The 288,358-nt window shown below is 41.3% G+C and overlaps 1 protein-coding gene across 1 annotated transcript; it reads left to right on the top strand.

Annotated features, from left to right (window-relative positions):
- The first annotated feature begins 150,956 nt into the window (after window positions 1–150,956).
- Window positions 150,957–287,761, top strand: Lgr5 (leucine rich repeat containing G protein-coupled receptor 5). The gene is made up of 18 exons (XM_052753403.1): window positions 150,957–151,513; window positions 213,949–214,020; window positions 230,786–230,857; window positions 239,232–239,303; window positions 257,535–257,750; window positions 260,747–260,818; window positions 264,177–264,245; window positions 265,616–265,687; window positions 269,784–269,855; window positions 270,017–270,085; window positions 270,226–270,297; window positions 274,830–274,895; window positions 276,972–277,043; window positions 279,649–279,720; window positions 280,551–280,676; window positions 281,615–281,760; window positions 283,945–284,028; window positions 285,171–287,761. Exons 1-18 carry the CDS (start codon window positions 151,299–151,301, stop codon window positions 286,256–286,258), a joined length of 2,727 nt encoding a protein of 908 aa, XP_052609363.1. The 5' UTR covers window positions 150,957–151,298; the 3' UTR covers window positions 286,259–287,761.
- Window positions 287,762–288,358: the final 597 nt, after the last annotated feature.

The raw sequence follows: 288,358 nt of genomic DNA, 5'->3' as shown, positions 1-288,358 counted from the left end.
CCTTACATTTTTATTTTTCCTTTTTATTTTCTGCCGTCTTAATAGTTAGCTGGAAGAAAAAAACAGTACCGTTCTGGAGACAGTGTCTTGGGCACACAGAGTGGGTGTTTTGCCACCGACATAAATTCCCAGTCCAGTGGAGATGTGTTTTAGTAGTTCTAGGGAGAAGTGATTCCTACTCCAACATTAGCCATTTAGGAATACAAGTCAGAACTGCAAGAAGATGCAGCCTCACTCCAATTATCTTGGTAACTAACAATGACCATGGCTGAGTTAGGTGTAGAAGGATCCTGTTTAAAAACCCAATAAAGACTATGTATGGCAAAGCCATAAACAACACAATGAATGGGTGAAAACTGAAAGTATTTCCTTGGAGATCAAGAGCAAAACACAAGTGTCTACTCTTTCCACCCCTTTCCAGTAATACACTAGACATTTTAGCCAATGCAATTAGGCACTAAAAATGAACTTTAAAATGCAAATATATAGGAAATAACAAGGTTACATTACTCTTGTCTACAGACAATGTGGTTCTTTATGTGAAACATCCTAAAGACTCTGCCAAAGGGCTATGAGGACTGATAAATTCAGTAAAGCAGAAGATAGAAAATCAACAAACAAAAACACAGTGGCTTCTCTAGTCACCTGTAATGAACTTGCTGAAAAAGAAATCAGTGAAGTAAGACCATTCACAATGGACACAAGAAATAAATAAAACTCCTAAAAATAAGCCTATGATTCTGAAAAACCTCCATACTGAAAACGGGGAAATGAAGGAAGATATCAAAAGGCAAAAAGACCTATATTCATGGATCGAGAAATTAATATTATTAAGATGGCATGCTCTCAAAGGCAAATGACAGGTTCAGTTCAATCCCCATCAAAATGCCAATGGATTTCCTCACAGAACTAGAAAAACCTCCTAAAATTCAAATGGAAAAGCTAGACTCCTAAACGGTCAAACCCATCCTGAGGAAAATTAGCAGTGCTGGTTAATATAACAGTGCATAATTTCAAAATATACTGTAAACACATCAAAACAGAGCAGGCCGGGCGGTGGTGGCTCACGCCTTTAATCCCAGCACTCAGGAGGCAGAGGCAGGTGGATCTTTGTGAGTTCGAGGCCAGCCTGGTCTACAGAGCGAGATCCAGGAAAAGGCACAAAGCTACACAGAGAAACCCTGTCTCAAAAAACCAAAAAAAAAAAAAAAAAACCCCAAAAAAAACAGAGCAGTATGGTATTTGCATAAAAGCCGACACACTGACCAAGGAAACCAAATGGAAGGCCCAGGGGAAAAAACAGCTGCTTACCTTCACCCGAACAATTCTTAACCAAGGGGTTAAAGTTATATACTGGGGAAAGTAGAGATTCTTCAACAAATGGTGATGGTAACAAAAGACATCCATGAGCAGAAGACAAATTTAGTTCCTGTCTCTCATCCTGCATAAAACTCAAATAAAAATAGATCCAAAGCCTTAATGTAAAACTTAAACTTCTGAAACTAATAGAAAAAAATACAAGGGAAATGGTTAAAAATATAGGCACAGGCAACAGTTTCCTAGATAAAGACTTTAAAAACAAGAATTTATAAATGATATTACATTGAATTAACAAAGTTCTGCACAACAGAGAACCATCATCGTTGGTGAAGATACAACCTACAAGAGCTGGAGTGGTGACTCAGTGGTTAAGAGTACTAAATACTTTTCCAGAGGACCTGGCTTCCATTCTCAGCACCCACACAGTGGCTCACAATCATGTATAAGTCCAATTCCAGGGGCTCTGACCCCTTCTTCTGGTCTCTGCCAGCATTAGGCATGTATGCAGTGCACAGGTATACATGCAGGCAAAACACATACACAAAATAGTTTTTGAATATTTAAAGAGACAACCTATACAATAGGAAAAATTGTCACATGTTTGTATGACAGAATTATATCCAAAATATGTAAATAACCAAAAATAAAGACAACCAACAAAAACAACAACAAAATGTAATCAAAGAAAATTCAGGAAGATGATCTGAATACAGACTCTCCAAAGAACTACACATGGCTAATAACCACCTGGAGAAAAACTTTAGCCATCAGGGAACGCAAACCAAAGTTACAAGAAGATGCCACCTCACTCTAGTTACCTTGACTACTAACAACATATTATATAAGTGCCCTATATAAGCAGAATGCACTTACTTCTTGAGTGCACATGAGTATTTCTCCAAGATAGATAACACAGTAGGTCACAAGAGCAAATAATTCCAAACAAATTTCAGAAAATGAAAACGCAGCATATCAAATCCTAAAGAATATAATTTATCACCTCTTAAGCCACAAAAATAGGAGGACACTAAGCTCAATATTAGCAGAAAGAGAAAGTTCTGAAAGACTAGAATAGAAATAAAGCTAAGAATAGAAAAACTGCAAAACTGAGTTTGTTATTTTAAAAAGTTAGAAAATTGGCCGGGCGGTGGTGGCGCACGCCTTTAATCCCAGCACTCGGGAGGCAGAGCCAGGCGGATCTCTGTGAGTTCGAGGCCAGCCTGGACTACCAAGTGAGTTCCAGGTAAAGGCGCAAAGCTACACAGAGAAACCCTGTCTCGAAAAAACCAAAAAAAAAAAAAAAGAAAAAAAAGAAAATTGGCAAACAACTAGAAAAATATGAAAAACTAAAATATTTAAATAAATAAAATCAAGTGAAAGCTGTATCACGGCTAAAGCTGAACGATGAAAATGATGTTAGAGACCACTGTGAAGAATTGTACACCAACACACTGGAGGACCTAGAAGAAACGGATGAATTCCTGACAACATACAACATGCCAACATTAAATCAGGAAGAAGTAGAAAGTCAGACCTATAACTAACATGGAAATTCAATCAGTAATTAAAAACCTCCCAGCAAAGAAAGCCCGAGACCAGATGGTTTCGCTGCTGGATTCCACAAACATTCAAAGAATGAATGCCAAATTCTTCTTGAACTCTTCCAAAGACTGGAAGAGGAGGAAACACTCCCAAGCTCATTTTCGAAGGCCAGTGTTACACGGACGCTGAGTCCAGGAAAAGAAATGCCAACAGCAACAGAAATAATAACCCTTTATTTCTGGTGGATATTAATGCAAAATATCTCTATAAAACACCAAGACTCCAGCGGCACATTGAGAGGATCCTGCATCGTTACAAAATGGGACTTATCAAAGAAGTTTGCAGATGTGTCAGTATTAAAATCACCCATTAATATATTATGCCACATGAACAGAATAAAAGCAATAAATTATATAATTATCTCATTTGCTGAAGAAAGAGATTTGACAAGAATGAAAGCCATTTAACAATAAAAGCGTTCAACAGATGAGGAAGAGGAAACTTACCCAAGCAGGACAAAGGCTGTGTATGAAAACACCACAGCTAGCATCATATCCAAAAATAAAACATTTAAAGCTTTTTCTTTAAGATTGGGAGCAAGATAAGGATGTCTGCTCTCAGCACTTCAACCAACCCTAGAACTGGAAATCCTAGCCAGAGCAATTAAGCAGGAAAAAGAAAAAACAAACAAACAAAAACAGCAACATTAAAACTGAAAAGAAGGGAGTGAAATTATCCTCATTAACAGAGAGTGCAATTTTTGTCTTAGTGCATCAGGCTGCTAAAACAAAACACCAGAAGCTCATAAACAAAATAAATTTATTCCTCACAGATACGCTGTTCTGTCACCTCAATCTTAGTGACACAAAAGCTACTGTCTGGTACAGACCTGCCCTCTTATCGATGGCACTTTGTCTGTCTTCTAACATGGTAGAAGGGCAAAGCCCCTTCCATCTTTCTTAGAAAGGGATTAGTCCCACTCTTCAAGCCTACACTTCATGATCTAATTGCTTCTTGGGGTCCCCTTCTCTTTTCATATAACCACCATCAGATCTAAAATGTCAACCTATGGATTTTAAAGAAGCACAACACTCAGACCACATCAGTTTTGTATACAGAAAGCACGGCACCCCGTTGAAGATAAGCGATGAGAACTAGTAAAGCTAGTTCAATTTCAGGAAACACAAACCGTCACTTGTGCTTCTAAGTACTAAAAATACATTATCTAAAGAGGAAGTGATCAAAACGATCTCATCTGCAAAGACACCATTAAATAATAAAATATTTGGGAATAAACAAGCAAAGAGGCAAAAGACGGACATTCTATAGCGTGTAAAATGTTGGTGAAAGAAATGAAATGTCATGTCATACAAGTAGAAAGGCATCCTGTGTTCCTGTGGACGAGAAAACTGAGTACTGTTGAAAAATTCATCCTCGGGTCTGGGAAGATGGCTCAGTGGGTAAAATGCTTGCCGCACAAACATGGGGGGCGGACTTCAGATCCATAGCACCCACAGAATGCCTGGGGAGTGGGGTACATGCATGAAATCCTGGCACTGAGGAGATGGATGGAGACAAAAGGATCCCTGACCTTGCTGGCCAGACAGTCTAGATAATCAGTAAGCTTCAGGTTCAGTGAGAGACCCTGTCCAAACTATAACATGGAAACGTGATTGAGGAAGACATCTAGCATAGGTGTCTGGCCTCTGTGTGCATGTATATTCACACTTACAAATACATACCCATGCATATAATATCTCTCTCTCTCTCTCTCTCTCTCTCTCTCTCTCTCTCTCTCTCTCTCACACACACACACACACACACACACACACACACACACACTCAGAATAACCTATAGATGCAATGGAATCAAATCACTGGAGATTTTTAATAGAAATAAATAAAAATTCTAAAATTCATAAAGAACCACAAAAGACTACAGACAGCAGAATCAGTCTTTAAAATAATAATAAAGGCTGAAAGCACCACATGTCTTTATTTCAAAATATGCTGAAAAGTCATGGTAACTAACAGTAATGTGTTGGCATGAAAACAGACCAATGGAATGAATACAGAGCCCAGAAACACATCCAAATACCAATAGTCAAATGATCTTCCACAAGGATACCAAGACTATACAGTAGGGAAAGGGATAATCTTTTCAACAAATGGTCTTGGGGAAAACTGGAATCTTAATCTATTTTGTTACTATAACATAATATCTAAGATAGTAACTTATAAAGAAAGGGGATTTATTTTGTCTCCTATTTCAGAAATGCAAGATCATAGTAGCAGTAACGGCTTAGCTCATGGTGAAGTCTTCACGGCTGAAGTCAAAAAGGTCACAGACAACAAAACAAAAATGAGGGGAAACCTTGCTTTATAACAGCCTACACTCAAAGTAACTAATCTAGCCCTATAAGACAGTAACTTACTCTTGCAAGACACATTTTTTTTCTAAGACACACAAGTAGCCATGGGCACTAATCAGAGAAAAACAAATCGAAGACAATAACCAAGAGGAAAGAATATGGAGAAATAAGGAACTTTGCACACTCTTGGTGGAGCATAAAGGGTTCTGCTGTGAAACATAGTTGAGCTGTTCCTCAAAACAGTGAATAGAGTCACATAGGCTGCAGAGGTTTCATTCCCGATAGTTATCCAAAAGAAATCATAATCTCATATACATACTAGTATTCTTGTGTTCACCCTAACATTTCTTGCAATAACAACTTCGGGGAGCAACTGTAAAAAGTCCACTGGTAGATGAATGGACCAAGCGAATGTGCTGTATGCATACAGTGGAATATTATTCAGCTTTGTGTATCGGATCATCTCATCTATAAACATGGATCCTTTTGATTCTTTCTTTTCCCATTCAGATTCTTTCCTTCTCTTGACTCATTGCTCTAAGACTTCAATTACTTCCTTGAGTAAAAGTGGAGCATAGACACCCCTGTCTTGTTCCTGATGTTGTCAGTTGGTGGCTTCTGGGAGAGTGAGAGTCAGGTTTCTTTAGAAGTGTGGCCTTTGGTTCCAAACATCCCAGTGGATGACTCCATGCCCATAGGAGCACACTAAGTATACCCAGTGGGTTAAATAAACAAACAAATATTAAAGAAGGACATGAAGTTGAGGAGATGTAATCTGGGATCCTGAGGGGAGTTGGAAGGGTAACGAGAGGTGGATATCATCAAGATACATTTTATACCTGCATGAAATTTTCAAAGACTATTTTTAGTTTATTTTTTAAAAAAAGAAAATCCTGAAATATACCAACTTAAAATCATTGTATAAAATGAAGTAAACCCGTCATGAAAAGACAGTACATGATTTCACTTGTGTAACTAGTGAAGGGTGTGGTGAAAGGTGCAATCTCACGATTTCTGTGGGAAATGCAGCTCAAGCTAAACATGGAAAATTCATCAAACCACACAAAGAAGCATTATTTTCATCAACAGAGGTTATAAACAATCTAAATGTTCAATACATAAGACAATGTATTTTCTAGTTAAAGTATTACGCAAATTTATGGGGCTGATTTATAGGCAATAAAAGTATGTTTCTATGTGGAAAAGTAATATAGACTTGCAAGTACAATGTGATTAAATACATGAAAACTATAAATAAGAAAAAAGTCTAAAAATATTTTGGTTCTACTAGGAATCACTATTACTCAGTATAATTGAAACAGAGCTTGAATTATCCATAAATGTCCCATTTATTTTGTTATGTGGTCTGTTCTAATCATTATACCCCTGTTATAGAGGAATAAAAACACTTTCCATTAACCTTGGATTTGATATTTTGATAGGTGTTTGGGGAGGATTCAGAAAAAAGAGTAGTCACGGTGACTCAAAACCATGCTATGTAAGCAGGATGGCTTGTTTGCGGATTATTATTCTTAAGAGGGTACTAATTCACATTCTTTGGGCACAGACAATATCATAAAAACAGCATCAAATGTGTTTCTTAAAGTACCGTTCCTATTATTCATGAGGAAAAAGTTTAATAGTGGAAGGGCCTGTGTTGCTACATGCTCTAAAACAGGCTGTTGTTCAGCATCAAGTAATGAATGCTACAGGTTGATATGGAAACTCAGCTACCAAATTACAAAACCACAGGAAAGTCTCACAGTGCAAATTTCAAAGGGACCAACTGCATAAAAGCAGACACCAATATGTGACTGGTGGGGAATGAGATTTAATGGGGGAAACACCTGTGAGGAAAAAAAGTGATGGAGCAGAGAAGCTGGAGGGCTGTCTGTCAGGTAATGATGCAGATCTGACCAATACAAAGGAAAGGGGAGGAATGGGAGGCTATATATAGGAAGCTTCAATGATGGTGAGATGGTTTGACAAAACTATCAGGAGTCCTTGCCCAATGTCTGCCACCAAGAGTCCTTCCACTCAAGAAGTACATTGCCTTAGTATTTTTTCCATGCCCCAGAGAGGTGGAGTGACCCATGAAAGTGTGTAAATGCACGCTGCGATTCAGGGTGCAGCAGCCAGAACCACACTTCACTCTGCCCTCTGCACCCCAAGTTCCAAGAGCTTCTCATAGCTGCTACGGGCACCCATAGTTACTAAACATTTTATTTTTACATTAGAAACCCCTTTTAAAAGTTTGCTCAAAGTACTAACTGCCCTTTGGAGGGATTTTTGTTTGCGTTTTAAAGCCTGAGAGGTATTTGTCACAACCATAATGTCTCATGACAGCATTCCCAGGCAATAAGTGAAGCTATATTTCTATGACTTTCATAGACAAATGGAAACATTGAAAAGGCTAAAAGAACTACTAAAGTTAATGTGAAAGAACAGAATAAGACCATTGTTTCGATCTAAGAAGGTTCCTTCTCTTTATAGCCATCTGCATAGAAACATAATGTAAATTCCAGGGGGTTAACACAGGTTAAATGCAAATTTCCAGGACCTACAGGTAAAGCATCTTTGCATATTCAAACACAAGAAACTTCAACAATAAATGCATTTATTTCAGAATGAGACCTACAGACCTAGCTGACCCACTTTCCTGTAAGACATGAAATTTTTCAACATGTATTTCACTTCCTGACCCTGCAAATTAGACAGAAATATTAAGGGTTTTTTTTTCTCTCTCTCTCTCTCTCTCAATAAGTCTTGAGAATAAAAACTTCAATTCTGAGATTCAAACAAAGAATAGAACCTGAACATTTACTTATGCCAGAAGATACAGAGATTATGTCTTTAAAATAACTCCTAACTCAATTACTCTGCTCTGACCCACATAGAAAACAGTTTCCTGTTTTGTTTTATAGTATATATATACACATATATATAATTTGTATAAAAATATAATAATATGGCTTTAAATATTTTATATTTTAAAGATGAATTTTTGTTCCACCCAGCCATTATGAGACTAGCTTCATTATTTCATTAAGTCTATTTTTTTAATTTTATAATTAATTTAATTTTACATATCAGTCATGGATTCCCCTGTCCTCCCTCCTCCCACCCCCACTACCCTACCCCCAGTCCACCCCCCATTCCCACCTCCTCAAACGCAAGTTCTCCCCTGGGGAGTCAGCCCAGCCTGGTAGATTCAGTTGAGGCAGGTCCAGTCCCCTCCTCCCTGCACCAAGGCTGAGCAAAGTGTCCCAGCATAGGCCCTAGGTTCCAAAAAGCCAGCTCATGCACTAAGGACAGGTCCCAGTCCTACTGCCTGGGGACCTCCTAAATAGTTCAAACTAATCAATTGTCTCACTTATCCAGAGGGCCTGATCCAGTTCCAGGGGGGTTCCTCAGCTATTGGTTCATAGTTCATGTATTTTTCACTAGTTTGGTTATTTGTCCCTGTGCTTTTTCCAATCATGGTCTCAATATCTCTTGCTCATGTAATCCCTCCTCTCTCTAGCCGATTGAACTCCTGGAGCTCCACCTGGGGCCTGGCTGTGGTTCTCTGCATCTGCTTCCATCAGTCACTGGATGAGAGTTCTATCACGTAAGTCTATTTTATTTTATTTGAAGACTGATTTTATTTTTACTTTTGTTCTATGTGTACAGGTATTTTGCCTGTATATATGTCTGTGTGCCATGAGTGTGCATAGCCCACAGAGGCCAGAAGAGGGCATCAGATCCCCTGCAACTGGATTTCCAGATGTCTGAGTTATTACCACGTGGGTACTGAGTCTAACCTGGCAACTCTGCAACAACACCCATTACTCTTAACTGCTGAACCATCTCTCTGACTTAAAGAACCATCTTTAAGTCATTTTAAAGTGAGGACTTTGGTGACATTTCTGGAACGGCTACCATCAAGAAAGGAGACTCCACAAATGCTAGTGAGGATGTTAGAGGAAAGGAACCCTTATTCACAGCTGGTGAGAAACTAAGCTAGTACAGCCACCAAGATCAGTGTAGGGGTTCCTCAAAAAAAGTAAGAATAGAATTTCCATATGACCCAGATACACCACTCCTGGGAATACTACCAAAGGAGTTCATATCTTACCATGGAGGTAGAAGAACATCCATATTTACCGCTGGATGACTACTCACAATAGCAAGGCAATGGAACCAGCCTACATGTCCATCAACAGAAGAATAGTTAGTGAGAATGTGTCATTTGTAGATAACAGAATTTTATCCAACTATTAAGCAAGGAAATCTGGAGGGAAATGCATGCATCTGGAAGGTATTATACTAGACAAGGTCCACCCAGACTAGGAAAAGCAAAATTCATATATTCTCTCTCACATGTAAATTCCAGCTTATAATATTTCAGTGTATGTACATCAGTGGGGTGAGTCGGGGTACAGGCTATGAAACCATAAGAGAGAGCCCACGAGTGGGAAAGAGGTGTTGAGGAAAGGGAGGGAGGTCAGTGGGAAACCTGTGGCATGCCAACAAGAAGGCGGCTATGGCGGAGTGAGAAGGAAAAAGGTGGAGGCAGAGCATGGGCAAGATGTGGGTCAAGAATTAACAAAAAAAATGTATTTTTGTTTGAAAATGCCATAATGAAACTTAATACTCTATATCATAACTAATTTTGATTATTTTGATTGTTTTTAGAACATGTAAGTACACTGTTTACATTTCTATCCCTCCCTCTCCCCCTCCATCTCCTCCCATGTCTCCCCACAATAACCCGTTTCAAATTCATGACCTCTTCCTCTATAATTATTATTGTCTCATATATATATATATATAATACTCATATAAAACAATGATAATACATATACATATGAAACCTGCTGAGTCCAATTAGTGTTGCCCATATGTGTTTAGGGCTGACCACTTAGGACTGACAAACCTAACAGAGAGCTTGTCCCTAAAGGAAACAATCTCCCTCCCTCCGCAGCCACTGGCAGCTCATAGTTCTTCATCTGGGGAGGGTGGCTTGGGAAATTTTTTCCCCATCCATGTGGGCATGTCAACTGGCCTGGTCTTGTGCAGGTCTGTAAGTCAATCACATTATTGAGAGTTCATGCACACAATCTTCATGTCATGTGCAGAAAACACTATCTGGCAGCCATTGCCCCAGCCCTCCTAGAACTTTTCTGTTCCCCTTGTTCCCCTTCCATGACGTTCCCTGAGCCTTAAGTGTAAGAGTTGTATTATAGATGTACCAACTGGGACTGAGAACTCCATAGTCACTTACTTTTTGCATTCTGACCAGTTGAAGATCTCTCTACTAGTGTCCATCAGCTGCAAAAAGAAGTTGCTTTGACCGAGGGAGAGAGCTGCACTTATTTATGGGTGTAAGGATAAGTATTTAGAAAGCAATTTGCAACCATATTAGTTAAGCAAATGGTTGTAGTGGGTTCTCCTCCAGTGTCTACTATTATTCCAGCATGGACTCTTGGCTAGTTTTACAGTGTTAGGCAAGAGTTTTCTCCTACCAAGTGGAACTTAACTAGATAGTCCAGTTAGATAGTTATTGGCTACCCCCTTGACAGAAATGCCAGTATTGCACTCTTGGGGGTATCTTCCTGGGCTGGTTGTTGTGGTTACCAAGCTTTACAGTTGGGTTGTTGCTTTTCTTCCTTGGCTGCTTGCAGAGCATCCTCTGGCATTGTGAAAGCTAGTTCTCAAGAAGTCTTCCAGGTCAGCAACAGCCGTATTTCTCCCTGTGACCAAAGTGTATGATGTCTTCATCAATGAGATACTTTCTTCAAGTTTGGGCAGGCAACCCCGGTCTGTGGGAATATCCTATGTTGTCTAAGGTGCTTTTGAATGGCCCTAACCAACAACTTGAAAGGAGGTATCCCTTTCCTGGCACTGGAGTTTTTATTAAATGACTATGGCTCCTGGAGGAAGAACTGTCTGTTTAAACTATATCTATATGTCAGTATCTATATAATGTTTAATAATTATATTTTATTCATAAAATGGACTGATAATATTTGAAAATTATTGCACTGCAGTTACAACTTCATAATACTCTTTCAGATAAAATAATTTTCTTCTGCTCAATGAGTGTTTTATCACAGTGAGATGCACATATCACTTCAAATACATCCCATACTCAACAGGAAGAAAGAATTTTGTTTTCCAATGGTCATGCACATGGCTGACCCAATGTGGGAATGTCATTAATCTCAACAGAACCAGCTGTAACCTTCCAACTCTCCACTTAGTTTCAGACTTTAGGACTTGAAATTTTCCCAGGAACTTGTAAAGTGAATATTGTATGAAAAGTTTTGAGAGGGGGAGAGGCGGACATTAAAATCACCAAAAACATTCTGAGACATTTTTGAGTGCTGTCCAAGATTGGTTTGTCTTGAGTTTCTTTTATTATATTGAGTAATCCATGATTTCTGTCAGTTAGCTAAAAGAATTCAAACTGGTGCATTATAATAATAATCCTCGTTTAGGTACATCAATTTTTAAGAAACTAAAATAAAATGAATTGCTATTAAAAGCTGCTCTTTTCTCAGGCTTAAAATAGGGAATCCTGTGCTTATTTATAACATTTTGCAATCCAAGCCTCAGGGACCATCATCATCACATTCTAAATTGAGCCTGAAATAGCCTACCTCAAAGACCTCTCTTGGGTGGCTCAGCCAGTAACTTTATCTTTTTCCGCTGAAGCCATCTACATAGTTCAGGCAGAACAAGCTCACATCCTTTCCTTTGCACATTTGACTCCACTCTCTGGGGGTAAATTCGTTCTCCAAGTAAAATGGAACTGAAATGGGTCCTTAGGACACTTGATTTAAAGGCAAACAGAGCACACACTCCCTGTTCAATGTATGCTAGTTTCCTGACATTTCTGTATAAATGATTCCATAAAAATTCCACAAGCACATGAATGACCAAAGACAAAGTAAAGTTCTATGCAGAAAATTAAAAAAAAAAAAGCATTCAGTGAAGTTATTCCAAAAGTTTTAAACACAGATTTGTCTTTTTGGAAATTATTTTTAAATGTTCATGGAGTTTTGGATGGGAAAGGAGCTCAATGGCTGTTACAATTCAGATAGTCTTACATGTGTATAATAAAGATCCATATTAATATTAGTTTAAGCAAAGTGAAAGCTAAATTTTCTCTCAAGTATAGAAGTTGTTGAATTGCTAATAGGGATTTCTGCACGAGGTACTGTTGCTCTGTCATCATTGGTATGATATTTTTTTTCAATATAGCCCAAAATTGTTCAGCAACACCTCCCTAAATCAAGCACATCCTAAAGGCACATCTATCACATCTTTGTAAGTCTTATGACTGTACCTAGACACATAGGAGGCTAGGAGGCTGATGTTTCCTTTTAACATCAGTGCCTGGTTAAAATTCAATTGATATGGGCTGAAGAGGTAGCTCGTTGGTTAAGGGCACTTGCTGCTCTGACAGAGGGTCCAGGTTTGATGCCCAGTACCTACATGCATTCCAACCCTTGTAACTCCAGTTCTAGGGGATTTGATGCCTTCTTCTGGCTTCCATGGGAACCGGGTATGTATGCGGTACCCATACATACATGTTGGAAACACACTTATAAACAGACACTAAAAATAAAAACATCTGTTGCTCTGCAAGGGATTTTAGAGGAAAATTTAAAATTGGTGCTCCACGTATCGTTTTGGACTCTGACACAGCAACTGGACTCTGAAGAAGGGGTGTGGGAAGAGGGTAGACAGTCCATCTGGGCTCACTATACTTCCCATGAGGTTCCCTCGAGAACTAGAACACTATAAATCATACTTAGAAAACACTGCTTTAGACTAAGGGTGAGAAATTAGGAAGCCTACAGGGGGCTAAGCAAGCAAAGTAACTTACTGCAGCATGCTGGGACTGTTGACTGGAATCGGCAGGTCCTAAAGAGAACATTCCCAGTTTGCCCGACTGGGCCCCACTGGACATTTTAGCTTTTCAAAGAGAATCTAGAAATCTATATTTTGGTGAAATCTGCCTTTTCAAGTGGGTTACTAGTTAACGTGTTTCGTCATGTTACAAATGGCCAAAACACAGCTAGGAGCCAGATTCCCTTCATTGAATCAGTCATCTTCTAGAGCATCCATTTTAGTTTCTAGACAAGGAGACTCCTGGTCACAGCAGCTGGCCACATCTCAGATTTTTTTTTTTCTATCTTTTTTTTCCTATACTACTTAGACTGCACAGTCACAAAAATGAAAAACAAAAACAAACAAAACAGTTGGCAAAAGTCATGTCTATTAGAGGTTAAAGTCAGAAAACAATAGTTAAGGGAATGGTTTGGGCTGGCTGTGAAAATTTAAAACTTCTCCACTCCACATTTCAGACTCAAATCATCCTGTTTCGTTAGTAGAGCACATCAGACTGCCTGAAACAATTCCAGCTCTACTGATAGGTGCTGTGGGAATGTCTTTCTGTAAGCTGTGAATATGGGTTGCTCTGATTGGTTGATAAATAAAGCTGCATTGGCCGATGGCAAGGCAGCTTAGAGGCAGGTGGGAAATACAAGTAGATATATGGAGAGGAGAGAGAGAGAGAGAGAGAGAGAGAGAGAGAGAGAGAGAGAGAGAGAGAGAGAGAGATGCCAGCAGACTGCTAAGGCCACGGCCACATGGCAACTTATAGATGAATAGAAATGGGTTAAGCTATAAGAGCTAGCTAGCTAGCAAGAAGCCTGCCATAGGCCATACAATTGTTAATTAATGTAAGTCTCCGAGTGATTATTTTATAAGTGGGCTGTGGGACCTTGGAGCCAGCGGGACCAGAGACACATGGGACCTGGGGCCAGGCAGGACCGGAGAAACCTTCCGGCTACAGATCGCAAGCCACGGGTACCCAGCCTGCTCTCTGATCACCTTGTCAGCCTCTCTGTTCTTCTTTTTCTTTTTTTTCCTCTGTATTTAAGCCATGATTCTTCTTGTGAGTCTACAGTTCATGCGTTGTGTGTGCATCTCTTTATGTGTTTGTGTATGTATGCATGTGTGTGTACCAGTGGGTGGGGCATACAGGTATATAGAGTCCAGAGGTTCATGTCATCAGGCATCTTCTTTTGTAACTTTTCACTTTATTTATATGTGTCTCAACCTTAGTGGGGTATTTTTAAGATTTGTTTTTATCTGTGTGTAGTCTGTATGGCATGTGTGTGGGTGCCAGAAGACAGCTTCGGATCCTTACGAGCTGGGGTTACAGATGGCCACGGCAGGAGGGTTGGGAATCAAACCCAGGTCCTCTGGAGAAACAGCAGGTGCTCTTAACAGCTGAGCCACCTCTCCACCCCACCCCCACCCCCACCCCACCCCCACACACTGTATATTATAACACAGTGTCTCTCACTGAACCTGTAGCTGACTGACTGCTTCGCCAGGCTGGTCAATGAGCTCCAGCAGTCTGCCTGTTAGCACCCAAACGCAGACACACCCACACACCCAGGGAAATGGTTACAGATGTGTGCCAGGATTTTGCATGGACGATATGGTTCTGAACTCGGAGCCTCAAGCTTGCTCAATAAACGCTTGACCAACTGGTCCATCTCTCCAGCTCCCGCCACAACCCAGTGTTTATCTTTTAATTTGTTCTCAGCATTCTGAATAGTCCTGCTTCCTCTTACTGTCAGAGCCTTTCTGAAAGATCACTAAAGACCACCTGTAAACTCTATCTTCTTATAGATTTACCTAATATCTGTACAAGTATGGTCTTAACAGGAAAATGCTGACATCAACACAATTTTAATATGCATCTAAGGTAACAATAGACTTTTGCAAATTACATATCTTTTTTAAATAATTTATTTTTATTTTATGTACACTGGTGTATTGCCTGCATGTAAGTGTGAGGGTGTCGGATCCCCTGGAACTGGAGTTTACAGAGAGTTGTAAGCTGCCATGTGGGTGCTGGGAATTGAACCCGGGTCCTCTGGAAGAGCAGCCAGTGCTCTTAACCACTGAGCCATCTCTCCAGCCCCACAAATTACATATTTTTACTGAAGGCTGCATTCCTGTATTTCACCACAATATATCTAGCACTTGAGTTGTAGTGATGGAATGTGTTTCAAACTTACTAATACATTCAAGAGAGAACGTTTGTTCTCAGGGCCTCACCAAGTCATTCATATTTATTTTCTTTCAGCTTTTATCTATGAAGGGAAAATAAAATAATTCCAAAGTAAAAAAAAAATCATTTTCTAAAAGTTCCTGTCTGAAAACATGATTTTGTTTGTTTGAGAACACAGTTAAGAGTTTTTTTGGTTTTGGTTTTGGTTTTTTACATTTTTTCTCCCCCTTGCCAAACCAAGAACCACACATAAAACCAAATAACTGTTCAATGTGCATATCCAGGTGAGAGAAAACATGGGTTAAGACCAGGATTGAACAACAACAACAACAAAAAAAAGGCTCTAAGGTAAGGATCAGGAAAACAGTAGAGCAGAGTGAAAGAACAAGAAGATTGGACAGGAAGGAAAAGTAAGGTTGTTGAGCAGGAAGAATCCATTCAATGGAGCATGCATGAAAATGCCATATGGAAATCTACAATTTGGTAAGCTAGTCTTAAAAATCTAAGCCCTATATAGATATAGGTGTAAATTTTTATTATTTTTTAATCTAGCTACCTTCATCTTTATGAAAAGTCTTAAAGTATGTCATGCCCACTATCTTCATGGTGAAGGCGTTTGTCATTTTCTCCCTCTGTTAACGGGGACAATCTAGCAGGTGTCTAGGTGTCAACTTTGATTACAGTCAACAGAGAACAAAGGTACTAGCAAGATAAACTCTTATAATCCTAAGAGTCAGAAAAGGAAACTCACCTAGAAATGTGGCAAACAGAAAATTATTGAAGTGTCGTAAAGGACAAATTCCACATGAAGCACTTCATACCCATGAGGCTGAATCATGTTGTAAATTATTGAGAACTAGAGTCATCAGGGAGGAAGGAACTGCAGACTCGCCCAAGGGCATTTTTTTTTTAAATTAATAATTGATGTAGCAGAGCCCACTCCACTGTGGGCCATCCTGCCTCTGAGAAAGTGGACCCGAGCTGTAGACAAAAGCAGGCTGAACAAGCCAGTCAGCAGCACTCCTCCGAGGTCTCTGCTTTAGGTCCTGCCGCCGGGTTCCTACTTGAGCTCTCGCCCTGACTTCCCTCAATGGTGGACTGTGATGTGGAAGTGGAGGCCAAAGAAACCCTTTCCTCACTCAGCTGCTTTTGGTTATGGTGTTTATCAGAGCAACAGGAAGCCAACGAGAACAGAGAGGAGTCACTGGAAAGAAGAAGGGGGTTGTCAGGAGTATGGGAGTGTTAGGGCATAAAAGAGTGACTATGACCACAATTAATTAATTATATATATATATATATATATATATATATATATATATGTGTGTGTGTGTGTGTGTGTGTGTGTGTGTGTGTGTGTGTGTGTGTACATATATAATGTTTGAAATTGTCAAAAATAATTAAATAACATAAATTCTCCATTTATCCTAAAAATAATAATAATTGAAATAGCTGACGATTTACTCAAATGTAGTAGGCCCTCAGCACACTCATCATTTTGCTTAGCAACAAAACGGATTCCAATACTGATGTTTAAGGATAGAAAGTGGCTATCCCCAAGTCCACACATCAGTGAAAAATGATTCACCTTTGGGTTTGATTTTCTGATTTTACTTATCTCATGCAATTTTCTTCTCTTTTGAAGAATATAGCTAAATTTGGTGTGTTTTCATTTACAAATAACATGAAAATTGAACATATGAAGGAAGCAGTGGAAAAAGCATTGAGAATAATTACAGCATATACACAGTTAGGCAAGGAATGGAAATGAAGAAGCTGTAACTAAGCAAAAGAGATCCTGCTTACCTGCCCCCTGCCCCATTTCTCTCCTATCTCTCTCCTACTTTTCTTCCCTCTGTCTTTTCCTCTGCCTTCCCTTCTGCTCTCCTTCCTTCTTTCCTGCTTCCAGGAACTGTAGTTGGCTTCCAATTATACAGATGAAACAACACTAGCATGTGACTTGAGGGATTTGTCTCCCCCATAAAGGATGTGAGATTGCATGGCACTTGTTCATCTATCCAAAGATGTGTACTTTCAGATCCAGAAGTCACAAGTTGAGTGGGCATGACCATGTTCCATAGCAAGATGTAAATGGTAGATACAGGCATCAGATACAGACAGAATGACAAGTAAGAACCACAGCAACTATCCTAGACCCTCCTACCTCCACCACAGTCTTGGTTAGGGGTTTTATTGCTGTGAAGAGACACCATGACCACAGCAACTCTTATAAGGAAAACATTTAATTGAGGGGGCTTGCTTACAGTTTCAGAGATTCAGTCCATTATCATCATGGCAGGGAGCATGGCGGTGTGCAAGCAGACATGGTGCTGGCTACATCATGGCTTGCAGGCAACAGACTGCTTCCAGATGTTTGCAGAATGTTTGACCCACTGAGGTTGGATCCCACATGGTATCCTAGAGAGGAACCCACTTAAAAACAAAAGGAGTTAGGCAATGGACACATGGCCAGAAGATCCTTTAATCTTTTCACATATCAGAGCCACCAACCTGATGGATAAGTACAAGAGTCTTTTGAAAGAAAGCATGACTATGATTCCATACAAGGATGAAGCAGTCAAGGATCAGAAGGAACTCTTATCTGCAAAGCTCAAAATACTACTATCTGCACTTTACAGAAATGACCTAAAGCGCTAGTTAGCACAGTGGAGATGCTTTTACCAGGGGATCCAATAATGCTGAGCTGTGGCTATGTCTGTACTTTAAGCAGCTTGTAAAAAGAGACCAGTACACAGTAAGAAGAATAACCATCCCATTACTCCAAGGGAACATGGGGAGGGAACCCAATCACCTCCCAGGTATTTTAGTAACGTGTCATTTGGGAATCTGCATCTTTTTATGGACAGGATGCTGTGTGTATGTACACATACAGCAGCCAGGACCTAGACAGATCATTGTGACCAAGGCTCAAGCACCCCCTTGGGATAAGGATCTAGGTTATACCACCCATGCCAGCAACTAAACAAGAAATTCCAGGTCAAGTCCAGAATGGATACTAGAGAACAGAAATGATGAACATCACCATGACTGTGTGACTGACTTCAAGAGCAAAGGCTGGGGTACATGCTGCTAATCTTCCTCTTATAAGTCTATCTTGGGCCAGATGTGGTGGCACACACCTTTAATTCTATCACTTGGGAGGCCGAGGCAGGCAGATCTCTATGAGTCTGAGGCCAGCCTGGTCTATATAGTGAGTTTCATAGAAGAGCTATTTTCCCATTGGATACATTCATATTACAAAATACATACAAAGCACACAACACACAGCATACTAGAGGGCATCATTTCATAGTGCTTCCACACAGAGATCAATGCTGTTGTTGACTTCTGGAATGTACATTATCTAGATTTCCACAGTGACCCCATGGCTATCTCTTTATAATTTGTGTTCTTTTTATTTCATTGCTGATGATTGAATCCAGGACCTCCTGAATGCTAGACAAGTGCCCTACCATTGAGCTGTGTTGCCAGGCCTAATTTTCCAAAGATAAAAAGAAAGAAAACAACTTTATGGATTTCTATATATTTTATTCAGTGCAACTTCGTCCAACAAAATGCACCAAGTTTGAGTGTACAATTTGATTTGTTTTGACAAATACCTATAGCCCTGCAAGATATGGGCTATAATCTACCCCAGAATGCTCTGTTGTAAATAAAAATTATATTGGAGTGTACTTTTAGGCTAATAAGTGCTTTGGGGATTTTGTGTTTGGTTTTAGGGTTTAATTAATCTATCAAATTAGAGCAATGCTGAGCAGTTTTTTCCTCATGATCTACTGCTGCTTCAACAGAAACAGACATAAGAAGTTAAGCCAAAAGTAGATCTTTTGATCATTTGTGCCTAATACAGCGGCGTTCTTTGTTATCAGAAAAAGAGTTTCATGGGCAGTCAGTACATAACAGATATTTCTCTGTTTTCATTGTGGCGTGTGTATGTCTGTGTCTGTGTGAGCCTATGTGCAGCTCTATGTGGGTGCACATACCTGTGCATGAGAGAGACGCTGTCAGATCCATCAGAACCGGAGTTGAAGGCATTTGTGAGATTCCTGGATTGTTATGTGGGTCCTTACAGTTGCATAACAAACGTTTTATCCACTGAGCCATCTCTCCAGCACCAAAGATTGATATTTCAAAAGGCAAAGATAATATGGTCTCAGTACAAATGCCAGAACTTCTAACTGAAACTCCCTGGGTCTAAATCTCAGATCCATCACCCACTTACTACCTGAGTGGCTGGGTTGAGTCACATCTCCTCTCCTACTATTTTCTCATATAAAGCAGTAAAAGTAAGGTCCCACACTTTGACAGAGCCGCTGTAAGGAGCACGTGACCTGGTGAATACAGAGTATAATACAGAGGATGATCAATGACAAGTTTTCATACAGAAATTGAGAATATCAAAAGCATATTCTACTTATGGCACGATACAAAAGTCTGTGTGTGCACGAGATATAAAAATATGCTGAGAACATAAGAGAAAGTCATAGAAAACTTCATTATTTGGATTAGTTATCTCATGTCAATTCAGCTCCAGAAAAGTGGTTTTCTACTGTTAAAAATAGAAACACCTAGCCGGGCGGTGGTGGCGCACGCCTTTAATCCCAGCACTCGGGAGGCAGAGCCAGGCAGATCTCTGTGAGTTCGAGGCCAGCCTGGTCTCCAAAGCGAGTTCCAGGATAAGGCGCAAAGCTACACAGAGAAACCCTGTCTCGAAAAACCAAAAAAAAAAAAAAAAAAAAAAAATAGAAACACCTAAAAAAAAAAAAAGATGCTTAAATATTTTGTCAGCCACTAGACTGAAACACATCAGGATATCAGAATTTTCTCCAACATTTTCTCCCATTCTGTCAGCTTTCTAAATCTGATCTTGGAGTGTTTTTACCCGGGATTTTCATTCTCCTTTTTGAGCACTCATCACCTCTATTTTCATTAGTTACTTCTCTTTTCTTTTTATATATCAATCTGACTTTCAGAAAACTCTTTGTCTCCTGATATAAACAACGTAATTTTTGGAATCCATGTCTCATCAACATGACGGTGCCTGCTGAATTTAGTTAGAGGCAATGTCTGTAAGGGCCATGATGATAGCTAAACGTTTAAAAGACTCAAAAGCATGTTAGGATAGCTAGTACCTCCCAGCAAGTAGGCTGTTTCAAAGTAAAGTAGGTTGATCACACTTGAGATTCTCTACCTTGTGTTGGGTAATTCCCTTAACAACTGTTCTTCTTTGTTTAAAAAAAAAAAATCCTTTTAAGAGATCAGTATCTAGTTTGGCAAAATATAGGCAAGATCAAATCTGGTTACCTTTGTTTTTGTCCCATCTTTTACTTACCATTCACTTTCTATTTGTGTGTTAAAAGTCTAGAACAAATACATTTCCTCCTAAAGTGTAAGATTTTATCCTCGCATTGGATATGCTTTTCCTAATATTGTAACCATGTGAACACAAGTCAACCAGCAACGTGGTATTCCCAAATTCACTTATAAGGGCAGGTTCGCAATGGTTTCATTTATCAGCATTGACTTGTCTCTGCTCCGAGGAAGGAATTTTCTCCATCTGGTTTCTCCTAGACTCCTCTCCTATGCCTTTTATGCATGTTTCCATTGCCATAATCTATTTTATTCAGCCAGTTTAAAAGATCACAGTGCCTCCTTCCCCTGACCCTTCGTCTTCTCATTTCTGTAATACATGCTTTTTTCTTTTAATAAAATCTTGGCCTGTTCAACTGTATTCCTGGAACATCAAGCCAGAAGTTCTTGTTATTTTTTTTCCAGTTACTTCTTCCAAAATATATCACACGTTACTTTATTCTTGAAGCTTACATCATCCTCTTTTATCTCTAGCAAGGAATGACTACAAATATGCCTCTTGGACTAATTCTTAGTTATTTAATAATCAAAATTCCCACAGCGTAATTCCCAGGAGCCCATGCTGATTTATCTTTTTAATCTTTTCTGACAATAGAACATTACTGAAACAATTCTATGATGTCTGTATTTCATGGCTTCAAATAGAATTTCCCTTCCTTCCTTCAGACTTCTAGTCTTTACTTAGATCTCAGGTCTGAGGAAGGACTTGAAAGAACATTATACTTCATATCCCGATAGCAGAAAAAAACGTAAACTACTCTTCAGCCATTCTTGGCCTCATTCTTTCCTTTGTTGTCTTTGTCCAAGCATCGTTTTCTCTTCTCCCAGGTTGTTCCAGTTGAAGTGAAGTTTTCCCTAACTAATGTGCCATGAGATCGCCCTGTGTTCTCACGTTCTTCCCCATTTACATCTAAAACATGGAGAATTTTGTGGCTATTTGTTATAACAATATTGTTAGATTTCTCTCTCTCCATGTCTCTCTGTTTGTCTCTGTGTGTCTCTGTGTGTGTGTGAGAGAGAGAGACAGAGACAGAGACAGACAGATAGACAGACAGAAAGGGAAAGTGTGCTAGAGGGTCAGGATCTCCTTTGAATCTCACTCACTCTGCAATCCAATACCGGGACTAGTTATTAAATAACGTGACTATTATCAAGTAAGTGTTTGAGACATTGTTAAGTTGGCTATTTAGCCATACAGCCATCATTTATTGAGCGCCTAGTCAGTGTTACTAACAGTTGAGAAACTGCTTCCATTAGATTACCTAGGTGGGGCTGTGGGACATTTTCTTGATTAACGACTGATGTGAGGGGGCCAGGATCACTGTGGGTAATACCACCGCAGGGCAGGCTGTTCTGAGTTATATACAAAGGCAAGCTGAGCAAGCCATGAGGAACAGCAAGGCAGTAAGTGGCATTCCTCCAAGGCTTCTGCCTCAGTTTCTACCTCCGGTTCCCACCTGGGGTTCCTGCCCTGGCTTCTTTTGATGTGGACTGTGGTGTGGAAGTACAAACCAAATGAACCCTTTCTTCTCCAACTTTCTTTCAGTTGTGTTTTATCATAGCAACAGAAAGGTAACTGATAGACTAACTACCTGCTAGATATACAGAGATCAACCAAGTACCCTAGCTCCCTACAGTCTTCAGTTCAAAGAAGGAGCAGATGAATCGAGAAAGTAGGTAGTTACAATAAGAAATAAAATGCCTTCCAGGTGTGGTGGCTCACACCTTCAATCCCAGCACTCAAGAGATAGAGGTAGGCAAATCTCTGTGAATTATGGCCAGCCTGGTCTATATAGTGAGTTCCTGAACAGCCAGGACTATATAGTGAGAACCTGTCTCAAAATAAATGTATAAAATCCATAAGAGAGTTTGCAATTATAAAAGAAGGGGACCTACATTCATAAGAAATGATGGGAGGGGGCGGAGGAAGGAGAGCATAGAAAGAGGAAGATCTGTAGATGTTAACAAGGGGGAAGACAGGGAAGAAAAAGGGCCTGGCAGGCACCAAGGGAAGAAAGAGTGGCAGAGGTACTGAGGCTTGATGGAAAGGCTGGCTGGCTGGATGGATGGATGGCTGGATGGATGGCTGGCTGGCTGGCTGGATGGATGGATGGATGCCATCCTATAAAGCCAAAATAGAATGTGGAGAAAGGGTGAAGGATGAAGCCAAGAAGATGGCAACACACACACACAGACATGGACAGACACACACACACACACACACACACACACACACACACACACACACACACACACACACATTTATCACCTGTTAAAAATGTGCCCTTTGTCCTGCCTCATGCTCGGTCAATGGCTTGAGTCACCAGACCTAGGAGGAGCTCTGGAAAAGTTGTAACGGCCCTTGTCTGCACATCAGACTTCTACTTCCCTCTGAGTTCAGAACGTACCCTCAGCCTCACATCGACCTCTTAAAATCATCCGGAGCACCACTGCCAGATGCATCAACTTCTAGTGTTTTCTCTCACACATCTGTGCTCTGACTCTCTTCCGTGTCCGGTTACCTGTTAAATCCCAGAGGGAATTTGCACGGAATAACCTCCATGAATCATCGCTGCTTTTCCCCTTTCCCCCTTAGGCTACTGCTTGGGTCCTCTGGCCTCTCTGTCCTTGCTCCAGTGGTTCCTGTCACAATGGTCTAATCATTTCCCATCTGTTCCCATTCTGCCAGACATGCCCCTAATGATAACGTAACTTCTGAGGACCAACAATGGATTTTGTTTCCTTCGCCTTTCCATCGTAAATGTTCTCAGCTCAGTGATTTTACCTATTTATTGCATTCAGCTGACCCAAAAAAAAAAAAAGTGCTCGCTTCTCAGTGCTCAGAACTGGATCCTGACCACCTGCAGAAGTTCCACAGACACATTTAAACAGACAAAGTAAATTCATGACGATTCAAAATGAAGCCCAACCAGTCAATTCTTTGCTTCTTGAATTATCATAGAACTTTCGTAAGCATTTTAAGTAACTATGTAGCATTGTTTTCGAGGAAGGCGAAGACTGCTCATTTATTTTACAGGAATAGGAAGGAGGTTGAGTATTAAGTTCAGGGATAAACTTTTAGTATCAGAAGACTTTTATCTAAGAGATTGATACCAATTACGTGTTCTTTAAACTGTGCTAAAATCTAACCAACTTTTCCTTGAAGAGAATAGCAAGAAAGCTTAAAAATACATTTAAAAGATTGTCTTTAGTACTATTATCAATACTTGTTAAATGTCAATAGAGGTTTTTGTGACTTTTAAACTTTATAATTTAGAGATACAAAGACTTGAAGAGACAGCAACTTGGGTAGTTTGAAGCAGGTATGGCTGACTTGGACTTCTTGGCATTCATTTTTTAAAAGTTTACTTATTAAATACCATTTTGCCACATTACAATCACCCACACACACACACACACACACACACACACACACCTCCAAAACAAGCATTTAAAATATCACAAGGAGATGCTAAGCTTTTCCTAGGTCTAACTAGAGATTGCACGCCCTATTCTGATCCCACTCAACTTGACTGAGAGTTTTCCTTTTCAAAGGTGGAAACTGGGAAAGAAAATGTATATTATCCCTCCAAATCCAATCAGTTTTGGGGGGTAGTTTTCATAGAAAATAAACTCTGCCCTGCAAGAGATTTCTGTGGTTGATAACGCATACTTTCTGTAAGAATTTTAATCATTTTAAACCAGTTGTTCTTTTCGTTTTGTAAGAACCCAAAGCTCAGCCAGAAACCAGAGCTTCTGAAGTTATCCGCCAGGGCTTCTGGCCGTCTTACTGTTTCTGAGGTACCTCCCTGCAGATATGGTGACCCTCAGATGACCTGCTTTCTCTGACCAACAGGAAGGAATGGTCTTACCGTGACTGATGCCTGAGATTCTTCTCTGGTGTCAGAGGCCCTGAACTACCCATCAGTTTCCACCTGCATGTGCCGTGGTCAAGACAAGTCTTCATTCTGATCCTGCCTTACTCTGTTTTCTGAAACTTAATACATTAAAATTTCTTGTGACTTCTGACTAATATTATTCTGTTTTATAAACTGCTTATGTGTGCTACCACAGTCCTTTCCCCTCATTGTATAGCTTCACAGAGGGTGTATCTGACTTCCCTGAAACTTCCGAATGTTCTTTTGTCCCTTGTCCTGAAACAGACAGTTGTCCCTCACAGGCCTCTCTATATTAGGAAAATCCATTGTCTTGAACGTTAAACATCTAGATTTTCAAATCTTCTACAACGTAGTCTAGTGGACTTCTAAGATAGAAGTTCTGTGGCAATGAGAGATGTTTTGAGATATACATCACCATGTCCTGGTTCCTAGCACTCTACCTGGCAGCAGTCACCTCCAATCTCAATGGTGTGTATGGAACAAAAGTCACTTCATTAATGTGCAATGTTGAGAAGACTGAGAATCAGCTCAGTGGTAGAGTGCTTGCTAGCATGTATAAGGCCATAGTTTCGAACTCCACAGAATAACATGCAATGTCATGAAAGCAATGATTTTTATTGTTTTTTATTTCTGTTAATTATTAATATTGTCACATTCTTTTTAAACCTCGGAGAACACAGTCTAGACTTTATATATAACAGTAGCTTTTAAATTTTTATTGTGACTTTTTTCATTCATGGTAGTGTCAGGGAAAACAAATTTACTTGAATATGTGTTTTGGGGTTTAAGCTGTACAGGTCTGGGTTTTCTGTTCCCTCCAAAGACTGCGAAACTCACATGGAAACTCCTCCAGCAGCTGTCGTGAACGTGAGTGTAAGAAAAGCACTTTGGGCTGCCTTCCCACTAAGCATCTTTGGGATGACTTGAAGAGTCAGCCCATCCCACCCTCTAGAGGTTCCCTGTGTGTGTGCTGAATGGACTAAGTTTCTGGACACGAAATGACCAGAGGCCTGGCCTTTATGGGGTCCTATGGGAAAGAATTTACATTTGGATAGCAATTGAGATTCAGAACTAACTATACCGAGTCTGTAGACTTGGGGTTCCCTAAATGAGACCAGACTAGAGGAAGAGACAGTGGATCGTTGAAAGAAGACATGCCGACATGGAGGCAGCCACGGTGACCCTGGGGGAGTCAACACAGTGAGTGCATGTCCATTCACTGGGACAGAGCCAGGCTATGTGGCTAGATGGAGGCGATCGGAGCTTCCGAGCACTGACAGCGACCATATAGTAAGGTTAGCAGTTCACAGACGACATTCCTGAGGAAAGGTGCATGGAGTAAAAGATGAGAACAGAGCATCAGATGGAGAGACAGCAGTTCTAGTTGTGAATAAGACCCTGGTGTGTGCTCTATAAATTCAGAGCTGAGAGAGAACAGTGCTCAGCACACTGATCCCCACCCCCACCCTCCTCCCCTAGACACAGCACAAGTCACAGGAGTAAGAAACGGTGGGCTTGTAAATAGGAAGCTGTGCTTTAATTCATCTGATGAACTTTCGAACTTTTAAAAAACGACATGTAGTAATTCTAGATAGTCATGGGATATAATGTGGAATTTTGACATATGTTGAAAGAAAGGGCCAAAACTTCCTTTGTGTGGGCACAGGGATGTAAACTAATAACAACTATGGGATATATTCTGCATACTTTTTGCGTTTGCTCACTACAAATTTGTTCTCCACAATAGTCCTATGGTTCATACTTCACTCCATTTTATAAATTGAGTGAATTGAGGCACAAAAAAAAAAGCTCAATAATTTGCCCAAGATATATGTCAGAAGAAGTAGAGCAGAGATTCAACCCCCGCCGTGGATGGGCTTTGTCCTCAGCCCTCTGAGGTGATGGTTCTCCAGTTCTTCTCAGTCCTGACTGTCCTTCCAAGCATTTTCCAACATTTGTGAAGTCGAAAGTTAAAATAAAAAGAACAGAAGATAAACTTTGCCTAAGTTTTTCCTCTGCTCTTATGAAATTAGATTAAAAATAATGGAGATTTACTAACCTCTAATCCTGTTCAATGAACTTGATAAGGGAGTCAACTAGCCTAAAAATGCCTGGACTGCAATACAGAATACAGTTTTTCTAAATCAAGGACTGCAATGTTGAAACAGTAAGTTGACTTGTATCATTAAGTCATGGAATACTTTATAGATGAAAAAGAAATGCTAGATCAACCATATAAAATGAAACTAAATACTAAAGAGACAAAGTAGCAAGAAAATTTAAAACAATGATACCTGAGAATTCCCTCTAAATTAATTTCTTACACCTAACCATAGTTCCCAGGTGCTCAGCAGGCGCTGGTCAAAATAAATACGAAGACAAAATAAACCGCACTACATCTGCACATATACGTCAATCGTATTATCGTATTTTAGGGCTCAAAAACAACATAATAAATTTGAAAGATTAGGATTAGACATCAAGCAATGTCTATTCCCACTCCATAAGGAAATCAAACTAGAAATCAATAAAAGACAATCTGAAATTTTAAAATACTATTTTTTTCAACTTTTGCAACATTTTTTTCAATTTTCCAAAAATTTTAATCCATGCAACATTAGACTGGCCTGGAATTTGCTGTGCAGTCAAAAATGACCTTCAACTCCCAAATGGCCTGCCTCTGCCTCTCAAGTGATAGTATTATGGGTTTTATGCTGCCATGTCCAATTTCAAAATACTTATTAGTTAAACAACACACTTCTAAATAACACATAGATCAGAGAAAAAAATCTTGATGGAATTTTAAAATGATAAATAAAATAAAAACAAATATAAATAAAAAAGCACAACTAGTCAAACTGTGAGAAATACAGGAAAAGCAGCACTTATAAAATAATTTTGTCACTACATTTATATACTAAGAAAGAGGTGGTATCTGAAATGAATCATCAAAGTTTCTACCTTAGGACACACACTTTTATCTCAACAGCCAAATCCAAAAGACCTTTTGGCCAAAGTAACACTCTTTGGTTCATCACTTGACGTTCATTATCTTCATTCTCAGTGTCCATCACTTGTTTATCATTCTCCACGCTATGAAACCGACTCCAAGGCTAACAGCCACAGAACAAGACATTTAGGCCTGTGTGTTAGGCCTATATCAGTGCTGACCAGATCTGTATTTCCAAATTTGATAAAATAACTAATTGGAAAGCATTTACGAGTGGATAAGCTTAAGAGAAAAATCACACCAACCTGTTACCATTTACCAACTTCTGTCAGTATACCAGGAAGTAAGACAAGGTATAGAAAACACCAATACCCAATACTGATTTCTCTTGGTCAAAAGACTTACCAAAAAAACAATATCCACTCATCTCCATTTTATGCAATGGAAGTTCGTTCTTTGTTTCTAGAGGATTATTTTGAAAAGCCAAACTAATGGGACAACAATCAAACATGGTAGTTGATAATATACTATTTGGAAGCAGAACTCCACATGTGTGATTGTATCAAAACATAGACTCCTCCCAAAATGGTGTTGGAATTGATTGCCAATTCCATTGTATTGCTGCAAACTTTCTATGAGCAATATATTAAATACTGGACAGAGAGGATTTTTTTTAATCTTAAAAGCTAAAGTCTGGACAACCTTTCAGTAAACAATTGTCTAGATCAACGGCTCTCAATCTTCCTGCTGTTGTGACCCTTTCACACCATTTCTCATGTTTTGGGGGTCCTCAACCGTAAAATTATTTTTGTTGCTACTTCATAACTGCAATTTTGCTACTGTTAGAATTGTAATGTAAATATCTGTGTTTTTCGATGGTCTTGGTTATGATCTACAGGTTGAGAACTGCTGATCTAGTGCCTAGTGAGCTCTTCACATCAGCTACTCACGGTATCACTCCTTTCACAGATGAAATTGATGATTACATCTCATTATTGGGGTCATTCAACATCGAAAGTGCAGGGCCCACTCACTGCAACTCAAGTCTGTGGTAGAACTGTACCCCGCAGCCACCGGTGAGCACCCCCTGCCTACTGCTGCTTAGAGGCAGACAGATGTCTGCTTCCGTGTATTCATCGGAGGGCTGGTTTCAACCAGAGCCAGACAGGAGATGAGCGAATTCTCCTCCAAGATGAAGTTTTCTTTTTTTTTAAAAGAATCAAATTTCTAATATGTTACTCATGGAAGAAATAATTGTTATCTCTGCAGAGTCACCGTTAAGCTTTGTTCCTTTCGGTCCCAGTGGGTGACCGGCTTGTCTTTCTGTACGTGTTTAAAGGACAGAGCTGTAAAACTAAAACGAAATAACAGTAAGAGTAAAATAAAGGAAAAGGGGGAAAACTCCTGCCAGAGAGCGGAAAGAGCAAGAAAGTCATCAATTTAAAATGTCAAAACTGGGAAATCAAAGGAAAAGCAGTACTGCTGAATATAATCCAGGCCCGAATGAGCATTGCAGGAAGGAGGCAAAGATAAACCCACAGGCAGGCTCAGAGCATGTGTTAGCCCTTACCTCGGGCTGATGTGTTTACAAGAAACGCACGAGTCTGCGTTAGTTCCTAATTAGGTTAGGATGGCTGCCAAAGCAAGTAGTCGTTTTTAAAATGCAAGGTTATGGTTACAAATGGATATCAAAGCCTTGACACTTAAGTGGCCACAGCAAAAGCTGCCAAACGAAGCTACGTAATTGGTCCCCTAAGATCGGAGCAGTGACTCGAGTTTCAGCTCTCTTGGGGTTTCTTTCTTAACCTCACCGCGGCACCCAGAAAGTGGTACAGTGTCAACGCAAGAAATTGGTTGACACTGTTCATGTGGATTGGAATGAAGGCGAAACGTAATGTTTTAAAAGAATTATGGATATTACTGTGCTGTTTACTTCTAGCGCTTGCCTCCTAAGAATGCCCTCTGAAATGAGTTCCTTTGCAAATCTCTGTTGTCTACCAAGGAGGAAAAGCAATTAACTATAATTGTACAGCGTGTAGACCATTTTTCCCCCACGCAAGCTACTCTGAGAAATGAAATTGTCGATTCAGTTCTCCATATCAAATTGTTCTTTCCGTGTTGTTTGTCCTTATCAACTGGGTGAGTAAATAATTATGGAACATTTGGTATTGTCATCAGTGACACTGTCCCCAGTGAATGGTACAGATGGAATTCTTACAGGTCACAAATCTAAAATCAATGTGTTTTGTAATCCAACAACATGTCATCGAAAGGCTCAAAGGGTCCATTTTTACACCACGCTGCCAAGCGGAAAACAAAAAAGATTCAACTTGTCTGGAAAATAGAAAAATTCACTTGAAACTTTCTGACCAATTAGCACATTAATTTTATGTGAGTATCATCTTTCTAACATTTCATTTTCCTAGCACCGTGCATTTTATTTAATGATCTCTAAGAATATTTGTTGAAAACGCCATGTATTCTTCATGAAAATTCCTTCTCAGCTGCTGAATTCTGGGTCAAACATAGCACGCAGATTAGCACACAAACACAGCACACCACACTCAGATCCCGGAATTCTCTCATGGAACCACCTCACGGTACCTGTTTCCGACAGTTACCTCCTTGTCGACTGTGTAAAAACATCAACCTCGTGTCTAAGGAACACATCTGTTTAAATTATATCAAGATCCAGCCAGAACCAAGCGCATTTCTCTGAATTCCATTTCACAATTCCCAGGAAAAGATAAAGGGAACTATGTAGTGTCGGGACTGAAGAAAATGACTTACGATCGTTTTTCTTCTAGAATGTTGCTGAACTGTGCACAGCCCGGCCCACCATCACCTCAAAGCAAGACACAACATCAAAAATAAAAATAATTTGGTCCAATATGTGAGTAACAGACACAGACACGGTGAAAAACATCGTCGAACTGAAGCTGCGGAATAGGAGAACCCAGTGGTTTCCATGTCATACATCTCTCTACTGCCATCCAAATCCCTGAAGCCTTAACCTCGCTTTCACAATGAAGTAGTTCGCATGTGCCAAGAAGGTCTTTATACGGCCTCTTATCCTGAGCATTTCCTATACACCCCTTCGTCTCCCAGAACTCCAACCTGGAAGAAACCGCGTCACCCCTTCAGAGTTTGGAACACTGATACATAGGGAGGTCGGGACACAGACACAGAAAGTGGGGTGCAAACCTGATTCATCAAACTTTAGAATTAAACCCATAATGCACCTCTTCTCCAAATTTGTGACGCTGAGTAATGCTGAGGAGAAAATCCAGATGCCTAAAGAGGAGGACATGATTTTTCAATGCACTAGAAGAAAGGTGCACTTTTCCCTCAGTGTTTCCTAGTTAAATTGGCCTCTAGAGCTAGTCTGGGTCCTCAGAAACAGACCAGCCTCTTTTGTCCTGAGCACATGCTGTAACTAGCACCAACCCAAGCTGCATATAGCAAAAGAGCCCAATGTCCAGATCTAAATAGTTCTCTACACTTCTCTAGCCTCATTTTACAGTTCAAAAATCTACTTTTAAATTAATTCAGAACTCACTTGTGTCTATAAACATAACTCATATTTTCCATACAATCCCGAAACGAGGGCTTTGGGGTCCGATTGATGCTGAGTGGGTGGGGCAAAGAGAGACTAACCTGTTTCTCCGATCACATGGCTTTGTGTGAGGGACCAGATCAGAAGGATTCTAAACAAGCTTTGGCACTGTGACCCAGCATAGGCTGGACAGGACATTAGGGTGGGGTGACCGTACTAGCATTTAAGAAACACACACAAACATGACTGTGATTTGAAATGAACACAGAGCTAATTGTTGCCATCTGGGACTGAAGTACCTTTAGACATGGTTCTGAGGCAGAATTGAGGGAGTAGGAAACTGTGGATAATATATGAAGAGAAAAGAGTCAGGGCCGGAGAAACGGCTCAGCCATTACAAACACGTACTGTTCTTGCAGAGGTCCTGAGTTCCGTTCCCAGAACCCACATCAGGCCCCTTAAAACCACCTGTTACTCCAGCTCCAGGGGACCTGACCCCCTCTTCTAGCTTCTACAGGCACTCAAACTCATGCACACATACCCCCACCCACCCACACAAATAATTAAAAATGAAATCAAGCTCTTTTTTTTGTTTTGTTTTGGTTTTTCGAGACAGGGTTTCTCTGTAGCTTTGCGCCTTTCCTGGGACTCACTTGGTAGCCCAGGCTGGCCTCGAACTCACAGAGATCCGCCTGCCTCTGCCTCCCGAGTGCTGGGATTAAAGGCGTGCGCCACCACCGCCGGCAAATCAAGCTCTTTTTAAAGGGGTAAAAAAATATTTTTCATGGAGAAGCAGTACAGCAAGCTCCTAGGCAAGCTGGTAAAAGCATCCACAAGAGATAAAGGATAAACAGTCCTATACCACAGCATGCCCTGCTTTTTAATTTTTTTTAATTAAAAAAAATACAATGGTGGTCATTTTTGGTGTTATGTAAGAGTGATGTAAAAAAGACTTCTAAAATTGGAAATACGTGAAAGACGTGTTTCTAAAGTATGAAGGTCTGCCTGTGTCCAAATAGATTCACAGCCTTCCGTGGTTATTTCACGAAGTTATGACCCCTCCACTGTCCCCCATGCATGCTTCTAGGACAGCCTATATCACACAGCAGCACATTTGTCTCTTAATTTGTTAGCCTTCTTCATTAGCGTTTGAATCCCTTGAGAGCACACTAGACCATGCTCACATTTTTATCCCCACGTCATAATGTGGCATTTGATACGTAACAGGTGCCCCAGAGAATAAACAAATAAATGGCCTGATGTCCTGTTGAAAGGATATTCAAGGAAACACACACCTATTACTTCTGTTACTTCAAAATTGTTTAGCAATGGCTTAAATGAGGGTATATAAGGCTTGGTAGTATTTTTAAATGGCACAAAGATGAAAATGTTGACCAAATATATTGCATAACAACTAAAAATTTAAAAATACATCTCTGTTTGGGCCAAAACTAACAAGATTCAATTCATCAGAAAGCAATATAAAATGCTTCACTTAGGTCCAAACATTCAGCTGCCCAAAATGTGCCAAATATGTCTTAGCTTGGTAGTATTTCATGTGATAAAACTTGAGAGATTTTATTGACAGAAAATTTCATAGGAGCCGAGGTTATGATTTGGCTGCTAGAAAAGCTAATGCGGTCTTAAGCTACCTTTGCCGGTGTTTCTGATGATATACTACCTATCTAATTAGAAAATGATTTGAGCTGGTGCTCAAATACACAAGGCGACAGTGGGGGACCTGACGCAGTCCACAGCACTATGCACGTCTGTACCTGGTGCTCATCTCTGGATACTGTGTTTTAAGATGGATATTAACAAACTGGAGAGTCTGAGCAAGATGTCTGCCCCCTGGAAAAGGCTCCAGAAACCAAATACTGTGTTCCTGTGATGACCAGATGAAAACCCTAGGAATAGAGACAGAGGAAGAAGACAAGACCCCCTTTGAATATTTTGATAACTGAATGAGAAAATGTTCACATCTTGCCTCAAAATCTCCATGCCTAGGACCACCTGGCCACTATTTTTATTTAATCACCAAATAGTTCCAATATCTACTCTATGGAGCCATGATTCCTGTCCCCCAACTAAGAGAAAGGACCCCGATTTAGTAACTCAGTTGTATTGGTGTCTAGTGAATTGCTGGTGACCTCACACTGGCGTTGAGTACAGACATTCCTGTGACTACCCGCTCCCCATTTCATCATGTCTTTGTTCTCCGTGCTCTGTTCCTCTCCTTTGTGATGTTATCATCTACCTGGCCTCTGACCTAGATTCCTGTGTGTGAGTCCTTTACAGGATCCTTGTCATCATCCCGGGACAGACATCACTTTGAGGACCTCCTCCATGGGTCACTGTGCATCTTCCAGACTGTGTTTCAGCTTGCCCTGGTTTCTAAGCTCTCATCCTCCCTCAGTCCGTTTCTTACTGTCTTCCTACACTGGTGATTGTGTGAGCCAGAGAGCTTGAGAGACAGCGCAGTCAGCAAAACGCTTGTCCCATAAGCATGAGGACTTGACTTCGATCCACAGCACTCATGTCAAAACTCCAGGCATAGAGGTGTATATATGCCTGCAATCCCAAAACTGGGGGGGGGGGGGGGGTGTCAAGACAGGCTGACCCCTCATGCTAGCCAGATTGGTAACCTTCATGTCCCACTTTAGAAAGAGAGATAGAGAAAGACAGAGAGAAAGAGAGAGAGAGACAGAGACAGAGAGGAAGAAGAGGAGAAGAAAAAGAAGAAGAGGAGGAAGAGGAGGAGGAGGAGGAGAAAGAGGAGGAGGAGGAGGAGGAGGAGGAGGAGGAGGAGGAGGAGGAGGAACAAAGAATCTTGAAAAATAAGGTGAAGAAGTAGTATAGGAAAACATCACATCAGCCTCAGGGTTCCACACCCGCACAGGCATGCATCCACAAACACACCACACACACACACACACACACACACACACACACACACACACACACACACACACGCGCGCGCGCGCGCGCGCGCGCAAACACACACATAATTAGATAAAGATCATTTTGTCACTCGGCTACAGGGAATATGTTTCTAATCATCTAAATTTTTGAAAGTAAAAAGGCAATAAACTGCTTTGTGATAAGAGATGTTCACCATCACCAGTAACTCACATGGAGCCTGGAAAAAAACTGTTCTGAAATGATGTGGGGGGCGGGGGAACAACCCTGTTCCTAGTGCTCCAGCCTCAGATGATTCTGAGGTAGTTTTGAGAGACAAGAAGTTGGCCAGGGACCATGACAAGGTAATAAGATGGCCGGCTTCTTCTTCACCCTCCTGACCTGGAATGAGCCTGGTGGCTTAAAACAAAGACCTTTTTTCTCCTGCCAACAGGCGCCCTGCTGCTGGACCGGCTCAACAAGTTCAAGGCTGGATCAGGGCAGGTTACACAACAGTTGTGGGCAGTCAACCATCTTCTCTGTCTTCAAACTGACCGACCCTAAATTCAGGGATAAAAACTCTTCAGAGATTTAAACAAAACAAAACACTCTTGAGAAGAGCCTGGATTTTCAGCTTTCTGAGTATCCTGCTCTGCTTTGCAGAGGGTCTTTTTCCCTATATGTCAGCCGAGGGTGCCTCCTCACCCCTAATAAACACTGTTCTTCAACGGCTGAGTCCATCTGCTGTTGTCTGCGGCGTTCAAAAATCTCTCCACCACTACCTGGTATGTTTGAGATTTTCCCCCTACCTTTTAATTCTTTAATTGGCAGAGAAAACAAAGCCGGTCAAGATCCCTAGACTGTATCGGGTTTTAGTGTCATCCAACATTCAGCCAGGATGTGTGGGGAGCTAACGAAGGCTGGCGAAGGTCCACACTCAGAAAGTGGAAGGGTCAAATGTGAACACAAGTTCCTTCTTCTGTCACTGAACTAAGGCTCTTGCCATTCATTACTTCACAGTATCTGCCCTGTGGCTAAAACCTAGAATGACTCACTGACCACATGGAAAATTTTTCCTTATTCAAGTAAACACACATGATTTAGAAACAAAGGTAAAACAAGAAAGGAATGCAAGATGGAATCGTTCCTGTATGAAGACTCTGCCACCCACAAAGATGGAGAGAGTCTAGCTCTTACTAAACATGTCTTTGTCGTCCCACAGCCACAGACTAAGAGACTTATCTCGAAACTGACATCTCAAGAAAGACGAAAATGAAACGACAACAAAACAACTGTAAAAGCAACAGCGTGTTGAGGAAATGACTTAAACATAAGGCAAAATTTACTAAATCACCATAGAAGGCTTTGGAAACAGGCAGTCTTATGTTTAAGACCTGTCCTCACTACTTCATGTCACTTCCCTTGACATCTCTGAAATCCCTTTTTTTTTTTCATATATAAAACAGGGAGGTAGTATCTACCATAGAATGTGAAGATCAACATAACGCCACTTTAGCCCTAGCCCTGTGATCTTCACCTAAAAAGACTTTCAGGAAAAGCGGCTGAACTTCCAAAAGTGGCCGACAGGGGCATACCATGTTCCTTTCAAGTGAGCGGGGGAATTTGCAAAGCCAGGTGCATTGGGGACCGAAGTTCAGGATGCTGGTTAGAGTAAAAAGAAAAGGTGACGGTGACATGCAGTTCACAAACTGTATAACAGCACTCTTCTTAGGATGGAATTTGCGTAGCTTATTATGGTTCTCTGTCAAATAAGATTCCTTTGTAAAAGTCCTTAGGATTTTGCTGTCTTAACGTCATTCAATCTTTTCATGTAATATTCTATAGAACAAAGAGCTTGTACACATCTCTATCCCTCATACTGGATCAGTGTCCTCACTCAAGAACGACTTTATTGAATATATCACTAGACAGATGAATAAATGAATCAATTAATGTCAGGAAGCACATCATGAAAAATAATACATATGCAATTCTTCATTGAAAATAGACTAAAAGACTTCTCTAGTCCAAGGGTCAGAGAATGCTTTCTGTAAAGGGATAGTAAATATTTTAGATTTGAAGAGGTAGTAGTTCTTGTATCTTAAACAGTCTTCCCACAAAATGGAAACAGCCTATTTCCTGATAAATATTTATTTGCTGTGACATAGCCACAACCTAAGAGGCTTACCTAAAAATTGACATCTCAGGAATAAGTAAAACATAGCACTGTATGGAGGAATTTCGCTTTAAAGCAAGGACAAGACTATACATACATAATATTATATCATATGCACATACATGTGTTATTATGCATGCATGTGAACTCAACATTATATTAGATGCACATACGTGTGTATTATGCATGCATGTGAACTCAACATTATATTAGATGCACATACGTGTGTATTATGCATGCATGTGAACTCAACTTGGTCACTCTTGCCAGGGAGCAGCCATGAACAGCAAGCACACACATGCATACACACGAGACTAGTGGATCACTGTGATCTGTGAATGGGGAGATTCAAAGTCCCTATCATTTTGATGTGTCATAAGAATCATTTTTGTATTTCTTTTAACTACTTAAAAAGCACGAAAACTATGCTTAGCTCCTAATGCATACATAACAGATAGGCTACAGTTTAAAAACAACTAAACTCCAGGCCACGCTGGTAGCCTTAATAAGTGTTTCCATACAAAGCCACTTCCAATTACTTCTGTCTGTAGTGAATCAGAAGTCAAGTCCCTAAAATTCCAAAATCTCCTTTTATACGGGGCTAATTTCAATATATGGGGTAAGAGCAACTTATTTTCAACCTCCCATAGAGGTCCTGATAGGCCTGCAACACGATACTAGCACAAAAGACATTTTACCAGCATGACAAGGAAAATGCACTCTGCTTGTGTATCTGCTTCCTTACACATCGCATTTATTCCTCTAAGTGGTCTTTTACTTGAAAAATCAATGTTTATTCCATAAATATGAGTCATTATGTATATACTAGTACTTTCTTAAGAAAGACTGAACTTTAAATACATTATTGTTCTTGTGACATTCATGAACAGAACCAACATGAATTAACTTTATAATTTTCAGAGCGCAGATAAGCATACGAGTTGTTATTTATATTTACATCCTCTTAGCTCCGGCTCTGCTCCTATATAACTTCGGGGCAGGAATAAACAGCATAGGGTTTTTGTGAGATGTAAATCTCTCTAATCCAGTCAGTTTATCCAAACTGAAAACAAAACTATAAGAATGAAAAAAATATTTAAGTATTTTTTTTTTAAAGCAAAGAAACAAAATCTTATCACATGTTCATTTTACTTTTGAAAACAGCATTGTTTCTGGCTTGCTGCGGGGAAAGGCACTCTCACAGGGGCTAACCTCGGGAAGGCATGCTCACAGGGGCTAACTTCGGGAAGGCACACTCTCACAGGGGCTAACCTCGGGAAGGCATGCTCACAGGAGCTATGCTCAGTGCCTAAGATAAAGAAGAAGCAGACAGAGAGTCCCAGAAACAGGCTGTCTGTGGTCCATCTCCACACCACCACTGACTCACCTGAACTTGGGCAAGTCAGAAGTTCCTGGGCCAGTTGCCTCCGTGCCAATGGCCCGTGAAAACTCCTTTTGGTCATGTGCTGGTGACTCGGGAAAGACTTCTTTGCCGCATCTTTGTGAGGACAGCATGCTGGATGAAAGCCAAGGAGAAAAACAAAAATCGTCTCAGTGACCAGAAATGGTGTTGTCGACCTGGTTCGGTGCTTAAAATTGAGCGAAGATCAACCAAGAACCATAAAGACTGGCTTATGGGGGCAGATGCAATGTTGAAGATCTGGTTATGCGCGGGATATCTGTTTTTCAGACACTGCATTTCTAACTAAAGCACTAGGAAAAGCAGAAACAAAGGGAAAAAAAGAAAAAAATACAATAAAGGGCTTTATCAGAAGTGTCAGAGCCTGGGGAACTGGCTGGGGAATGACCCAAGTTTGATTCCTAGGACCCATGTTAACACCTGGATGAACATTTATATTCTTGGACTCCTATGGGGAGATGGAAGGTGGAGACCCGAGAACAGCCTGGAAGCTCAGGAACTGAGCTGGGATAAGCACTATGTGGTAGAATCAGAAGACCCTGTTTCAAAACCGAAGCAGAGAAGGACAGAGTTATCCTCAGACCTCTACAGTGCGCTATGGTGTGTTCAAGCACACATGAACAGACACACTTTTTTTTTAATTTTGATTTTTTATTGAAAATAAAATTATTTTCATACACTATATTCTGATTACAGCTTCTCCTCCTTCATCTCCTCCCGGGTCCTCTCCCTCTCCCTGCCCTTCCAACTCCATGCCTCTTTGGTCTCTCTCTCAAGAAACAAACAGGCAAATAAAAAGGACTAACAAAGATGTAACAAAACTTTAAAAACTAACAAAAAAAGAAGAAAAAGATAAAGAAAGAAAGAGTGCAGGAAAGGCATACATACAAAGACACACACAAACAAGATCCATAAACACTCCAAGTCAGAAACCATGATACACAAGAAAAAGACCAGTGAGATTTAAAAAAAAAAATGAGACCCAAACTCTCCAAAAATACCTTTGAGTTCATTTTGTTTTGACCATCTCCTCTTCGGCACGGGGCCTGCTCTGAAGTATGGTTTGTACACTCAGTGAGGCTTCCTTGGAAAAAGTAGTAATTTTCATTTGCGGGTAGTTGTTAATTGGAGATAGCGTCTTGGTTGAGGGTGGAGCGCTTGTCTACTTTCTCCTCTGAGCTCTGGGATTCTTTCTCGCCTATGCAGGCCTTATGCATGCGGCCAGTCTCTGCCAGTTCCTATGAACATCAGTCCTGTTGCAGACACACAATGTTTTTAAAAAGTTTTTAGCAGCATATTTCATAGTAGACAACAACATACTGAAGTTATTCACACAAAAAGTAAAACTAGAGCAAAATGTTCAGCTATTTCATTAATGAATAATATTTTGAAGTTTCTTTCAAAAAATAATAAAATAAAAATAATATAAATATTAAAAGAGATAAATATCTTGATATACATGTAATACAACTCATTCAACTAAAAGTATTAGAGTTTAGGAAAGTAATATCTATCAGTATAAAAAATTAATTGCTATTCTTTTCATTAGCAATCAGATTGGAAGGAATGTGCTTAAGAAAAAGTTTCAGAATATTTAAAGATGAAGTTATGGGGGCTACTGAGTATTCCAAATAAATTGAGGCATACTCTGTTCCAAAGCTGATAATATTACATAATGAGAGCATCAGTCATTCAAACATTATATAATTAGTATACAATTATATACTATTTTATATGTAGTATATATACTATATTTATGATTATATAAGTATATATGATTATATACTATATATAATATTCTAACAGAATTTTCATCTTTATTATTATTGTGTGTGTATAGAAATTCATATTCCTGTTATGTATGTATTCATTTGTTCACACATTTTCATTGCTTTTAAATGGAAGTAACTTCATTACAAGGACAATCCAGGCCAGAAATTGCCATCCCACCATGCAGATCAGCCATGGACTTAACTACATTTTCCAGGATGAATCAGCTTGCAGCATTTTTTTGAGACTCTGTCAACCCACTGTCCTTCCCTGCTGCTTACTATCTGGCTTAGGCAGTCGCTGAAGATGCTTCATTTCCCCATCTCTTGAATGGAGATAGTAATTTCTCTCCAGAGTGCAATTATTAAAATCAAGTAGGATCAAAGAGAACAAAGTATGCAAAACTTTGTAAACCGTTGAAAGGTATTTTAAATATATTCTTTTCCAGCATGTGTACATCAAGATTTCACAATATGCTTAAAACTAAAAACTAAAAACATATCAACAAAATGAACAGTAGGTTTTCTCTGAGGCAGCCTAGAAAATAAAATGCACAGTCGCTCCATCGTAAAGGTGAAACAGAATTAGCACCATGGCTTCAAGAACTGTAAGACAATCTGCATTGGGTCCATTTGTTCCTCTAGATAGGCAGGAAATATAAATTATGTCCTTATATTTCTGACTTCATAGTGTTTTTAACTCATTTTATAAATTCCTCCAACCAGGATTTTGGGTGCTGCTGTTTTCAATTTTTTTGGGGGGGAGGGGTGTTTTGTTTTGTTTTGTTTTTTCATGTTTGTTTGTTTGTTTTTACTTCATTTCATTCTATTCAAACAGTATCATCAAATACACCATTATCTAACGGGCTCTGCAAAATTCCATGGTGCTTCGCTCAGCTTCCCTACATGTTTTTGTGGTTAGGTTTGTGTCTACATCAGCACTTCTTTACACATTTGTATTTTAGGAGTTTCAAGCTCATCCATAAAAATTAACTAAGGCTGAAACTTGGCAGGCAGCTCACAAGCACACTTTGTTTTTACCAACCTTCAAGAAATTCCATATGGCTATTTCTAAATCCCTGTATACCAAGCCTAACTAAGAAAAACCCTGGCCAACATGAGACACTTATTTAAGCTAATTCCATTCAAACACAGGGACTTTGTTTAAGTTTGATAGCAATATTCCATGACCGGCCCTCATCTCTCTCCAAGTCTCTCAGCCAGCCGCCTTTGGGTGGATGCCTGGTCACTATGATGGCTGGGCTGGCTGACACCAGCAGCCTGATGCTCCTGACTGTGAGGTGCACACCTAATGTTTCACGCTGTCACTGGACTGCGGGTGCTCTAAGAGCTGTCAGTGAAATCTTCACCCTGGAGGCCTCCAAGGCTCAGCCACACTCTTTCTCTGGCCAACCTGACCACACGCCCTGTTTAGTTTAGCGGTCATGTCCCCAAGGACCAGAAGGTGAAGCCTGGAAAAAAACAATCACTTCTCACCTGTGTAAGCAGAGCTGTCTCCATTCCAAAGTCTCAGGCTACTGCTTCGAACTGTTGGAAATGAATGTTCCATGGGTGGTTCATGTTCCTACACATCCTTCACTGAAGCAATAATTGCTCCTTTTCCAAACTTCCTTTTACGGAGCCTGATGGGAGCAGGTGCCCCCATCAGGCATAATCTCCCTTCTAAACAAAGAGTGGAGAGCTTACTGCCCGTGTTAAAGACAAGTTCCTAACCGCAAAGTTTCCAACCCATATACAAATTCATCATCTGGCCCCTTCACACTCACACAGTGGGAATTTGTCTGTGCAGTGGTCATTCGTGCGAATAAACTACCCTTCATCTATAACGCAGGGAGGGCTCTTGAATCTCACAGGGGCATTCGCAATGCCATGGCAGGCTCTGCAAGCAGGTGAAATGCCAACCTCCACAGCTCCTGCCGTGAATGCAGGGAGAATGTCAACTCCTTGGAAGCCGATACACTCTACTTCCTCATTTTTCTGCCTAATTCAACACTTGCTCCCATGGTCCCCCCGGAACAGACCACTGTCCACTAAAGGATGCCCAACCAACATTCTTAAAGAAGTGTGGGCCACAAACATAAATTCAGGGCAGGAAAAAGCAGTTTCAGAGGGTTCCCTGAGGATACGGATAAAGGAAGGAAGTGAGATGTAAGCTGAACTCATATCATAGTCCCCTGTAACCAGTCTGCCTTCCGCTTTGCTGTGGGAATCTGAAAATATCATTCACAGACAAAGCCTCTCCAAAGATTGCTGGTGGAACCACACTGCATGTCTTTACTGCTTTCTGTAAAAATACGGAGAGTGGAAGAATGTGGCCACAGAGAGCCTGTGGCCTCTAAATTGGAACGCGTGTGGGATTGTCCTTTTTCTGACAATCCTCACTTCGCAAATGTGTCTTCTTTCCGGGTGAGGGATCAAAAGAGGGGCTGATCATTTACACCTCACCTGAAAAACCTGTCATGTCATGTCATAGTCTTTAAAATACTGAAAAATATGCTTCCTGAGCTACTCCCCAATTTAGCCTGACTCGACGGCCTGATTTCATGACAACATGTGATTTAGCATAGGACTTCAGAGGAAGACTGAAAATTCCTACAGAGAATTTAGGAGTTTTTGAGGCTAATTTGGAGGCCCTTTTAAGATGAAACGGGCCATGTGCTGGGTTCAAGAGCTGTGGCCAAATTGGTCAGAGACACGAGAGAATGAGGGAGTTGACGGTAGCCAAGGGCGAGAGGCCCAGCCTGGGCTTGAGCAGGGCTCGTGGTACCCTACAGCAGTAGCAAAACCCATGTGGAAACGATCTGCTTCAGATCTCCAACAGCGCTGGGTCCAGGAATTTGGAAGCATTAATGATGTAGAAAGATCAGAACTTGTCAACATGTTTCAAACCTCCCTTCCACGCTCAGAGGGAAAATCTTAAACGCTCACACCTCACTTCAAACCTACAACAGAGATGACATTAAATATACAAGCACCTGGGGTCCCGAGAATACCCTTGAGACATGAAAAAAAAAAGTTTTTCACCAATGGACCCCAGTCCAGCCCACAGTTGTCCGTACCAGTCAGGCACACGTTTAAACCCTCGGCAGATTCTAACCTTTGAAGAGAAAATGTCTCCTGAGTTGGTGCTAAGTTAAAACAGAGAAGCCTCGAGGATTTAGTGTTCATGACAGAAGGATTAATCGTGCTTGGCCTGAAGGAAACACAGGTCCAGGCAGGTGCTGGGCACACACGTTCCCACAGAGCACACCTCAGCTAGGCCTGTCGGAAGACACTAAGCTAAATGCTGTGGTGATGTTTCTAATGAGGCTGAGTAGGAACAAGAATGAACTAAGTCATTATTTTTTTTTCTCCTTGTGGACAAAGAAAATCTAAATTGTAAAGTCGGGCCTCCAGAGGCTAAAGGCTTTATGTACTTACCGGCTGCTGCCTCTCTGACCTTCACAGGGCCTCAGAGTGTGGCCATGTATGCACGTTGCACTGTTAAAAGTGATGCCAGGAGTTCCCTTGAAAATGGATTTTCATTCTGGGCAGTGGAGCAATCTCTGGGTTATGAAGTCATATGGGAGATTTAACAAGCTGTGGCTGATGGAACGGGACCACAGCATTTGTTTGGCTTCTTTTAATGTCCTGCAGCCATACGGGCGCTCATTAAATGCTTCCTAAAAATATTATTGGGCATACATTCACGGTTTGGTCATGAAGGTTTAGAACCATTAAGAACGTCGATATAGACCGCTTCTTTTAAAAGCACGCGCATTCATCACGTGGAATTATTTCATTGTAATTAATATGAAGAAGCCTTTCTCTGTGTCCAAAAGCCCAGTTATGCTCCAAAGAGTTTCCAATGCCTTTAGGGGAGTCTATACCTCTCTCGCACTGAGCCAAGGTTGCAGGGCTGTGTGTCGGGTTCCCTAAAGACATCGTTTGAAACCCTCTTCTGTGGGGTGCTTCACCAATTAACCTCACAGATAAAAATATTAATGAGCATGCCAACATCCCCGTGGGGAGTCAGGAAACTCAAATACTGTCTTCTGGGGGTGTGAGTAGGGGACAAGGATGATGGACCTGAGTAATAAAATCAACGTGCTGCTTCACTGAGGCCAAAACTTGACTCTAGAACATTCATAGTTACAATTCCAAGGCATCAGTTGAGATTTGACACAGTTGCTCATCAGTCAAGGTCTCTTTCCAGAGCCATCTCAACCGCGGGCAAGAGATAAAGAAAGAACGGAAGAAAGAATAATTAGGGAATGCTCGAAGAAGAGGGATACCACACCAGGCAGTATCAAGAACCAGCTTCAGAAATGCCTGCAGGGGCTGACACATGTAACACACAGGTACCCGTGTTAAACCGGAAAATCATGCTGTGAAGAAACGGAGCTATCCACCTGCTAGTGACTAGATGTGCTCCCCACATCCTTTTGGTATTCACTTGCTACTCGAATGGTATTAAGTGGGACATCTGAGAAGTCATTGGGCCGGATGGCTACCGTCACAAAGAGTAAGTGTTACCCCTATTGCTTCTTGGTCTTCTATCCCCTGACACGTAAAGTGGAACCCTCTTCTCTCTGCACGGTGCAGCCTTCAAGGCATTATCTTGGAATCAGTCGCCAGAGCTGCCGTGACCTTAGTATTGGCATCCCACGCCACCAATGACTAAATGAGCGATAGCATGGAAACACCAGAAATATGCTGAAGCTGTTACAGGCTCACCACAGACATAACCATTCTCAGAAAATCACTGTGGGGATCTGAGGGCAAAGCAGAAAATCATGGATCTGGGTGGAAAGAGAGCACCAGTGTAGATACAAATGCAGAAAGACCTTCCACCCTTCCCATTTAGAGCCTCAAAGGCAGAAAGTATAACCCTGGCACACCAGACAGAAGGCTGTAGACTCCAGGGGAAGCTGGGTCTCACGTGGAATCTGCTCTCAATCAGACAACAACAGAGAGAGAGAGAGAGAGAGAGAGAGAGAGAGAGAGAGAGAGAGAGAGAGAGAGAGGGAGGGAGGGAGAGAGAGAGAGAAACACTCATCCAAACTAGTAAGAAATAGCAAGTCATGTATTTTGTTTTGCTACTTTCCTGTTTTATTTACACTTCTGTGTTTCAGTTCAGTAGTTTTATTTTAGCTCGAATCTCACTGACTAGATAGATGGTTTTGACTATTCTCTCTTTTTCTGGTGCAGCTTCTATGGAAGTCGGTGAGGAGGACTCTGAGTCAACATACCACAGAGACACGTGCACACCTGTGTTTATTGGTGGCCTATTCACAACAGCTAAGAAATGAAGCCAGCTGAGAGGTCCACCAGCCTGTAATTAGATAAAGAAAATGCAGTCCATGTGCACAACAGAATTCCATTCAGCTGATAAGGAAAAAAAATGAACTAGACATCATTACCGTTAGGTAAAAGAAATCAGACTCAGAAATAAATACTTTAATTGGAGGAGGTAGGGTGTTTTGAGACAGGGTTTCTCTCTGTGTGCCTGGCTGTCCTGCAACTCACTCTGTAGATCAGGCTAGCCTCAAACTCAGAGATCTGCCTGCCTCTACCTCCTGAGTGCTGGGATTAAAGGTGTGTGCCACCACCGCCTGGCCTAAATACTACATTTTTTTTTGTCATATTCAGAACCTAGATTTTTTGATCCTGTGTGATGATGATGATGATGATGATGATGATGATGATGATGAAATTAGAAAGGGAACCCTGAGAGGGGAGAAAGAGAACATAAGAAGGAAAGGAAAAGGACATGATGGAATATGTAGGCAATGAAAGGTGAAGGAGAACTGGGGATTGGGGTGGGGAGACCAGTAGGAAGATGGCCCATGGCTGTGTAGAAGGGCAGAAGGCAAGGAGACCCATTAGAACTAAGTGCAATGATACAGGCATGAATACTTCACAATGAATCCTATTAGTCTGCATGCTAACATGAAAATACTGAATAAAAAAAATGTGGTGCACACACACAAAAGAATTTTTAGAGAAGAATGAAATGGTGGGTTTTCCAAAAAAGTGGATAAAACTGGAAATCATTATGTTATGCAAACTAAGCCAGACTCAGAAACATAAACACTACATTTTTCTCTCACATGCAGACTCTTTGCTCGTAGTTAGTTTCAAGCACTGATCAGGAGGGAATGGAAGGATGTATGTGAGGGTATAAAGATAATCAAGGAAAGGGCAGGAAATGAATGAGAAGCAGAATAAAGCATAATAAACACAAATTAATTACAAAGCAACAACTAAATGAATAAGCACATTGTTGGATGCAGAGTGGGTAACAACACAAAGCCAGACCCAGGAAAAACGGTCCAATGATGGTTTTTTTTCTGATGCAGAAAGACTCCAAATGTGATGCAAGAACCCAGACGAGGTCTCAACTATTTCCATAATACCTTTTAATTATTATGTTTATTCTTTTAGTTCACTTTGTCATCTTCATGCAATAGAGTTTTATAGAGGTTACTTGATGTGAAAAATATCTCAACAGATCACATACAGAAACATAAGTGATAATCTGCTGTCATGTATTAATTAATTCATAAATTCTGATAAAGAGTTTTCAAAAAAACTGCAGAATAGTGCCAATCTTCTACCATTGGAATTTTTTAAAGTTGATTTTCAACAATAACTTGTTTTGATTTTTAAGTGAGCTAATAGAAAAATGTATAATGTTTCAAGTTTAAATTTTAAAATGATAAATGGTGATGAATTAGGAAAAAAAATCTTTAGGATCTTCAATAGCTTCTAAGGATATTGAAGTTTCATCAGCAAGAAGGTAGAATAAGACACTCCAGTACATGCGTACACCTAGAAACACTAATTTTGGTAACCACCCGTGGGCAAGAGAATCCCGGAAGTCTAGATAAGTGGTCCTAACACTTCAGCAGAGGGAGGAAATCCTGGAGTGTTCATTCCAAAGAAAAGCAGCACATATTTGCTCATCCTAAGGCAACAGGGCTTAGTACTAAGAGACATTCCCTTGGCCCAAAGCTAGTGCCTAGTTTCCTTAGCCTTGGAAGACACTGACTAATGGGGCCATTCTGTGGCCTCACCCAGAACCCTGAGGGGATGGGAACATCAGAAATGTCTAGATGTGGGGGAGAGGAGGAAGAGGAGGCAGGAGGATGCAGCGACTGGGATATCATTCTCTGTATCCAGCAACATATCCTACTAAGTAGCTCACAGAGTTCAAAAGGCCACTCAATGAAGAAAAATTCAAATGGTGTTTAACTAGGTTTGGTAAATGCACAGTTGGAACCCCAGGAGGCTTCGACAGAAGGATCAGAAGTTCAAGGTTAGACTAGGCTACATAGCAAGACCCTCAGAGAAACCAAAAAAATTAGAAGTTAAGTTCAAAAAAGAAAAGGCAACCTAGGAGAAGTGATAAAATATTTGTAGATCATGTATTTAGGAATGGGGGCCTTAATATATAAGAAATTCAAAATAATCTTTTAAAAAAAAGCCAACAAATAACACAATTTAGACAACCACAGAGGCACTGAATGAACATTTCTCCCAAAAGATATGCAGGGGCTGGAAGGATGTTTAGTCAGTAAGGGCTGCCATGCATGCACAAGGACCCTAGAACCCATGCAAAAACCTGGTCATGGCACCCCATGCCATTAGTCCCAGCTTTATGACAGGGTATGCTGAGACAGATAGGGACCTAACACTCATTGGCTAGTGAAATGCCCTCCCTCAAAAATAATAAAGATGGAGAACCACTGAGGAGAGACACATGTTGTCCACTGTTGGCCTCTACCTACACCCACGTGTGCGCATGCACACACCACACATCTGCACAAAAACATACACAGGGACACACAAACCAAAGAACATATGGCCAATAAGGTACATGAAAAGGTACTCAGAATTACTAATCATCTGGAAAGATGAAATCAAAGCCATCTGAAACATCACTTCACATATGTCAAGATGTCTGTAATCAAAAAGAAAAGATGATGTCTGGATATGGAGTAAAGGGACCACTTGTATTTCTTTGGTAGAAAATACACTGGTACTGATCTTGGAAAACAGTAAGAAGGTTATTCTGAAATATTCAAAATAGATCTGCCATTGACCTAGCAATCCCAACTTGGGGTACTATAGACAAAACAATTCAATCAGCATCATAAGGCGATATCTACATTCCCACATCAGTTGCAGCATTATTCACAAGAGCCAAGATATGGAAATGAACTGAATGTCCATGAGTAGATGAATGGGTAAATAAATTCTGAAATATGCAAACAGTGGAATATTATTCAGTCATTCAGCAACATGGATGGACCTGAAGGTTATGGTGGGAAATGAAACACACCAACTAAAGAAAAATAGCACTGAATGACTTTATTAGAGTCACACTCACAGTTTCAGAAAGTAGGAGACTGGGTGTGAGGCCTGAAAGAGGGGAAATGAGGTGGGATGGTAAGAGGCTGTAGTTTCAACCATGCAAAATAGGTTTCAGAAACTTGCTGTCAACATCATGATTATAATTAACAATACTGTGTTACCTGCTGGGAATCTGCTCAGAGGTCAGCTGCTGTGATAAGTACTTTTACCAGAAAGGAAAGTGAAACTAACGGTAATAATAAAAGGCCTGAAGGGAAACTCTGGGAATGAGGGATATGCTATGGCCTTGATTCGGATGGTGCCAGGCTATGAACTTGTCTGCAAACGCACCTACATGTATACACTGTATATGGACAGCCGCTTGTGTGTGTCACATCTCCAAAGAGCAAATCAAAAAGTAAGTAACAACTGCAATTTCAAGAGATCCTCTGGCCACAAAGGTTTATCTGAACAACAGGTGAGATGGGAGAAAAGAAAAACTGCTTTCCCATGTATTACTGCATCTAGGTTGCTTTCACTGGCTCCAGGTGCACACGTTGTTTTTTATAACAGCCATTTTTAAATGCATGCACAAGCAGGCATCAAAGGACATTGCAATTTAGATAAGAAGACATCAAAACAGCCACTACCAAAGACCGAAAGACAGCTAGAGTGTTCAGGAGTGAAAGCGATTTTCCCAAGAAAGACCACCGCACGTGCACTCAGCCAGCAGGTCTTGCCAGTGGAGGGCCTTTCCTGAAGTCAGATAAACAAACCAAATAAGCTAAACAAGCTGCATCCTTTGATGCCAAGACTGGCAGGGTTTAGCCAGGCAACCTTGTGAATTTCCTGGAAGCTCCAAGATGACAGTGTTCTTCTGAGTGCAAACTCATATCCCAAACATCATCAATATCTTCTTGAATTCTAGAATCCTTTAGAGAATACTGATGATACCACATAAACTGATAGGCATGGTGTGTGTGTGCAACACTAGCTTGCCTTCGTGAAGCTCTAACTGCCTTGTAAACATCAACTCATGCCAATTTCTTATTTAAAAATTACTCGGAGGTACAACATAGTCTTCTTCACCTTCCTCTCTCCCCCTCCTCCTCCCTTCCCTGTCCTTCCCTCTCTCCTTTCCTTTCTCTCTTCTCCTTCTCCCTAGAAGCTATAAAAAAAAATCTTGCTACTCGGGAGGCAGAGGCAGGCAGATCTCTATGAGTTTGAGGCCAGCCTGGTCTCCAAAGCGAGCTCCAGGAAAGGTGCAAAGCTACAAAGAGAAATCCTGTCTTGAAAAACCAAGAAAAATAATAATAATAATAATAATAATAATAATAATAATAAAAAAACAAAATTAAAAAAAAAGAAAATGTCCAAATTTCCTGCGTAAGATCTATTATACCACTCATTGTCAAAATTAACTTGCAGTTTTACCTTTGGCTTTAAGGCAACCATAACATCAGTGTCATGTTTTAGAAATCTCAAATAACTTAGCTTTAAATAATTGGTCAAAAAGAAAGTAAAAGGGCTGGTCAGGATGTGCACACCTTTAAACCCATGTGCACTTGGGAGGCAAATGCAAGCAGACAGACTTCTGTGAGTTCGAGGCCAGCCTGGTCTATATAACAAGTTCCAGAACCGCCAGGGCTATACCATAAGACCGTGTCTCAAACAAACAAAAACAAAAACAAGAGAATAAAAAGAACAATATTGGTGGCTTTAGTATCTTATTTTTGTAATCCACCTCCCAACACAATTGTTTTGTTTGCATTTAATTAGCAAGGATTATTGGTGCCGTGACTGATGTTCGTACTTTGTCTTGCTCTTATGAAAGACCATGGACAAAAGGCTGGAGAAACAGTAGACATAATGAGAGATCAGAGCACTGAAGTTCAGGTCTATCATGAGACATAAATACTCTGTTTCCAAAGACATGTAGGAGCCGGTAGCTTATTCTCTAGCTAGTATCTGATATGAGTAAGTATTAGGATTGGACCCAACTGTTGAAGACTTACAGTAACAAAAACAATAATAGTAGTTTTCCTTAAAAACCTAATATAAGTCAGACATTGAGTTAAGCAATGTGCACTCATGTGCCACAGGCTATCAAAGCCAACTCTGGTATTTCTTAGATATGAAGTATTATTATATTCCAATCCCTGAACAAGTTTAATAACTTATTCAGGTTCTCACATTGGAGTGTATGGCAATGTTGGAACATAAGCTTGGGTCTATGAGATTCCATAACCTATGCTTGAACATGAATAACACAAGTGGCCTCCTGTGAAGACCACTGGAGTAACTTTTTTTAAATTTTACATCCTGACTGCAATTTCCCCTCCCCCCACCTCTCCTCTACCTGCCCCACCCCCCTAATCTACTCCTCCTCTGTTTCTGTTCAGAAAGGGGCAGGCCTCCCATGGATGTCAACAAAACATAGCACATCAAGCTGCAGTAGGACTAAACACCTCCCCTTGTGTTTAGGATGGACAAGGCAACCATGTATAAGGACTAGGTTCCCAAAAGCCAGCCAAAGAGTTAAGACAGTCCCTGCTCCTGCTGTTAGGAATTCTGCAAGAAGACCAAGCTACACAGCTGTCACATATGGTCAATCCCATCCAGGCTTCCTGGTTTAGTTCGGTCTCTGTGAGCTCCTATGAGCCCAGGTTAGTTGATAGGTCTTCTTATGATGTCCGTGACCCCTTTGGCTTCTACAGTCCTTCCTCTTTTCAGCAGGATTCCCTGAGGTTGGCCTACTTGTTTGGCTGAGGGTCTGCATCTGTTTCTATCAGCAACTGGATTGAAACCTCTCTGATGACAGCTGGGGTAGGCACCAATCTATGAGTATAGCTAACAGTGTGCCACTGATTACTTAGAATTACAACTTTACTCTGAGCCCAAGACATGCAATATGATATCATTTCAAGGAACTTGTGTTGTCTCCTGTTGGAAAGACACTGTAAGAGGTGGAAGCTGTGGACAGGAAGTCAGTTATCAAATTGGAGTCTGCAGTCTAGAAAAAGAAAAGCCATTCAAACACAAAGTGGAATTAAAGAAATGGAGAAAGAAGCATGAGCTATTGCAGTCAAGAGGGACTCCATAGAAAACCTTAAAATTGGAACACAATATGTTCTTAACTCTGATTTGAGTTAAGGCCCACTCCATGAGATGGAGCCCAACCCATACCCAATGCATGGGTGGCCAAGAACCTGAAACTAGATGGCCCAGGGTCCTATGGGAAAACCAAATACTATATTCTGCTAAGGGAACACAGCAATAAAATGACTCCTAACAACATTCTACTACATTATAGATCAGTGCCTTGCTCAGGCATCATCAGAGAAACTTCCTCTACAGCAAATGGAACAAATACAGAGACCCATAGCCAGATACTATACAGAGAGTGAGAGACCTTGGAACACTCAGCCCTAAATACAATTTCTCCATCAAATCCCTCCCCTCAGGGCTCAAGCAACCCCACAGAAGAGGAAGTGGAAAGAGTGTAAGAGCCATCAGGGATGGAGGACACCAAGAAAAACAAAAGGCACTCTAAACACAAGAACGCTGGTATACACATGAACTCACAGAGACTGTGGCTGCATGCCCAGGGCCTGTACTGGTCTGCACCAGATGGGACCCTAGAGGCAAAAGAAGAAATGAACACACCCCATCCCTATCCCAGAGGCTATCTCCAATTGATAGCCACTTGAAAAGAAAATTTAGTTTTCTCCGAGGGAGTCTCACTCAGAAGACGTACTGCCCTATGCAGCAGAGCAGTAGATGGCAACACAAAATGAACTCAGTGACATCTGTAGAGGTTCTTTGTCTCATAATGTTAAGTCTGGGTGGATAATTTTCGCTGCCTTACAGATCTTTCACATGTATATTATAGCTTCTGGTTTGGGAGGTTAATGGGATTCCTGAGTATAGGAACGTGTGTGTTTCTGTATCTACGTGGGTTTCTTGTGCTTTTTCTTTGGCTCTTTTATTTGGTTGTTTTTGTTTTATTTGTTTTGTTATTACTCCTTAGATGCCTGTTTGTTTTCTAAGGAGAGAAAGGGAATCTGGATGGGGGTGGGTAGGTGGGGAGGAACTGGGAAGAGTGGGGGCGGGGGAACCCACAATCAGAATATATGTATAAAAATACCCATTAAAAAAAAAGAACTGGGACTCAAATGGTGAGTGGGGTTTATTTCTAGGAAGACTCAAGAATGTCTCATACACAGAGAGCAGAGCCTGATTTCAGGAACAGGAGAGAGGGGTATGGGGAGAATCCATTGAGAAAAAAACAGTCTAATGGGACTGGGGTGGAGAAATACAAACTAAAGAGAGAAAAGTAGAGAGTCCACTGAGAAAAAAAGGCAGACTGGGCCCGGGCATTGAGACACAGACACAGGAAAGAGAAGTCCGGAAAGCGTCCATCCAGAGACAAGGGGTGGGTGCGGCTGAGTCTATACAGAGAGGGCAATGAGCTACCAGATGCTTGGGGGTTATATCTCAGAACTTTCATATCTTCAAAGGAAATTAGAAATTTCTTCAGGTGAGAAAAAGTAAGGTATTTCCAGTAGACAGAAACGAATCAATATGGTCGCAGAAAGAAGCCGCTCCAGTTTTTCAAGCAGCCAACGTGGAAAATGATGAAAGTCTGTATTAGCAGGGATTGAAAGGATAGAAAGGAGACAGAAGGCAGCCTGTAAGGTATAGAATATAAAGCAAAGGCTAACTCTTTAGGTGGCCAGAAACCAAAATGAGTAAAGACAGTAGGAGGAACGATAGAATTGACTTAGTTTGAGGCATGACATTTCTGAAGTGCTGACGGAAGGTGTATGCTAAAAAGCCTACTAACCCTTCGGGACTCAGGACTAGAAACTGGGAGAAAGGTCAGTATTGAAGGCAGGTGCTAAAATCATCATAAGCGCAAAGACGAAGGCAGGACAGCAATGTCGAAGATGAGTAAGAACAAGGCCGAGGGTAGAATTCTAAGCAACTTTAATTTCTAAGGGCGTGGCCAAGAAAGAAGAGCCAGCAAGGGAAACAGTAATGAGCAAATGGCAAGAGATGCATTTGAAGAACAAGATGGTGGTCCCAGGAATTAGTATCAGCTGAACCATATGCTTTTAGAAGATTAAAATGGAATTAAAAAAAAAAGACTTTTAGCCATGATGCCCCCACAACTTTTACGAATTTTCTCACACCCACCATCACCTGCAGGGATGACCTAATGCTTTGTATGTAACCTCAAAAGAGAGATAGAGTTTCACTGCGTAGTAGACATGTATGCACATGGCGATGAGGATAATGTTGATTCATAAAAAGAGAGCACCAGCCTGTTTCCGACCGATGTCTTCGTTTAGGATGGGACTTTTGCTTTTCTTATCATTGGGCCTTTGTTCCCATACAATTCACCATCAAACGTCTCTTGTAAGCAATTTGCAATTTTTCACTTGACATTAACATATATTTGAACGAGAAGTAGATTTTTGGGGGGAGGGGGTGCTTTTCACTTAAATAATAATAACTCCTTATAACGCAAGTCCTATATAATGGCCTGTTTTCTTTCCTCTGATTTCTATTGTCCATTCACCACCAGGCCTGTGTCAAATACCCGGTGAGTATGAAACTGAAGTGCTGTCATAAACAAGGAAAATTCCTCTACATGGGATTACATTCTAGAGATGAGAGTAAATAAAACACTAATGAATAAAAGCCCGTGGTGAATCTCAGACCTATGTGGTGAGCACCCCGCTATGAACACCGAAGCAGACAATGTGATCTTTAATAAAAAAGAAAAAGATAAAAATAAATTTAAAAAACGACATCTCTCAGAGGAAAAGACATCTGAGCTGGGGCTGGAAGGAAACAAGCCTGTCTGGGATTTGGGAAAGGAATAATCGGGGCAAAAAGAACTGCAAATGCAGACCCGGGAGGCTTAGCACGGGATCTTGGCACTTTCCAAGAACAGCGAGTTCTCCCTTAACTTCAAAGATAAGCTGGGAAGTCGTGAAGACGTCAGGACGCAGTCACAAAGCGTAGCAACACCACAACCACCTCCCCAATTAGTGTCTGTGAACGTCACAGGGAGGTCCAGTTCCTCTGATTCTCTTCCTCCGGAGAAATTCTGAAAATTTGGGATGCTTCAGAGCCTTGTATTTGATTCCTCTGCTGAATGAAGTATAACGAAAGATGGAGGGTCCTCCCCTGGGAGCCATGGGGACCACATATTTCCTTTGCTTCAGTATTAAAGCCTAGTATAAAACTGATACTGTTACCACTGCCTTCAAACAGTATGCCAGAGAAAACACCCTCATTAAGAGGGGCAATATTTATACATTTCCTCTTGAGAGCCTCAGCCTACATTTGCCTATCTCTAAAATCTGATGTCTCTGGCACTGAACATTTGATCATGGGCACTTAGCTACCCACATTTTATGTTCACGGCTGTCTAAACACAAGCTAACCATTGACAATTGGACTTCCTGGGCGGTTCCATTTGAAAAACTGCAGATAGAAGGGAATGAATACTTTAGCACATGTGACTGAGACGCAAGTTGACAGAAATAAACTCAGAAGATGTACTGTTTCTGAACAAAGATAATATGTGATTTCCACTGCTCAGAGTGTAGACAATGTGCTATTCATTCTTTAGGGCTATTCAGAAGGCTACTAACCATTTTAAAAATAAAATGACTGAAAAGCAAAATCTTAAGAACAATGGTTAGAAATTAAAATTCACTCTCCCTGATTTCCCTGTCATTATCTGAGAAAACCCATAAATTTGCTCTTTCAAAGTTAAAAGTATTTCTTGCATAGCTTTCAGGTATTAATTTTAAAGAACAAGTGAACTATTTAAGTAGAAAAACAAGGCTTATCCACTTCAGTCCTGTTGCACAAAACTAATTCTTTGGAAGTGTGAAAGATGGACAACTCCACCAGTGTTTAGGAATTTGGGTCTTCTCCTAAGACTGCTCATCCAAGCTCAAAGTCTCCAGGAATCCAATAGGTGTTCTTGCTCCATGTAATATATTCTGCTAGAACAAATGCTAAGACAAGCAATGTTCGGCTAGTCTGAGCTCTTGGGGCTTTGGATTACAGCCTCTCATGAGAGGAAGCAAGTCATTTCCAAGAGAAAGCCAATACACATCATGCCTGTTTTACAAGCCGCAGCCCTGGGAAAATAAAAAGGAGTAAGAAGTGTTGACAAGATATTTATTTTTCAAGGCATGTAAAACCTGGGCTTTGGATCCCCAGCAAAAGCTTGCATAGGGAACTTCAAAATCACTCTTCTCGAATTCACAGCAAAGTGGAAACATGTTTAGTGACCCCTAGACATAAACGTCACAACACAGAACACAAGCCAACAGAAAACAAACCATTTTAAAATTCATTTGTCCTGTGCTGTTTACGAGGGATCGGCTCCAGAATCCTTCAGAGATACCGACTCCTATGGATGCTCATGTCCCATCACAGTATCTACATATAGACAACACACATTCTCTTGCATGCTTTAAGTCTTCTCTATATTATTTATTATACCTAATACGATGGGAGTATTATGTAAATAGTTGTTATGATATACTGCTTAGAAAATGAAAACTGTACATGCTCATTACAGACATGAATTTTTTTTAAATATATTTTTACTCCAAAGCTGGCTAATTGGTTAATTACACAGACACAGAATCCTGGGGTATGAAAGGCCAAATGTATCCCTTTATGAGATTCTTGGTATGTAATGTGTTCAGTCTTACTGAACCAAGACTGTTTGGAGGCTACAATAAATTCTATGATTTAGATATAGTGTAATCTACTATTATCCTAAATAAATGGGTTATCTTTAAAGCCATTATCTTTTTGTTTTGTTTCGTTATTTTGTTTTTCAAGACAGGGTTTCTCTGTGTAGTTTTGGTGCCTGTTCTGGATCCTGCTCTGTAGACCAGGCTAGCCTTGAACTCACAGAGATCTACCTGGCTCTGCCTCCCAAGTGCTGGGATTAAAGGTGTGCACCACCACCACCCAGCAAGCCATTATCTTTTTAAAGAAAGATCAATAACTAAGTAATCAATCTTTCAATCAACAAACTCAGCCCTAACTGGTAGAACCATTAAGCTCTTCTAGATACATGTATTTAATAAATTATGGTGTTGCTGGGCTAGGCATTTTCCATGCAATTTCAGTATATCTTATTGAGCCAAGAGTATGACCAATTGTTCCAAACCCTTAATACTAGGCAAATAGGGGTGGATGTTTACCTACAGCTAAAAATCTATACTGTAGACTCCCTACATGATCTATGCAATCACTTCTATCAGACTCTGTAAGACACAGTTAAGGACTGCAGTGTCCTCCTGGCAAGTTTAGTAGTCTAGAGGTGTGACTGAATAACACACTAATCTACGTTGAGGATAGTGAAAGGCAAACTTGGAGAGCATGAAGAAAGGGAATGAACACAAAGGAAAACAATGTCCACAGCAGGATTCTTTCCATCAGCATTCATGAACTATATTTTAAACTAAGAGAACGTTAGCCCCCAGATTCTCTAGTTCAGGAATCACTAGCTTTAATAGTATGCAAAGAGTAACAAAAGCATGGAAATTTCCACAGAAATATCAGAGTTTCCTGCATTATATTGATTTATTGAGATGCTTAACAACGGACTTCTAAAATCTATTCTAACCACAGGCTAGTCCCTAAAGGGAATTTCTTAGAGATCAAGGTTATCCATTTTAAGTGAATTTGACAATAATAAACTGTTTAGTAGTTTTATGGTTAACATAGAAAATAATTTCCAGAGAATTTTTGGACCCTATGCTAACAAGCATAGCCAGTTTTTTTTTTTGAGAAATCTAAATAATGAGCAACCCCTTCAGTACCTGATGCCAGCAAATCTATTATTTTTCAGTTTAAAGTCTTTTCAGTATCTGTTTTTCATTTAAGCTCAGGCAAAAACATTTTGTTTCTGGAATAGTTTCTTGGAAAAGGAAATCAGTCCTTTGACCATTCAGAGCATGACCAAAATCAGAGAACGTCCCTCCCTCTTAGCTGCTGCACCACGTATTGCTACCTGGAAACACACACACACACACACACACACACACACACACACACACACGCACACGCACACGCACACGCGGATGCATACACACACACACACACACACACACACACACACACACACACACACAGCCTTGTCATTTCACAATAAAAGTATTCGATCCAGCTGTGATGAAAGATAAATGTTTGAAAGAAAGCCATCTATTTGATTTTACAATTAATAGTTAAAGAGAGGCCAAATAAACTCAAACATGTACATATATATAATTTATTATATATTATATATGTTATATATTATGATATTATATATTATTGTGTATAAATATTTATTTATTGTATGTTAGATAATATAATGTTTATAAATAAATATATGAATATATTATATACTATGTGAAATATCAGCACTCAGGACATATTCTATTCAAGTACTTTTCCATATGAGAATGTTGTAGGGTATCTACCAGAGAGGACTACTCAGACACAGGTTTAAGTCAATAGAAAGTCTTCTTTAGCCAGCCAGAAACTACATTCAATATTTGGGATCCCAATGTAACTCCAAGCCTTTCTGAGGGTGAATTTTTAAGCACAAAAACCATATCCTTGGTTGACATACTTCCGTTAACAAGACAAGTTAGCCAGAAGCAGAACTATAGAAGCTGAAAAAACAAGGTTAGTACATTTAGAGATCACTCAGAACTATAAATTTTGATGAACTCGGTCTTTTTTTTTTTTTTTTTCCATTTTGGCAGGAGGTGCTGTCTACACGCTGAATTTTATGGCCTGAGTGGTACTTCCATCATGGAGTCAGTCGTGCTAAGTCTGAGGATTATCTACTAAGGTGTGGGGGCCTGTTGTAAGACATTTATGCCTATGGAAGTTAGGGACCCTTTCTTGTATAGAATGGAGAAAACCGGGATTAATGGAAAAGACACTAATCTGGTTTTGATGATCAATATATTGCTCATTCTAAGACAAACAGACCTGACAAAATTTAGAATGGATAGAAAGACGACTTCCAAGTTTTAATTCTGTTTTTCACGGTTAATTAAAAATTCTATTAGGCATTTCCTGGTGCTTCTGCAGCTCCTTATATTTTTCTTTCAAATACTTAATGAACTTCTTTCCATGTGGCTATTTGGGGGCTAAGCAAGGATAAAGACATAAATTTCATTGAATTTCAGCTTCTCGTTTTCCAAGTAGAAGAAGCATGTGGTTCGGTTTTATCCCCTCTACGGAATATAAAGTCCATACCCAAACCCCAAAACAAAGGGAAAAATATTTTAAATATAGTCTACTATCTATAAATGTGACCGAAGACAAAAATCCTAAGCTTAATTAAAATAGTATGAGATTTTTCTTTAGTGATCTTTTTGTTCAGTTCAGTTGAGTAGTTGGCAAGTATGAACTTCATGGGGGAAAATGTTATGTCTTCATAGCAAAAAGTTGGGCTAGAAGGAATGGATAACATCTAATTGAGTTCTTGGCCAAAGAGGTCCCATGGAAACACCCAAACAACTCAGGCTATTGCCAAGGCTATTGGTTGCTCCATACAAACTGATGGTAAGGCCCTGTTGTTGAAAGCAATACCTACACATCTCTCTGAACACAAAGCAGTCAGGCTGGTGTCTACCTAGAGCCTTCACTTCTACTGACCAGGAGGTATTCTTCACGCTACCAGAAGACATAAGCAACCACTCAGCTATAAACCCTCTAGTCTACAATGGTGATCATAAAGTGACTGCTAATAATATTCTGCTGTACCCCTAGATCAGGGTCTCACTCAGCCAGCATCAGAGAAGTTTCTTCCTGCTGTAGATACATTTAATACAGAGACACCAATCATTAAACAAGAAAATCCCTTCAGGCCAACCTGGTGGGAGCATTTTCTCAACTGAAGTGCCTTCATCTCAAGGATTCTAGAGTGTGTTAAATTGACATAAAACTAGCCAGTAGAGCAATCTTAAACAAAAGAGCCAAACTGGAAGTGTCTTCAAAGCTGATTTCAAATTATGCTACGGAGTCATAGAAACAAAATGGGGGAGAGGGGAAGATGGCACAAAAATAAACATAAAAACAACTTCTAGACTCTGAGAAAAACATAGGAATAACACTATAAGATACAGGCATAGCCAATGACTTTCTTGATAAGACTCCAATAGCCCCATAAATGTTTGCAAGAGTTAATAAATGAGAATACATAAAATTCAAAATCTTCAACTCAGCAAAAGAAACAATTAGCAGAATCAATAGACAGTCTACAGAACGGGAAAAAAAATCTTCACCAGGTACCTTTCCAATAGGAAATTAATGTCTAGATGCAAAGAACATAAACTTAAATACCAAAATATACCACCAATAAATGGACAAGTAAGTTGGGGAGAGAGTTCTAGAAAGAAATACAAGCGATTGGTAAACATGAAAAACGCTTAGCATCCTTATCCTTAAAGGAAATGCAAACTAAACTTTTGTTGGCTGTCTCATGGATCATCAGAATGACTGTCATCAAGGAAACGAACAACAAATGCTGGCAATAATGCAGGAGAGGAAAGTCAGGCCTTGTACACTGAGAGAATGAACATCAGAGCAGCCCCTGTGGAAATCATTACTTCGGTTTCCCAGAAGCTCAAGATGGAACTGCTATATGATCCAGATATACCATTTCTGGATATACATACTCACAGGGAGGGAATCCAGATCAGAATTTAACACAGATATCTGTACATCCATGTTCATTGCAGCTGCATGCACAGCTGTATTAATGGGCCAACACTGATGCCTGTCAGCAGCAGATGAATGGATAAAGAAAATGTGTGTGCTTAGCAGAGTTTATCAGACACAGGAATGAAATCATGTCATTTGCAAGAAAATGGATAGAACTGAAGATCATCATATTAAACAGAATAAGGCAGGGCAGAAAGACAAACATGTATTTTCTCTCATATAGAATCTAGGGGTTTTTTTTAAAGACATGAACATCGAAGGGGTACTAGAGGAAAAGAAGGGAACCAATAGAAGAGGAGTGGGGAAGAGAGAACAGTGAAGCTAAATATAATCAGAGGGTAACAAATGATATACATGTTTGAAAATGTCATAATGACTCCCATTGTCTTGAACAATGAATATATATTAATAAGAAAACAATATGGCCCTGTATAAAATACGACACCTTGACATAGAAAAGGTTCAATGTATTTAAGTGTCATTGAGCACTATCATAACCACATATGACAGTTTCATGGGATTCATAGTGAATGCTGGCTTCAGCTTTGACACCTATCAAGAAATTTGCTGAACTATTTCCCAACACGTAGGAAAGATTCAATGTCTTTGAAAGTGTCATGGAGCACTATTATAACCACATATGACAGTTTCATGGGACTCATAGTGAATACTGGATGCAGCTTTGTCATATATCAAGAAATTTGCTCAACTATTTCCCACACTTCTTTCACAATACTTTCCTCCACTATAACACTGTTAATACTAAGAAATGCTAGTTTAAAAGACAGATTTTTAGAATTATAATGATGAAGTTTGACTCTCAAATTTACCAGTATATTAAAGGTAACAGAATGTAAATACAACACATTAGTCCTAAATTTTCAGTATGTTTGTCTGCTGTGGGATGTTCTGTATGGCAAATGTGTTGCTAATTAGTCAATAAATAAAATACTGATTGGCCATTGGCTAGGCAGGAAGTGTAGGCGGGACAAGGAGGAGAATAAAGCTGGGAAGTGGAAGGCTGAGTCAGAGAGACACTGCCAGCCGCCATCAGGACAAGGAAGATGTAAAGTACCCGTAAGCCACAAGCCACGTGGCAAGGTATAGATTAATAGAAATGGATTAATTTAAGCTGTAAGAACAGTTAGCAAGAAGCCTGCCACGGCCATACAGTTTGTAACCAATATAAGTCTCTGTGTCTACTTGGTTGGGTCTGAGCGGCTGTGGGGCTGGCAGGTGAGAGAGATTTATCCTGACTGTGGGCCAGGCAGGAAAACTCTAGCAACATTTGTCTTTCATGAACAGTCAATTAACAGACTAGATGTGAAGGATAAAAAGTAACTCTATTCTACACAGTTGTTTGTGCACTCAATTGCAGGCCAATCACCTCCATCATGCAGTTCCCAGGATTTTCCTGCATATTAGTATCCAGCTGGCACACTTGGGAAAATAAAAGTAGAGAAAATTCAGTGCTTTTTATGGGTCCAGTGACCCATTTGCGTTCCATTGTCCAGAATTTTGTCTTATGCCAAATCTAATTATAAGGAAAAGTGGACAGTGTTGGCCCATCCATGCCCAGAATGAATAAGAATTGATTTTCCCAGCAATTAACCATCAAATGTCATAACCAGTCTTTAGTTGAGTAACCTACAAGAAACAAATTAAACTCTACAGTTGCCTGCATAAAATTGGAATGCTATCTTTCATTGCATCAAAAAAATCAATTTTGGGACTGCACTGTTATTTTGGGTACCACTAAGAAAGTAAATAATGCAGCCAATTAAATTTAATGCAATGCAACATCAATTGCAAGAGACATGTTAGTTTAGCAATGTTAAAATATGTATTGGGAGAAGGATGTGAATTTGATTTTATGAACTATGGTGGTATCCGCCCTCTCATATTTAAGACTAAATAATGTGCTAAATAGTAGATCATACTGCAGCATCCTCAAAGCAGACAACAAAATAGTTACATACCAACTGAAACTTACGACACCCCACCACACACACAGAGATAGATAGATAGATAGATAGATAGATAGATAGATAGATAGATAGATAGATACAGTCTTGCTTTGGAAATGCAAAGCAGGTATTGAGACATTTTCGTATCATTCAAGCAGATGACTGTATCAGACAGCAATTCTTCCTAATGATGACTGTGGAAAGACTCCCTGGTACTGACATGGATCTTCCAAAGTCCTGCTATGATGCTGGCCAGCAACTCTGCTTGCTAATGTAACATTGGCACTATTGAACATAGAACAAATATTTGAGGGTGTGTCCTATGAAGCCGTTACCCAAACTGAATTGCAGGTCCTCCACGTTATTGGACTTCCCTAATTCCCATCTTCACTCGAGGAACAAAGACGGTGGTGGTACTCATCTCCGGGTGTTGTTGGAAAGGTTAAAGGAGACAATGCGTGAGAGAGCTCAATGGATACAGTGGTTATTAGGGTCCGTGCTTTCCACCCTATTCTCCCATGCCTTTTGGTTCTGTGATGTGAGCCACTGATCAACAGGAATCACACAGGCTTGGAAAGAGCCACACAAAGCAAAGCCTTCCCAACAACTTTCCCTCTCACCTTCTATCTGAATTCAGCAACTAGAATCCAGTTCATGGTGGTATCAGATCTACCACGGCCTTTTCCCTAGACGTTCAGGAAAGAGATTGTCTTAGTCAGTGTTCTATTGTTGTGAAGAGACACCATGACCATGGACTCTTACATAGGAAAGCATTTAATTAGGGCTTGCTTACAGTTTCAGAGGTTCAGTCCATTGTCATCATGGCAAGAAGCATGGCAGCATGCACGCAGGTGCTGGAGAAGTAGGTAAGAGTTCAACATCTGGACCCACGGGCAGCAGAAAGAAAGAAACACTGGACCTGGCTTGAGCTTTTGAAACCTCAAAGCCCACTCCCAGTGACATACTTTCTCCAACAAGGCCACACCTACTCCAACCAAGCCACACCTCTTAATCCCTCTCAAATAATGCCACTCTTTAATGGCCATGCATTAAAATACATGAGCTCATGGGATCCGTTCCTATTCAAACCACCACAGAGATCTTATGTTTGTTTGTTTTTTTTCTCTCTCATTTATATTCTAAGAAGTCATTCCTTAGCCCAAAATAAAGGCCACCGGTAAAAACATAAAAATGGGGCTATGGGTCATTCAGTAGAATTGTATGGTTTTTCTACTTTGAAACTCTCATTAACACCATTCATAAACAGGAGAAACAGATTCATAAACACATACACTTGGATATCATACAAGGACACCACGGAGCTAGAAGTCATCACTTAACCTGAGAAGACCATCATCCACCAACTAAAACCATGCACATATGTTCAGATTCTACATAGGGAGACAAATAGGAATCTACTGATCAGCAGGTGGAATTTAGGAGGAAGGAATTCATAAAAGTGTTAGTTCTGTTGACTAATATTATCAAACACAAACCCTCACAGAATACAAATAATTCCTGTATGAATTCCCTGAGTAGCCAAATTCTACACCTGAGGATACCAACTATCTGTTTACTGACTAATCTGTTGATGTCTTCTTTGTAGTTAGCCTCACAAATAATATCAACCTCTTCTTAATCCATTAATGGTGTGAATCTTCCTTCAGGTAAAAGGGAACACCACCAAAAATCTCTTGATCAGTGCTAATTCATATTTATTTGGATACTGTTCAATAGACCCAAGTTTGACCTTTTGGCACAACCAATATAATGCTACAAAGGTATTTTCATCTGAAGTGGACTACCTGGGCATCTTCTCTCCATAAACAAGTTTACAAAAGGCTGCCAGTAGTTCATTAGGAGTGAACCTACCACCAAAGAAGTATTTCTTCAAAGCACAGTAGTGTTCTATTACAAGCACTCTATCTCAATTTTTTCTGATGATTAAAGGGGATTTTAATTATATGATCAATGAGAAAATAGATAGAAACCATCTGGACATTCCACAGCTTTCTGCCAAAGAATTTTCTTTTGTTTTACATATCAATGACTTAAGCTAACAAAGGAATCTCAGTGCCAGTCATTTGTCCTTGGCAGAACTGGAGCCTTTTATGTTATGAAAGATCTTTTAAATTTACTGATTGAGAGTCAAATTATCCCACATGGTCAGAGAATTAACCTCAACATTTTCCTACACATAAAAGTAAGAACAAAGGGTATTTTTAATTACTTGATCTTTAAAGCATACAAAATTTAAGTCCTTTTGTGTTGTAATGTTTTTACTAATCAGGGTGGTCAAAACTCAAAAACACTTTCTCCTTTTGAAGCACTGATGGAAAATGCCTAACTAGTGAGATACTAAAAAGAAACCAAGAAAGATTCTAGGTGTTAGAAGTCATATTACTACATCTTGGGAAGCTAGTCTGTTTGAATTAAGCCTTTAGAAACCTCCCACAGAGAAAGATCTCTGGAAATGACTGTCCTGAGTGGAGAGCATGGTGATTTGCTCAGGAAAGCAAATTCAATGTTAGGACCCAAACCAATGGTCAGAAACCAATCTTTACTTCTATTAATTACCAATGGAAGAAACATGAGTCATAGACTCTGACTAGAATGATGTCACACTTCTCTGCTGAGCATCATAAGCTAGACTTTAAAAAGTGGGTTTGTTTCTACTACCCTTCTTTATAAGGAATGTGAACTATAGAAAGTGTCTCTTTCCAGAAAAGTAAAGATTGCAACAAGGCTCTTCAGCATTTCATAGATGGTTCCATCAGCATTATTCATTGACTTAACAAATGAATTTGGAAATTTAGCAGCCAAAGAATACTAATTTAAAATGAGATTATCTTTTACCAATTAAAAAAATCTCATTTGATTTTTAAAAGTTTGATTAAATGCAATATATTTTTAATTTTTTGATGAACTTCCATGCTGATTTCCATATTAGCTGGATGAATTTATAAATTCTTAAGGTACTGAATAATCTTTTCTCCCCAATCTTACCCTTCCAGGATTTGTTGCCTGTTTTCTTGATGTTAGCCATTCTGACTAGGAAAAGATACAAGCCATTCAACTTCTGGTTAGAGGAGGGGGTAGGTTGTTTGTTTTTCTTGTTTTTGAGAAAGGCTCTCACATAGTCCCTACCAGCTTCAAACACATTAAGGAGCCAAACATGTCCTTAAATTCTTGATCCTCCTGTCTTCACCTGGTAGTACAGGCATGTGTTATCAAGTCCAGTTCCTCAATACTAATTTTGATTTTTATTTCCCCACTGGTTTAAAGATGGTGAACACCTTTTCGCATATTTATTAGCAATTTGTTTTTCTTCACTTGTTTTTCATTATCAATACTCATTTCTCAACAGACGAATTGATAAAGAAAATGTGTTGCATATGTACAATGCAGTTTTATAGACATAAATAAGAAGGAAAGGACACCATTTGCAGGTAAAGGGATGGCACTGGAGACCGCCATGCGGAGTGAAACAGGCCAGTCACACAAAAACAAGTAGTACCCCTTACTCTCATGGGTAGAAGCCACGAAAGCGAAAGAAGAAAGGGCAAGAAAGAATGAGGTGGGGATGCATAAAGCTAAAAAGGCAACAAAAGAGCGACAGTTAGAGGTATGGAAGGGGGAGGGGCCAGGAAGAGACGGGAGATGAGTAACTGAGAGGTTGAAAATGACTCAAGGGCATCACACGCACATACAGAAATACTGTCGTGAAACCCCAGACTCTATGGGGTGTGTGTGCACGTGTGTCCATGTGTGCGCATGAGTACTTGTGCATCCACCTGTGTCTGTGTAACTTATGAGACTAAATCACAAAAGGTTTTCAAAGTTAGTAGAGGTTAAAAAAAAAAATCATTGAACTGCCACCACCAACTCTGTAGGATACAGAAGAAGATTTTGACCAAGAATCATCATTTCCCTTTGGCACACACACACAAAAAATCTATATTCCTTTTTAGGAACTACTGAAATCACAGAAGAATAAAAGACCAAGGAAAGAAACTACTTTCTGTTACTAAGTAGAGATGACCTTATTAGCCTTGAAGAAAACACGCCCCAATTTGCTATAATCATGAAATTTATTATTGTATTATTGCTTTGAAAAAACCTTAAGTTAATATTAAAAGTACAAAAAGGGAACTAAACTTAACTCTTTATGTGAGGTCCTAAGAAACTGGCCCCCACTCAAGGACATATTTTTATTAATATTATAAAGCGTTTTGATGAAGAGATTCTAAATTAAATTAAGGGGTCCCTGATGCACATGATGAAATGATTTTGTCTTCACCTTAATATACAGATCCTTGATGATTGCCAGATTTCAGTCGTACAGCTGCGTACAAATTGAACAACATATATTAAAGAGCTTTTAAAATAAAATAAACACATGACCAAACAGCTAGATGATGAGTCATATTTTACAAATGCATACTGAAAGAATACTATAAATGGTAATGTTGTTAGAAACTAAATAGAAAAGATTCAAGGGGGCAGTGAGGGATGGAGCACCGGGTGAGAGGCCCATAGTTTTATGGCCTGACCATGTCATCTTAAAGTTGTTCCATAAGTCTCAGTCTCCTTTTCTTAAACCTATTTTGAAAACTATATGGGATTGTACGGGTGATGTACCTGCCACAATGCTGAGCACATAATCAATGCTTGGTAAATGAGAGTCCTCAGTACCCTGCCTTAAGCTGTGAGCAGAAGAAATGAAGGAAATGAATGGTGGAAGATGCAAGGGAATATGGATGTTTAACTTTACGTAATGCTGTGAAGTTTCTTCACCCAGAGCCCCACTTCACGCCCACAGAGACCAACAGTTGCCTGCTAACGGTCCAGAGATAAATGCCTCTTGGGAACAGCTCTTGGCAAAGTGAATGTATCTCTCTGAAAATGAATGCAGAATGTATCTCTCTCAGAGTGAATGTATCCCTCCCAAAATGAATGCATCTCTCTCAAATGAACGCATTTCTTTCAAAGTCATATTCCCTCCAAGAAGATTCTGTGATTCTGGCCTTATACACATCACAGTCATAAGCTCAGAAAGACTTATGGGACCAACTGAGACTTGGCTTATGAATGTATAGCAAGTCATTTTCTCCTGCTGCCTAGACTGCTTCTTTTCTACTTCACAGGTGTTAAGAACACTCCTCCAAAGCTGGCACAAGGTAAAAAAAGCACGTAATCCCAACACTTGGGAAGTAAAGAAAGGGAGATAAGCAGTTCAAGGCCATCCTGGGCTATACAGTGATTTTAAGGTCAGCCCAAGCTACATATGTCTCTGTATCAAAACAAACAAACAAAATAGAATAGCTCCCAGGAACAGGGAACTATGCCTGTGATTGTACTATTCAGAGACTGAGGTATAAGAATAAGACCATGAGACTGGGCGGCGATGGTGGTGCATGCCTTTAATCCCTGTACTTGGGAGGCAGAGGCAGGTGGAACTCTGTGAGTTTGAGGGCAGTTTGGTCTACAGAACAAGAAGGACAGCCAAGTCTGCACAGAGACTCCATCTTAAAAAAAAAAAAAAAAAAGAATAAAAAAAAGAATCACCATGAGCTCAAGTCCTGACTGGACTGCATAGTGGGTCCCAGGTGAGGCTGTCCTATATAAAGAGAATCTGTCTAAAAACAACAACAACAAAAAAAAACCCTCTCCAGAAACTACAGAGATGATGTAATTTCTGTCTCAGGAGAAGAAGAGGACAGGATGGGAAGTAAGTGTAAAAAGCAAGGGGAAATTGCAAAACTATAAATAACATTATGGCTACACTAACTTGCTTGTGTAATTCGGCCTTTTTCTTCCATGTGAGGTTATCTCCACTGGCCAGATGAAAAGAGTAAGTGATTTCCTTACTCGTATGGAGCCTGCCATTGCAAAGCTAAGATTCCCAGGCAAAATAATTCATTGCTGAAGCCTGAGGTTTTCCGAAACTCAGTCGTTTATCTTGACCTCAAGAACACCAGGTCAAGACACAGGAGTGAGAAAGGTAAAAGGCACAGGTTTATCACAACTCAGTGCCTTATCTTGACCTTGAAGGAATACCATGTCAAGACACAGCTGTGAGCAAGAGCAAAGACACCGTGGCTCTGACTCTTCTCTGTAGCTGAAGGTTTTCCTGTGTCCCGCCTAGTCCACAGCTGCTCAGACCCAAGTCAACACACAGAGGCTTGTATTAATTAAAACTGCTCAGCCATTAGCTCAGGCTTACTACTAACTAGCTTCTACACTTAAACTCAGCCCATTTCTGTTCATCTATAGGTCGCCATGTGTTCGGTGGCTTTACCTGTGTGCCATTACATGTTGCTCCCTGGACGGTGGGCTGGCATCTCCTCACTCAGCCTTCCTCTTCCCAGAATTCTCCTTTTCTGCTTACCCCACCTATATTTCCTTCCTGGCTACTGGCCAATCTGTGTTTTATTAAACCAGTATACAAAAGCATTATCCCACACCATTTCCCCTTTTCTGTTTAATTAAAAAAGAAGGTTTTAACTTTAACATAGTAAAATTACATATAACAAACAGTTACCAAGCAAGAATTACAGTTACAATATCTACTCTATTTGTATTTGGCAAAATTAAAGAGAATATTCTATCTATCCTCCTGTTTAAACTTTGGTTAATGAGACTCAGTCTGCACTTCCTTGTGCCCTGAGCTTTGGGGGTTTTTAACTCAAAGCTGGTGCTCATTTCCATAACACCATTCTGTGGAATTGCCTCTATATGCTCCTTTCTATTTGTCTAAATATCATATTTTAGAAGAAGAAAATATCTAATCATTAAAAATAAAATAACTTGGGTGTAACACATATACCTATAATCCCAGCCACTTGGGAGGCTGGGACAAGAGGATTTGCAAGTTTGAGACCAGGCTTCACAAGCTGGCAAGACCCTGAAATGAAGGGCTGAAGTTGTAAATCAGTGGTCTGCAAGGCTCTGGGTTCAATATCTAGCACCATAAAAAAAAAAATGAAATGAAAAGACATAGGCTTTGGAGTTTGCAAGCTGCATTTTAATATGAGCCCTACCATTTTCCTGCTTTATGGTCTCATAAAAACTTCTGGACTTCTTGTAGCCTCTATTTAATCATCTGACCTGAAGCATCATACATCTCATACAGTTGTTGTGAAGGTCATTCGGGATAACCTACTTAGAAAGCACATAGTATACTGAGCAGTCACACATGCTCAACTATATCCTCATTCTTTATAGAAATCTCTATGGGGGTACTACTCCATTGTCACCAAGTCAAATTGCAATACTACGCAAATAATTTGCCTTCCCTGCCCCCCATCAGGATCCCCTTTAACATCCCCCACTCCAATTCACAAGATACATGTGCCTATAGCAATCCCCAGCTTCTCCGGGTCTTCTCTTCATGCCTCATAACTGGGTCCTGGGTGTACATAGCATTATATCATCTAAGCCACATTCCCCTTTCCTAAGGACAAAGTGGCCCATCATACCCAGGGCACTTCTCACTCGGGAAACAGGCTAGATCCAGAATTAAATACTCAGAATCTCATACTGAGATGTAAGCTCATGAGTCTAATTTTCAGCAGGCGGCAAGTTCCTTCAAACCATCATCGCTTTACTACCTGTGGGGCTTTGAATTCTGATGCTCAGTGTTTACTTACTACTGAACGGGGAGTGCTCTGCCAAGTGCTTTACCTGCATTTTAATTTTCATGAGAAACCTAGTTAAGTGTCATAATAATCTCTGTGCTCGCGCTCTCTCTCTCTCTCTCTCTCTCTCTCTCTCTCTCTCTCTCTCTCTGTGTGTGTGTGTGTGTGTGTGTGTGTGTGTGTGTGTGTGTATGTGTGTGTGTGTGTGTGTGTGTGTGTGTGTGTGTGTGTGTCTGTGTCTGTGTCTGTGTCTGTGTGTCTGTGTGTCTGTGTTTATGGGAAATAGTTCCACGGAAAGATCTTTGCACCTGATCCTGGGACAAATACTAAGTCAGGACTGTGCCAGCTGTCTATTCAATCAACAGAGAGCTGATGGATGGCAGATCTTGAAGGAACCAAAACGGATAAGTTTCTAAAAAGAGGAAAGAGATCTTTCTATGTCTACCTGCAGCCTACATGTGTATTTCACAGCTCTTATGTAAACCCAGTATTAGCATTGAGCTATTGTCAGAGAAAGCAACTGAATTTTTCCAAATCCTGGTTGCTTTTTCAAGTGAAAGAAAAACAGAAATTCTAACTATGCTTTAGCCAATCAGGATACTCTCTTAAAAAGACAAAAATCTGTAAAACGAAGATGAACATTTCTTGAGATGAAGGGAAGTAAAGGTCCTAGAGAGATGATCAATGCAGCCAAAAATGCCCAGATGGAAGGTCAAAGTACTGAAACCAGAGACCTGCCTAATCCACTCAAGTCTCTCATTTTCTAATAAATTTTCTCTGCTGGGATGTTATTTCTCTCTTTGGAGTATTGACTTTATTTTTCCTGGATCAAATGAAGTTATTTGCTTGAATTGGTCACCCCTATTCCAGACAATTTATGTTTCACCAAGTTTGATATCTTCAGTCCTACTATGAACAAGTGAAACTGATTTAATTAAAGAAATGAGGTCACGCATCTTTTATGGATTTAATGAAATTAAAGTTGCTCATTTTCTCATTTTTTTTTCTTTCAACACAAAGTATTTTCACTGAAGGCATTTTCCCCAACAGCTTAAAAACTAGTTGAAAGAAATCTTTGACACACAGTTAGCGTAGCACCATCTATGACAAGAATAGTACATTCATGTCTTTGGAGGTACTTGAACATGATTTCGAAAAGCTATCCACCTTCTTGATGTCCTTCCCAACACAGTCAGGCAGGCTGGTAGCATGGAAAGGGTGGGGATGTATCTATTATAACTAAGCAGACTGTAAATTCACCTGAAGTCCCACATTGTCCCCAGTGATCCCTTTACTTTACAGCCCAAGATTAGACACTAGGCCTCTCCAGGTAGCTCAAAGTTACGAAGGCAATACTAGAGCTTCTTGAATTGGAAATTTACTAACCCAGGGAAAGTGTTATGCCTTCTGCCCCTGAATTCTATCTCACAAGATAAGCATCTCCATTTCTCCCAGCTAACTAGTTTCCGAGGGGATAGTGGTCTGGCTGTGATAGCCATCAGACTCCTTAGCCAGAAAAAAATTAGAGATTCTGCCAGGTTGGCTACAGTCTTTCTCTTATCTGTGGTTCTTCATTTCCAACATTGATTTCTCGGTATAACCCCCCAAAAGATGCTCTGATCCCATCATTAGAAAGCAGCATGCTTCATTATTTAGTCTGCCATGTTGATTAAGACACACTCTCTCAACCTGTCCCCCAAATAAACACTTCGAAACTGTCTTTTATCAAGCACCTAGCCTGGGAATTTTTAAGATGATTAAGATGCTTTAAAACGATTGGAGCAGACACTGAATCTTGCTAGTGTCCGAGCCAGCTGTTTGGATGTTTTTCCCATTCCCATCTCAGATTTAGGGCTTCAGAATGAAACTAGACCAAAGCCGGTTGTCTTATTTAGGGTTTCTATTGCTGTGAAGAGACACCATGACCATGGCAATTCTTACAAAGGAAAACATTTCATTAAGGTGGCTCGGTTACAGTTCAGAGGGTCAGTCCATTACCATCATGGTGGGACATGGTGGCATGCAGACAGACACGGTGCTGGAAAAGGAACTGAGAGCTCTGTGTCTTGCACAGGCCACAGGAAATTGGTCTGAGTCACTGGGTGTGGGTTGAGCCCTCCTCCACAGTGACACACTTCCTCCAACAAGACCACACCTACTCCAACAAGACCACGCCTCCTAGAAGTGTCACTCCTTTTGGAGGCCATTTTCTTTCAAACTACCACATTGGAGGTTTTGTTTCTGGAAAGGATCAAGTCATAAGTATTTTTAAGCTTTCAGAATGTGCTGGTCACCCTTCATTGTCCACCTGATGGATTTAGAATCAGTAGGACACACAGCTGGACCTGACTGTGAAGATTTTTCAGAGAGTATCAACAGAGGCATGAACACCCACCCTGAATGTGGGCAGCACTATCCCCAAGGCTCAGGCTGGGTGTGGGTTGAATTAACGGAGCAGGAGAGAGAAAGTCAGGTGAATGCCAGCATTCATCGCTCTCTGCTTCCTGACCTGTCAAGAGTAAGCAAGCTGGCTCCTGCTTTCATCACCATGGAGCTGGCTGCTCCCACGCATTCTCCACCATGATGAACTGGCACCCGCTCAAACCCTGAGCTGCAATAAAGACTTCCTCTCCTCAGTTACTTCCTTCAGGTTGTTGCTCGTAATCACAAAAAAGGTCAGTACACAGAGCCATGCAACCTTTGTCCCGACTCTGCCATTGTACGGGAAAAGCCACCCTAGGTAACATAATAACATATCAGAATGGTTATGTCCTTCTGAAACTTCATTGATAAAAAAATAGACAATGAGCTAGATTTGGCCCATGAGCCCCAGTTGGGTGACCTCTGACCTCAATGAAAAGGCGAATAAAGTCAGGAAAATATCTGTTCTGGCACACAGTGGGTGTTCAAATCTGTTGACTGAAAATGAGCAGACATACATTTTCAAAGCACTGAGACACTATCCCACACCAGTCATACAGTAAATGAATGACGCCCCACATCTGTTGGATGTGTGTCGTAACATGGCATCTCAGTACTGACGCACCTGCACACTAGCTGGAACAAATTTATTTCATACACCAAGTTCAATACCTTTTATTCATGATTTATCTCTAGATTATCTTTGGGGAGTTTATTATAGCTACAAAATGTCACTAAACGTTTCAGCTGTGGTGCTGTGTGCGATTATTCTGTTAGAAAACACTCCGGGCGGAAGCAGGGACATGGAGGAGCTTCATCTTTGGGAGTGTTCCCACTTGTGTCTTGTTTTAATCTTTCCTTTTCATCAAGGAAGGTGGGTGCCATCTGGACTATCCTTGACAGCTCTTGTTGGCTTTAGCTAAGACTTTGGCAGTTAATTTTTTTTTTTAATGAAGGCAACCAACATTTTCATAAAATGTGACCCTGTTTTCCTAGAGAAATTATTGACTCATTAGAACTAGCTTTCAAACTATTCCAGGAAAGGATTAATATCTCCTCTTTCAGGAATTCTCCTGTTCTCTTTCAGTGAACTACCACAGCAGGTAACTGATAGCAAAAAGGGTTTTGTTTTGTTTCTAACTCTCAATATAAAATAAACAGCTCAGGTTGCAAATGAAGCGAAAAGCACACTGTTAAAGGCGATTTCATTGCAATCTCTTTAATAAAAAGATACACTGTTGATAAGACAAAGGAAATCAAAACGATAATCACCCAAGATCGCCTTTCCTCTAGCTCAAAAGAAAAAAAGTTGGTTTTTAAAGGATCACTGCCAAAACATGCCCTAATGAGACCAAAAGTGACTATTAGAAACAATAGTCACATCTGGAAGGACTTGGAGGAGGGGAAGAAAATAATCAAAATATATTTAAATTTAAAATTTGTTGTAAATAATAGAATAAAAAAGAAACTATAGTCTCTTAGCCATACAAAAAAATCAGAGAAGAAGATACACCTGCGCTAAACTCCTCTCGATAACACATCTTTTCAACATTATTTCCTGTGAGGTCTACAATGTTCTCAACCTGCTAAGACCCTTGAATACAATCCTTCATGGTGTGGTGACCCCACCCCCAACATAAAATGCTTCTTCATAATTGTAATTTCTCGATTGTTATGAATCGTAATGGAAACATCTGACATGTGACCCCCAAAGGAGTTTCGACCCACAGGTTGAGAATTACTGATCTAGACTCACCTAGGTAACAAACCTCTGGGCGTTTCTATGAGGGATTTTCTAGATTACGTTCATCGGGGTAGGAAGGCCCACTCTAGATGTGTGCAGTGACATTCCATGAGCTGGGGTCCTGAGGCATACAGAAACAAGATGAATTATCACACTATTTCCTGACTATGGATCAAATTTGACCAATGGCCTCACTAGCCTGCCCTCAACCCCACAATGGAGTGCATCCTTGAACTATGGGCCAAAATAATAAGCTTTTTTTCCTCATGTGGATTTTGCCAGGTATTTAACCAATACATTACTATAATGCGTTTTCTTTACAAATATTTTATCCAGAGGCTTCAAAAGGAAAAGTGTGACTATCCTGAAAATAAAAGACTTTTAGCTACCTTATCCTGCATTTGAGCTTTGATGGACTATTGGAATCACCTCATCCACTTAAAGGCTACACATGGCTAAGCCAATAACAGGGTCAGGCTAGAAGTCTGTGTGGCTGGAGAGGAAAGGATCTCTGGGTGTCCCTGTGGTGTTTCAGATTTTGAAACCCTTGAACTAGATGACTCTTTTCTCAGAAAAACATCCTATCAGACACTTTAATGACTTTAATCATACAGACTCCAAATGCCTTTTCTCAGTAGTGCACAGACTCTCTTTCCATCCTTTTGATCTTCATCAAAAAAATGAGGTGCCAGCCACAGCATCCTATTTACTCCTGCCATAAGCCTAGCAGCTGTTCCGGGAACCACGGGCATTTCCAAGCTTTGGAAACAGAGTCTGATGTTCACACACAGAAGTGCACTTCTCACAAAGCCACAAAATAAAGGGACTGTTTCTGGTTTTGAAGTAAGGAAAAGCCATGTGTCAGCTAAGCATCACACGCCTCATTACACACATCAGAATGTGAAAGCATTTCTAGACTGTGAGTGACATTCACCGTAACAATGTGTGAGTCCACAGCACCACCGACATCCTGCTGGACAAGCACTACTGATTAAAATGAGATTCGTTTACTGAGCATCTGTGTACACTAGGCACAGAGGAGATAAACAAAACCTTTTATTTCTTAAATAGAATTTTCGTAATTTCAGTACCACTTGCCCATCCAATTTCCTAACAAGCAGATAGGTTCTCCCAAGGAAGGAATATTTAGCAAACCAACATGTAATAAAGATCAATTTCCCTTTTCCACACTGCAGAAATTTTAAAGATTTCTTTCTCGTTCGTGCAGATTCACCAACACTGTAATGTGTTTTGTTGTACGTAGAGGATCTAAGAAGCTTTGGATAGTTAAATTGAGTCTCTAACAAAGACATCTTTTCTCTCTGGAAGTTTATGACCACGTGCTCTGCTTTCTCTACGTTTCCAGGCACGGTATATGGAAATGCTTCCATCCAGAGGGATCGGAGCATGCATGCATCTTTCCTGGAGTATTGGACTGAGGCTGCAAGGCTAGCTGCAGCAGTGAGGAAGGGTAGGGAGTTGGTAAAGAAAAGCAGGAAGAGACTTCCCAAAATTTCTTCCTATTGGCAGTCTGGAGAGTTTGTGATGCTCTATCTATAGGAAATGTGTAAGAACAGTTTGCGTAACAGAGACAGGGAGGAATGATGACTCCCGTCATAGGCGCTATCTCAGGCTCAGATGCTGTCCCATGAGTAACTAGACAGGAAGAAGAAAATAACACCCCTGTTTGAAGTCTCAAAAGTCCACAATACAGTGGCTATTGTCGATTTCTTTTATGTTTACTTTTCTTTGGAGAGTGTCATGCACGAGCACTGTATTTACATCACTTCCACTCCACATTCTCCTACCTCTAGCTCCTCCCACCTCCCCTCCAACTCCTCTCAACTTCATGTCCTCTTCTTCTTTAATTATGTTGCTACACACATGTTATGGACATATGAATACATAAATACAACCTGCTGAGTCTATTTGGTGTTACTGAGATGTATATGTGTTTGGGGCTGACCACTTAATAAATGATTTTTCAGGAGTAAAGGTAAATGCAAGGTATGCAGCAGCGTTCCTACAGATGACCTACCTACCCAGTATTCACCAGAGAAGCTCCAGAACAACCATGTGGATGCCCATGTCAGAGGAGCAGCAGACGGCAGTTGACTTCAGGTTGTCGGCCCACCAGGAGGTGAATCCCTGATGGGTGAATCTGGGATAGACAAGGTCCTGAGACCACAGACTCCAGAGCGTCTTTTGCTTCTGCTGTGCCTTTACATGTTGGTGGCTGCCATCTTTCTCTGGTATCTGGCATGGTGTGAATGGGTGTGGGGAGATCCCCACTGCCTGTAATGTAGTGTGTTTATCTCATGGAAACCTTCTGTTCTACTGGGCATTTTTACCTGGGGATTATTATGGAGATGATTTATTCCTAAAACTGTACTGTCTAACTGATATTAATAATGTTAGTTTAGCTAGAGGTTTGATGATAAAAAATAAAACAAGGAAGTGTCACACGGCTAGAACACATGAGTTTCTATTGAAGAGTCACATAGACTGTGGTTTAGGTTAATGATTAAGAAAAACAGTTGAGCCCCAGTAGCACAAGTAGTTTAAATTCTTCTAACATTAATGTGTTCACAGGTTTCAGAGTGCATCACAGCTGAAACAAAGATTTGAAAATAACTTAAAGTTAGACTTAGATGTTTTGTTACATACCTTTGAGGTGAAAAACCCAAGAAGACAATCTAAGTTTTAGAAAGGTACATAGTTAAGTGAGGAACTCTTTAAGGTCAGAGAACAAGAAAAAGCAGCCCAATTATCATTAGCTGACATGCCTTTCTTGCTAGAGTAGGTTGATGACCAAAGGTGATGATTAATTCTTTGTACCCATTTCTGCTCTCAATCTCTTGATATAAGAAACTTCTGATGAGTGGATATGTACCCTAAAGATTTAAAGTAGAGATGATTGATTCTTTTTCAAAAATAAAAGTTTAGGTTTGTGATTCCTTTAAGATTCCTTATAAGATTACCTGTCAAGATAATTAATAAAGCAATTGGTCCTTTCTTTGTAACCACAAAATGCAGCCTGCCAGTATAAGAATTGCTTGCTTACATTGTTAATCTGTAACAAGTTGCTTAGGTATGAATGTATGTGGGTTCTTGAGAATAATTTGTTTTTCACCTGTAAAATGTTTAATCATGTAAGGGATATGGAAAGCATGCTGTTTTTTACTTGTATTCATTGTAATCATTCGCCTGAAAAACAGAATGTAGCCACATTGTAATTTTTATATTGTCTGAAAGATTTTGTTAGGGTATATATATATATATAAACTGTAAGGGAAAGAATAAAGATAGAGTTAAAATAATAAAGAGTTAAAATGAGTTAGAAGGAAAACATCAAGAATGAGAGAGTTAGAGTAGGAAGGAACTGAAAGGGAAACGTCAAGAATAAAGATAGAGTTAGAAGGAAAACATCAAGAATGAGAGAATCAGGAGAACATCAAGAAAGTTAGAAGAAGAAAAGCGTCAAGAGAGACAGAAGGAACATTTTTAGATAGAGATAAGAAAAGAAAGTAGAGAACACAGAAAGAAGAATAGAGAATAAAGAAGGAAATCGCCAAGTGAATGTATGAGGGCCTTTCTACCTTAACCCCCTCAGATTAAAAAAAAATCATAGTAAGTGCTAAGTAGATTCCCTTTGAGCCCTGAACTGCTGGAGCCTGGCCCTCCAGACAACAAAACAACCAGTTGCTTCAAATGATAGGCTTTGCTTTTGTCATTGTGTGTCTGGCTTATTGGGGGATCCTTGTTTTGTTGATTTGATTTGGTTTGAAACAGTATCTCCCTATGTAGCCCTGGCTTATTTGGAACTTGCTATGTAGACAAGAATGATTTTGAACTTGCAGCAATCCCTCTGCCTCTGCTTCCCAGGTGCTGGAACTACAGATATGCACTGCCATGCCTCGATAGGCATTTCTACAGTTCCAGTTCAAGGTTCTGCAAGTGACTGAATGTTTCCTTTGTTCTCAACTAGGTATCTTAGTGCTTCTGGGCTCAGGGGGAGAGGTCTGGTCTTGTTAGCTTTGCTGATCTCCGCCGAGTAAAGAATTGGTTTGCAACCACTGTGCGGACTTAGTACTTCTGTTCCTCAGCCTCCAACAGGCTCTTTCAAGGCAGTGGCAAAGTTGAGTGAGAGAGCATGAAAGCTCCAAGTATCTTTTGAGGCTGGGCACAACTTTACTTTCAGACACTCTGAATCAGCGGTCCATGGAGTTTTTGAGCTGAATAGGACGTTAGTGGCTATGCTCTCACATCCTTTCACTCAACAGAACCTAAAGCAGAAAAGGGATAGACAAGATCACAGTTTTCTCCAACCTGCGCACACACCTTTAATCCTAGCACTTAGGAGGAAGAGGCTGGCCCCAAACTCCTGGAAATCCACCTGCCTGAAGACCAAAGATTGCTCACATTCTTCTATTATGAAGAGCCACTGGGGGAGCTGGGAACCTGACCCACCTCCTCCCTAAACCATAGAAATAGTCGTTATGCATCTTTAGTTCTCTAGAAACATTATGGCGGTTCCTCTCACTTCACTGCTATAGCACCCAAGAACTTGAAACTCTGGGGAGGTGCCTAATAGCTACAGCTGCATGTCTTCAACAGAGTGACTAACACACTTTAACACACTTGAAAGAATCAGGAGAGTTCCTCCAGCTGTACCCATCTTCGTGCTGTGACTACTTCCCCAACTCTCAACACACTTGGGAAACTAGGCTGACTGAAGTCCTCAGTCACCCCATAAGGATGACCTGGGGAATGTGTCCAGCACACAGACTGCAAATCTACGTGTAGCCAGCAGAGGTCCCTGGTGCTCAGAAAAGGAAAACTGCCACTGGGAATACAGCCGGATGGACATGGGACCCTTGTCCTGTACAGACTTGTCAGCATGTAAGCCATAGGAAAGAGGAGCCAACCGACACCCACTCCTGCTCACTCCTGGCTTTCTATTTTCAATGACCCCCAAAGAGTCTGTTCCAATGCATCCTTTTGGTTCCCATGTGTGTACAGGGTTTGTGCTTTATTGTATTTTTACAGTGTCATTTGTTACTCCCTTCACATCTAACTCCGTTTATGCTTCCTTCCAAATTTAGGGAAAATATTTTTTCTTTTCCTTTGTTATTTTTTCTTTTACTCATCTTTCGTTGAATTCTGTATTTTTTTTCTTGCTCTACTTCTACAATTAATAGTATTTTTAGATTATCATGATTTTCTTCTGTACTCTGACTTTTTATGTTGTATTCCTTTTCTTACTACATTCATGTAATTTGGGTTTTTAACTTTTCCATTTTTGGAAATGGAAGGAAATTTTTTTCTATACTTTTTCTCTTTTCCTCTTTCGTCTACTTCATCCTTCTTCACCCCACAACTCTTTCTCCTTCCATTTATTTAACCTTAACTCTTCACTATCCCCTGCCCCCTTTCCTGTCCCCTTCATTTATCTCATTCATCTACTACTTCCATGCTTTCCCTAAATAATTTCTAACTCCATAGAGCCTTCTCCAGTAACTTTGCAACTTTTACTTTTAAGGTCGTTTGGTGATGCATTAGTGGACTCTAGTTGATTTTAAATGAATCTCTGTGATCTTGTGTGGTTGATACTGCTGCTGCTACAGCAGTTTGTTTTCTCCTGGCCGAGTGGTCCTGGGAATGGGGATTGAGCCTTCAAGTACAAAGCTCAATAAGAAACCAACGCCCCCCCCCAAAAAAAAATAACAGAGATAGGTGATAACTAACAGCCAACAAAGGAATGGAACCTCACAATTTAACTGCAACCCGAATCAAAGGACTTAGTAGATATCTACAGAATACTCCATCCAACAGAAACTGAGTACCCATTCTTCTTAGCAGCCTATGGAATCACCTCCAAAATAGACCACATTCTAGGACACAAGTCAAGTCTTATCAGCTGTAAGATTTGAAGCAATCTTTTTGTATCTTGGCAGATTATAGTGCACAAAAACTAGAAGACAATGGGAAGAAAAGGCACAGACACAATACAAACACAGAGAGAATAAGCTATACACTGTTGATACTGAAGAAAGCAAGGAGGCAATTTATAATTCCCTAGATTCAAATAAAAATGGAAGCACTACTTAGCAAAACATTTGGAATACAATTAAGGCAGTTCTAAGAGGAAAGTTTATGTCTGTGAGTGCTTGCACTAAAAGTATGAAAAATCTCAATCTAATAATACACTTCAAGGTCCTAGAAAAGCAAGAATAGTCAGTTAAAAAAGAATCAGACAGCAAGAAATACCAAAGATCAAGGAAGGAATTAATGAAATGGAGACTAAAAGATAATACACAAAAGTGATCAAAGAGTTGGTTCTTTGAAAACAATAAGCAAGACTGACAATCTCTAGCCAAACTAACCAAAGAAAGAGAAAACCCAAATTAATAAAGTTAGAGATTAAAGTGTGGACATTATTACATATTCCAGTGAAATCTGGAGAATCATTAAGGTGTGCTTTGAAAACATTTATTCAAAAGAAGAAGAAAGGAAGAAAGAAAGAGAGAGAGAAAAAAATCTAGAAGAGACAGATAATTCCTAGGCACATCTGACCTACCAAAATTAAATCAAAGAGATATAAACAAGTTAAACTTATTCATAACAATCAGCAAGATTAAGGCAGTAATGAAAGTCTGCCAGCAAAAAAACAGAACCAGATGAATTCACTGCCAAATCCTGCCAAACCCTGGAAGAGCTAACGCCAACACTCCTCAAACTGTTCCATAAAATAGAAGGGGACAGAACACTGCCACACTTGTTATGTGAAGCAAGCACCACCCTGATGGCAAAACCAGATAAAGACACAGCAAAAAACTCTAGACCAACTTCCCTGGGGAACATAGATGCAAACTTTTTCATTAAGACTGTCTTCTAAAATCTGGAATGAAGCAAGGGTGCCGCTTCCTGCTCTTATCCAATACAGTGCTCAAAAGCTTAGCTAGAAATAAGGAGGATACACTTAGGAAAGGAAAAGATTAACATCTCTACATCTGCAGATGACAAGACCCTGTACTTACAAGATCCTACAAATTTCAGCAAAGAACTCTTAGAACTTATAGAAAAATTTCAACAAAATAACAAGATGGGAAAATTAGCATACAAAAGTCAACAGCTTGTCTATATATCCATAAAGAACTTGAAATAAAAAAAGAAATCAGGAGAAAATAATCCCATTTAATATCTGACAAGAGCAAACTTGAAAGCAAATCTAGTTAGGAGAGAGAAAGAGGGTGATTTCATAGCAACTAAGGAAACAATCCATCAAGGGGACATTTTCAATCTAAATATATGCACACCGAACACACGGGCTTACACAGCTTAATAAAAACAAACATGACTAGATAGAGAGGCACAGATTAATTACAACACAGTAATCACTGACAACTCCAGTACACACTTTCATGGAGCAAACAAAAAATAAACAGAGAAACACTGGAATTAAATGACGCCATAGATCAAATGGACCTAACAAACATCTACAGAACACTCCACCCAAACACTCTAAGATGTACACTCTTCTCAGAAGACCATGACACTGTCTCTAAAGTAGATCACATTCTAGGAGACAAAGCAAGGCTCCACAAATACAGGAAAATTGAAATAATTCCCTGTGTCATATCTGATCACAACAGAATAAATCAATAGCAAGAGAAATTAGAAAGCATATAAACTTATTATATTAATCCATACACTATTGAGTGAGGAATAAGCTAATGACTACTTCAAGAAGGAAATTCAAAAACAAAACTACTAGACTTGAATGAAAGAAAAACACAACACACCAGAAAGCAATGGGATGCAAAGAAGGCAGTTCTAAAACAGAAATTTATAGCTCTAGGTACTACATAAAAAAAAAAAAGACCCGTCTCAAAAAGGGCAACATAACCATTCACATGAGGCCTAAGAAATCAGCAGATGGGAATAAATAAATATGATCAGGGCAGAAACCAATGAAATGCAAATAAAAAATACAAAGAATCAGCCGGGTGGTGGTGGCGCACACCTTTAATCCCAGCACTCGGGAGGCAGAGGCAGGCGGATCTCCGTGAGTTCGAGGCCAGCCTGGGCTACAGAGTGAGCTCCAGGAAAGGCGCAAAGCTTACACAGAGAAACCTTGTCTCGAAAAACCAAAAAAAAAAAAAAATACAAAGAATCAATGAAACAAATATTTGTTCTTTGAAAAGATAAATAATATTGTATTGGCAAACCTTAAGCCAAGTTAATCAAAGAAAGGGAGATATGACCCACTTAAAAATGTCAAACAATTCCATTCACAATAGCCTCAAAAGAAAACACACACACACACACACACACACACACACACACACACACACACACACACACACAATTGAGTGTGGCCCTATCGAAGACTCGTAGCAATGAGAGATAAGTAGCCTGAACTGGCCATTTTTTGTAACCAAGCAAGACTTCCAGTGGAGGGATTGGGACACTAACCAAGCCACAAAACCTTCAACCTACAATTTGTCTTGCCTACAAAATGTGCTGGGGTAAAAGTGGCACAGAACTTGTGGCAGTGGCCAACCAATGACTGGTCCAACTTGAGAACCATGCCATGAAAGGGTTATGAACCAAAGTCTGGACATCCCAGAGACCTAAAATACAACCAAACATGACTTAAAAAAAAAGTCAATGAAATGATTCCTAATGATACCCTGCTATACTTGTAGACTGGAGCCTAGCATAATCGTCATCAGAGAGCTTCATCCAGCAACTGAGGGGGGCAGATGCAGAGTCAGAGCTCAGGGAATCCTGTAGAAGAAGGCAAGGAAGGATTGTAGGAGCCAGGGGGGCTAAGGATATTGCAAGAAAACGGCCCACAGAATCAACTAATCTGGGATCAAAGGGGTTCACAGAGACTGAACTGACAATCAGGGAGCCTGTGTGGGTCTGACCTAGGTCCTCTGCATATATGTTACAGTTGTATAGCTTGGTCTTCTTGTGGGGCTCCTAACAGTGGAAGCAGGGGTCATCTCTGATTTCTTTTGCTTGCTCTTGGGACTGTTTTCCTCTTACCAAGTTGCCCTGTCCCACCTGGATAAGGAGAGTTTGTGTCTAGTCTTACTGTACCTTGCTATGCCATGTTTGGTTGATATCCCTAGTAGGCCTGCCCTTTCCCAAAGGTAAAGGAGGAGGAGTGGATCTGGGGCAGAGGAGGGTAGAGAGAAGAGATTGGGAGGAGAGGAGGGAGGGGAAACTGAGGGTGTAACATATGAGAGAAGAATAAAGAAAAAGAAAAGAATACTTTGGAATAGACTCACCAGGGAAGTGAAAGAACTCTGCAGTGAAAACTTTAACACACTGGAGAAGGAGACTGAAGAAGTCACTAGGAGACAGAGACATCCCATGCTCATGGACTGGCCGGATTACTATTGTGAAAGTGGCCATCCTGCCATAAGCAAACCACAGACTCAACGTAATTCCAATGCAAATGCCAACTTAATCATTCAGAGAACTAAAAGCAATGTTAAATTCATATGAAAGCACAAAAGACCTCAGAGAGTTACAATAGTCCTGAACAGTAAGAATGTTCTAGAAGTATCACAGCATCTGATTTCAAGTTATACTACAGGCCACAGTAATAAAAATACCATGGTACTGACAAAAAATAGATACATACCAATGCAATTGCAGCCACTTGAATTTTTACAAAAAAAAGCTAAATATCATATATTGGGGGAAAACCAGAATCCTCAACAAATGGTTCTGGGGAAACCAGATTATTTCTATGTAGGAGAATGAAAAATGGTCCTGGTTGTTCACTCGGGGGAGTGGTGGGAAAGCTGGATCTCCACATGGAGAATAATGAACATGGAAAATAATGAAACTAGATCCAGTTCACTTGTCCCGCACAAAAATCAATGGAACATGGATGAAAGATATGAACATAAACTTTGAAACTGTAGAAAACAGAGGTGAAACACTTCAAGATAATAAGCATAAGCAAGAACTTTCTGAGAAGCGTTCCAATAGCATAGGACATGTGCCCCCCAAGGATTTGGGATCATGTAAAATTTTAAAGCTCTGCACATTCAAGGAAACAATCACAATAGTCAATAAGTATTGGGAAATATTGGGAAAATACTGGGAAAACTTTGCCAAATACATATTAGACAGGGGATTAAAATCTAGGTTATATAAAGAACTAAAAAAATTAAGCAGTAACAATAAAATCAACCAGAAAAAAATCCAACTCATTGAGTCAACAGAGGAAGATACAAATACAAATGGCTAATGCATCCTTGGAAGTATACATCATTCTTAGCTATCAGAGAAATGCAAATTAAAACTATTATGCTTCAGTCTGTTACTAGCCAGAATGATTAGCATCAATAAAATGAATGACCGTGCATGCTGGTCCTCGAGGATGCAGGAAAGAGCAACCCTTCCTCACTATTGGTAATAATAATCTACACTTGTATAACCCTATAGAAATCAGTAATGACATGATTCGAAAGACGGAGGATTGCACTGTATCATCCAGCCATTCCAGGCAACACACCACAAATGTACTTGCAGAACCATGTTTATTGCTGCACTCTTCATAATACTCAGGAAACAGAACTTGCCTCGCTGTCCATTGACAGATAAATGGATAAGAAAATACACAGTGGAATTTTGGGCAACCTTAAAGAAAAATGAATTCATGATATTTGTAAGAAAATGGATGCAACTGGAAATCATTATCTTGAGCACAATGAGCCAAATTCAGAAAGATGAATTTTGCGTGGTTTCTCTTATACATGGAACTTGATTTAAAACTATACATTTTGTGCTTATATGTGTGTGCTTACATATGTCGGTGTGCAGGCCATGAAACAAGAAAGGGGATCATGAGAGGTGAAGAAGAGATATTAAAAAGGAGGAAACAGAGAGGGTGACAGGAGCCGAGAGACAGCTCAGTCAATAAAGTTCTTGCCTAAAAGTATGAGGTCACAAGTTTGACTTCAGTACTCACGTTAAAAAAAAAACAAAACACAGACATGATGGCATGCATGTACTTGTAACCCCAATGTTGGAGAAGAAGAGACAGGCAGATCCTGGGGCTCCATGGACACCTAGCATAGGCTATTTGACAAGTTTCAGGCCAGTGAAAAATCCTGTCTCGGAAAACAAGATAGATGGCCCTGAGAAATGACACCCAAGGCTGTCTCCTGGACTCCAAATGTATGCACACACATGTGCCTATGCAAAAACACATGGACTGGAGCATACATAGACATCCATGTGCAATTTGCAACACAATGAAAGCAGAATGGAGATTAACGAGGTGGAAATAGAGCTATCTGGAGGAGGGAAGGGCGCGAGCGAGAACATGGGGGAGGGAAATGGACAAGAATAAAACGTAATGACCCAGGTACACAAAGCTGCCGCCGTGAACCCTATCAATTAATGTGCTAACCTAAATGTTTTATTTAAACCTAAGCTCAGATTCTAAGGACTAATTAACAGAACATATCAAAACAAGTTGTTGTAGAGTTTTAGATTTGATACCCAAGACGTGAAAGTGTTTATACTACCCAGCATGGACAAGCATGAACTGCATAGAAGCAAACAGGTTGCAGAGTGTAGGGCTGAATGCTGTGAATTAACTCCTCTGTACACTGTGAATATGTTTTATTACCATTGGTTAATAAAGAAGCTGCTCTGGCGTATAGCAAGACAAGATAGAGCCAGGCAGGGAATCTAAGCAAAGGTACAAGGAGAAGAAGGGCGGAGTTGGGAAGAGATGCCAGCAAGCCGCTGGAGCAGCAAGACGTATTAGAAAACAGGTAATGCCATGAAGCCACGCGGCAAAATATAGATGAATAGAAATGGGTTAATTTAAGTTGAAAGAGCTAGTTAGTAATAAGCCTGAGCCATGGGCCAAACAGTCTGTAATTAATATTAAGCCTCTGAGTGATTATTTTAAAAGCAGCTGCAGGACCGGGTGGGACAGAAAAGCCTTTGTTTACAGTTGAAAAAACTGGGAATGAAGGAGATGGCTTCTCCTTCATATCTGGATGTAGATATGACAATATCTTGTGATCAATACAATGACTCAAGAAGGTGAGCTACATGGGTAATGATGGCTTAGTGGGACAAAAGGTGACTAGGAAAAGATGGGGATTTAGAGAAAGCATAATTTTTGTTTCTCGTGTTTTGAGTTTGATATCACTAAATTTTATAGGAAACTGACCTTTATGTAATAGACATTTTTTTAATCATAGGCAGTTAAACATAGTTAAAATCGAGGTCCTACTCCTTTTTCAAGTCTGTTTTCTGACATGATTGTGCAAGACAAAAAGGGAAACCATAAAAGCAACAGGTAACAATAACTGGCGAGGTCAGCTTTTTGTGATACCAGATTTGTTGAGAGTGATTCCTTTTCAGAGGTGCTAACTGCATGGGGCAAATTAGGACTATTTTAATAACAAAGTCACCTGACTTGGTCTCAGTTCATGTTTTGAAGCTGCATGAGACATTTTTTTTAACAGTGATTGAAAGGCATGTTGTCATTTTGGGACTTCATGCTCTTTAAAGCCAAAACAAACAAAATAAAGATGTCAAGCTGAAGCAAGCCTGGCTTGGTTTTAGGTCTGGTGTGAAGATACCAGGCAGTGGTTCTGTCCTATTTAGTCTCCTGGTGTCCACACTCCAGTCTAATGAGAGATGATAGAGACTAGAAGAGATGCTATCTCATGGCTCTTTCCATCTCTCTTTCCCAGAGCCCCAAGGAGTTTTAATGACTGTCTTTCAGAGAGAGGTCAAGAGAAGGGTGATGGAGCTGAGTGGTCACCATGCTGGCAGTTCCACACTAGAGAGAGACAGCTGTCTCCAATTCATAGAGAGATTCTAATTCAAACTAATTTGCCTAAGATAATGGGGTCAGAGTTGAAACCAAGCTGTTTTGAGCCCAACATACAGGCTGAATACTCACAAGGGAAGAACACAGCTCTGATGTTTATCTGTGCATTTTGAAAAACCAAAGCATTCTTCTGGAGGCAATGTGAGGGGTTTTCTAGTGGACACTATATTGAGAAGTGGATTTCAGAAATAATGTTGAGGGAACAGTCATACGGTTTATTAACTGTCTATGTTAACCCAGAATTCATTTTGAGTGTATCTCAAAGAGAACATAAGTACTTGATTGACATGTATTTTCATATTGAATATATTCCATTAAAATAATTCATGTAGCTTCAGATAGTATTATTTTCATTATCTCTGTGTTAATATATAATGAGAAAGAGAAGAAATATTCTTAGGAAAAATAGATTGCAAATCATAAATATTTCAAACTATCAAAACAGGTCTGCATCTGGTTATTGTGAAAATAAATGGGTTAGTATGCTAAGAGTCATTACCACAGTGCTTGGCAGGTTACAGATGGCCAAAGAATAGTAAAGATTTTCACCATTAAAAAAAACATAAAATACAAATATTAAGAAAATTAAAAGCATCACTGACAACAAATTTGCTACTGAAAGTGTTTATGTAATATTATAAGCAACTTAAAATGTAAGCTCTGACTATTTCATAATAATAGCAAAGTGATACTTTTGCAACTATGTTTACAGGGAATCTTTTATATTTTATTGACTATATCAATAAATAAGTACATATCATTGATTAAGAAGATTCCAAAAAGTAATTGCCAATAATTGTTACTGATCTTGACAGAGTAATATGACATAGTTTTCTGTAGTAAAAAAATATACTTTCCAGAACTTGGAAAACATCTTTATACTGACTTTATTGTTCTCTGAGTCGCTAAGCTTACAGAAGATGCTGGTTAAAAAGTTGAAGCTCTAGACATGTTTGTAAGCAAGCAGTCTTGTAATGTGATCATTCAGATCCTAAGATCTCCAGTGACCACACACATCCATCAAAACCATAGTGGTTTGTGGGCTGTTTAAACCATTGTTGAAGAGAATAGAAGAAAACAAGATTCTGTTGCATTTGTGACCTCTAGAGGCCAACACGAATGTGATATATTTTCCTCTTTCAACACTGCCTCCAAATACCGTCTTTAGGGGGTTAGGATTTATAGACATTTGTTTAAAAAATGAGCAAATTTAACAGAAGAAAGAAGTTTCCATTTTAGATGGATATGCTGCCTTTACTAACAGCCACAAACCACAAATTGAAGTTTTAAATGATAATTTGAAAAAGACCCAGACATTTGGAAAACCATCATGGAAAATTAAAACCTTGCCTGCTTTGCAATGGACATGTCCAGACTAATTACTTATGGTGAGAAATCTTCAAATTGAAGATGAACATAGTGAAATGTACGCTAGAGCCTGGAGTCAAAAGCCACTACCAATGTTTTCTAGTTATGTGTATTCTGATGTAAAAATATTCACCAATTTCAGCCATTATCCATCTGTGCACCTATAAGTTTAGTAGACATGAGAAAAGCTACTTTACCATATTGATGGTAGGTTAAAAGAGATTAAAACATAATGTGAGTGAGACAAATGATTGCATTTGTTCAGACATGTCTTTTTATCTATAAATTATATTCTTTTCCACCACACTGAGAAAACCAAAAACAAACATTGACCCCATGAAGGCTTCTGTAAGTTAAAAGGAATTTTGAAGCCTGAACTGGCCTACTCTGGTGATAGGATGGCTAAACACCCTAACTGTCATGCTAGAAATCTCATCCAATGACTGATGGAAGCAGATGCAGAGACCCATGGCCAGGCCCCAGGTGGAGCTCCAGGAGTCCAATTGGCGAGAAAGAGGAGGGTTTGTATGAGCGAGAATTGTTGAGACCAAGGTTGGATAAAGCACAGGGACAAATAGCCAAACGAATGGAAACACATGAACTATGAACCAATGGCTGAGGGGTCCCCACTGGATCAGGCCCTCTGGATAAGTGAGACAGTTGATTAGCTTCAACTGTTTGGGAGGCATCCAGGCAGTGGGACCAGGTCCTGTGCTCAGTGCATGAGTTTGCTGTTTGAAACCTGGGGCTTATACAGGGACACTTGGCTCAGCCTGGGAGGAGGGGACTGGACCTGCCTCAACTGAATCTACCAGGGTGAACTCAATCCTCAGGGGAGTCTTTACCCTGGAGGAGATGGGAATGGGGGGTGGGCTGGGGGGAAAGGAGGGAGGGGGGCACGGGAAGGGGGAGAACAAGGGAATCTGTGGCTGATATGTAAATTTAAATTAAATTACAAAATTTTTTAAAGAAAAAGGGATTTTGAGGCAGGGTTTGTTACATTCTCCTCACTCTGTGCTTTTCCACATCAGCCCGAGTAACCCTTTGAGTTACATTTCAACCTCTTTGTCTTAAAGATTAGAATTGTGGTACAGTCTTTGAAATAGTAGAGCATTTCTTCTGTTCTCAACATGTCCATAAATGATAGCGACCCACCGCCCACACAGCCATCTTCCAAAGTGACCCTCTTCTGCAGTAGAAGCTTTAGTCTGTTTTGTTTCAAATTGCACATTAATACAACTCATCTATTGTATGATAAAGGGCTAATAGAAAGCAGCTAGATTGTTGCTGCAAATCTCCCTTTTTCTTTCTCTATTCTCCGAAAGCAGAAGTCTAATCAGGCATGCCTCTGATGTGCACCACAGAATATATCTGACTGCTATAATTATGTTGTCTGTAACCTCAATGCCACTGTCAAATTCTTGATTTCAGCTCCTTCTCAATCCACACAGTAACATGTTTGTTAAATCTTTGCTATTCACCTCAAACCTAGTCTAAGAGCTATTAAGAGCTGTTCTGTTATTCTCAACCTCCAATTCTACTCTTATTTTACAAAGAAAATCAACACCATACAATAGGAACTCTACAACATGCTGTTTGCCAGAACATCTATGTCTGCAACCACTATTTCATTCTCTCCTGTCTCAAGGGATTAGACTGTCTTTTGCAAGAACTGAATCTAAATTCCAAACTATGTCATATGTCCTAGTATCTACCCATGTTTCAGACACAATTAAGTTTACATAAAGTAAAAGAAAACACAAAATGATAGGACCTGAAACAGAGTAGAAATTGCTTCTCATTTGCAAAAATCAAGAGCTTACATGATTAAATAGACTAATTTAATTAATACACAATGCTAGGATGCATGGCTCCTTCTCCACTGTCATTAACACGGGCTTCTGGTCCAAGATAATGAGTGATGCTACAGCCAGCATGTATGCATTCCAGTCAACTCACTAACCTGCTTTCCTTGCACTAATCAGAATCTGACAACATGGCCCACCAAGATGCAAAGAAAACATGCAGCTGTATCTTTACTATGAAAAATCATAAGCCCAACTAAGTATCAAGAGGAGAGGTGAGTGGAAGAGTAGAAACTGAGGAGTAAGTAAGAACCTCACTATAACCCTCTTGCATCTTCTCATGGACTCTCTGTATTTTCTCTTCCCTATACTTCCTAATTCCAATTCTCTATGTGTGAAGAATAAGTCAAGAAATATAATAGAAATTCTACATAAAAATGGAACATTATAAAAATTAAGCAACAATCATTACAAATTTTGAAAATACATCTTCATTGTGGTCTTGCTGCTTCATCCCAATTGAGTGACCAAAGGCAAGCTATACCCATCAAACAAACAGGCACAGAGAAAACTGCTGGATTTAAAACCTTAAACTAGAAAGGGGAATGGCAGCAGGCAGGACAGACAATGATGCAGAGACACAAATGTTCAAAACAAAGCCCTTCTCTAAAACATCACATGCTTCTAAGGCCAAAGGTTGTAGTATTGGGATTCTGAATTCATTTGAATTATCATTCACATGTAAGGGCATGTTTAAAAATCTGCTAAAAATATGCCCAAGGTAGACATTTGTGTAACATCATTATCTTAAGTTCTCTAACCAACAGATTTGAACCACAAGTTGAAAAATCAAACAAAAGGAAGAGGGAAGAGAGAGCAGGAGGAGGAGAAAGAAAAGAAAGAAGATGGGGAGGAGGAAGAAGAGGAGGAGGAGGGAGAGGGAGAAGGAGAAAGAGGAGGAGGAAGAGAAGAGGAGGATGAGGGGAAGGACAGGGCAGGGTAAAAAGGCAGGGACAGACAGTGAAAACCTGGAACAGGTTCTGAAAATGACTGTGCAATATCACCGCTCACAAGTTCTTCAGCTCGATGTACTTTCCACTTTGTGAGGGCCCACAGAGGCTCCCTAGTAAGGCCTTACTCAAGGTCAGAAAGTCTGAGCTTGCTTTGCCCAGCAGGGCTGCATAATAGGCTGATTTGGCCAAAGGCGTGGTTACCAGGTGTTTTGAAGGGTCTACACTTGTTGATACTTCAACCTTGAGAGGGGAAGGTCTTTTACTTCTCCCTTTGCTGACATATAAAAGGCCCATCATGATTAAACTTAGGGTGACTGGGTATTGACCAAGGGCCCTCCCGAAGGTATCCTGTGTCTCTGTCTTTCTCATTGTCTCTGTCTATATTTCTATCTAATACTTCCTCATTCCTCACTCCTCCCCCGCAAGAACCCTTTGACAGTTCAGAGCTGGCCCCTGACACCACTTCCCAACAGAAAGTCCATTTCTCCATCCTCTTGGATTTGGTGAGACTTGTGATTGTTGTAACCAACAGAATCCTGTGGAAATGGCATGCTTATGCCAGACATAGCCCACCACTGTCCAGGTACCTGCTGTTTCTCTTCTCTTGGAGCTCTGAACTTCATTCCCAGAGGACAGAGGCCACATAGAGCACATGAGGCTCCACCAACCAATCTGAGCCTTCTGATGAGTCCTGCCCCAGGCTCATTCAACTGAGAACACCAAAGACACCCTGATGACTGCCCAAATGTGTGCGGCCAAAATGATGACAGAGAAAAAGCTTGCTGTTTGATGACACTAAATTAAGGGCTCTTTCTTACATAACAATCAATCCCAAATCAGCAATTTAATGAAATACTTGCCTGATTATAATCAATATTGCAATAAGCTATCCAAATATTTTAAAGTGTTGAGATACATGATGAAGGATCTTTAAAATGTGTTAATAATATTCAGGATCTAAAAACTCAGATTTTGACCACTCCATAGTGAGTGGTAACAGAATTAGGAATTAAAAGTATAATATACACACTACTCAATGTTTATGAGGATAAAAAAAATCTTACTTTTTGTTTTGTTTTTGTAGCAAGATTTCTCATCAGACTTTCTTGGACTGCCAGCCTTCGAATAATGACACAGAGATTTACTTTTAATTATGAAAGCTTGGTCTTTAGCTTAGGCTTTTCCCCAACTAGCTCTTATAACTCAAATTAACCTGCTTCTATTAAACTATGTTCTGCCATGTGGCTTTTATCTTTCCTCAGAATGGCATGTCCAACTTGCTCGAGTCTGCTGGCAAAATCCCAGGCTTAGATTCCTCCTCTTCCTCTCTTTTTCCCCAGAAATCCCACCTATTTTCTCCCATCTAGCTATTGGCCATTCAGCTCTTTATTAAACCAATCAGAAGGTGCCTTGGCAAAGACACATTTTTCACAATGTACAAAAAGATTATCCCGCATCAGCTTTTTGAGACATTAAGTATCTTATGGGGCTCAAACTGGCGTTGAACTCATTAGTCAAAGATGGGCTCAAACTCTAGATGTCCCTGCCTGTGACTCCTGAGTTCTAGAATTACAAGTATGCACAACTCCTGGCACTATTTCATTCTTGACATTGAAAAATTCATATTTGATTTATTTTCAAAAGAATAATTATTTTATTGTGTTTCTTATTAAAGCTAGGTAAATATTATTTATGAATTAATTACAGAAAGGAACAAAATGCAAATGCCATTGGCAATCTCATCTCTAGAAACACTATCAATATTCATTCATTCTTAGTTTGTGCAGCTCTGTTAACTAAGACCCCGCTTCATGTGGCATGAAATTGTATATTTTAAATGGCTCTACAGCAGATGTGGGTGCGACCTATTTGAGAGTCATATATCAGATATCCTGCATTTCAGATATTTACATTATGATTCATAAGAGTAGCAAAATTACAGTTATGAAGTGGCAATAAAGTAATTTTATGATTGAGGGTCACCATACCATGAGAAATATTAAAGGGTCACAACTTTAAGAAGGTGCAGAACCACGGCTCTACAGTAATGTTGAAAAGTTCCCAGTTTGATAGGTGTATTTCTATTTTTTGGTTGTGAGCCTAGCCTTTAACGGCTGAGCTATCCCTCCAGCCTGATAGGTGTATTTCTAAAGCATCTTCATCCATAACAAGGAATGTCCCTTTATTCTCTAGCAACTAAATGAGATCCTCATATAGCCAGACATAGCATATATAACCAGTAACTCTCCAACTATGATGACTCTCATTTGATACGGGTTAAATACAGCCTAGTTCTACAGCACTTTTATGAAGAATATAGTATTTCTTACTAAACATGTCACATGATATCATAAGCTGCTTTTGTTTTTATTGTTTGTTGCGTGTATGTGGCATATCCATATGTGTATGCCCCTTCACACCTTATGGGTGCCAGAGGTCAATGTGGTCTGTCTTCCTCTATTGGTTTCCAAGTTAATTTTTTTGAGATAGCATCTCTCACTGAACCTGGGGCTCACCATTGTGCTACATTGGCTGGCCAGCAAACAGGGATCTCTGTGTCTCTGCCTCCTGGACTTAGAACTGTGTGAGTTCTGACGATCCAAATTCTCACAGTCTGCTGTAAACACTTCGCCCACTGAGTTATCTCCCTAGCCCCATTTTCAAAGTTTTTAATTGGCATTTAATAGTTATACAAATGCATGGAGTGCAGTGTGGCATTGCAGTACCTATATACTTTATGTTATATAGGTTAGATTCAATCATTCTCCACCTTATTGTTTGAGGCATGGTTTCTCACCTAATCTAGGGTTCACTGATTATTCTCGTTGAATTTCTGTTGCTATAAGATATACTAGGGAAAAAGGGTTTATTTCAGCTTATATTTCTAGGTTATAGTCCACCATTTCCAACACCTAGTCACATCACATCAATAATCAAGAGCAGAGAGGAATGACCGTGTGCATGCTCACTTAATTGGTTGTACTCATCTCAATATCTCCTTTCTTACACAATTTAGGACCCCCCGCATAGTGAATGATGTTGCTTACACTGGGCTAGCTCATCCCACATCGATTACCTGAAAACCGATCTCCCACCACAGGCATGCCCACAGGCCAACCCAATTTAGACAATCACTGATTGAGAGTCTCTTCACATGCAATTCTTGGCTTAGTTGAGAGTTAAAGCTAACTATAACATGATTGAGCTGGTCTGGCTGTCCAGTGAGCTCCAGGCATCTTCCTGTCTCCTTCTCTCTAGTGTGGGGATGACAGGCACACACCACCATCATGGCTTTTCATGTGGGTGCGAGAAATCTGAACTTGGGGTCCAGATGCTTGTGCAACAAGTGCTAAACCAACGTAGCCACCCCACAAGTCCCACTTCACACCTTTTCTCATCTTATTCAAGACATCCATCCCTATCATGTTGTTTAAGAGATATTCTTCAAGATTCTCTTTAATAACCGTCTTAGAGTTTTTGTCTTTTACTTTTAGATCTTTATTCCAATGGGGTATTATTATAATATGTGAGTATAAAGCCTCTGTTTTATTTCTACAAATGTTTTGTCAATTTTAGCAATAAAGTTTATTGAATAATATACCTCTTCTTCAATGTTCTACCAACAATTCCTCACGTTCTCATATAAACAGGGAATTGGGTTTTTTTTTCATTTTTCTTTATTAAGAAATTGTCTACTCACTCCACATACCACCCACAGACCCCACCTCCTCCCTCCTCCCACCTCCCAATCCTCCCCCCCAAGCCACCCCACATCCCCACATCCCCCAAATTAAGGTCTCCCATGGGGAGTCAGCAGAGCCCGGCACACTGAGCCCAGGCAGGTCCAAGCCCCTTCCCACTGCACCAAGGCTGAGCAAGGCGTCACACCACAGGCACCGGATTCCCAAAAGCCTGACCATGCACCAGGGACGGATCCCGATCCCCCTGCCTGGGTGCCCCCCAAACAGTTCTTGTTTTAAATTTGATTCTATTTATACCCCTTTGTAACACCTGCTTGTTACGTTCAGTGCCTGTACCACACTGAGTCTCATAGCTTGGTAATATATTGACGGCAAACGCAGACACTGAGCTATCTGGGGAGATGTTTCCCCATTTTGGTCTTCATTTAAAGAATTGTCTTAGCTATCTATAGATTAACCTGTTCCCAGTGCACTTCTCTTGGACTTTTTGCTTTAACTATGTTGAACTTGTTTTTAAAATTTATAAATTACACATCTTTATAATATTGAGTCTTCCCTCAACCTGTTGAAATATCTCTCTCCTAATCAGGTCTTCTTTAGTGTCTTTAGGAACATTTCGAAATGTTCTCCACAATACCTTCAATACTTTTTGTAAATCCTATATACTGTATAGATTTTGTTTCTGCTCGTTTTGTTATGGCCTATTATGTATATTTTTATTAGCTACTGGTTTGAAACAATTCCATTGACTTTTTAATGTATCAGTTTGTGCTCAGCAAGCAGACCAAACTCTTACTAGCTTTTCTAGTTTGTCTTTGGTTCTCTTGTATTTTCTATAGTTTGTCTTTGGTTCTCTTGTATTTTCTATGCAATAATTAGACCCTCTGGATACACTGACAGTTTTGTTTCTTCCTCAGACTCTTATTCCTCATTTCCTTTACATCTTAAATGTCAACGACATCACCATTTTGTCACCTGTCAATCAGAAGAGATTACTTTAGGCATCCTTGTCTGTTACTGACCTTAAAGAGAAGCTTCTAGAGTTTCCCCACTCAGGATGATGTTTGAACAGTTTTACCAGATCTACCTCTTAGACAGCTCAATGTCAAATGCTGTCTTTATTAACAAAGAAATTGAACACTTCAGTTTGAGAGTCAGAATTTCTTGCCAATACAGCACTGAGCTCCAAACTAAACTAAAACGCTGAACACATTTTCCTTACTTAAAATATTTCTAATATTTTACCTCCTGGGTTGTCTCATTTCCTCTTGTGGGATTTTGGCCCAGGGAGTAGAATGTTACCATCCTGGCAGCCATCTGCAAAGAGAATTGCAAGAATTTACAGTTCCAGCTGCAGATGCACACATTGTACAGCAGGAGGCGCAATAGGAAGAAAGCAGATAATCAGCATAACCAGCTTGTGTTGTTACACACTGCTTTAGCATTCCTTTCTTGAGAGAAGACTGGTGTTTGAATGCTATCTGCACTCAGGAACTCACTGGTTGGGTGACTTTAGACAGATCTTGTTTAGTCCACTTTCTCTGCAGTGTGTATTGCCTCATGAGGTTGCAGCAATGGATGTTTTGGTAGTTTGGATGTGATTGGCCCTATAAGCTCATATGGAGTGGCACTATTAAGAGGTGTGGCTTTGCTGGAATAAGTATGGCCTTGTTGGAGGAAGTGTGTCACTGTGGAGCTGGGCTTTAAGGTCTCATATATGCTCAAGCCACACCTGGTGTCTCAGTTCACTTCCTGTTGCCTTTGGACCAAAATGTAGAATCTCAGCTCCTTCCCCTGCACCATGGTCTGCCTGCACGCTGCCATGTCCCACCATGATGATAATGGACCAAACCTCTGAAATGTAAACCACCCAATTAAATGTTTTTCCTTTATAGGAGTTGCCATGGTCATGGTGTGTCTTCCCAGTGACAGAAACCCTGACTATGACAGGTGTGATACTCATACTAACCTTCGATGGTTTGTGAGAATTATAAGATCTAGTGGTCACAACAGTTACAATAATACCTAACAAAAGATACCATGTTAGTATTTTACGAACTTTTTGGTCTTTTTTTTTTTTTCACGAATTTTGTTAATTGAAATTTTAATACGTGCATTCTGTTTGCCCCCAGCCGCCCTCCGCTATCTTCCTCCCAGTCCTGTCCATCAACAGTCCCCGCCATTACTAGTCCCTTTCCCTGCTCGCTTTGATTTATGATCCATTCGTTTAACCAGGACCGTCGGAGCCCGCTGAGGTCATCAGTGGGTGCACAAATATACGCAATTTCTTCTCTCCATGACTGTGTCACTAGCAAGCAGTTCAGCAGTAATGGGTACAGCCCTCGACCCTTTCCTCCACATGCCTAAGTATAAAAATGAAGTTCAAAAGTTAAAACAAAATGGGGGGTAACACTTCTCTGATCAAGGCTGGGGATAGCATTGGTCTCTATGAGTAAGCATAAGTGTTTTAAAGGCAACTTGATACTATGTCAGTTTACTAAATAACTGCATTCAGCTCCCTCCCCCTAAGCTTGTGGTTTCCCTCTCCATGGGGTTTTGGCCAGGTTTACTGACCCACCCGACCCGGGTACAGGTTCTCTAGTGTGGAGAGGGTTGCAAATCCATCAGACAGCTCTTGCCCCTCCGCCCCCCACCGTAACAGCGGTACTGCTATTGCACAAGGGCACTTCTTGCCTGGCAGGTTGACCTCCTAGATCTGAAGATTCTTCGCAGCTGCCTCCCCCTCCCCCCAGCAACCTGCATAGCACTTTACAGGGCCATGCAAGCTACCAGCAGGGAGGAAACTTCTGGATCAGTCCCAGCTTAATTTCTCTATATCATACATTCGAAGGGTGCGAAGTCTGCAAGAGGGTCTTACCATCTAGTTCTGGTGGGCAACCAAGATAAACAGCAAGGGTCTGTATTGTTACGGGGGCGGGGGTGCCTCTGGACCCTCCCTAACCAACGCTCATAGCATGGTATCCCACCCCAGCACAGCAGGGGTATTTTTCTTTAATAATGCTGGCTTCTAGAAGAAACTTTTCAAGGCATGCTGGATATAACCCTTGAAGTTCTTTCTCCTCCTCCTCCTCCTCCTCCTCCTTCTTTTTTAAATAAATTACATGTTTTTAAATTTGATTGCAAAGAGTAGAATTCCAATTGCTCTTTCCACGCCCCCTGAGTTTTGATTAACACCCCAACGTGTCCTCCCTACTTAAACTTTTCCTCTCCCCTTTCTGCTTTCATCTTACCTGTGTTCCACCATCCCCACTCCCTCAACGGATCCCTCCCCCGGGGCCTCTCTCTACTTTCCTGATCAACCAGTACTCCAGGTTGAACACACAAAATTAGAGATTCCAAGCCAGGAGCCCCACAGGAGGGAGAACGTGCAGCATTTGTTATTCTGAGCCTGTGTCGTCTTTAAGTTTTTTTCAGTTTCATCCATTTACCTGAAAACTTAAAGTTTCTTCAAAGCAGAATTTAAAAAAAAAAAAAAATCATCGATTGTGTGGACCACGAGCTTTTTGAGTTTCTATGAGCCAGGCAGAGTCTACAGGAACATGTGTTTATTAGTTGTACAGTTGAGAAAGAGGAATTAAATTCAGAGACAAGAGAGTATCCAGTGGGTAAGTGGTAGGACATGCTTTCTTTTAAAATTATATTTACTTATTTATCCATGGGGAGGGGGTGGTTGTCAGGAGAGCACTTGACACAGCATGAACACGGAGATCAGAAGACAATTTGCAGGAGTCTGTTTTCTCCCACCATGTGGGTTCCAGGGATCAAACTCAGCTTGGAAAGATGGGTGGCAAGCACCTTTACCCACTGAGCATCTTGCTGGCCCTAGTAGTACATTCTTAAAATGTTAAAATGATCCTGCTAGATACAGTAAATAGCCACTGCCTGAGTATCCAGTATTATTTCTCCACCATCCCTGGAACCCATAAACTCCCTCCGTGATAGCACAAAAGGCTAACTCCCTATTAGCAAGAGCTAGAGACAGCCTGGCTGGAGAGCATGGCTTCCGGGTTCCTGAGTGTGCTGGGTGTGGTTTTAGCTCATGCTCTCATTCTCCTCTCTGCCTACTATCACCTCCTCTTTTACACGCTATCACTGCTACAAGGCTCTGCACCATGGAGCCGAGAGTCATGGACTGAAGCTCCGAAACAGTGAGCCGAAACAAGCAATTCCTCCACATCGACTGTCTTCCTCAGGTGTTTCGGTCACAGCCACACGATATGAATTAATAAAAACATTTAAATCTTCAAATAATCAGTAAATATTCAAAAACGAAGATAATTATTCCTAGGTGACCTTGAATTTTGGAGTTCAAACATCTATAAAGTCTTAACTAGGAACACTTCAAATAGATTATCTTGTAATATTTCCCTTACTTTATTTCCTAGTTTCTTACATTCACGGCACCTTCTAGTCGACACGATATATACTTTAAAGTTAAGCTGTGGGTCATATTCATTACATCCCCTCAAAAGACCTAGCAAGGCTGGGCGGCGGTGGTGCACGCCTTTAATCCCAGCACTCGGGAGGCAGAGCCAGGTGGATCTCTGTGAGTTCGAGGCCAGCCTGGTCTACAGAGTAAGATCCAGGACAGGCTCCAAAACTACACAGAGAAACCCTGTCTCAAAAAAACAAAGAAAGAAAGAAAAAAAAGACCTAGCATATACCCATGGTAGACATCACCTACAAAATAAAAAATGAATAGATGGATTAATTAACAACTTAACAAAAAGAAGTTGAATGATGATGATAACGTTTCTAGACCAACCCAACTAAATTCCCCCAATCAAATTCAATAAATACTTATTCAGTAAATTCAATGAATCTCATACACTGGGCCAAGTAATTTGACTCTATGAAAATACAAACCTTACACTAACACTCATAATCTAGTCAGAATTTATGACTGGGTTTTTGGTTTTGTTTTTCTGGATGCATTTTTAGTACTCAGTGAACCTTAAAAGGAGAAACACATCCTCCTTGTAAACTCTTTATTGGTTCTTTAATATTTGCACAAAGGAAGCAGCTTCCCACATTTCTAAAGCCACTCTTTAGGAAACACACACACACACACACACACACACACACACACACACACACACACACACTCCAGAAGCTAAGGAGAAAAATGTAAGACAGTTACTGGTGAATCACACCATATTCAATGCTGCTTAGTCTACTATTAAGATGTCTGTTTAGCTTCAGCTTTACTCGCCTGAATAAATATTTCTAGCCCGGGGGTCTTTAGGGTTTTTGTTTGCTTGTTTTGTTTTGTCCTTCCAGGGAATTCAATGCCTTCTAACTTACATTCAAAATTTGTTTAAAATAATGGACCTTTGCCACTGGCCCCAACCAGGAACTGTTAAGTAGGCGCAAAGAGTCCCATGATCGGCCGGCCATCTGGAGCAAAGATGACATCTTCCGTTAGCACAGGTCACACCTCACTATCCAAGTCACCAGTCAATCTGCAGAGCTGTTTTTTGTATAACTTCTCTGGGTGGGGAGGGCACACGGCAGCCCTGCCTTAAACAGCTTCAGGAGCCTCTGGCAAGAGATTAAGATGGAGGGTCTGACAAGGTGTATTGTTTCCAATGGGCGAGATGAGTTTTGCACTATCCGATGAGCCCACATGGTTTTCTCGTCCTTAGCACCAAAAGTGCCAGCCATGTATCATAAGTAATCAAAGGGTAATCAGCCTCACGTCAGAGAGAAATTCCATAATAGCTGTGGAGTTCCAGGAGCCAGTTTTTCTCATTAAAAAGCCAAAGCCAGCAGATAAATGCAGAGTTGAACAGGGCTGAAAATCACTGCTTGGGAGAAACAGCATCATAGTGTTATTGCTGGGCTAACTACTAATTGCTGTCTGATGGAAATTAGTCTGGCCCTGGCTCATCCAATTCATCCAGCGGAACATGTTCCCACTAAAGCATCATTTTTAGTTGACATTTAAAGACGAACCCGCTGCTGCTCTCTTTAAAAATTGAAGGATGTCTGCACATGTGAATTGTTGGCTCATGTGGAATTACAGGACTTCTTTTAAACTTCTATTTGATGCTGTGTTGGGTTAGAGATGTTTTTCTTGGGTCTCAAGTTCTGTAATCTGTTTCCTGAGAAACTTGCCCGTAGCTAGTGTTCCTATGAGAAAAGCTCAGCTCCGGTGATTAACAAAGCCCAAAACATCAACTTTCAATCCAAAGTAAGCAGCCATTGTAGAAGAGCACTGATTAATAGATCCTGTGTCATTTTGAAATGTTTAGTGATAGAATTTGTTGGCCAGTTTTATAGGAGCTACCAGTTCTTTCACTACATGGAATACTGTAAAGTATTATTAACACAGCTGTAACAAACTTTTAGAAATCATAATTATTTTCATGTTACACTAAGTTGAATGTATGATAAATACTTACCGTCAACATAGTGTTAGCGAGAATTTCAAGATGCTCTCCAGGGTAGCACATTCTCCTGGTTCTTCTAGTTCAACAATTATTCCTTCTCTTTTCTGTCAGTTTTGCTGGTTCTACTTCAATTTCCTCATGAACACTATGGGGTATTACAGGACCTTATCTTTAAACTTACTCTCTCTATACTGATGATTTAATTTTTTTTCTTTTCATTTGAGACAGGTCTCATGTATCCAGGCTGGCTTTGAACTTACTATGTAGCCAAAAATGATCTGCTCTTCCTGCCAGTGCTGGGATTACAGATGTGTCCCACCAGGCCCAGTAATACAGTGTAGGAATCAAACCCGAGGCTTTATGGATGCTAGGTAAGCATGCTGCCCACTGAGCTATTGCCCAGTCCAATATTCACTGATCATTTATTCTTGGATGGCACTAAATACCATTAGTTAAGTAACTCTCCTAAACTCCAAAGTCAAATATCCAACTGCTTACTCAACACATCCACTTTCAGATAAAACAACATCTTGGTATTTCTATGTCCAAAATTAAGAGGCTGTCTCAGAAACTTACCTCTCCCCTATAACTTGTTCCTCTCATAGTCTTCAAACCAAAAACCTTAAAGATATCTTTAATCCTTCTATTTTTCTTTCAGTCAACATACGATGTACTGAAATGCCTACTGAATCTATTTTCAGAATAGAGTGAAATATTCCTTGACAATAAAAAAGGAACATACACACCCAAAAGAGTATCAGCAATATTACCTTCATCAAGCAAGCCAGGCACAAAAGAATTTATACAGCATAATTCCATTTACATGAAGTCCAGAAACCAACCAACACAATTTGGGCTGACATATATCTGAAAAAATCATTGCCTCCAGCTTGTAAATAGGTATAACAGAAGTTCAGCCTTTTTAGAAAAAAAATGGCATTGAGAATTAAGGTTTAATACTGTCCTGTTGAATGTTGGGTTTAAAGGAATACATAAAGTCCTGCGTGTTTGTCTCTACACCACATCCGTGCAGTGCCCACAGAGGCAAGAAGAGGGTGTTGAATCTCCAAAGACTAGGGTTACAGGTGGGTGGAAGCTGCCTTTGTGAACGCTGGGAATTGAACCAGGTCCTCTGGAAGAGCATCAGGTGCTCCTAACCACTGACCCATCCCTCCAGCCCCTACAATGTGTTCGTTATAGATTTCATAAATTATGAATATATGGAAACCGCTGGGCGGTGGTGGCGCACGCCTTTAATCCCAGCACTCGGAAGGCAGAGCCAGGTCAATCTCTGTGAGTTCGAGGCCAGCCTGGGCTACCAAGTGAGTTCCAGGAAAGGCGCAAAGCTACACAGAGAAACCCTGTCTCGAAAAAAAAAAAAAAAAAAAAAAAACATGAATATATGGAAACCATACTACCATCATCCACATGGCATCCCAATTATGATTTCACAAATACTATACCTTTATAAACTCTAGATAAAAACTATAAAAAAATTTTAGAGCAACCTTTAAGTGGATCATTTTATTCTAAGAATGTAAGCACTAGCATGACTACTTGAGAATTCTCTTCCTCCGGACTGGCCCAGGCTCAAGACTAAGCAAAGCGTAACTGTTGTCCCCCCGACTCTGGGGAACCTCAAATCTTCACTCTCTGGGTGTATTTCCAGGAGACATACAGTCCCTCTGTCTCCTGCTACCCTGTGAGGAAGCACAGAGAGGAAGCACTCTCTAAGTGTCGCCAACTCTGATACCTAGAAAACGTTCATGTATCTTACTTCTAATTGGCCTTGTTTAATTTCACCTGATCAACTTTATCAAGTGGCATTTTATGTTTGTTTATTTATCCCAACCCTAAGTATTGGAATCTTCAGTTAAAATCTATCTTCCTTTAGAAACTGACATCAACACGAATAAAGCTAGGTTTAATAGAGCAACCACACAGGGCAAGACCGAAGTTTTTCCTCGCCATTACATGCTTGTGATACGTCACAAGCAGGATCAGAGAAATGGGTCAAAATAAAATTTGGGGGATGGCAAAGATGGGTCAGGGGGTAAATGCTTGCATCACATGAGTCATGAGAACCTGAGTCTACAGCCCTAGCTCTCATGAAAATCCCAGCATAAGGGTGCACATCTGTAACCCAAGCACTTGGGAATGGAGACAAGTAGATCTTGAGTGCCCACTGGAGAGACTCTCTCTCAAAAAATAGATGAAGAGCAATAGAGCAAGACATCTGACATTAACCTCTGGTCTCTATACAGTTGCACACACACACACACACACAAACCCAGAAACACACAAACCAAAGTATAAAACATAAATAAATGTCTTAGTGTTCTATTACTGTAAAGACACAGCATGACCAAGGAAACTCATAAAAAGAAAGCATTTATTTGGGGGCTTGCCTATAGTTTTTAGAGGGTTAGTCCATGATCATCATGAGGGGCAGCCGACAGGCACAGCACTGAAGCAGTAGCTGAGAGCTTTCCATCCTGACCTGCAGGCAGCAGACAGAAAAAGAGACACAGGATCTAGCATGGGCCTTTGAAACCTTGGAGCCCATCCCTAGTCACACTGTTCCTCCAACAAGGCCACACCTACTCCAAAAAGGCCACACCTCCTGATCCTTCTCAAACAGTTCCACTTCCTTGTGGCATTCACCTGAAACAGATGTGCCAAATGGAGAGTAGGGTGCATTTAGCATCACTCAAGAGCATAATCTTTGGGAAATCATTCACAAGATAGGCCTCTTGGGTGAAAAGAGGAAACCCTAGGGGACTGAGGAACCCACACTGAGATAGGAAAACAGCCCCACCAGGAGAGATACCCTGAGACCAAAGCACCAACAACGGTCACTAGAAACCAAGGCACAGAGCTTCAGTAGCAGTTAAGGGACCCTGCTCTCTAAGGCCATAAAACACGATACCACTGTCTGAGGAGTCAAGCCTAGTCAAGGTACTTGCTCTGTCACGAGGCTATTGTCCTCACAGTATCCTCTAGTGGCCAAATATCTACCCCTACGTTCTAAAAACAGAGCCCCCTTCCCTTTCTAGAACCAAATCTCTGGGCCAGGTGTGGCAGCGACACATGCCTTTACACTCAGGAGTTCGAGGCCAAGCTGACCAACATATGAAGCTCCAGGATGGACATCTAGGGCTCCATATAGAGACTCTGTCTAAAAATAAATAGATATCGATAGATAGATAGATAGATAGATAGATAGATAGATAGATAGGTAGATAGATAAGTAAGTAATAAATAAATAAATCAGGTCTTTGATCACAGGATGATTTTGCTTTTCAAGCTTCTGCCAGACGTTTCGTTCCACTTAACTGCAGTTCACAAAGCAGTGTGGCCACGGGAAGTGTACTGACTTGGCGCATTTAGAAGGCGTGATAGAGCCTAATGATGACAAGCATACTCTGGGCCAGACAGCTTGAGAGAATAAAGCCTAGCTACATAGTTTACTGGCTTTGAACCTGGATGACGTAGCATGCCTGCTTCTCAGCTGACACATCCCCAAAGTGGGGATAATAATTTTATGACTTCATAGGAGACACTTCATAGTCATAAAAAAAAAATGTCAACCAAACTTGGAGCCACCTCACGCAGAATCTTCAGTTAAAGCCATTTGGGGATGTGTGTTTTCTACAGTTCCTTGCAGTAACTGTCATTCTACGGTTTTGCTAACTACTATAAATGGGTTTTATTTTTCAATTATATTGCATGGTCCTGCTGTAGGCTGAATTTCAGTAAACTACAAGTTCTTCTATTGCAGAGATGATCCCAGTCAATAATTGCGCACCTGAGAAAACTAAAGCCCGTTGGTGTTAAGCATCTTAAATGAGGTCGCACAGCTGGGACTGTCTAAGTGCATGATGCTTGCTTGACTGAGACCTCTGATCAGGTGCTTGTTGCTCTTCTTAATCCAGAGAGTCACTACAGTAAAGCACACTCCAACCCAGGGAAACAGAGCAACAACCTGCTTCTATGTATTTCCAGAAAGAAAACAACAATTAACCATTTGGAGGGGACAGAGTTTCATATCACCCAGGATGGTCTTGAACTTGATATCTAGTTGAAGGTGACCTTGAATTTATAATCCTGTTGCCTCCATCTCGTGGGTACTGGATTGCAACTGTGTGCCATTACCCCCAGTTTTCACAGGGTAGGAATCAAATCTACGCCTTTATGCATGCTGGACAAGTATTCTACCAATTGAGCTACATCTCCAGCTCACTTTTTAAAGTCAGGTAACACATTAACATGATTTCCAAGATTATAACAAAAAGATATCAGGAGAATCTTCCAAAAAGCAAAAGATTGGTGAGTTCAATACATGTTTGAAACATTGATCAGGACTTAGATAATACATAAAAATATGGATAAGCAGATGAATTATTTTGATGCACTTAGTCCCTGGTTAACCAATAGGGTTACTTCTACCTGCTCCTCCTTCCCTGCCCTGTGTCAAGACCTAATAACTTGTCTTGCCTATCATCCTTCCTCTCCAATTTCTCCCCTGTGGTTTCGTTTTGAATCTTAGAAATGCAACTTTACATCATTAACATTTATCCTATGACCCAAAGCCTGGACTCACCTCATCTCTCACTCCTAACCCCTTCACCCACTCATGCCTACTGTTCTGTTCCCATCATTCATAAACTTGAGCTGACACCTACCAGTGCTAAGCACTCCGCCTCTACTCTGAAACATGTTACAGCCTGCATCTCTATGTACAGTCTTTACCAAAGACTCATTTTTTAATCACATTACAAATCTAGTGTAGACGCTTTGCTGTACTTGAGAAGCCCAACTGGTCTCTATGCATTTCACTCTACACCAGTTTCCTTGCGGCTCCTTGAAAACGTCACGCTTCCTCCTAGCCTTGGGTGATGTCCATGCAGTTCCTCAATGTATCCCAATACGTGGCTATCTTCCTTCAAGTCTCTGCTAATGTCAGCTGTCAGAGAAGCATGCCCTGGTTTGTGTAAATTAGAACACCTATCACTCTATCCTTCCATGTTGCTTTATTTTTCTCAACCATTTATCATGACCTTAAATCATATTGTACCCATGTTAATGTTTTTATTGTTTGTATACTATACAAGCTTTATGGTGTCAAAGACTGGTTTTGTTTATTGTTGTCTCTCCAGCCCCTAGAATGGTGTATACTTTATATTAAATTGTTAATAAATATTAGAATTAATGCCTGCATATATGAACTCTTAAGTTCTATGCAATACCCTGTGTTCTCCAGGTTAAAAACAGAATCCACACACAGTTCGACTGTTCCTAGAAACACTGGCCCAGACCATGATTTCTTCCCCTTTAAGGATGGAAGGATGCAGCTCAACCGCAAGATATTAAATTGATCTCATGGAAGAAACTGCCTCTCAGCCACGTCTAACCTTTCTACAAGGCCCCCATTTCAGCCACGTCTAACCTTTCTACAAGGCCCCCAATGCTACAGAAAGCCTTATAAAATCATTTTGGCCCTCTTTGGTTGCCATCATCACATTTGAAGTGAATTAAGTGAGAGGAGCAGGTTACTTTGCAGTCATGGGTAAAATCCAGCACGCACAGTTAGTGCAGCTTTGATCGAGAGGATGCCTATACCTACAATGGAGTCAGAACTCATCAACTTATTGCTAACCAATATGAAACACTGCCCCAAAAAGATACGAAAGAATAGATCTCTTAACAAGCTTTAGCCCCACTGAATACAGTCACAGGAATCTTTTACTTTAATTAAAGGTTAAATGAAGGCCTATGTTCATCATAATTTGAACGACTTTGACCTTCCTGAGCAGGTGTTATAAGGGGACGAGCCTTGCAGTTGTACAGAAGACAGCTCACATTCTGCACAATGTAGAACCTCCCATGTCACACTCTGGGATCCACATGCACTTACTGCCAGCAGTCATTGCCTTAGCAGTATGTTTCCCGGATGGAGGTACTTGAATACAAAGCATATCGGTCCTATAAAACACATACACAAAAAAAAAAAAAAAAAAAATGGTTGTTGTTGTTTGTTTGTTTTCGAGACAGGGTTTCTCTGTGTAGCTTTGCACCTTTCATGGATCTCAGTCTGTAGCCCAGGCTGGTCTCAAGCTCACAAAGATCCACCTGCCTCTGCCTCCCGAGTACTGGGATTAAAGGCGTGCGCCACCCCTGCCTGGCCACAAAACAAGAATTTTTTTTAAAGGCTATATATTGAAGTCTGGGGTCATGAAAAAATGCCTCATTTATTCCTATCTCGATGTTTGATATGTAAAATGCAACTGGCAATTGCAAAGCCCTTCCTGTGTTCCGGATATGGTACAAGAGTCACTCCAATTGATTTAATTCTTACAAGAATAATTATTTAAGACAAGTGTTATTACTAAACAGACTGAGCAAATTGCATTTACACACACACATACAAATTTGAGAGAGAGTAAAGGGGAATGGGAAGGGCAGGAAAGAGGAAAAGGGACGAGAGAAATAACATAATTATATTTTAATTAAAAATACATACAAAGAGACATGAAATAAAAAAGATACAGGTGTTATTGGTATTGAAAAGATAGCTCAGTCTCAAAATCCTTTGCATTGTAAAAATAAGGCCCCAAGTTCAATCCCCAGAACCAACACAAAGGTCAAGAGTTGTGGTACATGCTAACAATCCCAGCACTGTAGAGGCAGAGATAAGAAGATCCTTTGGGCTGGCAAGACAGTCAGCCTAGCCCTAGAAAGGGAGTTCCAAGTCCCAGTAAGAGACTCTGTCTCAAAAACTAAAAGTGGATGACTGTCCTGAAGATCACTCTCTAAGACTGACTCCAGCCCACACCTATGTGTGCATACACACACACACACACACACACACACACACACACACACACACACACACACACCCTACTATGTGTGTACATGCTAGCATCAAAAAGAAAAAGATCAAACTACAATCCAAATACGTTGAGGCCTCTGGCCCCAGCAGCATGAGAGAACAGTTCTGTAGGCTCAGAGAGTATCATGAACCAGGCTTCCATCTCCAAGAGGGTCCAAGAGCTCCTGGGGACCAGGACTGTGACCCCAGAGGTCAGTGGAGGGATATGGCTCAGTTCCAGGGGGCTCCCAGGTCCCTGAGAAATGAGAGCTTTAGTTCTTTAGCTCTAGTGGTCCCCAAATTCAGTGTGGGACTTGGGTTTTGATTGTTGAGGTCCCAACAGTCACTGCAGGATGGGAATGTATACTTCAGTGGTCCTGGAACTAACCTAGGGCCTGGGGGTCCAGTCATAACACCCAGCCAGTTGACAAACTTCACTGGGACTGGCATTTGTACTCCTGCCCCTCATCAGGGTCCCAGAACTCAAGGTGCGACCATCAAGACTCCATCTAATTGCCATGTTATTGTATGTGCAGCCTCACCGCTGGCCCTGCTGGCCATGTTATTCTGTGTGAAGCCTCACCCCTGGCCCTGCTGGCCATGTTATTCTGTGTGCAGCCTCATCCCTGGTCCTGCTGGCACGAAGCCAAGCTGGGATCACACAACTGTTTGCCAATCAATGACAAGCTCCACCAGTCCCCACAGCTGGACTTCACACAGACACTCCTCTGAGAAGATCCTCAGGGGAAAAATCAAATTGAGTTTGAAGAGGGGAAAGCAAAAACTGAAAGATTAAAAACCTCAAGTGTGCAAAACACAGCTAAGAAACAAAAGTCACATGACACAACTACCCACAATGATCCGCGCCCAAATATTTTACCTGTGAATAAAATCTTGCATTATCTACAATAACTCCAACTTTATCCTTTTCCCTCCCATTGCCAACCCTCGCTCCTCCGCAACCCTAAGCACTTTCTCATTTATGGCTGGAAACTGTCTTCACACGGGAAGTCCACATTTACTGAACTTCCACCAGAATATCACCTCCTACCAGAGTTCGAGTGTGTCCCCAAAGAATTCATGTATGTGAGCGAGAATTGTTGAGACCAAGGTTGGATAAAGCACAGGGACAAATAGCCAAACGAATGGAAACACATGAACTATGAACCAATGGCTGAGGGGTCCCCAACTGGATCAGGCCCTCTGAGTGGGTGAGACAGTTGATTGGCCTGATCTGTTTGGGAGGCATCCAGGCAGTGGGACCTGGTCCTGTGCTCATTGCATGAGTCAGCTGTTTGAAACCTGGGGCCTATGCAGGATCGCTTGGCTCGGCCTGGGAGGAGGGGACTGGACCTACCTGGACTGAGTCTACCAGGTTGATCTCAGTCTGTGGGGAAGGCTTTGCCCTGGAGGAGATGGGAATGGGGGGCGGGCTGGGGGGAAGGTGAGGGGAGTGGGAGGGGGGAGAACAAGGGAATCCGTGGCTGATATGTAGAACTGAATTGTATTGCAAAATAAAAATAAAAAATAAATTAAAAAAAGAATATGAAAAAAAACAAAAAAAAATTCATGTATGTAAATGTAACCCCCGTGTGAGATGTTAAAAGAGTGAAAATGTAATTCAATCATGATGTCTACACACGGAGCCTCTGGAGGTGCCTACAGTCAGCCAAGGTCATCAGGGTGCTGCTCCCATAACAAAATCTTGGTGAGAAGCACCACACACACATGCTTCCTACCCCTTGACATGTGATGTCCCGTGACATCTGGGGACAATCCTAGCAAGAAGACCATCACCAGATGTGGCCCCTCAACCGTGGACCTCCAGACCTGTAACCTTAGTAAGTTTCCTTTTTCATAAAGTGGTTCAGCTTCCAATGAATACTCAGTAGGTTGCCTATGCTCACCCAATCAGTTCTGGCACCAAGGTTAGAATACAGGTGTTCTTCCACTTTCCACTCTACTCTGACTTCCTTGTGGTTGTGTTTTGAAGTATTATAAGTTGTGAAACTTGCCCTTCACTTTATATATGGCGATATCTACATAGAACCTCTCAGTTGAAATTGTACTTCATTTTAAAAGCTCGTTTTGATTGCAAAGCTGTTTCTGTTCAGACGCCAAATTTAATTATTCGTTTCTGCTAGCATGCTTCTCTGCTGTATTTCTTTTTTTAATTTATTTTTATTTTATTTGATGTCTAAGAGTGTGTTGCTTGAGTGTGTGTATGTGGACACATGTGCTTGCAGTATCTATAAAGGCCAGAAGAGGGAATCTGGTCCCTGGAACTGGAATTACGATGGAATTGGAGTTATGAATGATTGTAAGTCAACCTGTAGGTGCTAACCCAAGTCCTGTGCATGAGCAGAAAACGCTCTTAATTGCTGAGCTATCTCTCCAGCTGACTTTTCCCTGTATTTCATTTTTCCTGTATTTTTTTAAAAGCTTACCTTGCTTTTTTATCTAACTCTCCACTCAGTTCATCAGTTGTTTGAAGATATGAGTCATGTACGATTTCTGTCATTTCTCAAGGGCCCATCATATTTTCCCGAACATGGAAGTGGTTGAACAAATTCTTCTGAATTCAATTATATCCTTTCACACAACAATGGTTGTGTTGATTTCCAGATATATATGGCTGTCATGGTAGAATTAAAATTTCTCAAGAGAGCAAAACAGCATGTTTATTGATAATAATAATACTTCCCAGCAATTTATTAGGATGACTAAAGTTCAAGGCAATACTCCACACATTCTAGAATAAATTCCATAGAGGATAAATTGCATATCACTGACTCAGAACCTATAAATATTTTTCAAGTAATATTGACACAGGATGGTGAATTCCAAAAACTTTTGAAAACCACTAATCATTCACATTCCTTCCAAAATGTCACACAGTGTAAAACTGATGGATCTTTTGTGACCTGATGACATTTGTCTCCATTCCTGAAAGTATTATAATGGAAATGCGGTCTCCTGTCAATCCTTCTACAGTTGGTATAAATCCACTGGATAGTTTCAAAATATATTTTGGGAACACATAGTCATGCAAACCAATGTCTGCCTGTCCCAGCAGGGGATAGTAAAAGACTTTACAAAGACCAGATGGGATTTAACAGTCTTTCTAAAACATAAAGTGCTCCAAGAGTGCTAAGTCACTCTGTGAACAACTCAAAGCAAATATATTTGTTTCTATTATACATACTTTTCTCTCAAAAAAAAATCATAAAATTTTCCATCCAACGTTTTTCCACAGACCTTCAACATTATTTCTCTTAGAATTAAACTATTAATTATTTATGTTTTGGATACTATTTATTATCATTTGTGGCTATGTTAAAAAAAAAACTTTCTGCCATAACCACAAGCCTAGAACCTACCAAATTCTACAGAAATATTAACCATAATTTCAGGGTTAAGTGCCTGCTCCACTAGAAAGCCTAAATAGCCATATTTCTCCCAACCGACTCTCTATTTTACGTAGTTAACTTTAATCTTGTAATTAGGCAGATGTTGACACCATGATGAACACTTTATACAATAGTAATTGATGCCCAATAAAATACTACCTAAAAGCACATTATTATCTAATTTCATTTTAAAACATGGTTTTCTTGCACTCTTCTGGGACTATAGACGATGATCGTGAACTCAGGTTTCTATTCAAAGTCAGCAGAAGGACAGACAAACCACTCCTGAAAGAACAGATCACATGCAAAGTTGGATTTGATTGCATGTTTTTGCTCAACTAGCATGCTACTGGAGACAAGCATAACAAAGTGACTTCATATATTCATTACTATTGTTTTATTGAGATTAACATTAGAAAACGATTCTCTTTGCTTCAGTACTGCACACATGAGCTCACAATAAATGGCTGCAATCCAGAGGAAGCAGTTGAAAGTCAACCTCAGATTATATTTTAGTTGCATTTAATATGTTGTCTTAATTTCCTCCCCGGTTGTTAAGATAAAAAGGAAATCCCTGACAAAAACCAACTTAGGCTAGAAAGAGTTTGTTTTGGCTCGTGATTCCAGGTTATGTCCATCAGTGCAGAGAAATTAAGGCTGAAGGAAGCAATAGTCACACCCACAGTCATGAGAACAGAGACATTTTCATTCTTTTTTTTTTTTTCCGTGTAGTTTTGGAGCCTGTCCTGGATCTCACTCTGTAGACCAGGCTGGCCTCAAACTCACAGAGATCCACCTGGCTCTGCTTCCTGAGTGCTGAGATTAAAGGCGTACACCACTGCCGTCTGACAACATTTTCGTTCTTGTGTTCAGCTCCCTTTCTTCCTTTTCATACTGTCCATAACCTGCACCCAGGGAATGGTACCACACACTATCAGGCTGGGTCTTCCCATTATCAATTGGCATAATAAAGATGAATTCCCCCAAACATGCCATGGACAGCCCAATCTTTTCCTCATTGAGACTGTGTCTTCTCTGGTGATTGTAGATTGTGTCAAGTGGACAATTAAAACTAATGATTACAAATATTAAGTACACAATCCACAAACAAACATAAAGCAATGGACGGAAAAGAATCCTCATGTCCCAGACATACCTGTGAGTAGAGAGGTCACTTCTCTTTCCACTGAACCACACCAGTTACCTCAGCCAAAGAGACAGTTCACACCAAGATAAGGCGATAAAAAAAATCAGAGTCAAACATCTGTTCCATCACTGGATGGCCATCCCCAAGTCAAAGCATTCAAGGTCTTGAGTTTGCTTATACATGGGATCAAGAAAGAGCTAAGGACACTGTCAATGTCCCTATAATCTACAGAGTAGCCATCACAACAAACAAGTGATATCACTCCCCTGCATACATTCTTGAATGGTTCCTTCTGTCCCCAGGAAGAAGCTGCAGCTCTCTAGAATGCTAGCCAAAGAACTTTGTATGAGCTGGACCAACTTAGAACTCTAGCTTGGTCTCTTACCTGGGCCTCTATCCCTTTATACTATGCAATAGCATGCAATCCTGTAGGAACATGCTTCTCCGTCAGACCTCAATAGTCCTCACTTATCTTCTCCTAGATTATATTAATCCGTAACTGAAGCTACCACTTAGAGTAGCTCCTCCAGGAAATCCTGTACTTTCAGAGTCCAAGGGGAACAGAAAGCCCTCCTACAGGCTGCTCCTACCACTCTGAACTATCTCACTGAATCCAGAAATGGAATCTTTGTCTCTGATACTGGCCAGCATTTCTTAGCCAATGACTAAGCCCTTATGATATTTTTCTCATTAAGAAACTAGGAATCAGAGAAAAAGTCACCTGAGGTTGTTTAGTTCATCAGTGGTTGTTGTGTACCATTAGTGGCTGTTCTTTAACAGTGTCCTCTGAGACTGAAACACTCTATCTGGGAGGGAATCTCCTAAAGCAGGAAGGCAAACAACTCAAGATAGGAAGTTCCTGAAACTGACCAGTTTCTCTAGGCCCCACCCTGCCAGAGTAAACAAGAAAAGCTGAGAGTCCCTGTCAGGTAGAAGAAAGTACAGCTGCAAAGAAGACTCTGAGACCAGACCAGCTGCCTGGCAGAAGCAGAAACCAGCTGGAAGAGGTTTAGACCAACTGAGTCACTTGGAAAGGACACTCTTCAACCTGGTGAGCTGCCTGCAGGCTGTGCAGTGTGCTCCAGGTTCTCAGCTTTTGTGAGCTGTCACCTGTGCTGGAGTGGGCTTTGGTGATGCACCTGTCTTTGAGTCATTTCTGCTCCTGTAAGTGACCCCTCACCCATATTCCTGTTAAGTAACCATAATAAAACTCACTGGTTCACCAAGTGGGTCCTGGTGTTATCTGTACTTTGGGCTGTCATGGCCTCCTTATGTAGTGAGTAGACATGTATGGGTGTTGCTTCTCCCCAGGAAAAGTTTTTACATACAACAGTGGCATAAGAAAGTATACAACCTCATACCTTCATTTCTATCAAACTATATAGACCATAAAGAGCATTAATCCAAACCATTATGAATTTTTATTAAATCATGTTTTATGTGCATGGTATCTCATACATACACATTTACTTAATGCTTAAGTCTTAGAAGACATACTTTGTGCTCAGTAAATATTAGTCATCATCAACATCATTATTAGCATTAGCATCAGCTCAGTTCAGCTAGAGTGCATGTCTTTCAAGAGAAAACTCCAGGAGCGTGGCCAAAGCCAGGACCGGCTGTGGATATCTGTATGCCGTGAATGTGTTGCTCTGATTGGTTACTAAATAAAATGCTGATTGACCAGTAGCCAGGCAGGAAGTATAGCCCGGACAACGAGAGAGGAGAATTCTGGGAGGTGGAAGGCTGAGTCAGGAGATGCTGCTAGCTGCCAGCCATGGCTGCCACGAGAAGCAAGATGTAAGGTACCAGTAAGACACAAGCCACGTGGCAACTTATAGATTAATAGAAATGGGTTAATTTAAGATATAAGAACTAGATAGCAAGAAGCCTGAACCATTAGGCCAAACAGTTTAAATAATATAAGCATTTGTGTGTTTATTTGGGTCTGAGTAGCTGTGGGTCTGAGCAGGACTGGAGAAAACTCTAGCTACAAGGACCTTTCTGAATGATGACATTAGTTAGACATTATAGCTTTTTCAAACTATTTCCCCTTTTTTCTTTCCCCAGAAATCCTTAATACTAATCTGTATTATGCTTCTAAAACAGACAAAACGAGATTTCTCTCAAAGGAAATACCTCTTCTCCTCCATTCACCAGCAAATAACCCCTGGTTACCGAGGGCTTCCTTGAAGTCTAAAGAGCACACGTGTTTGGTGTCGTTCCTCTGTCGCTGTTTTAGTGTGATACTCATCTTGATCCGTTTGGCTAGACTTAGGCCTATTATATGTGAGGCCAAGGTAGAGTGAATTTGTACAAAAGTATTTCTTCGGGGATGTGAAACTGAATCTTCTCCCAATAGCAGCAGCATCTATTTAAATCTGATTTTGCGGGAACTTAAATGGAAAACAATGAAAACAGGAACTATCTGCTATTAAATATGCTTCCTGTAACCTAAGCTCCATCAATTAAGTCTTGTGGTTTTGCTCTTGTTCCACCTTGGGGACCGTGTTTAAATCAACAGGGTTTTGTGAGTGCAGGTCAATGGCAGGCTTATGGGTTTCACAGAGAAACAAAGATTTCCTACAGAAAACTCAGTCAGTGCACAGCACATGCACAGTCTCCGTTGCAAATACGCTTAGCACTTAAAGAACCACGTCAGCACACCGAATCTGGGATCCATCTCTCTACACTGAAAACTGAGTGCCTCGTTTAACATATTTGGCATTCTCTTTTCAAAGGCAGTCCAAACTTTGAAATGCTTCTTACAATGCAGGTCCAAAAAGCCTTCATCAAAAAGTAAAATAAAACGTTCAGTTATCATCTTATTTGCATCAGTAGACTCAAGTTGTAATTTATCATTTTAAATTTCCCAAAGATATACTTAAAATATTTAGAGCTAGCTGGGCCTGGTTGTTCATTCCTGTAATCTTAGCACGAGGAGCCTGAGGCAGGAGGATTGTAAGTCTCAGCCCGGTCTGGGCTACATAGTAAGTTCAAAGCCAGCTTGGGTTACAATGTGATGCCCTGTCTCATAAAACAAAAATAATAATAGCAGTTATTATATAACATAAATTCATATGTACGTATATACTCAAGCACTATGACTTGGCGATATCTGTAAAGTGTAACATGAAACATTGAGCCCCATTAGCACTGTTCTATACCAGAATTCCTCATCATCTGAGGACTAGAAGGCAAGCAGCAAGGAACTGAACAGATACTGGAATTGGGATGTTTTCTGAGAACAAAGGAAGTAAAAATTTTTAGGTGAAAACAGTATCAGAGTTTATAAAGAGGAGAGTACATAGAAAAGCTTCCAGTCGAAGGCATGGATTTTTTGGGGGGGGCATGGTTCAATGGACTCCCATGATCATCAACATGTCAATATATGTCTATATTGGAAGTTTATGGAAATTTGGAGTTTGTTTTTACTTTTTTTATTTTTTTTTGGGGGGGAGGGTGGTTCGAGACAGGGTTTCTCTGTGTAGCTTTGTGCCTTTCCTGGAACTCACTCTGTAGCCCAGGCTGGCCTTGAACTCACAGAGATCCACCTGCCTCTGCCTCCTGAGTGCTGGTATTAAAGGTGTGCTCCACCACTGCCTGCCTGGAAACTTGGGATTTGTACACATGAGATTTTATGTAGATATCATTGCTTCTATATGATATTAAATATAGCAAGTATTCCTTAGAAGGTTTTAGGTTGCTTAGGCTAATAAGTTAATTTTTTTTATTTCAGTCTATTTAAAGTTCTTTAACGTCACCAAATTTTTGGCAATGGTCAGTGCCTTGCTTCTGAAGATCAAGATACAGATGTGCTATTCTGCACGAGTAGATATAGAGATGATAGTAGTCATCTCAATTGCACATAAATTATATATGTGTGATCTATAAATCACATGAATATATATGTGAGATATATAAATATAGATATGAATAGATATCATATAGATTATGATAGAAATGAGGTACCACTAAAAGAACAAAATACACTACAGTTAGTTAAACCTAAAGCAATAGAATTCTCAAAGTCGTCTAACAAAGAATTAGATATAAAGATTTTTTAACAGAACCAATCAAATTCCACAAACAAGATATCAAACTTAAAAACCTTTCACAAAGTTTTGATAGCAGACTTAATCAAGTAGGAGAGTCACTGAGTTCAAAAAGCTCCATGCATTTAAAAATCAATCAGAGGAACAGAAAAGAAAAATGATGGAGCGAGGAATCCTAGAGGACTTATGAGACACCATGAGACCTTTAAAAGAAATAGTGGAGTTCTTTTAGTTTAAATGGAAAGAAATTGATCAACTGCATTAAAATATTCTAATGCATAAGTTCACTAAATAGGTTGGCGTAGAGTCAAATCTGAATGAGAATGAAGAGAATGATCAGTTCTATAGTGGTGGCTTGTAAATCACTTCTTACTCTATCATAAAATTTAAAAGGAAAAAAATGATACAGAGGTACAGCATTTAAAGTAACTGTATGTAACAAGAATTTAAGTAAATACACAGTAGATAAAATTCAGTAATGTAAATTATGATGTCAGTAATACAAAAAGTTGAAGAAGAGGTTCATTTTTAAATGCAGATAATTTGTTACCAACTTAAGATATGCTGTCATACCTGTGAGATACTTTATGGAAGCTTTGTGTTAAGTAAAAGAGGGGGGAATGTGTGGTAGGAAGGAAAAAAGATAAAACAAGGGACAAACAGATGTCTTAGTGGGTCAGAGTGCTTGCTCTGTAACCACGGGGACCTGAGTTTTGAAGCAACAAACTATGCCAAGAGAAAAATAAAACCACTATACAGTGATAAGGTGACCAACTTATTAAGGTGGTATAGCAATTATGAAGACGTCTAAACATTTAAGTCAAATATTAAAAGAGTTGGAGAAAGAAGTAGAAAACAAAAAGGTAATAGTAAGGAATGTAGAGCTTCCTGTCAATGATGGAGCACAGAGACAGAAATCAGTAAAGAAATACAAAACTTTTAACAATTCTGTAGACCAAATATACCTAACAGACATCCATAACATTCTAGCCAGCAACAATAAAATGCGCTTCCCCAAGTGCACATGGAACATTCTCCAGGACAGACATAGCTTGGGCCATGACTCAACAATTTTAAAGAGATGGGAGAGATATCACATAGCACTTCCAACCATAATGGTAGGAACCTAGAATTCAATAACAGGAGGGAAATTGGATTTTCGCAAATATGTGGAAATTAAACAGCGTGGTCCTGAATGAGTAATGGGTCAGAAAAAAAATTGAAAGGAAAGTTAAAAATATCATGAGGCAAAAGAAAATAGAAACATAACCTACCAAAACAGAGGATGGAGCAAAGGCGGGGATAAGAAGCAATGCCTACAATAAGGAATAAAGGAAGACCTCAAATAAAGCATGTAACTTTATAACTCAAAGAACTAGAAAAAGAACAGGCTAAACCCAAAGTTACCGGAATAAATAATAAAGTGCAGAATACAAATAAAATGAAGATGAGAAAACAATAGAAAATAACAGTAAACTTAAGATCTGTTTTTTGAAAAAATAAAATTGATAAACCTTTAACCATGTAGAGAGGCTCTAAAGAGTTAAACTGACAAAGGAAAGAAGCAATACCAGTGCCCAAAACTGCAAAAAAAAAAAAAAAAATCAGAGACAATCATGAAAATTGAATAGCAATCAATTAGATAACCTAAAACAAACATATCAGAAACATACAACCTAGTAAGATGAAATATTAAAAAAATGCTAAATATATTTATAGCCAGTAATGAGACTGAGTCAAGAATCAAAAAATCTCTGAACAAAGGAAAGTCCAGGACCTGATTCTACCAAACATTTAAAAAATTAACATCAGTCTTTCTCAAACTGCTCAAAAATACAACATGAGAAAGGATGAAAGACAGACAAACTCATTTATGAAAGCATCATTGCCCTGATCCCAAAGCCAAACAAAAGTACTAAAAGCAGAGAAACTATATGCCAATACTATGATAAACATAGATACAAAAATCCTCAAGAAAGGGCTGGAGAGATGGCTCAGTGGTTAAGAGTACTGGCTGCTCTACCAGAGGACCTGGATTCAATTCCCAGCAACCATATGGCAGTTCACACCTGTCTGTAACTTCAGTCACGATGTTTGTCACAGCAACAGAGTGGAGCTAGAATAGGTACTATCAAAAAGGTATTATTTTAATTAGTGTGGATATGGAAAAAAAGGGAACCCCTTCATCACTATTGGGAAGGAAATTTTGGGCAGACCTTATGAAAGACACAGCAAAGGGAACCAGGGATAGAAAAACACGCTTGGTCTGAAAGTAAAGGAGAGAAATACTAGGCAGAGGAAGGTTTAAATGGAGATGGGGTAGGTAGGAAACACAGAGTAAGGGCTGGGTGAACCAAAACTAAAGATAAATGGGGGGAAAGATGGAAATCCACTGCTCTAATCTCTACAAAATACAGCTTTTTTTCAAAATGTAATTTTGAAATCGTTTGAACATCGGTAACCTGCATGGTTAGATAATGCTCTTCAAGGAAGCCATAGGTTTTTAAACAAAAATCCCAGAGCCAAGTGTGGGATCTCTCCCCATGAGTTATTGGCCAGGGAGATCCCAGAGACTCCCAAAATGACACAGGCTATTGACATCGCTCTTGGTTGTCCACTAGAACTAGGGTTCCATTGCTAAAAACAGGATGTGTTTTAGGAACAGGACACAGAGACATCAAGCTGGAACTAAACTGGAAGGTTCCTCTGTGCTGCCAGCTTTCATAGAGGCGGAAGGTGTTCTGCAGCTAGAGGAGGCAGGGCATGAACTGTCCTACCCCAGTTTTAGACACTATATGCCACACTTCTGACCTTCTAAACAAGATGTGCCCGCTGTTGCAATAGTGGCATGACAGGTTAGGAATAACCAACCACTCTCTGCTGGAACTTGAAACCAGATTCCCGGGAAGGAATACATGCCTGGTACTGTGAACTTGGTCATAAGCTTATAGGGAAAGCCAACACAGTTGGTTTACTAAACAAGCATTTAGTCAAATTGCCTTCTAAGTATTTTTGTTTATACCCATAGACTAGAGCTGTTCTCAGCCTTGGACAAGAGAGCGTCATTTGCGTAATTCTGAGTACTGAGAATAAACGAATATTGAGTGCTCAGCCTTGAATGCAATGTTTACATTCCCTCCAAGGCCCAGGGAAATCAAGGAAGAGGAGACAGAAGGATGGTAAGAGCTGAGGATTGGGAGGACTGCTATGAAACCCTGTCTTCTAGATATGACACAGCCATTGTAGTCACGATTACATTTCAGCTGTGACTACGTGCACGAGACCTGCACCAAAAATAAGAAAGAAAGAGGAAGAAGATAGGGAAGTAGGAGGGAGAGTGAATGGGGAGAAGGTAATCAGGAGGGATAAGAAGGGGAATGGGGAGTTAAGACCATCACAACACATGTGCATACATGTATGAAATTGTCAAAAAAGATGGAAAGAGTCTGCCTTTAGTAATAAATAGGTAGGTAGGTGGATGGATGGATGGATGGATGGATGGATGGATGGATAGATGGATGGATAGACAGATGAGAGATGATGATGATGATAGACACATACATATACATATACATACATACATATATGATAGATAGATGGATGGATGGATGGATGGATGGATGGATGGATGGATGGATGGATATTATAGATGGATATTAAAGAACAAAACAGGAAGAGGTGAATGACTTTCAGGAGCTAGTGGCATAAGAAAAATAAAGATGTGGTGATGCCTCACTCTATTAATATAGTAAGGACCACATTGAACCCTTGTGGTGAATGAACTTTACGATGTGTGGATTGTATCTCAATGAAACTCTTTAAAATGCTTTAAGAAGCCCATGTAGTCTCCTCACCTGGACCCAGGGGAGTGCAGCAAAAAACACAAGGAATTTCATCTTTATCCTTCCAGCCTCCTGAAAACACATCGTTTATGACCAGCAGAGGGAGCTAAAATGATAGCTTTAGCCCGTGTCTGCTACGGAAGAATGTCAAATTAGAGATAACAGGGTTGGCTGAGTTTTATCCTTACTTATTCTTACCAAAAGTACTGAAAGTTGATATAAATATCCATCTTCTTTGGAAGCCCACAAGTTTACATGTCTCAGTGTCTGTTTTTCTCTTATTGAAAATATTTCTTTTATCATGCAATATATTCTGATGACAGTTTCCCCTCCCTCTACTCCTCCCAGTTCCTCCCCACCTCCCCTTCCATCCGGATCCATCCCCCTTCTGTCTCTCATTAGAAAACAAACAGACTTTGAAGGGATAATAATGACGTAATATATAATAAGATAAAACAAAAACGAACACATCAGAACAGGTCAAAACAAACAGAAGGGCAAGAGCCTAAGAATGGCCAAGCAACAGAGATGCAGAAAGCCACTTGTTCACACACTCAGGAATCCCATAAAAACACAAAACTGGAGGCCATAATATCTACCTAAAGGACCTGTGGAAGTGGGGAGGGAGAGAGGGAGAATAAATAAATACAAATAAAAAATATAAAATGTAAATTTAAAAAGGGAGAGAAAAGGCCTTGACGTGACATTACGACACAAGGAACCTCCAAAGGTGTCGTTGCGCTCATTTTCTGTTGACCATTTACTGCTGGGCATGTGGCCTACCCCTAAGAGTAGTTTATTTCCCTAGTGAGACTCCCTTGGGGAAAATGAAATATTCATTTGCAAATGGTTATCACCTGGAGATAGCTTCTGGGGTAGGGATGGAGGCACGTGTCTGCTCCTTTCAGCTCTAGGACCCCGTCTGGTGCAGACCTGTGCGGGCCCTGTGCATGCCACCTCAGCCTCTGTGGGTTCATATATGTGCCAGTCCTGTTGTGTTTAGCAGACCTTGTTTCCTTAGTATCCTCCATTCCCTCTGGCTCTTAGGTTCTTTCCACCTCCTCATCTGCCGAGTTCCCTGAGCCCTGAGGGGAGGGAGTTGATGGAGACATCCTATTTAGGGTTGAATGTTCCAAAATTTCTCACTCTGCATGTTTGTCTGGCCCTGGGTCTCAGTATTTGCTTCCCATCTGGTGCAGGAGGAAGCTTCCCTGATAATGGCTGAGCAAGACACTGAGCTATGAATACAGCACAATGTCATTAAGAGGAATTTTACTGCTGTATTCCTTTAGCAGAACAGTAGTGTTTGGTTTTCCCCTAGGTCCCTGGCCTATTCAGTCTCAAGTTCTTGGTCACCCAAGCAGCGTCAAGTATGGTATTCCATCCCATGCAATGAGCCTTATGTCAAAGATATTGGCTCATTGCTCCTATAATCTGTGTGCCACCACTGCACTAACATATCCGTCAGGCAAGACACAGTTGTAGATAAAAAAAGTTTTGTATCTTGGCTGGTATTTACATTTCTCCTTTGGTAGCAGGTAGAGTACTTTCCTCTATCAAGAATGCTAGCCCAGCCAGGCGGTGGTGGCGCACGCCTTTAATCCCAGCACTCGGGAGGCAGAGGCCGGCGGATCTCTGTGAGTTCGAGGCCAGCCTGGGCTACCAAGTGAGTTCCAGGAAAGGCGCAAAGCTACACAGAGAAACCCTGTCTCGAAAAACCAAAAAAAGAAAAAAGAAAAAAAAAAAAAAAGAATGCTAGCCCATAGGGGCGAAGGCTCTGAGTAGGCACCAGCTCAACCTTTTCACATTCAGAATTGTGTGGGCGATGTCCTCAACGATAGAAACTTGCCTTCAGTTTGTGGAAAGCAACCTATAGCCAAGCCTGTATTGTTTGGAGGTTCCCATGGGACCCCTTTGGCCACTCAATTAAATGTAGCCTATTCCCAGTACTAGAAGCTTCATTTGATGACCAGAGATATCTGGTTGGCATTCTGTCTCCACTGTTATTTGGTGATTTCACTTAGACTTCATACGAGTATATGCATATATACATATATGTGTGTGTCTATGTATGTATACACATATATATTTGATGAAACTTCTACTGTATTGGGTGTTGTGGACTATTTGTTTAACCAGGCAAAGATGTGTTGCATTGGTTCATGCTGCTTTTGTTAACTATGTAAGCTATGTGTTGCATTTGTACGAAATAAAATTAACCTGGTCTCAGAAAGGTGGGGTTAACAACTGGTTGACAGGAAGCAGCAAGGAGGAGCTTAGGGCGGGTTTTCTTTTAGTTAGGGCAGTGTGGAAGGGAGTGGCTTCCGGGAGGCCAGCAAAAAGAGAAAGTTCGCCAGCTGCTACTCTGACTTTCTAAGCTCACAAGTTTGAAACTCGAGTTTTATTAAAACTATAGAGATTTAGTTAGAACTAGCTTTAGTGACAGCAACAGAGTCATTGTCTGGGGGAACAGAATTCCTCCCAGGCTACAGCCTCAGCCACGGGCTGCTAGTGGTTTAAAGTGCAGCCACTGTAACGAAGGTAAAACAACAATTGGGTTTCCATATTACCACCCAAATGGTCTTTATTTTAGCTGCCTCTCCCCATATTTATTCCTTTGTCCCCTCTACCTGATACTTAATCCTCCCATTCTACCCCCCTCCTTCTCCATTCATAACTGTCTATTTTATTCCCCTTTTCTAGGGAGACCTGTCTGCCCCTCTAGTCTCTTGCTCCATTGACTCTGTTTGTTTGTTTGTTTGAAGACAGGGTTTCTCTATAGCTTTTGGAGCCTTTTCTGGAACTCGCTCTGTAGACCAGGCTGGCTTCGAACTCAGAGAGATCCGCCTGCCTCTGCCTCCTGAGTGCTGGGATTAAAGGCGTGCGCCACCACCGCCCAGTGCTGTCTCTTACTCTATAACTACACCTTTGGTTCTACAGACTGTAGCTTGGTTATCATTCACTTAACAGCTAATATCCATATGCAAGTGAATACATACCATATTGTCTTTTTAGGTCTGGTATACCTCGCTCAGTATGATTTTTTTTTCTCTTTCCATCCCTTTATTTATAAATTTCATGGTTTCATTTTTTTTTAAAGTTGAGTAATAGTCTATTAGGTAAATGTACCACATTTCCTTTATCCATTCATCTGTTGAAGGACATCTAAGTTGGTTCCAATTTCTGGCTATTCTGAATAGAGCAGCAATGAACATGGTTGAGGAAGTGTCCTTGTGGTAGGATGTAGCATCCTTTGGATATATGCCCAAGAGCGGTATAGCTGGGTTTTGAGGTAGATCAATTCCCATCTTCCTGAGGAACCACCACACTGATTTCCATAGTGGCTATACAAGTTTGTATTGTCACCAGCAATGGAGGACTGTTCCCCTTACTCCATATCCTTGACAGCATGAGCTGTCACTTGCTTATTGATCTTAGCCACTCTGATAGGTATGACATCTCAAAGTACCTTTGATTTGCATTTCCCCAATGACTAAGGATGTTGGAACATTTCCTTAAGTGTCTCTCAGCCATTTGAGTTTCCTCTATTAAGAATTCTCTGTTTAGATCTGTATCCCATTTTTGACTGGATTATTTGTTTTCTTGATACCAAGGTTTTTATCCCTTTATCAGGTGTGTAGTTGATAAATATCTTTCCCCATTCTGCAAGCTGCCACTTTGTCCGAATGACAGTGTCCTTTGCCATGCAGAAGCTTTTCAGTTTCACAAAGTAACATTTATTCATTGTTGATCTTAGTGACTGTACTAATGGTGTTCTGTTCGGAAAAATTCAAAAGATTGAAAAAAATCTTCTCCTGTGCCAATGAGTTCAAGGCAGTTTCCCACTTTCCATTCTATCAGGTTCAGTGTGTCTGGTATTAAGTTGAGGTCTTTGATCCATTTGGAGCTGAGTTTTGTTCAGGGTCATAAGTATGGATTTATTTGGATTCTACTACATACACACAGCCATCCAGTGTGACTAGCACCATTGTTGAAGATACTGACTTTTTCCAGTGTGTATTTCTGGCTTCTTTATCAAAAATTGGGTGTCCAAGGGTATGGGGATTTATGTTTGGATCTTCTATTTCATTCCATTGATCAACATGTGTTTTTATGCCAACACCATGTTTTTATTACTGTAGCTCTATAGTACAAGTTGATATCAGGGATGCTGATACCTCCAGCAGTTCTTTTATTATCAGGACTTGGTTTTGTTTGATTTTTTTGTTTTTTGTTTGTATGTGTGTGTTTCCATATGAAGCTGAACTTGCCCTTTCAAGATCTGTGAAGAATTGTGTCAGAATTTTTGATGGAGGTTACATTGAATCTGTAGATTGCTTTTGATAGGATGGCCACTTTTAGTATTTTTTTTATTATTACTCCCATGAGAATGGGAGATCGTTCCCTCTTCTGATACCTTCTTCAATTTCTTTCTTCTTTGTCTTAAAGTTTCTTTTTTTTTTTATCATATGAGTCTTTCACTTGCTTGGTTGGAGTTACCCCCAAGATAGTTTGTATTCTTTGAAACTATGTGAAAGGTGTTTCTCGGTTTATCTGTCATTTATATATAAGAGGGTGATTGATTTTTGTGTGTTGATTTTGTATCCAGCTACTTTGCTGAAAGTGTTTATCAGCTGTAGGAGTTTCCCAGTGAAAATTTTGGGGTCATTCATATATACTCTTATATCACCTGCAAATAAAGATACTTTGACTTCTTCCTTTACAGTTTGTATCCCCTGAATCCCCTTCAGTTGTCTTTTTGCTCTAGCTAAAACTTCAAGTACTATATTGAATAGATATGGAGAGAGTTTATAACCTTGTCTAGTTCTGATTTTAGTGGAATTGCTTTCAGTTTCTCTTCATTTAAGTTCACAATAGCTATGGGCTTGCTGTAAACTGTTTTTATTATGTTGAGGTATGTTCCTTGTATCCCTAATCTCTCCTAGACTTTTATAATAAAGGGATGTTAGATTTTTGCCAAGGGTCTTTTCTACAACTAATGAGATGATTATGTGGTTTTTGTCTTTCAGTTTTTATGGTTGATTACATTTATCAATTTACTTATGTTGAACTATTCCTGCATCTCTGGGATGAAGCATACTTGATTGTGGTGGATGATCTTTTTGATGTATTATTGGATTCAGTTTGCAAGTGTTCAATTGAGAATTTCTGCGTCTATGCTCATAAGGGAAATTGGTCTGTAATTCTCTTTCTTTGATAGCTCTTTAGGTGACTTAGGTATCAGGGTAACTGTGGTCACATAAAACGAATTAGGCAATATTTTTCTCTTTCTATTTTGTGGAAGAATTTGAGGAATATTGGCATTAACTCCTCTTTGAAAGTCTGGTATACTTCTGCACTAAAACCATCTAGCCATGGACTTTTTTGGTTTGTAGAATTTTAATTACTGTTTCTGTTTCACTTGGGCTTATGGGTCTGTTTGAATTGCTTATCTGATCTTGATTTAACTTTAGTGGGTGGCGTGTATTGAGAATATTGCCCATTTCTTTTGGATTTTCCAATTTAGTAGAGTACAGATTTTTAAAGTATGCCTTTATGAATCTCATTTCTTCAGTGTTTGTTGGTATGTCCCCCTTTTCATTTCTGATTTTTTTTTTATTTTGCATCTTCTCTGTCAGACTTTTAGTTAATTTGGCTAAGGGTTTGTCCATCTTACTGATTTTTCCCAAGAACCAACTCTTTGTTTCGTTGACTCGCTTTATTTTTTTTTTGTCTATTTCTATTTTATTGATTTCATCTCTGAGTTTGATGATTTCTGAGTTTGATGATTTCTCACCATCTACTCCTTTTTGGTATAATATCTTCTTTTGGTTCTAGAGCTTTTAGGCATGCTGTTAAATCACTAGTATGAGAGTTCTCCAATTTTTTTATGTAGGCAATTAGTGATATGAACTTGCTTTATAGAACCACCTTCATTGTGTCCCATAAGTTTGGGTATGTTGTGTGTTCATTTTTATTCAGTTATAAAAGTATTTAATTGCTGTCATGACTTATTTTTCATTCAGTGGTGAGTTGTTCAGTTTCCATGAGTTTGTAGGCTTTCTATTGTTTCTGTCTTTGTTTTTATACAGCTTTAATCCATGACAGTCAGCTAGGATTCAGGGTACTACTTCAATTTTCTTGTGTCTATTGAGACTTGTTTTCTCTTCCAGTATGTGGTTAATTTTGGAGAAAGTTCCATGGGGTGCTGAGAAGAAAGTATATTCTTTTATGTTTGGGTGAAATGCTCTGTAAATATATATTACATCCATTTGGTTTCTAACATCAGTTATCTCCAGCATTTCTCCATTTAGTTTTTTATGAATGACCTGTTTATTGGCGAAAGTGGGTTTTTGAAGTCACCTACTATTAGTGTGTGAGGGTCAATATGTGATTTAAGCCATAGTCTTGTTTCTTTTATGAACTTGGGTTCCCTTGTGTTTGATGCATAGATGTTAAAAATTGCAATATCCTCCTGATGGATTTTTCTGTGGTGAGTATGTAGTGTACTTCCCTATCTCTTCTGATTAGTTTTGGTTTGAATTCTATTTTGCCAGATATTAAAATGGCTACACAGCTTTGCTCCTTAGGTTCATTTGCTTGGAACATCTTTTTTCCATCCTTTTACCCTGAGGTAATGCCTATCCTTGATGTTAAGGTGTATGTCTTGAATGTAGCAGAAGGATGGATCTTGTTTTCATATCCATCCTGTTAGTCTGTTTCTTTTTATTGGGGAATTGAGACTATTGATGTTGAGAGTTATTAATGAGCAGTTTGTTGATTCCTGTTATTTTGTTTTTATTTTTTTTGTTGTTGTTGTGGTAGTGGTGGTGGTGGTGGTATAGAGTATGTGTGTGTGTATGAGTGTGTGTGTGTGTTTTCCCCTCTTTCAATTTGCTGGTCTGGGACTACTTATTCCTTTTTGGGGGATGTGGTTAAACTCTTCAGGTTGCAGTTTTCCTTTTAGTCCTTCTGTTGAGCTGGATTTGTAGGTAGGTACAGGTTAAATTTGGTTTTTATCCTGAAATATCTTCTTTCTCATTTATTGTGATTGAGAGTTTTGCTGGTATAGTAGTCTGGGCTAATATCTGTGGTCTCTTAGAGTCTGTAGAACATCCCTTCTGGCTTTTAGAGTCTCCATTGAGAAGTCGGGTGTAATTCTAATAGACCTGCCTTTATATGTTACTTGGTGTTTTCCTTTTGCACCTTTTAATATTCTTTCTTTGTTCTGTACATTTAGTGTTTCGATTTTTTAAATGCCAAGGGAAATATCTGTTCTGGTTCAGTCTGTTTGGTATTCCATACGCTTCTTAGACCTTGATAGGTATTTCCTTCTTTAGGTTGGGGAAGTTTTCTTCTGTAATTTTGTTGTAAATATTTTCTCTGCCTTTGACCTAGGTTTCTTTCTCTTATTCTATTCCTATTATTCTTAGATTTGGTCTTTTCATAGTGTCCCAGAATTCCTGGATGTTTTGTGCCTGGAGTTTTTTAGATTTAACATTCTTAGACTGAGGTATCCATTTCTTCTACCATGTCTTCAGTGCCTGAGATTCTCTCTTCCATCTTTTGAATGCTGCTATTGAACCTTGCCTCTGAGGTTTCTGTTTGAGTTCCTAAATTTATCATTTCCAGATTTTCCTCAGTTTGAGTTTTCTTTGTTGATTCTATTTCCACCTTCAGGTCTTGAACTGTTTTATTAATTTCCTTCCACTCCTTGTTTGTGTTTTTATAGATTTCTTTAAGAGATTTCTTCATTTCCTCTTTAAGGATTTCTATCATACACATGACAGCTATTTTAAGATTCTTGTCTTGTGCTTCAACTATATTGCATTTCTCAGAGCCTATTGCAGTAGGATTTCTGGGCTCTAGTGGAGACATAGTGTCCTGGCTATTATTGATTGTATTTTCATGCTGGCATCTAGGCATCTGAGTTTGAGATGATTGTAATTCTAGGTGCTGATATCTGGTCTTGTCCTTGTTGGGTGGGTGTTTTATTCCTTGGTTTCTGTTGCCCTCTCCAGTTCTTAGGGGAGTATGGTAGCTGGGTGTTGGCTGGTAAGAAATTCTCCTGGAATCCTGCCAGGTGTGGCCACTGGGGATTCTGACATTTGAGGGATATCTAGGTTGTTTCCAAGTTCTGGTTATTACAAATAAAGCTGCTATGAATGTAATTGAGCAAGTGTCCTCATGGTATGACTGAGTATCCTTTGGGTATATGCCCAAGAATGGTATAATTGGGTCTTGTGGTAGACTGATTCCCATTTTTCTGAGAAACCACCACATGGACTTCCAAAGTGGCCGTACAAGTTTGCATTCCCACCAACAATGGAGGAGTGCTCCCCTTGCTCTACATCCTCTCCAGCACTCGCTTTTGTTTTTTTATCTTAGCCATTTTGACAGGTATAAAAATGGAATCTCAGAGTTGTTTTGATGTGCATCTCCCTCACGACTAAGGATGACGGCTTAAGTGTTTCTTGGTCATTTGAGATTCTTCTGTTGAGAATTCTCTTTGAGATCTGTACCCCCATTTTTAAATTGGATTATTCAGTTTGTTGATAACTAGTTTCTTGTGTTCTCTATATATTTTGGAAATCAGCCCTCTGTTGGATGTGGGGTTGGTAAAGATCTTTTCCCATTCTGTTGGCTGTCATTTTGTCCTATTGCTGGTGTCCTTTGCCTTACAGAAACTTTTCAATTTCATGATGTCCCATTTATTAATTGTTGATCTTAGTGCCTGTGCTATTGGTGTTCTCTTCAGGAAGTTGTCTCCTGTGTCAATGCATCCGAGATTATTCCCCACTTTCTCTTCTATCGGGTTCAATGTATCTGGCTTTATGTCGAGGTCTTTAATCCACTTAGACTTGAGTTTTGTATAGGGTGATAGATATGGATCTGTAGCGCAAATTCTAATTGGTCTTAATAATAAAAGAATTAAAATCAGGGTGAAAGCTGAAAGATCAGCGAAGCAGAGCAGCCAGCCACTAGAAAGACTTCTTACCTCTAGGAATTATCCAGCTAAAAGGGCCGACTTCCTGTCTCTACCCCGACTTGTTACTTTCTCTCTCCACCCAGCCATATCACTTCCTGTTTCCACCTCCCAAGTGCTGGGATTTAAAGGTGTGTGCCACCACTGCCTGGCCTCTTGTAGCTAGCTCCACACTCTGATCTCCAGGCAAGCTTTATTTGTTAGAGCACACACAAAATATCACCACATGGATCAATTTGCCTTCTTCTACATGCTGTCATCCAGTTAGACCAGCACCAGTTGTTGAAGATGCTTTCTCTTTTTTCCATAGTATAATTTTGGCTTCTTTATTGAAAATCAAGTGTCCACATGTGTGTATTTACACAGGTGTCTGGGTCTTCAATTCAATTCCATTGATCCACTTGCTTATTTTTATGCCAATACCATGTGGGTTTTGTTACTATGGCTCTGTAATAGAGCTTGAAGTCAGGGACAGTGATATTTCCACAAGTTCTTTTATTGTACAGGATTGTTTTTATCTATTCTGGGTTCTTTTTATTTTCCATATGAAGTTGAATATTGTTCTTTCAAGATCTATAAAGAATTGTGTTGGGATTTTAATGGGAATTACACTGAACCTGTAGATTGCTTTTGGTAAGATGGCCATTTCTACTATGTTAATCCTACAGATCCATGAGCATGGGAGATCTTTCCATCTTCTGATATCTTCCTCAATTTCTTCCTTCAAAGACTTGAAGTTCTTGTCATACAGGTCTTTCACTTGCTTGGTTAGAGTTACACCAAGATATTTTATATTATTTGTGGCTGTTGTAAAGGGTATTGTTTCTCTGATTTCTTTCTCAGCCTGTTTATTATTAGTATATAGGAGGGCTATACAGTTGTGTGGCTTGGCCCTCTTGTGAGACTCCTGATGGTGGGAACAGGGGCTCTTTCTGACTCTTAAACAGGTTTTTGGGTCCCTACCCCTCATGCTGGGTCACCTTGCTCAGGCTTTGTGCATGGGGAGGTGGTTAGTCTTACTGCACTTTGGTATGCCATGATACTCCTGGGAGATCTGCCCTTTCCTGGGCAGAAGCGAAGGAACAGCAGATTGGGGGGTAGGAACAGAGAGGGGATAGAGGGTGACTGGGAGGAGGCTGTGGCTGGGATGTATAGTAAATAAATATATATTTTTTTAAATGTTGAACATAGTATCTAACCCAATCCTTTGGTACTCTTTCCCTATAGATTAATTGCCTTTAAGGTAGTCAGTGAACTATAATAGAAGATCAGAGAGGTGGCAGCTGTTCCATAAACATCCTAATGTGTCCATGCCAATTATGCACACCCATTCTCTGCCACCCACTGATTTCTGATGCCCTCCCAGTGCTAAGGCTGATGGTCCAAACTAAACATCAGATGGTTTTGATATACCTCAAGCTGAGAACACAGTTTTCAGAATGGCATTCATTTATTCTAGATGTTATTGGACATCTATTTTATGTCAGGCAGTCGTGGCTCAAACCTGAAATTGTACCAATGTGGCTTACATGTGTCCTGGGATGGGTGGAGTAAAATAAACCTACAGTCAAAACTGTAATTCTGAATTGATTGTAATGACTACTTTTGAAGAGAGAGTGCAAAGTCGTAGAGGAGCCTACTTAGATTTGGTTGTCAGGGAAGGTCTCTGCAGAGGTAGCACACCAAAGTAGAGAAGAAAATGTTCTAGCAAAGGAACTAAGAGTGTGTGAGCCTTGATAGAAGCAGAAGACTTCAAGGCATGGGGAGTTGGAACACAGCCAAAAATGGTGCTGTTGTTGGGAGGAGAAAGGGAGGGGGGAGTTGAGTCATGCTGGGTCCTGTGGGTTGTGTTACAGAATTAGCATTGTCTATTTCGTGAAACAGGTAGCTATTAAAGAGTTTTAGGCCCTTGACCAGGTTATCATGATTGCATTCTGTATGTGTGTATGTGTGAGCATGTGTATGCATGTGTTTTTGTGGGTGCAAGAGCTTGTGTTGATGCAGATGTGCATGATTGCACATGGAAGCCAGAGGAAAGCCTTAAATGTCACTCCTTGGCAGGCTTCTTTTTTCTTTCTTTTTTTTTTTTTTTTTTTTTTTTGATTTTTTGAGACAGGGTTTCTCTGTGTAGCTTTGCACCTTTCCTGGAACTCACTCCATAGCCCAGGCTGGCCTCAAACTCACAGAGATCCACCTGGCTCTGCCTCCCGAGTGCTGGGATTAAAGGTGTGTGCCACCACCATCCGGCCTCCTTTTTTCTTTCTTAAAACTAAAACTCACCAGGTAGGCTAAGCTGGCTGGCCAGAGAGCCCCAGGGGTCCACCTGTCTCCACCTCCCCAGTGCTAGGGTTACAAGCATGCACCATCATACCCAGCTTCTTAAAATGTATTCATTATCAAGGCGGTGGTGGCGCACACCTTTAATCCCAGCACTCGGGAGGCAGAGGCAGGTGGATCTCTGAGTTCAAGATCAGCCTGGTCTACAAAGCGAGTTCCAGGACAGCCAAGGCTATACAGAGAAAACTCCATTTCAAAAAACTATATACATAGATAGATAGATAGATAGATAGATAGATAGATAGATAGATAGATATTTATCTGATCATATTCATACTCCTCCCAGGTCTTTCCCCACCTCCCTACCCACCCAACTTTATGTTCTACATCTGGCTTCTTTTCTGAGGACCAAACTCACGTCCTGCACTTGCAAGGCAAGCACTCTATAGATTGAGCTGTCTCCCCAGCCCCTATATTTGCATTTTTAATCAGCCACAGAGCTTGACCAAAAGTAAAACTGGCAAGTGCATACTCGTATAAAGAAATCAACAGATGTGTTGTGGATAGAGTCTTGAGATCAAGGTCCAATGGAAAGTTGTAAAAGTCATTCTTGAAAAACAATGACACATTCCCGAGCCCAACTCACAGCAAACTCCAAAAATCTCTATCCCGATCTGTGTTCCCTCTGGTTCTCCACCGACAGCATCAATCCTAGCGATGTACCCCAAGAGTTAGAACTGTGAAAAGCATAACCAAGCATACAGCAGATCTGCCTTTTCTTCTGCTGTATTACAAAAAGAAATCTTAATAAAGGAGGGGAAAAAAATCAACTAATGTGCTTCCCAGAGAAAACAAGTCTAATTAAAACATGCATACGTGCTTCCTCAAATCATGGCCCCCATGGCCCCAGCTGTCAGAGTTATAATGGTGCATCAAATGAGAGTAATCAATTTTACACAGATGAGCAAAGATATAATATTTCAAGCTGAGCCTGGGAATTAACTAAATTTACATGCATGTTGTAGTGGAAAGAGCATGGAATGTAATTTCAGAGGACATGGGGTCAATTCTTAGAACCCCTGCAACTTTGAACAGTTTATTCAACTTCTCGAAACCCAACTCTAAGCATCCCTATGTAAAATTTGGATTAAAAATGATATCTACCTCACAGGAACATTGTGAACATGAATATATTGAGGCCAATGGCTTTTCGGCGTCATTATTTTTAAGAGTAGACTTCAAAAGAATGTATGTGAGTTTCTCCAGATAAACTCCTGTTGCAAGCAGAAATGAGAGGCTGAGGAGGTGGTTCAGTTGGCAGGGTACTGGTTGCGCAAGCATAAGAACCTGAGCTTTGGGGCATTGTGGTGAGTGCCTGTGATTCCTGCACTGGAGAGGTGGACACAGCCTGATCCCTGGGCCTGCTGGCCTCCTAGTCTAGCCCCAGGCCAGAGAGAGATGCTATCTCAAGAAACAAAGAGGCCGCAGTGGCCAAGGGTGACCTCTGACCTCCATATGCCATGCACCTGCATATGGAGGCATTCCCACCCATACACACATAGACACCAAAGCCAAAAATCATTCTAGAAAATTACCCTTTTAGTTTCCAATGAAGGAGAGTATTTCCAAAAAGCGACTAATATAGCCTGGGAACAAAATGATTATTCAGATTAAAAGTTTAGCAAATGCCCCCAGCTCCTCATCTCTATCACTTATATTTCAGAGGGTCATTTTTTTAAGCTCATAAAATCTATATGGTTCCATTTTCTCACTTATAAAATTGAGATCATGTTTTAATAATTCATATTTACAATGTGAAGAGTTGAATAAAATCATACGTGTAAATGTGTAAAATCACATTCATGGCACAAGTGGGGACTGAATAAATGTCAGCCATGGGCAAGGCTGTTTCTGCCTCAATATCCAAAATATGTTTTATGTCTTTTGCTTAGAGAATATGTGGGGTGTCTATCTCACACATTCTCAAACAGACTACATGAATCTAGCCCTTGCACAACCTAATCATGTGACTCTATCAAAATTGTTCATAGTTGAGGTCACCAATGACCTGCCCAATGCTAAACTCCATAGGTAGTCCTCATGTTGAAACTATGGGGGAAAAATGTGTCATATTGATCACTCTTTTCCACTTGAAAAGGTTTCTTCCCATGGATTACAGATAGCAATTTCTCCTCATCTTCTTCCTCCTTCACTGGACACTGCCTCCCAGTCTGTGTACCTGAGCCTAAGGACACCATCCTATATGTCGGTCTCTCTCACAGGCTAGCCCTCAGGGTTGCCGGGATCTCTCCCTTCTTCCATCTCTGCTTACTACGTGAGTGACCTAAAAAATATTCTTTGTTTTTAATACACCCTACATCTGACAGTTATCAAATCTTCGTTTCCAGCCCGGAGTTTTCAGAAGGCAAGCTGTCCATACCCAAGTACATATCTTATGTTTCCAGTTGGAAATATAATATGCTTCCAAAATCAACATGTCCCATTTCAACCTTGTTTTCTCCCAAACCCGTTTCTTCCCACAGCCTTCCCCATCTCGGTTCATGTCAGTGTTACCCCTGCCAGTTGCTCAGGTCAAAAAACCTCGAATTCTTCTTTCTTGATTCCTCCCTCCCTCCCTCCCTCTCCCAAAGCCCACGTCCAATCCATCAGCAAATTCTGTCAGCTCTGTTTTCAGAAAATATCCCGAATTTGATCCCTAGTCCAGCCACTTTGCTGCTTCCACTGAGAACGCCTCGGCTTAGGCTGTGGCCTGATCATAAGATCCTTGCTTTTTCTCCTGCCTCTGCTCACCCATCATCTCCTCCCTACTCCCCACACTCTCGTCTACCTGTGAGTAACGCAATCAAGGCACTCCCACAATCCTTTCCCTGGATCCCCATCTGACTGAAGGTAAAAGATGACTGACGCCATCCTGAAGCCTATCTCCTCTTCTCTATGCTTTCTAGCCACCCTGCCTTTGTCTCTTCTTCAGACACTGGGGGCTGCACCTGCCTGCCCAGGGGCTTGTGTTTACTGTTTCTTCCACCCGGGAAATGCCTCCCCCTCCGCCATGACTGTAAGGCTCTGTATTAGTCCCTTGTACCATTGCTGTGATGAAATACTTCACAAAACACATTGAAGAAAGGAAGGGTTGGTTGTGGCTTATAGTTTAAGGGTCCAGGCTATGCTGGTCCTTATGGAAGAGAAGGTGTGGTCCCAGAAGACTGGGGTGCCCGGTCATACTGCATCCCCAGTCGGATAGCAGAGAGAAATGAATTGCTGGGATGTTGTTGGCTCACTTTCTCCTTTTTACTCAATCCAGGACCCTGCCCTCCTAATAGTGCTCCCACTTGTAGGGAAAATCTTTATACCTCCATTAGTCTAATCTACAGAGCCCCTCACAGGTATGCCCAGAAGCTTGTCTCTTCTCTGAGTCTCGATCCTGGCAAGCTGATGATCAGTATTCAACCACACATCTCCACACATCACCCTCTCCCATGGACTTTCCCAGGGCTTTCCTCTGACGTCACCCACGTCACTTCTTGAGCCCTTCCCAGCCATTCCACTTAAAACTGACAACAAGCCCTCCCTAGCTGGTTTTTAGTAGCTCGTTTGTTTCAGCTGGTTGCCATTGACTCTGTGTATTTTAGTTAATCTGATTTTTTAATTATCAGCCTCTAGAATAGAATGTAAAGATCTCAGAGTTTTTTGCTTTTGTTATTTTTGTTTGTTGTTTTGCCTTGTTGCATTTGCTTGCTAAGTCTCCAAGAACCAAGACTAGTAGGCACTCAATAAATACTTGTCATTTAAGTGGAAATAATGAAAGAATAGTTTCCCTTCACTGGAAGTGGACGTTAATTGACTTCTGAACTACGATGAAAGCATTAAGAATTATGGGAAAAGTAAAGCAATTCTGAATTTGAAATATGTGCTTCTGAAACAAGATCTATGACAGTACACATGATGGTCAGTCCCTTAGCATACCCTGTTGTGTGTATATACACACACACACACACACACACACACACACACACACACACACACACACACATACATGTACACAGAGATACATGTAACCCAGTGGCAAACACATTCTTCTTACAGGGCCTCATCAGCTTTAATTGACACTTCTCACTTGAACTTAAATCCCAGGAGCATGCTTCCCTTCCCATTTACACTGCCTGAGGAACTATTCTCTTTTGGTACTCTATCACTGTCTCTATTTATTATTATTATTATTATTATTATTATTATTATTATTATTATTATTATTAAACAATAATAATATTGTGGTCAATAAAAGCACCAACCAGGCCTGACCCTACTCCACATCTGAGATCAGAGAAATTCTACTATTTTCTTTGTCTTATTCATCTCATGTAAAATAAAATTTTTTATCTCTTACATAAGTTTAGCTGGCTATCTCTTTAGCTGTTAAGGATTAATATCCATTTTAGTTATTATGCATGTATACTTTGCATTTATACCTGAGAATACACTAAATTTGTGCTTTTTCTTTCTAAAATGGCATCTTTCTTTGTTCTTTTTTTTTTCCCCTCCATATCCAAAAACTGTGCACCTGACCGTTTCTTATCACACGGATGTTTGCCAGTTCCTCCATAAAGGGCCTGCCAGAGTCTCTCTGCGTGTTCAGTGCTGAGCCATGAACACAGCTCCCAGTGTGAACGTTGAAAAGTGTTTGCATATGAAAATAAAATAAAAAGCACATTGTTAAACACTTTGAATTTCATGGAAAAAAATATAATCTCTTTTGACATTTTATTCAGAGATAAATCAACAGTATAAAGTCAATGTCCACAGTGGTCTAGCCCTGGAGTGATCACTCAAAAGATTGTAGGGTTTTTTGTTTTATTTTTGGAATTTTGTTTTGTTTTCTGGGGTTTTTGTTTGTTTGCTTGCTTGCTTGCTTGTTTTTGTTACTACTCTGTAGAAGACACTGATGTAGCTCTTAAAAAATTCTAACAATATCTAAGAGAAACCAGATACCTGGTATATACGATAGCCTGTCTCTGCAGGAATGATACACACTTGCAGTACTCAAAGTCATCCTAAAACTGCACGGCTAAAATTCTGTGTGGTGGTTTCAATGCGAATGGTCCCTGTAGGCTCATATATTTGAATGCTTGGTTTCCAGCTGGTGGAACTGTTTGGGAATGAATAAGAGGTGTGGCCTTGCTGGAAGAGGTGTGGCCTTGCTGGAGGAGGTGTGGCCTTGCTGGAGGAGGTGTGGCCTTGCTGGAGGAGGTGTGTACTGTCACTAGGGGTGGGCTTTGAGATTTCAAAAGCCTACTCTGTCCCTCTCTCCCTCTGCCTCCAACTTGCAGATAAGATGTGAGCTCTCAGCTACTGCTTAGCACTATGTCTGCCTGCCTGATGCCATGCTTCCTGCCATGATGGCCATGGACGCTAACCCTCTGAAAATGTAAGCAAGCCTCCAAGAAACGCTTTCTTCTATAATTTGCCTTGGTCATGGTGTTTTGTCACAGCAACAGAAAAATAACTAAGACACACTGCTCTAGCCAGCTAGCTGTCATTTACTTAGAGATCCCTAGATTCCTTCCCGCTTATCAGTTTACCACTAGAATGAACCTACACCCAACGAGCTACCACCAGTTAGAGAGGCTCACACACAAAGGAAAATCAGAGAAATGCCTGAAGAAAACACTGAAAGAAAAATAAAAATAAAACCACATCTCACTAACTGGCAAGGATAACTGTCTGGAATAATGTTACTTCACCTATCTCTGAAATAAAAGATTACTAAGCAAAATTGATCTGATGCCAGCCCTCTTAAGAAATGTAGCTCCTTTTTACAGGCCATGTCATTTTTATTTCCTGATGGGTAAGGTGTTGGAACTCCTCAGTTTGTGAGTATGTATCTCTGTGTGCATGCACTCTTACTCAGTGCTTGATGTGCTCACCAGACCATGCACGTCAAGAACTCCAGGACCATCTGTTCTGTTCATTAGTGTGTCGTCAGTGCCAAACACAGTATCTAGCTCAGAGTAAGAGCTCAAGCAATACCAATGGTATGGGGGTTACTAGCAAAGTTGCTCCAGGTTTTCCAAGTTGGCTCTCATGCTTATTCCTGGTCAACTCTGCAGAGATGAATCTAATAAATGAGAAAGCGTACATGAATACACTTTCGACAAACAAAATTGCCTTTCAAATGTAGAATAAGAAATACCTAATGGATAAATACATATCCACTATAGTCATCGAGTCTAGTATAATTCAACTCAAGTAGTTGCTAACAAATCCTTGTTGAATTGTTTCAGATGACTGTATTGAGGAAGGTGGTTAGGAATTGTTTATCAAGTACATGATTAAAATAATGTTAATTGTTTGTAATTAGTCCTTCAAATATGATTAATTTTTATATTAATATATTTCAATAGACCTATTGAAACTATTTCAATAGACCCCTGATTTAAACAGCAGTAATGTACCTTTGACCCAACAAATGACTATAATGTTTGAAACGAGGCTGCACATCCTTGTGCATCTTTCTACTGCCCTTTTCTAAATGTTCCCTCTAGCTAGCTTCTAAGTATAGAGTTAGTAACGTATTAACTTCTCTTCCTAATCTCTCCCCTAAGTTTAGACATTTCTCTGGTTTGTCTCCCAACCCTAGATGCTGCATAAAGCTGTGTGTGATGGTTGGGGGTAGGGTTCAGAGCAGGAGTTTGAAATTAGCCTGCTTGTAGCCAAATCCCAGATGTAAAATGTTCTTTGCTTCTTCCTATATACAATGAGTCATCTAAAACCTGGGTATGTTGCTAGTACCTACCTCACAAGTTTTTGTGAAGATGAAATAAAATGATGACTATAACATATCTTGAATAGTAATGGCGTGGGGGTTACTAGCAATAAGTGTCTGCTCCTGGTTTTCCATTGCTGTGTAATTGGTGCTCAAGAAATATTATCAGGTGAGAGGGAAAACTCAGCATGTAAGGTGCTTGCTGCCCAAGCATAAGGGCCTGAGTTCAGATCCCCAGAACCAATATAAAAGCTGTGCGTGGTGATGTATGTCTATAACCTCAGAATTATGGAGTGAGGACTGGAGGATCGTAGGCTTGCTGGCTAGCTACTGTAGCTGAAACAGCAAGCTTTGGATTTATTGAGAGAGCCTATCTCATTAAAAAAATAATAACAAGAGAAGTGATTGAGGAAAAATATCTCAACATGAATCTCTGGCCTCCACAAGCACCTACATGTGCAAGTGTGCACACAAGCACACATATGCACACACACACATGCACACATATGCATACACACAGTCATAGGCATCTACACACACATGCACACATATGCACACACATGGACATAGGCATGAACTCATAAGCACACATACATGCACACACACACATCAAAAAGAAAAATAAAAAGAAACACTAAGTATCTATCTACAATAGATTCCATGAATTCTTGCACTACATCCCTCACATCTGAATATCCATGCCAACTCTGACCATTTCGTCAGTCTTAATTAGAGAAGTCTTTTAAGTACTCTGAGTCCCAAGGTCCTCGGCTCTCCAATAGGGAGAATAAATGCTCACAAAGACAGAGAAACACATATTTATGAAGATGTTTAATGAATAAGAGAATTTGTTTTCCCTGTTTTGAGTAGAATATTACCACAGTTAGGTAGGAATGTGTGAATAGCAATCAGACTGAAAGGAAATAGATAAAATCTTACCTGCAATTAATGCCATGCGGTGGGCCTGTAGATGATTCTTATTTTGTTCTGCACTTGTTTATTTTCCCAGTGTTTCTATAATAAGCCTGTACTCGTTCATCGGGTTACTGACTCATCAAGCAAACATTGGTAAAATGCCTCCAGAAACTATACTGTGGTCTGATGACACAAAAAGATTAAGACCAAGACAGTGTATAAAAAGAACGAGTTCTTAAAATCAACAGGGCAGTGTGTGTCACTAGCCACCAAATAGAAAACAGAGGGGGGAAATGCGTCTGCCTTCAAGATGCATCAAACGTCAACTCATAATGTGATGGGAAAGGCTTTAGTAGAATAAGGAAACTTAAAAACATCTGCCAAAACTATTTGCCATAGAAGTGATGAGGGTGTTAATGTAGATCCCAGATACCAGAGTTTATAGCCATATATCAGGTTGAACACTGACAGGAAGCAGCAAATTCTAATAACACTGCCCCAAGTCCCTGAATGAGAATCTGAGTCTGGTTCAAACTGAGTAGCCCACTTCAAGAGGTGTTTGAAGATACAAAGATTATAGTCAGAACCATTTGGGAAACTTGTCTTCTTCTTCTTCTTCCTCCTCCTCCTTCCTCCTCCTCCTTCCTCCTCCTCCTTCCTCCTCCTCCTTCCTCCTCCTCCTTCCTCCTCCTCCTTCCTCCTCCTCCTTCCTCCTCCTCCTTCCTCCTCCTCCTTCCTCCCTCCTCCTTCCTCCCTCCTCCTTCCTCCTCCTTCCTCCCTCCTCCTTCCTCCTCCTCCCTCCTCCTTCCTCCTCCTCCTTCCTCCTCCTCCTTCCTCCCTCCTCCTTCCTCCTCCTCCTCCCTCCTCCTTCCTCCTCCTCCTTCCTCCTTCCTCCTCCTCCTTCCCTCCTTCCTCCCTCCTCCTTCCTCCTCCTCCTTCCTCCTTCCTCCTCCTCCTTCCTCCTTCCTCCCTCCTCCTTCCTCCTCCTCCCTCCTCCTTCCTCCTCCTCCTTCCTCCTTCCTCCTCCTCCTTCCTCCTTCCTCCCTCCTCCTTCCTCCTCCTCCTTCCTCCTTCCTCCTCCTCCTTCCTCCTTCCTCCCTCCTCCTTCCTCCTCCTCCTTCCTCCTTCCTCCCTCCTCCTTCCTCCTCCTCCTTCCTCCTTCCTCCTCCTCCTTCCTCCTTCCTCCCTCCTCCTTCCTCCTCCTTCCTCCTTCCTCCTCCTCCTTCCTCCTTCCTCCATCCTCCTTCCTCCTTCCTCCCTCCTCCTTCCTCCTCCTCCTTCCTCCTCCTCCTCTCCTCCCCTCCTCCTCCTCCCCTCCTCCTTCCTCCCTCCTCCTTCCTCCTCCTCCTTCTTCCTCCTCCTCCTTCCTCCTTCCTCCTCCTCCTTCCTCCCTCCTCCTTCCTCCTCCTCCTTCCTCCCTCCTCCCTCCTCCTCCTTCCTCCTCCTCCTTCCTCCTCCTCCTCCTCCTTCCTCCCTCCTCCTTCCTCCTTCCTCCTCCTCCTTCCTCCTTCCTCCCCTCCTCCTCCTCCTCCTCCTTCCTCCTCCTCCTCCTCCTCCTCCTTCCTCCTCCTCCTTCCTCCTCCTCCTCCTCCCTCCTCCTTCCTCCCTCCTCCTCCCCTCCTCCTTCCTCCTCCTCCTCCTCCTCCTCCTCCTCCCTCCTCCTTCCTCCTCCTCCCTCCTCCTTCCTCCTCCTCCTCCTCCTTCCTCCTCCTCCTTCCTCCTTCCTCCTCCTCCTCCTCCTTCCTCCTCCTCCTTCCTCCTTCCTCCTCCTCCTCCTCCTCCTCCTCCTTCCTCCTCCTCCTTCCTCCTCCTCCTTCCTCCTTCCTCCACTCCTCCTCCTTCCTCCTTCCTCCTCCTCCTTCCTCCTTCCTCCTCCTCCTTCCTCCTTCCTCCTCCTCCTCCTCCTTCCTCCTCCTCCTTCCTCCTCCTCCTCCTTCCTCCTTCCCTCCTCCTTCCTCCTCCTCCTCCTCCTTCCTCCCTCCTCCTCCTTCCTCCTTCCTCCTCCTCCTTCCTCCTTCCTCCTCCTCCTTCCTCCTTCCTCCCTCCTCCTTCCTCCCTCCTCCTTCCTCCTTCCTCCTCCTCCTCCTCCCTCCTCCTTCCTCCCTCCTCCTTCCTCCCTCCTCCTTCCTCCCTCCTCCTTCCTCCCCTCCTCCTTCCTCCCTCCTCCTTCCTCCCTCCTCCTCCTCCCTCCTCCTTCATCCCTCCTACTTCCTCCCTCCTCCTCATCCCTCCTCCTTCCTCCCTCCTCCTTCCTCCCTCCTCCTTCCTCCCTCCTCCTCCTCCCTCCCTCCTCCTCCCTCCTCCTCCTTCCTCCTCCTTCCTCCTCCTCCTCCTCCTCTTCCTTCTTCTTCTCTTTCTCCTCCTCCTCCTTCTTCCTTCTCCTCCTCCTCGTCATCTTCTCTTTTTTTCAAATCTTGCACCCCCTTCCATGACTTGAAAGTTGGGCGTTGGAATGAGGTAGACAACAGATTAATGTCGATTATATCATGTGCTGATACAGTGACTTTGAAAAGTTGCTTAATAAATGAGTCTCATTTTCAGGATATATATATATCCTACAGCACTGGGCACAAATAAGGACACAATTGAAAATGGCACCTCCCACAGTGAATAACTACCATGTGCTCAATCTCCCAGGCTAGAGCAAAAGAGACCTTATGTCCACCCCGGCTCCTGTAGATATCTCAGTCACCAAGTTCTACCTATTCTGACTCTGAAGTATATTAAGACTCTAACACCTGGCTCCTCCCTGTGGCTTCTGCTTCAGACTGGTTGTAGCACGGCTCACTTCTTGCTGGCCTCAGTAATACCTCCTACCCCTCCTACTCTTCCCACCCATCTCCAATATCTCAGAATTTTCTCCTCGAAGAGTTAAAATACAACTATGCCACTACCTTACTTAGAGATCCTCTGGCTTCCTGTGCCCAGCACTAAATAATATCTTAACAAACACAGGTTAGGATACCCTTTTAAAAATCTCTCTTTTCAGCTTTACATTATGTCCATCTCCCAAACTGCACACATGTTCTCTGAAGCCTGGCTAGTGCCTAAAAATGATGCTTTGTTTATACCCAGTACCTTCTATTTTTCTTGACTTAGCAAATTCTCCTTGAGGTTTTAGGAACCTGCTCCAAATGCTTCCTTTCCTATGAAGCTGTTCAGTTTCTCCTCCTTTTTACTCTAACACAATGTCTTTCATCCCTGATAGTATGTTGCATTTTAATTTTCTGTTTCTCGTGTTTCTTCTCAACTCAGTGGTAAACTACCTGAAAGCAAGCTCCATTTATATTTATCCCCACTTCCCAGTCCTTGGCATCTAACCGATGGACACGGTTTTCCATTCCTACAGTCTTGGCACAATTAACCTCCTACGGCAGGTGAGGAAATTATGTGTCCTTTGTGAACTCACAGCAGTCGTGGTTACCAACACAAGGCCCAGGTCAGAATAGTTAGAGCGACCAGGCCTGTCCCTTGTTGAGGAGCTGTGGGCAGTTTATGGCTGACAGGAGTCGGGACATAACCACTGCAGGATCCCCATTCTCCCATGGATGACCAAATACATGTGTGCCTATGGGAAGCACTTAATCAGACTCAATGGGATTAATTAATAAATTAATTATCCTTGGAAATTAACAAATGGGACCTGTGAAATTGAAAGTTTCTACACAACAAAGGAAACTGTAGTCTGAAAGTTTCTCAGGTCCCGCCAGGCCCCCACAGTCCCATGGCCCGCTTATAAAATAATCATTCAGAAGCTTATATTATTTATAACTGCTTGGCCATTAGCTCAGGCTTATTACTGACTAGCTCTTCCACTTAAATTAACCTATAATTCTTATCTATATTTAGCCACGTAGCTTGGTACCTTTTCTCAGTTCTGCCTTGTCATTTTGCTTCCTCTGTGTCTGGCTGGTGACTCCTGACTCAGCCTTCCTCTTTTCTGAATTCTCCTTGTCTGCACTCTCCACCTATACTTCCTGCCTGGCTACTGGCCAGTCATCATTTTATTAAACCAGTGTACAAAAGCATTATCCCATAGCAGGAAACTACCAGCGGAGTGAAAAAACAGCCTACAGAATTGGGGAAAACCTTGGCCAACTATATTTCAGATGGGGGTAATATCTAAAATATTTTATAATTGTAAAAATTAAACACACACACACACACACACACACACAGATACACACACCAAACTACCAACAGATAAGCTAGTGCAATGAACATGAAGATCTCAGAAAAAGAAATAAAAATAGCTAGTTAATGTTTTAAAGTATTCAGCATTGTTAGCCATTAGAGAAATGTAAATCAAAACCACTTTTCAACTCTACCTCTCTCCAATCAGAAAATAAACAACAACAAATGATGAAGAGGATTAAGGAGAGGGGAACCGTTATTCACTGATGAAGGAAATGTAAATACAGCCACTATGGAAATCAGTCTGGAGGTTTCACAAAGAATTGAACCAGAAATACCGTATGACCCAGCTGTACCCCTCCAGGGACTAAGGACTCTACACTCCATCACAGAGCTATTTGCACATCTATGGTTATTGCTCCATTGTTCACAATAGCAAGGAAATGGAATCAGTCTAGATCCCTCTCAATGGATGAGTGGGTAGTGAAAATGTGTGTGTGTGATCAATGGAACTTCATTCAGCTGTAAGGAAGAATGAAACTGTAAAATTTTCAGGCGTGTGAGCGGATCTAGAAACGACAGTGGTAGGTAAAAATAACCCAGACTCAGAAAGATAAAAGCCACAAGTTCTCTCTTGTGCAGATTCTAGCTTCCTGCTATTATGTATGTGTATAGGTGGGGTGAATTTAGTAACTAGAAATGAGATCACCAAGTGGTAAAAAAGGTGGCCACACCTTTAATCCCAGCACTTGGGAGGCAGAGGCAGGCGGATCTCTGAGTTCGAAGCCAGCCTGGTTTACAGAGTGAGTTCCAGGACAGCCAGGGTTGTTACACGAAGAAACCCTCTCTCAAGAAACAAACAAATGAATGAATAAAAATTTGTTTGAAAATCAATAGTAAGATCTAATACCACGTGTGCTAATTACAATTTTTTAAATTAACAAATATATTTTGCTTTTTTGAGACAAGGTTTCTCTGTGTAGCCTTGGCTGTCCTGGAACTAACTCTGTAGACCAGGCTGACCTCGAACTTATAGAGATCCACCTGCCTCTGCCTCCCGAGTTCAAATTCTGGGATTAAAGGCATGCGCCACCACTGCCCCACAACAAATGTAATTTTTTAATGGGTCTCCAAAGAATTATTTCAATTCACACAGCCTGTCAATGACTAATCGGAGATCTGTACTCTGGTCCATGGGGAGCCAAGATTTGTACTGGGTTGCTATGACATGCGATTATTCTCATCAGTGACTGAGCCAGTGACCCTCACGCCTCTCACCCCCATTCAGTAAGCCTGATGGAAAGGTGGGGTGGGGGGGGGACACTCAAGAGTGAGATAAGCAGAACTGGCAGACCAAAGAAAGGAAGAAAGATTACAGAGCGGAGAGGGGGACGGGTATCATGTAGAAAACGGAGATGCAGAGATCCACAGCCAAGTCCCAGGCCGAGCTCCGGGAGAGAGAGTCAAAGAAAGAGAAGAGGGATACTGTGAGCAAGGGGCATCAAGGTCAGGATGGGAAAACCTACAGAGACCACCAAACCAAGCTAGTGGGAACTCACAAACTTTATAGACTAACAGCTGTGGAGCCTGCATGGGACTGGACTAGGCCCTCTGCATACGGGAGACAGTTGTGTAGCTTGTCTGTTTAAGGGGCCCCTGGCAGTAGGAACAGGATCTATTCCTGGTACATGAGCTGGTATTTTGGGGCCCATTACCTATGGTGGGACACCTTACACAGCCTTGATGGGGGGGGGGGGGGGGGGGGCTTGGACCTGCCTCAACTGAATGTACCAAGTTTTGCTGACTCCCCATGGAGGAGGAGATGAAAGGTGGGTTGTGGGGGAAAGGCTGAGGGGGAGCAAGAGGAGAAATGAGAGGGGGATCTGTGGCTAGTACGTAAAATGAATTTAAAAAAATCCTTAATAAAGAAAAAAACAGAAAACAGATTTAGAAATTTTTTTAAAACTACTATGAGATTTCTTTTCAACAAAATTCCAACCTAAAATCTAGGCATAAAAAAATAATCAGTGAAACTTCCCAGCATTTAGGAGGCAGAGGCCAGTCCAATCTACAAAGTGAGTTCCAGGACAGCAAGAACTAAATAGAGAAACCCTGTCTTGAGAAAACCAATTTATAAAAAAAGGAAAAATAATCAATGAAATTTAAAAATCAAAATGTTGTCTCTTGTTAAAGACCAATGAAAACAGGCTGGTTTTTTTTTTAAGCCACAAACCTAATAACACTCAACAAAAGGTTTCTGTGAATTTTAATAGCTGTAATCTGGACAGTGTTTCACCCTGACTCATGGGCTTGAGCTACAATGTTTGTGCAATATGTTTTTCTCAGCTTTACGAGATTGCAGTTGCAGAAAAATGCTACTATGCTCGCTCAATTAAAATGCACCGGACTCATCAAAATACAACACTTGGGGAAGCAGGGTGCTCACTGCTGTTTGTTTTACTTTATGAATCGTGCACGTCCACGGAATCGAATCTTTAGGTAGACACTTGCATTCCTTCTTACATTCACAATATTCAGGTCCGTATCTCTGTCTTTTCCTTCGCTTGAGTACACTTACTAACTGGTATTTCTTCTCTAGCATTTGGGAGAGTTGACTCCTAACATACAGAATGTTTTCATAAAAATTTGTCAAGAACCTGAGTACAGGAGACATTCTCTATAAAGGGGACCTTGTCTACCGATGGTCACCCATCACCTAAGCTGACCACTGACCCATTTTTACCTCTCTTCAGGCTTTGTTCTGTGTATATACCTATATTTCTGTTCATGTCCATGTCCCTGTGTGTGCATGTGTGTGGGGGCCAGAAGTTGACACTGAAGGTCTTCCTCAGTCACTCTCCACCTTACTTCTTTTGAGGCAGCATCACTTAGAGCTTTGGGTTGACCACTGAGCCTCCCCAGCCCTGAAATTACAGGAGTGTGTCTACGTGGATGTTGGGGAGCAAATCCAGGTCCTCAAGTAGGAGAAGCACAAGACTGACAAAACTATCTCCCTTGCTCCGAGCTTTGATCCTGATTAGATCTCCCACTCTTTCCTCATCCAAAAAAAAAATATATATTTTTTTTTTACTGCCTTGATCTTTTTCTTCTGAAAATAGATATTCCTCGTTGTACTGATGTGGATGTGTTCACAGTCCTTTAGTCCAAAAAATGTCAAAAATCATAGACATTACAAAACGAAGAATTTTGGAGGGTTTTTTAAAAATACTATATATTTAGAATGCTATGTCCTATGTTTTATTAAATCCTCAGTAGGCTCCGGGGAAGCACCCTGCAGCCAAACATACCTGTACCCCTGCAGAATTTGAATATTTACAAGGGGCAAATACTTTACAAAGAGACTTACCATAGCTCAGTTCAAAATGTGCTACTACGTATTTCTCACAAAACCTCTCCCCACCTGGTGTGGAGATTTTACATTTTCAGATGAAGGATTAAGACACTATAGAATATGGCTCCAGGGTGTGTCAGGGAAGCAGCTGTAAAGGGGGAGCTCTTGGTGCTTCATCATCTTTGGAGCACAGCCTAGGTTTTGCCTGAGTCCTGCCATTTAAGGACGAGCATGTGAAGAGTGGGCATATGGAACAGTTTGTCTGGATGCAAGGGCAGTATGTAGATGAATTAAATAAATCACAGGAATGGGCAGGAAGATCATTTCATTTCAAGGGTCTGCTCTTTTGTTTTTCTCATTGGTTTTATTCTTAGTTTGAAAAGAAAATCTCTCCCTGGTTTCCACGTGAGGGTGATTGGACACATGTTCTCAGGAAGCAGGCGGCAGGGCCGTGGGGGTGCGTTCATTATCAGAGACGGATTAGATAGACAAGAGGGTCAAAATGAGCTAAAGAATTGATAGTATCAGTCACCACTGTCCTTTCCTTTAGAACATATGGATACAATTAAAGGTTGCCTTTATGTTTGATAAAATCAAAGACAGATCCAATTGATTTTACATAATGGACTGTTTCAAAGTAATGAATTAACTGAACTAATGTTTTCTCACAAAATAAATAATTCCCAAAGAAAATAGATCTTTATTCTTAAATCCTCTTCCTCCCTCCTCAATTAATTAGATGTTGTTGGTAAAAGGAAGTTAAGAAATTCAGCATTAGCCTGATTATATCATGAATGTAAAATGAGGAGGGTAAATAATGGGCTCTAGACTCTTTCGAACAAGTTAAATAAGTCCATAATAGCCCACCAGTTGTGTAAACACTATTTCACTGTTCTTGTAAAAGAAATATTGACTTACCTGTTAGCTAAAATGATCCCAGCATGCTTCAGCTAAGCTTGTTAGTAATTCTCGTGGCACATGTGAATGTTTTGAGTTGTGGACTTCCATTAAAGATTAAAGAACTGGGGAAATATCCGTTTAGCAAACCCAGAAAGCAGGACATGTTCCAGACTACACCTCACTGGCATCAAGGAACTTGAAGTAAAGGGTCAGGAAAAAAATAGAGTGATTTCCATTCTAGCATGGGATATTCTATTACTCAGTAGCTCATTAATACTGACATGCTTTCCAAAATCATAAAAAATGAAAAACATCAAACAAAAAATACTAAATGTCTAGCTTCCCCGTGCTAACCTTATTATCACATGAAAGGGGGGAGAAGGGTCTGCCTTTCTCTGACTCCAATATGTAATTAGTTGTTCAGAGAAACCAGAAAAGATAGATAGATAGATAGATAGATAGATAGATAGATAGATATAATATCACAATAAAATTATAATAAACCCAGGGTTCTATTCAGGTTCTAAAGTTACAAGGAAAAGGATACAGGATTTAAGAGCAGAGGACAAAGATTCAAGTTAGAATTTCAGCTCCCATCCCCCAACATACTGGGCCACCATTGGGAAAAACACTCACATTTCCCATCCTTAAATGTCAAATGAAAAGGGAAACATCTCTTCCCACAGCCTAGTAAATGTCTGTCATTCTTAAGACTGGGTCAATGTTGTTGGTCATTGTCAGTCAATATGAAAGTCTTATAAATCAGATGGTATTTTCTAGAAAACAGAGATCATTGTTCACAAGTCTTATTGAAACTCTCTTTTCAGGGGCAAGATATTTAGTTTGCTGTATGTTCATCTTTATTGGTGAAGCTTAAGTAATTAACAGACATCCATTCAAGAAACAAAATCCCCATCAGCTGTAACAGTCTTATCTTCAAGCCACGTGATTTTCTTTTACCAGATTGTCAAGAGCTTGAAGAACCATTAGGCCCTTGGTGGTCCCTATGCTTTCAAGTTTTCCACTGAGCTAGATTGTAAATTGGCCGTGGATGAATTCTCACTCATCGGGTTAAGCAATTAAATAAAACTATGTGTTCATCCACTTAGGAGCAGATGACTTTAGATCCAGGTGTCTAGAAGGTGACCTTGGGAATTTACTTTTCTCCTCACTGATAGTAATGCTCTATTTATTACCATTGAGATTTCTCCTTAAGGCAGAGGCAGCACCTTCCCTTAACTCAGAGGCTGGGGGGTGGAGAGGGTCATCTTAGAGCTTATGATGTCAAAATGAGGATGCTCTGACTCCAGGAACCATAAGAATCCTCCAGACAGACCCAGGTAATTCTCCTAGGGTCACATTTCCACCCCAGGACAGGAAGGTGGAACCATAAAAGGCCAACCAACTCACGGCTTGGGAGGTAGCTCCCAAAGGGGAATTATGGAGTAGTCTTACAAAAGGAAGATAAATGTTGAGTATGCAAAAGGAAGGAAGGAAAAAGAGGAAGGGATGGAGGGGGAAGACCAGAAAAAGAAAGATAAAGGGAAGAGGTAAAAGAGGTAGTCGATGTTTATTCCCCTTGGGTTCATTTGGCAGATGTCTGGCTTCCCTGTTTTCATCAAATCAGAAACCTTCCTGCCCCACCAACATGTGTTAATAAGCTCCCCCACCCCCAAAGAAGAGGAAAATCACTGACAGCTTGAAAATTTGGTATGGGCCAAGTTCCAGACGCTGTAACATGTAGAACCACCAAGGTAAATAATAGCCCCACCTCTTTGCTGAGAAGGCAGCTGAGAGTTGGCTCATTTGGCGTCTGTGATGAAGCAAGTTGAAACTGGAAGAATCTAGATTCACATATGGTTCTGCCTGATTCGTTTCACAACAACACTATGCTCCTTTGGGTAGTGTTGACATCATCAAAGGACATTTTTTGGTTTGTTTTTTTTTTAAATGGATAGTGGGCACAACCATTTCTGCACAGCTATGCTGATGAATCAGTAGTCCCTTCCTTCAAAGTGATCAGACTGAAGCTGGTTAAACAAAACATTTGTTTGTTCAGGATATCTCTAAGGAAAACTACGCTGACCATCACTGTTGGGATTCCTATCCAGAATATATTAGCACTTTAGATGCACAATGCATGAGCAAGGGTATCTTAGCTCTAGGATGCTGCCGACTTTCCATTTGTGCCCCTAAACCTGTCTGTGGATGATTCCATTCACACACACCAAAAAAAAAAAATAAATTAGGAGATTGTTTGTTTGTTTTAATGGAAGGAAGTTAGATGAGTGGGCATTCTCCAAGTTTGGAGGGAATGGCTGAGAGAGACAAAAACAAAAACAAAACTGTGAGAATAGGCAGAGAACAGGAGTGATGGATATATCATGAATTGGGAAGGAGGTGAGGGAAAAGAACAAAATGGGCAATGCATTGATTTTTACAGAAGCCAAGACTAACTCTGGCATGATTCTCATTGGTACTATTAGTTCTTCCTAAATCCTAGGCTATGATTTCTTTATTTGATAAATCAGAAAGGTGAGAAAGAACATGCCTATGCTCTGTGTGTGTGTGTGTGTGTGTGTGTGTGTGTGTGTGTGTCTGTCTGTCTGTCTGGCCCCCCAACTCTTATCAAGGAGAAACACAAACTTACTGATAACTGAACTCACCCCAAAAAAGTCAATGCTCAGACTATAGGTTCAAATAAAATAATATATATTCATATATATGCATACCAGGTGACTATATATTCATGTATGTATGTATCCGCTGAATGTGTAGGCAAGTTTAGAAATCACTCTAAATGTAAATGATAATAAACGTACGTGCAAAAAAAAAAGTCTTCCTGCTTATAAAATTCAGTCTGTAAAATAAATCCCACTAGACAGGCAAAGAAGTAAATTTTGGTGGACTTGAAAGTGAAAAAGGTTCCCTGCCTTCCTGTGGTCCAGAGTGAAAACTGCATTGTTGGAAGTTGGCATGGCGGGCTTAGCCTGACATCTGCAGCTGTTCACTCAGGTGTGAGAGAGGTCAACGTTTACCTCTCTGAGGTCTAGTCTAGAAAAAAAGAAAAAGAAAGGAGGGAAAGGGGGAGGGGCAAGAACCTGGAATCTTCCACAAAGTGAAGAGCGTGGGTCTATTCAGCATCCCTACGTTAGAGGTCATTGCCGTGAAAATATCACTCACTCCCATCCCAGGCCGCTGCCTTTTAAAAAGTCACTTCGGCCTCTCAATTCCGAGATAAATTGGGAAGACCCTGGAGAGCCGGTTTACTAGTTTTATTTGTTTAGCGATTTCTTCAAGGCTTTGATTTTGAAGCATGAGCCAGGCAGAAAGCGCCTTGACGGAAAGATCAAAAAGGCCACCCATCTTCCCGGGGGAGTCCTGCTCTCGTTCCTTGATGACTATCTTTCTGATTAGATTTTGGTCTTTTTTTTTTTTTTTTCAAAAGCACTGCGTGCATCCCTCCGGTTATCTGACATGGACTTGGAAGAAGCCTGCGTTATCTATCTTTCGGTCCCCAAATGTCTGCTTATGTTTTTCTGAAGCAGGTTCCCCCCCCCCCCTCAGCTCTCACATCTCGGTTGCCGGTGCCCAAGAACTGTAGAGGGTGGGTGCAGGTGGGGGTCCCCTGCCCGGGTCCGTGACGCTGAGTGCTGGAACCCACCCCCTCGGAGGCGCAGTTGGAGCGCCCAGCACTCGCCAAGACTTAACGCTGCCAGCCGCCGCGCAGCCGGGTCCAGGGAAAAGGAGAGGGGGTGGGAGGGCGGAGGGAAAGCGAGGCCGGGCTCAGGGGGTGCCTGGAAAGCAGGGCTGCGCTGACGTCACTGGGCGCGCAATTTGGCTGGAGCGCTTTAAAAAAGGAGCGTGCGAGCGGAGATGCTGCTGCACACAGCTCAGACCGCCTGCAGCAGCAACAACGCTTACGGCCAGCCACTGCGGCGACTGCAGCGAGAGTCCCGAGGCCGGCGTGGCCACAGCGCGCTGCGCGGTCCCCACCGGAGCTCCGACCCGGCAGACGCCCGCCTAGCTGCAGAAGCCACCGGGGTTACAGACGCCCCGGTGAACTGCAGAAGCCCGTGGAGAGGCTCCCGGCGCGCCTCGGTCTGCATCAGCCCCGGCGCTGCCCTCTACAGGCTTCCGGCTCGCAGCTCCCAGCCTCGGGCACCATGGACACCTCCCGCGTCCGCAGCATGCTCCTGTCCTTGCCGGCGCTGCTGCAGCTGGTAGCCGCCGGCAGCCCGCCGAGGCCGGACACGCTGCCGCGGGGCTGCCCGTCACACTGTCAGTGTGACCTGGATGGCAGGATGCTGCTCAGGGTGGACTGCTCGGACCTGGGGCTCTCCGAGCTGCCCTCCAACCTCAGCGTCTTCACCTCCTACCTGTAAGTGTACCCCTCCGCCTTGCTGCGAACCGGGGGCTAAAGGGGGCTGGGGGGGCCTGGGGGGGCTGGAGGGAGCCAAGGCTGGGGCTCCCCGGAGCACGCCTGCTCTGGAGGGGTCGGGTGAGCTTGCCAAGGGCATCCTGACCAGACAGACCTGTTTCGGCCTCCAGAGAAAGGCACGTGTCTCTGACAGAGCCTCTCCTGGTTTTCTGTACCCTAGGAGAAGCCGCTTGAAGCGCACCCGGGCTAAGAGCTGGTGCGCGCAAGCAGCTTCCCAGTGCAGCAGCACCTGGCAGGTCGCAGGACCAGTCCCTCCTAATGTGGGGATTTGTGCTCAGGAACCTGGACCCCAAGAGCACGCTGCCCTACAGCACACGGCCGCGACCGCTGCGTCAGGGCTATAAAACTTTCCCTGCAAGAGAAACCCAACTTCTCCAACCCCCACCCCACCCCACCCCCGGGGTGGGGAGGGGGGCGGTCTACTTTGCATCCCGGGCATCAGAGTGTGATGTAACCTTTTTCTTTTCTTTTTTTTTTCTTTTTTTTTAAACAAAGTGATTAAAATGTGGCAACCACAAACCCCGATTAGAGCTGCCAGAACGTTATCTTTACCTTTGGCTGGCCGAACCGCCCTTTGAAGTGCCGGTGGCCACATTGTAATCTTTAACCATCTCCTCCCCCCGCGGCAGCAAAGGGAAGTGGGCTGAAGGCAGCCGGGCGGGTAAACAGGGGCGCCGCAGACATCCAAAGGGGGACCTGGAGTTTTCGATCAGCCCTGGGGAATCCTCCCAGCTTTTCTGCCCCTGCTCCTGCATCCAAACCCCGGATCATGGAAAGGCGGCGGCTTTGGCTCCTTTATAATGTGATCTCTGAGAAGCCCAGACAGGAGGGTAACAGGTGGTGGGGTAGATGAGGTGACTCAGAAGCAACCCAGCTCTGTGGGACCAAGATAAGTACTCCTCCCAACTCTCCCCTCCTAATCTGGAGCTCTGTTCCTTGGGGCCCAGAGACCAGTGTCGAGGCCACCTTGGGCTAACCCGACCTCCTAACTACGAGGTGAAATTTGTGGGCTTGAATTTTTTTTAAATCAAGACATTTCGCTGAACCTCTCCCAAACCCTGTATTCCCAGTTTCGGCTTTCTCTGATGTACCTTGGCAGGGGCCGGCTGAAATGTTTGTGAGTTCGTTTTTCCCTCTGGTTAGTAGTTTTGAGGAAAGAAACACGAGGCTTGCACAATGTTCCCCCGCTAGGCACCGCTTTTCTGGAGACAATGAGCAACAGAAAATATTGTTCAACCTGTTTTGATACTGGCGTCTGAAGGAAAAGACCAGCCTCCTAGATTTCCGGTGGGGTGGATAGGAGGCACCTCCGTGTTTCATGAAACTGTTCGGGTCACTCTTCTTTACCTGGGTGGGATATAAAATGCTCGCCCCCCAACCCCCGACAGGTTTCCCTTCAATTGAACTCATTACATGTAGTGATAATTTTTTTTTTTTAAGGGATGGAATTCTACTCTGGGAAACAATCATTCTCTCAGAATTTACGTTTCCCTCCGAACAGCTGTCTTACCACGGAGTTCAGCACACTTCCCTTCCCCCAGCTTCCCTCGTTTAACAGCTACTCTCAGTGATTCGAGGATAATGTGTTCTCCAGTATAGCTCGTTTCTGAGTTCAGTTGGGAGATTTCTCTTTAGAGACTATTCTTCCCCCCACCCCTAAGGACATTTGACGACAGGCGTGTGCAGTGAGCAACCCCTCATACACATTCCAAATACATACCTATTGAAAAACAAGCATCCATTATAAAATGGGAAAACAAGTTGATGAAGTGTCGGGTTACTTTTTTCTCCCACTTGAAGGAATGAACATTTGTTAGGCTTATGTTACTAAAAGCCTAAAAATTATTTTTATGCTATTTCCCATATACCTCCAATGTATTTAATTGCGTCCTTCTCATCTCAGGGGTTACAGCCATCTACCAGCTTCTGCCTTCTGTCCCTCACTATAGACAACCTCTGGAAGTTAAGATGCTGTTAGGAAGGGCATTCGCTGTTGTATTCTCATGCTATTGCATGACATTCTGTGCCCTGATCTAAGCAAAAGGACTGTCTGTGCCTTCTGAAACATTAAACTCCGAGTGTCTGTAAAAAGTGGTAGACCTGTCTCTGGCCTCCTGTTTCTGGAGAGATGAATGCTGAATGTAGCCAGCCGTCCCAACTGTGAAGAACCTGCCTGTTCTTCATGTGATTTCCTTTCTTTTTCTTTTTTTTTTTTTCTCCTTCTGGGCACAAAATGCCAGCAGCAGTGGCATGCTCTTCACCCTGGGTTGAAGATTTGGGTTTTCTGTTTGACAACTCAGGGGTCTCCTGTACAGACTTAGGAGTGAACGATGCCCTCTTTTGGTTCCCCCTAGTATTACCTGAACATTTCTGCCTTGGCTATGGAGTCCTAATCCAGTGGTTCTCAATTCCTAATGCTGTGACCCTTTGATACAGTTCCTCATGTTGTGGTGACCCCCAACCATAACACTATTTTTTTATAAAATTGTTTTTATTGCTACTTCATAACTGTAAGTTTGCTACTGTTAGGAATCGTAATGCAAATACTTTTTGGAGACAGAGGTTTGGTAACGGGGTGTGACCCACAGGTAAAAGGGGAATTTTTATTTACTCGTATTCAAGTAAATAAGCATGTGGTTTCTTGATTCTTCTTGTTTTGAAAATGAAAACTTTGAAACATTTGAAAGGGAGTGTTAAAATTATGATCTCACTGCCCTGGTGCACAGTAGTAATTAAGTGTGCCAAGATATGTATGTAGGTGGCGTAGAAGACTACCTTTTACTGTTTGCAGTATGGTATCACCATTTATTTAGTCAAAATGTTATCTCCCCATAAAGAACAAGTGTTTTGTTTCCTTCAAACAGATTGGGTGGCAAGTTACAGCTGTAAACACTTGCCAGATAGATTTGCCACAATCAGATAGCTGACTAAAAATCCTTACAGATAAAAGTTTCCTAACCCTCTTTTATACAAGGCACAAGCAATTTATGCACCATTTTATAACCTCTCTTCCCAGAGAACGTAAGTCCGAGGGCAGCCTCTACCATCACATTAAGCCTGCATTCCTCCCCAGAGCTGGACCACTGAACATCACTGGAAATTGAAAATTTCTCTTTCGACTCTCTTCTCTCTCTCCCTCCTCTCCACTGACCGATTCACCCCTTATCCATTCCCACTTGCTTATGGGCCAATAAGGTTCACTCTGCAGAAAGTCAGGCCCACAGAGAAGTTAATACATGAAGTAGACAATAATCGTGTACAGTGTGCTTAATTCATCTCATCGGTGATCAGTGAGAGGCAGTGTGGGTCGAGCATCTCATCTTATTATGCTGAGTTATTTTAGAGCATATGGTGGCAGTTTTTCGAAGAGGGTCATAAAAGTAAACTTCCGTGTGCTCGTTTATGTGTCCTTCATCTAGTTACTGCGGCACCCAGGTAGAAAACTCAGGCCCAACAAGCAGCTTAATTAATATAGTTAGTTGCTTTTCCTCGCTAGCCCACAGTAGCTCTTTTACTTCTAAATGAAAACTAAACCATTCCTTGTTGATGCCTAACAGCATGAACATTTCGTCCACTAGCAAATGCAGGCTGTATGGACAAAGTGAGTCAAAAGAACATTTCTATTTGACGCAGTTGGGTTGCTCCTCCGTATGGCATTTTGAAACGAAATTTAATTCTATGCATAATTAATAAAACTAGTGTTTCTAAGAAATAATCAGAAAATCTCCACAATATCATGTACAGGTCTAGGCTTTTACATGGCTAAGCACTTAAGATGCAGTTTCAAAATTAAAGAGAAAAAAAAAAACGTTTTAGAATCTTCTTCAAAAATTGTGTGGTACTACATTTCTGATTCTCCTCAGACAAAGACGAGTGTTTTGAAGCAAAAGAAAATGTTTGTCCTTTAGAAATGGTTCCAAAAGGCTTAATAGGTATGTCTTCCAATTTAGATCAGTGCAACATGTATACCGTTTGTTTTGGCACATGCAGTTATTTACATTTTGTTTAAAATAGAACAGCCATAACTTTTCCATATTGTAATGAAGTTCTCCCTTTTCCATCCTGGGGACTGGGGGTCCAGTAGAGATTTTGTTATGGTAGCAACTATCGATGCTAATTGACTAAATCTAGATACTTTTTAAATGGTAAGTTATGATGCAGACAGTTTTATAATATAAATTCAGAATATGTTAAAGAGTATGTCCAGTATGTATATGACAGAGTTTGTAAAGCTTCAGTAAATGTGTACATAGAATAACATGATCTCTGGGTTCTTTCTGTCTGCATTTTGTGCTAAGTAAAGGGGTACTAAAGATGTAGCCATCATGCATATTAGGAGAAAGGAATGAAGAAACAAAGTCTCAATGGCAATATTCACCCTGGAATATGCCTAAGGAAGTTCAGAAACACAAAATTTGTCTGACTTCTCACAACTCAGTTTTTAACTTGAGCTAGTTGATCGCTTTTTAATTTCCAAAGTATTGAACTGCCAAAAGCATAAAAAATAACATGGAGTAAGCAATCCCATAAAACTATCAAAATGAAATAGGTTACAGAATATTTAGTTTTGAGCTGATACCTAATTCTGATTTACCTTAATAAAATACTTCATATTCTATCAAATTGAAGTATTTAAGTAATTTTAACAGTACGTTGAACTATGCTTCCAGTTAGCCTAAAGCACATGCCATGGTACATAAATGAAAAACTATGGTAAACTCTACCTTGAGCAATTCCATTAAGTTTTATTTTGTTCAAATATTCACATAAAGTTAGAATAAAGCTAAGTTGTTTCCATGTAAATATCTCCTCCAGCTGATATTTCTGAAAAATTGAAGTCTTCACAAGCAGGCAAATTCCTTTCAGTATTCCATTTGCTCATGCCCACTGCAATGTTTTCCTTGAAGAGTCTTGTTTTGTATCAGGAAGATGACCTGGACAAGCACTAAAGCCACACTGATGAATTTCAGATGGAACAAAGCAAGCCGCTCACCTCATACTCTTGCTGTTGGTAAACGTAGCGGAATTTTCTTGGAACTCACATCTGCCTGTGAGTTCCTCTCCCCACGCCACGCTTTCATCTCCAGCTTCCACTTACTAGCTTATTTAATGTTATTTTCACTAACTGGATGCCCAGTGGGACTCGGTGGCTCTGGAAAAGGGGAGTCCATAAGTGATCATGTAAAACTAGCTACTAAATTTTCATAGTTCAGTATTAGTTTTGTCATCCGTAAGTTATGTGGGAATAAGTGGGTCCTGTCTTAAAAATGTATTTTCCCCCATCACTCCCTGTTGCACTTTTCTGTTACAATGGTTGAGCCCAGTAGGGATGCCTTATTTGAAAGTAGAAGAAAGAACAAGAACTGTTTGATTTCTGAAATGAAATAACATTACCTACTGAGCACATGAAGAGACTCTCAATGGGGTTAATATTAGTGCAGGGATTGTTTAAAAGATGCTTCATCTGCAGGAATGTTTCTTCATACCCTGTATAGTCTATCCTCAATGTGTTCACCTGGAGTGGAAGACACTGAAATGTACTCTGATATACACAAAGGAATCAATCCATAATGGCGAAAGCATGCCCCTTGGCTGAGGGGAATACTCCAGAATGCCATTACATGACTTCTGCCCTTTGGTAGATACTTCTTATTTGGCTGCCAGCTCCTGCAGGGAAGGAAGTTTTCTACTTCATATCCAAGGCTCACATCAGTGCTTGGCTTTTAATCAATACTCAACAAATATTTGCAATGTTGAACTTCACATAATCGGCTGCGCTAGCTGCTGGAATCCCAGTGGTGAAAAAGGATCAGAAAAAGAGTAGTATACAAGTGTGTGTGTGACGATTGACCAGTCCCAATTAAAATACAATTAAATTAGAGACAGCTTACATGATGCAACAACTTCTAATTTATAGTTATGTCTCGTGATGACGGCGCACACTTTTCTTTCCAGGAAGACAATTAATGAAGCTCTAACTAATATCAGAAGTCTCCCTTCAAGAACTTCCAGAACAAAGTGCAGTTTTTTTTTTCACTCCCCCTAAAATGAGCATTCTGGTGCATAGTATAGGGCCAGTGTTATAAATTTAGTAGGTACATGTCCATTTCCTCACTACCTCAGAAGAATGTGTCTTGTCCTCCAGTCTGAGTAAGCTGCAGTCATTGAAGACCATGGTGAAGATTGACAGACTGATAAGTTAGTGGGTAGGCAGCAGTCACATGTGTGTGTGTGTGTCTGTGGCTGGATCTGTGTGTTGAATCAAGCAGCTGCTTTCTTTGAAATCATTTCTCAGGTGAGCGTTATGAACCTGCGTTAAGGTTCAAAAAAACAGGTGTTTTTTTTTTTTTATCCTCAAAATAAAGATGAATGGGTGTCACAAAAGCCCCATGATGGCTTTAGAGGATTCAGAATAGGGAGCTATTTCTCTCACATAGATGGCAAAAGTATAATTATACAGTTTACCGCAAAGATCAGCATGACGTGGTCTTGCAAACCAGCTAGAATCCCATTACATTAGAGACAATCTTCTCCTTAAGACGAAGAGCCTTGCCTGAAGTACATGTTTAACTTCCTTAAGCTTTCAATTCATTTGCTGTTGCAAACCTGACATACGTTAATAATTGGTGGCTATAACATCAACCCAAAAAACCAGTGATTGAAAATTTCACTATAATTATATTCAGTATAAAAGTCCCCCCACTAGCTGCGTAGTGGTGGCACACGCCTTTAAACCCAGCAATTGGGAGGTAGAGCCAGATGGACCGCTGTGAGTTCCAGGCCAGGCTGGTGTACAGAGCGAGATCCAGGACAGGCACCAAAGCTACACAGAGAAACCTTGTCTTGAAAAAACAAACAAACAAAAAAAGAATAGAAAAGTCCCCCCAATAAATAAGTGCTTATGTTTGGAAAATGCAGGAGACATTGGGGTACAGTCCCGAGAGTCTCTTAGAATGCTAAGAGACTTGTGCCCTAAATTTGTAATTAACAACATTAAACGTTATTTAAAATTATTATATAGCAATTAATAATTTTCAAGTATTTCACTTTTTCTTTATGCATATCTGTTTTATCCCTCTTGCCTTCAGAAGGAATTTTGCTCCATCTGCAGACAAGGACTGTCACCACAAGGAAGAAAAGTGATCTCACGCACACACCACACACACACACACACACACACACACACACACACACACACACACACACCCTCACATACCAATAAGGAACCCCTCCCTTTGTGCTACTTGCTTGGCGGAAATGATCCATACGGCCATTGACAGGGCATGGCAGTGGAGGGACGACCCTTTTTAGGGGACAGACAGGGGTGCTGCCTGTCTGAAGGAACCCGCAGTTCAGTTCAGAAGCTGGACCGCAGAAGACAGTTGTCCTGCAAAGGGAGCCTACCTCCAGCTGAGAAGGCATGCTCCGAGCTGACCTCCCAGTCAGCCTGCCAACCAAGATTAAGCTTCCCTCAAGCGGGTCCTCGTTAGCCCAGCCTTCCCCCCATGTTGCTCATCTGTCACAACTGGAAGCCAAGTAGTGCAAACTATTACTCAGTTTTGCAGCCAAATTCCTTTGTTTCCTCCCTGCCCCCTTTCCATCCTTACCTCACTCCTTCCCAACATACACACATACACACACACACACACACACACACACGTGTAGATTCTAAAATCTACACTGAACACAGACTCTAACAATTTTTACATTTAAAAAACTGTACGTAGATTTGTCTTTTTACCCCCTCGAAATGTTAGTTAAATGAGGCAGGGATGTCCATTTGCTTTGATCAAAAAGCCACCGAAGTGTATTCCTCAGGAAAGTAGAAAACCACTCATGATCTCAAGTGGAAAAAATATAAAGAATTTGCTGAATTTTTAACCTTGGTCCATAACAAAGATATTATTTTAAAGTTGGTTGGTTAATGTGGGCTCTGTTAGGACTTTCATTGTGTTGTGTTTGGGTTTACTCGATGTTATTTTAATGAGTTTATTGGTTCAACACACAAAACACCACATGGTGCTTAAAATTTTTAGGTAATAAATTTTCTTATGAGGCATTTGCTTGAAGGAATTCCGTTATATAATCAATTGATCTTTAACTCTACAGACATAAAAGGAACTGTCCTGTTTCTATATACATACGTAGTAAAGAACTTTTGATTATGAAAGCCAAATACAAGTTTCTGTGGAAAGAACTGCATTATTCAGTCATCTTTTATATACAGACATCACACTAAACATCTGCTTCACCGTGTCTGATTAATTTTCAGAATAAACTTGGAGTCCTCTAGTAAAGTCAGAAATAAGAAATCTTTGGTTTTTCTTCATATTTCCTGTCATGAGGAGTCCCTTAGCCAACATGCCTGCAGTTGGCAACAGGCCTCTTCTACAGTTATACTGTCGACTGTCCCATAGAATAAACCAAGTAAAAGTTGACAAGAGAGGAGAAATGGCCAGCTTCCTTATGGAGACAGGCTATGAAAGCTGACTGAACTGAGAGACTCTGTGAATGGATTCCCCCAGACAATTGTCCTTAGGTGGTACACCCCTGTATCCTTCCCCATCCCTTACTCATGATGAGTGACAGAGGAGGACAAGAAGGCAGCATCTTCCTTATCTGTGACATTTGTCCTCCACCTCTGGTCTTTATAAGTGCAGAAAGAAAACTCCTTGGGATTAAAATATTAACTCTGAGTGCACCAAAATTGGGGTCTTTGATTCTACCTTGGCGACGCTGCATCCATCGCTCTCCCTGGAGTGATCTCCCATCTTCCACAGCCTCTGTGCCCAGCAGCTGTTATTCTCTGGGACTCTGTACAACAGAACACAGCAAAAAGTTCAAGTTCGTTTTTCATTCTTCAAGCTTGGAGAGCAAAAGGAAATCCCGGTTAAGCCCGATTCTCCCAGGATGTAAGCCTATCTCATTTGGAGAACTCAAAAGGTTTAGCGATACGATTAACTAGCAACAAGTATCCCCCTTCCTCCTTACAGCTGCTGGCCTGCTAGCAAAACATCCCTTTCCCCAGGGTCTAACCACTGTGAGAAGGGCTAGGTGGATACAGTCCTGAGCCCAAGTGACTGATGTGGTCATTTGAAGCTGTTTGCCTTAGCTGTAGAAATATCCCAGGACAAAAAAGACTGGGAAGGAACAGCTCACATTGGTAGATTTATGTTAATTATTAAGAAAAACCAATGCAGAGCTCAAAGTCACAGCCAACTATGCTTACGAAAATTTCTATAAAGAACTAGAAGGGGGGATGGTGGCAAGATGGTTCAGCTTGTCACAACGCCTGACTACCTGAGCTTAAACCCTAAGACTCATAGGGCGGAAGGAGAAAACTGGCTCTCCACAGGCGTACTGCATGCCCCTCCCCAATACATAAATATATAAATAAATGTAAAACTTTTTAAAGTCCTGAAAAAATATTTTATCCACCAATCACCATACTGACAAAGCTGTGCCCAAATCATATAGTGCAGAGCTGAAATGAGGTCGTTATGTGAGAGCGTTACCCTCTCTACACAAGTAGATTGGATTGAAATCGCTGTGATGGGTTGTAGAGGATTTCAATGAGGCAAAAGCCATGGTGACCCCTGGAATTTAGAATAGGAAGGATATAGAAAGCCAGAGAATCCAACACTGTCATTTCACAAGTGACAAAAAAAAAAAAAAAAAAAAAAAAAAAAAAACCTGTGTTCAGAAGCAGCAAACTGTGTTCCTCAAAATATACAGCTGGCAAAAGTGGACCCAGAACCCAGGACTCCTGAAACCCCCATGCCACTTTGCTCCAATCTTCAAATGAAATCTGAGCTCTTAGTTGCCTAGGTGATGCCAAGTGTCATGTTGCTTACATCCTATGATATGTGTTTGTGTCTAATCATGTGCCTGAATTCTAACATCATCTTATCTTGGCTAGGGGTAGAAGCAGCTAAAATATCCCTATATGATGTCTTTAAAAATCTGTAGAGCACAACAAAACAACAAACAAAAATCACTCAGATTTCGTCTAAAGAGCAGGAATCTCCCAACTTTCTGTTCACAACAGTCGGATGTGTTTGCTGTGACTCACAGTCCGTTTGTGACGTTACCTTGACCGGATGTTTCTTGTCATCTACTCTCTTTCTTTTTCAGCACTGACATCTCGTCCCTTTCCGGTCTCCTCACTTTTTGCCTCAGAACTCACTGACATTGTTTCCACAGTCCTCAGCCATGTCACCTTGCCTTGCCAATGGGAACCACAATCAAGGCTCTCGGGGCCCATCCGTCTTTGCTGTTCCCTGTCTTTTACCGACCTTGATGCTTGTCTGCATGGCCATGTGTCGCCTGTGGTACTCATTCATCTGGGAAACTGTGAGATACTGTCTTTCCTGTAGCAGATGTCCCCTGCTCTGTCCGCTTCATCATATTAGAAACCACATTTGATTAAAAAAAAAAAAAAAAACCCTTGCTCATGTATGTCTGTTCCCGGGTTACTTCAAAGAGGACATGACTTGGTCACACAAAGGTAGAGAGAGCTCTGCTTTCTTTCATGAGGCAGGGTCCTGTTCCCCTAAACCAGGGGTTCTTCCTAATGCTGCGACCCTTGAATACAGTTCCTCAGGTATGGTGACCCCCAATCATAAAATTATTTTCATTGGTACTTCATAACTGTAATTTTACTCCTGTGAGGAATCGTAATGTAAATATCTATGTTTTCTGATGGTCTTAGGGGACCCTGCGAAAGGGTCGTTCAACCTCCCAAGGAGTCGTGACCTATAAGTCAAGAACCACTGACCTAAACTCTATACAGGACTTTTTTTTTTTGTCCATACTTAAGGTATAAATAAGCTGCCTTGCAGGGAGAGGGGGCACAAAATAAATATATAACAGAGAGTGAACTTGCTGATGCAACCTTAGGCTGGGCGGGCAAAGAGGTTCTTTCCACGAAACACTGTAAATTGCCTTGTTAGTAAACTACTGTGGTGATATAGTGTTCCCCAAAATATTGTGCACCCTAATAAACTTATCTGGGGTCAGAGAACAGAACAGCCACTAGACAAAGAGGCCAGAAAATGGTGGCACACATGCCTTTAATTCTATCACTTGGGAGGCAGAGATCCATCCGGATCTCTGTGAATTTAAAGCCAGGCATGGTGACTCACGCCTTTAATCCATGTGATGGCAGAAAGCAGAAAGGTATTTAAGGCATGAGGACAAGGAACTAGAGCTGGTTAAGCTTTTAGGTTTTGAGCAGCAGTTCAGCTGAGATCCATTCGTATGAGGACACAGAGGTTTCTAGTCTGAGGAAACAGGATCAGCTGAGGAACTGGTGAAGTGAGGTAGCTGTGGCTTGTTCTGCTTCTCTGATCTTCCAGCATTCACCCCAATACCAGGCCCTGGGTTTGTTTTTATTAATAAGACCATTTAAGATTTGTGCTACAAATTACCAAAACAGAGAGGAAAAGATACTCAGACTGTGTTGCTCGTACATGTATTCCTAGCTTCTCATTTGACTTCCCAACAACAGTAAAGTCGTTATTATTATTATTATTCCCACCCCAGAGATAAGACCATTTCTGGACGATGATCACAGGCCTATATTAAGCGACTTCAGCCATCTACTTTGTGCCTCAACCTTTCATCTGAAAACTGAGCATAATAATATCTACCTTATGGGGTTGTTTCGAAGATTGGCAAAATGATTTGCACATCACACCGAAGCTGTCTTTAGATCAATGGTTCTCAAACTGTGGGTCACGGACCCACTGAAGCTGTCTTTAGATCAATGGTTCTCAAACTGTGGGTCACGGACCCGGGCAGGGGAGTCACATGTCAGATATTTACATCATGGTTCACAACACTAGCAAAAGTACAGTCGTGAAGTAGCAATGAAAGAATTTCATGACTGGAGGTCACCACAACATGAGTAGCTGTATTAAAGGGTCGAAGCCTTAGGAAGGCTGAGAACCACTGATTTGGATGCTAGATGCTATTGTTTTTGTTGCTGGTATTACAGTGATCACACTACATTGCCTCTTCTTTTACTCCCTAAAATAGTTACATAACTTGACCTGAAACGTTTATACAAATGGAATTTTCATTAAATAAAAATTTACACCGGGCGGTGGTGGCGCACGCCTTTAATCCCAGCACTTGGGAGGCAGAGCCAGGTGGATCTCTGTGAGTTCAAGGCCAGCCTGGTCTCCAAAGTGAGTTCCAGGAAAGGCGCAAAGCTACACAGAGAAACCCTGTCTCGAAAATAAATAAATATAAAAAATAAGAATTTACAACGTTAAAAAGGAGAGAATAGTAATACTAGTAGTTGAGTCCCTAGGAGGTAAAGAAAAGCAAGGAAAAGCAGCATTTGAAGGGCAACTTCAAATGATTTGGATATCACCAGCATCTGTTAGAAATGAAAATATCCTTTCATCTCTTATCCTTTGTATTAAACAGATAAAAGCCTCTATGTTTTGGATGACATTTTATTTTTGCAGGTAGATGTAGAGGTGTCGCAAAGTCTCCAAGATAATTGACAGCTCAGTGAGCATTTTACCTCTGAGAGTGGACTGAGGGCCCAGAATTGCAAATTCTCCCCTGACATGTGGACCCCTCTGCAAAAGATATGAGCCTCTGTCAGACCAGCAACATCCAGTCAGCAGGTCTAAAATCAAGAGGGGACATCGTCTGTCTTCCTACACCTAAAAGGATAATTCTTAACCCCCAAGCAGCTGAAGATGTCATGTACCAGGAGGCTCATTTATTTTATAATTTCAAGGCCAAACAAGAGAACTTTCAGCCACACCTCTATTACTCATTGGCCAGGAGTCCTGATCAGAGAAGGGGATTCTGTCAGACTCGCTTTTTTAAAAACACCAGAGCAAAGAAGAGCAGAAGATATGGAAATCCAAACAATTTCAAGTGAAGAGTTGGAAGGAGAGCTACCAAAGTAAAGAAAATGCCCCAGGTGCAGAGGAGGGGTAAGAAGAAAGTGACCATCAGAGGGAATGGAGTTGCAAGGTGTGGTAGGTGAAGTTCCAGACAGGGAGAGTGACACCCGAGAACAACTGGGGCTGAACTGGGACCCAAGTCACTCCCTCCGCTATGGAGCTGCTTCAGGCAACCGGGAGACTCGGTCCTTCTTGGGATCCCTAGGTACCAGTCAAAATCAATCTCAATCTCTGTGTGTGTGTGTGTGTGTGTGTGTGTGTGTGTGTGTGTGTGTGTGTGTGTGTGAGAGAGAGAGAGAGAGAGAGAGAGAGAGAGACAGAGAGACAGAGAGACAGAGACACAAAGAAAGATTCATTTATACATGGAACAACAAAACCAAAAAGGCTCATTTAGGAAGAAAAAAAAATTAAAAATAAAGGAAGTTGCTCTGTGTACAGGATGCTAAAGCAACCGGAATGCTCTAAGGTGCTGGACAATAACACCATGGTGCATCAAATCTCCAAACAAATGTGGAGAGCAGTAGATTAAATACCTTGGTCTGTGGTCCTCAGCTTGTTAGCTCCCCCTAGAAACTAATATGGGAATCTCAAAGCTCAGACTATACAATAAGTAAACGAACTTATAATCTAGGGGTTGGGGCAGGGAAGAGTGAAACAGCAAAACGTCTTTTAGCTCCCCAAGACAAATTCAACTCGCCAGCCAAATTTCAAGTCCTCTGGGTTAGCCTGGGTATAGTGACTCACATCCGTAATCTTAGCACTTGGTGCAGGGGAGCTGAAGCAGAAGGGTTCCAAGTTCAAGTCCAGCCTGGGTCCATAATGAGAACAGTCTCAAAAACAGAAGAAATCAAAAATAACCAAGTTTGCACACTTCACCCAAGGTACCTTGTGAGTTCGTTTCAGCCCAGTGAGGTGCTGGGTACTCAGTTTAGAAAGCAAACTTCAGTCAATTTATCTTTTAAGACATTTTCCTTGGGAATCTCGATATACAAAAACAAAGACAGTATTTATTTTATAGAAACAAGGGGAAGAGTTAAAAAGGAAAAAAAAAAAAAAAACATGGTTCCAGATTGAGCGGGTCCACCAATCAACCACAGAGCCTCCAGCACTGAGACGTCTTCCTCCATCCCCATTTTTCCATCTGTGCTATAAGAGATGTGAGCACTGCTCTGAAGGCCCCTCATTCTAGGAGTCTGCCAGCCTGACATTTGTAGGGACTGAGGCCAGGCAGGTGTAGCCGGATTATAGGAAAGCGGAGGTTTCTGCACACTCACCCCGCTCTCGTTTCTCCAGCTCAGCCAGAAAGCAGGCAAGGAGCATGACTTAAAATGACTTTATTTGTTTTACAGTTTAGAGGGCCCCCCATAGGTAGCCTCAGGAGCCCCTTCATTTCATTAACATTAAATCAACAAGCTGACCTTCTCTCTGCTTCTCTCTAGCAGGATTAATGGATTTGGGATGATTTGTGCATCTAGGAGCTAAACCTCTTGCTGAGAAAAGCTAGCAGGCTTGTCTAATTCCCAGAAGTGCGAACTTCATCAACTCACTTTAGGCTTTTAACTTTGACCTGAAGATTAAAGATAATGGCTTCACACTGCTATGCGTGACAGCATGCTATTCAAGATGCATGAAGAAATTACATTCAAAAAATGACAAAGTATTTGGTAAAATGACATTGTAGGTGGCATATGATTTTTATGCTTGGGAAAATACTCAGTTCTGCGCATGTTAAGAGGGACCCTCCTAAAGACTGAGAGGGAATTATATCGATAAAATAATGCTGACAGTTATGTGTGTATATTTTAAGCAGGAAAAAGTATGGTTAGATTACCATAAATAAGCTAATAGGAGGTGTGAGGCTATGACATGATGGAATGTTGAATGTATTTTTTTTTTCCCTAAGAAGCAAATCTATCTACTCTACGAGACCAGACTCTGTCCCTAAAGAATCCCCTACATGACTGTTCATACTTTTTAAATTCCAGGCAGCCTGAAAATGAATTCAGAGAACTCTGAATAAAGGAGAAAAGGGGGGAAAAAATACAATATTTGCAGACCATCTGACAAGGCTACATGAAACGCTTTTGATCAAAGGGTCTTAAGTACACTCTGCTGGTGTGACAAACAACATTTTTATCCCTTTATTAGATTTATTTTTCTTCTGAAAACTGCAGTGACCAGGGTAGGGCTGGTGAAAGCAAGCTGGCAGGGTTGTGTTCTTTGATTCCTAATTAACACCTTCAGTCTCCAAAGAGAACCCAACAGAAATACCGTAAAATGTTGCAGCTGCATTGTGATTCCGCTTGGTTGGTTTGTTAAAAGTCGGCTGGGCATTGGCAGCTGCAATAAAAGGGGAGCTCAATGGGTGTTTTGTATTGTGCCCACCGAAGTGAAAGAAGGCAACCATTTTACTTCTCAAATGGGCAGCTGCAGAGGAAGGCTTAAATGGAGCTAAGTGTAAGATTTACTGTTAATTTATAGTAAATAAATAATGAAAATTTAACTAACTTGCCAGTCTGGACAGCCTCATAGCAGAAAGGTTGGGAAGAAATTAGGAAGGACAATCATTTTGAAACTTCTTAGCCATGGATTGTGGGGAATTCATCAACAAGGAATAGCCTTCATTTAAAAAAAAAAAAATCAAAATAGGCTTTTTTTGAAAGAGGCAAGCAAGCCAAAGCCTTAGAAACTAGCCATTCCACTTTAAAAGGTAAAGATATATCTTTCCTGTCCTTGGTAATATAACTCCCTTGTCCCACTTTGCTGAATCCCTAAAATTTGTTCAGGTGGGAACTGAATAGGATTCCATACACCCCCCCACCTCACTTATTTTAGAGAGCATGGAGTTGAATTTTGCCTTGGGTAGGGGAATAAAGGAAGCATTTAACTCTCGTCAGATAAATCTCACTCAATTCAAAAATGCAATTAAGGAAATATGTAAATCTAGATGTTTCATCAAATGCTAGCTAAGGGGTTACTAGTTCTTTTTGAGCACAATGACTGAACTAAAGGACTTTAGTGTCTATGTAAGAACCATTGTCCAAGCCGCAGACCCTGTTGGAAACAGAGTCTGGCCTGGCCGTGGGAAATACCTACATATTTGACACAGGCCCTATTTCTGAGAGAAACGGGCTGGAAGAGAAAGTATGGAGATTTTACTAACATTCCAATCAGCCGTGATCTTCCTAATTTGCTTTGATCAAGATGATAAACTGATTTTTCTACGGGCTAGATAATTAGCGAGGTACGACTTTCGTGGGTTTCAGAGGGGGTGCTGAAGGGGCTCGGAAACTGTAATGGTGGCGTCTACGTACATCTTTTCAGCTCATCTGAGAGCATTGTTCATTCAAAATTGGATACTAACACAGAATAGGAAACCCCAACTCCAAACAGCTTCACCAGGGGCAAAACATTCCGAGACCTAGGGATCTGCCATGCTCTATAAAAGGGCAAACGTATCAAAGGGGACTTGTAATGGGTGTCTGTGCCATGGAGTCCTGTTCTTTCTTGGGGACCCCTTTACCTTTGTGTGAAAAGGTGCCACTTGTTGCTAGTCCGACAACTGTGTTGGTTGTTCCTGTACGCAGGATTTTCTCCACGTAAGTTGCCCAAACGGTTGGCTGTGTTGATTAGAACCCTACGCCGCTGCTTCTCTAGATCACAGAGATGTAGCCAGCTTTAGTTTGCGAACTCGTGGGTACGGTAGCTAGCATAGGGTCTGAGATTTGACTGTTGAGCTGCTCAGGAACCTGACTCCACCGACGCTTCCATTTCACAGCCCGGCTGGCCGTGTCTGCGCCAGGGTTCAACCTCAGCCATCCAGCTTTCTCCTCTCCCACTTCTCAGAACCCCAAACACAAGTAGTTATTAGATAAGAAGGAAAGATTCTGGAGTATGGGATTCTACTGTTTCTTTCAGAGAAATCTGCCATTTAGTGTTGCTTCTTTTTCTTGTTGATATGACCTCTGTGTTACTTCCTTAACCAAACTGATGTACTAGATATGGTACCCTGTAGTATTTATTTGCTTTTTTTTTTTCTGCTAATCTCTTTTGCTAAGGTTCTTGAATACCAAAGAGTGCACTTCAGGTTGTGGTATAATACGTCTAAAAAAATGAGTGGATCTTTTTAAAAAGGTTGGAGTTCCCTAAGTTGCAATGCAATGCTATGTTTTGTCTCCTCTAATAAAAATATATCTATAGAAACCACTACTTCAGAATAATTCTGAAAGAAGCTATAAGATGCAGGTTTGAGACCACTATCCTACCTTTTTTGTTTGTTTATTTTGTTTAATTATTACAATTTGGTTAACATTTACTTGTGTATTTCTCCTTTTTAAAAAGAAATCTGTAGCCAGCAAATATTTTAACTCCTTTCTCATTGTTTTAAAAGTCCTTAGTAATAGTTGTTTCTGAAAAAAATGCAAATAAGACTGTTTTTACTTTCTTGCCAACATTCCTAGTTTGAAAGATGATGGCAACCAGTACAAATGAAAAGTCAACACAACAACAAACTGGGTCCATATTGCACACAGTTACGTTCTTTAGCATCTGGCACCCAATAGGCAATAATAAAGTTTCATTTTGTAAGTGAATGAAGGGGCAGAAACATGACGAGGTCAATTACATTAAAGGTTCCTGCCCCTTCATTCATTTGCAGGGAAAGCCATCATGAAGCAACATCCTTACAATTTTAAGACTATGCAAGTGTTCTGATGGTTAACTGTAGGACAATAAAAGAGAACTTGGCCTGGTTTTAGTACTCAAAGAAGAGTTCCCTTAGAAAGTGATGTTTAATCTAGAACCTGGGGTATGAATTAGAGAGAAAGTTGGAAGAAGGACAAGTATCGTGAGCTGAGGTTCCTAATGGAGTCATCCCAGTTGAATTCTCATCTATGAATTCTATCTACCACTGCTCTAGGCAGCGTGGAGGTCAGAGCCACCAAGTGTCCTGCACTGGGGAGGTCTTAAACATGGCTAGCCCTCAAGGAAAGGCTCCTCCTCTAAGACCTGACCTATTATCACTGTGAGCCCTGTCACACAAGTATTTTTAAATGAGTTTTGTAGCAAAGGACTCTACAGTTATGTTCTAATCTCATCAATGTGCCTTCTACCTCACTGTACTGTAGTTTTACTAAGCACACCTCAGTTTTTTCAGTACTTCTGAAACATAATTATGAATTCCTTTCTTTGTACCTGTAGTCTGGAAGGAAGGGTGATTGTGTTGTCTGAGCCTTTACACATTTTTGCTATCTTAGATAGGAACACAAAACACAGCAGCTAGAACCTGACTGCCCACTGTGAGTGGCTGGCAAGGTTTTACCTCTGTCTCCCCTGTAACTCAAAGTCAACAGTTTCTTTGTTTGAGTGGAGAAAACCCAAGGAAGGGTACACGGTTATTCATTGGTTCAATTATTCAACTAAGGTTTATGTTTCACTAGCTATCAGACAGGTTCTAGAGTAGGAACAAAAAGCAATGACGCATAAGAAAAGGCCTCTGAGCTTCACAGTTCAGTTGTCAACTACAAGAGACGAGAAGACAAAAGTGGATCATAGGGGTTAATGGTGTGTTTGTGGTCAGCCATGTGCCATTTGTTCAGTCTGGATTGGAGAATTTCCCCCACAGGCTCATTTATGTTTGTGAATGACTGAACTGAGAATTTCCCCCACAGGCTCATTCATGTTTTTGAATGACTGAACCGAGAATTTCCCCCACAGGCTCATTCATGTTTTTGAATGTGTAGCTCTCAGCTGGCAGGGCTACTTTTAGAGCTACAGAGCTTTAAGAAGTGGGTGCTGGTTGGTGAAATAGGTGACTAGGAAAGGACTTTCCTGATCCTGATTCCAGCCTGATTGCTATGCTTCTTGGTCTGTCAGCGTAAAAACAGCCTCCGCCTCACGTTCCCTCTGCTATGAAGTACGCTGCCCCTCACATGCCTTTCTGGACATGATGGGCTGCAACCCTCTGAGACGGTGAGCTGAAATACGTCTTTCCTCCCTTGTTATGTCAGGTATTTCATCATAAAGAGGCAAAAGTAACACTAAAATAACTGGTGCCAGGAAGAGGGATCACTGCTGCGATTAAACCTCTGTGCTTCTTAGGTCTTTAGAACTGGTTTACAAAAGAGGAATGTGGAAGAGTTTGGAGACGCAGGCTAGACAAGCCCTGGGATGCTGTAAGAAGAACTGAACAACTGTAGTAGGAGCGTAGAAGACCAGAATTGCGGACGGAAATATAGATAATTGAAGGCAGCATCAGGTTTCATATGGGAACGTTACTATTGGGAATTGGACTAGAGGCAGCCCTGTTGCGTTCTGGCAAAGAATTTGTCTATGTTCTGCCCATGTCCTGAAACTTTGGCAGAGAGATTTTTTTTTTTTTTCAAGACAGCCTAGGACACAGGCAGCAGTGCAGAGGTGTGACATGCTTTGAGCCAGCTTTCCAGGGAGAATCGGCGGCAAAGGGGAGGCTGAGCGGCAGGATAGGGAAAGTACCGTGCGTGGGTTTACAGCTGTGGGCAACGCATGAGCAGACAGTGCTGTTGTGGTTGGTACAGCGGTTAACACCAGTGAAGCAGAGCCATTGTACTCTGTACTGGGACAAGAGCTAAGGCGTTTGGATGGCGAGATCTCACCTGGTGAAGGGTGTAAAAAAAGTAGAAATTCATTTGAAAGACTTTTCTTTAAAAAGAGAATGCTGGCTGGGTGGTGGTGGCACACACCTTTAATCCCAGTGCTTGGGAGGCAGAAGCAGGCGGATCTCTGTGAGTTCGAGGCCAGCCTGGTCTACAGAGTGAGTTCCAGGACAACCTGGGCTACACAGAGAAACCCTGTCTTAAAAACCAGAGAGAGAGAGAGAGAGAGAGAAAGAGAGAGAGAGAAAGAGAGAGAATGCTAAAGGACCCTCTGCTGGCAAAGGCCACCTAAGAACGTGTTTTCCCGACTTAGACACGCAGAGGCCACTGAAGGATGATCCAAAGGGGCCTGGTTACTTCTCCAGATGGCAGAGGAATCAGCATCACCTACATGGTGTGCCTTTAACAGGTAGGCAGACTGCAAGAATCACAGGGTCGTAGAGTCTTAGGCCAAGTTTTCCAGAGAAAAGCCTACAACGCCAGAAAATGTATCGCAGAGGGGGAATCCCTGGTTCCCTGAAGAGAAAGCAGGCTATGTGTGAAACTTTGAGGGGAATGCTTCTGAACTTGAAGCTGAAATGCTTCTGAACTTGAAGCTGAAGTGCTTCATGGGAGATAGTGTGTATTAGTCAGTTTTTGTCACTGACAAAAATACCACTATAGAAAACTTGAATGGAGGAAAGATGAATTTGACCCACACTTTGAAAAGTTTCAGTTCAAGCTGGCTCCATTGTCTCTGGACCGTTGGTGGGCAGGGCCTGATGGTGGAAAGGCATGGTAGGGAAGAGTGTCTCCTCTCACGGCAGGCGGGAGGAAGAGAGAGGGGGCCAGGAGCAAGGTATGTCTTTTAAATGCATGCCCCGGTGACCTACTTAATCCAGTTAGACTCCATCTCCTTGCTTACACCACCACCCAGCAATGCCATCAGGTTAAGAATTCATCAAGGGATTAATTTATTGATTCCATTCAAATCCTCAGCATCCTGTCACTTCCCAGAAGCCATTTGCCTGTCACTCAAGCCCGTAACACGTGAGCCTATGGGGAACATTCAAATCCCACACCCTGCTACTGAAGGATAGCATACAGAGGGGCGTGTCATCCAGAAGCCTGGATCCACAGCAGCAAAGATACAGGAAGGACATTTCTGTGTGCAGAAATACTTCCAGATTTGCTGGATGAAGCCAAAATGACTTGACGTGAAGCATGCCAATGTCCCCCCCCCACACACACACACACACACCCCTCCTGAAAAGAAAGACACCACAAGTTTGCAGGACAATCTGACTAAACCTAATAATACTTAGTTCCAGCCACAACTTCTCCCTGCTCAGTTTCCAGGTCCCTATTCAACTTTTTCTTTTTTTTTTTTTTTTTTCAAATAAAGGGTCCCTTCACAGCTCTCCAAGGCTGGAAGGCTATGCACTTCTATCTTTAGTAGTCATTGGTTAATGATATGCTCAAGAGGTACTATTTACCCTTTCTGATATGTCTTCTGTAAATGAGAAAAGGTATCCAATGCCCATTTTAGTGCGAACACTGACCTGGATTAATAATAAGGAAACTTAACCTGTGCATGATTTCCCAGACACATTTAACACAGAGATGTTGCATGCCCCTGAGCCGGTGGAAAGGGGGACCCACAACTGGCTTCCTTACTCAGACTCACCACCCTTCAGTTCTTCCATCTCCCTTGCCCAGTAACTTTATTTTCAATCATCCTTATCCCCCACCCTCTTCCATTTCCTACAAAAGTAGAGTTGATTACCTGAACAGTACACTGGAGTCTACAGACCGCTTTGATTAGATCTCTGTGCTTCCAGCGACGTCTGAACCCACCCTCCCTCTCTCTCAGGTCTCCAAAGTGGCCTGACCTACCTCTTTCCAAATCCTATCTTAAATTTGTCACTCCATTCTCCTTTAGCTTCTGGGACCCATAGCATATTCCTTCTGCAATTTTTTTTTTTTTTTTTCGAGACAGGGTTTATCTGTGTAGCTTTGCGCCTTTCCTGGAATTCTCTTTGGAGACCAGACTGGCCTCGAACTCACAGAGATCCGCCTGCCTCTGCCTCCCAAGTGGTGGGATTAAAGGCGTGGGCTGCAAATTTTTACCAAGCATGTGCCATACAATGTGTCGCGGGAGGACGCAGATGAAGATACTACCAAATCCTCTTCTAGAAGTTTGAGATGAAAACTGTTGGTGTCGTTCCAATAGTATTAGACTTGGTAACATGCCATGCCGCCATCGGGGACAATATCTCTAAGTTCCTAGAGTTCCCCGTCGTCACCTACGCACCCTCACGTCTCTTGGTGTCGAGCATAGGACCTACCTGACACGTTCAGGTATCGTATAGACATGGATAAAATGGAACGGCAGATTCTTCAGTTCAAAACTCAAATGCTGTCGCTCTGCTCTGCAATTTCCTCAAAATGTTTCCCTGTTTTTCTCCTTCCTCTCTCTGCCAACATTCTTGAAAGGCAGGCTAGACTCAGTGCCCACCGCTTGATTACCACCCACTCATTCTTTCATCCCTTTTGAAACCAGCCTGCCTCCCCCACCAGCCATTCAACTGAAATCACCCTCCTGAAAGGCCACCAGTGATTTCCCATGGCCAAATCCAGATGGTCTTCCTCCCCCCGCCCCCCAATCTTCCAGGCTGGCTGTGAAACCTCAGACTCTGCTGCCCATCCCTTCTTCCCAGTCCTGAGCAGAGTGAGTGGAAGGTTCCAGCTTCAGATAGTACGCATGTTGGAATGTGTCAGGCCTGGGTATGGCCAGAGTCCAAAGTTCAGTTTCCTTATCTGTAAAATGGGGTTAATAAAGTATGTCATTTGTGTCTGGCACACGACTGGTTTGCCTTCCGATCCTCTCTTTGACTCCCTCTCGCTCGACACACACTCTGCTGCCAAACTAATCTTTCTAGAGTTGATGGGGTTACATCACTTACGCAGGGATGAGAAACAACAAATGCAGAGCCCCACTTCTGCAGTCGGCTCAGAGCATGCGCAACTGCGATCCAACAACAGACACCGGTGAACCTGAGAGTCTGGAAGCCCCCTGCCTCCCCTGGTCCCTAACTGTCTGTCATTTAGTAATTGTGTATCTATAGTCGTCTTCATCAGAAGAATGAAATACTGTCTTTGTCTAAAGCTAAAGCGCTTAGCTCTAAAATGATAATGATGGTTTACCTTTCTGACCCAGTTTTTCCACAATTTTCCATTCAAGTTTCCTATATTGTACATGGAAACTGGACTGGGTCCCATTTCCATTTATCTGTCGGTCCGCCTCCTTCTTGTCCTCTGGCTGCAATGGCTCCATTCCCACCTCCGCGTAGGAAACTGTGCCAGACTTCCCTCAAGTGCCATCTCCTCTCCATAGCTGGGGTAATTGTCCTACCACTGATGCCAAGTATTTTCTGACACTAAAATTTTCTCCTCTCTCTTCCCTGCCCCGCCGGCTGAACCTTTGCACACTGGCCAATTTTGTCTTCCTCTGGCCAGCCTTGGCCACACTGTACCATATTAAAGATACGCCATGCCTAAAACATGGTTCATTTCCCCAAACCCAAGCATCCTTATCCAGGGCTTCATGGCGTTTCACCAAAATGTTCCGGATAATGTTGGATCTCCCCATCCACCAACCAGTCTGCAGAAAATCCTGCCAAAGTAGCCAAAGTAGCTGAAGCTGTGTGGGGCTTGAACTTCTTAATACTAATTATATTATTAACTAGATTAGTGACTTTATATGTTAAGTGAACAAAAAAAACCTCACTTGTTATTATGTTGCAGCACATTTTATCACTTAATAATAGAGGAAGCAACTTTCCATAAATATTTGAATACATTTGCATATTGCACCCCAGCCCACTGGTTCATAATGGTATCAAAAAAAGCAGAACCACTAGGGTATGTTTAGAGTCCCCCCTCCTGGGTACCACCTGCAGAGACTTTGATTTGGTAGCTCTGGAAATAAACCTGTGCGCCTGTTTTTGGATAGTGACACAGGTGCTCAGGATTGCTGATTGCACAGTCTTTTTTTTTTAAACACCACATCAATTGTTGGGTTTTTTAAAAATTAAGTTAGTTCCTTGGTAATTTGATACATGTATTTAATGTGTTCTCTTTCTTCTTCTCTTCCTCCCCTCTCTTATCTCCTCTCCCTGCTCCTGTTAACCAACCACATACCTGTTCCTTTCTCAGAATCATGACTTTTGGTTTTGCTGTGTGACGAGTTTAACCAGGGCCATCTGTGTGACCATCTGATCAGGATTATCCATTGGAGCCCGGTGGAGTCACTATTGTGTGCAAAACTAAAGGCCGTGGCTTCCCTTTCGTTGAATCTATGGTCCCAAAGTAGGTCAGCAGTGAGAGGTAGTGACCTCTGGGCCCCTCCATCTTTGCTTGGCTGTTGATAGGACCATTTGCACAAGTCTTTGGATTGTGCAGGATGCAGCTGAACAGCTGTTGGAGCCAACCAGAGTAGATTCTAGCAGCACATTTCCTTACCTAGGTTTTAATGGCACTTAGAGACATTTGGATCAGAGGGCACCAGACTGATCCAGAGAAGGATTGGAAAGAGAAAAATCACAATGGGGTTAAGAAAATCAGAATTATACCATGCAGACTACAATTAGGAGTCTGGAGTAAACAGAATTGGAATGAGTCTTGAGTCCAAAGTAAAGTGAATTTTAATAGGCTAGAGGCAGGGATGACATTTTGTGTTGTTTGAACAGGTACATCCAATGTCATATCATTTTGATTAATTTCAGCGAAATTTAATTTGAAAATTCTTTGATTTCATTTTTAGTTTTCACTTGATTTTTGTTTAAAATAGGAAAGTTGGGTGGGGGCTCTTTTGGTGGCATGTTTTCTTAACGTAGACAAAACCCTGAGTCCTACCTACCCCAGCACTACATAAACTCACAATAATACTCTGGAAGTAGAGGAAACATGATTGGTTCTTCTGGTAATCCTCCAGGACATAGCAAGTGTGAGGCCAGCCTGCAATCCATGAGACCCATTCACTTAAAAATAAATAAGTAAGTATGACGGGAGTGTAGGTTATAAAAGAAACCTTTCCTGGAAACAGATTTAGATTTGGAGATTTGAGAACAGAAAAATGTTCATGTGTAGGGAGATTAGTGTGGAGGCAGGATTGGGTAGGAGGCGCCATTGAACTGAGATGAGATCACATCCAGTCCTACCGGGAATGCTGAGGTTGGGGTGACCCTTAGAAGTGTCCCTCCATAATCTCGGACTATGAGTCACTTTCTGTCCTTCTCAGAGTATGACCTTGAGCAACCAGGACAGTCTCTGGGAGCTCTAGCTGTGGGGTGAGAACTTCAGTCCTGAAAGGAGGCTGCTGGACAGCATAGCATAACTTCTCCTACCTCTGGTCTAGAAGAACTTGGTCTATAAGAGGGAGGGGACAGGCATCAGTTCACATCTCACAGGGAGTCAATGCTACTCTAAAAATGCTCTCCCATCAGTAAGATCCTGGAACTGTTTCACATTTTAATCCTCCGCTGTCTATTTAATTCGCTCCTTAAACATCATAGCCAGTACCTTTCCATCTTCATCACATGTATACATTTGTTCCTTGGCTTCCTTCCTCTTTTTTTTTTTTAAACAAAATACTATATCCCAGAGTTCCTCCGCAGGTCACAGTATATAGCCCCAGAATGCTACCACAGTAGCTCACCCCCATCTCCCATTCAGCTGCGTAAACTTTCTCTCGCCCTGCGTTTATATTACCTTTGTCCACCAGGTAAGCCCCTGTGACTTAACACCTGGAAAAGCACGCTTCTTAATTCCTCTATTAGAAGCTCGGGAACACCCTCTTCGGGTAACATAAACTGATTCACTGGAAATGGGAAAACAAACAGCCTGCAGGAACCCACAGTGAAGAGGTTATCAAATGGTCACTTCCTGACGACTCCTGAAAACCTAAGTAAAAATAATTCCGTGAGGCGGCGGCAGTGGCGGCGGCGGCGGCGGCGGCGGAGGTGGCAATGATGTTTTGTGGGGCTTCAGCTCCGGAGTCTTAAAAAGCAGGAGTTGCACCTGTCCTGTACTCCTTTACCATTGCACAATGTCTAGCACACGGTTAGAACTCAATAGAATGAGATAATTTTTTTTTAAGCCAGTAGTGCACCTGGGAAGGCTGGCAGGCTGCCACCAACTAGAAGGCTGGTGTTCGCCAGTGATTCCTGCGCCTTTATGTAGAAGTAGAAAGTCATGAATTACAGCATCCAGACAGACTGCTATGAGGATTATCCATTGAATAGAACAGTTTTTCCTGTTTGTATTTTTTAATGAGGATAAAATATACCACCAGTATAATCCTACTTTACGATTCAACAAGAGAATTGAAGGGGCAAGGGGAACTATGAAACTATGTTACTTCTGTACCATCCACCCTGGAAGGGCTTCACATCCCCTTATTCCATTTTAGCAAAGATTTTCTTCTATTAAATGGAGTTCAAAAACATTTTACTAAACTTGAAATCATTTCCGACTCCCTGTAAGTATTGGATGGTGCAGAACTGAGGGTTTTATCAGGGAGGGGAGGGAAGCTATTTTGTGTTCACACTTTTAAATCAGATGGGAGCACGATGGAGAAATGGGTGGTGAACTTAAAAACCATCAACTCATCGGGAGATTGAGAAGGTAATAGAAAAAGATGTTCAGCGTCTATGAGTCTTCCTGAGCACACTATTTAGCAGTTGGGGCGGGAGCTGGGGGTGTCTATGCAAAACGAGAGAATAGATTCTACATCTGATTTATAATGTCCCTGTCTTATGTGTTTCTAAGTTGTATCTAAAAGAGGTCTGGCAAATTATAATGAACTGAAAAATTGAGATGCTTCCCTTCATTTTTGAGGTCTGGTTGTCTCGTTCTTAGGTATTCCAAATTGAAAGAAACTAGATTTAGGAACACAGCTTTGGCTCTTTGGAGAGCTGTTTATTTTGTAAAACTGGCGTCGTCCTTGAAAGGAAGGAGATGGTAGCTGGCTTTAAAGCGGGCCTTGAGTGATAATGAGGGTTACCAATATATTTATTTGAGGTAGGGGCTGAATACTTGGATGCTGGTGAAGGCCAAAAAGAAAATCATGTGTATTTAGCTTTGAAAATGAAAATAGCCATTTATGATGAGCCAGACCTCACATATGTTAACTTATTTATGCCTGACAGCAAACCAGTAGGGTTTGCTTCTAGTCCATAAATACTGAAATCAGAGAGTTGAGGAATTTTCCAGGGTCTCAAGCATAATGAATAGTGAAGAAGTAACTGAATAGAGAGCTAATTCTAAAGCTGATGCCCAAGGTTCCATGAACACCTTCCAAATGTCAGCTTGGCCATGGTCATCAACCATGATGGCCATTTTTACTGTCTTTCGGAAAGTTTAAAGTTATATTAAGTGCAGTAAGGGCAACTGTAGATTTGAGAAAGTCTTGTTCAACATTATACTGATGTGGAAGTACTTTTTGGAATAACTTTTTTGCAATAACATAAAGAACTGGGGGAACAATAAATACTGTAGAACATGGTCCTAAAGATATGGACTTGCTTGCTATTATTTGCTGTGCATGTGCGTGCACACACACACACACACACGTGTGTGTGTGTGTGTGTGTGTGTGTGTGTGTGTGTGTGTGTGTGTGTATACATGAAATATGTATTCATGTCAGAGTGGGTGCACACACATACACCCAGAAGCCAGCTGACAACATTAGGTACCATTCCTCAGGCACTGTGAGCCTTGAATTTTGAGACAAGTCTCTTGGTGATCTGATACTCACCAAATAGGCTAGCCTAGCAGACCCGTGGGCCCCAGGGGTTCTCCTTTCTCAATTTGCCAACACTGGCATTACAAATACAAGCCGCCACGTTTGGCTTTTTCCATGGGTTCTAGTGATAAAACTCAGGTCCCCAGGCTTACAAAGCAAGCCCTTTACCAACCTCACAGCTCTTTTGATGTCATTTTTAACATCTGTATCAGGGGCGGTTGGTTGTCATTTCAGCCATGTCTCTGATGATCGCGACCTTTCTGTGGAAGGCAAAGTGGTCTGGCGGGTCTGCCCAGGGCTGTTTGTTAGCCGCACGTAATCTCATAGATAATTGTTGACTTCCAAAAATATCTTAAAATGATATTTTATCCTATTTTATAGGATATGATTTTTAATATTTTTAAATGATATGATTAAAGCTGGTATTTACATTGATGACAGTTTAGCAGGTCACATGACAGCAGCATGGACAGTAATTTTGGTTGCCCCAATCCTAAATATTGTGCTTTTTTTTTTTTTTTTTTCATGAGAATCCTGTCTCGCCCTCTGGTGAAATCCCTAAATGGGTATACTTAAACTCCCGAGGCTCCAGAGCTTTGTGTTGCTAACCCACAATTCATGCCAAAGATTTCACAGAGCTTAACCTGAATTCTTATTAATTCTCTTAGGATTTCTGCGGAACTGAGAGAGATGCTTTTAAACATGTCACATAGAACAATGGGCATTAGGTAATATTAATATATGATACGCTAAACACTGAGGGAAGTTTAAAATTGATCATTCACTGTTTTTAAGACTTTCACCTTCATCTATTTTAATTTGTTTCTGTACTGATTGACAGAAACTGTGCTGTAAATAAGAAACTAGTAAAGAAGACAATACCCAGACAGGTACATGTACTTGAGCAAAAGTACTGAAGTGCTTAGGAAAAAAATCACATAAGACATATGTTTTAGATTGTAACAGTTACACAGTTGTCGGCCTAAGGCTTCACTCTGAACTGGTTATATCCGATAGGAAAAACAACAAGCTGTGAAAAATAGAAAGGCAGGATTGGAGTGGTTCCCAATGAATGCCTCCACGGTAAGCTTTGTCGCAGAAAAAAAGAAAGAAAAGAAAGTCTTGTTTAGCACACAATTGCAGAGTTGAAATAACAGCCTGTGAACGCTGTGGAGAAATGACTCCGTACCCAAGGTGAATGTTAAAGTCTCCTCTCTTGAATGAGTCTGCTAATGAAGGCATTGTCGGAGCTCTGAAAAAGTCTTCCCTGGTCCCACCCAAAGATGAATGGGAAAAGCTGCAACTCTGAGTTGGCCTGTTTGCAGAGACCATTTTCAAGATTTACTGAGGGTTGACAAATGCCATTTAAGCTTTCAGAGCCGGCCATATGCTTTTGAAAGGAATTAAAGAAAATCTCTCCACTATAGAAGATGCTGGCAAAGCATCCCTGTGATAGCCTTGGGTTGAGAGGTACGTGCATGTGGGTGAGTTCTGTCTTTCTTGGTATCTATCTATCTATCTATCTATCTATCTATCTATCTATCTATCTATTTATTTATTGCGATTTCTTCACTGAGTTCCAAAAATGCAAGGCTCAAAAGAGGACAGTGGGCCTTTAATATACCCTTATGTTGAGACAGTACTTATATGCTATGATTTGTTAGGATTACAAAAATTCTCGTCAGACAATTGTATACAAACAGGATATTTTTGTCTGGTATCTTGTTGTTAATATAGGAATTGTAATAGTGCCCCCCCCAACCAGGATTGAAGCTATGATGTAACATTGTCCAAATAAGGAATCTGAGCCTTTTAAAGGTTTTTTTTCCCCACCCTAGATTTGATATTTTAGTCTAGTGTTAATTTTAATTTAGTTTTGGCATATAAGTTATTTTAGATTTCTACAATATCATTGCCAATCATATGTGTTATTGATCATATTTTTGTTTGGTTGGAGTTTCTGGTTTTTTGTTTTGTTTTGTTGGAGTGCTAGGAGTTGAACTGAGGCTCACATCCAGGGTAGCCATGTTCTCTACCACTGACCAACATCCTCACCCTATGAATCAGATTTCATTTAGTAAAGGCAGCATTTTCTTTCCGCTTTCATTGTTACGTGTATTTTGTCTTGTTTGGGGGTAAAGTGGGGGTTGGTGTTCATCTGTAACACATTCCCAGAGATTACATCAACTGTCTCTTCATAGAGTAAAAGTCTAAATGCAGTTTTAAAACAGCTTTTGGTTGTAAAAGAGGGTTAAAATTACTCCCACCTCATCCTCTGTCATCGCCTCGCACTCACCAGTGAAATCTGGAGGTGATTTCATGAGCAGGGAGCCTGTGCCTCCTTCTGTGATCCCAAAGAGGTGTAAGATGAGTCACAGTGTGCTGGGCAGGCCTGTGGGTCCCCATTGCCCCAGGCCGTATGGGAATTGTGGGGTTCTAGAGCCCTGGCCTTGATTGCCCATTTCCCTAGGCTGCTGATGGTGATCTGACCGGAAGCGACATGGGCACAAAGAAGCCAGGAGAGGCAAGAGATGGGAGTGAGGTGAGAGCAGACAAACTGAGAAACTCCAGTGGAGTGGAAGCTGAGCGGATAAACACATGAAGGCTTAGGGCCGCTTCTCAGCCCGTCTGCCAGCCACTCCTCCCCCAAACCCTGGAAGAAATGCTTCCCTTAGCCGCCTTGGTAACAATTAAAGATCCGATGCCACACAAGAAGGCAGGGTTTTTGCAAGGCACCACAAGTCCCAGCACATCAGCCCCTTTCCGCGCCTGCCTTCTCACCTGGATTATTGGCAAGGCTCCCTGTGGGTGGCCTCTCCCCCTGTTCCTCCTCCAGGCCACCACCAGGGGTGATGTTAAAACCTTAACTGATTCTTTGCTGTACCCACAATACTGGCAGCATCCACAGAGATCTTAGTACTGAGTCGTGAAATTTGAAACATTCATGGTACAGTACAGTTCCAATTCCCTTTTGGCCCTTCTGGCTTTATCATTGAGAACGTCTCCAGGAGGCAAATATGTCTTTCTTCGCCTCTCTTAGACACACCAACATCTCTTATCACAGGGAGAACTAGCTTCAGGCTTAGCTTGATTTGGCATATCAAACTAGAAATCTGAGAAGGACTTAATTACAATATTTGGTCTCACCACTGTAGATAATTCTGTTTCCCTGTTTATGACAGATAACACTGGTTTGTCATTTATCGGTAAATGACAGAAGTTTCCCATTTTATTCAACCTCACTAGGCGCTTTGGATTATTATAGATCTATATATCACAATGTGTTGCTGCAGTGAGGAGACAATAATTTTTATTTTTGGCTCACAGTTTTAAAGGTTCCTATTCACAGTGATTTAGCTCTGTTGCTTCTGGGAGGTGAAGTATCCTGGTTCGGTGTACATAGTAGAGCAAACACCAAGTTGAAAGCAAGTTCAGAGGGGGCTGGAGAACAAGGTCTTCCTTTGCCTAGAATACCCCAGTGGTCCACTTCCTCCAATTAAACCCCACTTCCCAATGATGTCATCATATTATAAATCCATCAGGACCTTAATCTCTTAGTGAAGGCACAGCACTATGATCAAATCATCACTTACCAGCCTTCAATGTGTGAGCCTTTGGGGTCATTTTATTTCTCAACAATAGCATATATATACACACATATATATGTGTGTGTGTGTGTGTGTGTGTGTGTGTGTGTGTGTGTGTGTGTGTGTATGCCTACATGCACGTACCCTCTTGCATGTGCAGTGTGTGTGAGTGTGTGTTTGAGTGTGTGTGCGCGTGTATGTGTGTGTTCCCACCTTGTATTGAACCTAGAGCCTTGGGCCTGCTAAGCAAGCATTTTATCACTGAACTACATCCTTTCACTAGGGTTTCCGCCATGTAGCCCAGGCTATCCTCCTACTACCAATTCTCCTGCATCCACTTCTAAGTACTAGGATTACAGGTGTGTGCCAGAAATTCATTTTTAACACGAAATAATCAAACACTACTCTTCTCTAGGAAAACAAGGAGTTAAAAGGCACTGAACAATGAGCAAAAGTCCACTCTCCTTTCGCAGTTTCTAAATCCTGACGTAATCTTGTTCCCACCCCAATGTGCAGATCGGCTTAACTCCCTGCTCTGTGAGTCCCAGCACACACCGGGCTCCCCAGTGGCTAAGATGTTCTCCCCATTGCCAGGCTGTCTTTCATGCTCTTGTCCACTGAGGTCATTCCTCTTCACCCGCTAAGAGCCAGCCCAAGGCCACCCCTTGACAAAGCCAGCCTGGCCGGTAAATTTACCCACCCTACCCACGCTGCCCTTCGTCAGAGTAGGGCCCTCGCCACTCACCGAGTTTCACACAGCATCTTGGCTGTGCCTTGGTTAGCGTGCTTACCTCTTTTGTGACTTGTCAATGACCTTTTTTCCTGCTGTTCTGGAAACTCTACAAGGGCAGGAAATTTGTTCAGGTCGCTACCACACCTGCCTGGCATGTAGTTTTCAGTAAGTGGTGGGTTAATGAGTTTTTTTAAATTTTTTGTGTTTTTTTTTTTAATCAGGGAGACAAATGGCCAGCGATGTCAAAGTGCAAAAAATTTAGCGTGAAGTAAATTATTTATGACTAATTCAGTTTCTATTCATTGATAAGAATAAAGACTCTACCAAAAAATGAGAACAATGTGCCCAATGTCCACAAGTTGATGAATAGGTAACTCAGTTTTATTATAACCACGCAGTGGAATGCTATTCTGCATCAAAAAGGACTTAAGCTTTGTACCAGACATTTTCTTTTAGGCCACCAACCAGCGCCCAAATCATGACACAGAGACTTATTATTAGTTTTGAATGCTCGGCCTAACTTAGGCTCGTTTCCAGCTAGCTCTTTTAACTTAAGTTAACCTGCTTCTCTTTGTCTGCCTTTTGTCTTGGAACTTTTTACTTTTCTTCTGTGTATCTTACCTTCACTGCTTCTTGTGTCTGGCTGGCTGATGGCTGCCTGGCTTCTGGCCCTGGGCACGTCCCTCTCTTTCTCCTCATCCTCTCCTCCTCCCTTCTTCTTCCTGTTCTTCTCTCAGTCCTAGGCTCCTCCTCCTGTTTATTCTCTCTGTCTGCCAGCCCCGCCTGTCCCTCTCCTGCCTATTGGCTGTTCAGCTCTTTATTAGACCAATCAGGTGCCTTAAGCAGGCAAGGTGAAACAGATGCCACACATCTTTATGTAATTAAACACACATCCTTCCGTCATTAAACAAATGAAGCATAAGGAAAAGTAACCCACCTTTACACAATTAAAGTAACAGTCCACAGCATAAACAAATGTAACACAGCTTTACATAGTTAAAATAATATTCCACCACAGGGCATCTAACATCAACAAGTGTTATGTGTGATTCTACTTACACAAAGTGTGGCGTGTATGGATCAGATTCCTTCCAAAGATTGGGGTTGGAGGTGGGAGCGTATTAGTTAGTGCTACAATGGACACTGAGTTCCATGTGGAGGTGAAGATTTTGTAATGTTAGATTTTTTATGTTGACCAAACAACTCTGTACCTATGAAAACTCAGTGATTTTCACACTTTAAATAAGTGGATTAGTCGTGTCTGTGCATGATTTCTCAGTCAAACCTTTATCTGTGAAAGAGTGAAGTCTCTAAGCAATATTGTTTGGTTTTGAATCCTCTATAATTTACTATTTAATAATCATGCATAAGATAATTAATTTCATTGTGCTTCAGTTTCCCCCTGTTAAAAACAGAGGTGAGATCAGCCCTCTGTCAGATGTGAGGTTGGTGAAAATCTTTTCCCATTCTGTGGGCTGCCATTTTTTCTTATTGACCGTGTCCTTTGCCTTACAGAAGCTTTTCAGTTTCAGGAGGTCCCGTTTATTAATTGTCGATCTGAGTGTCTGTGCTGCTGGTGTTCTATTCAGGAAGTGGGTCTCCTGTGCCCATGCTATCCTGTGCAAACTATATATAAAACACATAATAAAATGCATACATACATAAATATAGAGTGTACACAGCTAGCATGATGCCATTAATCCTCGGCATCAACTTACGAGTAGATTATATTAAATCTATCTCAACACAATCCTCCAGGAGTAGTGTTAGCACTACTTTATAGAAAATAACTTGCTCAGGTGTTCATGTTTAATGCATGGCAGAACTGAGACCACCTGATTCCCCGGGTCAGTTCCCTCTTCTGTACACTGGGCTGTGTCACATAAGTGTGCCCACATACATGCTCAACAAATACAGACACACACCCAGAACTGCCCGAGGCTATGATGGGCTCCATAATGCTTCCCTTATTAAAACACATTTCCTATATCCATCAGCCCTCCTGTCTGGTCTGAGATTTTACAATAAGAAATACTCTTTTGAAATGGGAAAGAAGCAGAGCCTTTGTCTGAAGAATGCTCTTAAACAAAAACAGCCCAGAAAAGGATAATCCTGGGAGGTCTGTACCCCAAGGTGTGATCCTCATCTCTCAACACTAGCATTATAACGTGGAAAAAAAAAAAAAAAGATGCTGCTAAAGAGGAGCCTCCTGCGTCTGACTTGAATCATTTTAGTCAGTAGGGGAAAAATACGGTGCACATGGCACACGCATACCACAGCACGAGCTGACTATGTGAAGCCCATTGTCTGATCAAAAAGGACAATGCGAACGTAATCCTCAGTGAGCAGCTGAGTTCACTTGGAACATCTGGGTGCACGCTTTACAGCTTCCGGTGAAAGTCTCTCACGAGTATCTCGTGAATTGTAGATCAGCCCCCATCTCGTGTGTCATAAATAATTCATAGATGGATACAGTCAGAGTTTAGTGCTTAAGTCTCTCCCTCTCAAGGAGATTATAATCTAGTTTGAAGGAATGTAGCAGTAACATGTTTTTTATTGTCTCTTCTTTTCCCAGTGTTTATCATGTCTGACGTATGAAAAGCTCTCAATATACTGTCAGTTAAGCAAACAAGTAAATGGATGAGTGATATATTGTTGAAGTCACAAAACGCATTCATACGCTTTCCAACCATATAAAAATGTTCATTACTCATGTGCTGAATGACCTTCCATGAGTTAGCAATGGCAATCTGAATTTTCAGAAATAGGCTGGAAAATGAATAGGTGTTTTTTGTTGTTGGTTTTTTTTTTTTTTTGGTCATTAATTTCCACTCTCCTTTCTGAATAATTCATTTTAGCATGTGATTAGGAGTTAGTTGAGAATAAAGGACAAGGGTTGATGAGATGGCTCAGGGGGTAAAGGAGCCTGCCAACCTGAGTTTGAGCGCCACAGCCTTCATGGGTAGAAGAGAACCAACCCCTGGAAGTTGTCCTTTGGCCATCACAGGCAACTGTGGCATGTGTGTGTGTGTGTGTGTGTGTGTGTGTGTGTGTGTGTGTATGTGTGTGTGTACGTACACAAACACAATAAATGTAATTATTTTTAAAAAGAACAATTTGGAGTGATACCTTAATTCATACTTAATTATAAAATATGACAATTCTGCTAGCCAGATTACTTGTCTTGCTGTTCTATGTGAAATAAATGAATCATAAAGCAGTTGTCTATGTATCATTAGACCCTGAAGTAGTATATTCTATATTCATTTGCAGTCATTAAAAAGTGAAAGTCAGTTCGCTGATGTGCAGAACAGTCCAGTACAGCTCAAACACGAAGAAAAAACATCTTTCACTTTTCACTGTTAGTTGCAAGACTTGCCAAGTAAGAGCCCAACCAATAGCAACAGTGAAAGAATTTCAAGTAATCATCAAAATATCACACAAAAACTACCCGGACGTGTGAACAAAGAACCCTGCAGACATCACTTAGTCGTTTTGAATGGTCCAGAGCAGGTACTGATGTCTGTGTGATGAGCAAGAGAATTTTAAGTTCTCTTTTTAGAAGATTAGTAAATAGTAAAATAAAATTTAAAAGTGTTTCAATGTGAAATTTTAACATTGAAAATGTTTAGACATTTTGAGAGGTAAGCTTCAGTCCGGGTGGAAAATCTACACCTACAGACAGACATCTGTCTTAAGCCCAGTGAACACATTACATAATTGTTTGCATTGACAGTTAAGGTTTATCACTGGGCATTTAGTTCACTTTGGGAAATCTTTTAAAGTATTATCATGAATCAAAAATAATACAAAGGAACATGTTGATATACTCTAGAGTATGCCCTTGCCCGTGTACAGTTTCACAAGACAAAATAAGGGAAACTCAATTTGCTTAACTTCAAGCTATAGGGTTTTGTTCTGTTTTTTCCAGAGGATGTTAAAAGAATATTAGGAACATGGCAACTGATCATCTACAGGAACTGAGCTGATAAAAAGTGAATTGTGTAGTGCTTGAGCTTGGAAATCGAGGAAAAGTTTATCCTAGCTCAGAGTTGCTTTAAATCTTGAGTGTTGGCCTGAGGAGACTGAATTGCCTTGGGGTGTTCAGATCCAAAAGACCCTATTGCTGTCTCAAGGCAGAGACAGGTAGTTTTAGGAAAGAGAGTGTTGGGGCTTCTGTTTTAATTTGTCCATGTTGATGTTCTGATCTATGACTAATTGAACTTGAAAGTATGGTTCAAAAAGTTTCTTATAGCTACTCTGAGGATACACATTTAAGTCTCCAAAGACTGCATCTAGAAAGATTGCTCAACCACAAAAAGAAAAGATGTATGAAGAATTGTTCCCTTTGAAGGCTGCCGGTGTGCCTAACTTAAAGCTAATGTCCAAGGTGCACAAAATGACTAGAAATCCCATAATGTTCACTATCAAGAAAGAGAATATAGATAAGTATACCTAAAATATAGATAATCTCCAAAATAAAAAAAAAGCCAGCATTCCTTTTATTAAAGGGGGGCAGGAAGGAAGGAAGGAAAGCAAAGGAAGGAAAAAGAAAAGCTTCCAAAGTGTTTACTAAACCCAAAGATGATGCCTTTTCCCTACTTAATGTCCCAGAGAGGCTCCAAGACCCCCCCAGAAGAGCCTGAGCACTGTACCATGACAAGGAAGGCCAGCTTGGGCTAGTCTGACCCCTGAAGTTTTTCGTGGGGAGGAGGGGAGCGGGAGGGGGCTCACAATGGGTCGTGTTGCAACAAAAATCACTTCCACTCAACTGTGCCGACTGAACTGCAGTTTCTGGACAGCAGCCTGCTCTCATATGCTTCAGTACCCTTGTGCGTGCTGCTCTCCGAAGAGAAGCACCTTTCCCATTTTGCTCCTCCCTTGATCCCAGCCAGCACAGCCCATCAAGACCCAGCTCAAGTGTCGGCGCCTCTCAGAACTCCAGTGGTGGGAAAGTGGCGATGAATTGTCGAAGACAGAGTGGAAAGAAACTTGTTAGCAAGTCTGATGGAAGAAGAGATTAATTGCCAACCGGCTGAGGCCTGTGAGAGACCGTAGGAGATGTTTTATGCGATGACGGCGCTGCAGGACTGAAGGCGATTTTGGCCGCCTTACCTGACTTAGAAAATGAAGACCTTTATTCTGTACACCTCCTTTCCTCCTTGGACATTTTACTCCCTGAAATGTTGAGACTCTGACAACTGGTGTGGAGGGTCTAATAGGATAGAAAATTTGCCATCGTGTTGCAGAATGATATCGAGGGTTTCTCTAATGAAGGTTTTACTCTTTTATTTTTTTTTTTTATATTTTATTGTTATCATGTATGTTTGTGCATGATGTGGTGGGTACATGTGCGTGGCCCTCACGTGAAGGTCAGAAGACAACTTTACAGAGTTGGTTCTCTTTATCTTTACGTGGGTTCTGAGGATCAAATACAGGTTAGGATAATTAGACACTATCAAGCCAGCCAGGTCAGTCTGGGCTGGGGAGGGAGCAGCAAAGTTGCCCAAACTCTCTCTAAAACCCCACCTTCTCTTACTATTCTCCTTGTAAAGCTACTAAAATTCCATCTCTTCCAAGGAACCTCTCCCCAACTAATGACGATGTGTTGACAGTTTTATGGACATGAATTAAAGACAAGTTCTTCAGTCTCACGTGTGAGATCATCCTGGGTACATTCCTTAACCCCGCCCCCTGAGTTGTCTACTGTGTATCTCAAGCTGGACCTAATAAGAGCTCATCTATGTAGAGGGACCCTGTGGTCTTCTGAGTAGTTTCTAAAAGCAATGGTGCTTTACAGAAGAAGTTGTGATCAAGAGTAGTAGCTCTGGCATTGACCATGGAGACACCCATAGAGCCCTGAATTCTTCTTGATCACAAGTGGAAAGAGCCTGAGTTAAGTGTCTAGAATAGTTGACTGATGGGTGGGTCATTAGTAACATCTTGATTCATCATCACAAGTCAGGACAGGAAAGAGGGTACCGAACACACAGCACTGTGGTCAAAGGAACTAGTTCTTGACACGTAGATGAGTCCTCTTGGCCAAGCCTGGAGCTTGCAGAGTGATTTGGGAAAGGAATTCTGTTGGAAATTGAAGTTCCTAAGTATAAATAGGGGCAAAGTCATGGAATAAATACACTGTGGCTATTTTTAATCAAGCTGGCATGGATTGGGAAAATAAAACATTATACCTAAAACAAGGAGATTTTTGAATGACTGGCATGTGGTTCCAGCTTAAGAAATAGAAAAAAAAATAGCAGATGTGTCTCGAGTAGCAGAAAAAATAAATAAAAAGCATAAACCAACAAAAACAAAGAGAATGGAAAAGAAAATTAGAATGGACAGGATGTGTTAACAAATTTGTAAAATGGCTTAGCAGAGAAAAATGGCCTGGAGTAAGTCAACAAACAGTCCAGTTTCTGCTGTGAAACCCTAGAAAATGTACTTTCTGGGGCCAGGGTCCCATTAGGAAGACCACTGAAAGGAAGCAGATGAAGTTAACCTTTAGTTCCCACAGCCGGGCAACCATCTCCTCACTAGCCACATATCCAGCACAATTATCCTGGTAGGAGACTTTGGACTTAAGAGACTGAAGCAGAGGGACCCTCTAAGGGTGAATAGGTAAAAATGGTTGCCTCCTTGCGGTGGGAATCAGAGGGAGAAGGTTGACACTGAAACTTTAATTTTTGTTTTTAATTTTTTATTATAAGTCTTATAATTCCTTTTTAATATTAATTTATCAGTTTATATATACTATCACATGTAATATAATATATATTGTATTTTCATCTACATATCTATATAGATAAAATCTATATCTATATATTCATATATTTTATATATATTTATATGTGTGTGTGTGTACCACTTTAAACTAAAATAAAATTTTAATTTAAAGACATAAAAGGGTCCAGTGAGATGGCTCAGTGGATAAAGGAACTTGATATATAGGCCTGATGACCTGAGTTCAATACCCAAGACCCCACAAGGTGGCAGAAGAGAGAGGACTCCCCAAGAGAGTTGTCCTCTGTCCTCTGACCTCCAGGAGCCCAATGTGGCACCTGTGCACATATGGGCAAACACACACACACACACACACACACACACACACACACACACACACACAGAATAATTTTTAAAACAAGAAATAAAAGAACAAAAAGTTTCACATTATTAGATCGCACATTTCAAATTACAGACTGTTATAGTACTGGATAACAATCTTACCATCCTTGATGACATACTCCACTAACAGGCCTGGGCGTGCCACCGACAGCCACACGGCTATGCACAGCCCGACCCTAGAGCAACTGGGGCTGACAAATCACCAACCATCACTGGTGCATTTTCGTGAGCTGGCACAGCTTCTTGCCTCCTACCTTTGCGTCTGTAATAAGCGCTGTGAGCCTGACTTCTCCTCATGCATTCAACCCCTTGTCTCCTCGGGAGTTCTAGCTTAATAATGAGTATGCATTACTGACTCACACTTTAGTGCCTTTCGCTAAATTTGCTATAAAGGTATACATGTTCTCTTCTTCCCTGCCTCCAACTCCTCTTGACTAACAATTAATTATACGGTGGATGTAGCTCACATTGACATTTTTAAGTTCTGATTATATATCTAGTCAGACTTTCCTAAAAGAGTTTAAATATTGTAATTTACATTGTCTTCAGACTAGTAATTTATTGAACCAATCACAACAAATAATGTCTTCGGATTTTTTTTTTCCTTAGAGGCATCAGTGTCTTCCTAGCTCTTGAGATATAGCAGATGTTAAGAAAAGGGAGATGATTGTTTTTACGATATCAATGCTTTGGAACATGCGAAGAAGCCACATTCTTGGTAGCTAACATGAAGCTTCATATACCTCTCCAAATGGCCTTATTCATTTGATCTTTTCACTGCACATCTGAGTTTTGGAAATCTCTCCTCTCTGCTTGCTGAGTCTGCTCCTTCTATTGGAATCTCAGTTAAAATAGAAAAAAAAAAAAATGGCTTCCATAAGTCCAATAGCAAGACTTGATCAGTCAGTCCCAGATTGAAAAGAGGACAAGCATTAAGCTTGGAACTTATTCCCATGGCACTCCTGCCAAGTGCCGCTATGGCAGGAGAAAGTTTTATCTCCCCTCTTTTGAGTTAATAACAGTATCTACGGGTTCTCTTAGCTCAGAAGGAAGGAAGGCTTAACTCCAAGGTAGTTGAACATAATTCAAGGCTCATCTTGCAGCATTTTGTTCTTTTGGAGAACTACATCTCTCAGTTCCTACTTGAATATAAAGTCCTTAAAATGTTGTAGAAATATACTCACTAAGTATATCCTGAACACTTCAAAAGAGCCCAGACTGTACATTTTAAATATTACACTCACATTTCTCATATTATTGAGGCAAGAACTGTGAAGATTCTTCCATTTATTAGAAAAAAATTCCTATTTATGGAAATGGTGGCCTACCAATCCAGGCTGACATACTATTCAACAGCAAAACTAAGACTGGACTCTGGGTTCTGTCAGCTTCAAATACAGCTGCATTTTCATATCTTCTATATTCAGGAGGAAATTGCTCAAAAATTAGTCAGTGAACTATATTATGTCCCTTTCTTTAAAAAAAATCAGATCCATTAATATCATTCTGATTAAACAGAATAGCATGTATAACAAATGCAAAACGTGTCTTTTGGTCAATATGTCAAGGAAGCACTCAGGACAGTGCCAATATTGTCTAGAACATCTGCTGTACTATCCTTCAAGACTCCCAGAACAGTGATTCAAAATAAACTTCCTAGAAATAAGAGAGGGAAAGAAAAAGAAAGGAGGACACAATGCTCATTTCACCGCCAGTCACTCGAGAGTATTTCCTTAGCCATGGGCTAGAAGCTGTGCTAATAGGCGGTCGTTTGGTGCCACCACACTCTCCTGACATTTAAGAAAGGAATACAGGAAGCAGAGAAAGGTGTGGCCACGAGCTATCATAAATGAAAATAATCAGAGAGAGGGTGTGAAGGCAAACAGAGGCAGAAAGCAGAACCTGAGCTGGGCGGCGGTGGCGCACGCCTTTAATCCCAGCACTCAGGAGGCAGAGCCAGGCGGATCTCTGTGAGTTGAGCCTGGTCTACAGAGCGAGCTCCAGGACAGGCACCAAAACTACCCTGTATCGAAAAAAAAAAAAAAAAGAAAAGAAAAGAAAAAGAAAGAGAAAAAGAAAGAGAAAGCAGAACCTGAACCAACAACAAAAAAGCAATCTATTTTAGACTAGAAGACAAAAGGACTTCTCTTGGATAATGACATTTAAGAAAGGGGAAGTCTTGGTCACTGTTCTGATGCTGTGAAGAGACGGCATGACCAAGGCAACTCTTATAAGAGAAAGCCTTTAATTGGGGCTGGCTTACGGTTTCAGAGGTTTAGTCCATGATCATCATGGTGGGGAGAATGGCGGTATGCAGACAGGTGCTGGAGCAGTAGCTGAGAGCTACAACCTGTACGGGAGAGAGACAGATAGGCAGACAGACAGGCAGACTCTGAGTTTGGCATGGGCTTTCCAAACCTCACAGTGCACCCCCAGTGACTCGCTTACTCCAAGGTCACACCTCCTAATCCTTTCCAGTAGTGCCGCTTCCTGGTGACCAAGCTTTCAAATCTATGAGCCTCTGGGGACCTTTCTCATTCAAGTCAACACAGGGGGCGACCCGCAACAGCAAGGGAGGGTTAAGTGAAAATGAGTACGGTGGATGGAGATGAATGTGTAGCAAGAGGCCTGAGAAAGGAAAGTACTTGAGATTTAGGGACTGTGTGGTGCTGGGAATAACTAAAATGGAGCAGCCACGGGGAACACGTCAGACGAGAGTGGAGGGGGATCAGTGGGGCTTTCTGGGTCATGCTCAGACAGCTGAATTCCATCCAAGAGCAAACAGCAATCTTGTGGAGGATTTTGGGCAGTGCAGGGGTTATCTGGTTCTGTCTTAGAATTTAATGTGGCTCCTCTGTGAAAAATTCTATGGGAAGAGACAAGAGCAGGGGCAGGCAGTGGAAGAGCACCCAGCAATGAGGAACAAAATGTGCGTCAGCTGACATGTGTCACCAGAGGGAGATGGTCTTGGGCCCACACCTACACCCTCACGGCACTTAACCCGAAGTGTCTCAGATCTGCAAAACAGCAGCCATCTTGGACACAGAAAACCTCAGGACACGACACTACGCAACCCTTGAGGAAAGGATTCATTTGAAATATACTTTTTGTTTTGGCTTTGTGACTCGGTGGGAGAATAAAAGGCAGTCTACTGTGGCTGGAATACAGACAGTATGGAAAAGTTCCGAGGGAGAAAAATCTAACCCAGAGACAAGGACTGGACCATGCAGAAGACTCCAGCCCACCGCTAAGAAGAGTCCTTCAAGCACCAGGCACTGTTCACACCCTACCTCATTTATCCTTACCACATTACCTTAAAGTGAGAATTATAGACACAGAGACACAAAGGTGACAGGATCTAACAATGACTTGGTGTCTGACCTGTCATTGGAGACCCTGACCCCTTTTTCTTTTCGTCCTAAATTAGCTTGATTTCAGCACCGAAGCCCCGTTAGAAACCCTTGGAGGAAGTAGGATGCCATAGATCAAATCCACTTTAAACAAAAAAAATCCTGTTTCTGTTTTTATTCATGTGCATGTGTAAAGTTATACAAACATCCTAACATTCAACCATTTTAATGTAGCATCTTCCTATTCTTCTTAAGATTGATTTCTCTCCCTTTGGAAGTTCTACCCACGTCATATGTATGTGTACACTCACCAGCTACCATTCTCCCACCATAAATCCACATCATATTTATGACAGAGATCAGTAATTAATAATTATTCTCTATCCATTATCTCTTCTGCTTCGGAGTGATAGAATCTCTGCCATTTGGGCACATTTGGTCAGCATGGAAACTACATATTTCAAGATCCTATACCGCCAAAGATGCTAGGTGATTAAGTTTTAAACAAGACAATATAGTTAGAGGTAATATATAGGTGTTTGGGTTTTTTTTTTTTTTAACTCTTCAGGGGCCCACCATCCAGTCCCAAGTAAATACGCAGTTACTTATTCTTACTTATGAATGCCTGGCCTTAGCTTGGCTTGTTTCTAGCCAGCTTTTCTAACTTAAATTTTCCCATGTCTCTTTACATTTTGCCTCGGGGCTTTTTACCTTTCTTTACTCTATATATTTTTCTTTCCTTCTTACTTCATGGCTGGCTGTGTGACTTGGTGGCTAACCTCTGGCATCCTCCTCTCCTCCTTTTCTCACTCCCCCCTCCCTTTTCCCCTAGATTTCTCCTATTTATTCCCTCTGCCTTGCAGCCCCGCCTAAACAAATGCAACATAAAAGAATGCAACACATCTTTGCACCATGAAACAAATATTCCACAGCATTATTGAATGTAACACATCATCAACTAATATTCCACAGCAGTAATGTGTAACTTCCTGTTCTCTTAAGTATATAACTTCTTGCCTTGGACTTCTTTCTCTTGGCCTGTTGAGTGGAAAGTGTCAACAAATAACTTAATTCTGAAGATACTGGCAAAGTAACTCAGAAACCTGATGATCCTTGGAGGTCCACATTCAGAATGAAGCAGAATGAATAGTCCACTCACTAGTCCACTCCTTGTAAACATGGGACTATCAAGTGAAGGAAAAATAAGCTACCTTCTTTGAGTTACTGTGTTTCGGGATATTTTTGATACAGAAACTTAATCTACTGTGCCCTCTTTCTAAATTTTTATGTGATAATCTTTTCAGGGTTGTAGATCAAAGCCAGACACTAGTACTTGCTAGGTAGGAGGTTCACTCTTTTTTTTTTTTTTTTTTTTTTTTTTTTTGGTTTTTCGAGACAGGGTTTCTCTGTGTAGCTTTGCGCCTTTCCTGGAACTCACTTGGTAGCCCAGGCTGGCCTCGAACTCACAGAGATCCGCCTGGCTCTGCCTCCCGAGTGCTGGGATTAAAGGCGTGCGCCACCACCGCCCGGCTGAGGTTCACTCTTTTTAATAATGATAAATAAGAGTCTTCCATGTGTTTCAGAATGTCAGATGGACTATGGAGAAAACAAAAAGATTTCATCCTGTTGTTCTGGAAGACCCATAGTCATATTTTATGGCCTAGGAGATTTTTCAGCACCCTCTTTATTCTTTAGGATAGGAAATACAATGAGAATTTCTGTTTGAATAAAATAAAATAGGTCTTTCAATGAACAATGAGCACTTTTGGAAGACTTTTTCTTCAAAGTGTTTGTAGGGTATTTTCTGTTCAAACATTATAGTCATTAGGTATAACCACAAGCCCAGAATTACCCAACAGAGACTCAATGGCACAGCCCCAGAGTCACTCCAAGATTATGTATACATCATATCTTTATAGCCTCATCTATATCTTTATGGCCTTTTGGACTGCTTTTTATTTTATATTTTTGTTATCTAATTATAAAGTGATGAAATGATCTTTGGAAAGGATTTATGGTGTGAAAAAGAAATAGAGAAGATCCTCTATATTCCCTGTATCAGAACAACAACAACAAAAAACTATTTAGAAACTTGGTTTTTCTGTCCTGGAAAAGGCGAAATTAATAGCTCCCCATGTGTGGCTTGTGTCTTCTAGTTCAGTGATTCTTAGCCAGTGGTGACTTAGCCCCTGGGGACACTTACCTGGCAATGTCTGTCTGTTGTTCCTCCAGGGCTGCTATAACAAAGTGCCATGGGCTGGGTGGTTTAATGAAACAGGTTAATTGCATTGCACTTCTGGAGGCCAGATGTTCAAGATCCATGGCCACAGAGTTGTTGCTTTCTTCCGAAGGCCTTTCCTTCCATTGTTCCCTTCTATGACTTAACAACAGTACTCTTCTGTAATAATATCTATGCCACGTTTTCCCACCGATGACAAATGACGGTCCTAATGGGTTAGAGCCCAATTATTTCACTTTAACCAAATTGTGTTTTTAAGATCCTGACTCCAACTACAGTCACATTCTGAGTTACTCAGAGCTAGAATTTCAATATGCAAATATTAGGTGGAGACAATTCAACCCACAAACATCTATAAAAAATGCTGGGCTTTCATCATTGGGAAGGGTGTCACAGTTATATAGAGCCAGCAACGTTGCTAAGTACTTGACAATGCAAAGGATACCCGGCTCACAACAAAGAAACTTCCAGTTTCATATGTCAATAACGTCAATTGCAGTGTGAAGGTTGAAAATCCTTTCCCAGTTCCAAAGCTGCTTATTTGATCATTTTTCTAAGCAGAAGGAAAACACATATTACACCTAAAATGAGCAATAGAATTACATTAGAAATACAGCACAGTCCTTAGGACTCAGATGTCCATTTTCAAGTACCACACAGACAAGCTATCTTTCCCAATAAGTTTCAAAGATGCTTCTTGGGAATATAAGACCAACTATGTCCTGACACTACTTCACCCCTAAAGCCAAATTTGCAACAGTCCATAAACATGATACAAGTACATTATATGCCTTAAATTTCTAGGCAAATAAATTATAAGAAAAAGAAGCATATAATGTAATATTAGTTCACTTACCCTGGGAGGGGGATTAGACCAAGTTCAGCAAGACCTGGGAGACGGAAAACATGACAGTGGAGATGGAGTGTGAGTTTACTTCTCATCTCAGACAAGCAGATAGCACAGAGTTACAGCTACAGCTCCAGAGTCTGGAATGGACGTGGACCAGGGGATGCAAATTGTGTTCAAGAAGAACCCAGGATACCAATGATGGCACACCCCTGTAACTGATCACCCAGGAGGCTGAGGTTGGAGGATTGTGACTTTGAGACCAACCAAGACTATACAGAGTGAGTTTGAAGCTGACCTGACTATGTAAGGGGACCCTGTCTCAATAGAATTTAAAAAAAAAAAAAAAAAAGGTGATGCGGAGACAAGGCATGATGTCCCAAGGCAATGATGTCCCAAGGCTAAGTGGAAGCAGAATAGATGGTCCAGAGTAGGGATTTAAATAACGAGTCACTCTAACGGTGCTGATGAAGAAGTCAGATCATCCGGAAATGGCACACAAGTCATGAACAGACTCAGAAAATCAGAGAGAGACTTTTCCCTTTACATCCACAGAGCTTCATAGAGTGAAACAATTAGACCAATATGAGGCTCTAAATTTGAGTTATGGCAAGAAGAAGTGGAAACTATATCATGAATTCCAGTGTAAAGGGCCAGTTAGCTTAGAAAAGTCATTGTCTATTAAGTTGTACATGTCTGTTTCTCCACCTGTGTAAAGGATCCTTGTCCAGAAATTATATGTTTATGTGTGTATATGTGTGTGTGTGTGTGCATGTGTGGATGTGTGTCCGTGTGTGTCCATGTGTGTGTGTGTGTGTGTGTATGTAAAGTGCTTGGCTATTATTAAATGTTGAATATTATTATTCCAGAAACATGTCAGAGATATAATCAATAGGTTTGATAACCATTTAAATGAGAGTGAACACAATCTGAAAAAACAAGCCTGAGGCTTCTAGATTGGTTGATTGAGAGAATAAGGATACATTAGTCATGCCAAAGAAACACAAAGAGAAAGTGGTTTAGAGGAAAAAAGAAAACACTGAGTTCTACTTGAAGTTGTTGAATTTTGGTGGCTGGCTTGTTAACCACACAGAGAAGTTCAAAAAAGCTATTGGAAGGAAGATCTGCATCTCAGGTGAAAGGCCAAGGCTAATGATTACTCCCAGTGTTAATTCCATGTAGCTAGATGTGGTAATTTGAGTAAGAATGGCCCCTATAGGCTCATATATTTGAATGCTTAGTCACCAAGGAGTGAAACCATTTGAAAGGATTAGAAGGATTAGGATGCAGGGACGCTTGGCTCAGCCTGGGAGGAGGGGACTGGACCTGCCTGGACTGAGTCTACCAGGTTGATCTCAATCCTCGGGGGAGTCTTGGCCCTGGAGGAGGTGGGAATGGGGGGTGGGCTGGGGAGAAGGGGAGGGGGGGCGGGAGGAGGGAGAACAAGGAAATCTGTGGCTGATATGTAGAATTAAATTATATTGTAAAATAAAATAAAATAATAAAAAAGAAGAAGGATTAGAAGGTGTGGCATTATTGGAGTAGGTGTGGTCTTGTTGGTGAAAGTGTGTCGCTGAGAGTAGGCTTTGAATTTTCAAAAGCCCAGGCCAGGTCCAGTCTCTCTTCTTCTCTGCCTGAGGATCCGGATGTAGCTCTTGCCTACTGCTCTAGTATCATGTTTCCTCCCATGATAATAATGGACTAAGCCTCTGAAATTGTAATCCAGCCCCAATTAAATGCTTTCTTTTATGAGAGTTGCCTTGGTTATGATGTTTCTTCACAGCAACAGAACAGTGACTAAGACATTAGATGAGATTCCCCAAGAAAAATGCACATAGATGAGGAGGAGGAAGACAGAAGAGATGGAACATCTATATCCTAGATCAGTGGTTCTCAACTTGTGGGTTGCGACTCACTTTGGGGTTGAATGGCAGTTTCACAGGAATCACCTAAGACCATCATAAATATCAGATATTTATAACAATAGCAAAATACAGTTACAAAGCAGCAATGAAAATAATTTTTTGGTTGGGGGTCACCACAGCATGAGGAACCATATTAAAGGGTCATAGCATTAGGAAAGTTGAGAACTACTGTCCTAGAAACTTAGATTTTTATGATATGCTCAGTGGCACAGTATTTTCAGAATTTATCAACACTACACTTGCTTCAGGGAATATACAGTCACCCTTGAGAAATTTTGAGTCTCAAAACTTGAGAACAATTATTCTTGAGAACAAACAAGTTGACCATGTAGTAATTAGTACACCAAATGGTCAGCATGTATATGGAGAATCTCACTACATGGCCCACAATGTCCTCAAACTTATGATGCCCCTGCCTCAGCCTCCTACGTACTTGAATGACAGACATTGGTATCATTGTTGTTGCTGTTTTCTTGTTTCAAACTTACTTTTGTGTGTCCTTGTCAGTGCTGTAGAATGTGACCACCATTGGTAATTTGCTGGCATGGATTTGGAAAAACAAAAACACATATCACAACTGCCCAAGTAAATACCACTCTTCTAAGGCCTTTCTCTGAGGAAAGTATAAAAACATTTATGCCTGAATGTATGCTGCTGGTTCTGGATTGAGAAAAGACTTGCTTTGCTGGGTTTTTTTTGTTGTTTGGTTGGTTGGTTGGTTGGTTGGTTGGTTTGGTCTTGTTTCCTGTTTGCTTACTTCCTTATTTTGCAGATCCGATCTGAATACATGAGATTTCCAGAAAAGTCATCTCCCACATGTAACTATCAGTAACTAATCCTTCTCTCATTAGACATAAGTAAGGCAGATTAATAACCAGTCACACTAACTACCTCTACCCCTTACTGTTAGAATGATAATTAAAAAAAAATGTTCAGGTATGCTTTGGCTTAAAGCTCAGTCTTTTTGAAGTTCCAATTAAAAATAATATTAAGATAGTCACTTAATAAGATACCAGTAAGGCACAATCCAGCTGACTCTAAATCTTTGTAAATTGTCTTATAATTTTAAAAATGCCTCAAGAGAACTGTAAATATTAATGAACTCTTACTGCTTTACGCTTATTATATCAGTACAGGCAAAAGACATAATTTCAAAAATCTCTAAGAGATTCCTCTACAGGGGTTGAAGGGATGGCTCACTGGTGAAGAGCAAGTACCACTCCAGAAAACAACCTGAGCGCAGTTCCCAGCACCACTTATATCAGGCAGCTTACAATGACCTATATCCAGCTCTGAAGATCTGGCATCTTTGACCTCCACAGGCAAATGCTCAAGTGCACATATCCACACAGAGACATATAATGCAAAATAAAAATGAATCTTAAAAAAGAGATTCTGTTTAATAATATGTGCAAATGATGTAATGCAGTATGCCAAGCCGTGTTGGAGGTAATCTACATACGGTAGTACAATCCTTTCTCAACGACTCAATAACAACTTTATAAAATGGGTATTGTCATTAATTATCGCCATTGGTGATGCAGAGGAGAGAACTGAAATGGCAAATGACTTGCTCAAGATTGTTCAGGTCTTCAAGCAAATCAAGAATATCTGTAAGCAGAGGTGGGGTTTTCTGTCCCGACCGCCTGTTCCCAAATACCTGGCAGCCACTTCCCAAATTACCACACAGAGGCTTATATTAATTATGAAATGTTCAGTCAGTAGCTCAGGATTATTGCTAACTAGCTCTTACATTTAAATTAACCCATACCTATTAATCTATGTATTGCCACATGGTCCATGGCACTACTGGTCCTCTGGCATCTTGCTTCTTGGGCAGCTGCCTCGAATCTCCTCCAACTCCACCCATCTTCATCCCAGTCCTCAGTTTGATTGTTCTGCCTAACTTTATCCTGCCTTGCTATTGCCCAAACAGTTTTGTTATTCACCGATGAGAGTAGTACATATTCACAGCATACAGAAGCAACTATCACACTGTCAGCTTGAAAACCAAGAGATGTAGCCTTGGAGGAGGGAGGAGCACTCTCCTCTTTTACAACTCAGTATGGATTTACTTGTAACAACAAGTGCTTCACCTCCAATTTAATGTCACCAAATAAGAAAAAATGTTTTTCTGGAACTTTTAAAAAAACCTAGAATGTTGATGGTCAATTCATACACAAAAAAGATAAGTCTATTAGGGAAATGTGAATTAAAACTGCAGTGAGATAGGGTAGACCTATCAAAATGACAAAATAGAAAAGAAGAAGCTTATCAATGTTTGTGACAACAAATGAATGCAATTAGAGTTGAAATATTTGGGAGAGTGTATGTGTGTGTATTTGGTTTCTCAAAACTGGGTTTCTCTGTGTAGCCTTAGCTGTCCTGGAATTTGCTCTATAGACCAGGTTGGCCGCAAACTCAGAGATCCACCTGCCCCTGGCTCCTGAGTGTTGGGATTAAAAGCATGTGCCACCACTGCCTGGCTTCTAAATGTATATTTTTAAGACATGTTCAAAATGTTTACAGTATCACTGTTCATAACAGTATGCACTAAAAACAACCTCTGTCCTTCAACAGCCAAATAGACAAATATATTGCACTATAATAACAAAATGAAATGTTATATATTATGTTGAAAATGAATAAGCTATTGCTACACGTGACATGAAGATAAATTTCGTTTTAAAAAAATTATGAGCAAAGAACTTAAACACACTCAAAACTATGCGCTGCAGAATTCCATTTATGGAGTCTTTAGGAGCCTGGCTGCTTCTGATGCAAATGGTGAGTGGAGACGAACAAGGTGACTCCTGAGACTCTGGCCCTGGTCTTTCTACCTGTGGTGTTTGTACTGTTTTATGAGGTGTGTTAACACTGTGAAAATCCATTCCACTGACTACTAGGGACTTACATGTTTTACTCTATGTGTTGTACTTCAATAACAATATTTGAGGATTCATCCTTTTGTAGTTCAAAACAATACTGTAGGTAAAGTACCCGGAAGTGTCATTACTTGTTATAAAATGCTACTAAAGCCTATGCCTTTATTTTGAATTTCGCTGGACAGCTTTTCTTTGTAAGCTAATCTGAAAAAAAAAAAAATCCATTAAAATGTGCTGGATCAACCCCAGCCTGGATTTATTGTCAACAAAGGTATCTGGCAGAGAGTTAAATGATACGGAGTCTACAAAGACAAAATGAAAGTCCGTAAGCCGAAGTCATGGAAATCATACTGCAAATGCCAAGGAAGAAAAAGAAAAATCCTCTCTGTCATTGTTAGCCTTGTTGTTTTCCTGATTTGTTTAACAGTTACGCTGTTATGACAACTAAAGTTGTCAATCAATTTGTAGATCTTGAAAGCTGAATGAGAATTAATATTCAAGGTTGGTAAAGGATTGAGATGTCTCACATGGAGCTCGTATGCAATATTAAGACATGGAGGTGTCATTTGTAAAGTTTGAAAAGAATCAATGAAGAGGTTTCAGCAGAGTGGTAGTTTGGGTAATTCTGTTGTTCCAGCTGCCACTTGGAGGGTGGCCTGAAGAGAAGAGACCCACAGCAGGCAGGATATACCTGGGAGGTTATTTGGATGGTGAGGGCCAGCAACAGGGTATATACATAGAGAGAAAAGGGGGTGGGGAAGAGCTGCATTTGGGGCTTTGTTGACAGGAAACTACTAAGGACCTGAGTTCACATCCTCCAGAATCAATTGGAAAACTGAGTATAGAGCACACCCTCTTATAATCCCAGCGCTGGGAGGCGGGAACAAGAGGATCACCGGTGCTTGCCAGCCAATTGTAGCTAGGTTGTTTTTTTGTTGTTGTTGTTTTTGCCACCAACCAGCTCTCAAATCATGCACAACACAGAGATTTATTGTTAGTTATGAATGCTTGCCCTATCATAGGCTCATTTTTGGCTAGCTCTTATAACTTAACCTGCTTCCCTTCACCTATGTTTTGCCTGGGGGCTTTTTACTTTTCTGTATATCTTACTTTCACTGCTTCTCATGGCTGACTGGCCGCTGCCTGGCTTCCGGCCCTGGGTGTGTCCCTCTCTTTCTCCCTCCTTCTCTCTGGAGCCTAGATTCTCCTCCTACTTATTCTCTCTGCCCGCCAGTCCCACCTGTCCCTCTTCTGCCTAGCTATTGGCCATTCAGCTTTTTATTAGACCAGTCAGGTGCCTTAGGCAGGCAAGGTGAAACAGCAACATGTCTTTTCATAATTAAACAAATGCAGCACAAACAAAAGTAACACACCTTTACACAGTTAAAGTAACATCCTGCAGCATAAACAAATGTAACACATCTTTACACAGTTCAAGCAATGTTCCACAGAGCATAAACAAATGTAACATAGTTAAATATCCCACAACAGCCAATATAGCCAAATCAATGAGCTTCTGGTTCAATGTGAGACCTTGTCACAAAAAAATAATGTGTGAAACGCCTGATCTCAACCCCCGACCTCCATATGCACACACACACACACACACACACACACACACACACACACACACACACACACACACGCACATGCACATGAACACATTGGCCAACCACAGAAGGAGGGGGGGAGGGTACTGGGTAGAGTGCTCGCGAAGGTTGAAAACTCCAAACAATATCAACGTTTGCACAATAGGTTGGAGAAAATTCCACAAATGAGTCCACAGACACATTGGGGAAGTACTAAGAGTGCTGACTTCCAAATCAATAGATCTTCCCCTAGGGGCACGTCGAGTGCAAGAGATCCAATGAGTCATGTGCTCAGGAAATTCGATATGGAGATGGCCAGTCCTTGGCAAGAACAGCTTCCCTCACTGTGTGGGAGGAATGGGTGCCTGCATCCTGCGGACTAGAGATGGAATGAGAGGGTCAGACTGCCAACACTAACCAGAAACAAAGTAAGAGTGGTCCCGTGAGATTAAAAGACCCCATTTTTCTTTCACGTTAACAGTGGAAGAGACTTGACCGTGCTCATATTGAAAGGGAAGATGCAAATACATAAAACAGAAGTGTTTCTGGTGGGTCTTAATTCTAACTGACATACCAATTTATGATAGAATAGATAGCTTTATCAACAAGTGTTTAATTCTCCCAACTCTAGAGGATAGAAAATCCAAGACCCAGGACTTGTTGAGTCACATTTGCTCAGTTTTGAGGCAGCCATTGTGTCCTCACATGGCCAACAACAGAGATCCCCCCTGAGGGATGTTCTTATCGGGACGGACACCAACCCCATAAGGAGGACACCACCCTCATGCCCTGATTACCTCCAAAATGTCCTATCTATAAGTACTGTCCTTGAAGATTAGAGATTGAACAGCCTTGGGGGAGGGTTACAAGCATTCCATTTATAGCATAGAGTAATGTGCCACTGTATGCGGCACACTAAAGTGTGTAAGACCCCCTGGGAAAGGCCTAGCAAGGAGGGAAGTATGGCTATAGTAAGCAGGAGACAAAGGAGAATAAGAATTTGGCCTATTTCATCTTTGGTGGTCCAAAGAATTCTAGCTATTTCTATGAAGTAAGAGGGAAGGTATCCCCAGGGCATGATGAGAGAGGCTGCTGATTAAGAGGTGCACAGCAACTCATAAAGTGGGAAATGGTTCCCAGAGGAGCGAGTTGGGCAATAACAAAACACAGGATTGTGTAGCCCAGTTGGAAACCCACAAGGAGCAGGGATTTATAGACACTGTTCTGTACGTCTGTGGGTTGATCTTTCCTAGCAGCGCTCAGTACCCTGGAATAGTCACAGAGAAAACAAATGCTGGTGTTTTTCCAGAGCTGGGCTTTTGCCAGGAGACGGCAGCAAAGGATGGGAACTGAGGAATTTGGAGCATCCTTTCGACGGTGACCCAGGTGATCTGAGCCAAACCGTTCAGCAGGAACACGGATTTGACCCTTCAAGCATCCAAGGACTGGCCGAGGAATGCAGAATTAACTTGTATAAATACAGAATTGACTGGCCGAGGAATACAGAATTAACTTGGAAAGACGGAAATTTGTGTCAGAAACATAGGGGTCTGTTGAACGGTGTCTTGAGTGGTGAAGAACAATACAGAAGAGAATTAATGCAGAAATGGAGACGAGAGCATATGTTAAGACAGGTCTAAAGAGTCTGAAACGCTTAAGCTTCAGAGAGTTCAGGAGCCATCAGAAGCTCCGAGGCAGGAGAGTCAGGGCCATCCCACGTGTCCTATTTTGCTGTTGATACAGGCTGGGTCCTGCATAGAGCCTCAGCTCTGGGCCAAACCACATGGGCCAAGCCATTCATCCTTCTCCACGACTGCTGCAGGGGAAGATCTCTTTTTTTTTTTAAGTTAGCATGCAAAGTAACAATCATTCTGGCACTTTTATACGTGGATACCATTTTGTATTGTTCCTATTGACTCCCTCCCCCACTGGCCTCTCCATCCTCTGAAGCCCCCTCTTGCTGATCACCTGCCTCCTCCATCTTCTGTCATGTCCCATGTATTCCACTACCCCCCCCACACACACACACACCTTAAAATCTCTTCCTCCCCTCTCAGGATGGCCTTTCCACTACCATGGCTTATGCCTGCCTATGCACACATACATACATATATATACATATATGCATGTTTGTGAGCTTAAATCCAGTGCACCTAGGAGAGAAAACGTGTGGTAATTTTTGTTCCTAAACTGCTTATTTTGTTGAATGTAGTGATCTCCAGTTGAATGGAATGATTTCTCCTTTCTTTGTGGCTGAGTACAATTCTGTTGTGTGTATGTACCACGTTTCCTTTGTTCACTCATCTGGTGGGCATCTAAGCTCATTTCATTTCTTACAGCAAATAGATCTTCAGGGGTCTCTGTGGTTTGTTGATCTGAAGTCCTCAGGGTATATACTTAGAAGTATATACTTAGAAGCGGTAGTGCTGGGTCTTATGGTGAAGACCTTCCATGTGAACGTCCACAGGGTCTGCACCAGTTCTCATTGCTACCCACAATACCTAAAGGTCCCTCCTTCATCACATGGGCATATGTTTGCTTGATAGCCATTTTGACTAGGGTGAGGTAGACTCCTCAATCAGTTTTCTCAGTGGACTATCTTTTATTTACCCTTTGACAATATCATGCACGTAAGCAATGCGTCTTGATTCGATCCACCCCATCTCCCTGCTCCCATTCTCCCAGGTGCCTCCCCCAAAACGGAGCCTCCTCCGTGTTTCATGTCTTCTCCATTTTTTTTCTTTCAAATTACTGCTGCCTGTGAGAATGTTGCTGATGTTGTTGGCTTGATATCATGTGGGTCTTATGTCAGTTCGCATAGCTCCAGGGAGTTTATGAGCATAGTAACCATCTCATGTCCAAAACACAGTATTTCGTGTGCTCTTCCCCACCCTCCAGTTCCTATTTTTCTGTCTTCTGAGTTAACGCGGTATTAATTCACTTTTCCTTGATAACTAGGATATTGAACACTTTTTCAAATATTCATCTGTTATTTGTATTTCTTCTTTTAGGAACTGTTTTTTCAGCTTTTTTTTTTAACTCATTTATCACTTGATTCAAACAGTGGTGTTTTAATTTTCACACTTCTTTGTATACTTTAGACATTAACTTGGACCCACACACACAGGACAAAGAATCTTTCCCGTTCTGTAGGCTTGTCTCTTAGACTCTGATGATAGTTTCCTTTGTTAGACAAAAGCTTTTGAATTTCATGTAATCTCATTGTCAAATCTGGGTATTAATTCCTGTGCTATTAGGGTTACTTTTCAGAAAGTCCTTGCCTGTGCCTATGTTTTGAAGTGTTTTCTGTGTTTTCCTTTGTCAGTTTCAACGTTTCAGGGCCTACATTCAAACTTTTGAGACATTCTGAATTGACTTTTATGCAGGGCGAGAGACAGAGATCTAGTTTCATTTTTTTTTTACCAGTGAGGATCTAGTTTTCCCAGCACCGTTTGTTGACAAGACTGTATTTTTTTCCTTCCAATTTATATTTTTCACCTTAGTCAAAAGTTAGAAGGCTATCACTGACTGCGTTTATTTCAATGGGCCCTTTTATTGTTGTTTGTTTATTATTTGACATTATTATAAGTACAACTTTTTCTTCTTTCTTAACCTCATTAGTGATGTGTAAAAGGGCTGCTGATTTCTGTATGTTGGTTTTGTATCTTGCTACATTGTTAAAACGTTGATAAGATATAAAAGATTTCTGGTGGAGTCACTAAGGTCTTTTAAGAACAAGACTATATTATCTGCAAGCGGGATGCTTTGACTTCTGTCTTTCCTACTTTTAATGCTTTTGTGTTCTTTCTGTAGTGTTGTTCAGGACGGAACTTCAAACACTGTTGAATATGAGCAGAGAGAGCGGCCACCCTTGTCTCCCATTGTGGATTTGGGGAAATGTTTTTAGTTTCTTCCCACTTAATGTAACAATGGCTTTATGATACTCAGCTATGTTCCTTCTGTTCTTGGCTTCTTCAAGGCTTCTCAGGAAGAGATGTTGAAGATCTTATCTGCTGTGAAATGATCATATGATTTCTGTCCTCTGACTATGTGCTGAACTAATTTATTGGCTTATATATGATAAACCAATTTTTCATCCCTAAAATGAAATCAACTTTGTCATAGTGTAGGACCTTATTATATTCTTGAAAATAATTTGCAAGGACTTTATTGCTATGTTTTATATCTATATTCCTCAGGGAAATTGGTCGATAGCTTTCTTTTTATTACATTCTCCTCTGGTTTGGGGTCAGAGTAACACTGGCTGTCTAGAATAAGTATTCTACCCATTCCTATTTTGTGGAACAGTGGGAAAAGTATTTGATATAATTCAACAGTAAATACATCTGATCCTGGGTTTTTATTTTGTGAGGATAATTTTTATTATTGCCTCAATTTTACTGATTATTGTAGATCTATTTAAATTATTTATATCTTCTTAATTTGATAAGTCATATGTGCCTAGAAATTTATCTATTTTTTTTCTAGATTTTCCAGTTCTTGAGAATATGTTTCCAGGGCATTCCCTAGTGGTCCTCTGAATTCCATTGGAATTTTTTGCAATATCCATGCAAATCATGCTAATTTGTTTCTTCTCTGTTTTTCTTTTAGTTAGTTTAGCTAAGAGCTTGTCTTTCAAAAGAACCAACACTGGCTTTGACTAATTTCATTATTCTTTTAGTTTCTATTTTATTAATTTCCATCCCAATCTTTACTGTTTCTTGCTACTTATACATTTGGGTTTAGCGTCTTCTTATTATTTTTCTAAAAATCTTGAATTGCATCATTAGGTTGTTGTCTGAGTGTTGTTCACTTTCTCTGTCTCTCTGTCTCTGTCGCTTTCTCTGTGTCTGGTTTTTTATGTAAACACTCAACAACACACCAAGAAGATATAACAATTATAAATGTACATGCACCAACTATTGGAGTTCCCATTTTCATTAGCAAACACTAATGAATGTAAAGTTGAGCTGGTTCTGATATACTCTTTGAACTGACCCATAGTATTGCCATCTCCAAAACTTCTGTCCTCTGCTATAACTGGGCTCACACCAATAGCCTCTCATAGGCTCTCTTCTTGGTGCCAAGCCTCAACTTCTCTTCATGACCTGGGCCTTCAACTGCTTCCGAGGATACACCTTCATCAACGGCCTCCCCTGGCCTCTCACAATGCCAAGCCTCAGCTGCTCTACAGGACCCATGCTCTCCGTACCTTCAAAACCAATACTAGCCAAGTGACTCTAACACATTGCCAGATCCAGCTGCCAGCATGAGGTACAACCTTGGCCACCTCTGGAACACAGCTTCTGTATGCTGACTCTCAGGAAACACATCCCAAAAGATTTCACATCAATGGTGCTGGTCTCCTCTTTTTGTTGTTGTTGTTTTGGTTTTTGTTTTGTTTAGAGACAGGGTTTCTCTGTGTAACACCCTGCTGTCCTGGAACTCTCTTTGGAGATCAGGCTGGCCTTGAACTCACAGAGGTCTGCCTACCTGCTTCCCACGTGCTGGAATTAAAGGCGTGCCCAGCTTGCTGGTCTCTTCTTGATCACCTCTAAATTCTCAGCTCCAGCTGACCAGCATCAATTGTCCCAGTAAAGCAAAAGTTTCGCTTTAATAGTTCTGGTATCTTGTTAATCACAGCTGATTCTTCAGCCCCAGCTGACCAGAAAGACCAAGTCATAAATCAAAATAGAAAGTGGTCCTGTTAGAGGTTTTAAACTTCCCTCTGAAGTTTCACAAGCCAGGCCTCCATCCTCTACACTGCTCTCAATATTCTTGTCTTCCAAGCTCCCACAGAACATCCCACTGAGTTCTCAACACTCAATGGCTCTTCTAGCCCAAAGTTCCAGAGTCCTTCCACAACCCTCCCAAAAACATGGCCAGGCCTGTCACCACAATACCCCACTCCCAATTTGTCTTAGTTAGGGTTTCTATTGCTAAAAAAAACAAACAAACAAACAAACAAACAAACAACAAAAAAAAAACCACCATGACCAAAAAGCTAGTTGAGAAGCAAAGGGTTTATTCAGCTTATACTTCCACATTACTGTTCATCACCAAAGGAAGTCAGGACAGGACCTCAAACAGGACAGGAACCTGGAGGCAGGAGCTAATGCAGAGGCCATGGAGGGGTGCTGCTTACTGGCTTGCTTCCCTTGACTTGCTCAGCCTGCTTTCTTATAGAACCCAGGACCAACAGCCCAGGGATAGCCCCACCCACAATGGACTAGGCCCTCCCCCGTTGATCACTAACTGAGAAAATGCCTTACAGTGGGATCTCATGGAGGCATTTCCTCAACTGAGGCTCCTTCCTCTCTGATGACTCTAGCTTGTGTCAAGTTGACAAACAAAACCAGCCAGTACAGGTACTAAATGCTTCTTAAATTTGGATGGCCACTTCTTTCTTTATATTTTGAAATTTTATGAAATAATTTTAGTTTTGTGACCTAAAATGCATTCCATTTTAGAGATAGTTCCCTGAACTTCTGAGAAGAATTTGTATTCAGTTTTCACATGACTGAATGCTGTGGGATAATGCTCTTATACACTGGCTTAATAAAACACTGATTGGCCAGTAGCCAGGCAGGAAGTATAGGCATGGTGAGCAGACTAGGAGAATGCTGGGAAGAGGAAGGGCAGAGTGAGGAGTCGCCAGCCAGACACAGAGGAAGCAAGATGACAAGGCAGAACTGAGAAAATGTACCAAGCCATGTGGGTTAATTTAAATGTAAAAGCTAGCTAGTAATAAGCCTGAGCTAATGGCCGAGCAGTTATATTTAATATAAGCTTCTGAGTGATTATTTTAGAAGTGACTGCAGACCATGGGACTGGGTGGGACTGGAGAAACCTTCCAGCTACAATGGAACATTAATTATAATCAATATCTGCTAGGTATTGTTTGACCTATGGTATAGTTTATAACTGGCATTTCTTTATTGATTTTTCCATTGGGATTGCCTGTCTAGATATGAGAGTATTGTGGTGGTTTGAATGGGAAAGGCCCCCATAGGCTCATGTATTTAAATACTTGGTCCCCAGTTGGTAGAAGTGTTTGGGAAGGATTAGGAGGTGTGGCTTTGTTGGAGGAGGTGTGTCACTGGGGGTGGGCCTTGAGGTTTCAAAAGCCCATGCTCTTTTTTTTTTTCTTTAAGAATTTTTTTTATTCATTCTATATACCAACCACGGATCCCCCTCTCATCCCTCCTCCTGTTCCCCCGCCCCAGTCTTCCACTCCCTAACCTCCCCCCATCCCTTCCTCTGAAAGGGTAAGGCCTCCCAGCAAAGCCTGGTACATTCAGTTGAGGCAGGACCAAGCCCCTCCCCACTGCATCAAGGCTAAGCAAGCTGTCCCACTATAAGTAATGGGCTCCAAAAAGCCAACTCATGCACCAGGGACAGATCCTGATCCCACTGCCAGGGGCCCCCCAAACAGACCAAGCTACACGTCTGTCTCCTTATGCAGAGGGCCTAGATGAGATTCCCTCTTCCCAGGTGACTCTAGGTTATGTTAGGTTGACAAATAAAAAAAAAAAATCTAATCAATACCCAATACACCCCTCAAGTTGTTTTTGTCAGAACACTTCATCACAACAACAGGAAAATAAAATAAGATACCTTGGTTTTCATATTTCTTGTGTTTCTGTGATTTAATTTGTGTATCTATTGAGTTGGACATTTCTTCTAACTTGGTGTGGGGAACTTCTTAGTTACACATTCTGTTTTTAAGGGCTCGATCCATAGTTCCACTTGTGGGGAGTCTTCTGCACCCACTTAGCCCACCAGGGTGCTAACCAGCTGGAGCTGTGCTCAGCTTAGACTTTCCCCCCATTGTCCGCCCTGGTTTTCTCTGACCTTGGTGGGTATCCTGTCACATTTGTAAGTTTCCAGAGATCTTCCTTTCTTTCTCTTTTTGGCACTGGACTCTACTTTTCCTCACTCTGTTTACCTTCACTGGGTCACTCAAAGGCAACTCCCTCTCCTCCATCTTACCTGGAAATCCAGAAAGTATTTTTCTATAATTCTTCTCTCGTCATCAGGAGGGGGGAGGTCTCTTTTCCAAGATATCCATTTGAGAGAAAGATTTGGGGGGAGGGCCTGGCTAGCAGTGGATCTGGGTGGAGTGGTGACCCCAGTGGACTACTGAGGCCATAGTATAGAGGATGGCCTAGAATGGGGGAACAAGAAAGTACAGATAGAAAGACAGTGATCAGTGTGAGAAGGACCTGACCCACAGCAGCCGAGACTAAGGAGAGCCGGACTCAGAAGTGGGTTTAAGAGTAAAATGAACACTGGGTGGATCCTAGCAGTAGAGATGATGGGACATGGAAGAGCTGGTGGTCGGTTTAGTTTATTTTTCAATGTATTCTTTGAATAAAGCCTCACCACTGTTAGTGGCCAATTGTGATTTGTCAAATGAAAAAAAAAATAGAGCTGTAAGAGAAAAATGAATTTTCAAGGGCAAGATGTGGAAGTCACAGGAACACTTAGAAAAAAAATTCTATGACATTAGTGTGTTATTTACTTCTCTTGTTGCTGCGAGAAAATAACTGATAAAAGTAATTGAAGGAAGGAAGGAATTGTTTTGGGTCACAGTTTGAGGGTACAATCCATGATGGCAGAGATGTTGTTTCCATGGTAGCAAGGGCATAAAGCAGCTAATCACACACACACACACACACACACACACACACACACACACACACACACACACACACAAAGGCTATGACTATGTCTGGGATTGTCAATCCTTTTCAGAGATTATAGGGTCACTGTGAGGCATTCAGGAACCACATTGATCTGTTTAACACATTGCTATTTGGTAAAGACTCACACATACAAAATGAAACTCATTAATTTTGGCTATCTAGACAATTTCAGAGAAATTCCAATTTTTTATTTTATTTTTATTTTTATTTATTTATTTATTTGTTTGTTTGGTTTTTTTTTTGTTTGTTTGTTTTTTGGTTTTTCAAGACAGGGTTTCTCTGTGTAGCTTTGCGCCTTTCCTGGAACTCACTCTGTAGCCCAGGCTAGCCTCGAACTCACAGACATCCGCCTGCCTCTGCCTCCCAAGTGCTGGGATTAAAGGCATGCGCCACCACCACCCAGCTGAGAAATTCCAATTTTAAAAAATACAGACATATTTTACTCTACCTTTTTGCCATGTTTAGTTGTAAAGTAAGAATATAGCATGTATTTGGCTATGTTGTTATACACTAATAGAGGTCAGGGTTAACAGTAGTTCCAAAGTTACCATACTCAAACAATTAGCAAGACATTTTGTCTTCCTTGAACATATTTATGCCTTTTTTTTTGTTTGTATAGGTGTGTGTGCTGTTGCATGCATGTGTAAGCATATTTACATGTGGGGGCATATGTGTGCTCATATATATGGAGGTCCAAGGGATGACACTGGGTATCTTCCTCAATCACTCTTCACTATACCAAGGCAGGGTATATTGGCAAATCCTGAGATCACCAAGTCCAGCTTGTCTAGCTAGTCTGCCTACCCCCGGTATCCCTTGTCTTTCTGCCTCCAGAGTTCTGGGATTAGAAATGGCTGCCATACCTGCCTGGCTTCTACTTGGGGACTGGGGTTCTGAACTCTGGTCTTCATACTTGCATGACCAATGCTTTATCCACCGAGCTATCTCCGGAACCCCGTGTTGGTTAATTTTAAGATAACTCTTTACTTCATAGCATCACCGAGTTAACGCTAACATTTGACCAGACAACTACATGATCAATATCTACTCAGCTGAGCATTTGCAATGGATGTGAGCACTTTAACCACAGGAATAATTCAGATTGTGAAGAAACTTAGTCTGAAGATGAGCTTTAGGTATGGAATCCAGATCTGAGGTTCTAACAGCATTTGTTCTCAGGATAGGGCAACAGGTCACTTCCTACCCAAACCTGCGACAACTAGATGAAGTGAGTTGGTCCCGGCTAAAGCCTGTCCAGCTGTCAGTCTTTGGGCTTCTGAGATACAGATAGAAAAACCAGTGATGCTGTACACCATGCAAGACAGTAAAGAAATAGAGAAAATTTTTTAAAAAATTTAAAAAAACCAGAATAAAATCTAATTACACGGACTTTCACTTGAAACAAAAATGGATTGAGTTCCGCCCAAAGTGGCTGGCTGTTTCCTGTGCCAGGAACTACTGTGCAGGCCCAGCAGGAAGTGTGAGACAGAGCGGGATCACCTTACACCCTCGTTTTACGGTTCATTTCACTTATTAAATGCAATCTGAGAAGCTGCAAAAGGAGCAAGTTCGGAGAGGGAAGAGGCTTTTTGTCTCGTTTTGTTTTAAGTTTCTTTGGATCAAAACATTTGTTTTTCCAAGGTGCTTAAAATCCCCCGAGAAACTGGCCTTCTAGGGTTGCCAGGTGAAGACATTTCTCTTTGTCACACCGTGGAAAGCGAGGCACAACGTTGAGTTACGTCTGCTTCCTTTTCTGTCCTACTCGACATCATTTTAAAACATGAAGAATGGCAACCAAGCCCATGAATGGGCTCAGTAACCTTGAATCCCATGAAATCTCCTCATAGAGTGTTTAATTTGAGAAGGAGCCCCTGACGTTGGCGGGTTATGTATTTAAGATGGAAAAATGACCATTCATTTGTCAAGCAGAGGAATGAGTTCATTTTACTGTCTTGCTTGGAGATGTGTGAACCGAACAGCTGGATTTCCTTGCGGTGGCGTACCCCGCTCCTCACATGCTGTCTGTCTTCCCCCCTCCAGGGACCTCAGCATGAACAACATCAGTCAGCTGCCCCCCAGTCTCCTACACAGCCTCCGCTTCCTAGAAGAGCTGTAAGTACCACTGCTGTCTGGATGCATCTAGTCAATGCTGAACACATTCCTGCATTTGTCCCTCATACTTGCTGTGGGAACCAGATAAAACAAGGCAGGGGGAGCTGTCAGCACCAACGGCTTTGGCGCATGAGGAAACACTTAGGAGGTGGGGAGTGGGGGGGATTGCTACGATTCTGGAAATCAACTTATAAAAGAGTTTACCATGAGGCTACAACTTTCTAAGGTGAGACTGAGCCAAACAAATTAAAATTTTAAAACAAGGGCTTTTTAAAAAGAGCTGGATGGCTCTCTGGAAACAGTTAAACAGCAGGGTATTAAAAGTTTGAATACTGGTTCATGTTTATTAAAATAGCATGTAAAGCTATAATGAAAAGCAAAACTGCTGCTTGCTTCGGCTTGTGACTGGGAGAATTGAGTCCACATTGCATAGCACCAAAACTTCTTGTCCTAATCACTTTTAATTACCGTTTCCCTACTTTTAAATTTAGCTTCCCTCAAGGCTTCAGCAGAGAAAACATGAAATCCAGAGGACTTAAGAATGGGCTCCTCTAAACTCACTATTTGAAAAAAAAAAAAATCTTTAAGGCGAAAGATAAAATTAGTTAATGATACACAAGGGAACCTTGATTAAGTCCTAGTGATCACTTTCCAGAAGATGAAAAAGAATGGCATAAACCAAAAATCTGCATTTACAAATTCATTTGATCCTCTTACCCTGTTGAGTGCTGGAAGATCTGCACCATCGTGGGTCCCTGGGAAGGATGCTTGGCACCATCAGTTGGGTAAATCCTCTGACTGTTGATTAAAGGAATTGCTTCGGCAATGACCTCTTTTGAAAACGCGTCCTTTACAAACCCTGAAGTCGGGATCCAATTTTGAGGAGTAATTTGAATCACTGGTGCACCGCACGATCCACCATGGGAGGTGGAATGTTCTGTCATAACCAAATTGCACGACATTGATCATTTCTTCAAGAGGATAGTATTCCCCAATTTTCCACGCTGGAGCTTTATCTATTTCTTTTTTGATGGTGTTATAGTTTAAAGAACACCATTGTTCTTACTGCTAGAAAAAGTTGAATATAACCAGTTGGCTGTGGTAAGGAATCCAAATACTAATTTATATAGCAAGTCTTTTGTCATTTAGAGAATAGATTCATTCTATATATAGACTTCTCTTTCAGCCTCTCTATACTCTTTCAGGTTCACTTCCATGGCTGCATCTTAGTCTGCAAAAAAAGCTAGGAGTATGACTGTCTGGGTCATGGCCTGTACTTAATAAATGATAAAGTTCTGAAAAATAACAAAGGAGAACACTTAAGAGCAGCCTCTTATACATGTTAGCATTATGTAGCTAGAGTTTTTCTCTCCGGGCCCCACCAAGCCCCAGCAGTCCCGTAGCCCACTTATAAAATAAACATACAGATGCTTATATTATTTAAACTGCTTGGCCATTAGCTCAGGCCCACCATTGTCTAGTTCTTACTTTTACACTCAGTCCATTTCTGTTAATCTATATGTTGCCACATGTTCCATGGCTTTACCTGCTACCTTTACATCATGTTCCCTGGATGGCAGGCTGGCATCTCTTCCTCTCCGCCTTCCTCTCAATTCTCCTCTCTGCTAGTCCCGCCTATACTTCCTGCCTGGCTACTGGCCAATCAGTGTTTTATTTATCAATCAATCATCCACAGCAGCATTATCTGTTTATATATGTGTGTGTGTATACATACCTGTAATGGTGACTTTAAGTAAATGTCAAACATCAGAACTGTTTGCTTAACTCCAAACTCTCTTATTCTCCTCCCCCACACACACACAATTAAGTTGCAAAATTTAGTTCTCTGTATCATCATATTTCTAAGATAAGAATTATGTATCATTTCCTCTTTTAAGTATCCCAAGCCACAATGCTTCCTTTCTTCCCCAACACATACCTCAACTTTAGACCACAAACTGAATCAATAAATAATTCACTTCCCCAAGGACTTTTAATAGAGTGGTCTCCCCCCACTCACCCCGGTGACTTAGCTCATTCAAAATAAGTCCTCTTTCTTCTTGAGGTAAATGTTAATTCTGTTTCAAGGGCAGTTTATCCAAAGATAATTGATGGGGAGAAATTCAGACTAAGGGAAGAAGGAGAGAAAAGAACGTTTTTAATAATACAAAATAAAAATAGAAAGAATGAAAAAGGAAAGGATGCAACATTAAATGCTGGTGGGGATGTAGACAAAAGGGAACACTTACACACTACTGATGGGAAGGTAAACTGGTCCACTCTTTGAAAATCAACAAGGCAGGTTCTCAAAAAACTAAACGAGATTTGGCTTGTGACCCAGCTCTACCAATTCTGGGTCTTTATCCACAGATTCTAAGTCAACATAACACAGAGATGGTTGCACATCAGTATTTTTTTTTGCTACATTTTTCACAATTGTCACGTAACAGAACCAGTGAGAGAGGTGGACGAGGAAAGTGTGGCAAATTATATGCAGTGAAATGTTTTTTAGCCATCAAGAAAAGTGAAGTTCTGTCATTTACAAGAAAGTGGACACAACTGTAGATAATCATGTTAAGCAAATTAAGCCAGTCACAGAAAGAGAGACAAATATGTTCTCTCATTTTGGAGCCCTAGATTTTATATAGTCACATAAAGCCATGTATGTATATATAGTATGTATCTATAAAATGACAGCAGAGGTGAAATTGTCCCCAGAAACAAGCAGGGACAAACAGGAGTGGGAAGGGATGATCAGAGAGAGGGTTGGGGGTGGGGAAGTGTATGCTCAACGTAAATGTACGTATGCCTGTATGAAAACAAAATAAGTTCAATTTAAAAAGCAAAAACAATAGCTTTCCACTGGTCAGTGTGCCCGTCATAAATGATCCTACTCCATCCCCTTAACCCATAAAGGTAGGAAGTCTCAATCCTAGCTAGCAGAAGATGAGAGAAAATAAGGAGAAAGATAAAGAAGTTGGTGGACATCAGAGCTAAGAGTGTAGCTCAGGGCACAGCTGAGATTTGAAGTGACTTTTCAGAGCTGTGCTTGCAAGGGAGAAGGGTACCAAGGAGCGCTGTATGCATCATCCACCTGTGCTCTTCTCATCCTACCGAGTGCAGGACATTTCACGGTCGAACACCTTTAGCTCAGTTAAGGAGATCGAGATTCGATGATGGTTATGTAGCCATGTGCCCATGCCTGTGTCTGTCTGTGTGGGAGAATGAGAAAGAATGAACAAGAAGGCAAGAGCTGTAGATCCAGGAGCTAGGGATTCTGATGTTCAGAGGTATGCTTTGCCCCTGAGAAAGGCACCATCACAGTCTGGAAGTGGAAAGTCTGGCATTATTTGACAGGCCCAGAACTTTTTTTAATAACATTACACATAAAAATACATACTTAACACCATGGTTTATAAAGTGTCTTCCTTGAGCACATAAGTTGCCATCCATGGAGGCTGACAGGGGTGCTTAGAAATCAGTATGTGAGTAGCTTTGTGACAGAGAAATTGACGAAATAGCTGTCTTCCACTCAGCTCTTTATAACCAAATAGATTACTGTAGGAAGCATCAACAAGAAAGTCCCATCACAAAAGTCTTTAAAACCCACTGCTAACGAAGCCACATCACCACCCTTCCCCTTTGCTGTAACTGTCCAATACATCATTTCTCTAGTTTACTTCATTTAAGTGTTATAGACCGTTCACAATGCAGACAGCTGGGGTTCACCCCTCATCCATCGCTAAAGCTTAACAAAGGTACCACAGTTGAAAATTGAATGAGGACATGTAACTGTAGATACTTATGGAGTTAAGGTTTTTTAAGTGTACCTCTAGGTAAAGTCTCTCTCCAGGGCAAATATTTCAGAAAAAAAATACACGCTATCATGGGAAATGATCTCCCTCTCTCATTCTTGACATCCAGGGATATTGATGATGCTACATGCTCTGACACATTCAGGTCTTCATTTGCTGATTTACTCTAGTGACTGGGTATGCACAGGCCAGTCACTCTGCTCATGGTGATATGTTATGCTAGAAAGAGGGGGATAAATGAAGAGCCTTTTCCTGAATGTATGGAGTCTGTTTCCTGGAGAGAGGTACACAGTACCTACATGCAGAAGCCCAGGACACCCTGACCTGGCTGGGCCAGTTGCTGGCATTGAATGTCATCAGGCCTTTGGTGATAGTACCAAAAGCCACTCTACCCATCTTCCAGGATGTCCCTGAGCACCAAATGACATGAAGTTGAAAGGACTTGAGCAATCTACAGCTTACGTTTTGAGTTGTCATGCAATGCAAACACCATTTTAGCTCTTCCGTTCATGACTCGTAAGCCCGACCTTGCAGGAGGCCCAGGGACCTGGGGTCGGTGGAGGAGAAGCTTTCTTCCTGCTTTAATAAGATATGGGCAGTGATGGGAGATTGCTCTTTACCAAATTTTAACAGCCTGAGCAATCGCTGCACTTGGCTTCAACATTTCTTCCTCCAGCTCCGCTCACTCCATTCTGCTAAGGACTTAATGTTCTTCCCTTGTAGGCAAACAAAAGATCCTGCTGCATTTGGCCTTCAAAGCATGGCTCAGACCTCAGGAGCTAATGGCAGATGGTGTCTGTCGCTGGCATCCACAAGTTCGAGTAAACTTAGATTGGAATTCTGATTACACCAGGCAGTTGTTTCCATTTTAAATATTCTTAAGTCTTTATTTCCAGCTTGCATTTTAAAATCTTCCCAGATTTTAGTGCTATTGGAATCAAATAGTCGACTCACAGAGAAACATGAGCAGCTCAAGGGAGGTCTGCTTTTAAGTTACCATTGTTCCTTGGAATGGTTTGCTCGTATTATGGTTGGCTTTGAAGAACCTCTACATAAATAGTAGATCTCTATTATTACAGATGAAGTTTGGAATGAGAGATACCACCAAGCATTCTGAAGTCTAATCCACACTTGCTATTTTTACCCCCTCACCACGTTACTGAAAATGGTGAGAACTGTCCCGCCTGTCTTTTGAGATTTTTCTTCCCACCTGTCTTTTGAGATTTTTTTTTTTAAGAAGAACTGTAGTGAACCATAATATATGTTAAGTTTTGCTTGTGAAGGGAAAATAACACCATGCCTATGAACAATCGTCCTGCCTTTTGAAGGGCCTTATCTCAGTCCTTTGTGTACAAAGAGCTGATAATTGTCTTTAAGTTCTACCACCTAGACCCCAAACCCATCTAGCTAGAGATACACACGTAGGTATCTTACATTGCATGTATATTGTTGGCAATTAGAACACTGCTTAAAAAGTTTTCCTGCTGCCTCTGCTTCTGTATTGCTATTCCTTTATCCTCCATCCCCAGCTCCCACGAAATATAGATGTCCACCCTAATTTCTCTATTTAATTTTGTCATTTCTTTCCTTGGTGCTTTTTACATCCACCATTCAACAGGTGGAGTATGTGTGTGTTGGGAGGGGGAGCAGCTTCTGGGAGCCACAGAGGGAGACGTTAGACTTGCTATGAGCTATTCAAGTCTCTACCCTTGAGAAATTTAAATTGAGCAGGGGAGACTGATAACTCACTAATTGTGACAAGGACAGTGAAGACCGCATACATTATTTAGATAAAAAGTAATGAGAGGTGGTAAAGAAAGTCTCTGGAAGGAGGTGACCTCTAGGGCAGGCAAATGCCCCAGCCCTCAAGAGCATTGGCTGCTCTTGCAGAGGACTTAGGTTTGGTTGCCAGCAATCCACATGAAGGGTCACATCTCCAGTTCCAGGTGATCTGGCACCCTCTTCTGGCCTCCATGGGCTCTGCATACATGGGGTACACTTACATACACTGCAGGCAAAACACTCATACACAGAAAATAAAAATACATGGAAGGGGAAATCTCAAAGGCCCCAGCCCTAGAAAACCACTGTAGGCAACTAAAGAATGAGATCAGGGGAATCCTCAATAGGGATGAGCCCCTTAACTGTCACCTAATACCACGTGGTCATCCCTGAAATCATAGACATACAAGCAATGCCAAATGGAATCCGCAGGGTATTTATACATCTCTGTGACTATATACATAGCAATAACAAAAAAAAGAATTTGAGAGAGAGATGGGGAAATATGAGAGGGATTGGAAGGAGAAAGTGAATGGGGGAACAATGAGATTAAAATTTAATTTTAAAAATAAATAAGTAAATCTAGAAAGAAAAAGGTGACATCTAAGCTAACATCAGGAGTTGGGATGGGGGGAGTTGGTCCTACAACTAAGAAAGAGCATTTCAGATTGAGGAGCATGGAAAGCCGAGACCCTGAGATAGCAATGTGTCTGTGGGAGAAGGACAGATCATAGCCATGAGGTGTGAGACTAAAGGAGCAAAGGCCAGATCCTGCAGGGCCCGTCAGGCCATGTGTAGAATTCAGTGCGAGTAGCGAGAAGCCATTGGAAGGAGGGATACATGCATGCAGCTAATGAAACAATATGGTTTTATTTTAAAAGATGTATCTGATTTCTGTGTGGAAATGCACTAAAGAATTATAGAAGCAAGGAGACCCATTAGGAGACCAATAAAATGGGGAGGGGACAGGTTCAAGAATATTCCTTATGTACATATGACACCCGAATTACTTGGCCAGATTCTTTTGGTTTTGGTTTTGATTGACAGAGTCTCAGTATAGTTCTCAGTATGTGCTCCCTGGACAGTGGCATTTGAACCATCTCATATTTAATCCTCCCCTAAATATATTCTTTGTGCTTTGGGGAAATGCAAAATCATGTGCCCTCCCCGACCAGTAAACCAGAAACTCTGGAGACCGAGCTCAGGAAATTGCCTTTAATATGCTCTCCAGGTGATTCGGATGCCCAGCGAGATTGAAGACTACTACTGTAGGTCAGGGTTTCTAGTGACATCAGAATTACAGAGTTCTTCACACATTTCTGGGCCCCGTCACAGAAGTTCTTCAGATAGATGGAGGGTGGGATGAGGAAAATCAAGAATGTGTGTATAGGAAATTCCCAGGTGATGGGGATTCTGCTCAGCTTAAGTCACGCTGTGATAACCCCAACTAGCGCCACCTCCACCTACTGTCCTCTCAGTACATTAATATGGTCAGAACCAGAATAATCCATAACCACATTCCCAGGAAGCTCTTTCTTACGTTCTTTTGACCAGCATTGGCATGATCTAAACTCTTAGGCCCACTTTGCCATCTGTAAAGGTAGATAAATGGTGTCTTTTGTCTAATTATAATTAAATAGTCCCATCAATGCCTAGCCTTTGTGAATTGCTTAGTTAAAAAAAAAAAAAAAAAAAAAACAATGGTAGCTACTCCTTACAAGTCCACAGTGCATTGTCTGCAGCTTACTGGAAGGGTTCTTGATTCCTGGATTTCAATGTTATTTGTAATACAAGGGGAATCTCCTTCAATTGTTTCTAATCTGGCTACAGAATAGCTAACTATCTTGGAACCACTGTGCCAGATATGAAGTAACTATAGCAGGTTATGTTTAGAAACAAGATCAGTTACCTTGGTAGGTTGATTGGTTGGTTGGTTGGTTGGTTGGTTGGTTGGTTGGTTGGTTGGTTGGTTGGTTTGTAATAAATACCTTTGAGTTCCCGGTTCTGTGCAGGCAGTACGATTCTTGACCTTAAGAGTCTGTCATCTAATCAGATAGACTACACATAAAAGGGCAGAAGAGGAGGCTCCGCAGGCAGGACTGTGGAGAACCTATCTGTGGACTGAGGTGATTAAGGCAGCTTCCACAGAGGAGTTGACGCTGAACTCCATTGGTCCGTGGTTAAGAAAGCATGGGTCTTTATGCTCATTAAAAACCTCCCAGTTGTCCTGGGTTCACCTCTTCAGTCCAGAGGTCTTAGCCTTCGACAATTCTTTGCCCTTGAACCCTGAAATCTGAATATTCTTTATCCTCCCTAAAAGTGAAAGTAAATTCACAGTTTGTGAACACATGGTCCTTAGCTCTTTGGGGCTGGTTTTGACCAACTGAACGTGCTTAGCTGATTGAGTTGGGGGAACTAGAAGAGCGGCTATCACCGCTTTTAAGCATCATGATTTATTAAGTCATACTTGGGAAGACATTTTATTTTATTTTATTTATTTATTTATTTATTTTTTTTTTTTGGTTTTTCGAGACAGGGTTTCTCTGTGTAGCTTTGCACCTTTCCTGGAACTCACTTGGTAGCCCAGGCTGGCCTGGAACTCACAGAGATCCGCCTGGCTCTGCCTCCCGAGTGCTGGGATTAAAGGCGTGTGCCACCAAGGCCCGGCGAAATTTTATTCTTTACTGTCAAGAAAATCAATGGACACAGTGTTGCCATCTTCATAAGTAAGACGGCTGAGTTGTCTGCAGAAATGTTACCAAAGATGCGCCCAGAAGCATCTGCAGGAATTTCACACTTAAATGATACTTGGACAGTCATTAGTCAGGTAAGGGACGGCCCAGAGGAATAAAAATAAATCAGAAGTGGTAAAGAACTACGACCACCAGTATAGGAAAAAGCACAAAGGAGGAAATGATACCAGAAAACAGGAGATAGTTACAAGTCATCCAGACGTTCAGGATGGGGAAGCTATTTAACCCTGATGTCCGTATTCATCCAATTTCTAGAGTGAAGTAGGATTTATTTATAGGGTTATATGCCCTCTAGGTCTCATATGATTTTAAAAATGGAAATTTAATTTCTATGAACCAGCAAAACTTTTCCTAGTTAAAATGTCTTCCTTTTAAGTCACAAGAATTGTCATGTTCATTCAGCTCTTGATTGTTTAAGTTGCCTGGCTGGGGTATAACTTCCATGTGCCACAGAAAGCACCAGATATAATATGCATGTGACACTGTGACGCAGGAGACAGCATTTTCTACTCTACATAAAACCTCTCTGGGGTTCAGTTTCCTCATATACAAAATGTGGATGTGTGGAACCCTTGCCAACCTGAATTAAAGTATGGGAAAAGTGCTTTCTAAAATGTTAAGTAGTGACATGTTGTGATCAAAATATCTTACAATAAACAAGAAGGAGAGAGAAATTAATTAGAACAGACTAGAAACTCACACCTAATATAAAACAAATCTAAGGTAGAAAAATCCATTCATTTCTAGGTGTGGTGGCACACACGTGTGATCCCAGCTCTAGGGAGGCAGAGGCAAGAAGATTCTAGCAAGTGTGAGGCCGGCATGGTCTACATCAAACGGTCCAGGCCAGGCAGGGAGAGCCTCACTTAAAAAGACCCTCATGGAAGAATGCAGTTTTCTTTTCCTTTCACCCTCCCCCCTCCCCCTCCCCCCCTCCCCCCTCCCCCCTCCCTGCCCCTTAATAAGAGAAGTGAGGCCAAAAAAGTAAAGTGATTTTTAAAGAAAGTGTTTTCACAGCAAGTTAATGGGAAGAAAAACAACCAAAAAGGGAAAGGAGAAGAAGCTGACGAAATTAGTAGAAGTCAAGAAGTTCACGGAAGAGCCAGGCATCTTCCTTGCTTAACTCTCAAAACGCTGTGTGTGGTTCAGCGGGCCCATCCCCAGCACTGGTTCGAAGCACAGACGTTCCCAGAGGGACCAAGCAGAGTGCAGAGTCCAAATACCCTCATCCACCCTCAGAACTCAGCCCGTGCGAGATTCAGAACATTCCCTGTCTCTCTAGGCCAATGTACAGGGCAGGAAAAAAAAATCCAACTGCCCTTTTACAAACTAAAAGCACCCCCAGTACAAAAGAACCCTATGACTCTAAATTTTCAAGTTATTTTAGAGACAAAGATATTTATGCATTCTCAATGATGTTGTTATTCCAACAGCAAATCATCTTTATTTGGCAGAAGAGCAGGGTACCATTAGATTTGCTATTTAGCGTTCTCTCTTTCTTTCTGTGAAAGTTAAATAAAGAAAACAAGTAATGTTGGAATGATGCACATTTATACATGACACAGTGTCATTCAGGATTATTTTTATATCATAGTAAAAGATACGAAAATTTTCCTTTTTAAGTTCTGTCTTATTTTAGAAGCAGAAATGATGAAAGAGATTTTTTTTTTAATCATAAAATAGTAATCGCAGGGACAGAGTTTTAAAGACCAACTTTCAGCACAATGGCTTGTGGGTCTCTGGGAATCATAGTGCAATCCTCACAGGGAAGGAAGGATTTGCATGTGGTTCTCACTACTATGCACTGTGGACACACCGTCCGAGGGGGTTTCCCCTGTAGTTTAGACGTATTTAGGTTTTCAAGTTACTGAAATCATCCACACACATACAGGATAAAGAAAAAAAAAAAGAATTATTCACTTAAACTATTATTATTATTTTTTTGTCAATAAGACAGACCTGCCTTCAAGCTAGCCCAGAAAACAGGTAGCGGCTCATCATAAATTCCTCTGTTTTAGGACAGACTGCCCTGAAAACACAGGTCAGTTGCTCAGAGATTAGTTCTCAATACAGACTCTGAGGCATTTGAAATCTCTAGAGAGAGAAGAAGAAAATTATGTGATGTTTCAGGAAACACAACCCAAAGATATTTACCCTGGTAAGTTAAGCTGACTAGAATACATCTTTTTAAAAATGTTTTCATATATTATAATCTGATCACAGTTTTCCCTGCCTTATTCCCTCCCAGATCCTCTCCACCACCCCACCCATCTCTCCCTCTCTCTCCAAAAAAAAATGAGCAAAAAATAAAATAAAATAAAATGAAGCAAACAGACGAAAATCAAAGCACCAAGAAACATACATTTGCGCACACACACACACACACACACACACACACACAGAGAGAGAGAGAGAGAGAGAGAGAGAGAGAGAGAGAGAGAACATAAAAATGCAAAATTGGAAGCCATAATAGATAAGCAAAAAGCAAGTAAAGTTAAAAAATTGCCAAACAAAACATTATGAGACAAAACATCTCCAAAAATACCACGGAGTTCATTTTGTGTTGGCCATCCAAAACTGGGTATAGGCCCCTGCTTAAGTGTGGATCGTATACCCAGTGAGACTCCGTGGGAGAAAATTATTTTTCCCTTTACAAGCAGTCGACAATTGGAAATAGATTCTGGGTTGAGGGGGACAGGGATTCGTGTTCAGTTCTCTTCTCAGTGCTGGGACCCCATCTGGCTTGGCCCTGTTCATGCCGCCTCAGTCTCTGTGAGTTCGTATATGTGCCAACTCTGCTGTTTCGAAGACCTTGTTTCTTTGGTGTGATCCATCCCCTCTGGCTCTTCCAATCTTTCCACCTCCTCTTCCTCATAGTTCCCTGAGTCCTGAGGGAAGAGGCTGGATGAAGACATCCCATTTAGAACTGAGTGTTGTTCCAGGTCTCTCACGCTCTGCACATTGTCCAGTTGTGGGTCTATGTATTAGTTCTCATCTACTATAGGAGAAAGCTTCTCTGATGCTGGATGAGTGAGGCACTGGCCTATGGGTGTAGCAGAATGTCACTGGGAGTCATTTTATTGTTGTGTTCCTTTAGCAAAATAATAGTATTTGGTTTTCCCCTAGGTCCATGGGCTATCTTGTATCAGGCTCTTGGCAACCTGAACAGTGTTAGGCATGAGTTCTATCTCCTGGAGTGGGCCTTCCACACAACCAGATAGTGGTTGGTTGCTCCCACAACATTTGTACTGCTGTTGCCCAAGTATATCATGCAAGCAGGTCACCATTGTGGATCAAAGGGTTTGTGGCTGGGTTAGAATACAACGTTTTAATTTTTTTTTCATTTCCAAAGTCAATGTCTCAAAAGTCCATCAACCTACCTAACAATAAAGTAGGACCAGAATTAGTAAGGACAACGCTGCAAACTGTATTCAAAAATCCACAACGGTACTAAAGATGTGCCTGTGAACAGAGAGGGGTGCATTCTGACTGAAGTGACAGTTGCTGATCAGTTCAGTCTGGTCAGTGAAGACATCTGTGGTGGCCAAGCAGCTCTGGGTACCTCGATTCAATAAGTAACTCGTTAGTGTCCTATACCACTCATTACATATAGGTGCATACTCTTCTTCAGAATTACTTTGGATCGCTAATCAAGTCCAGGTGGGCAGTGCCCATCTACTCATCATGACAGAATGTGGCTTTTCCTGGTTTTTGTTTGTTTTTTGTTTTGTTTTGTCTTTTTCGAGACAGGGTCTCTCCGTGTAGTTTTGGTGCCTGTCCTGGATCTCCCTCTGTGGACCAGGTTGGCCTCGAACTCACAGAGATCTGCCTGGCTCTGCCTCCTGAGTGCTGGGATTAAAGGCGTGCGCCACCACCACTTTTCCTGGTTTAACCACATACTTTACACCTTGACTCTACTGGTGGATTCATAGGAACAGTGTAGGTTTCTTTTTTTCTTCTACACCAAGTCCGGCCACCTCTGCTGTTGACTACACCAGCTCCAGAATGTTCTAACTGTGCCTATGCTTTCACTCTTAGCCTTTTAAGATAGTCCCACAAGAAGTATCCATTCAAAATACAGGTCTGTTCACACCACTCTTTGACTCAATGGTCCTCCAAAGCCACTGAAGCAGTAGCCCTGGGCAGCTTCCTGCCCCACTCCCTGGCATTCTCCTGCTTGGCCATTCTCCGTACTCACCCTCCAGAAGACTCTAGACCACACCAGGTATACGCCATTCTAATCTCCCCTTCACAGTATGGCTCAGACCTCTGTTGAAACGCCCTCGTAGCAGAAAGGCTCTCCTATTCCATTGTATCTAAAATAATCGCCCTCCATGACCACAGCCCTCAGTGTTCCATGTCTCTTTACCACTGCTCTTCTTCCCTCAGAGAACAATCACGCTATGCTGTTTGTTATTGGGCCCAATGACTTTCCCCTCACATTAGAATGTGAACTCGGTTGAGTTTGGGACCTTTATGAGTCTCATATTCACTACCGCGTCACCAAAGCAGTCCCCGGACAGGACAAACCCCCGACAAATGCTTGCTGGCTACAAGAAACTAAGTATGGAAGAATGATAAAGGGCATTTTTTTTTTTTCCTCAACTCCAAATGGCTGTTAGGAGCCCAGAAGCCCTAACAGGGCGCTGTGCTAGCTCAGGTGTGCCGACTGCAAGTTAACTGTGTAGAGATGAAAGGGAGAGAAAGCGAAGACAGTGAGTGTGGACAACTGGAACAGCTTTGGGAACCTGACTCCCTGAGGCCAGCGTGCAGGCAGGTGTGATATTTCCTTGCCAGCTAAATAAGCCTTCAATCATCCGCTTGTTTGCAGAAGATAACCCAGGTCCATACTGATCCACTTATTCATCCAAAAGCGACTGCAAGGCTGTGGGACAGTTTGGGTCCACAACTCCACAAAGTCATCTGGGGGACCCAGGTCATTTCCTTCCTTTGGGTGGGGAGGGTGCATTCACGTGAGTGAGTGTAGGCACACTGCACGTAGCAGTGCTTGTGTGTGGAAGGTGGGAAACAACCTCTGGTGTCCTCTTGTTTGAGACGGGGGTCTCTTTATTATTTGCTGGTGAATCAAGCTTCAGGGAGTCTCTTGTCTCTGTCTCCCTGCTACTGACATTACAGATGTGCACTACTGGCCCTGGCTTTAAGCGACCTCTGGGGATTAAACTTAGGTCCCCACACTTTACCTACCGAGCCTTCTCCACAGTCCACTTCTCTCCTTTGTATTCTCCTCATTTCTCCTTTCATGGAATGGTCTTCACATTCGAACCCGTGATAGTGTTTCACCAGACACATCTGCAGGAAAGGGGAAATAGAGGAAGTTGGGAACAAGCAACCTCCTTTTCGGAGGTGATGGAGAAGCTGCATGTAGCATTTTTACATAGTCTGACTTAGTCATGTTAGTGCAGGAAGATGCAAAAAAAAAAAGGCTACAAAAATGAGACTCTAGGTAAGTGTCCATGTGTACAGTTAAACTCTAAACTCTATGTAGGGGAAATTACCCTGAAAGGAAGGAATACTGGGGGACAGTTATTGGTCTTTATTTAAACTGATTAGTTAAATGCAGTTTGGGCAATTCACGATGCCTGCAACATTATTTGAGGGTCCTAGAACAGGTACAAAACCAAGCCCCAGGTTTATGTGTTATATGGCAGGCACAGTACAAAGTAGATTCTATAACCCATCATCCAGGCACAGACTACTACCAAAGGAGTTCCAATAGAGAAATTAGAAGTCTCAGAAATGAGATGGCTTTGAGAGACAGAAGGGAGCAGACAAAAGATGATTCTAGATGAAGCAAAAGGATAAACATGATGGCTAGCCTCGTGGTCTAGCTCAGCTTCAGGATAAAGGGATTTGTGGAAGCAGCCGAGGGCTTGTTTCCTCCAGGTATGAAAACTGGTAAGAGTTTTTAATGAGTCACTAATATGGCCAGAGCTGACCACACAAAGATCATCAATGAACACAGAGCAAGGAGGGAATGAATTGGGGGGTGAGGCAGAGGAAGATCACAAGGTTTCTTATAAAACAATTTTATAGGAAAAATTTTAAACCCTTTGGAATCACCTTGGTCAAATATTAAGCTGAATTACATATGATTAACACATATTTTCTGATTTCCTGCCATGGTTAGGTTAGTGGATTTCAATTTTTTTTCACTGTGCATATTTAAAAAGAAACATTTCTTCCATAATCCTTTCCATAAGTATATTTGGTACAAAACAACATTTATCCACTCTCTTTTTTATTCTGCATTTTAACTGTTAATTTCAGAATGAGAGCCTAAAAAATGTATTTACTGTTTGAAAAACACTTCCTTAGACCATGAGGGAAGGAGTACAGAATACAAGCTATGGAGGGTTTACAGATTACATCTGTCAAGGGAAGAAAGAGAGGCACAAGCCACCACAACACAAAATAGTGGTGTCAGGGGCCTGGAAGGGTCCTGAGATGGCATCTTGTCTAAACTTTTCATATTGTTACTGAAGTGAAGAAGCACAGGGATGTCTACTGACTTAACAGTTGAAAGCAAATTAATACACACATGAAAAAGACAGGCAAAGCTCCTTTAAAAAGCCCAAGTCCCTTGTGTTATTGAATTCCTTCTTGCCGGGTGGCAGTGGCGCACGCCTTTAATCCCAGCACTCCGGAGGCAGAGCCAGGCAAATCTCTATGAGTTCGAGGCCAGCCTGGGCTACAGAGTGAGTTCCAGGAAAGGCACAAAGCTACACAGAGAAACCCTGTCTTGAAAAAAGAAGGGTTAAATTCCTTCTTAAAATCAGGATTACAAATATTGTGGCATATGTAATTTCAATTGGACAAATGCTTGTCGGTTTTTTTTTTTCTTGATGTTATTACTTCTGTGTTGGTATGATTATTGCTGTTTTGGGCTTGAGACAGGGTCTTGTTTAGTCCAGGCTGGATGCAAACTTAAGATCCTCCTGCCTCTGCCTCCAAAATACTAGTATTGCGTGCCTGAACCATCACATCTGGCTTCAAATGTTTTTTGTTTTATATTGGGGTGTGTGTGTGTGTGTGTGTGTGCGTGTGTGCGTGTGTGTGTGTGTGTGTGTGTGTGTGTGTGTGTGTGTGTGTGTGTGTGTGTGTTGCATGCATGCCAGTACCAGAGGAGGCCAGGAGAGGGTGTCAGTCTCCTGCAGCTATTGGCAGTCGTGAGGGACTCCATATGGGTGCTGGGTACTGAACTCGGGTCTTCTAGAAGAGCAACAAGTCACCTAACCACTGAGCCATCTCTCCAACTCCTCAGAGACTCTTAATCCTAATACCACTCATTTCTATTCATAAGATAAATTGCATTATTTTTTTAAATGTGTGTGGTCTAATGTCAGCGGTATGGGCTTAGCAAGGGGATACATATTTAAAGTTGTATGGTGACTGGTTTATTTCAGTCAAGGCTTTAGCTGAATTGTCTCCCCCTTTGAACACAATATCAAGAGAATATATTTGAGGCCATCAGATCCTTCAGGAAAAGGGTTCTAGTCAAGTAGACCAACTCTACCCTTAGCCCTAACCTACATCTTCATCACTGAAGGACGGGTCTGTCTTGACTTAGAGGTGTTCTGGCCCTTGGATGTGATGAAGTCCTTGGGAGACTCTGCTCTTCTGACTCACTTTGTTGTCCTAAGTTTTTCCACTTGATAGATAGTATCACATACATCTCAGGCTATGGCTCTGATGTGGCTGAATTTATACAGAATCAAACATTGGAGCCACACACTTCATTAGCCTTTTTTGCATATTTTTCTCAATAAAAATTGTTGTAAAGATAACTTTTCAAATGTTACTCAGAAATGATGTCAAAACTTGCCATGAAGTCACTTATGTTAGCGTATTCCACTCTGAGCTCTGTGCTCCCAATTAAAGTATTATTCAATTAAGGCATGTTAAATTAAGCTTCTCTATCTTTTCTTGTGGTTTAGGGAGAAAGTGGCTGTGATAATATGCATTCTTATTTTCCAATAATTAAAAAAATGAGTATATTCTGGACTAATTACACTGAAAATATTCTCGTGTGATTATTTCATGTTATAAATGTTGGAAGTAAAACATGTCACATTTTGACATCACAAGTTTGTTTCAAATTATTATGTGGTGGTAGTTTTTGTTTAAAAAATTAAAGGGCAGGAATAGATACATAGGAAATCATTTATTTTAAAGTAATTTATTTCATTTTTTTCTTAAGCACCTCTTCTGCCAACACTGTTTTTGGAAATTTAAAGTGTTTGCAAACTATGAGAAAACAAGGTTCTTTACAGTTACTTATGTGGTTTGAACATAGTTGTATTGCATCTTCAACAGTGAAATGAATTCCACTTGAAGAAGGATATGCTAATTCTTTTTCTCTCTCTCCCTCTCTCCCCTGTCCACTGAAACCCACAGACGTCTTGCTGGAAATGCTTTGACACACATTCCCAAGGGAGCATTCACAGGCCTTCACAGTCTTAAAGTTCTGTAAGTAAACCAAGCGTTGTTGGAGACCGTTCTGATTTTCATGTCAAATGACAGCTAATGAATGTGCAAACATGGGGTGCAACTTGGATCTTTGAGGTGACTCATTGAAGTCCCTCTCTGTCTTCCCTGGTGTCGTAAATCCTTGTTACACTTGTCTATAACCTGTGTGTGACAATTCCTCTCCCCTTCTCTAACATTATATCTAAAGTTTTTAGCCTTGACATAACCCCCTTACCTATTCAAACATGCAGGAATGTTTCTTTTTTTTCTCCATGTCATGTAGTTGGGGAGCATGTGTCTAAAGATTCTGGTCCCTGAGAGAATAACTCACTGGGATGCCACCATAATGAGATCACAGCTTCAAACTTGCTTTGAAATTTGTTTCCTTATGATCAACCAAGTCAGGACTCACTCAAGCATGTTAGGTTTGTGTGTATGAGTAGATGCAGAAAGCCTGGAGTACGGCCTAGTAAAGTGGACAGCTGTTCCTTATGAAATGTTGGGTTAGGGATGTAGCTCAATGGTACAACCTTTGCCAACTATACCCAAAGCCCTGGGTTCTACACAGGGGAGAGAGTAGGGGAGAAGGAGTGGAAGATTTTAAATGCATGTTTATACATATGTTGTTTAGCATTCATTGTCCAGCTTCCAAATTTGTTGTCCTAAAATTCAGTACTGTTGGATACTTTCTTAGTTTGGGCTACTACTGCTGTACTGAAACACCATGACCAAAAGCAACTTGGGGAGGAAAGGGTTTATTTGACTGACACGTCCTGAATCACAATCCACTGAGAGAAGTCAAGGCAGGAACTCAAGCAGGGCAGGAACCTGGAGGCAGGAGCTGATGCAGAGGCCATAGAGAGGTGCTGCTTACTGACTTGCTCCTTGTGGCTTTCCCAGCCTGCTTTCTTCTAGCTCCCAGGACCACCAGCCCAAGGGTGGCACCACCCACAATACACTAAGCCATCCCACATCAATCACTAATTAAGAGCATGGCCTACAGGCTTGTCTACAGCCTGATCTTGTGGAGGGATTTTCTTAATTGAAATTCCCTCCTCTCACTTGACATAAAAGTAGCCAGCACAAACACCTTCTTCTTCCAGTACCCACCACAAAATTTTGTTTCAGTGTGTTCAAGTTTGTAGAAAATAGTAAAAGTTGCAAGTCACTCTAAATTTTATCCCTAGAACAATATCTTGATTTTATTTTTTTTCATTGAGATTAAAGTTAACTCCAAAAAAGCATTTGATTTATATATGCTTAATGAAAATTGCATTTCAGTCGCCTAAGATATATGTAAATTTTAAAAAGTTTAATTCAATTTAATATTTTATGAAAAATTAAGTTCTAAGAGAATGAAGGAGAACAACTGGGGTGGGGGTGGGGAGGCTGTGGCTGGGATGTAAAATAAATAGATGGATAAAAAATAAATAAATTCTATAGCAGAACCATTATTAGGTCTTCTTAGATGACTGGATTTAGCTTGCCTTTTCTTCGGGTCATTTGTGCTATTAACAAAAATTTTGGGTCATATTGCCAACCCTGATGCTAACTTATTATCTGTATTAGCAACATGTACAATGAACCTGTGTTTCAATGAATCCAGCAAGATATTTGAACCATTCAAAATGCATCGTGAAATTCAAGTTTAAATAAGATGGCTAAAATGATTCCCCATGTCAAGTCATGTACAATAAAATATTTGAATGCTGTTAAATATATCATATTGTAGGGGCTAGAGAGATGTTCCTATGGTTAAGAGGACTGGCTGTTCTCAAAGAGGACCCAGAATTTATTCTCAGCACCCACATGGCAGCTCACAGCCACCTGTCACTCCAGTTGCAAGGGACCCGTGGCCCCCTTTTGTTCTCCACCGTGACCCATAGGTTCATAAACATATAGACAAGTACACATTCACATACAACTAAAAATAAATAAACTACAAAAGAATAAATTATACTATAATCAACCTCTTCAATTCACTCAACAAACTGTGTATTGAGTATATGAGATAGTGTGTATATATGTGTACAGGTGCATCTCAAGCCATCATAGTTTATTTGATATACAAGTATCTGATATGAATACAAATGAGTTACATGATATGAAGTATATGTGGCTTATTATAATTGCATGGAAATATAATTTTAAATTCCTAAATTTTTAATGAAATTTGAACTACTCAAGTTTTATACATGATTTTTTTCCACCACTATATTATGTATATTTCCTGATTTTTCCATTGTATAATTCTAATTGCACTGCCTTCCCACTGAGTGTTCCTCATAATACACTACATGTCCAGTAAATCAAAGACAAAATATGTCCTGGTCATTGGTATATCCCAGCCGGTTGAAAAATACCTGACTCCGGGCAGTGGTAGTGCACGCCTTTAATCCCAGCACTCGGGAGGCAGAGGCAGGCGGATCTCTGTGAGTTCGAGGCCAACCTGGGCTACCAAGTGAGTTCCAGGAAAGGCACAAAGCTACACAGAGAAACCCTGTCTCGAAAAACCAAAAAAAAAAAAAAGAAAAAGAAAAATACCTGACTCACAGTATGCACTCAGTAAACATTTGTGGAATGATGATTCTGATTCATGACGCAGGGAAAACACAGACGCTCTAGACATCGACAGTTTCTTAATTTTGTGTGATGTGCACCCAATGTTTCAAGTTTATTTATCAGATAACTATTAGCCATTCAGTGAAGGAGGTGTCTGTGTATGATATGGGTTTCTGCCTGCAAACACATTTCATGTGCCCAGAATGGTTAAGCACATGCTCTTGCTGCTTCCTGAGCTACATTTTGCCCACACACTCTAGATAGCACTGGCCTAAACTGGTTTTTTTAAATGAGTCCTAGAAGCTGTAGTTTGGATATGGTTCAAATTTGTCCCCCAAACATTCATGTGTGGAAAGTTTGGTCCTGGTAGGTAGGGTAATGCTAAAACAGTGGAACCATTAAGGGGTGGAGCCTATCGGGAGGTCACTCTGTCATTGGAAGAGCCATTCTCAGAGGATTAACACAGTTTTCACCTGGTTAATTCCCCAGAGTGGAAATCATTATAAAAAAAAACAAGCTTGACCCCTGAATCCCTTCAGTTTCCTGTCTTACCATATGATTGCTTTGGGGTCTATTCCTTCATTGTGATGTTACCATTCCTGCATCCCTCACTAGACTTTGGATAGATGATGCTAAAATCTGGATAAATGATCTTGGACTTTCAGCCTGTAAACTAAATAAACCTATTTGCTTAATAAAGTTCCCATCCTTGGGTTTTCTTGTTATATTACGGCAACAGGAAATGAGCTGAGGCTATAGGCTATCTCTGAGACTCACTGTTTAAATGTACTCTTTCCACCAGGAAAAAAAAATGAATGCAACAAATGATTGTCATTGAGAGTCTCTTTTTATCCATTCCTACCAACCGATGTTTCCTGTCTTCTAAGCTTGCTGCTTGTGGTGCTCAAAGAGTCATTAAACAAATTATTGCTAGAAATTACTGCTAGGCCAATGAATATAAGTCACGAATTTGAAGATTTTATAATCTAGTGGAAGATTGTGGGATCAAGACAGACAAGCATATCACCTCTGCTTCTTGGACAAAGCATATCTAGAGATGTGATCAGCTATACAACTATAAAGGCTAGGAACATTCAGTCCAGTCTAGGGTTCAGCCTTGGCTTCCTAGGAAAGAGATTTTCCTGCAGAGAAAAAAAAAAAAGCAAAAAACAAACAAACAACAACAGAAGCTGAATCTGGAAGTATAACTTGAAATTAACCCTCCAGGTAAGCTGGTAGCTGAATGACAGGACAGTGTGCTCAAGAGGGGCATGGGTGGCCAAGGTCAGGGGTGAAGAGGCAGCCCCCAAGGGGTTAATATGCCAGCATTTAAAGGAGAGCTTTGGAGGAAAGTAATGTGGTGATATGTTGTATCCCCCAATATATTGTGCACCCTAATAAAGCTCATCTGAGGATCAGAGGAAAAAGCCAGCCACTATATTAAATATAGAAGTCAGGCAATGGTAGCACACCTTTAATCCTAGCATTCAGGAGGCAGAGATCCATCCGGATCTCTGTGAGTTCAAGGCCACAATGGGGAACAGAGCCAGGCATGGTGACAGACGCCTTTAATCCCAGCACTAACCATAGAGGTCTGGAGTCTGTACAGACAGACAGGAAGTGATGTAGCTAGGCAGAGAGAGGAAGTGAGATGGCAGAACAGAAAGGCATAGAGAAGTGGGTATACAGGAAGTAGCTCTCTCTGGAAGCTGAGGAGTTGGTGAGGTGAGGTTGGCTGTGGCTTGTCCTATTCCCTGATCTCTCGGCTTTCACCCCAATATCTGGCTCTGGGTTTTTATTAATAAGATTGTTTAGCAATTTGTCTTACAGTCTAGAGATTCCCATTATAGACAGCTCAGGTGTCATGTCAAAACAACACGGATATTTTTTTTTCTAAGCATAATGAGGACTTGAAGAAAAGACATAAGGAGAGATGTGTTCAGACTTTACAGTTTTGTTCGACCCCTATCAAATGGTGAGGGTTCAAGAGCAGCGAGGTCCTGCAGGAACTGTGTTCAATACTGGCATCGGTGACTTAGAGACTAACACCCCACAAAACCCAGATGTTTAAATAACTTAAACTGTCATGGCATTAGCGCGATGGTCCTCAGCGTGGAGACTCTGCCTGCTATGGAATATTTAAAGAGTCTGTGAGGACATCTCTCTCCAGTTGTGACCCGGAAGGTGGGTCAAAATGTGGCGTATTACCCAGCGTAAAAGCAATTTTATCTACCAGACTTCTGACTATGCCTTGTCACCAAATGCAAATCAATGCTACTTTAGTGCATAACTCTGCAGAAAGGTTTTATAAGAAGTCCAACATGGTGTCATATTTTTATAGGGAAATTGAGGTGGATTAAATGCATTCTATCAAAACCATTGAATAATTGAGTTTGTATTTATTTTGTTTCTAGCATGATAGGTGTTCCAATGATTTGTTTAAGTTAAAGTATCATTTATTCAGTAGAAACATATCAAAAGCCACAAAACAGACTGTGTGCGTGTGTGTGTGTGTGTGTGTGTGTGTGTGTGTGTGTAAAACTTCTTTGAAATCACTATTAAATTAGCAGAAAAATAAGAAGCAAAGAGAAAGAGTCATGTTGGATTTAGTTAACAAAGTTTGCTTTATACATATTTCATACTATCTCCTTTTAACTACCTGGGGCACACATACAGAGTTCATGCTGTAGCAATTATTCAATGGATTATTAATTGGATGGCCTGTTGCTTTTGAAATCATACTCTTCCACTGCCTAACAAGGGTTAGTGCCCAACTTTGAAGAAAGCAAGTTCCCAATCAACCTTGAATCCCCATTTCCTATGAAGGGATATAATCTCCAGAGCCTTTCAAAGTACTAGAGAAGGAATGCTGACCTCCACCTGAACATATAGGATGAATACTCTTAGGCCCTTTCAAGAGTTTCTTGTCCTAAGGCATAGGAGATGAGTTTGACTTATCCTGAGGATACCCACACCCATATGTGAGTTTCACAGCTCTTCACCTGAAGTGCAACCCTTGCATTTTATTTGGGCTCTGTTATTTTTATTTTAATAAAGATTATTTCCTTTTTTCCTTTAAAATATCTAAGAATGCTCTGTTGTTACATGTCTTCACTAGTTTCTATTCCAGTTGCCATCTCGAGTCTATCCATCTTTCTAGTTGTATATGAAATGGCTTCCAATCACATTATTTTTCTCACACATACCTTATTATTAAAATTCTAAGCAAGGGCTAAGGATGTAGCTCAGCTTGTGAAGTGGTTGCTTAACATGCATGAAGTCCTGGATTCTATCCCTAGCACTTCATGAAGCAGGCATAGCAGTGCATGCCTGTAATCCTAGCACTAGGGAAGTGGAGGCTGAATGACCGGAAGTTCAAAGTCACCCTCAGCTAATGAGTTTGAAATGAATATGGGCTATATGAGATCTTGTCTCAGGAAAAAAGAAGTAAACATATAAATATAGAGTCTAGCATCTGACTCCTTCATTAAAAATGATTCCTGGTCAGCCGGGCGGTGGTGGCGCACGCCTTTAATCCCAGCACTCGGGAGGCAGAGCCAGGTGGATCTCTGTGAGTTCGAGGCCAGCCTGGGCTACCAAGTGAGTTCCAGGAAAGGCGCAAAGCTACACAGAGAAACCCTGTCTCGAAAAACCAAAAAAAAAAAAAAAAAAAAAAAATGATTCCTGGTATTGTATCTTAGTTAAGGTTTCTATTGCTGTGAAGAGACATCATGACTACAGCAACTCTTATAAAGGAAAACATTTAATGAGGTGGCTTACAGTTTCAGACATTTAGTCAATTATCATCATGGTGGTACATGGCGGCTGGGAGTATGGTGGCATGCAGGCAGACATGGTGCTGGAGAAGGAGCTGAGAGTCTCACATTTTGATCCACAGGCAACAGGAAGTGAACTGAACTAGGCATAACTTGAGTATAGGAGACCTCAAAGCCCACCCCCACAGTGACACACTTCCTCCAACCAGGCCACACCTACTTCAACAAGGCCGCACCTCCTAATAGAGCCACTCCCTATGAGCTTATGGAGGCCAATTACATTCAGACTTCCACAGATCGTCATACATAATGCCATGCATTTAGTCAAATAATTTTACTATAAATTACTTTTCCATAGTTACTTCTCCTTTGTGATGCCATTAGGTAAGTACTGATCCAATGAAGTTGAAAGCCACAGCGCAAGCAACAAAATTCTGAGCAGAAGAGACTTGTCACTATCCTCATAGCAGCTCTCAAATATTTTATAAAGTTCAAAAGTGGACGCAAAGATAATGGAAAGGTCATGTTCATTTAGAGCCATGCCTTGCATGAGGTGGATGAGTAGAGCCTATGGTAAGACAAGAGAAATGTACTAGAGGTCCAGTCAACTAAGATAAAGAATGAAGATGCCAGCAGCCTTGGTTGGCTAGGGCTGTTTCATATGTGGAATCTTATTGTGATCTCTTGCCATATATGATCATTGTTCCTGAACACATTGGCCCTAAGATCAATAAGCCATTTGGTTCTGTACTGCAAAATACTTAACCCACTGAAATGCTGCATGAGACATTTCAACAAAATTCATTTTCTGGTATAAGCCCTTCAGTCAAGGAGAGAAGCCCTCCTCCTACCACCCACCTCCAAACCAAAATCATATGGTGATAGGCAAAGGTAACTATAGAAAAGTCACAGAGGAGGGGGAGGAGGTGGGGGGAGGGATGAGAGGGGGATCTGTGGTTGGTATGTAAAATGAATAAAGAAAAAAGAAAAGAAAAGTCACAGAGAGCCATCCTTCCCTCATCCGATGTTGATCTAGGATCCAGCCTTGGTAAACGACATGAAGTCTATACATAGACTTAAACAGAAATAAAATCTGAGAATTAGGTCCTCAGTTGTCACTAGTCTCTATTTAAAAAATTGTTCTCCTCCCTGCCCCACCCCCCACTTCATCTTATCTGTTCTCACTTAGCCTTTCTGATCAAAAACTAGAAGAGAAGGAAAAAGACAGTATAAGCAAAGATGTATACTTAGAGAAACCTGAAGATGCTGTATGAAATAGTGGCTATTTTAAACAGACTGAGAAAAGAAATTAAAAGTCATAGAAATCACACCTTGTCTCTAACAAAAGCAGTTCATATCATTCTTTTTGTACTGTTATGCAAATGATAAAATGGAGTTATGTGTCTACACCCCTACCCAGGACATGTTCGGCTTGGTTTATATTCCGTGGATTCAGTAAGGAGGGCTTGCAAAAGAAATCAGCAGCCATGTGGGAGTTTTGGGGGTTTTTTGTTTTGTTTTGTTGTTGTTGTTTTTCGAGACAGAGTTTCTCCGTGTAGTTTTGCGTCTTTCCTGGAACTCACTTGGTAGTCCAGGCTGGCCTCGAACTCACAGAGATCCGCCTGCCTCTGCCTCCCAAGTGCTGGGATTAAAGGCGTGCGCCACCATGACCCGGCCCATGTGGGAGTTTTATACTGCACTCTGTAGTACTATAAGCCCTTGAACTGTTTTGTCTCCCATTGAAATATCGCGACCAAAAGCAGGAATTTCTAATTAACTCACTGGGGACACAAGATAACCTGCTCTACTTCTGTCATTCAAAGGGAACTAAACTAGAGATCTGGGCTGAATTGATAATTGGGTTTTTAGAACTTATTTCTTTCTTATTGGCACTCCCTTGGGAATTTATCCTCCCGAACACTTTGATTGACGTTCCGATGTTTTGACGGCACCTGGAACGGTGCCTGATGCTGTTGCGTTAGGGTTGTCTAGTGTGACTTTTCTTTAATATCTTTCTCCATTGTTTTCATGGGCAGTATGCTGCAGAATAATCAACTGAAACAGGTCCCCTCGGAAGCCCTGCAGAACTTGCGAAGTCTCCAATCCCTGTAAGTACCGTTGTAACTACAAAACACGAGTCTCGGTTTGAGAAGGGACATTTAAATGTCCTGTAGACCATTTTGTTTGGTCCATGAGTTGATGAGTTGTATGGACTTGAGTCCTAGCCCTAGAGGTTGAGATATCCAGGCAGATATTTAATTACACCTGCAATCAAAAGCCTCCTCTATGTGTCTCAGGACCAAACATCTACTTTCATTCCCATTAATAGTTTTGTTTCTAAATTCAAATCAGAAATGGTGCTTAGTTTTTACCTAGAAAATTGGATGGGACAATCTGATAGTCTGGCATCTTTAATTTATTTTTAAAGCGTCAGAGCTTCTTTGTAATCCAATTTTGCTGAGTCAAGTGAAGATGGGTGTTTTAAACTCTGCATATCTGTCCAACACCCTCAAATTATGAAATCAAGACTTACCATGCGTACTGAAGCATGGCTACAGCACAAACCACCAACTGCCCACACATAGATAATCACAAACAGTCCCACAGTTCCCATATACATGGCCTCACAGACCTCACACAGACATACCATCACACACACACACACACACACACACCCTTCAGTGGCGCTGATGTCTTTTGCTCTGAACCCACACCCTTCTTTCCATCAGGAGTTTCTCTCCAAGCACCCACATAAACACATAAGTAATTGCTCCCGTGAAGAACATTCCTACCAGCTAGATGTTTGGGAGCTTGGGTTGGAAGTAATTGTTCTCAATCAACTACTTGGCAAGTCTCCGCCTCACCTGCTGTGTGAGTAAGTCGCCTTCCCATCAGAACGTATGAGTGATTGCAATACGTCGCATGATTTCTGATACACGCGTGAGTCATGGACTCTTTAATTGTACTTCTGCTGGAGGTCCTCATCTGTCTAACAAAGCACTGCTTTCTAGTCTTGACTGATGAGGAAGATAAATGCGTGAACAAAGCAGGAGAATACCGCAGGCTCTGGCTGGAAATCTTCGTAAGGAATCCATCAGTTAATAATTACATACAGTTGGCTTAATGCTTTTTACTGCGGTGACATGAGAGAAGGGGATGTGAGATCTGAGGATGAGACCTCCGTCCTTTGATCTTTCTTTTTAATGAAAGAAAATCTGTGCTCGAGATCATTTCAAGCTTTTTTTTTTCTAGGCAAACAAAGTGACTTCCTAGGTTTTCAGCAGCCTATAGATAAACAAGCCCACAAGGGCCCCTTTGTGGCTGGGGAGAGGCTGCTGCTTTGCCAGCCACTCCTTAATGACAGGACACTGTCTTGCTGCTCTGGTTCAGCTAGCTTTACCCGAAGCAAGCAGGGGTAAGCCAACTGCCTCCGGTGGGGCTGTGCGGGCATGGGGCTCTCGTAGCTAAATTGACATCGAGATAATGGCAGCGCCCGATCGGACCTCTAAACAGCTGCAAGGCAGGCCGCAGATAGAAGGATAAGAGTTTGTAACCGAAATCCCCTATTGGCTGAAAGATCACAAACAGAAGTGAGCTCTTTGAGAAAGAGAAAACCATGAAGCTTTTGTTCGCTTGAACTGGGTGGTGACTCTCTGATAAAGGTGTTCAGATTTTGTTTCTGACCGGCCCGATATTTACTGTTCACCAGGTGTCTCCTGGTTTCTGGTTCACAAAGGAATTACTTTCCGAAGCCTTGTGAATGATATAAATGCATGTTCCTTGTGAAAAGGTCGAGGGTTAATTTGCCAGGATGACGTCACATCCGAAATGAAGTGTCTAGACAGGTTCTCAGCCCCTGGCTCACACTGCGTTGTGTCAGCTGGATTATGCTAGGATGGTCACAGGGTCCCTTTGCCCAGAGCACAATCAGTGTGAGGTATGAGGCAAGGGCAATGTATGTGCTAGTGTTCTTCTTTTTCTCTCTGATATTGTTTGTGCTGCTTTGGTCCAGCAAATAGGGTCTGTTCACAAGAGATTCATAAGCACATTCAACGAGAGCTCTACAGACCATGTTGCACCAATTGAGGGTGCCCCTGCCCTGGTTTGGAGGTCTGGGGAACAGCAAACCCCATTTGAATTGTATTTTTATCCTGTGCTTACAGGGCTAAATTGTCTTTCTCCTGATGCTATTAAACAGCTCCAAAAGGAAAGGATTAGAGTGGGACTGGTAGTCCTCACATTCCTTCTGATTCCGTTCTGACTCCAGATCGTCCACCTGGAATGCAAGAGCATTCGCTTTGTACTGCTTCAGTGTCGAAAAGAGCAAAAATGGGGGTGGGGGGACTCCATCTCCTCCCCTGCCAATACCAGGAGCTCTCTACCAAGTCACAGCCTCTTCTTGGACTTAGATTATCACTTAGCCCCTTAACTATATGGTAGTTCTTTCATTATGTTCTCTTAAGTTGACCCCCATTTCCCCAACCCCAACACACACACACACACACACACACACACACACACACACACACACACACACACATATGGCGGGGGGGGGGGGGGACTACAGAGAGAAGGGGAGGGAGGGAGAGAGGAAGGGAGGGAAAGAGAGATTTTCTTTGTGTTTTACATGTACACCCCACTGAGCATTGCATTGTACATACCTCCCCACTTGTGAGGCTCTTCAGTGTTGCTGATAATCACCCAGAAAGTTCCAACACCTTGGCTACACCCCAGAACGATGCAAATCGGAATCCCTGAGTGTGTTAGTTACTTTCTTACTGCTGTCACTAATACCTGACAGGAAGCAGCGTAGAGGGGAAAGCATTTATTTTGGCTTACAGTTTGAGGGGGTCAACTTAAAAGTTGATATACAGTGAGAAGCATCTGGCCACATTGCATTCAGAGTCAGGATGCAAAGAGTGGACAGGAAGTGGGGCAAGATTATAAAACCCCAATCCCCACCCCAGTGACCCACTTCCTCTAGCAAGGCTCCACCCCCCTAAAGGTTCCGAAACCTTCCCAAGCAATGCCACTATCCAATGACTCAGTATTCAAACTCAAGAGCCTGTGTTTGACATTCCCCACTCAAACCTCAACCCTGAGGATGCAATCTGTTGTGGAATATTACTTTAACTAGGTAAAGATGTGTCGCATTTGTTTATGCTACATTTGTTTAATTCTGTAAGGATGTGTTGCTGTTTTACTTTGCCTGCCTAAGGCACCTGATTGGTCTAATAAAAAGCTGAATGGTCAATAGCTAGGCAGTAGAGGGATAGGCAGGGCTGGTGGATGGAGAGAATGAGTAGGAGGAGGAATCTAGGCTGGAGAGGAGAGAAAAAAGGAGAGAGAAGAGAGAGGGAAGGGAGAAAGAGAGGGAGATGCCTGGGGCCAGCCAGCCAACAACCAACCAGACAGACACCAAGTAGGACATACAGAATGAAAGAAAGGTAAAAAGCCCTGAGGCAAAACGCAGATGAAGAGAAACAGGTTAATTTAAGTTATAAGAGCTAGTGGGGACAAGCATAAGCTACAGGTGAGCATTCATAACTAATAGTAAGTCTCCATATCATGATGTGGGAGCTGGTTGGTGGCCCAAAGAGAAAGCCTACTACAGGGATCCATGTGTTGGTGTTTTCTAATAGCTTTCTTATTTATGTAAGTATTTCTTAAAGTCAAAATTGCAAAATTACATGTTCTGCAGGTGATATTCCCTTGGGAGATATGAAAATCATTCTGAATTCTTTTCAAACCTAAAAAAAAAAATAACGAAAGTGCATACTTTGTAGTCCAATTTGAGCTAATAATATAGGTAGAATATAAAAGTGAGACATTGCCATGTGTTTAATTGAAAAGAGTTCACTTCTTCCTGTTAATTCTACTGACTACCTTGAATAAAGTTGAAAGAACACACGCTGTACCACCCAGATACTCAAATGTGATGTCCGGACCAGCCACATCAGCGGCACCTGAGCTATGCAGAACCTCGGGGGCCCAGCTCAGCCTGACCTAATAAGAAACTTTGTTTGAACAAAACTCTAGATGATCTGTATACAAAACATGCATGAGGAATTCGAATGTTCAGTGTTCTGTTACACTACTGAATGGTCAACACACCCAAAAGGTTGAGAACCAGCAAAACCGACCATTTATGATCTCTGCTCCACCCATCTACTCTTGGCTTCTTGGAGGGAGTTGAAGAAACGTGATCTATTGCAACTGGTAACATTGCTGTGAGGACCAGACAAATTGTTCTCAAGTTTCAAGGGTTCTAATTCTCCACTTGTTCCCCATAAACAAAAACTGGTTTGTTCCTAATGAAATGACATAGGTACATTTGTGTTCTCTTTTAACTGTCTCCTGATGCTTGCAAACTGTTCAGCTGAAGCCAAAGGGCCAGAGGCCAGCAGAACATACTCCTGGGCAATGTGTGCATTTGACTTCTGACATGGCCATGACTGCCCAGACACCGAATAGATTCTTGTAATGTAATCAAATGTAACTTAATTTCCTTTCTGTATTTTTGGAAGGGAGTAGAAATGTAATCAGAATTCACAGTGAGTTGTATTTCACTCAGAAACTTTTGGCATTGTAGACATATGAGGACTAGGGTCAAGTTACAGTCATCTGATGGTAACTCAAAACCCAACTCTCCCATGCCTCTCACCTTTATTAGTTAAGAAATCAATCTATGCATAGTGACTGCCTCATTTGTGACGGCTAGTAATGGATTTCAAATATCTCAAAGTTATACATGAAGTTTAAGCTGACCAAGGAAAATTATACGTTCATGTTTGTTCAAGTAGCGAAAAGATTATCTGAAACATTGATTTTTCATTCCAAATCTCCACTAGCAAAGCTAATTGTGTAAAATATGTATCACAGAAATGATGGGTTGCCAAGTCGAAAATGAAAGAAGAACCGAGCGTATCTTTATTACTGTCTCTATTTTCCAATTAGCTAATAATCATCTGCAGGGTACAGGAGTATATTTAAAACCCAAGCTGAATATACAATTCCTGCCTGAAGAGCAACCTGCCTACACCTATCATTTCTAGGGCTACAAATTCTACCCCCGGAGCACATGAAATATCTGTCAGTAACATTATCCAAGCTCTCCATAATTTGTTTCTGTTTATAATTGTAGACAGTGGCCTAGAAGAGCCAGAGAGGAGGGAGAGGTGGGGCACAGCTCTGGGGAGAGTTAAGGCAAGCCTAGGACAGCAGCATTATCCTCCTATTCACATTCGTGAGCCTATTGGGTTTCTGAGCCTGGATATAGAATGGGAAGGAAGTAATACAAGCCAGGGAAGTATAAACAGACCAAAGAAAAGAAGATCAAACCAAAAGGGTAATATTATAGAATCCAGGGGCTACAAATAAAGTGGCTTTAGGGTTGGTGACCGTATTCCTTCCACTAAACTAGATAAAGAAATCACAAGCTTACACGACAAAAATTACTGTTTCCCCCCCCCCACACACACACACACACACACACAAAGATGCCCATATACCTAGATGGAGATAGACATGGAAGTTCTAGAAGCAAGAGACTTTGTGTGTTGGACTATCAAGGTTCAGTTCATGGAGCCATATGCGAATGAGCACTGAGTGAATTCTTACCAAAAAAAGAAAACGTTTTTTCCTTCCTCCCTCAGTTTGAACATGAAGGGTAAGTAGTTTTCGGAGGAAAGGCTCTTTCTACAAAAGGTTTACAAGAAGGAAAGCCAAGATAGGAGGGCGGGTCCTCATGTACGGGAAACAAAGTGAGTTGTTTATTCTTAAAAGGCCATGCGTGAAAGAGCCTTAGGCCAGATCATCGGCTGTGATACGTGCGTTCATGGTTGTCCTATCAGACAGGTAAGGAGAATGTCCATGTTAGGAAATTTGAAGTCAAATAAACTTTTTTAAGCAGGGGGATCTTTAGAAAAGCTAAAGGGATATCAACTTTGGAAAGGCAACCTGGGAGTGCATCAAAAATGTTTCAGGCTAGATGGGGTCTGTGAGGAATGTGGAGGAGCACGCAGGAAAGCTGGAGAAATGGAGACAGCAAAGAGGCAAAAATTAGCCTACAGAACTCACTCACCACCGTGCTGATGAGAGAAGGCAGCGTTTATTCATCTCTTGTGTCCCCATCCTGCCTCACGCTCACAGCAACCTCATGGGTTAGGTGCTAGGATTATCCCTTTCTTAGTGCTGAGAAGGCAAAATTGTCCGACTATTGGCCTTTCCAAAGTCAGGACGGAGGTACGTTTGAGAGAAGTCTAGTGGGTCAGAACCCCCAAATCTGCCCATTTCACTGCCCTGGTTCTTTTTCTTCCCTCTGAGAGCTACCTGTGGAGAATGTGGACTGGCGGGAGAAGGGGAGGACTTGGTAGAGACACACGTAGTACAGCGATGCGACTTCGAACTCTCACACAAAGAAAGGAGAGTTGTGTGTGCCCGCGGCGGTGGTGGCACACGCCTTCAATCTCAGCACTCGGGAGGCAGAGCCGGGCGGATCTCTGTGAGTTCGAGGCCAGCCTGGTCTACAGAGCGAGATCCAGGACAGGCACCAAAACTACACAGAGAAACCCTGTCTCGAAAAACAAAAAAAAAAAAAAAGAAAGAAAGAAAGAAAGAGAGATGAATTGTAGTCTTAATGCTGCTAGACAGTAAAGTAAATTTTGGAAGAGAAGAATATGAAAATATGAGCCTGCCCGCTCTTGTTAGGGTTTCTCTAGGCATTTGATTATCTGGTCCTTTGTGCCTGTGAGGTCGCAATGATTTCTGCTCTCCAGAGGAGAAGACGATGTGTGAGAATCTTGCCTCCATGGCCAAGGCAGGAGTCAAGTAGACAAAGGCTAGAAAAGGACATTCCCGATAACCTGGGTTCCGTATGCAGCAGCTTACTGTGAGGGGGAAAGAGACCTGTAATATCAGGAAACAGAACAAACCAGTGGCTGAGGCAAGATCCCCGAGGAAGAGGTAAACATCGGGACAACCTTGGACAGCATGATGGGGCCAGATTCTATGAAAGTCGGGTGGGGCACGTGAAGGCTAATCGCAGGCTTAGTGCAAGATGGAACCCCACAGGAAGGTGGTAGCAGGGGGGAATCCGATCAGAGCTGCATTACTGAAGAAGCCAAGGTGGAGAAAGGAAACTTCTGTCAGAGTTGGGGCTGGAGACTGAACAAGGAATTTGGGTTTGAGAAACAGCAAGAGGATGGAGTTTCCAGTGACTGAAGGGGCCAGGTGTGGTGGCATAATCCCAGCACCTGGGAGGCAGATCTCTGTGAGTTCGAGGGCAGCCTGGTCTACATCATAAGTTCCAGGACAGCCAAGGCTGCAGAGGGAGACCCTGTCAAAGAAGAAGGAAGAAGAAAGAGGAGAGGAAGAGGAAGAAGGAGGAGGAGGAGGAGCAGAAGGGGAGGAGGAGGGGGGAGGGGAAAGTATCTTGAATGATCTCTAAGTTTCTAGTTTCTCCAACAGTGTGGCTAATGAGGCAGTGGCTGGGGTAAGTACCACCGACAGAAGGCTGCATGAAGGGAGGGGCGGATCAGGATTTGGGTCTTGTGCTTTAGGAGAAAAAAACTAAATAAGCATGGCTTGATATTTGAATTCCAGATCTGTACTTTAAAGGAGCCAGGGTGAAGGCTAGGTTAGTCAGTACCCACGACCATACCTTTCTCTTCCCCTAACACTCCATGATAAGAATTGGTCTCACTGCTGTTTTTGAAATGTTCTGTGAAGGTTCGAACCATGCCTGCCTGGTTGAGTGCTAGATCTCCAGCAGGAGATACAAAGACAGCCTTCTGGCATTATTTATTAAAATGAACCAGAGATCCAGACTCTAAGAGGTATTATGGACAGTTGCTCTGGGTTCCCTACTTTGGCCGTAACCTGCATTTACTCATCTTCCAGGCTCCAGGTTCTAATCTATGTATGGCTGTTTCCCACGCATCTTACCTGGACTAAGTTGAACCCAGTGGTTTCTGCAGAGATGTTGGAGTTGACCTACTTACCTGAATTAGTTTTCCCATTCAATTAGTTAAGGACTCCCCACTTCAAGAGTAGGTATGTGGGAAGAGCCCGCTGATTAGAAGATTTATAAAATTTGGACAGGCATGGAGAGACTTCTAAACACAAGAGATGGTCATGAACCCAAAGCCTAGAATTACTGTGGGAAAGAGGTGGAAAAAAAAATATTTGACTAGATCAGAGAAATAGGAGAATGGTTTGAACAGATCTGGTGGATAGAAGGCCTTGAATGAGGGTTTAGATTTTAAAGGAATGGTAATTTGGAAGAACATAGATTCCTACCAAGGGAATGCCATAGAGGACGATTTCAGAGAGATTAATCTGGCAGCAGCCTGCAGGATTAATTGAAGAGATAAGAGATCAAAGGCAAAAGGACCAGCTCAGAAGCTGTGGCAGTAATGCAGGTGTGAAGAGATAAGAGACTTAGCCAGGCCGTCATCTCAGAGATGAAGATAAATGGCGAGAACTTACTGAATAACTAACAAGAAAGCAGTGCGAGATCCAGCTGTAGACGCTAGGTCTCAAGTCCTGGTGGATGGTACCCGGGAGACTGATGTGTCCCTGACAGAAAGAGTCTTTGTTTGCTGGAGAGAAAAAAATGAAACTGAAGAAGTGACTGCCCTCGTTATTTTGGCCACAGCCATCTTCTTGTCCCAAAATTCACAGCCCTGGTGATGTCCCCAGAAATGATCAACGTAATGAACCTTGACCTAAAATCTATTATTCTTCAGTGGCCAATGGGGCTCAAGCTCAGTGAGGAGTCCCAGCCTGTCACCAGGTGGAAGGCATGAACGCCTCCATCTTCAGCAGAGCTGGAAACAGTGCCTGAGAAATAGAGGCTTAGATCCTCTGGCTACTTTTTAGCCAGCTCCCGAGGCAGTTGACAAGACTCTAAATTATGGCATTTCGGTGGACCTGTAGACTCTCTTTCACAAGAGAGGTGAAAAAAGAAGCATTACCATTTCAGACATGCGCTAAAGCGATGAGTCTCCTCCTGGGGGCCACATCAGTGTTACCAGGTTAGGTGGAGAAGGAAAAACCGAAGCAGAAACTTCCCATGTCAGCGATCTCAGCCTTTATGTGAACCAGCATGCTTGTCTTTGTTGGATGTAGGAAACGTGCCGTCCTTGTGGGAAATGCATTAAAAGATGAAATCCCACATTATGACCATACCATACAGATATGAAAATAGGATCAGCAACAGCAAAAATGATTCTAATAACATGTAGAACTCGTTTAAATCCATATTGATCTATTAAAATTCATATAGATAAACTTCTATCCTGATGGCACTAGTATAAGGACCTTGTGCCAGATTCAACTGCAGGCATCCATTGGTTCCAGGACAAAAGGTTCAAAACAGTAAAATTTTACCGTAACAGAGAATCTGTGTCTTTTATTGAACTGTATTTTAAAATGAATTTAGAGCCAGGTGGTTTTTGTTTTATTAGGAAAGTAAAGTAATGATTGAGAATGCTTTCGTTTCTTGGAGTTTGTCAGTGAACCAGACAGAACACTGTGGTTCCCTAACTATCCATGCCTTTCTCAAAATGGTCTCACAAAATGTAAAAAAAAAAAAAAAAAAATGTACCTACTATACAAGAGAGCTGGGTCAAATCTTTGAAATTTATGGGGGAAGGAATGCTATTCTATAAAAAGCCGGTCATGAAAATGCCATGCTCCATAATTCTGTTTATTATCGAGTCCCTGCAAGCTGTATAGTACAGCTGCAACTGTCTTCACACTTGGGCTCTTCTTTCCTCTCAGCCGTCCATGTTAATAATTGACACTATTATGGTCATCTTGGTATGGAATTAGCCAAGATCAATGGCTTATCTTTTGACTAACGCTTTCTTCCTTGTAGGTAATGGCTCATCAAAGACCTTCTCAAACAAAGATACAAGCTTATATGCTATGTTGGCAAGGTGTCACACAGAAGACAGATAAAGGACCGTTTTCAAGAATAACAACAGCAGCAGTGATCTCATAGTGTTCTCTAATCCCTACAATAATGCTGCTTATAAATCAAGGGCTCCGTTCAGGAGAACAGAGCAGATTCACAAAACGTTTCTCTTTAAGAGAGGAAATTTGAGCAGTTAATGCCTTATGCATAAAAGCATTAAGAGCATGAAGATTAAAACTTCACATGGGAAGAAAAAGAGTGTCATTGCTGGTTAAGATGTTTTGCTTGACACTGTGTTGCTTTGCTACATAGAAAAGCAGCTATTCCAAGATTGCATTCACAATGAGCACCCCGTTCTACTTTGTTCTTATTTTACATAAAACAGTGTGACTGTCATCCCTGCTCTCACATGATCTCTATCAATGGTGAATCACCGTAGCTTTCTTGCTTCCCTCGCCCTGTTAACACTCCCTGTTTCTCCCCCACATTGCTGTCAGAGTGAACATTCAACAGTATATTCCTATCTAAGGCTTGAAAATTTGTTAGAGAGGATCAGACATTTCTCATAGGCAGATGGTCCAGAAGTCTTCTGAAAGTTAAGCTAACCAGACTCAAAGTTCTTGAAACCCGTCAGGGTGAGCCATCTTGACCATGTGGGAGTAAGGGAAGGCAACACTAATCTCACAAGAGACAGTCCCCTCTGGCTGCCCACCCTGAGCTGCTCAATCTCTTTGGCAATGGTGGAACTCCCTAACCTCAACTCCTTCCTCCAGGAACTGAGTTATTTCAACATATGCCCATATGTCATGACAAGACCATTTATCTTGGTTCGAAGTGGCTTTGCAGAGACTCATGCATAAAAGAATTCTGTTCTTGCACCACGTGATACAGCTTTCTGTAGTTGCTACTCAGCACCTCTTGCTCTCTGTGATGGGAGACTTACTATGACTAGTAACAACGCATGCAACGTAACTGCCAAAGGCACAGTCGCAGGGGTGTGTGATGGGTAAGAGAGTCTCCACGTCTGTTCGTCCACAGGACAAAAACATGGCGTTCACCTACAGAGAAGTGTGAAATCACAATGGATTAAGGAACTGCAAGAAAAGTAGACTTCTATAGGGAGAAAAATGATGCCACTCACAAATCTAAAGATCCAAAACATTTCCACTTAAGTCCCACAGTAATCCTGTGACATATTATAATTCTGCCTTATAAATGTGAAAACTGATCCAAAGAAATAATAACCAATATGTCCCAACATTTCAGAATTGATTAGGGATGGGCTCTTGACTTAAATTTGTTGGTAGCTTGCTTGTTTGGTTGACTGTTGAGTAGCTGATTGCTTGGTGGTTAGCTGGTTGGTTGGTTGGTGGTTAACTGGTTGGCTGGTTTTTTGGTTGGTTGGTTGGTGGCCTGGTTGCCAGGTTTGTTGATTGATTGGTGGCCTGGTTGCTAGGTTGGTTGGTTTGTTGGTTGATTGGTGGCCTGGTTGCCAGGTTGGTTGATTTTTGTAATGCTAGCAGTGGAACTCAGGGCCACGTACAGGCAAATGCCTTACCACTGGACTATATCCCAGCCCTTAGCTTTGCTTCTAATTCAGCATGGATTTCCAATACAGTGTGGCCATTATATACATTGTTGTCGATGATAAAAGAAGTGGGAGTTAAAGAAACTGGAGAGATGAATCATCAGTTAAGAGCACTTGACTCTTCCAGTGGCTGTGGGTTCAATTCCAATCATCCACATCAGGCAGCCCACAACTGCCTGTAACTTCAGCTCCATGAAATCCAGTACCCCTTTCTGGCTATTTTTTTGCACTCACATGCATGTGGCATTTACACATACATGCATGCATGCACACATGCACATACACGTTTTAATTTTTTAAGTAAAATCTATAATTTCATCATAAACAATAAGACTATGAGGAACATAAAGTAAATGCCACTTCCAGTGTGATCTCCCTTCAGATTGTGTTTCAGAGTGACCACAACGAAGAGGCCTTGTCTGAGCTAAAGCAAGGCCATTCCCACTGCTTTTTAAATTGTTCACTCTGCTCTGCATAACTGCATGTGAGTTCTGGGCTACCTCTGTTACATTTCGATGCATGCACAATGCCAAGATCACGACTAGAACTTGCTCAAGAATTCGCTCCCTATTGCACATCCCACTTGTCCTAGGCCTCTGGAATGAAGGTGTTATATTCAGTGGCATAAGCCAAACATGACCTTATTATGTGTCTGTGTGTACAGTCATATGGACACATATGTATGTATATATGGGTGTACACTGATAGAACAATAATCCTAAAGTCTGAAAAACAGGGACCAAGAAGGTGGCTCAGAGGGAAAAGGCGCTTGCTGCCAAGCATGATGCACTGGGTTTGATCACCAGAACCCACAGGATATAACAAGAGAACTGACTCCTATAATTTGTCCTCTGATCTATACACACATCCTGTGATACATGCTGCACTTACACACACACACACATATACACACACATACATACACACACATAAACACACACATACACATATACACACACACATACACACACATATACACACATACAAACACACACACACACAAATAAATAAATACAGAAAAGTAAGGAAGACCTCTACCAATGATAGTGTCAGGGCCTGCTAGTTATTTCAGACATGAGATGTGAAATGAAGCCTGTGCTTCTTAGAACTGAAATCCGCTGACAAGCTAGTACTCATTTTAATTGACATTTGCCGAAACAGAGTCTGAATTTACCTCTTTTTCCCCTTAATGTCTTAGTGGTCAAAAGACAAAAAACACGCTATCCCTGCTCAGAGAATAAGAGCGATGGAACCTTGCCAAAGTCCTGTTGTGCTATGTCCATTATCATCACGCAACACTATGAGAGAAGTGATGCCCATTTGACAGATGCTAAAGGCGAGGTCCGCTGACATATCCCTGGCCCCACAGTTACAATCGTGTCTGGGATCTCAGCACTGATTCATGGGTCTTAAACTCCCCAGACAACCACCCACTTTGTGACTTACATGAAATAGAAAATAAACAACGAAGCACTCTGAAAGTGGGGCTGTGTGATATAGTTATTTTTGTTGCTCCTAATAACAAATATATAATGGGGCCACATTCCCTATATGTGGGTTTTATAAGGTTTTATGTTGTGTGTGTGTATGTCAGCATGAGTATGTGTGTGCCTGTCTGCAGATATGTGTGCCTCTGTGAACACAGAGGGTGCCAAAAGGGGACTTTGGATACATTGGAGCTGCAGTTGCAGACCATGGCTTTGCAGGATGGATTCTGGTCCTCATGGTCTCACAGCAGGAGTCTTAACCACTGACCTATCTCACCATCCCCAATGTGTGGATTTTCTTTCTTGTACTGAACAGTGATATTTTCCTTATACTTCTCTGCTTCGATGTTGCCTTTTTCCAAGCATACAAATAAAAAATGTCCACTTGCCTGCAAAGACCAGATTGGCCCAATATGGCCCCACTGCTGACTCACCGAGTGGGCATGACGTGTGCCCTTGGCAGTCTTAAACTTGTTCTGTGAGGACCACCTGTAAAGTGAGTAGATAATTAATTCCATACCCTAGTTTAGCCTTGGGGTAGTTTAAAATTAAATTAGATATCAAGAAAAGAGCAAAATGATGCTTGTCAGGGACCTGGGGGTTGATAGAAAGGCTGGTTAAAAGACAAAGGGTCTGAGCGTGAGTAAGTTATGGAGATAATTAATAATAATGTATATTTGGAAATTGCTAAGGAATTACATCCTAAACATGCTTACCACAAACAAAAAGGAAGCATGGAAAGAAACATATTAATAAGTTAAAGGGACATATGAAAGGAAATAGTTAATAAGTTTTCTTTAATCACTTTATGTTACATACTTGTAATAAAACACTACAATGCACCCTGTAAATATATGCAATTTTTTATTTGCCTATTATACTTTAATAAAACAGGAAAGGGAAAACTGATCCAGACAATGCCCTTGAGTATAAACAATAAATTCCTATCTGGACTAAGCTGGAACTACTGAGGCCAGGCAGATACTAATTCTGAAACACTACATTTAGGGTCATTGTTTGGGGGGAATTTTTTAACATATTTTATTGGGGTATATTAACTTATAATATAATGGGTTTGATTATGACACTTTCATACATGCGTAGAAAGTACCTCAATCATATCCAGGCCAGTACCCAGTGACACTTTTATATTGGGAGTTTTTTAAATGATGAAACAGTATCATAAAATGATATTTCAATGGTGTGCTCAGGACATCTAAAGTCTATGTCAAGGGTGAGTAGGCCTGGGAGTGTTCATTAGTATTGAGAATGTGAAGACAATGAGCAATTATTCTGACACATTCATTTCAGACAGAAAAAATTATGCAGTAGTGTGACCATATTTTAATATTCCTAGGAGGGGGAAAAAGATGATCCTCAGAGGTTCCCTGCCCCAAGGGATGTATTCATATACACATATATGAATTCATTCATAAATAATGGATGTATTCATGTAGGGCACTGATACCAGGCTACTCCTTGCTGGTCACAACTTAAAATATCAAAGAAGAAAAGCCCCGTGATTACATGCTGAAAAAGCCTTTTCTACGGCTCCCTAACATTGCACTGAACTCTGAGGTTTGCCATTTTCAAAGCTTTTAGGAGCTACTTGCAATGCCAATGCCCGAGCAACTAAGATGGAAAGATGATATGCCGACCAAAATGCAAAGGCCCACGCTGTAGGGTGGGCTACAATTGAGAGTGCAGTTACTTCTAGCCAAGTAAAACTGATGGCCTCCTCATCCTTGATGAGATTGTACTGTACCCTGTTATGGAATATTAGTTTAAGATGTGTTACATTTGTTTAGGCTGCAGAACATTTGTTTAATGATGCAAAGATGTGTTGCATTTTTTATGTTGCATTTGTTTAACTCTGTGAAGCTGTGTTACTGTGCCTGTCTAAAACACCTGATTGGTCTAGTAAAGAACTGAACGGCCAATGGCAAGACAGGAGGAAGGATAGGTGGGGCTGGCAGGCAGAGAGAATAAATAGGAGAAAAAGAGAGACAAGGGGGATCAAAGGGCAAGAAGGATGAGGAGGACATCAGGGGCCAACCACCCAGCTATACAGCCAGCCACGGAGTAAGAAAGGGGAAAGTAAGATTACAAGCCAGGTGCTGGATGGTGGTGGCGCACACCTTTAATCCCAGCACTTGGGAGGCAGAGGCAGGCGGATCTCTGTGAGTTCAAGGCCAGCCTGGTCTACAAAGTGAGTTCCAGGACAGGCTCCAAAGCTACACAGAGAAACCCTGTCTTGAAAAAAAAACAAAAACAACAAACAAACAAACAAACAAAAAGATTACAAGCCAGGTGGTAGTGGCGCACACCTTTAATCCCAGCACTTGGGAGGCAGAGACAGGTGGATCTCTGTGAGTTCAAGGCCAGCCTGGTCTACAGAGTGAGATCCAGGACAGGCACCAAAACTACACAGAGAAGCCCTGTCTCAAAAGACCAAAAAAAAAAAAAAAAAAAAAAAAAGAAAGAAAGAAAGAGAGAAAGAAAGATTACAGAAGAAAGAAAAGGTAAAGGCCCAGGGGCAAAAGGTAGATGAGGATAATTTAAGAAAAGCTGGCTAGAAACAAGCCAAGCTAAGGCTGGGCATTCATAAGTAATAATAAGACTCCCTGTGTGGTTTATTCAGGTGCTGGGTGCGGGCCCCCAAAGAGCAAAAAAGCCAAAAGAGTAAAGAATAAACAACCAACAAGAGTGCCCTGTCACGGGCACATCGCTGGAGAAAGGCCATGATGAATTTTCCCAAGCATTTCCAGTTCATCTGTTGACAGAACCCTGCCATGTGAGGAGACGTGTTTCCGCTCCTACAATCATGGAGGCTCTGCTAGAAAAGCGAGGGAGTGTTAGCAGGGACAGCCAACTCCCAACATTTGTTCCAAGTGACCTTACCGCAATTATTACTGAAACTTGGCTCGGGACCCATCAGGGGTCACTTGTTCCCATTCATGGGATAGAAGTCGGAACTGGGGGATGACTAGAATGATGCATGTGGCCAAAAGTGAGAAAGCCGCTTTCCAGAGAGATTAGCTTTCTACGACAGAGGGCTTTCTCTATTTCTAAACTATTTAAATTTGGTGTGCCGGGGATTATTTTGCGATTCTCATGTGCTTCCTGCATCTGTTTAGTCTTAAATGCTTCCAAAACACTTTCTTTTAAATCCTTTCACGATTTTCTAATCCTTCCTAACACACGAGCTGCATAAAATGCAAGTCTTCCAGGGGTTTGGTTTGGTTTGGTTTTTAATTCTAGTTTTGAAAATGCAAGCAAATGTAAGTCTTTTAAAAAAAAATGAGTGAAGACTGTCGGAAACATAACTGATGGGTAGTAGTTCCACTGTTCATGTACTTCACCAAAAAAAAAAAAAAAATCAAAATACTTCAATTTTGTGATTTCCATAAGAAACATTAGGTTACTTAAATGACACCTACCATTTATCTTGAATTATGACGAAATAAATGTACTGCACTCCCTCTGCTGGTTCAGAAGTGACAACAGCTTATTAACCAGACCTATTTTTAGAAGTGTTTCTGTTGTTTTAAAAATGATAGGCGACACTGTTACCGGGCGAAAAGGTCATGAGACATGACAAAACCCAGTATCAGAGCTTTATTAGAAGGAAGCAGGGGATGGGGACAAAAGAACCAGGCCTGGGGAAGAAGCATGTGGGGGGAGGGGGGAGGAGAGAAAAGAGAGAGGAGTCTGTGTCCGGCTTTTTAGGATTCCCCTGCATATGCACAGGTAGGCTTACAGAGCTATGGCACACATGCGCTGATTGTGTGACCCCACTGTGTCCTTTTGCACAATCATGCAGCACACAGATGACCTAAGACGCAAGACCCCTTGTGTAGATGTAACCAACCTTCTTATTAAATAAGAAACACAGAACCAATGCAAAGAAGAAAGCCAAGAGGTCAGAGCTAAGAGCTAAAACCTTACCCTTCCTCCTGCGGTGGTCCTACCTCTCCGAACCAGAGCTACCCCTGTGTTAAAGTCTTTATATAGAGGTCCTGTCCTGCCTTCTCATTGGTTGTAAACCCAACCACATGACCGCCTCCTCACGGCCTGTCTGTATAGGCCTCCAGGTTTTCCATGATTGGTATTAAGATTAAAGGCATGTGTATCCAATAATGGCTGTATCCCTGAACACACAGAGACTTACCCAGCCCTGCCTACCAAGTGCTGGGATTACAAGCGTACGCCACCACTGCTCTGCTTTCCTATGGCTTGCTAATAGCTCTGACCCCCGGGCAACTTTATTTATTAACATATAAATAACATTTTAATACAAATAAAATATCACCATATCCTTGTTTAGCTCCTGAACTGCACATGTGTGGTCATGCAGCTGGAGTGGTGGCAGAATCCTAACAGTTTCCCTGTTTTAAAAAAAAAAGAAAGGAAGGAAGGAAGGAAGGAAGGAAGGAAGGAAGGAAGGAAGGAGGGAGGGAGGGAGGGAAGGAGGGAGGGAGGGGAGGGGAGGGGAGGGGAGGGAAGGGAAGAAAAAGTGGAAAAGGAAACAAGCATTGGGAAGCTGCTAATTTTATTATTCATTTTAAAATGTCAGAAAAACAACTATCTGCCCAAGGCAAGTGATTAGGCTAAGCAAGACAGCCCACAGTTTTGAAGCTCTTCCCAGAGGCATATCTAAGAGCCTTTCAAAAATTACTGGTTCTTTTTCAACTACTGAAGGAATCTTTTCCTAGCACTTAGGAACAAACTAGTAGATGACTGCTTAGTCTGTTCCAAACAGTCTGGGATCGCAAAGTCATTCGTTTGACTTGGGGTGGGAATGAGAGGTGACAGAATGGTTTGCCTTGTAGCGTCCGAACGGGATGCGATTTTATACCTCATGTTACCCGCAAGCCTGGATGGGAGAAAGAGCACCTTAAGGAAGGCTTAAGGGCCAGGCGGTGGTGGCGCACGCCTTTAATCCCAGCACTCGGGAGGCAGAGCCAGGCGGATCTCTGTGAGTTCGAGGCCAGCCTGGGCTACAGAGCGAGATCCAGGAAAGGCGCAAAGCTACACAGAGAAACCCTGTCTCGAAAAACAAAAAAAAAAAAAAAAGAAAGAAAGGAAGGAAGAGAGAGAGAGAGAGAGAGAGAGAGAGAGAGAGAGAGAGAGAGAGAGAGAGAGAGAAAGAGAGAAAGAAAGAAAGAAAGAGGGCTTAAGGATTTAAGCAGACTGAAGAGGGCTGATCCAAAGAGAGAAACGTTCCAGTTTGTCTGGGGCCTGGAGCTCCGCAGGCTGTTTCGCTGCGGCTAATGAACGCGCACAAAGTCCATACTCTCTGCCTGGCCTTCGCTGTTTGCCATTCTGGTTTGCTTCCTTCCAGGCGTCTGGATGCCAACCACATCAGCTACGTGCCACCCAGCTGCTTCAGTGGCCTGCACTCCCTGAGGCACCTGTGGCTGGATGACAACGCCCTGACGGAAGTCCCTGTCCAGGCTTTCAGAAGTTTATCAGCACTGCAAGCCATGACCTTGGCCCTGAACAAAATACACCATCTACCAGACCTTGCCTTTGGAAACCTCTCCAGCCTGGTGGTGCTGTGAGTTTTATTGATTTTGCTCTCTGTTTTGACGGTTACTGAGTTCCCTCTGAGATCTTAAAGTGTTGGACCTCAAAACTTGAATGGAGGCATTTTAAAGGGAGGAGAAAACACTGAGACCCTCTCTAAAATGACTTATCAATCTTCCAATTGTGTCAATGACTTACAACATTTATCAAATACCCGATTAGTGATAAACATTGCTGGGCATTACAAAGACCAAGTAGCATCTCTACCATAGTGGAATCTGTTGGACATTTTAAAAGAAGTCATCACAAAAATAATGAAAAAATTTTATTAAAAAATAATTTGGCCGGGCGGTAGTGGCACACACCTTTAATCCCAGCACTTGGGAGGCAGAGGCAGGAGGATCTCTGCGAGTTCGAGGCCAGCCTGGACTACAGAGTGAGTTCCAGGAAAGGCGCAAAGCTACACAGAGAAACCCTGTCTCGAAAACCCAAAAAAAAAAAAAAAAAAAAAAAAAAAAGGATAATTTGATTATTAACAATATATATTAATAATGGGATCTTTTTTTTTGCAATTCTAGGGATGGAACCAGGCATCACAAATGCTAGCTAAACAAGTATTAATACTTCATCAGTGAACTACATTCACAGCCTTGACAAGTACTTTTTTTTTTATTGATTTTTGGCTAAAGAAAAAGAAGACAGCTCATTCCCAAGCTGGGGATATAGCCCAGTGGCAGAATGTCTAGCTTCAATCAGTACCTGGGTTTGAGCCCTAGTACTGATGAAAGACAGGAAAGGATAGGAGGAAGGAAAAGGAGGTAAAGGGAGAGGAGAAGAGAGAGGAGAGCATTGACCCTTGACAGCAATACTGCATTTCTACAGCTTTGCATTTTTCTCTTTGAGATCTAGGTTTCTTTGAGTTTGGTTTGGGTTTTTTGAAACAAGGTTGCAAGCAGACTGGCCTTGAACTGGCTGTGCAGTTGAGGGTGACTTTTAAAGCCCTGATGCTCCTGCCTCCACCACCCAAGTGTTAGGATCATTGGCATGTACCACCACTGGTGCCTTGCTCACATCTCATCGTTTTAGAAAATCAAAGTGGTTGGTTTGGAAATTAATCAGTCTTCCCTCAGCAGTAAAACTGTTTGCCGCATGTGTCTAGTAGACTAGCCGACGTTTATCGAAGGCTGATGTTTGGAGGCACTTGCTGCTTGAAGGATTATAAGATCAGCTCGCTTGATGTGTTAGTCTGTGTTCCATCCCCAGGACAGATGTTTGAGATAAAGCTGGATATGGTGCCCCACACCTGTAATCCTAGGGTTTAGAAGGCTGAAGTGCGTTTGAAAGCCAGCCAAAGCTGTTTGGTCAAGCTGTGTAGGCTACTGAGTAAGAGCCTGTCAAGGAAGGAAGGAAGGAAATGGGGGAGGGAAGATGGAGGGGAGGGAGGGAGGGAGGGAGGGAGGGAGGGAAGGAAGGAAGGAAGGAAGGAAGGAAGGAAGGAAGGAAGGAAGAGAGAGAGAGAGAAAGAAAGAAAGAAAGGAAGAAAGAAAGGAAGGAAGGAAGGAAGGAAGGAAGGAAGGAAGGAAGGAAGAAAAAGAAAGAAAGAAAGAAAGAAAGAAAGAAAGAAAGAAAGAAAGAAAGAAAGAAAAAGATTAACCACTTAAAGGGAAGAAAGGCACTTTGACCTTCAAATTTCAGTGATTTCAGTCCGTGGCTAGTGGTCTCCTTGCTCTGGACCCGTGGTGAAGCAGAGCATTGTGACCGACAGTACATGGTAGACCAAAGCTGCTCAGTTGGTAGCAGCTAGGAAGCATAAGGAGAAACGGGAAGGGCTGGGATGCCCAATAAATAGTTCCTTCAAGGACAAGGCTCCACGACCTAGCTTCCTTCCACTAGGTCCCACTGACATAGGACCCACCACCATCGCTGTAACACCACAGGCTGGCTGCCAAGCCTTAAGCGGATGGGTCTTGGGCAGTCATGTATGACACAAACCTTGCTGGGGAGTGTAGAGAGGGGCTACGTTGCCCCCCATCACCCACTGACTCTCTTCTACCTTCTCCAGCTAGCCCACTTCATTACCGCAGCTGACTGCCCGCCATCTCTTCTTTTGTAGCATGTACTCCTAAGAGGGCTCTTGGGTTTTTTTGCTTTTGTTTTTGTTTTTGTTTTTTATCCTCTCCATCCCCTCTCCCATCTGTTGCATATAAAAGAGCCTGAAGAGATGCCACATAGATCTCACCTGAAACCAAAATTTTATTTCTTACAAGAAAGATCTTAGTCTGGGAAGAAAAGAAATTTAACAGGATATTAACAGATGTCCGCTCTCAATCCTGAAGAAGCTGGCTATGGCCTTTGATTTTTTTTTTTCCAGTACTATTTTTTTTTTTAACTTTGTCTCCCTTAAACCCACTTTCCAAAACCTCTTTGGGAGTTAGTCTGCTTTCCAGTTGTGTACACAACTGTTCTCACTGACTCTGGCACACCCGATCTATCAGTTGGGCCTGAGATGATGATTGCCCACACTAATAGTTTGTCAAGATTACTAGTCTTGGGCAGCAGAAAAAGTGCGCTCTCTAGTCCCTTATAGCTGAAATCCTTTCTTGACGACCTGCAGCCCCGATCCTGGGAATGGAGTCATCACAAAACAAGCTTAGATCCCGTGTGACCCTCCTCCCTCCATCCACCCCATCACCTCCCTCAGTGATACTCAGTAACTCTGCGGAGCACTCTGTCCCCAAGACACAATGAGCAAACCACACTGGAAAATACAGCAACAACAACAACAAAATGTGAATCACTCAAATCATCACACACACAAACAGTCATTAATCTTGAACTCTATGCTATGGAATCGTCTACAATACGTGTGAAGGCAGCAGAGGGGCTTTTCTAAAAATGTCCGTTCCTTGTCTTTAGTGCGTGTTTCACCTTCCTGTAGATTTAAACATCCAAAATGTTGTTCCTGACTTTTCTCTGGGCAGTGCGCCTTCGTGCCTGTTCATGACTGTGGGTGATGGTTTCTTGCAGGCATCTCCATAACAATAGAATCCACTCCCTGGGAAAGAAATGCTTTGATGGGCTCCACAGCCTGGAGACTCTGTGAGTTGACCTTTTATTTGTTACCCTTTTCCCAGAGCTTTCATGAATATTCTGAAGGAATCAAACCCGCCTTAAAGCCAAACTTGATGTTTGGTTTGGTTAATTGCCTGAGCTTTAAACAGATATTTACAGAGGTTTTATCTTACACACACACACACACACACACACAACACACACACACACACACACACACACACACACACACACACACACCCCACAGAGCTGAACAATCAAACTGAGATTCTATTTTAATCTCTTAAGAGTGGCAAATTAGCGAGAATAATTAAAGCTAAATGAGGTGTTCTCCCAAAGCGGTGACTGTTGGCTTAGGAACGTGTATTCTCCTCCCGGAGAGCTATCCCTCTTGCCAGGAGCACTAATCACCAGTTGTGTGTGAGTTGGCTCCTCTGAAGAAAGGGCCCAGACCCTGAGATGCAGGCTCTTCATACGGCACATGGTTCATACTGAAGTAATTCAAGGGGCGACGTCACTTGATCACTGATGTACAATGTTTGAATAATTTTTACAAATATCCTATTGAACAACGATTTCTATCCTGTCTTAGACCCCACTGAGTTACTTTACCAAGGCTACATATTTAGCCTGTAGCGTAACTGGGAATTCCTCCTTTCTCTAAGCCGATTCTGAAAATCTATGTTTATCTCAAGATACTACTTTCAAAGAGTAGGTCAGAGGTTCCACTGGACACCGTGACATGTACCTGTGGTCTCAATCTATTCTTAAGACGGAGGCAGAGTATCACTTGAGCCCAAGAGTCTGAGACTAGCCTGGGTCAACATAGCAAGACCCCCATCTCAACAAACAACAGAACTAGCTCAGTTTTTTGTTGGTACTTTGGATAAAAATGGGTCCAGTCTGCCGACCATAGCCTAGATCCCAGGGCCAGGGCAGAAGATCTCACGATCTACCTAGAGCACAAGCCGCCTCCTGGTAGAGGACATACTCTTCGATGCCCTGTTGAGCCGGCGAAGTGAAATAAGGATGGGTAGCAGGCAGCAGAAGTTCTGATTGTAGTAGGAGGGAAAGTAGCTGTGGCGATATCCTAAACCACTTCCCATGCTCAATTCCGAAATACAATTAACTACACAAGGCCTTAGAATGACAAAACCAAGCTTTCTGTGACCTTAGGGAGCATTGCTCATTTGCGTGCACACTAACAGTTTACCCATGGTCCATTTAGTTTCTGACAGTTCTGGATCAACCTGCTTCCTGAGAGACCATGTCTCCTGGATCTTCTCCTAACAAGTGAACACCCATGACTCTCCTTCCAGAACAACCCGTCATTCCACTTCTCCACAGGTGTCAAACAGGAACTCATTCAGGCAGGGCCTTGATGGCATGGGAGAGCAGTTTCTGTCGGCCACTAGGAAAAAGTTAGAAGGTCTCTCCCTCTAAGTGACACTTTCTCATCCCTTTTAATAGAACAATTGGAGCAAAAAAGAAAAAAAATTAGCTTTACTGGATGTTTCTATAATGTGCTTTTCCCATCCCTGGTCCTAGGTAAGGAACCAGACTTACAGAAAAATACATATAAATACCACAGAGTAAAATATTTCAGGACAGAAATCTGTGAATCTTATTGTCTGGCCCCACTTTGCCCAGGGCTACAGAGGATCAGTAAATTGGTTCTTCCCCAACCTCTTCCTTTCCCTGACTAGAAAGCCAAGTAATTTATAAGGGTCCGGTCCTTGTTTAATCAAAACAGAGCATCTGGAGAGATTTACAAACAGGAAGAAAAATTTATGTCCACAAAAGACACGAGTTTCCTGCCTGCAGAATAGCTTAGGGATGGCTTGTGCCAGACAAGTAGAAATCTTGATTCATGTCTAACTCAAGTCAAATTATCTTTCTCTTAAAATTAAATAGCGATTCTTTTCTACTGAGGAGGAGCTAACCACATCTGATTGCCTTACCAAAAGAGTTTTCTGTGTCATTTGGGAAATCCGTCATTCCCAGGGACCAGACAGCAATTCCCTTTTCATCTGAAGATGTAGGTATAAGGAGGAGTAAGCCTATAAAACATGTGTGAGTAATGGGATTGAAATGCCATTTGTGTCATTACCGATGGAGAAATGAATGGTTTGAGGTTCTCTGGCTCTTCCATCTCTGTGTATGAGGGATAATACAGAGCTTTGCCTCGCAGACCAAGACAAACACCCAACTTGAGTTGATCATTTACGACTCAGGGAAAATTCTAGTCTACATGCCCTTGCGAAGGATCCTGTGTGTCACATAAACATTTCCAAAAACACATGTCCTGTCCTGGACTTCAGGCTGAGTAAGACACAGGCTCTCCACAGGAGCCAGGCACAAGGCGGGTCTCATGTCCTACTTTCTAAATGGGAAGCCGGGAACAAGAAAGCGGGTGCGTCCCAGGACTGAAGAATGCAAACACCAGCTGGCAATTCCGTGAACCAGGTCCCAAGGAAGAGCTCCACCAGGAAGTGGTCAAAACGGACCAAGCAAGCATCACCCCTCCTTGGAAGTCAAAGCTACTGCAGGGCCCTCCCTGTTTTAAATGACCCACCACCAGTGTGGGGCGTTTACCCAACCACCCCCACAGTTCCCCAGAGTTTTCTTGAGTGCGAGCAGCAGGAAATATTAGATAGAAGGATTTATTGCGGAGAATATCGCGGAGATAAACAGATAGAAAATAAAGGATAGCCTTGAGAGGGTCTGGAACCTATTCCAACGGGCCCGACTGTCTCTGCCCCAGGGTTTTTATAGAGACGCCAAGGGGTGGAGCAAAAGACCTCCTCCCCCAGCACAGCCAAGTGCAGACCATCTCAGACACCTGCACTTAGGCCCGTGGTCCTAATCATCCTCTATGTGGACCTGCTGGGTAAAGCCACGAGGAACCCGAGAACGGGCTCCCACACACCAGTGATCCTTGGCTTGTGATTTGCATTCACTGGGGGCTTGATTATTGCAATGCCACTGTTTTCAGACTACTGGTGGCCAGGGCCCTAGAGATGGTTCGGCAGGTGAAAGCCTTTGCTGCTCCACCTGATTGGCTGAGTTCCATCCCTGGAACCTACCAGTGGAAGGAGAAAACTAGCACCCCAAAACAGTTCTCTTCTACAAGCGTGCTTGATGCTCCTTGAACATACACACACATACACGCGTGCAAGCTCCCATGCTCGCACAAGCGCACAAGCTAAATACAATACATTGCTTTTAAAGTACTAGCTGGCAGCAAGCCAATAAACTGTCTCCTGAAAGAGAAAGAAAAAGGGTTTCTATCTATGATAAGGGGTCCACTGGAATACTTAACTTGTGAATTGAGGAAATAGGAGTTTTAGATGAAATGCTGAAAATACCCCTTACTCATTTCTAGAGATTTAAATTATAATAACCTTGATGAATTCCCCACTGCAATCAAGACGCTCTCCAACCTTAAAGAACTGTAAGTATTAAAACCAGTTTAATGAATGAACTTTTGCTCTTTGTAAATTTATTTTAAAATTGACATAATTATGTGTAATGGCTAAAATATTTTAGGTTTATATAAATAATAGTTTAGCACACTTGAAGTATATTTTAATTGATTTTCATAATCAAAAAATCATAATTTTGAACTTATAAGTGGCCTTTCTTATTTGTATATAAAAACATATATTTTATATCTATATAACCTATATACTTCCATTTTTCCTAAGTGATATGTATCTAGTACCATTTATATTCTTTGTATATTTGTAATACAACTATAATAGAATTTTGTTATTTGTTAAACATTTCTATGAATCTAGAAATTTCTGAGTTGCATAAATATAGAATTGTATGAATAAAATTATGTGTCCCTTGTATAGTAATAGATACCATCACATATATCTTATTACATGCATCTTAAATGCTGGGTGACCTTTATTTAATTTTATTTAATTTTCTAAGCACAATTTCACTAAAGGTAAACTCATTTCCAACCATGGCTGCATATATTGTGTCTTGAATGATAAATTTTAATTAGCTTTTCCTTTTATCTAAAAAGACAAATAGCCTAAGTAAGTACTGTCTTAGCTCTTGAAAAAATATATATATATAAGCCTGGGACCTTATTTCCACAAAGCAGACAGATAGATAGAGTAGCTTGTTTATAAGGAAAAAAGCCTTTGTGGGTTTGGCCTCAGAGAAACATGTGTATTGGCTGGGTAGTGTATTGACAGAGGAAGGCATTCCTAACCCACACCTCAAACAACCACGGGTCATACAGCCCTCAAAGACCCTTGACTCTGCTCTCTGCCATTCAGACGGTATTTGCCCTGGCAGGGGTAATCGATTTATTATCACAGACTCACTAAGCATTTTCCTTGTAAGGAGCTTCCTGAAATCTCTACTTCACTGCAGCTTAAGTCAGTTTTCCCTTCTCTGGCTTCAGACAGAGAGTAATCCTAATCCTCTCTCCAAAGATAGCTCGCACTGCACTCAAGCTGCTCTGCAACAGTTCTCTAGTGGATATCAACAGAAGGATTGTCCTTTTATAACGTAATATCCCGTTTCCGTAAAGCAGAGTCAGGGTTTGCAGGGCCTCTCTTCCTCTTTCAAGAGGAGAGCTTGTGATTTCCTTTGCTCCTCTGCGGTGAAGGAGGAGGCATAGGGTTCACAATTCAGAGAGGAGTTACCTATACGCTGGTTACTAAAGATGCTGATTCTAGTTACATGGTAGGGCAAAGGGAGCTGTTAAGTAATCCCCCTGCCCCCCCCACACACACACATACACACATACACACAGAGACACACACATGACTTTCTATAATTATTTTTCTCTCTTTCTAGAGGATTCCACAGCAACAACATCAGGTCGATACCTGAGAAAGCATTCATAGGCAACCCTTCCCTTATCACAATGTAAGTGCCTACTGGGCTCTTTTTACTTCAACTTCCTGATATGTAACAGTTCTAAATATATTGCACATTTAAGGATTAATGCAGTTCATGCTAATTAATTTGCCTCGGTTCTGACTCAGTCCACGCAAAAATCTGTACAGGAGTGATATATTTCATCAGGTTTCGTTGATATATTTCATCAGGTTTCAACTAAACACTGAAATGACACTAAAGGTTGATCTTTCAGGATCTGAGGTGTCTGCCGCCTTACGGTCGCCGCCTTCAGATGCCACGTCACACGCCACAGCTAATCTTAGAAGTGGTTTTGGTTACCTGTATTTTGCAAGGAATAAACCTGATTTTAGGGCTTCCAATGGCAGGCCTCTTCGTCACTCAGGAATTCAACCCCAGTACTCTAGAAAAATAAAGTATTATATACAAAAAGAGGGTCTTGGCAAACAATTTACCTCTGATTTAAATTGCTGGCTGTGAGAGTTGAATACTGTTTAATGTTCTCTGTCTATCTGTAAACAAATTTGAGTCACACTTAAACAAAACTAGGGTGTAATTCCAGAAAGGTACGTGTATTCTAGAATGGGAACTATAAGGACTTAATATATTATACATTTTTCTTTGCTTTTTCCTTTTTTTTTTTTTTTTTTTTTTTTTTTTTGGTTTTTTTGAGACAGGATTTCTCTGTGTAGTTTTGGTACCTGTCCTGAATCTCGCTCTGTAGACCAGGTTGGCCTTGAACTCACAGAGATCCTCCTGGCTCTGCCTCCCGAGTGCTGGGATTAAAGGTGTGCGCCACTGTTGCCTGGCAAATACAATAAATTTATAATCACAAAGTACCAATAATTTTGCTTCACACTTAACACAGATAGAACATTTATTATGTATCAACAGTAAGAAAATAAAAATGTGTAATTATTAGGTTTTTGTTTTTGTTTTTGTTTTTTAGATAAAAGATACCTGTCTTTTATCTAAAAAAAAAAAAAAAAAAAAAAAAAAAAAAAAAAAAAAAAAAAACCTTACCTAAACCAAGGTAGGTTTAGGAAAGTGTATTAGCCTTAGCAATGGGTCCCAGATCTATCATAGAGAAGGTGAGTAAAGGCAACCATGCTTGTCAGGGGTACCTCCAGTGCTAACTTGAGAGAAAGGCTTTCTGAGACCATGTGGCATTTGTCACAAATGAGCCAGAGCCCCAATTAGCCTAGACAACTGTGGGGAGGTGGGGCAGCTAACTCACATACAAACAAAACCATTCATCACCTCTGAAACGTCCTGGCAATATTTTGGCACACTAAGGGCTTTGAATCCTGTTGCCGAATAAACATTAGTCCTCATTAGAGAGCATTTACATCTTAAAGGATCAGTGAATTGCCTGGGCTTTCTGCTCTTTGCCTGCAGCCCCGGGACTGGTGCTTAATCGCTCTTTTGGCATGTTAATGCATTGTGAGTGACAGCCCTGACAGTCTTTGGAGGCCTCGCCCCTTTCCACGCGGCTGCCCGCTTTCTCCTCGTCCTCCTCACACAGGCGGTTCCATCTCTCATCACCGCCAACCTTTTCGACATAGTCACCTCTAAATAGTCTGACTCCAAGCCCTGTTAGCTGGTGACCCAGCCTTCATTTCTACCTCGGCAGTCGCCAACCCAATGCTCTCTTTTTAGCCATTACTTCTTGAAGTGTCCCAGTGTAGTTGAGGCGGGTCTCCCTGTCTCTCCGAAGTCGCCAGGGATGCTGGAAACAGCATCCTTCCTGTCACTGTGTCACTATGAAACAGACATCCAGGACTGCCTATTTAGATTAAATACAAACTTCTTACCTGACATTCACAGTCTTCCGCAGTCAACCTTCCTAACCTGTTTCCCCAAAGCTCTCCACAACCATGCCATAACCCGGCTACCCAAGCTGTGTTTGTACAACAAACATAGAGATTCCACCCCTGCACTAAGATGATCGGAATTCTTTCATATGTATTTCAAATGGTATTTCATAAATTTTTTACCCTTCCCTCAACAAATGGGAGGGCTGCCCCCAGAGACCCCTCAGAGCTTTTTATTTGTACCTGTGATATTTCTGCCTTTCCCATGTAAGCACATATATTCATACCTGTCTAGTGTATGTATATTTGCACAAGTGTGTGAGTGTAATTATGTGCATATAAGTATTTGATAGAGCCAAGGAAGGTGTACTGTGAGGAAGGCTCCATTTTAAGCCATAATGCCTCTATTCCAGTTGTCACGCTTTTCTGATTGTTTCACTGATTCTTTGAAAAATCCATGCACGCATGAAATGTATCTTGATCATATCCAACCCAAATTTCCCCCACTCCCATGGCAATTCTTTTAACAATTGTCTAATCCTAAGAGAGAAGAAAGAAAAAAGCGGCCGAATCCAAAAGTGCTTAGATGTGCTAGGTCACCAACCATGTAAGGTGTTGTACCTGCATTAGCGTTTCCAGTTGCGACACAAGTCCCATGACCAAGCTCATTATTATCGCAGCTTAAATTGAGGATCTAGGTGATAATGAATTTCCTGGGGATCTGAAGCTCAATTTTCTCACCTGAGCATGAAGAAAATAGTATCTACGCCGTAGATCCAAGTTATTGTACAGATCAATTGCTTTGTCAAATAGAAGGTGGCATGCTGTTACTTGTCATCAGACTCTAAGCTCCTTTAGACAGGAATATTTTATCATTCCTCTTCAACCTCCAGCGTTTAGAATAATTCCTAATGGCAGCTTCTGTAATGAACAAATCTTTAAATCTCTGCAATGTCTTCTTCACAGTTTGAGCAGAGTAGACACTGATTAAAGATTTGTTGTACTCAATTGAACTGTCCCAAGGCCTCAGCTAAGAAATCTGTGTGGGGCTCCATTGACAAAACAGTTGAACTACATTTTGATTACATTAAAAAGTCTATAATGCAAAATGTTCTTTAAGTTTTAATAATGTCTCATATCTTAGAGTCATGACTAATTCAAGAAACTTCTTACATTAGATAAACCCCAGAGTATATCACTTCTTCTCAATAATATGAAGAGTTCTTTGTAGGTGTTATGGTAATTATATTCAACCAACAGATAGAACCTTCCATAGACATAAAGATGGTAGATAGATAGATAGATAGATAGATAGATAGATAGATAGATAGATAGATAGACAGAGAGATAGATAGATAGGCAGATAGAGATAGGTAAATATGGATGATATATTGGTACATGGATAGATTGATAGACAGATGATAGATACATAGAGAAAGAGAGAGAGAGAAATAGATAAATAGGCAGATAGAGATAGTTAAGTATAGTTGATATATTGGTACATAGATAGATAGATGATAGATAGATACAAAGATAGATACATAGATTGATATATAGACGGACAGACAGATATAGATAGGTAGGTAGGTAGGTAGATAGATGATAGATAGATAGATAGATAGATAGATAGATAGATAGATAGATAGATAGATAGACAGACAGATAGATGATAGACTGAATTGCAAGTTATGTTTTGTTACTGAGTATTTGGTGGTGGAGGCAGACAAAATCTTTAAGTACATTTAGTCAGTTCATGGGCTTTTCTGCTTAGTAACTATCATTCATACCAGCCCTGCTGTCCAAATTTTAATTTTTTTCTTTTTGATTAATCTTGTGGGTTAGCATACACAGTGTGGGTTTTGTCATGACATCTTCGCACATTGTCATTCTACTTCATTCTAAATCCCACCCCAAGTCCTTTCTCTTTAAATTTTATAGAGTAAAGATTCCTTACCCCAAATCTCCTACAGCGAGCTACTGAGATGGTTCAGCAGGTTTAGCCTAACAACTTGAGTTTGATGCTGGGAGCTCACATTCACAACTTATCCTCTTACCCTCGCGCATACACCATGGCATGCATTGGTGTGCATGCTACACCCACCAAATAAACAAATAAGTAAATATAACAGAAGTGTAAAATGTGAGATGTTCACTCGGAACTGAGTGTTAGGGATGTGAAGGAATCAGTAGAAACAGCCAGTAAAAGCAACAACTGCACTTAGTAGATTTGTTGAAGCATATTCTCTTGGCCATCAGCTTTATTATAACACATTGGTGTTTGGATTTTTCAGACATTTCTATGACAATCCCATCCAATTTGTTGGAATATCTGCTTTTCAACATTTACCTGAACTAAGAACCCTGTAAGTGTCTATTTCTCTTAAATGTCGCCACCACCCAACCTGTAGTATTGCTGCAAAGACCAAATGAATGCTACTGCTTGAAATACTTTGAAAAAAAAATCGTAGTAAAAATGACCCCGTTCTAGAGTCTACTCCATATAACACTCACATATTTCTCCTAGGACTTTGAATGGTGCCTCACAAATTACTGAATTTCCTGATTTAACTGGAACTGGCAACCTGGAAAGTCTGTGAGTATTTGAGTAGACCCTTAGCTTCGCCCACAACATGCATTCACTTTGGGACTGATCAACTTCAACATCCGTGAATCAAAACATGTCACTGTATGATGTGGGAATGAAAGAATTATGTCTGGCTTGTGTTTTAACAGGACTTTAACTGGAGCAAAGATCTCATCTCTTCCCCAAACCGTCTGTGATCAGTTACCTAATCTCCAAGTGCTGTACGTATCAGTAAGGCAATAATGTTGTATAAACAGACAACTTCCATTTAGGGGCAAAATGGCAGACAGTATCTCAACAGTCATTGGAAATGGGAGAAAGTTCTTTCCTTGCAGGTCTCCAGAAGGTCATAGTCCCTCTTTTGCCTCCTTTGGACCAGGCTCCCAGCCATAACCCTGGTAGCCATGATAGCATATCTTTGTTTTCAAGTACAAACAGCTGCCCGTAAGAGTTGTAGTTGGCATGCATTTCCCTTCAGAAAATGAATGTGAACAAGCCAGAGAAACAGCATTTCCTCTTCTAAAGGTTTTTCAGAATGGAACAAAATAGCATAATGGATCAACAGCCTAACATTAATGTCAAAAATAAAATTATCAAACAGACAACAACCTCAATAGGGAGACTAAACATTCTTTGGTGCAGTTATGGATAGTGGGTTCTAATGTTTCATCTGATAGTCAATCATCTTGAATGTTATTTCTATTGACTCAAATCTCATTTTTGTCCCTGCCTTTCCCAGGTTTCATAAGAAGTAGATTATGGGGATTTGAATAGCCTCGTTTTGACATTCTGCTTTGGTTTTTCTGTTCACGCCACCCAGCCCTCTAGTTCTCTCAAGCATTGTTGGGACTGTTATTAAAAGGACCCTCACTCTCTCATAAAATGGTTCTTTTTTGTGGAATAGACACCTATCACGGTCAGCCACCTGTCATCTTAGCATAGGCTCCTCTTAGCAGCAGAACCAGCATAATGCAGGTGCTATGTAGCATGGGATTGCCTGCAGCATGACTCTGCCCTTCCTCATTGTCCCCAGGCTACCCTGTCACTGCAGATGTTCAGTGACATGGTGTGCAGTAGAAGCACCCAGGAGTTTTTGTCACTCACACATGTCTGAAGGAAGGCATATAAAGCAAGCTTTGTCCTTATAGCCTCCATTTCCCTATGAAGTGTAGCTACAGACAAAGGAATTGAGACTCAGGGATATATTTATTAAAGTCTCACTGCAAAAAAGCATCACAATTTTTTTGTTTACTTCTATCTTGCGTGTGCATGTTCACATGAATAAGTGTTGTTAGACTAATGTCCCAGCACACATATTGGGGTCAAATGACAACCTCGGGTATTGGTCCTCACCAAGAGCAACAGGTACTCTTAACCACTGAATCATTTCTCCAGTCCTCTACTTCCATTTCTTAATGAAACTAGTAGAGGGTACCCAAAACCATCTATTGTCTGCTGCTTACTGATTTCCATGACTGACATGGATCAATGCCATAAGAGGGATTTCACATACTGTAGCTGGTAAGGAGGGAGTTGAGGTTTAAATCGTGTCCTTCTCTTCTAAGCTGCATAGGGAACTGACAGTCAACAGTCAGGTCCTGAACCACATAGGTGAACGAAGGCCACTTGGGAAACCAGTTAGGAGCAAAGGCTCCAGAGCGTCGTTTCCTGGTTTAACTACAAGTTCCCTAGAAAGCAGCACATTATCTTTAGCAAGTTCTTTTCCCTTCTGGGGGGTTCAGTTTCCCAGTCTTTAAAATGAAAGAACCACTTCCTTCAGATGGTAACCCTAAGGATTAAATGACTACATGTCAAACCCTTAAAGCAGAGTTTAGGACATGGTAGGTGCTCCGTCAGTGTTAACATTTCCATCCTTTTCATGTGCCATTACTCTTTCTGCAAAATATTGCTTCTTTGGGGTGTGTGGTGTTTGCATGTGCACATGTGTGCACATGTATATAGATTCCAGAGGTCAACACCAGGTGTTTCTCTCAACCATTCTCCATCTTATGGTTTTTAAATTTTTTTATATTTATGCATTTGTGTAGGCATGTGTAACTGAAGTTTTCCTGTGTCCTGCCTGGCCCACAGTCAGGACAAATCTCTCTCACCCACCAGTCCTGCAGCCGCTCAGACCTAAGTAAACACACAGAGGCTTATACTATTTACAAACTGTATGGTCATTTGCTCAGGCTTATTACTGACTAGCTCTTACACTTAAATTAACCCATAATTCTTATCTATGTTTAGCCATGTGGCTTGGTACCTTTTCTCGGTTCTGCCTTGTCATCTTGCTTCCTCTGTGTCTGGCTGGCGACTCCTGACTCTGACTCCTCTTCCCAGAATTCTCCTTGTCTGCTCACCCCGCCTATACTTTCTGCCCAGCTACTGGCCAATCAGCATTTCATTCATCGACCAATCAGAGCAGCACACATTCACAGCATACAGAACAACATTCCACAGCAGGCATGCGTGTGTACCACTGAGTATGTGTATATAAAGATTAAAGGACAACTTGTGACAGCCAGTTCTCTCTAATGTGCATTCAGGGGCAACCACCTTTCCCTACTGAGACATCTTGCCAACCCCTCCATCTTAGTTTTTTGAGACAAAGTCTTCCCCACTAAACAAGAATTATTGGCTAGCAAACCCCAGGAATTCTCCTGCCTTACCTGTGTGTCACAATCACTTTACTGAGCCATCTTTCCAGCTCCAAGACATTATATTTTAAGCCAGCCATGGCAGCCCATGTCTATAGTCTCAGCATTAAGGAAAGACATGGAAAAGGACCACAAGTTGGGGGCCAGTTTGGGCCACAGAGAAACTCCAGAGCAATCTAGGCTGCGTAATAAGTCTGTCTCAAGCAAGTAAACAAGCAGAAAAGATCCTGTTCCTTCTTGTTGGAACTTGAATGTGTGTAGATACACAAATACATTAATGATATTACCTTGCCGTTTTCAACGCTCCGCCCACAATATTCATTTGTTCCTCATGGCATTCCTGAAAGATAGACAAGGCAGGTATCTTCTAAGAAGAAAAACAGAAAGAAAAAAAAATCAATCAGTGCTCAGGCTACCATATGAACCAAGAGAAACTCATATATTTTGATACCAGAACCCAGGACCTTGATCTCTACTAGAGGGACTTTTAGAAGCATTGGTGTGAGAGCTACCATCATGTGTTGTTTTTTTTTTCCCCCATTAACATATGAGATTTCAGTGTGAGTGTTTATTATCTTGCTTTACCTTCATAGAAATCATCTAGTCCACTATTTAGGCTAAATGTGTGTTCTCCACTTACTAACTGATGGTCTTGTGGACATTATTCCTTTCTGTATGAGGACACCCACAGTGTCACTGTCTATCAGTGATCACAGAATTTAAATCAAGTAAAACTACAAATGCGGTGCCTCTAAACATGAAATGCTTGGTGCACATCAACCCTGAAATCATTATGTAAGAGGTGGACGAAATGCAATACTATGTCCTGTGTAGGAGTTTTTGTATACTCCCTACTAAGATATATGTGAGAATGAGAAGCCGGGGTGGGGGGGGGGGGGGCTGGTGTTTCAGCCTGTAATCCCAGTTACTGTGGAGGCTGAGGAAATGAAGATCCCAAGTTCAACACCTGCCTGGGCTGCACAATATAAACGTAAGAAATATCAGGCTCCCTGAGCAGCCTGAAGAAATGAATGAATCAAATCATTATCATCTTTGATAATATATGTGTCCATTTTCATACAGTCACTACTTTTCAAAACTACATGGTATATTGTTAAACATGTATATTTTGCATAGATATACAGGTTTTTCATTTGTTCACTTTAGTGAGTTTATTTTTTTGTTTGTTTAGGGGGAAGGGAGTAATCTTTCAAACCTCTAGTATTTGTACTCACAGATAGCTTCATGTGAATTATTTATAAGCAATAATTGAATTCTTCCTATATAAAACCCATTCATTCAATAAATGTAGGATAAATTGATCAATTATAAGGATAGGATAATTGAAAAGCCTCTTAGAGAAATACTACTGGGTTTTTCCCAGTTGTTTTTGGTGGTTTTAAGAATTAGAATCAAGCATGAAAATGGTTAGCTGATTAGTTGATAACTTTTAAAACATGAGACAAGATTTTTTTTTTACCTCCGTTACTCTATCTACCAGTTTTCTTTCTTTTTTTTAACTTTCTGCAAATTACCGTGGCTTGTTTTAGATTAGTTGTATTATAGTATAAATATGTCCAGATGGTTTTGTTATTCTGTAATTTGTTGAGTTTTGGCTGAAATCTCTCTTTGATTTTCCCCCCTCATGGTGACTGATTTCAAAGTTAGTGCTATGTTTTAAATGGTTTGGTTTGGTTTTTAAGTTGATTAGGACAGAACCAGCAATGACTTGTGTTAGCTGTAGAGAAATAGCAGCTTCCAGAGACAGGGGCACAGTGATTTAATTTAATCTGTCCTCATTTCAGTAAGATAAGAGCTAGAATACTGCAGATTGTCACTAACAAAATAAATAAATTCATTAAGTAAATTATTTAAATCAATTAAAGAAGTATAATAGTTACATTTCAGTAAATGTTTGAACCTATTGCCTAATCCAATAATGCCCGTGTCTACCTGCTGCTTGTCAGGGCTGTGGAATTGTCCAGAGTTTGCCTTGGAGGGGCATATCATCTTAAGGGAAAAGGAAAGGAGGATGTGTTTCCTTAAGATTAATGTGTAGCATATTTTTCTCTCTCTCACCTTTTGCTTTTCAGAGATTTGTCTTACAACCTGCTCGAAGATTTACCCAGTTTGTCAGGCTGCCAAAAACTTCAGAAAATGTACGTCTTTGAAACATCATATTGTTTCTTCTTAGTGTGTCTCTAAGTCATTCAACAAAAAGGTCAGAAGCCCAAACTCCCACTTTTCAGGGTCATTGGTTACTCTACCCTGTGGCTCACCAGCAACACAGTGGCATTGGTCCTTCTTACACACACCAGATGTGACAGTGGAGGATGCCTAGAAAGTTGGGAAATAGTGCTTGTCTCATCCATGTACTGTGATATTAATAATGTAGTCAGTGCACAGATGCACTTTTCTCCTTTGTTTGTCCCAACTCAATGTATTAGGAAACTGGTTGAGTCTGAGCTTGAGAAACTTTTCCTTTTTCATGCAGACAAGGTCTCATGTAGCACAGGCTGGCCTTGATCTCCTCCCGGGCCTTCTTATCTCTGCCTCCCTAGTGCTGGGATTACAGGTGTGTGCCGCATGGGCTCAGTGCTCTGCTTTCTCAAATACAACAAAACTCACACTTCTGGTGGGTGGTGCTACTTTTGAGTATGGCAGCACTTAGGTTTGTTTCATGAAAGCCATCTCCACGGGAGATGACACACGTTTGTCAGGTGAGGTGCCATGGACACTTCTTATGCACTTTGGAGTTCCTCTTAAAACTACTTCCTCCTCAAAGCATTAGCCACCTTGCTTTGTAGCCACACTTCCATTTATTAACCACCTTTCATTTCATACTTAGTTTTTCTCTCACAGCCTTTGGGTCATGAAGGAAGAAAACCTGAATTCATCTCCTAAAATGTAAAGATTTGAGGGGATGGAGAGATGGCTCTGTGGTTAAGAGCACCTAGTACTCTTTCAGAGGAGAAGAGTTGGCCTCCAGCACCCACAGTGGGCAGCTCTCAACCACCTGTAACTCCACCTTGAGGCGTCAGCAGCATACACATGCACATACCCATACACAGATACATAATTAAAAATAAACTTGACACTTCTGAAGACCTTTAATGAATATAATAAGGGCCCAGGGAAAGAAAGAAACGTGTCCTCAAGTGTTTCTTTGTATTGTTGGTTTGGGGTTTTGTTTTGTTTGGTGTGTGTGTGTGTGTGTGTGTGTGTGTGTGTGTGTGTGTGTGTGTGATGGAGGCAAGGGGAGAGAGGACAGGTGTACATGTACAAGACCATGCATGTAGAGATCCAAAGACAACTTTGTGAAGTGAGTTCTCTTCTTCCACTTTTCCTTGTATTCCAGGGGTTAGGAGGAATCAAATGCAAGTCAACAGGCTTTGTATGGCAAGCATGTTTATAGATGCAATCTTCTCTTTTGAGAAAGGGTCACATGTGTCCCAGGCTGGCCTCAGAGCCAAGGATGACCTTGAACTTGTGTCCTTCCTTTTTCCACTTCCTACGGTCTAGACTTACAGGCACAGACTATCACACTTGGTTTATGCAGTACTGGGGACAGAGCCAGGCTTCATGCATGCTAAGCCATCATTCTTCCCACTGAATGATGACAGTGTACGTGGATTATTTTATACCCTCTTGAGGGAAGCAGCTTCCTTGACTGAGAGTCAATACTTATTTGAATGTAAAAAAAAAAATTGCAGTGTTATTTACTAGACAAAAAAATAATTTTCTGATTGAGAGATGATAGTCACACTTCCTATGATATGGTCACATTTCCTATGACATAGTTATACTTCCTATGAGATAGTCACACCTCCTATGAGATAGTCACACTTCCTATGAGATACTCACACCTCCTATGAGATACTCACACTTCCTATGAGATACTCACACTTCCTATGAGATACTCACACTTTCTATGAGATACTCACACTTCTGATGAGATAGTCACACTTCCTATGAGATAGTCACACTTCCTATGAGATACTCATACTTCCTATGAGATAGTCACACTTCCTATGAGATACTCACACTTCTGATGAGATAGTCACACTTCTGATGAGATACTCACACTTCCTATGAGATACTCACACTTTCTATGAGATACTCACACTTCTTCTGCCCCTTTGATTAAGAGCATGCAATCCTAGTGTAAAAAGTTCTCTGAAGTCTGTTGGAAACATTAACTCTGATGTCGGTCTTTGGAACGCTTTCTTTTTCAGCGACCTGCGGCATAACAACATCTGTGAAGTTAAAGGTGGCACGTTCCAGCAGTTATTTAACCTCCGATCTCTGTGAGTACCACCTCCCACACCCCCACAGCACTGACTACTTCTCTCTGTTGGACCTCCAGGATTTTTATTCCACTATGTGCTTTTACCATTGTGCCGCTGTACTTTATTTTTTCCTGTTTAAAAAAAAAATATATTTTGCTTCTCATAATTTCCAGGAAAAAAAAATTAGAAGTAGTAAATTTGTACCCAGGCATAGTGTGTACATCTTTAAACAAAGTACGTGTAAGGCAGAGGCAAGTAGATCTCTGTGAGTTTGAGACTAGTCTGGTGTGCACCACAGGTTCCAGACTAGCCAGGGCTACACAGTAAGACCCTCTCAAAATGTAAGTTTTAAAAGGTTCAAAACAGGAGTAGTAAATTGGTGACTATGCGTTCAGCGAATCCTCTAAAATGCACTCTTGTTGCCAAAGAAAGGAGACTGACTGCTCAGAAGTCTGCATAATAGTCCTGTCTGCAGCCTGAGAGTTTAAACTCAAATGGAATGAACACACACAGTCCCTCTGCCTGTTTGGTGTGTGTGGTGGTATTGTGCTCCCCAACATACTGTGCACCCTAATAAACTTATCTGGGGTCAGAGAACAGAAAAGCCACTAGATACTTAGGCTAGAAGATGGTGGCACTCACGCCTTTAATCCTAGCATTCCAGAGGCAGAAATCCCTCTGGATCTCTGTGAGTTCAAGGCCACATTGGAAACAGCCAGGCATGGTGACACACGCCTTTAATCCCAGGAAGTGAGCCTTTAATCCCAGGGAGTGATGGCAGATAGCAGAAAGGTATATAAGGCGTGAAGACCAGAAACTAGCAGCATTTGGCTGGTTAAGCTTTCAGGCTTTCCAGCAGCAGTTCAGCTGAGATTCATTCTGGATGAGGACTCAGAGGCCTCCAGTCTGAGGAAACAGGATCAGCTGAGGAATTGGCAAGGTGAGGTGGCTGTGGCTTGTTCTGCTTCTCTGATCTTCCAGCATTCACCCCAATACCTGGCTCCAGGTTTGTTTTTATTAATAAGACTCTCTAAGATTCCTGCTACAGGTGTGCATATGGGGGGGGGCGTGTTTTGGTTTTGGTTTGGTCTTGTGGGGGAGGGTGCTGTGGCTGTGGCTGTGGCTGTGACTGTGTGTAAACATTTAAAGACCACCTGGGTTTGATCGTGAAATATGTTAACTCTGTGCCCTCCTCTATCTGAAGAGCAAGCCTGGGAATCTGTTTTAGCAAACCTATTACGATTTCAGGAAAACTGTACTAGAAACTGCTTCTGTTTCTCCGGCAATCGATATGTAAATATTTCATTTTGTTTTATGATTTAAAATGTTGTAAGTATTTCAGTCTGTAAAGTGTTTGCCACGCAAGCGTGAGGACGGAAGTTCAATTCCTAGACCCGCAGGAAAAGCCTGGTGCAATCCCACACTTACTATCCTGGGGTGGAGGACAGGGATGGGCGGAGCTCTGGGGCTCGCTGCCCAGCCAGTGCAGCCCAATGAAATAAGCTCGAGGTCAGTGAGAGACCCCGGTTCAAAAAACATGGTCGACGGCCTTTGTGGAAAGGTACCTGAGATAGTACTCTGGCCTCCACATTCCTGTGAAAAGAGGAAGATTCCCTTTAAAAATCTTTCAAATGAGAACACAACTATTCTGTGAATTCAATTCACTGGAGGTAACTCGGGGGCCCAGTGGCAGACCCTTATCTGAATCTGAGAAACACCGACACTGATCACTTCCAATTTTCTCAAATGCCCCATTCTTACTTACCTTAATGTCTTGGACATTTAAAAAAATTAAGTCTCAGTAGAGGAGCTTTTGCTAGTGTTTGCAAGGTCTCGCTTTGATCCCCAGCGCCAAGGAAGGGAGAGAGGAAGTGGTGGTGGTGGTGGTGGGGTTGGGGGTGGAGCCTAAAATTCATAGTTCATGTTTAAAAATGAACTTGTCTCTGATAAGTCATCAGTTCCCGTCTCTGATGAATTACCCAGAGAAGTTTTTGCTAGAGATTTTATTCCTTCGAAATGTCCTTCACTTTGTAGTATATATATGGCAGTAGATTTCATTTCTCCATGAAATATTTTTCCTCGCTTTGAAGGATTTTATTTCTAACATATGTTTTCTCCCATTTTACTTAGATCCCAGTCAGGTATTCACTTGTCCGCATCTTTTACTGAGAATTGTCTTGAAAACACCTCTGTCTATTTCAGGACTTGCCGTAGATGGGTGACAGGCACACATTGTTGGTTGAGTTTCGCCGTGTGCCCAGGATCATTTCATGATTTAAAATGTGCTCTCTTGTCAGAGAAAGAGATTCTGATGTTTGCCTCGTCCTATCTCCATTCATTTTAGAAAAACTGGAATAAAAATTTGCATCCATGATAAAGTCTACCTTATTAGTAAAAAGAGAATAAAACTAAAATATCTACCTTATTACTTCAAACAGGACTGATTTAAAGTTCTATCTTTTGTCATTTTATGTCACAATATCTTTATCTGAAGGACACTTTGATGAGCTGGCTATTCCCCATTTGAATGGAAATTAAATGTGGGTAGAGACTGAATACATATGATAAAAAGCCGTGTGTTCTTTCTGACATAATCTTCTTGTTTGCTTTTTTAAAAAAACAGGAACTTAGCTTGGAATAAAATTGCCATGATTCACCCCAGTGCATTTTCTACATTGCCATCTCTAATTAAGCTGTGAGTATTTCATCTCTTGTTTATGGAATGTCTTTCAATAATTAGAAGTCATTCCCAACACACAGCCAGTGTTCTGTGTTCTCCATGCCTAGAGCTATGCCCTGGCCAGGGAAGACACCAAGCTTCTCGAGAGCCATAGGGGCCCTTAAGTGGATGACTGAAGGTCTGGGTGATGGGGGGGTGGGGGGGGGTGGGGGAGTGGGGGGGAGTGGGGGCTGCTTATTCGAATGAAATTGTCTAGTTTTGCTGAGAAATCAGGCAGAATGGAATAAGTTGACAATTCATTTATTCTATCCTCTTCTTCCTTCTCTGACAGAAGGGGGAGTGGAGGAAGGAAATAGACCGTGAAACTTTTCACTGGTCATTCCAATCACTTTTCAAATAAATGTATATTCCCCACTTGGCAAAATGAGACTAAATACAGAACAACCTTTTTTTGTTTGTTTGTTTGTTTTTCAAGATTGGTCTCTATGTAGCCCTGGCTGTCTTAGAACTCACTCTGTAGACCAGGCTGACCTCAGACTTACAGAGATCCACCTGCCTCTGCCTCACAAGTACTGGAATTAAACGTGTGCACCACCACCACCTGGCAAAATGTAGAACAATTTTTAATGCATTTAAAGCATGCCCCCCCCTTCCAGTTCTGATTATAAATAAAAAAAGCTATCAGAAACTGAAACCAAAGTGGTTAGTTTTACCATTCAGAGTAAGAACTCTGCTTGGAGGTTTTTACTGAGCAGTCAGTCGAAGCATCTTTAGGCTGCGTTTGTAAACATAAACATTTCATGCTAATGTAGACTACTAAAAGCCAATTGTTTGATGTTTTGCAGGGACCTATCATCCAACCTCCTGTCGTCTTTCCCTGTAACTGGGTTACATGGTTTGACTCACTTAAAATTAACAGGAAATCGTGCCTTACAGAGCCTGATACCATCTGCAAACTTCCCAGAGCTCAAGTGAGTTTGTCGTTGAAACTAATAAGATACATTTGTGGTCATGCGGAAAAAATAGACATGTTACAGTGATTTCTAAATTTATGAGGTCATGAGACCCTTTTGAATTGCATTTCATGCCCCGAGTCCCCACCCCTGGAGCACTGTTAGGATAAGCCTGAAGTGGGAGACTGTCTTCCTGACCACACTTCCTTTCCCTCTCAAAGATGCTTCCTGGAATCACAGAGTTCATGGAAAGAGTTTAAGAAGCATTGATCCATGGGATATATACTGGGCCGTGTAATTAAATAACATTGTAACATTACTGCACTCCTGTTTACAATTTTTAATTCATCTAGCGTGTGTGTGCTGTAATAAAATATACTAAATTAATGCCTGTTTGAGAAAGCAGTACTGTTCAAAAACTTACTGTGCTTATTATTAATAAGGGAGTGTTTTAAAGATTTTGTGTGTACATATATATGTCTTGAACCACAATACTGTCTGCATGTTTTTAAAACCCAAAAAGTAATAAAGTCCCAAAAGATAGTACAGAAAAGGAAAAAGTATATTTCAAAATGCCACCTTAAACAACATTTTTATTTGTTGTTTATTTCTAGGCTTTGTTTCACATCATCTAAGTTATTAGAATCCACATATGCATAGAAATTTATGGCATACTTTAGTTACCTAACATAATGTTGTCATAATTTTCCTACCATTCATTTTTTAAACCATTTTATTATGGAAAATTTCCATCATTTAAATCACATCACTCAGCTTCCACAATGATAAATATCTGATGATGTTAAATTTTAATAACTGTAGTTACCAGTATCACTAGAATGCGTGCCTTTATTCAAATAGCATCTATTTTGGATTATCCATTTAGCCTAAACTCCAAAAGCAGACATTATATTTCATGATCCATCTTTTTTAAGTGTATGTTTTTTTCTTTAAAGGATTATTGAAATGCCCTATGCTTACCAGTGTTGTGCATTTGGAGTGTGTGAGAATGTCTATAAGATTTCCAATCCATGGAATAAAGGTGGTAACAGCAGTGTGGACGACCTTCATAAGAAAGATGCTGGGCTATTTCAAGTTCAAGGTAAGAACTGCTGTCATGGTGAGGAAATTGTTGCCAGAAAGATCTTGAAAATTTACTAACAGACCATGAAAAGTTCAGGAGTCCCTCTGTAATCACCCAGCAAGTGGAGAATCAGTATTACATTGTAAAGACTCAAAAAGACATATCGCCATCTGTTCTATTTTTATTTATAATTAGATCCTCCTTAGCATACACAGTTCTCAGAGGTGATTACTATATCAACATTTCCATACTTTTTTAGAGGATCCTAGTCTTTTTTTTTCCTTCAAATATCCTTCTTCCCTTCTTTCACTGGAAGAGAAAAATACATGCTTGTTTTCCTGGCCTGGAGGAAGTAGGGGGTGAGGTGAGCGGACAGACATTTTTAATTCCTCCATATTTGAGCAGAAGGGCCTAAGAATTCAGTTTCTCAACCGACGGATTTTGTATCATGTTCCTCTAGTCCCCCACAGGGGTATCTGTCAGGAAGGTGGAATGAGATCATGTCTGTACAGCCCTTGGCTTTCCTTGCAGTAAGACGTTACTTAAACAGAAAGCAATGTCTCTCCACCACACCTGTGGGGATGAAGAGGCGCCTCGGGCGGCACCCCCTCCCTTCCCTGCCAACCTTGCCAGTCTGCACAAGGCCTAACAGAATAGCTTCTCAGTCTTAGGGCCTTGGTGATTTGTTGATTCCAAGGTGCAATTCAACCTGTCGGCACGTTTTCTTCACTTAGCCACTCGCCTGTCAGTTGAAGGAGCTAATAGCCTGTTTGTTTGTGGTTTTGGTCACACAGCATGTATCTTGCTCTTCTCCTTCGTTTAGTTTTGGCTGTCCCTGCCCCACCAACTCTAATCTCTTCTATGTTTATTCATTAAACCTTAAAAATTTAAAACTATAGAGCCCATTATGGTCCAGACACTACATCAGCTCCTGGGACTACATAATAGCACTAATGTCCTTCATGAAATTTATTTTCAAGATCAGTGATTCTCAACCATGAGCTGTATATTAGAATAACACCAAAGGGTTTGAAAAAAAAATACCAACGCTGGAGCTGGGGAGGTGACTGAGTGAGTGAAGGGTTTGGTGCACAAACATGAGGTTCTGAGTTCAGATGCTCCAGCACCCACATTTTTAAAAAGCGGGATTTTTAAACCGGGTTGGGGATTTAGCTCAGCGGTAGAGCGCTTGCCTAGCAAGCACAAGGCCCTGGGTTCAGTCCTCAGGTCTGGAATAAATAGATAGATAGATAGATAGATAGATAGATAGATAGATAGATAGATAGATAGATAGAGATAGATAGATAGATAAAGCGAGATGTGGCAGCTCACACCTGTAATCTTAGTGCTGTGAGGCACGGGAAAAAGCTGGAGCTGAATGATCAGCCTGCCCAGCTGAACTGGTGAGCTCCGGGTTCAGTGAGAGACGCTGTCTCAGAAGATAATGAAGGGAAGGTGTTGAGTATCCCAACACCTCCCTATGACATCCACATGTGTTCCTTTGAGTGACCACATGCTCATTTTTACACACACACACACACACACACAGGCACACACAAATGCTGATGCCCAAGTCTCACACAAAATCAAGAAAACGTGCATCTTTGGGAAAAATGTGTTAAATCACAAAATTCATTTTTTTTTAAAAGACAGTTTCCTAAACCAAGCACCTTGTTATTACTTTTTTATTATACGGAATTCCCTCAAGGAACATCAAAACTGATTTCCCATCTTGTGGTCAGAGGAGGCAGCCTAGAACATTTGTACCGAAGCTATTATAGTGTTAGAAAATTGTTATCTTCTCTCCTCTCTCTCATCTTAAAGGAAGTTTCTGAGAGGTGTTAGAGATCAAACCTAGGCCCTTGAGCATGCTAAGCAAAGATTCTACCACTAAGCAGCATCCCCAGTCCTTAGACAACTGGATAAACTGTGGTTCCTAGCGTGGATTTAGGTCTGCAATTTAGGACCATCACAAGCTCCAGGGAACAGCGGAATCTGAGGACTTGGATGCTAACCCTGAGTACAGCACCTTTCCTCCTCAGTTCTGCTGGAACACTGCCAGAGTAGACTGTCTAGAACATCAACAAAGGACTTTCTAAGGACCTTGCCTTCATTTCTCTCTGCGACAATTCCTGTCTTGCGGGCAGCCCGAGCCTCTCCTCATGAGAGAACTAACCACTTCACGGTTTCTCATCCCTGCAGATGAGCGAGATCTTGAAGATTTCCTGCTGGACTTCGAGGAAGACCTGAAAGCCCTTCATTCTGTGCAGTGTTCGCCTTCTCCAGGTGAGAGAGACATCAGAACTGCGTTGGTATCCAAGGACCACTTGGACGCTGAGGCTGTAGACCACTGTGGCTGCCTTCCAGGAGCAAAAATCTCTGCCACCTCATGGCTCGTCCCTGTGCCTGACAACCGGAACTTACAAAATACGAACAAGCTTCATTCGCTAGGGTCATTTTCCATTCACAAGTAGAACTTTTGTGGAGAACTGTTGATTGAGGTTAATAAAACTAAAGAGTTGGCATATGCTCAAAGGCATATGTGATTTTGAAGGCACTATTGCTATTTAGCATGGAATAATACCCCATAGGCTTGCTTTATATAATCAACAAATTTTTAATAATTTAGATCTTCTCTATAAATAACCATTTAGGGTCTGGGAATTTAACCCAACAATGAAGTGTTTGTTTAACACGCTCAAGACCGTGCCTTGCCGAGTATGGTCGTATTAGTATTAGTATTAGTATTAGTCCTTACCTACACTTGGAAGGCAAAGGCAGGTGGGTCTCATTGAGCTCAAGGCCAGCCTGGTCTACATAGTTCCAGAACAGCCAGAACTATGTAGAAAAACCCTGTCTTTAAAAAAAAAATGTGAAAACAAATAGTATACCTATGAGTTTTGAAAACATTGAATTCATTAAATTGTCCTATTCCTTTAAAAAAAAAAGGTAGGTAGTTTAGTGGGAGAAAGGCAATGAATAATATTTTATTTCCAATAAATAAGTGTTCCTTGCTCTCTAAGATTTCCATAAAATGCACACTCCTGTCACCCATACTATGTCTCATATGAACTATTTCCCTAGGAATCCCTTTCTTGAACTGTGGAACCATGGAAACTATTCTCAAGGTCTCAGTGAGAAATCCAGGTGATCTGGTCTTTCACATTGGCCATGCTGCTATGTCTTGGGACTGAGGTCTCCTATTTTTAGTTTTCTATGTATCCTCTGGGAGCACAAGAACCTGGGGCCTCCGTGGGTCAGTGCTGTGGGAACTTCAAGGTGGTCCTCGCACTAGTCTGAGAAGCAGGAGCAAGCCATGTGGGCGCTGTGGTTACAGTGGCTGTTACTGACGTCCGTTTCTTGGCAAGTTTGCTATATCTGTCGCCCCAATCTGATACGGACTCTCTCTCTCTTCCTTCTACACTCAGGTCCCTTCAAGCCCTGTGACCACCTATTCGGTAGCTGGCCGATCAGAATCGGAGTGTGGATCATAGCAGTGCTGGCGCTTTCCTGTAATGCCTTGGTGGTGTCAACCGTGTTCAGAACCACTCTGTGCATCTCCTCCATAAAACTCCTAATTGGGGTCATTGCGGTGGTGAACATGATCATGGGGGTCTCCAGTGCTGTGCTGGCCATTGTGGACACATTCACGTTTGGTAGTTTTGCGCAACACGGTGCGTGGTGGGAAGATGGAATCGGTTGCCAAATTGTTGGTTTCCTGTCCATGTTTGCTTCAGAATCGTCTGTTTTCCTGCTCACTCTGGCAGCCCTGGAACGTGGTTTTTCCGTCAAATGCTCTTCAAAGTTTGAAACGAAAACTCCCCTTTCTAGCCTGAAGGTGATCGTTCTGCTGTGTGTCCTGTTAGCCCTGACCATTGCCACTGTCCCCTTGCTGGGAGGCAGTGAGTATAATGCCTCCCCACTCTGCCTGCCCTTGCCCTTTGGGGAGCCCAGCACCACGGGCTACATGGTGGCTCTCGTCTTGCTCAACTCCCTCTGTTTCCTCATAATGACCATTGCGTACACCAAGCTCTACTGCAATTTGGACAAAGGGGACCTGGAGAATCTTTGGGACTGTTCTATGGTGAAACACATTGCCTTGTTGCTCTTCACCAACTGTATCCTTTACTGCCCCGTGGCTTTCCTATCCTTCTCCTCTTTGCTAAACCTCACGTTTATCAGTCCTGAAGTAATTAAGTTCATACTCCTAGTGATTGTCCCACTGCCTGCATGTCTCAATCCCCTTCTCTATATCGTCTTCAACCCCCATTTTAAGGAGGATATGGGCAGCCTAGGAAAGCAAACCCATTTCTGGACGAGATCAAAGCACCCAAGTCTGCTGTCCATTAACTCTGATGATGTTGAAAAACGATCCTGCGACTCAACCCAAGCCTTGGTAGCCTTTACGCATGCCAGCATAGCCTATGACTTGCCTTCCAATTCTGGGTCATCACCAGCTTATCCAATGACAGAAAGCTGTCACCTTTCTTCAGTAGCCTTTGTCCCATGCCTCTAGGTAATCTGTGAGGGCAACGTTTTCAAAAATTGGAAACCTGCAAGAAGATTTGTATCAGAGCAGTAGCTAAGAAGAGCTGAGCTGAAACCTGGCTTACAATACAAGTAAACATCTATAAGTTAGTATGGGAAAGCGAATGCCTTACTGATACTTGAGAGCGATGTATAAGTCTAAACACTGCTTGTATAAACTTGTTCAGCTGTCCATCACGTTACTTAGATGAGCCTAGATCTGAAAAGCAGATGAAATGCTCTTCAAAAAATAAACTCTCTAGTTTTAATTGTGTGATCTTCAAACTCACCAGCATAATCACTGGTAGTGAAGGATTCATTGAAGGACACCATGAGTATATTTAAATTGACAAATTCCTCAGAAGAGGGTTAATATTATAAGGCGATATAAGAATTTTTTAAAATGGGCTACATTGCCCACAGGATTTCATTTTAATGGCCATGTGGAGACATTTATGTCCTTTTGTCAGAAAGGGTCTTTCCATGATGCTAGTTTCTTGGATGAATAATTTGAGACATTTTTTAACTCATTCATACATAAATTTAAGATACTGGGTTTTATAAATAAGCACTCAGTGCTTCCTCCCTTGGTGAACTAGAACTGGCTACACATTTTTTGAAGGGAAAATTAACTTGTTCCTAAAGCGATCATGTACAGGTAAAATTTGACTTACCTGATTCATTTTTAAGTTCCTGGTGTCCAAAGCTCAGAAAGTCCATTGCCAGCAGTGAGCCTACCTAGTAAGCAAGTGTGGGATTTCTATTTGTTTCTGAGTGGGAGCATGCTTTGGGGGAGATGTTTTGTCATTGCCTCAAATGGTTGTGCATTGTAAGATGCTCTAAGGTAGGCAGGACATACATCCACTGAGTAACCTCACACACCTATCTCTATTGGCTCCAGCAACATGCCTCGTGACACTTTGGACTCAACAGAAGTGTGCAAAAGTATCAGTCTTTCTGTTTAGCTTGGTTTTAGCTGTGTCCCTTTTGGATCAACCACCTGATATAAAGAACATGACTTCTCTGCTTACTCCGTATTAACACGGGTGTTAGTGTTTTCATCCAAATTATTAAAATTTGAAAAGTGAAAGGGTTTATTCGTAACTTCCATGATCCTACATTAGCTTCATGGCACCCAAACAAAAAGGCTGTTGGGTAGATTTATTTTTATATAAGCATGTTTTATTTTGATCAGATGTTTTAATGTGGAATTTTTTTTTTAAAAAAATAATACATTTATGAGATGTTTTATAAGATGTGTACATATAGAATTGTATTTATTACTACAGTAAAGGTACAGTGACATAAAAGAACGTGATAATAAACCATGTACAGTGACATATTCTTCCAAATATATTGTTTCTCTGCCCATTTTCTTTAAGTGCATTAATTGTATATAATATATGTAAATACATAGTGCTTGTAAATAGACTCAAAATTTGCTTTTCTACTGGGCACAAAATAAATTTTTAATAAAATGTGCAACTTGCAAAACGAAAATATTTCCAAGTTTATTGATAGTACAGACACATACGTTTTCTCCTAACGTTTTCCATTTTAGTGTATATTTTCCATATATTTGTGCTCTAATCCCTTAGATACATTGGACTCATCTTAAATAAGTTTTTCTTGAGAATAAATCAAAAGATTTTTTTTCTCCCCCCCCCCAACCCCCGGAGCTGAGAATCGAACCCAGGGCCTTGCACTTGCTAGGCAAGCACTCTACCACTGAGCTAAATCCCCAACCCCTCAAAAGACTTTTTTAGCTTCTGAATTATCTTCCCTTAGCTAGCTGATATGTCGTAGTTATGGTGTAATTTATTGTCCTCAGTGATGATTTGGATTTTACAGTTCCAAATTTCTTAGTAACAAAAGAAAAAAAAAGTGTATATCCAATAAGGGAAAAAAAAGTGTGAAAAACAGACCAATCTTAAATTATTTATGATGTATAAATTTAATTTGTAAATATAAATTTAACAGAAACACATTTCATGACCATGCCAAGAACATGCGCTCCCAGTACACAATAAAATGCACTGTTTCTGCTCAGTTCCCTTTCCCTGAAACATAAGAAATGGAGTTGATTTTC

This window comes from Peromyscus californicus, unplaced genomic scaffold, assembly GCF_007827085.1.
Source record: "Peromyscus californicus insignis strain IS unplaced genomic scaffold, ASM782708v3 Scaffold_24__1_contigs__length_46423439, whole genome shotgun sequence".
Classification (NCBI taxonomy): domain Eukaryota; kingdom Metazoa; phylum Chordata; class Mammalia; order Rodentia; family Cricetidae; genus Peromyscus; species Peromyscus californicus.
The sequence above is the reverse complement of the archived record's forward strand: the minus strand, read 5'-3'. Positions and strand labels throughout refer to the sequence as shown.

What these genes read in the sequence shown, in the direction of transcription:
- Lgr5 (XM_052753403.1), top strand. Translation starts at nt 151,299, where the DNA reads ATGGACACCTCCCGCGTCCGCAGCATGCTCCTGTCCTTGCCGGCGCTG. An exon ending in TTACCTAATCTCCAAGTGCT is followed by an intron (nt 270,298 to 274,829) that starts GTACGTATCAGT and finishes TTTGCTTTTCAG; the next exon opens with AGATTTGTCTTACAACCTGC. An exon ending in GCAAACTTCCCAGAGCTCAA is followed by an intron (nt 280,677 to 281,614) that starts GTGAGTTTGTCG and finishes TTTTCTTTAAAG; the next exon opens with GATTATTGAAATGCCCTATG.